General features: G+C 43.1%; 1 protein-coding gene and 2 pseudogenes across 4 annotated transcripts; 2 read left to right on the top strand and 1 right to left on the bottom strand.

The window, feature by feature from the left end:
• Positions 1-43,052: 43,052 nt before the first annotated feature.
• hbs1l (HBS1-like translational GTPase) lies at positions 43,053-212,537 on the bottom strand. Of its 4 annotated transcripts, XM_041187494.1 has the most exons (19): positions 212,370-212,537; positions 195,149-195,214; positions 192,386-192,529; positions 185,691-185,885; positions 155,119-155,442; positions 83,269-83,371; positions 80,656-80,900; positions 76,005-76,170; positions 73,937-74,054; positions 68,768-68,914; positions 68,572-68,646; positions 67,696-67,813; positions 67,492-67,560; positions 64,029-64,133; positions 58,909-58,999; positions 50,860-50,968; positions 47,516-47,616; positions 45,020-45,164; positions 43,053-43,755 (listed from the first exon to the last, which is right to left on the bottom strand). In XM_041187494.1, exons 1-19 carry the CDS (start codon positions 212,410-212,412, stop codon positions 43,744-43,746), a joined length of 2,376 nt encoding a protein of 791 aa, XP_041043428.1. In that variant the 5' UTR covers positions 212,413-212,537; the 3' UTR covers positions 43,053-43,743. The 4 variants fall into 4 exon arrangements, with proteins under 4 accessions (XP_041043428.1, XP_041043429.1, XP_041043430.1 ...); XM_041187495.1 differs by lacking the exon at positions 195,149-195,214 and having other exon boundaries at positions 212,370-212,526; XM_041187496.1 differs by lacking the exon at positions 155,119-155,442 and having other exon boundaries at positions 212,370-212,526.
• LOC121277866 lies at positions 70,108-70,675 on the top strand (annotated as a pseudogene).
• On the top strand, positions 107,449-107,567 carry LOC121278486 (annotated as a pseudogene).
• Positions 212,538-288,358: the final 75,821 nt, after the last annotated feature.

Raw genomic sequence — 288,358 nt, forward strand, 5'->3', positions numbered from 1 at the left:
AGAAAGGGTAGTGGATTGGGGTTGCAAGTAACCTACTTGAACTGCAAACATGGTTTTGAAATGAGTCTAAGCATGTCACAGCCATGGCCATTCAGGAGGGTCCACCACCTGAAACAGGATGATAGATACCTTATCCACAGCTGTACAATGTATCATTGATCTTCAGCAAGCTGCTTTGCAGCAGAGTGATAACTGTGATGTGGCACTGACCCTTGAGAGGGATGATGGTGAAAGAAGGCATGCAAGTGGCCTCCTGTTTGCTACTCTCCAAGTGTGAATTGTGCACCTCCCTGCTCTGCAGTTCTCCCTTCAGCGGTGGCCCAGTTGGTCATGGCCTCATGTCTGAGTCAGAAGGTTCTGGGTTCAAGGTTCAATCCAGAGACTTAAGCAGGGCGACTCCCTCCCTGACCCCCGCTAGGCTTATCCTGCCGGTGGGACAGGATATACCCAGGGATGGTGATGGTGGTGTCTGGGACATTATCTGTAAGGTATGATTCCATGAGGATGACTATGTCAGGATGTTGCTTGACTCATCTGTGAGACAGCTCTCCCAATTTTGGCACAGGGTCAACAGTGCTGAAATTGCCATTGTCATTGTCAGTGCCTTGGTCGATGCTGGGTGGTCCATCCAGTTTCATTCCTTTTTTGTGTGTTTGTTTGGCTTGCTAGGTCACTCAGCTGTAAAGAGTCACGTGTAGGCCAGACCAGGTAAGCACAGCAAATTTCTTTCCCTAAAGGTCATTAGTGAACCAGAGTGGTTTTTACAATGGTCTTTGATTGAATTTAAATTCCACCATCTGCCGTGGTGGGATTCAAACCTGGGTCCCCACAGCATTACCCTGGGTCTCTGGATTACTAGTCCAACGATAATAATGCTATACCAGCGACAATACCACTTCGCCATCACCTCCCCCATATTGAATAGTAGACACCTGCTCCTATTTCTTATGTTCTTCTGTGTCCCAATGCACTTCATAGTCAGTGAGCTGTTTTTAAGCATAGTCAATATTTTAGTACAGGCAAATGTGGCAGACTATTTTCATACAGCAAGGTCCACAAGCAGCGATATGGCAAATGACCAAGTAATCTCTTTTTGGTGATATTGGTTGAGGCATAAATGTTTATAAAGTACCTGGGATGAATTCCTCTGCTGTTAATTGAATCGCATCAGGGGATCTTTTATGTCCACCTTAACAGTCGGGAAGATCTCACTCCTGACATCTCATTTACTTAAGTTCAAACCTGCAACTGAGATATTGACAAATCACTCAAGACACAAGTAAAGTGGTATATTTGCTAAAGCAGATTCAAAACCACGCAGTTTACACCAATAGTTGCACAAGAGCCTCACAAAAAGTTTTACACAAAGTATTATACATACAATCTGCCGAAGTCAAAAAACTTGGTGGTTGAACTTTAAATTCTAGATGGCCTGGTGAACTCATTCTGTTCTGACTGTAGTGCCAATGTTTTACACTCATTCTCTTTTCTACAGTTAATTTTTCATCAGCTCGGTCTGCTTGGGGGCAGTTCCCTTACCCTCCTGTGTTTGGCCATGCCTGGCTGCATTGACATTCTTCCAAACGAGTTTGTGCCTTTTGCATACCGGCTATTGTTAGTTCTTAATGCCTCACCTCATTGTTTCTCGAGGTCTGTTCCCTTGGCCAAAATTTTATGTTCCCCCACCAGCAGATTTGTAGCTGGGGGCTGGCCATAAAATTCTTCGGATGGCTTTCCCACTGGGCTCTCGCCCACCCCCAACCTCTCTGCATTTTAATGGTGGGATGAATGAGATCAAGGCCAGCCCCCAACCCTCGCCTTAACTGAGGCCCTTGTGGCCAATTACTGACCACTTAAGAACCGTTTCAATTCTCAAGCTGGCAGGAGGAGTTCAGGGACAGTGGGGAAGCCCGAAGAGTGACCCTCCTCAGGCCTCTGGCGGGCAAGTGGGGAGGGCATTTCCATCAGCAGCTTCCCTTGTAGCATCAGGCACCCTCCCCAAAAGGTCTGGCCATTGCGGGTGCTTCCTCCCCCACCAGCCTCTCCACCAACACCCTTGTCCCACTCTGCCCACATCCCCAAGCCTCAACTCTCCTCCCTGCCCTGAGACCCCCAAAATCTACCTGGTTCTGGACTCTAAGAATTTGGACCCTGGGGACTGTTTGTAATCCTTCTGGCACTGCAAGGACTAGAGAGCTACCAGCCAATCAGATTGGCCAGTCACTCTCTGAGGTGTGACTTCCTCCTCGAGTGTTAAATGGCTGCGAGACAGCGAGTGTCGGTGGCAATGCGCTCACTGCCAACTCCTCAGGTGGCAGGAAGGGGGTCTCTGCCATCTGGAAAATCCTGGCTCTCATTTCGAACACAGATGTTTATTTTTTTTTGAGGATGAGAGAAAGCTAGCTTGTAATATAAAAGCAGACAGTAAGAGTTTCTACAAGTATTTAAATAGGGAAAGAGTAACTAAAGCTGTTGTTGGTCCTCTAGAGAGTGAGCCTGGGGAATTGACAATGGAAAACAATCAGTGCTGAGGCGATGAACAGATATTTTGTGTCTGTTTTCACTGTGGAAGACTTAGGACAGAATTTTCTGCCTGCCAGGCGGGCAGTGTGGGAGCGAGCGCAGGCGAGTGGGGATCCGATCACCGCCCGCGATCGGGTCCGCACCGCCATTTTACGCGGACGAGCCAATTAAGGCCCACCCAGGGTGAATCGCGGCTCCCGGGGGGGAGTGGGAGTGGGTGGGCGGTGGTGGGACTACAATGACCACCGGGTCCAATGGCAATATGGCGACCTGTTTAAAAAAGCTGCTGTAGCCTTTCCAAAGCTGTGAATCATGGCCAGTGGGAGGGCTTCCCAGAGCGCTGCTGCTGGGCAGGCCAGGCAGGAGGGTAGGGCAGGGGGGCACTGTGCCCCTCATTTTTCTGATGATTGTCTTGCTGCCCTCCTCAAGGAGGTGGCAGCAAGGCTGGAGGTGCTCGTATCCCAGGACATTAGGAGGAGGCTCCCGCCACATGACCAAACATGCCTGGGAGGAGGTGGCGGAGATCGTGAGCTCCCATGAGGTGGTGAGATGCACCTGGATTCAGAGTCGCAAGCGCTTCAACGACCTGTTGCATTCAGGAAGGATGAGTACCATGTTGGCATTGGCCACTTAACCCAACAGGTTAGCTTTCCACCCAGTGACCCCCACCCCAGCCAAGTCTGAAAGTAGTGGCTGCATTGAATCATTGAAGGTATGTGTCCTTCACTGGGTGGGCCAGCAGATATTGCCCATGCTGAGGTCACCCTGAGAGGGTGGTGAAGAGATGGATTCTGCCCCCGCAGCATGTGTTTACTGAGGCCCACAATACTGTTTTGGGGGCAACCTGGAGGAGCTGCACCTAGGCGCAGAGCTGGAACTCCAGGACATGTCAAAGTCAGGGTGATGACCTGCTGGGAGGGGAGCTTCAGGGTGGCGTTGGCACCAATCGACCTGCTGTCCTTTGCGCTCTACATGCTTGCGCCTCCTTGCTATGGAATGTTAGACCATGTGGTGCCTAATGTGATGCAGGCAGCATTTAGCCAAGGGGGTAGTGGGGAGGTGGGGAACAGGCCTAGGATCTTTGTATGAGTTTCATAGTCATAGTCATAGAGGTCTACAGCACAGAAAAAGGCCCTTCGGCTCATCGAGTCAGCGCCAGTCAAACAAGTACCTAACTATTCCAATCCTATTTTCCAGCACTAGACCCATAGCCTTGTATGCCATGATATTATAAGTGCATATCCAAATACTTCTTAAATGTTATGAGGGTTTCTGCCTCTACCACCCTTTCAGGCAGTGAGTTCCAGATTCCCACCACCCTCTAGGTAAAAAAATTCTTCCTCACATCCCCTCTAAGCCTCCTGCCCCTTACCTTAAATCTATGCCCCCTGGTTATTGATCCCTCCACCAAGGGGAAAAGTTCTTTCCCGTCTATCCTATCTATGACCCTCATAATTTCATACACCTCAATCATGTGCCTCCTCAATTTCCTCTGCTCCAGGGAAAATAACCCCAGTCTATCCAATCTCTCCTCATTACTAAAACTCTCCAACCCAGGCAACACCCTGATAAATCTCCTCTGCATTCTCTCTAGTGCAATCACATCCTTCCCTATAATGCGGATTCCAGAACTGCACGCAATACTCTAGCTGTGGTCTAAACAGCATTTTATACAGTTCCAGCATAACCTCCCTGCTCTTATATTCTATAGGGATGAACTTCCGGTCGGCGAGCGTGGGCGCGGGCCTGCTCGCCGACACGTAAAATGTTGCGGGATGATGTCGGGAGATCCACCCAACATCACCGCACGTCATTTCTATTTTCAGGTCAGCAGGAGTGCAGCGAAGTCGGCTGCGCACCCGCCGACCTGTCAATGGCCTATTGAGGCCATTTAAAAAGTAATTAACATCATTAATGGACCTGCCCGTCCAACCTTAAGGTTAGCGGGCAGGCCAGGAGCCCTGGTGGGCTTAAGAAAAAGTATGAAACCTCATCCACGGGCGGGATGAAGTTTCATGAGGGTTCTTAAATATTTAATAAAGGTTTCAGTAAAAGTTATGGACATGTCCCAACTCATGTCACATGAGGGGACAAGTCAGGGAAATTTTTATTTTCTATTTTTAAGATTTTTTTATTGTGGAGCTCATCTCCCTGAGGCAGCACTTAGCCTCAGGGAGATGAATGCGCTCTTTTGTGCGCATGCGTGAAAGAGCGCACTCTCAGCTCAGGGAATCCACCCCCCGCCCACACAGGGAGCACATAGCATTTCCTGGTGGACGTCATGCTGGGTGGCCTGCCCACATAAAATGAGGGCGCTGATCGGAGTTGCGCCTGTCTGCGCCCGCTCCTGCACTCACCCCCCCAACTCGATGGGGTAAAATTTTTCCCTATGCCTAGGCTAATAAAGGTAAGTATCCCATATGTCTTCTTAACCACCTTATCTACCTGTCCCACTACTTTAAGGGACTGGGGGACACGCACACTAAAGTCCCTCTGATCCTGGGTACTTCCCAGGGTCCTACCATTCATCGTGTATTCCCGTACCTTGTTTGTCTTACCCAAGTGCATCACCTCACACTTATCTGGATTAAATTCCATTTGCCACTGATCAGCCCATCTGACCAGTCCGTCTATATCCTCCTGCAATTTTAGGCTATCCTCCTCACTATTTACCACCTCGCAACTTTCTGTGTCATCTGCGAACTTACTGATCAACCCTCTTACATTCAAGACTAAATCATTTATATATACCACAAACAGCAAGGGACCCAACACCGATCCCTGTGGAACCCCACTGGACACAGGCATCCAGTCACAAAAACACCCCTCGACCATCACCTTCTGCTTCCTGCCACTCAGCCAATTCTGGATCCAATTTGCCAAGTTGTCTTGGATCCCTTGGGCTCTTACCTTCATTATCAGTCTCCCATGCAGGATCTTATTAAAAGCCTTGCTGAAGCCCAAGGAGACTATGTCAAATGCATTGCCCTCAAATACACACCTGGTCACCTCTTCGAAAAATTCAATCAAATTGGTCAGACATGACCTCCCCTTAACAAAACCATGCTGACTGTCCTTGATTAATTCCTGCCCCTCCAAGTGTAGATTAATTCTGTCCCTTGGAATTGCTTCCAATAGTTTCCCATCACTAAGGTCAGACTGACTGGCCTCTAGTTCCCTGGTTTATCCCTTCCTCCCTTCTTGAATAAAGTGAGTGTTTGGCAGCAGCTGGATGAGAAGACACTGGAGCCCTGCAATGTCCCACTCTGGTTGGGCCTTTCACAAAGAGGGTCCAGGAGCAAGTAGCACTAATCAATGCTCTTCTCTCCTTTTCAGGAGAAGAATGCACATAATGCAGTCAAGCGGGTGAGAACTGGCAGCAGCCCGGCACAGTTGGCAATTCTCAGCCGCTTTGAGCAGGAGGCCCTAGATTTGGAGAGGCGCCATGTGCCCAAGTCCACCGGTGTTGGTGAGACTAGGGTGCCACAGGCAGGTATGTTTGCCCAGCAGTGAGATCACCATTGTTCTCCCAACAGCCATGGCAATGCTGAATGTTCAGTGATTGAAGTTTGACCATTGCTTATGGAAGGATGAGCGCATAATGATCTGGGGGCCAAGGATGCACATTGACATTTTCTCCATGTTAACTGATCCAATGTCCTTGTTCTTCCTTTCAGCATCAACGGGGCAGGGCTGGGAGGAGGAGCAGCAGAGGTCCCCTCTCACATCTGAGCGGCTGAAGTCTCACCAACGTCACACCGTCTCTGCCAGGCAGGCACCAGCGCAGATACTAGCACCTCGGTGGGAATTAGAACATCGGCTAGTGACCCGGGGCACAGCAGTGAGGGCACTTCACAGTCGCTGGAGGAGCTGGCAGAGACAGAGAGTGCCCATGGCGCCAGCAGTCAGAGGATTGCACGGGACCAGGCACATGCTCAGTTGGTGCCTGATGATGTTCCTCTGGAGTCATCCACAACACAGCAAACGCAGGAACTGCAGCCGGGTGTGCGGGAGCAACTGGTGGAGATACATGAGGCTATGCTTGGCTTGGTGTCCGTGGTGGAGGAGTCTATGTGGCTGAAGCAATGAGCCTCATGGCCGAGTGCCACGCATCCTCCATGGAAAGAGTGGCAACTCTCGTGGAGAGGCTCCTCCAGGAGATTCATCAGGACTTCCTGAGGTTCCGCTCGGACCAGCAAACCCTCACATTAGCATTGACCTCAGCTGGTCATTGCCAATGTGGGAGATGGTCTGGGCACCAAGTTTCACAGCTTGGTGCCCATCCATCTACAGTGAGCAGGGAGGTCCGAAGTGACCTCATGTCAGCGGAGCAGCTGCCTGTCGTCTCTGAGGGCTCCTCTCAGGGCGCTCCGGATGAGGGCGGCAGCTCCTCCGCCCCCCCCTCCAGTGGCTGTTGCATCTGATGAGGCTGCGACAACTGGGGAGATGCCAGCTGTGGAACTGGCAGATCCCTCCCAGGCAGGACCAGCACAGGCTCCACAAGCCAGAGGACGACTGCCAAGGTCATCAAGGCCAACAGAACAGCAGAGCCAGCAGGCTGTCTCAGATGCCAGTCCCAGTGAGGGGTCAGCACCAAGACGTAGCACCTGAAAACGTAAACATAAGGCACCTTAGGCACACCACGGGTTTATCACTGGCCCGAGATGAGGTCTTTATGAGTTGGTGTGATTTTAACAACTTTGTCATTTTGTTTCCTTAAGTTTCTTTGGTTGTGATATTAAATTCAGAAATCTCACCATGACTGAGGGTGCATTTTTTCTTCTGCAGGTGAATGGTTTCCAAAAATGTTATGAGTGTTTTGTGGGACGCTCAGCTTTATTAACAAGGCCCTTAGTTAATGTTCCTATCCAGGCTGATTTTGCGCTTAGGTATCGAGTATGGAGCCTGCAGCCCAGGCTTGTCCTGGAGGTCCATATGTGGTGCGCTAATGGAATGTTCATTGGATTAAAGCCTCCCGGGTGTCCCTACCTCCCTGGAATTTGCTCAGGCCAGCGTCTACACCCTCTGCATTTCCCTGTGCATGCTGATCCTCGGACTCACTGCTGGACTCATCATGTGCAGCCGCAACCACTGCGTCTACATCTTCATCGTCAACTGCGTCCCCCCTTTCCAGTGCAAGATAGTGGTTGCATGCTGCGCTCTGCACAATCAGCAACACACAATCTGGGGGTACTGGAATGCACACTCTGAGCGGTCCAGGCATTGGAACCACATTTTGAGAAGACCAATGGCTCTCTCCACCACAGCCCTTGTGGTGCCATGGCTCCTATTGTACCGCTGCTCAGCTTCTGTTCTTGGATGGCAGAGAGGCGTCATGAGCCACCTTCTGAGGGGATAGCCCTTGTCACCCAGCAGCCACCCATCCAGCTGAGCTGGAGCACTGAAGAGCCCCGGCACCTGGGAGTGTCTGAGAGTGTAAGCATCATGGGTACCTTGCACAGACTTGTAGAATCAGCATCCTGTGGTCACACACTATCTGCACATTCATGGAGTGGAAGCCCTTCCTGTTGACGAAGGCACCGGGCTCACCTGCTGGTGCCTTGATGGCCACATGTGTACAATCTATTGCACCCTGGATGCTGGAGAAGCCAGCAATGGCTGCGAAGCCTCTGGCTCACTGTGTCTGGCTGGCCTGGTCCCAGCGATAGTGGATGAAGGTCAATGCACGCCTGAATAGAGCATCTGGAAACTGCTTGACACAAGTGTGGACACCTGATTGGGATACACCACAAAGATCACCCACCGAGCCCTGGAAGGAGCCAGAGGCATAGAAATTGGGGGCAGCTGTGACCTTCAGAGCCACTGGCATGGGGAGTCCACCCACACAGTTCGCAGTGATCTCAGGCCCAATCATCTGACAGATATAGTTGACTGTTTCCCTTGAGAGATGGATCCTCCTTCGGCACTGCACCTCAGACATATTGAGGTAGCTGCTTCGCCATCTGTAAACCCTGGCAGCAGGATAGTGGCACCTTTTGCGGCCCTTTCCACCTTGGACTACCTCTTGGCCCTGTCCCCCTTGTGCCTGCGTCTGTCCTCCCAGAGGTGGCTCCCCTGGAGGCTGAATGTGCACTCCTGGCCTCCTCCCCTTCTAGCGTTCCCTTCCTCCTCAGAGGAGATGCCTCCAGTGGAGAGTTCAGCTCCCATTCCCAGGCTAAGGGAAGGCTTTCTGAAACCTGCAGGCCCAAAAAAGATTCCTCACTGCAGAGTGCTGACCTGAAGGTTGTGAGTCCAGACCAAGCAGCTGCGTTTTGAAGTAGTGCAGATCACATAGGCAAGTATCAGTAACTTTGAAACATCAATATTTGACAGAGCAACTCGTGACCCCACTGAGCCCTCTTATCCTGCCCGTGGATGAGGTTTGTGTAAATGTGTCCTACCCGCCTGCCCGTTGCGCCCGTGTGACGACCTGAAGATTGCACAGGTGCCGGAAAATCACAGTGATTGGTGCTTCAAGTGGCCGGTTAATTAATGGCGGGTGCACATCAGAGATCAATGCACGCCCGCTCAACGAAATATCGTGCTGGCACGCTGTGACATCAGAACGCTCGCCCAACATCATCGCGCGTCATTTTACGTGCGGGAGTGCAGGCCCCGCCCCCACATGTCGACGGGAAAATTCTGTCCTTAGAAAACTTCCCAAAGATAATTGAAAATCAAAAGGTGAATGGGAGGGAGGAACTTAAAACCATCACCATCACCAGGGAAATTGCACTGGGAAAGCTATTAGACCTAAATGGCCTGCACCATAAGGTCTTAAAAGAAGTGGCTGCAGAGATAGTAGATGCATTGGCTATAATCTTCCAAAATTCCTTAGTATCTGGAATGGTCCCAATGGGTTAAAAATAGCTAATGTAACTCCCATATTCAAGAAAGGAGGGACATAAAGCAGGAAACTATAGGCCAGTTAGTCCTAATTTCTGTCATTGGGAAATAGCTAGAATCCATTATTAGGGAGGCTATAGCAGGATACTTAGATAATCCTAATTTGATCAGGCAGAGTCAACATGGCTTTATGAAAGGGAAATCATGTTTAATTTGTTCAAGTTTTTTGAGGAAGCAACAAGCAAGGTGGATAAAGGGGAACCTGTAGATGTAGTGTACTTGGATTTCCAGAAAGCATTTGATGAGCTGTCACATCAAAGGTTACTACAAAGATATGATCACATGATGTAAGGGTTAATATATTAACATGGATAAAGGATTGGTTAGCTAACAGGAAGCAATGACTAGGGGTAAATTGATATTTTTTGGGTGGAAACAATGTGATAAGTAGAGGGATCAGTGCTGGGGCTTCAACTATTTACAATCTAAATCAATTATTTGGATGAAGGGGTTAAATGTATGGTAGCTAAATTTGTTGATGACATCAGGATAGGTAGGAAAGTAAGTTGTCAAGAAGAGGTAGAGAGTCTGCAAAGGGGTATAGAGTAATGGGCAAAAATTTTTCAAATGGAGTATTATGTGGGGAAATGTCCACTTTGGCAGCAAGAATAGAAAAACAGTATACTATTTAAATGGGGAGAAATTGCAGAACCCAGTGGTACAGAGGGATCTGGGTGTCCTGGTACATGAATAACAAAAGTAAATATGCAGGTACAGCAAGTGATTAGGGAGGCAAATGGAATGTTGGCGATTATTTCAAGGGGAATGGAGTATAAAAGTAGGGAATTTTACTCTGGCTGTACTGGGCATTGGTGAGGTAACACCAGGAATACTGTGCACAGTTCTTGTCTCCCTATTTGAAAAAAGATAACATTGTATTAGAAGCAGTTCAGAGAAGGTTCACTAGACTCATTCCTGGGATGAGGGGCTTATTTTATGAAAAAATGTTGAACAGGTTGGGCATATACCAATTGGAGTTTAAAAGAATGAAAAGTGATCTTATTGAAATCTATAAGATCCTGAGGGGACTTGAAAGGGTAGATACCAGGGGGATGTTTCCATTTTTGGGGGAGACTAGAATTAGGGGACACTGTTTAAGAATAAGAGGCCTACCATTTAAGATGGAGAGAAGGAGAAATTCTTTCTCTCAAATGCTTGTTAATAGTTGGAATTCTCTTCCCAGAAAGCAGTGGAGGCTGGGTCATTGAATTTATTCAAGGCATAGATAATCAGATTTTTGATAGACAAGGGAGTCATGGGTAGGGGAGGGCTGGGGGGCGGGGTGGGGTGCAGACGGCAAAGTGGAGTTGGGACACAACCAGATCAGCCATGGTCTTATTGAAGGGCAGAGCAGGCTCGAAGCGCTGAATGGCCTTCTCCTGCTCTTAAGCCCTGTGTTCCTTTCTCTAAACATCATGGCTTTGTTCAATTTGATAGCACTGTCTGGGAAAACAGAACTACTACAGAATACTACTAGACACCACATTGTAACATAAGCCACTGGTTTTCTGTCCTCAGTCTCTTTAAGGCATAATGATAATTTGGTCAGGACAATTTGCGCAATAATCTGCCACAAAAAACTGCAAGGCAGATGGGGCTTTGGTTTAACAATTCATTCAAACGGTAACGTTTTTTGACAATGCAGCCCTGCCTCAATAGTGCACAGAAGCCTTAGCCTAAATCACGTGCTCAAGACCTTGAAACAAATCTTGTACTCATGAATTCTTGCCTGAGAGTGAGCTCGCTCCGACTGACACTAGTTTATTCTTGAAGAAGCCAGCAACCTTCGGCTTTACCTCACCTTAGAAATAGTCCATGGGGTCAGAATTATTTTACATAAGGGATTTCTATCATCATGTGGCCATCATTAAGAAGTCAACAGGACCAAGCAATAACAATTATATTTCTATACAAAACCATATATCATGAAGCATAAAAGTTAGAAATGAAATTTGGCTGTGGAATGATCAGAAATTAGACAGAAGTCCAGAGGTGTACGTTGTGATATCAATTATTGTCTTTCCCCCTGTCACTTGATCTCACAGCTACATTAATGTAGCGGTGGCATTTTTGTATAAAAGATAAATTCACTTCCAGCTGCACCCCTATCATCAAGGAACAGCTCACTGTCAAGTATCTTTATGACAGTCATAAAAAGCAGAGGCCTTAGGAGAGGAGCAACAATATAAGCAGATGTTCATTTTACTCACCTTACATAAACTGCACAGGACAAAGAAGGAGAAGGAAGTGTGTAAGAGCCGAGTCCATAGTAACAAATTCACAGCAGGATTTGCAAAAGAAAATACTTTTCAAGCTGGAGGGGATTGAACTACAAAGTATACAGTTTTAGTGAGGGAAGTTAACACCTCAGATAACTGGCAACTTTTGATTAATAGCTGAATTTAACAATAGGATAAGGCTCTCAAATGTCCTTATCTAGGTGGTACCATAATGTAACGTCCTGTTTAATTTACTGGTATTTTCGATTTTTCTGAGATAAAGATTTTAATATGCTTCTAACATTTTTCACAATTTCCAAACTTGAGCTCAATAAGCTTCAAAAGACAAAATCTAACATAACTCCTCAATAATGCAGAGTAGACATATTTATATTTATATTTCTACTAATGAGACACAATACACTATGTGTTAAATTTTATGTTGATTGGGCAGGCGCGTGCCCAACCTGATCGGGCGTGAAATCACGCAAGATGATGTAGGGCGAGTGTCCCAACGTCATCATGCACTCGCGCAATGTTTGGCTCAGCACAAAAGATGGAAGTGAATCCGCTGACAAATAAGAGGGTGATTAAGCCCATTAACGGCGCAATTATCTGCTAATTTCGTCGCCCGTCCAGCCTTACGGTTGGCGGACGGGCGAATCGGCCAAGGCGGCCTTTACATTTTTCGTGAAACCTCATTCAAGGGTGGGATGATGTTTCTGTAATGAAATAAAATTAAAATTAAAATCTCTGGGTAGCATTTTTATGGTCTATATTTTCAGGTGCCTGATTGTAATGCTGGGCCAATTTTTTTTCTGGTTTTTAAAACTTTATTGGAACATTTTCGGATCTGCGGCTCCCTGAGGCAGCCGTCTGCCTTCAGGGAGCATTCTCTCAGAGCTCGCCTGATGTCATCGCCCACCCTCCACCTGCCACCCCCGCCCCACACCCCAGCAGTGCTGAACTTTACAGCACATGCTTCATGTTGGCTGGCTGTTAATTGGCCAGCCAATGTGAAATCGGGGTCAGGGTCCGATTGTGGTCGGCGGTCTGTTTCCCGGCCGAACCTGGGCCTGCCAATTGCAACCGCCCACCCAAGCTAAAAATTCTGGCTTTTGCTGTTAGGGTTGCAGATGAAAAATACGGTACAACATTTTCTGATGATTTATACTTAATGGACGAGAATCAGTGCAGCTAGCCAACGCATCAGAGAGAGGCAGCATACACCGTGTTTGAGAGGTTACAACTACTACAAGGACAATGATAATGGTGGCAATACAGTAGACCACTGACATGTGGCTTGATAAAGTGGTTGGTAATCAACAAGTAATTGAGCTTTTAATCTCAGCCACATCTTTACCGAAAGCACTGAGTAAAGGCCATACTTCTTAACATGGAGAAAGTGAAATCATATGGAATTATACAACTTAGAATTTACGGCAAAGAAATGGATCATTCAACCCAATGGGGTTTCAATGAGATCACCTTCTCCCAGCATCACAGATGCCAGTCTTCTGCCAATTCGATTCACTCACATGATATCAACTAATGGCTGAAGGCACTAAACTTTACAAAGGCTATGGGCCCTAACATTATTCCAGCAATAGGGCTGAAAACTGTGCTCCAGAACATGCCACACCTCTAACCTAGCTGTTCCAGTACAGCTACAACACTGACATCTACCCAGCAATGCGGAAAATTGCCCAGGTATGTCCTGTACACTAAAAGCAGGACAAATCCAACCGAGCCAATTACCACCCCATCAATCTACTCTTGATCATCCGTAAAGTAATGGAAGGGCTCATCAACAGTGCTATCAAGCAGCATTTGTTAACCGGCTCACTGATGCCCAGTTTGGGTTCTGCCAGGGCCACTCAGCTCCTGACCTCATTACAGCCTTGGTTCAAACATGGACAAAAGAGCGGAACTCCCAAGGTGAGGTAGAGTGACTGCCCTTGACATCAAGGCAGCGTTTGGCAGAATGTGGCATCAACAAACCCTAGCAAAACTGGAGTCAATGGGAATCAGGGGGAAAACTCTGCACTGGTTGGAGTCATACCTAGCACAAAGGAAGGTGGTTGTGGTTTTGGAGGTCAGTCATCTCACCTCCAGGACATCACTGCAGGAGTTCCTTAGGGTAGTGACCTAGGCCCAACTATCTTCAGCTGCTTCATCAATGACCTTCCTTCTATCATAAGGTCCGAAGTGGGGATGTTCGCTGATGATTGCACAATGTTCAGCGCCATTCATAACTCCTCAGATACTGAAGCAGTCCATGTCCAAATGCAGCAAGACCTGGACAATATCCAGGCTTAGGCTGACAAGTCGCAAGTAACATTTGCACCAGACAAGTGCCAGGCCATGACCAACTCCAACAAGAGAGAATCTAACCATCGCTCCTTGACATTCAATGACAGTACCATTGCCGAATCTCCCACTATCAACATCCTGGGGATTACCATTGACCAGAAACTGAACTGGACTAGCCACATAAATACTGTGGCTACAAAAGCAGGTCAGAGGTTAGAAATCATGTTGTGAGTTACTCACCACCTGACTCCCCAAAGCCTGTCCACCATCTACAAGGCACAAGTCAGAAGGGTGATGGAATACTCCCCACTTGCCTAGATGAGTGCAGCTCCAACAACACTCAAGAAGCTTGACACCACCCAGGACAAAGCAGCCCTCTTGATTGGCACCCAATGCACAAACATTCACTCCCTCCATCACCGACGCACAGTGGCAGCAGTGTGTACCATCTACAAGTTGGACTGCAGGAATTCACCAAGGCTCCATAGGTAGCATCTTCCAAACCCACGGCCATTACCACCTAGAAGGACAAGGGAACACATGGGAACACCACCACCTGGAAATTCCCATCCAAGCCACTCATCATCCAGACTTAGAAATATATCGTTGTTCCTTCACTGTCACTGGACCAAAATCCTGGACCTCCCTCGTTAACAGCATTGTGGTGTACCTAGTTCACAAAGGAAGCTCACCACCACCAGAGGCTCCAGAGAGTGTATCCATTTTGTAATATGGGGATCAGACTATACAAGTACGGTCTAAATCAAGGTTCAATACAAGTTTAAGATAACTTCCTTGTTTTTCACTTTTTCCATTTCTCCAGGAATGAACCAATTTTCTCTTTGAACTCTTTATTACCTTGTTAACTTTGTCACGATGATTTGACTTGTGTATGAACGGTATTCATTTTTAATTTCGTCGGCTGATCAAACTTATATTGGACTGCTTAGAAAGGATTCCTAAAAAACCAAGCTAGAACATCAACTTAAGTTGGCTGCCACCAGTCATCTGCTGATGTCAAGAACTACTTCAAAAGGATTTACTGAAATTGTATTGGACTTCACATTTACATTTCTATAAGGCTATCTATCAAGCAGAGTCATAAAGTCTACCAAGATAAAACCTGTACTGAAAGGTTTTTTTCCTATTTCATCAAGAAGGCAGCTCACCACCACCTCCTCAAGGGCAATTAGGGATGGGCAATAAATGCTGGCCTAGCCAGCGGAGCCCATATCCTGTGACTGAATAAAGATGGATAATGAATCATTTGGAAGCTAATGGATGGGACATCCTAGGCAATGGCATAATAGACACAGTCCGTTCAGATACCAATTAAACAAATACCTTCTGAAATAATTTTGGAGAGAAAGGTCATGTGACTAGAACAAAGAGTTTTGATACAGCATGCATGCTGCTGAGTAGTAGCCTGGAAGAACCTGCCCATGAAGCAGTAATACTCTCCCTCTCCCAAGCTATCGATATTACAGTTTAAAAATCCAGCATAGAGATAGTGAATTTCTATAACACAAGGAACCTCAGGTGTAAAAAATCATTGATTTCTAGAGAGATGGATTACAGTTTTGAAAATAAATTGTCTTCAACAATTGCAGATTTATATGGGCTTGAACTCCTGGAATTTCAACAGCACCATGGAAGAAAATCTGATGCAGCCACAGATGCCAGTAAAGGACAGTGAACTCTATTTTTTTACCTTTTAATTTTAGTTTGACTTAAAAGTAACTTCCTATAGTATAGCTTGTAATTCTGCATGCTTGTATGTGTGTGTTTTGCGAAGGTAGGGTGTGAGTTTACTTTTTTGAATATTTTTATATCTTTACCTGGTTGGGTTTTTAACTCAAGTTAGCCAGAACAACCTGCATTGCTACTTTTAATGATTTATGGATGGTTACCCCTAGATCAGGAGGTCTTGTGATGGAGTGGTAGTGTCCCTACTCCTGAGCCAGGAGATCTGGGTTCAAGTCCCACTCCAGGACATAATGGCCAAGGAAGGTGCTTCATAACATGGCCAAACAGGTTGAGTATTAACTTGTAAATCCTTCCAACACACACCAACGCCAGGAGGTAAGAGCAGGAGAAATTCCTGGCCAGTCATGTGATGGAAAGAATTTGGAGCCTCTACCATCACTATCCATTGCTCCAGGCTACAACATGTATGTAAAAGTGTAAAAGCAACTTGGGCTCCATGGAGGTGCTGGTTGCCTCAGTTGGCTGAACAGCTGGTATGGATAAGATTGATGCCAACAGTATGGAGATCGATCCACATTCCGGCTGGGGTGGATTCGGGAGATGCCTCCTTGCCCTATCCATGATGGAGATCATGATGCTGTGGGGAGGATCTGCCTTTGTTCAGAGAACTGAAGAAGAAGATGACCCCCTAGATCCCTTTGCTCCTCTACTCCATTTAGACCCTTATTATCCAAACAGTAAGTGGCCTTCTTAATCTTCCTACCAAAACACAGCACTTCACAATTATCTAGATAGAAATTAATTTGCCATGTAAACAGCCATGCTGCAAGCTAATGTCTCCTTGTATTTTTTCACAATCTTTCTACTTATTAACTGTACTGCACCATTCGGTATCAATCTCAAATTTTTAAATTCTACTTCTGATTCCCAAATCCCAATCATTTATGTAAATGGTAAGCAACAGTGATCCCAAAACCTATTCCTGTGGAACACCACGTCTGACTAACTGACAACTCTTATTCCTGGTTTATATTTTCGTAGCCAGCTTCCTATCCATTCTGCAACTTGCCCCCTGACTCCACATACTCCAATTTTAGTCAAGAGTCTACTATGAGACTTTATTAAAGGCATTTTGAAAATCCAAGTTTATTACATCTATTATATTACATTGTCTTCTTTTTCTGTTACTTCATCAAATAATTCTATAAGGTTGGCAAACATGACCTGCTCCTGAAATCCCTGCTGACTACTCTTTATTATATTTTTGGTTTCTAGATATTTTTCTGCTACATTTTTGAGTACGGATTCCATTATCTTTCCTACCACCAATGCAAAACTACCTGGTCTATTGTTGCCTGGGCTTGTTCTATTTCCCTCTTTAAACATTAGAATAACACTAGCCATCCTCCATTCTCCAGTACCATACTACTTTCTAATGAATTCTTCCAAATATATAATAATGCTCCTAGTATCTCTGCTCTGGACTGTTTTAGTATGTGTTGATATAATCTAACCAGGCCAGGGTTTTTTCTGCTCTAAGTTAATTAATTTATCAAGTTTCTCCCCCTTCCTATCTTAAGACACTTTTTATCCTTTTCAATCTCTTCATTTAATATCATGTGCACTCATTTAGTCTCCCTGATAAATACCGAGGTAAAATAACTATTCAGTATTTCTGCCATTCCTTTCTCATTACCTGTGAGTTTATCTTGTGCATCCCTTAGTGGCCCCAACCCTTTCCTGATTTTCTTCTTGTTATTTATGTTCTAATTTTAACCCATTCAATACCCATTCACATACACAGAGTTAAAATCGAGCCCATGTGTCCGAAGTATACTTTAATATTTCTTTTTCTATTTCTTATGGTTGCTCTTTGTTTTCCTAATTGTTTTTATTTCTTTCCTAATCGCTTTGCATGACCTTTTCTCATCCTCTCCTTTATTGTCTCTTCACTTAGTGCATTCATTTTCTTTCATATCAATTCCTTTCCTTATCTCCTTATTCAAGCATGTTGTCTCATTCTTGGCTGGGTTGTTCTTGTTTTTTAACGGAATTTATTTCTCCTGAACTCAACTGATCACTAAATAGGGTTAGTCATTCTTGACCTGCTCTGGCTCAACTTCTGGTGGACGGTTTCCTTAAAGCAGTTTGGACATTCACTCTCTTGACTATAATTGGCCCAGGGGTAGATAAAGGGAACCCTACCTTCACATTCAAAAAAATATATCATTAAATTATTAGTTGGAAGCACAGACTGACAATATACCCATGGGCACTCATTGCAGCTAGACTTGAATTACTCTTGACACTGGTAGAGGCTTGGAGTCAGGTTGGAAGCCTACCCTTACAGTCAGGGAATGGTCCAAGGCATGGCATTTGAAATGAAAAAAATATACTCCAAACGTAGATGAATAATAAATTAAATAGACCTTAAAATCATATTTTACTTAACTGCTTCTTTGGAAATTGGACCCCCGAAAGTGTGTAGGAGGATTGTGTGCACGATTAACCTGCCCTTCAACAGCATTCCAACTTTGTGCTGTCTGCTTATTTCTGCAGCCTGTGCACTCTGTGCTGTTTTGGTTGCAAAGATCAGCAGGGGACTCAATATCTTTAGTATCTAGCACTACTTAATCCTGCAACTCTTAAAGGCTGTTCTGTTGAAGTCATTCTGAACATTATGTGGTGAAGAATCATCAATGGCCGACCATGTGAGAGAGCATGCAGCATGGTCTTTGGATGCTGCACTGGAGAAATGGTGAAAAAGATGTAAAGAAGAACATAATTCTTGTACCTCCAGGAAAGGCTAGAGGCCTTTCAGATCTAAATTTTGAAGGCAGTGATGAGAGATAGCAGAGGAGGTCAATGCCAGAGTTAAAGCCTCCAGAAACTAATGCAGTGCAGTATCTCACAGAATTGGTCAACATCAGAGCTCATTCTTCAAATGCCAGATCCTACCACTGCTCCACCAGCCTCACAAACTACTCCAATCACCACAGCCCCATTACTCACATCATCAATCTCTGATACCCAACATTCACCTGCTTCACCTCACCCTCACATGCTTAGCATTGCTGCAAGTCTCACATCCACATCTCACAGTTAGCACACCCTGGCAGCTATTCAACCATGAAAGCACATGACCTAAATATATTGCATCACATTTATTGATGCACTTTGCTCTCCTCTTTAGGAGAAGGTGATGCACAAGAGAAAGTGGGGATTAACAGGAAGAGGAAAAAACATATCTGCGCATTTTATTCCCCATAGAGGAGACACTATTGGCCACTATGGGAGCAGCCATTGTTGAGGCCAAGACTACCAGTGGGGCTGAGTCCATTGAAGATGAGGGCACCCACACACCTAATCACGCCAAAGCACACTGGAGTGCTGCTTTGGGCTGCAGTAGAGTGCTTAAGTTGGAGTTTGCTGACTGAGGAAATTTAAGGGTTAATTTCTATCTAAAGCCTAGTCGTTCTTTAATTTAGTAATTAACTAAAAGTTGCTGTTTGGGGTGGAAGAAGGTGAGTTTTAGGCCAGCTTTAAAACAGGGTTTATACAGACTCTGCTTGCAGCTACAACTAGTTAATTAGATAACTGGCTTAAACAGGTTTTCAGAGGCTAGATTCAGAGGGTATAAAAACAGGCCATCTTACAGTGCTGGCTTTATAATGGACTTTAGAATTTTCCCCACTACCGATGTCAGGCTGACTGGTCTATAATTCCCTGTCTTCACTCTGCCTCTCTTTAAATAGTGGGATTACATTGGCTACCCTCCAATCCGTAGGAACGGTTCCAGAGTCTATAGAATCTTGGAAGATGACCACCTTTATTTCTAGGGCCACTTCCTTAAGTACTCTGGTGCATTACTTAAGTACATTATCAGGCCCTGGGGATTTATTGGCCTTCAATCCCATCAATTTCTCCAATAGCATTTCCCTACTAATACTGATTACTTTCAGATCCTCCCTCTCACTAAACCCTGTGTTGCCCAATATTTCTGCTATGTTACTTGTGTCCTCCTTTGTGAAGACAGAACCAAAGTATGTATTTAGTTGGTCAGTCATTTCTTTGTTCCCCAAAGGAGGGAATGAGGTGATCCTGAGAGTACGGTCAGGTATGATAGAATTCTTCATCAAAATGGAGAGTGATGTAGTTGATTCTGAGACTAGGGTCCTGAATCTGAATAAAGGAAACTACGATGGTATGAGGCGAGAGTTGGCTATGATGGATTGGGAAACGTTACTTAAAGGGATGTCGGTGGATAGGCAACGGCAAACATTTAAAGAGCGCATGGGTGAACTGCAACAATTGTTTATTCCTGTCTGGCACAAAAGTAAAACAGGAAAGGTGGCCAAACCATGGCTTACAAGGGAAATTAGAGATAGTATTAGATTCAAGGAAGAGGCATACAAATTGGCTAAAAAAAACAACAGATCTGAGGATTGGGAGCAGTTTAGAATTCAGCAAAGGAGGAGCAAGGGATTGATTAAGAAGGGGAAAGTAGAATACAAGAGTAAGCTTGCAGGGAACATAAAAACTGACTGTAAAAGTTTCTATAGATATGTGAAGAGAAAAAGATTGGTGAAGACAGAAACAGGGGAATTTATAATGGGGAACAAAGAAATGACTGACCAACTAAATACATACTTTGGTTCTGTCTTCACAAAGGAGGACACAAGTAACATAGCAGAAATGTTGGGGAACACAGGGTTTAGTGAGAGGGAGGATCTGAAAGTAATCAATATTAGTAGGGAAATGCTGTTGGAGAAATTGATGGGATTGAAGGCCGATAAATCCCCAGGGCCTGATAATATACTTAAGTAATGTACCAGAGTACTTAAGGAAGTGGCCCTAGAAATAATGGATGTGTTGGTGGTCATCTTCCAAGATTCTATAGACTCTGGAACAGTTCCTACGGATTGGAGGGTAGCCAATGTAACCCCACTATTTAAAAAGAGAGGCAGAGTGAAGACAGAGAATTATAGACCAGTCAGCCTGACGTCAGTAGTGGGGAAATTTCTAGAGTCCATTATAAAGGATTTAATAGCTGAGCACTTGGAAAACAGTGGCAGAATCAGGCAAAGTCAGCATGGATTATGAAAGGGAAATCATGCTTGACAAATTTACTGGAATTTTTCGAGGATGTAACAAGTCGTGTTGATGAGGGGGAGCCAGTGGATGTGGTTTATTTGGACTTTCGGAAGGCTTTCGACAAAGTCCCACATAAGAGATTAGCGTGTAATATTAAAGCATACGGGATTGGGGGTAGTGTATTGAGATGGATAGAAAACTGGTTGGCAGACAGGAAATAAAGAGTAGGAATAAACGAGTCTTATTCCGAATGGCAGGCAGTGACTAGTGGGGTACCGCAGGGTTCGGTGCTGGGACCCCAGCTATTCACAATATATATTAATGATTGAGATGAGAGAACTAAATGTAATATCTCCAAATTTGCAGATGACACAAAGCTGGGTGGGAGGGTGAGCTGTGAGGAGAATGTAGAGATGCTTCAGTGTGATTTGGCCAAGCTGAGTGAGTGGGCAAATGCATGGCAGATGCAGTTAGATGTGGATAAATGTGAGGTTATCCACTTTGGTAGCAAAAACAGGAAGGCAGATTATTATCTGAATGGCTATAAATTGAGAGAAGGAAATGTGCAACGAGACCTGGGTGTCCTCTTACACCAGTTACTGAAGTTAAGCATGCAGGTGCAGTAGGCGGTAAAGAAGGTAAATGGTATGTTGGCCTTCATAGCAAGTGAAATCGTGTACAGTGACAGGAATGTCTTGCTGCAATTATACAGGGACTTGGTGAGACCACACCTGGAATATTGTGTACAGTTTTGGTTTCCTTATCTGAGGAAGGATGTACTTGCTATAGAGGGAGTGCAGCAAAGGTTTACCAGACTGATTCCTGGGTTGGCGGGACTGACAAATGAGGAGAGATTGAGTCGGTTAGGATTATATTGGCTGGAGTTCAGAAGAATGAGGGGGGATCTCATAGAAACCTATAAAGTTCTAATAAGGACTAGATAGAGTAGATACAGGAAGGATGTTCCTGATGGTGGGGGAGTCCGGAACAGGGTCACAGTCTGAGGATATGGGGTAGACCATTTAGGATTGAGATGAGGAGAAATTTCTTCATCCAGAACGTGGTGAGCCTGTAGAATTCGCTACCACAGAAAGTAGTTGAGGCCAAGACATTGTATATTTTCAAGAAAGAGTTAGGTATAGCTCTTGGGGCGAAAGAGATCAAAGGGTATGGGGAGAAAGCGGGAGCGGGCTATTGAGTTGGATGATCAGCCATGATCATAATGAATGGTGGAGCAGGCTCGAAGGGCTGAACGGCCTACTCCTGCTCCTAATTACTATGTTTCTACATTTCCTTTCCTCACCCCATGATCTCTTCTGACTAAGCAACTGCACAGAGCGTAAGCACTTGAATTTCTTATTTACTACTCTCCCCTCCCTACCACCTAACCCTTGTCCATTTTCATTTTAGATACTCAAGAATGGAAATTTCCCAGTCAGTAGAGGAGGAGCACAATGTTAGTGAAGATGAAGGGATGCTGTCATTCAATTTCACAGTTGCAGCCACCAGCTCAGCTACTGGCGCTGTGCACATTTTAGAGAACAGGATTGAGACGGATCTGCATGTGGGACATCAAGCATGTGTGTTGAAGCTAGTGCTGGGGAAGGGATGGCACAGGTGCCAACCTGCCAAGGGCAAGTTTGCAGAGACTTCTGCTGCAGAGGACTTAGATGAGGATTTAGATGAGCCAGACTACAGAAAGGGTAATTCTGTTTTTGTTTTACAGAAAGGGGCTGTTGGATATACACACCCAAAATCCTTGGAGCACTAGGCAACCTTCTGTAAAGCCTAAGTTCAACATTAAGGAATGTGGAAGAGTCCAACGCCAACTTGACACAGAGCTTTGTACAGAGCTTGGAGCACATCCTTTCCAGAACGGAATGGGTTGCCACCTCAATTAACATGCCTGCAGAACCAACCATGATGTAATGTGACGGCCAATGTCTCAGCCTCCGCTGTAGGCAGAAGCAGCATCCATCAGTCACTGGAGTGCTGCCATGGAGATGCTCAGCCTGCTGGTATGAAAGCTCAGGACTATTGGCTTCATGGCTTTGGATACTGGTAAGCAAAGTGACTCCCAGTAATCTGTTCTCCAACAGATCTACTCTCTAAAGACTCTCTGGATTTGGCCTCCTTCTGAGAGACTCTTCCCGCCTCTTCCCTCTTCTAGCAGCTTATCTTGCTCTGCTTGGCCTCTGCTCATTCTGCCAGTCATGCTCCTTTTTAAGGAGAAGGCCTACTCAGGTACCCATGTTATCAGAGCAAATGGCTTGTGCAGAATCTGTAAATCAGCAAAAATGTTTGCAGCACCAAACAGACCACTTGTTGTGGATAACTGAAACTTCAATAAGTATGGAAAGATACCCAAAATGTATAGAATTGCAATAACAACTGGAAGAAATTATCTAGCAACTAACCTGCAAATACTTTACAAAGCCCTGGTGGGGTGGGAGGTGGTGGAAGTGCACCATGGCCACCCGTGGAGAGAGGGAGGGAGGACCGATTGCACAGCAGCATGAGCAGGAGGAGGGGCGCAGGCTGCAGGAGAGAGGCCAGCGGGGAGGCCACTGAGCCCCCAATTTTCTGATGCATGCCTTGCTGTCCTCCTCCAGGCGGTGTCTATCCATCGGCACCAGCTGTATCCAGAGGATGGGAGGAGGACCCCCCAATGTCACCAGCCAGCCGTGGGAGGAGGTGGGTGACACTGTCAGTGCCCATGATGTGCGGTGCACCAGCACCCATAGCAGAAAAAGATTCAATGATTTGCTGCGCTCTGGACGGGTGAGTACCATGTCAGCCTTGGCCATTTGACCTAGAAGGCAGCCTTAGCATTTGAGCACCCCTCCTCGTCTTGCTGTCGTTGCCACACACTGGGTGGGCAAACGGGTACTGACCATGCTTACATCAGCCTTAGTGGTTGAGGAGAAGATGGGTTCTCCCCGCAGCATATGTTGGTGTTTGTGGCATTTGAGTAGTCTGGGGGCAACCTGCAGGGGAGGCCACACGACACATACTCAGAACTCCAACACATGTCTTATTGATGGTAATGAGATGTTGCAACAGGTGCCTCAAGGTGTTTTGGCCAAGTGCCATCTGCTGGCATCGACACCACACCTAGTTGCGCCTCCTTGCCATGGGCGCTAAGACCCGTGTGCTATTCAAAGTGATGGACGCTGAATGTGTCCAAGGTGGCTGTTGGGGGAGGGGTTTGGGACCAGCCGTGCTATCTTCTGGGGACTGATCACTAGTAGTGTGGACAGGAGCTGCTGGAGGCCTCAGATGGGCCACTGTGGTTGGGGTGCGGCGTGCGTGTGCAGAGTACATGAGCAATCAGCCCCAATAAATCCTCTTCTCTGTTTTGCAGGCAAAAAGTCAGCACAATGCAAGGGAGTGCCAGAGGACTGGAGGTGGGTGCACCCTCCTGTAGCGTCTCACGCCTTTTGAAGAACAGGCCATGGAGCTGGGCAGGAGGCAGGAGGCCAGGGCGGCCTGGGTCGGTGAGGCTGGGGTCCAGCGGGCAGGTATTTGAGGTCCACAGTCCCATCCACTCTGTCTGCCCACCATCCAAACCACTGATGGTTGCTACAATCGTTAATGCTGCAACACTGCTCATTCACAAACTGAGACACTCTGACATGTGGGTGATACAGAAGGGACCCTCGTCCCCTTGAGGATTCGCATCTCCACCAACTTCCAAAGTCACTTTATCCGATTTGTGACCACTATCCCCATGGTGTAACATGCCATTGGATCATTGCTGCACAGCCAAAGACTTATTGCATCTTACGGGGTTTGTACCTCCAGCACCCTCTCAGCCAGTGCGCCCCACATTACTCTGTCCAAAAGGTACTCAGCACCTCAGCTGTGAACCTCATGGCACTCAACTTAAATAAATGCCACCACGTTACTCATCCCTGCGCCAAGAGGAAATGTTGCCTTCTGCCCACCCGGTTTATGCCCCTACTTACGGACCCGGTCTATGCCCCTCCTTACGGAATGAAGGCCAATAATGTGACCTCTCAATCTCCTGTGATCAATGGCAAATGTCACTACTGTTTGTGATGTTTCCTCAGCCCCGCAACTATCCAGGTCACAATGCATCCAGGTCAGGTACCTCTGCACTCTCCCCACTCCTATGGTACATAACATGCCATGTGGCATTCCTGAGGCTATCTGACCAGCCTGTCTGCATGTGCGTTTAATGGTTGGGGCTCCTCTTGAATCTTTCCCACCCCACCAATGTTCGTCTCCTTAGGGTCTTGAAGGGTGAGCAACTTATGAGGCTGGGGAGGAAAGGGATGAAAGGTGTTACTGAATGTACACTAACTGATGCACTGTCCTTGTTGTTAATTTCAGCGTCACCACCAGAGCAACCCACACCTCGACCCCACGGCACCCCCACCCCCCTCCACACCTGAGGGCCAACATGTGCAACTTGCGGCACATCATTTCAGCCAGCCAGGCACCAGCGCAGACACATACATCTCGGTGGGGACATTACCATCGGCTAGTGTCCCGGGTCACAGTGGAGAAGGCACATCACAATCGCTGGAGGAGACGGTAGGGACAGAGAGTGCCGATGGCTCCAGCAGCCAGAGGGCTGCAGGGGATGAGGCACATGCTGAGTCCGGCACTGATGATATGCCTCTGGAGTTGTCCCCAATGCAGCAACTGCAGGACAGGCAGCAGGAAGTGCGTTTGCATCTGGCAGGGTTGCATAAGGGAATGGTTCAGTTGGTCTCTGCGACGGAGGAGTCCAGGCAGAGTGCACATGAAGGTTTGACCCTTAGGGCAGAGCTTCAGGTTTCCTCCAATGAGAGATTGGTGACTCTCATAGAGAGAGGCTTCAATTGAATGGAACATTTTATGATTGGGTTACGTTCTGACCTGCAAGCCCTCACAGCAGTTCTGGCCACAGGTGGTCATTCCCAATGTGGGAGATGTTGTGGGCACCAAGTGTCGGCGCTCAGTGCACATGCATCTCCAAGGGGCGGGGAGGTAGATTTGGACCTCATGGTGGCGCAGCAGCTGCCTGTCGTCACTGCGAGCTCCTCTCAGGGTGCTCTGGATGAGAGCAGCAGCTCCTCTGCTCCTCTGCCAGTCAACATTTCTTCTGTTGAGGCTGTGACAAGTGGGGAGGTGCCAGTTCTGGAACTGGCCACTCCTTCCCAGGCAGAGCCATCACAGGCTCCATGGGCCAGAGGATGGCCGCCAAGGTCACCGAGGCCAACAGGACAGCAGAGTCAGCAGGCTGTCTCACAAGCCACTCTGAGTGATGGGGCGGCACCTAGATGTAGCACCCGAAAACGTAAACATAAGGCACGTTAGGCACACCACGGGTTTGTCACTGGTGATTTTGTGTTGGCCTTAGAATAGGTACCCAAATTGTTCTTATTGCAATGGAGAATTGTTAGTTTTTCTTTTGGGCATAATAAAGTCCACCTTTGTTACCAAGGCTGAGGGTGTTTTGTTTGTGGTGCAGTTTTCTTTTTCACGTATTTATCATGAGTGTTTGAGTGGACATTGATGTTTCTGTACTTCAGCCCTTATTTGCAGCTGAAAGGGTGGAAGATGTAGCACCTAAAGTGCCATGTGTGCAAGCGCCAGGCAATGCTGTTCCTGCTGATCCATGTGTGTGGAGCCAGCTGAAGGTTCTTTGGATTAAATTGTCCCCAATGTCCCTGCCTCCTCGGTGTAACAGTGGGTTGGCGTGCTGCCCCTCATCATCGGCCTGTACTTCCTCATCCTCTGAGCCACTGCTGGATTCAACATGTACAGTCTCATCCACTGTGTCAAGGTCTTCATCGTCAACTGCATCCCCCCTTTCCAGCGCAAGATTGTGCAGAGTGCAGCATGCTACCACTATCAGAGAGACGAGATCTGGGGGGTACTGGAGTGCGCCCCCTGAGCGGTCCAGGCAACGGAAGCACATCTTGAGAAGACCGATGGTTCTCTCCACCACTGCCCTTGTGGTGCCGTGGCTCCTATTGTACCGCTGCTCAGCTTCTGTTCTTGGATGGCGGAGAGGCGTCATGAGCCACCTTCTGAGGGGATAGCCCTTGTCACCCAGCAGCCATCCATCCAGCCAAGCTGGAGCACTGAAGAGCCCCGGCACCTGGGAGTGTCTGAGGATGTAGACGTCATGGGAGCTGCCTGGGTACCTTGCACAGACTTGTAAAATCAGCATCCTGTGGTCACACACTATCTGCACGTTCATGGAGTGGAAGCCCTTCTTGTTGATGAAGACACCGGGCTCACCTGCTGGCGCCTTGATGGCCACATGTGTACAGTCTATTGCACCCTGGACACGGGAGAAGCCAGCAATGGCCGCAAAGCTTCTGTCTCGCTGTGTCTGACTTGCCTGTTTGCAGCGGAAGTGGATGAAGGTCAATGCCCTTCTGAACAGAGTGTCTGTAACCTGCTTGACACAAGTGTGGACAGCTGATTGGGAGACACCGCAAAGATCACCCACTGAGCCCTGGAAGGAACCAGAGGCATAGGAGTGGAAGGCAACTGTGAGCTTCAGAGCCGCTGGCATAGAGTGTCCACCCACACAGTTAGGGGAGATCTCAGACACTATCATCTGACAGATATAGTTGACTGTCTCCCTTGAGAGGCGGAGCCTCCTTCGTCACTGCACCTCAGTCATATTGAGGTAGCTGCTTCGCTGCCTGTAAACCCTGGCAGCAGGATAGTGGCGTCTTCTGCGGCTCCTTGCACCTTGGACAACCTCTTGGCCCTGCACCCTTGTGCCTGTGCCTGGCCTCCCAAAGGTGGCTCCCCTGGAGGCTGATTGTCCACTCCTGGCAAACTCCTTATTCTAGCCCTCCCTTCCTCCTCAGAAGAGCTGCCTCCAGTGGAGATGTCAGATCCCATAACCCCAGGCTAAATGGAGGCCTCCGGAAAGCTGCAGGGCCGAGAAAGATTACTGTCTGCAGACTGGTTTCAAAGTACACAAGAAGCTCTTGGAAATCAATGAGAATTACTAACAACCAAACAGGCAACTTTAAAACACTTTCAGCAATTAACACTTTGTGTAAAACATGAACCACCCCTCTGAGTCCACATATCCCGTCAGTGCATGAGTTTTATTAAATAATCTCCTACCCGCCTGCCCGTTGGGCCCGTGCGCCGACCCGAAGTTCCCACGGGCCCCTCGAAATCCTGGACAATTGGCAAGTTAAGGACCTTAACGAGTCCTTTAGTTAATGGCGGGCGAACGCCCCGCTGCTGAGTGCGCCTGCTGACTGAAATATCATGATGCCGCGCACTGATGTCAGCGGGTGACGTGCGGGCTCCGCCATTCACACAGCAGCCAGAAAATTCTGGCCACTGAAATCAAAGAGAGTCAAGCACCTCTCCTTCCAGCCACCAGGGGGTGCAAGAGGGCTGAAGAACATCACCACCTAAAAACCTTGGAACTATATTTTTTGGATGAGCTAAATACTGGTATCTATTCGGCCCTCTTAACGTCTGATCTATATTTTTTGAAAGATGCCTGTTGAAGGAGAGCAGAAGGTTAACAACAGTTACAAAACGGTACTTGCAATATTAACTAATGCATCTTCCTATCCTTGAGCTTCAGCAAGATTTTCCCTCGAAAGAAGGGAAACTGAAATTTCTGTGACAAATACTTGGTACTAAAGTCGGAGACATTTGCAGGTTCACTATATGAGGTGCCCGTATCTATGGTAAACTGCCTGACGGTTCTTGGTATCACTGGTTTTACACAGGATAGCATAGGTGGGCAATAAAGAGGAAGGTTCTGGTCAACAGGAACATATGGTGTGAGATGAAAAATAAGTTGCCAATTAGATTGATTGCATGCAATATTGGACAAAAGGCAGTGATTAATGACGGAGTGAAGGAGGGCTGTGGAAGAATCAATAGCCTGGTCCATCTCGGTAAGGAGCAGTTTGTTTCAGTTTACATTTACTTGAATCTTCAGCAAGTAGATCACAGAAATCTTTAATATTAATGACAGACTGTCACCATTCATCTTAATCCAGAAAAAGGGAAGAGATTAAAATCAAAGAAGTAAAACTTCAAAAAAAAATAAAATGACCTAAATGGCAAGACTACTTTTAGTTACTACTGCTTTCATTAAGCCCTCCCTGTGCTCCTCTAATTTTGGCCTCTTGAACATCCTCAAATTTAAATGCTCCACATTGGTGGTCGTGCTTTCAGTTCCAGAGCCCTGGAGGTCTGGATTTCACACTCTATCCCTCTCCACCACACCTTCTTCATTTAAGACACTTTTTAAAACCTACCTCTTTGATCAAACCTTTGATCATTTGGCCTAATATCCTCCTTAGGTGGCTTATATAATGCTCCTGGGAAGCGCCTTGGGATATTTCATGCTTATATAGTGCCTTTAAGATAATAATTTGTTGTTGTCAGTGGATGTTGGTGTTTATCAGGCCTCCATTAAGCTACCAGGGTCTAACTAGGCAGGTCCAGACGGCAACATTCCTGTTCTGCTTACCTGTATGAAAACAGTGCCATGAGATCGGAGTTCTGTACAGCAGATGCATCATGGAATATTTCCTGTAGGGGGCATCAGCCTAAAAATAATCATCTGACTCGTGAAAATCATACTGTTAATTTGTCACCCCACTACCAGACAAACACTTGGAGCTGCTTAAAATTTAAAGTTGTGATTTTCAGGTAACATCATCAGTACATCATGTTTATCCCTTTAGCAGATCTGTCCATATCAACTGCTATTACAACCTACAGCTATTAGCCATGAAAAGCCAACATTTTTGAGAGTATAGGCGGTGTCATTTTTAGCAGCCTGTGTTATTGAGTAAGTAAATCATTATTCTTGTCCTTGTGAACAACGTTGTGGGAGGTAGAGACTTCCAAATTAGGATAACATACCCTCTGCTTTGTGCATAAATATCAACAAACACTGATTCACCCATCCAGCTCTTAATCAGCTTTCCTTCCTCTTCAGCAATGAGCTGAATCTCCTGGTCTCTTTCAATGGATATTTCTTTACATGTTTTTATTCCAACCTTACATCATGCTACACACATCAAGAGGATTCCAGGAGACAACAGGGACGATATTGAAGTGGAGTGTACATCTGGCAGGAGGGGCGGGGGTCAGTGATCGCATCGCCCACCCGATCAATCTAGCGAGAGGCCCAAAACTTTTATAAGGTTGGACAGCATTTACATGGAAGTGGCAGACATTATCTGAGCGCTGATAAAACTGTTCAGCATTCTGGGTAGGTGTGGTGACGTTTGAGCTGATAGGGCAGGGATAGGGCATCTCAGTCCAAGCCAGCAGGAATTGATCAGAGGGAAAGACATCAAGTGTGAAGGTTAAATTTAAAAAATCTTTTTGGAAAGGTGTAGGAAGAGATGCTTAACCTGCTACCAATAAATCTTCATCAAACCTATTTTTAAAGTCACACAGTGATCCCTTTAAGGAATGCTACATATGTTTGCTGTCCACTTGGGGCAGTGGGCAGGTTCAGCTCTGCAGGGTGGTGCGCATTCTTAGACCAAAATGGAATTTGGGTTCTCTCTGCGCCATGGGTCTCCAATTTGTTTGGGATAATGAAGTTGGAATATTGGACTCCTATATTGAAGCTGCCTTGAAAACACCAGTGGGAGGGCCTCGGGTGGGAGAAAGATGAGTATTATTGTGGTCTCACTGCTTCCCCATTTTCAGTGGAAAATGGAGTGACTGGGTCACCAAAATCAGGACCAAAAGTCTCATTTTCAACTTAATTCCTTAGAAACTGTCATTTTCCCCTTCAAATCTGCCTTTAATCCCACTGACCTGACGAACTATCACCCCAGCTCCAAATTCCCTTTCTGCCCCAAAGTCCATAACATGTTGCAAGCTCCCACATTTTTGTCCATTGTTCCCACAACTCCAAGTCTGAATCCCTCCAATTAGGTTTCTGTGCCTTCAACAGCATTGAGCAGTCCTTATCAGTCATAAATGGAATCCTGTCAGTACAACCATGGTAAATGATTCATCTGATTCTTTTGACCCATCTGCAGCCTTTACCACTCTTGACCACGTCATCCTCCTCCAACATCCAGCTCTATCTTACTTCTACCTCCCTTGACCTCTCCAGTCCCTCTGATTTGTCACGCCGCTAGTTTGACATCCAGGCTGAGATTTTCCAGTCCCGCCCAGCGCAGGACCTTTGACTGGTCCGTCAAATTTTGGACCAGAAAATCTGAGCCCCAGTTTTGGAGCAGAAATTTCTTCCAATTAAATGTTGGGAAGACCAAATACAAGGGGATTAGTTCCATCACACTCTCTAGTCTCCAGCTACTGACTCCATCCTCCACCCTGGCAACTGTCATAGGCGAAGCAGGCTGCTTGAAATCTCAGCATTGCATTTCACACAGGACTGAACTTCCACTTTCATATCCTCTCCATCACCAAGACCACATACTCCAGGTCCATAATATCACCTACCTCCAGTCCTGCCTCAGCTCATCTGTTACCGAAACCTTCATCCATACCTTTGTTACCTCTAGACCTGGCTATTTCAAAGCTCTCATAGATGCGCCCCAACACACCCCACACTTTGCACCCTCCATAAACTGGAGCTCATCCAAAAATTGAGCTGCCCATATCCTAACTCACACTAAGCCCCTTTCACTCATCCCATCTGTGCTCACTGGTCAGATTGGATCCCGGTCTAGCAATGCCTCCATTTTCAAATTCTCATCCCTGTGCGCAAAACTCTCCGTAGCCTATTGCCTCTTGCACTTCTCTCAATTTGGTCTACAGCATTCGCTGCTCCCAATGCGGTCTCCTCTACATTGGAGAGACCAAACGCAGACTGGGTGACCGCTTTGCGGAACACCTTCGGTCTGTCCGCAAGCATGACCCAGACCTCCCTGTCGCTTGCCATTTCAACACTCCATCCTGCTCTCATGCCCACATGTCTGTCCTTGGCCTGCTGCAAAATTCCAGTGAAGCCCAACGCAAACTGGAGGAACAGCACCTCATCTTCCGATTAGGCATGTTACAGCCTTCCGGACTTAACATTGAGTTCAACAACTTCAGATCATGAACTCTCTCTTCCATCCTCACTCCTTTTTGATCCCTTTTTTTCAAATATTTATTTTTTAATTTTTATATATGTTTTTTTCCCAACTATTATTATTTTTCAAATTTATTTCCATTTTTATTCATTGTTGTATCCCCACCTTTTAGCCTATTTTGATCTGTTTTCCCACACCATCCCCTCCCCCACTAGGGCCAAGTGTCACTTGCTAATTCTGCTTTCTACTCCTAATGTCACCAATAGCACCTCCTTCAGCCAATATCACCACCATCAACAACCCTTCGACCTTTTGTTTATGACATCTTTTGCAATCTCTCCTTTGCCTCCACTTATCACTGGCCTTCTATCCAGCTTCACCTGTCCCATCTTAAACAGTATATATTTCACCATATTTTTACTTCTCTTTAGTTCTGAAGAAGTCATATGGACTTGAAACATTAACTCTGTCTTTCTCTCCACAGATGCTGTCAGACCTGCTGAGTTTTTCCAGTATTTTTTGTTTTTATTACCACTTGCTGCCTTGTAACCCTCCGGGATCTTTGCACATCCAATTTTGACCTCTTTTACATCCTTGGTTTCTAATGCTCCACCATTGCTGACCATACCTTCCTCTGCCTAGACCCTTAGCTATGGAATTCCCTCCATAAACCTCTCCACCTCTTTGATCACACTTTTTATGATTTAACCTAATATCTCTTCATGTGGCTCAACATCAAACTATGTCTGAGAACATAAGAAATAAGGAGGAGTAGCAGCCCATTTGGCTATTTGAGTCTGCTGTACCACCCAATAAGATCATGGCTCTTCTTCCTTAACTCCACTTTCCCAATCTATCCCAAATCCTTTCCTTCCCTCAGTATCCAAAAGTCTCTTGATCTCTGTCTCAACAATTGAGCATCCACATCCCTCAGGGATAGAGAATTCCAAAGACTCAAGACTCACAATAAAGTCTCATCTCTGTCCTAAATGGTTGGTCCCTTATTCTGAGACTGTGCCCCCTAGTTCTAGACTCTCCAGCCTGGGGAAACAACTTCTCAGCATCAATCCTGTCAAGTTCCAGCCGCATTTTATGTTTCAATGAGCGCCCCTCCCATTTCTAAACCCATGGGAACATAGGCCTGGTTGACTCAATCTCTCCATATAGGGCAAGCCCCTCATCCCAGGAATCAGTCTCACAACGTTCATTGCAATTCCTCCAACACAAGTATGTCCCTTCTTAGGTAAGGAGGCCATAACATTTCTGCAAAGCACCTTGTGAACAGTTTGCTTTTTTTTTTATTCATTCACAGGATGTGGGCATCGCTGCATTTATTGCCCATCCCTAATTGCCCTTGAGAAGGTGGTGGTGAGCTACCTTCTTGAACTGCTGCAGTCCATGTGGTGTAAGTACACCCACAGGCTGTTAGGGTGTTTCAGGATTTTGACCCAGCAACAGTGAAGGAACAGTGAGTGGCTTGGAGGGGAACTTCCAGGTGGTGGTGTTCCCATCTATCTGTCTTGTCCTTCTAGATGGTAACGGTTGTGGGTTTGGAAGTTGTTGTCTAAGGAGGCTTGGTGAGTTTCTGCTGTGAATCTTGTAGATGGTACACACTGCTGTTACTGTGCGCAAGTGATGGAGGGAGTGAATGTTTGTGGATGGGGTGCCAATCAAGCGGGCTGCTTTGTCCTGGATCTTGAGCTTCTTGCATGTTGTGGAAGCTGCACTCATTCAGGCAAGTGGGGAGTATTCCATCACATTCCTGACTTGTGCCTTGAAGATGGGGAACAGGATTTGGGGAGTGAGGAGGTGAGTTACTCACCACAGGATTCCTAGCAGGTCTTTTGACAGTGATCATTGCCTGGCACTTTTGTGGCGCAAATGTTACTTGCCACTTTTCAGCCCAAGCCTGGATATCACCTAGGTCTTGTCAAAGATAGTATATAAATACAAGACGATGTAATCTGCAATGCAAATGGATATTGCCCAAGCAAACCTCATGTATGGTTTTTAACTGGCTGCAGACATCCAGAATATCATTCTGGGCTTCAATCAGATCTATGTTGCAGAGGTATAAGGAAAATCAACTCACCCATTGTTCCATCATATTTCCCACTGTGGAGACCTCCATCATTCAGTGTGACTGCACCATGACATTCTGTGATGGGCCACATAGTAATCTATATTAAAAGCCCATTGTTCTTAACAATCTCGTTTTTTTAAAGTCATGACAACACTTCTTTGACGTTGATTTTGGCAAGTAGTCTCAAATGAGGCCAGCGCCAATTTGCATCAACATACAACTTCCATATACAGTTTGAACCCTTTCACATCAAGGCATTGTTTGCCACAACAAAATCATACTGCATCAAAAACTGGCTTCATGGAGCCCACTGACTGGTTAGCCACATGCTTTTTTCAATGAAAGCGCTTAGTAAATTTATTTCTTGTGGGGGAAGAAGAGCTCTGCATTATTTTTGCCATGATTGTGTTCAAACACTGTGATGATTTAGAGTGCAGTTTACAGCATTACACATTAATCAATAAATAACAAATAAAATTAATAAAGGTACATCAAGCAATGTCATAAATGTAAGGCCTCCTTAACTGGAGTATGCTGAAATTCAGTTATGGTGAACAGTCAGTTCAAATTTTGATTCAAGCTCTCTAATCCAAAAAAGGTGCTGAAATTTCTGCTTTATGAATTGTGGTGTTGACCTGAAACTGGCAGCATTTTTGCAAAGGACTGCCATTCTTAGGCTGTTTCCTGTGGCTGAACTGAAATATATGTTTGGTTTGAAAGTGTGCATTTAAGAGAATCTAGTCAAAACACCTAATTTGCCTGTTCTGGAACTGAATTTACTTGTCTCAGCATGTGAGCTATGTCCTGATACCAGATATATGGCACTGCTCCTTGTAGGCTAAACAATGAACAATGGTGCTCAATTTTGTTTTACCACACTGGTAGGGTTGTCGCACTAGCAGGAGCTTGGTTAGACTGATCATTAATAATTGGAATGCTGGCAATTTCATGCTTTGAATACATCTTTTGAAAAGCTCAAATGAGCATTTAACTTTTTAGTAGTGCTGCTTAGCTTCACTTGAAACTTAAATCAGAATATTGTGAAGGGCCACTTTTTTATATGCTAGGGATGTCGATACGAGAGGTTTCAAAAAGAAAAAAAACAAATTGTAATTGGTGTTAACTATCTGCTGGGATTTTCTGTGCCCCCCCTGGTGTTGGGGCATGTTCGGTGGCATGAATGGTCAACATGGCACGATCGGTTTCACAATGGCATGAAACAAGTTTGCAATCGCCTGCTCAGCCCTCCGATGGCAGGCCATGTTTCCTACCATTGGATGTGGGAACCTCATTGTAATACATCAGCATATCATTATTAGGGCAGCCCACTGGAATCGTTTCCCCACCGCAACCGCCGCCCCCACCCCCATCCCGATCGTCCGCCCATGTTGGTGGGAAGACGCACATAAGCGATGTGCACCTTGCGAGCTGCACTTCACTCGGGACTTCAAGGTTTGTTTGTCTTCCTTGCTTCGGTCAGCACTCACAGTCAACAGCACCAGGCTTCACAGAGAGCACCATATCGCTTTTAGAGGGGCTCACGGGCAGGTCTCTACCTACCAGGTCAGCCATATGTGGGTGGCTTTTCAATGGCTGCAGGGCTAGGGCTTGCTTGGGGAAGGGGGAGAAGTGGCCTCATGGAAAGGGAATAGGCTGCAGGACAAGGGCTGTACTGGGGAAGGAGGCTAACCCAGGGTGTGTGTGTGTGTTGTGGGGGGGTTGGGGGGAGTGGGTACATGTTGATCTGTGCAAGTGGTTTCAGAATGATGAGGGTTGAGGAGGCAGAGATGAGGCTGATAGACATGTGAGGGTATGTGTGTGAGAATGGGTGGTGATGTCCCTTGAGCTGGCAGTGAGTGAGATGCCAGTGAATGTGTGATGGGCTCGAGTATGTTAGTTTAGTGTGATGAGATGGTTGCCATACCCTGGCTGCACGGATGAAATCATTCATCCTTTATCTGCATTGGATGGCCAACCTCTTCTGTGCAGCAGTGGCACTGATCACCACTGCCAACACCTCCCAAGCCTGGTTAGCCACACCGCCACAGAAACAGCATGTTTCCCAGGAATGCATAAATAATGCAGCTGGATTGGGACAATACGGCATGAAAACCCGCCATTGTGGCCAGCAACTCCACTTAATGCAAATCTGGGACAATTCCACCCGTGTTTCCCACCACCAGTGGCATGATTGGAGGATTAATTCAGATGGTCTTTTATTGCTAAGTAAACTGGTAGCCTGTAATCTGTTGATGATTAGATTTAGTATTTAACAGAAACCAAATAGAGATGTGTTCAAAACAAAAACAGAATTACCTGGAAAAACTCAGCAGGTCTGGCAGCATCTCCGCCGATGCTGCCAGACCTGCTGAGTTTTTCCAGGTAATTCTGTTTTTGTTTTGGATTTCCAGCATCCACAGTTTTTTGTTTTTATATATGGAGGTGTGTTCATTCCAGGCTGAGTTTAATTGTAACTATGTAATGAAGGACCAGTTAAGTCACTTAATAATTATCAATATTAGAGCTATTCAACTAACTCATTTAAAACTTGGGAAATATTAACAGTATATTTTAAGTAGATAAGCAACAACCTTATTTATGATCACCATTTTAACATGTTAAATACAAATAAGGTCTCCTATGGTGGCCTTATATTTCCAAACAAGAAAGCCTTCTATTAATGGATGACACTCTGTTTGCACTCAATTCTAAACTATTACAGTACATAAAGGGGAAAGCTCAGTATCGAACAAGGATGAAGTGATTGATTGGACTTGAACTGTTTAGAAGAGAGGATCCTGCTTCAAAAACCCTTGACTGTTTGCAGATGTGACAACCAAACGAGAGAGTGGAAAACCATAGGACACGGTATAATTACATTCCTAAAAGCTTTGAATAATGTTTTTCAGGACAGATTTTTACTTGAATTGAAGTTTCATTCTTCAGCTCAAACATGGGCAAGGACTCCTCCTGCTGATTATTCCTACCTGCCCTCTTTGAGCTTATGAATCAGTGTTCCTCCACGTGGAACACCACTAGGAGGAAGCATAGAGATTAGCAATAGCACAGAATATACTCTGGATGAGGGACTCCAATGTCCAAGGAGCTTGGTAGTATCACTATTGATCGAACTGGCAGAGTCCCGAAGGATACCTGCCAGATTGGGCTTGAAACAGGTGGTGACAAAACCAAAACATTGGAATAACCTTTTTTTTATACATTCATGTGATATGGCCTTCAGTGGCTAGGCCAGCATTTATTGCCCATCCCTAATTGCCCTTGAGAAGGTGATAGTGAGCCGCCTTCTTGAACCGCTGCAGTCCATGCAGTATAGGTACACTCACAATGTTGTTCGAGAAGGGGTTCCAGGATTTTGACTCAGTGACGCTGAAGGAACTGTGCGATATTTCCAAGTCAGGATGGTGAGTGACTTGGAAGGGAACTGCCAGGTGGCGGTGTCCCCATCTATCTGCTGCCCTTGTCCTCTCAGATGGTAGCTGTCATGGGCTTGGAAAGTGCTGTCTAAGGAGCCTTGGTGAATCCCTGCAGTGCATCTTGTAGATGGTGCACACTGCTGCCACTGTGCATCGGTGGCGGATGGAGTGGATGTTTGTGGATGGGATGTCAATCAAGCGGGTTGCTTTGTACTGGATGGTGTCAAGCTTCTTGAATATTGTTGGAGCTGCACTCATCCAGGAAAGTGGAGATTAAGTGTTCCATCACACTCCTGACTTGTGCCTTGAAGATGGTGGCCAGGCTTTGGGAGATCAGGTGGTGAGTTACTCGCTGCATGATTCCTAGCCTCTGACTTGCTCTTGTAGCCACAGTATTTATAAATGGCTAGTCCAGTACAGTTCCTGGTCAATGGTAACCCTCAGGATGTTGATAGTGGGGGATTCAGTAATGGTAATGCCATTTTGTCAAGTGTCGATGGTTAGATTCTCGCTTGTTGGAGCTGGTCAATGCCTGACACTTGTGTGGCGCATATGTTACTTGCCACTTGTCAGCCCAAGTCTGGATATTGTCCAGGTCTTGTTGCATTTGGACATAAACTGCTTCAGTATGAGGAATGGCAAACAGTGCTAAACATTGTGCAATCATCAGCGAACATCCCCATTTCTGACATTATGATGGAAGAAAGGTCATTGATGAAGCAGCTGAAGATGTTTGGGCCGAGGACATTGCCCTGAAGAACTACTGCAGTGATGTCCTGGAACTGAAATGATTGGCCACCAACAACCACAACCATCTCCCTTTGTGCTAGGTATGAATCCAACCAGTGGAGAATTTTCCCCGATTCCCATTGACTCCAGTTTTGCTAAATATCCTTGATGCCACAGAGTCTAATGATGCCTTGATATCAAGGGCAGTCACTCTCACCTCACTTCAGGAGGTCAGCTCTTTTGTTCATTTTTGAATAAAGGCTGAAATGAAGTCAGGAGCTGACTGACCCTGGAGGAACCCAAACTGAGTGAGAGTGCACAGGCTATTGCTAAGCAAGGCTGCTTGATAGCACTGTTGATGACCCCTTCCATTTCTTTACTGATGATGGAGAGTAGACTGATGGGGCAGTAATTGGCCAAGTTGGATTTGTCCTGCTTTGTGTGTACAGGACATGCCTGGGCAATTTTCCACATAGACAGGTAGATGCCAGTGTTGTAGCTGTACTGGAACAGCTTGGCTAGGGGCGCAGCACGTTCTGGAACACAAGTATTCAGTATTATTGCCAGAATATTGTCAGGGCTCATAGCCTTTGCCGTATCCAGTGCCTTCAACCATTTCTTGATATCAAGTGGAGTGAATCGACTTGGTTGAAGGCTGCCATATGTAATGCTGGGACCTTTGCAGGAGGCAGAGATGAATCATTTACTTGGGACTTCTAATTGAAGATTGTTGCAAATGTTTCAGCCTTACCTTTTGCACTGCTGTGCTGGGCTCTACCATCATTGAGGATAGGGATATTTGTAGAGTCTCCTCCTCCCACGAGTTGTTTAATTGTCCACAGCCATTCACAACTGGATGTGGCGGGACTGCAGAGCTTAGTCTGATCCGTTGGTTGCGGAATTGCTTAGCTCTGTCTATCGCTTGCCGCTTATGCTAATTAGCACACAAGTAGTCCTGTGTTGTAGCTTCACCAGGTTAATGCCTGATTTTTAGGTATGCCTGGTGCTGCTCCTGGCATGCCCTCCTGCATTCTTCATTGAACCAGGGTTGATCCCCAAGCTTGGTGGTAATGGTAGAGTCAAGGATATGCCAGGCCATGAGGTTACAGGTTGTGGTTGAGTACAAATCTACAGCTGCTGATGGCCCACAGCGCCTCATGGATGCCCAGTTTTGAGTTGCTAGATCTGCTTGAAGTCTATCCCATTTAGCACGGTGGTAGTACCACACAACACAAAGAAGGATATCCATAATATGAAGACAGAACTTCATCTCCACAGGGACTGTGCGGTCACTGCTACCAATTCTGGACTTGACCTCATCTTCACCAATGCAACCACTATATCTTCTTTGGGACAAAATCCCCTCTTCACACTGAGGACATCCTCCATCATGTTGTGCTACACTACCACCATGCTAAATGGGAACGATTAGGAAAAAATGTAGGAGCTCAAAACTGAGCATCCATGTTGCTCTGTGGGCCATCAGCAGCAGAGTTGTGTTTTGCTACAATCTATAACCTTATGGTCCAGCATATCTCTCACTCTACCATTAAGTCAGAGAATCACCTCTGATTTAATGAAGAGTGTAGATAAACATGCTGGGAATAGTACCAAACATACCTAAAAAAAACAGCTGCATACTTGAAGCTGCAAAAGCAATGTGCTTGAACTAAATAATCCCAAAACCAACAGATCAGGTCAAAGCTCTGCAGTCCTGCACTTCCAGTCAAAAATGGTGGTGGGCAACTGAGTAACAAATGGGAAAGGGGCGGTTCCATAAGCATACCCAACGTTTATGATGGCAGAGTCACAGCTGAAACTTTTGCAACCATCTTCCGCCAGAAGTGAACAGAGGACACTTTTCGGCCTTGTTCTGAAGTCCCCAGCATAACAGCTGCCAGTCTTCAGCTATTTGATTCACTTTATGTGACATTAGGAATGGCTGAGTGCACTGTTACTAGCAACATCCCAGCTGTAGTGCTGAAAATCTGAGCTCCAGAATCTGTTCCAGTACAGCTTCAACACTGGCATCTACCCGACTATGTGAAAAATTGCCCAGTTATGTCATGTCCACAAAAAGCAGGGCTAAACCTGCCCAGCTAATTACCACCTCAAGAGTCTACTCTCAGTCATCAACAAAGTGATGGAGGAAATTATCAACAGTGCTATGAAGGGACACATACTCACAAATAACTTATTCACTGTTGTTCAGTTTGAGTTTTGCCAAGACCACTTGGCTTTAGACATCATTACAGCCTTGCTTTAATTATAGACACGAGCTGAATTACAGATGTAAGGCTTTACATAAAGACAACATTCGACTGAGCGTGACACTGAGGAGCTGTGGTAAAAGAGAAGTCAGTGGAGATCAGGGAGAAAGTGCTTGGAGTCATATGTAGCACAGATAAAGATGGTTGTGGTTATTGACGGCCTAGCATTCTCAAGCCCTGAGCACCACTGCATGAGCTCCTCATGTCAACACCTGAAGCCCAATCTCAGCAATGACCATCACTCCATTCATAAGGTCAGAAGTGGAGTTGATTGCAAATTTCAGATCCATTTGCAATTCCTCAGTCAACAAAGCAGTGCATGTTGGCAGGTAGCAAGACCTGAGCAACATGCAGGCATAGGCTGGTAAGTGGCAAACAACATTCACGCCACCTTCCCATTTCATTCAATAGCATTACCATTGACAAATCCCCCACTACCAACATTCTGGAGGCACCATTGACCAGTAGCCGAACGAGATCAGCCACATAAATTTCATGAATACTACAGCAGGTCAGTGCAGGAAGGGCATCCGGCTGTTAAAAAACGACCCACAAAATCCAAGAATCAGTGTTGATCACTGGTGATCAACCAGCATTGTGGTGACCCCATGTAACATAGAAAAAGCTGAAAGAGGAACATACTGGAGGTCAGTGGCTGGGTATTCTGTGATGACTGACTCACCTCCTAATTCCCCAAAGTCTTGCCACCATCTACAAGGCATAAGACAGAAATGTGAATACTATCCACTTGCCTGGATTGGTGCAACTGCAACACTCAAGCTCAACACAATGCAGGACAAAGTAATCCGTTTGATCAGCATCCAATCTACCAACTTAATCATTCGCTCCCTCCACCATTGACATTGGCGGCTGCAGTGTATACTATCTAGAGGTGCACTGCAGCAACGTGCCAAGATTTCTTCGCCAAACCTGCAATATCCATCAACTAGAAGCACAAGGGCAACATTTACAAGGGAACTCCACCACCGGCATCTTCCCCTCTAATTCTCACACTATCCTGCCTTGGAAACATATCACCATGTCTTCATTGTCACTGGGTCAAAATCCTGAAGCTCGATACCCAGTAGTATTGTTGGAACACTGCCACTAGACAGAATACATTACTGTTGCAAGAACAAGGCCTACCACCACCCACTCAAGGTCAGCTTGGATGGGCAATAAATGCTGGCCAAGTCAATGGCATCCACATTTCATGAGAAAAAAATCATGTGTCTATTTATTGACGAACCTTACTTCCCTTTGTCAAGACTTTTGATATGTTTTGTGTTAACATTTATCACTGCAACTTGCTATGCCAATATTCCACCATTCAATTTTGCTGTGGTAGTTGTTATGATGTAGTCGCAGTCACTGACTGGTTCTGTGGGGTGAGCTTCTGAAATCTCTCTCCCCACTTTGTACTCAACTCGCATATCGAAAAAAAATTAACTGACTATAGGCAATGGCATAGCAGAGGGTACCATCTACAAGTTGTACTGCAGCAACTCATCAAGCCTCTTTCGATAGCACCTTCCAAACCAGCAAGCTTTAATACCTAGAAAGACAAGGACAGCTGATGCATGGGGACACAACCACTTGCACATTCACATCCAAGCTATACACTATCATTAACTGGAACTATAGCACCACTGTTCCTTCGCTGTCACTGGGTCAAAATCCTGCAACTCCCTTCTTAACAGCACTGTGAATGTAAACATCACATGGGCTGATGCAGTTAAAGAAAGCTGCTCGCTCCACCTTCTCAAGGGCAAAGAGGTATGGGCAATAAATGCTGATTTTGCAGGTAGCATGTACATCCCATGAACGAATAAAAAGAAAATGAACTAATACAAGTGAAAACTCCACAAAAAGTTTTTTTTTTTGGGAGGGTATTCTTTGTTCATTCTATAAATATTTATTAATACAATAACAAGTTAAATAATTATTAAGTAAGGTACCTCTCTCAGAAAACTTTGCTCTCAAAACTGTTTTATTGTCTTTCTACATTATTTCCAAATATCAGCCATATCACTCTAGCTTTCCTCCCTCCTGAAAGTACTGACTCTTTGCTGGGGCATGCTTCTAAGTTCATAAGAGAGTTTTGGCAGTGAATGTAGAGAGGACATTACAGCCAAGCCTAGTCCTGTCTTTAATCAATATCCACATATGCTCAACTTCATGCAGTAGTTAATGGATTGCAATCAGGAGTGGAAGCTATCCAATTTTCCTCTCCCTAACCTTGGGTCCCAAGGTTAACTTGTACCTCCCCACCTATCACAACAAGAACCTAGGGATCATATCTGAGATGTTCCTGCTCTATGTGAGTCACCTATTAGATAAACTTGATGAGCCATCTGTGGGGGAAGGGAGACCCAAAATATTTTTCAAACATTTTGGTTTTGAACCTTGCATCATATAGAAAAATGAGAAGTGCCTAAATGGTATGCAAAGTGACACCTTACATGGCTACTTAAAAGTTTGAAAGCTCTTGGTTGGTCAATTCAAAAGCTATAGAAAGGTCTACAGCACCAGACTAGAACAACAAACTACAAGAATGACTATTCTGCTAGTTAGAAACAGCACTGTTATCGAAAAGGGACATATGCATCAAAATGAAACTACACTATAATGTAAAGAAATCCTAAATCTCTTGCAGCTAGAATTAATACTTTAAAAGATGAAAAATGAGACAATTGCACAATCCACTTAAAAACGTAATTGAAATAAATTACAAAAATTTGAAGCAATGGTTTACTTTAACTAGATTTTATTCAGTACCAGCTTTAGTTACTTGCATCTTGATAAATATTTTTGGAACACTTTCCACTGATATGAAAGTGGAAAGTTAGGGTATTACATCTGATCACCTGATGTACTGCAAATCATTTTCTTTGAAAGAGCATTCTAAGTACTTTTGTTACTTGTTACTGTCAATCTGTCTGTGTTAGCAGATCAACACATAAATACATTAGTAAATCATGGCACACTAATGGAAGAACAAACAGGAGGCAGACAAACCAAACAAGTATTTGTCAACTGTTGGCCACTGAATGTGCAATTCAGCTGGGTCACGCATCATGCTCTCAACATTTTCCTTTTTAATGTGTGTTATGCATCAGTCTGCAGGGTGCTGATAAAAATCACTAGAACTAATATTGTAGAGCAACTGTCCTCAGACACAGTGCAACTTTGCTTATGGAGGTATTACTGGCAGAATGACTCAATGATTTGAGAAAACCATTCTGTCAGTTGCTTTCTTGAACACAATATTGCAAAGGATAAATTCACATTCGCTGAGGTTCCATTTTGAGTTATCGTAAATTGCACTTTGTTTTGCTGACCACAGTTCCTACATCGTTCAAAGTTGTGGGATATTGTCAAGTTGGCCGGTGTTTCTTAAGATCGAAGAAAGGTCAAACATTAGGAAGCCCCTCTACACAATCATTCTTTAATCTGTAATAAAAGAAGCAATAGTACATTATTAGGTTGCTGAAGTACACAGTGAATGACAGCTTGTTATTTCATTGTATTTAACCAAGTTAAAAAATTTGTGTAATCAAAGCACTTGGCTTCAAATTTATCATATAACAGAAAGAGTGCATATTTTGGCAGAATAACTATATTTTCAGATTGGTGACCTGTTAAATTACACTAATAAGTTAATGAACGTGAGAAGACATTTTCACTTCAATTTTTAAATGCATTCATAAAGGCAAAGAACACTTACAAAACTGAATCAAATAAAAATGTCTAAAGTCATCTGAAGAAAGTTATTTATATATTATATGTGCTTTGAGTTTTAAAACAAATAACTAAATGGCTGTGCACAATGCAATTAGACATTGACTTCTGGCACGTGTTGCCTAGAGGCAAACACAAAGTACAACCACTTAGGTAAAGTGTTAAAGCCCATTGCTTTCTTCAGGGGGAGAAAACTAAATGAAAAATATTAAAAAACTTATGCTAAAACATGTTATACTGTATTTTATATTTGATAGTTATTCATTACATTTTAGAAGCAAGTTACCCTGCTGAGGCTAGCAAATCTATCTTCTCTGGTAAGACAAGATGAGTCAATCACTATAGACTTACAGCTCTCCAAAGCGAATATTTTATTTGTAAAGGATTAGAAACGGAACATCTCCTTGAAATCTGAAGCTGATATTAAGTAAACTGAGCACTAAGCACTTGTGAATGAGTAAAGAGGGAATTTCTCTGGTGGGGGAGTGCCAGGATAATAGAATGAACATCTTAAATTCTGGATGCCAGTATTACCTCTCAAGTTAAGTGCCAAATCAGGACTAAAACTCTCATCACGTTCCATGTCAAACATAGTGTTGAAGTGAGCCTGGTCGATCATGACCAGGCCAGAGGTACTTTCACTGTGTAGACTAGTACCTGTTGGGCACTGATCTGAGGCTGCTCAATCTCATACCATGTATAACTTCACAGCAAAGAGAGGCAAATTTTTCATCTATCAATTTGGGATAGATTCATGTGTAAAGATACCAAGGGAGAAAGGACAGAACGATAATTCACCTGTCAGGCATTTTTTAAATAAAGAGGGGAAGTCCCACAGCTATTAAGAACAGAATCAACTAAAGTTAAAGAATAAACTTATAACTTAAGGATGTGGTTTCTTTTGCTAAATTTTACATGCATTACAGTTTCATAGAGTGGAAAATCAAACAGATCTTAAGTTTCAAGTAATAGTAACCTCTGTGACTACTCCTGCTGCTATACTGGATCCACCGTAACGTAACATAAAACGACCCAGCTCTTTGAAGTCTTTGTAGAGTTCCAGAGAGACAGGTCTCTGGGTTTGCAGCTCTATCAGGGCATTCTGTCCTTTAGTCAAACACCTGAAGAGGATTATAATCAAAGTATGAAAACAGCAAGAAACCAGATACAAGGTCGCCTGGCTCATAAGTCAAGACATCTCAAGGGTCAATATGTTTCGCAAACATCTCCACCCTATCATTTGGAGTTTTGACTATCAATAGCTAGGTGGTATAATAACTTAAAGAGCTTTAATATCATAGAAACAATCTTATTTCAACCCCAAAGCTGCATATTGTTTCCTTTGATAATTTGCCCTGCAAATCATCATTTGTAAATTTGTCCTAACGTTAGCCTCATTTCAGCGAGGTATTCAACAGAACCATGGCATTGTGCCAGCCACAGCCATCCAACTAACTAGTAAAATAATGAAGTAGCCCCTTATTAACTAAGGCATCATTAGGCTGTATTTACACATCCAACAGCAATCTCCTTTGTGTTTATTTGCATTTTATAGGCTTATTTAGGAGAAGACTTCATTAGGCTTTAAAGCAGAAGGATATGAAAACGCTATGTGAAGGATTAGAACCGGAGCATCTCCTTGAAATCCGAAGCTGATATTAAGTAAACTGAGCACTAAGCACTTGTGAATGAGTAAAGAGGGAATTTCTCTGTTTGCTGCATAATGAAACCCCCGACAATGCATGAGTTTATTAAACACAGTATTCATTCTGCTTTTTATTTAGCCACAACTAAACTGCATATTATTGTGGTTTGATTTCTGAACCTACGACCCACCTTTGATCAAAGTCTAAATTTAGGCATTCTAAAACTGCTTGCTCATATCTTTTGTAATATTTTATAATTTTTTTTCTAAATTTTGTACAATGTGTATATCATTTACAGTACTTTTCAAGTATCTTTTAAAGGGATATTTTACTCTGGTTCTATCAACTTGCGTCCAAAATTATTTCGGTCATTAATGGATATGAATTAATTATGAAAGATGATGAGCACAGTCGACCCCTAAATAATTAGGATTCATAACTTAACTTAAATATCATTTGAGCAAAACAATCTAAGAGTAGACATGCATTGTGAACTAGATAAATTGGACAGTTTTGATAATTAAACTCTTCACAAAATTGGCAACATATCACTGCGAAAGAAAACAATTAATTTATAGACTGTCTTACAATACGTGCCAATGTGAAAATTTATTTGAGGACCACAGAATTCTTTTGGAGGCAAACTAAATTAAGTTGTCAAATCACCTTCATTGTCACTATTTTGATAAGAAATTCTCTAATTTTAAACTGAGAGATCACTTACAATTACTATTGTTTCTTGTATTAATTCAGCTAGCCCCAGGACCAGAAAATACATGGGGAAGCCAAACAAATTTAAAAAAAAAAATACAGCTTTTATTTTTGCACTTTCTTACTCAAAGGGAATGAGGCAACTGAACAAGATCCTGCCGCAACCATTTCATGTGCTAACATGGTGGTGTTACACAACTCCATCACTGTCCTATTAGTTAATTCATGCACATTCTTCACAGCTAAAAGTGGAAAACAGTTCAAAATCTTCTGCAATTTTGGATGATCATACCTAATACAGAATTGCTTTTATCAAGATATGGTGCCCTAATGGGCAAGGAATGTAAAACAGTGATGATCTAATATTCAAAAACCAAGGCAACTGTACATATCTGAGGACAGCAGGATTACTCAAGGTAGACATGATAAATGTAAACTTGATTGCAATTATTACATTTCAATTACAACCTTGGTATTTTTCTACATAAGATAGATTAATACTTTAGATAGTGCACCACAGCTGGTTTCATTTTTCCAATAGAGATGACTTCCACAATGGGATAGGCACATAGAGATGATTTAGTCTTGTAGGTGCTGGTATAGAAATTCAGAAGTTCCAAAAGAAACAGTGTGGATGAGGCCAAACATTTCAACCTGGACAGAGCTCTAGTTCTGCTGCTGCTTGGCTGAGATGGCGGCAGACTGCCTTTGCAGCTCAACAAGGCAAGATGACTGGCTCTCCCCAGTTAGGGAGGTTTATCCTAATTTCCAATTTCAATGTGAACTTGTTCCACTCTTAGTCATGCTATCAGGGAAGATGCCCAAAGAGGCTTCATTACTTTATACAAAGTGATGAAGATCTAACAGGTGACTCCCAAGCATTAATCAGTTCACAAGCGACACTGGGAGAGTATTGGGAGGAAGTTACCTTTTTGGTCTGATAAATGGTTACAGGAGTTAGCAAGAAAAATAGGAAAAGAAACTATTTTAAAATCAACATTTTAACAATTTACCTGGTTCAACCTGACCAAAATTAACTTTTCAATTCCCCATGCTAGTATAACTATGAAGGATAATAGTCAAATAAATATAGAGATGTTTTAAGTGTTGCTTACTTAGGTTTTTTCTTGAGAACCTCTCCTGTGCTCTTGTGCAGAACGCTCACTAGTCTTCGGATTGTGCATGGTTCACTTAAAGTTTGGTAGTGTAATAAAACCTGTTAAAGGTACAATCCATGTTTTAAACGCAACTGTCTACAGTGTTCAAAGCACATTAAAAAAAACAGTATATTGCATTTCCTATTCCTTCTTAGTCAATCTTATAGCTTCATAGATTGCCCAACACCTTTCCAGAGTTTGAAGAAGAATAAGAATATGCAGAGTTTCAAATTCAACCATTGCCAGATGGACAGTACAAAATACCACAACTGCTTCCATAGATAGGGTTTAAGGTAGGACCATGATTATGACAGTAAGGATTCATTTAGTGTGAAGAGGGAGAGTGAGAGAGAAAGAATAATACTGAGACAGACAAGATTTTGGTTATGGATTAGCACAACGTTCTGCAGATTACCAAAAAGTTGGCACCTCCAGTGATTTCATTTTTGCTAAGTCATGCTATTTAAAAATAACACTACTGCCTTAATTTTAGTTATAAGATACATTTCAACAATTTTAAAAATAAACTCTTCAAGGTTACTTTTCCGAGTCAAACAAATTCTTAATAAAATGCAGTCAGGACATCTCAATTTTCCTTTGTTAAAAAGTTCAAACATCTAATGACTCCAATTATTTGCACAAGTGAGTTTAGTTATGTAGCTCCAAACGGCTGAAAGGAGGCACAAAATGTCAAATGAGTGAAAAAAGGTAATTTAATGCAGGCCTTTGTCTAGTAATTTGCTTGTAATGCATATTCTGCATTTACAAAATAAGCTACAATGCTTTGGGGGACATGAGTGTTTATGCTGTTGCTTCACTGTAATATCCTGAGTGTGGAAATCTGATTTTAACTTCCACATTGCAGGGTCAGATATACAAGCATTAGAACCACAGAACCATAGAAAAGTTAAAGAGAAGGAGGCCCTTTGGCTCATCTTGTCCATGCCAGCCCGAGGACACCCAGGTGCCCTTTCTAATCCCACCTTCCTGCACCCAGCCCATAGCCCTAGCAGCTTACAGCACTTAAAGTGCAGATCCAGGTACTTTTTTTAAAAGAGTTTAGAGTTTCTGCCTCTACCACCAACTTGGACAGCGAATTCCAGATGCCCACTACCCTCTAAGTAAAAAAGTTCTTCCTCATGTCCCCCCTACACCTTCTGCTACTTATCTTGAATCTATGTCCGCTAGTTCTAGAATTCCCCACCAAGGGAAACAATTTTATCCTGTCCACTCTATCTATTCCCCTCATAACTTTGTACACCTCAATCAAGTCACCTCTCAGCCTTCTTTGTTCTAAGGAAAATAACCCCAACCTATCCTATCTCTCCTCGTAGCTATACTTTTCTAACCCTGGCAACGTTCTTGTAAACCTCCTCGGCACTCTCTCCAGAACTATTACGTCCTTTCTGTAATGTGGTGACCAGATCTGCACACAATACTCTAGTTGTGGCCTCACCAGTGTTTTATACAATTCCAACATTATATCCTTACTCTTATGTTCTATACTGCCACTGAAGGAGAGCATTCTATATGTCCTCTTTACAACCTTGTCTACTTGAACTGCTGCCTTCGAGGACCTGTGTACTTGTACTTCATCTGCCCCTCTTAGTATATTCCCATTTATTTTGTAATCCCTGTAACTGTTTGACCTCCCTAAATGTATGACCTCATACTTCTCTATGTTAAAATCCATCTGCCACTTTACCGCCCACTCCACCAACCCATCTATATCGTTTTGGAGATTATGGCTATCCTCTACACTATCCACTACTCGGCCAATCTTTGTGTCGTCTGCAAATTTCCCAATCGTGCCCCCCACGTTCACGTCCAAATAGTTAATATATAACACAAACAGCAAGGGTCCCAACACCGAGCCCTGTGGAACAGCACTTGAGACAACTTTCCATTCGCAAGGGCAGCCATCGACCATTACCCTTTGTTTCCTGTTACAAAGCCAACCTTTCATCCAGTTTGCCACATTACCCTAAATCCCATGGGCTTTTACTTTCCTGACCAATCTGCCATGTCAAATGCCTTACTAAAATCCATGTACACAACATCCACTGCACTACCTTCATCAACCCTTCTTGTCACTTCCTCAAAGAATTCAATCAAATTTGTGAGGCAAGACCTTCCTTTAACAAATCCATGCTGACCATCCCTGACTAGTCCATGCCTTTCCACATAACTGTTAATCCTATCTCTCAGAATTGATTCTACTAATTTGCTCACCTCCAATGTAAGATTAACTGGCCTATAGTTGTTTGGCATTTCCTTTGATCCCTTTTTAAACAATGGAACTACGTTTGCATTACGTTTGTATAGGTACCTCCCCTATGTCTAGTGAAGATTGGAAAATCATCCTCAGAGCATCTGCTATCTCCTCCCTGACTTCCTTCAGCAGCCTCGGAAACAATCCATCTGGCCCTGGTGACTTATCAACTTTTAAGGATTTCAACCCTTCGGGTACTTCCTCTCTCATTATGACTATCCCGTCCAATATCTCGCAGTGTTCCTCCTGGACTACTATATCTACATCCTCCCTTTCCTTTGTAAACACGGAGACAAAATATTCATTCAAAACCCTTCCCACAACCTCTGCATCTACACACAAGTTTCCATCTTCACCTCTGATAGGCCCCACTTTTTCTTTAACTAACCTTTTAGCATTAATGTATTGGTAAAACATCATTGGGTTATCTTTAACTTTACTTGCTAACCTTTTTTCATGCCCTCTCTTTGATTTCCTTTTTTACTTCATCCCTGCACTTCCTATATTCATCTAGGCTATCTGCAGTGCTTCGTTCTTTGTGCCTATCGTACACTTTCTTTTTCTGTTTGATCTTCCCCTGTATTCCTCTAGACAACCAGGGGGTACCACTCTTATTCTTGTAGGAGACATGTCTACTTTGTACAATTAGGATCTCGCTTTTTAGTGCTTCCCACTGGTTTTCCATCGTTTTATCCTCCTGCAGTGCTGTCCAGTCCACCTCAGCCATTGTATCAACTGGCATCATAGTGTTAGTTTTCAGTGAATGAGTTAATATAACAATCCAAATTTCTGCCCAGAAGAGCATAAGGTCTGGTTTACTATATTAAACTTGAAACTGCAGTAAAATATTTTTACATGCTCAGAAGTATACATATGAAACTTAGAAGGAACAGCCTAAAATTCAATTAAGGCAAGATAAAGTATGCAGGACTACTACAAAAAAGTTGTGCTTCCTAGTGCAATTTTGCTTTTAATCTCTTGTCATTTACTGAATTCTAAATAAATGCAGAAAGAAAATCATTGTACTTACTGGTAAACCTTGTGTGATTGGAGTATCAATGCTGAAAGTAAGAACTCTAGCTCTAAACCTTGTGCATGTTTTTATAGGTGCTTTCTGATCACAAAAAATACACCCCACGCTATAGAAACAGAAATTAAGAACAAAAGTCAGCATAACTTGTCAAAAACAGACTGTAATGAGATTAAACAAGTTCTGTACGTTTATGGATTTTGCTTTCAAAAATGTTTATTTTATATATTATGTTGAACTGTGACTCTATTCAGTAAGACATGAATGAACATACTAAAATTTGAATAATTATAATGTGCTCAATTGGCACAGCCTAAAAGTTACATTTGACAGTCAGAATGAATGTTCTGGTGTGTTTTAAGACAGAAGAGGTGACTTCCAAATGAATAAAGCTTTGAATCGAATCCTCCCAGTCCTGTGGTGGTGAGCTTGGAGGCTGGGAGTTCGCTGATGATTGCACAATGTTCAGCACCATTCACGGCTCCTCAGATACTGAAGTAGTTTATATCCAAATGCAGCAGGAACTGGAAAATATCCAGGCTTGGGCTGACAAGTTGCAAGTAACATTCGCGAAACAGGAGTGTCAGGCAATGACCATCTCCAACAAGAGAGAATCTAACCATCGCCCCCTGATGTTCAATGGCGTTACCATCACTGAATCCTCCACTATCAACAGCCTGGGGGTTACAACTGACCAGAAGCTGAATTGGACTAGCCATATATATATATATATATATATATATACTGTGGTATAAGAGCAGGTCAGAGGCTTAGGAATAGTGCGACGAGTAACTCACCTCCTGACTCCCCAAAGCCTGTCCACCATCTATAAGGCACAAGTCAGGAGTGTGATGGAATACTCCTCACTTGCCTGGATGAGTGCGGCTCCAATATCACTCAAGAAGCCTGATACCATCCAGGACGAAGCAGCTTACTTGATTGGCACCACATCCACAAACATTCAATCCTTCCACCACCGACGCACAGCAGCAGCAGTGTTTACCATCTACAAGATGCACTGCAGGAATTCACCAAGGCTCCTGGTACAGCACCTTCCAATCTCATGACCACTATCATCTAGAAGGACAAAGTCAGCAGATAGATGGGAAAACCACCACCTAGAAGTTCCCCTACAAGTCACTCACTATCCTGACTTGGAAATATATCGCCATTCCTTTACCGTCGTTGGGTCAAAATCCTGGGACTCCCTTCCTAACAGCACTTTTGGCACACCGTATGGACTGCAGCAATTCAAGAAGGCAGCTCACCACCACCCTTCTCAAGCGCAACTGGGGATGGGCAATAAATGTTGGCCCAGCCAGCAAAGGCCACATCCCATGAATGAATTTTAAAAAAGAGAGTCCGGAATTGGGATAGCTCCGGAGGGATTTCCCAGGGGCAGCTTGGGAAATGGATTGGTTTTCTTTAGAACTGAGGTGGGCAGCCAATTTGCATACTTAAGGCCCCAATTAGGGATGATTTTCTGGCACTGCTGGCATTTTGCCTCCAGCTCAATGGACATGGCCCTATTTTAGCAAGCTGGAGGCCATTGGTGTGGAGACTAAATATCCTAAAGAGGGGCCCGCCATGGTAAAAAGCCACACCCACAGATCAAACACTTCTAGAGGAGGTGTTTCCCCTTCTTTCCTGAAGGGCCTAATGACAAGCTTGGAACTGAATTAGGAAGATTGTTCTGCTGGTCTTGTTCCTGGCAAGTGCAAGCTTAGGACCCCCATTTGGGCCTCCAGGAAAATGCGCCCCATTGTGTTTTAAAAAGGGAAGCTACTCTTTTTGAAAGAAGTCAAAGCATGTTACAAATAAGTATTAAATCAGAGATTATTATACAAAATTACAGAATTTTACCGGACTCAAACCACCGTGCCTGTGCAATGCCATTCCACCTATCCGAAGTTTACCTTTACCTCACCGCTGTCTCTAAATTGTTAGACTTTCTCCCAGCATCCAATATGGGATAAGCAGAAATTTCCTCGAATTAAATATCGGGAAGACAAAAATCATTGTTGGGTTGAATTTAATGGCTGCGCAGTGGCCCTCATCACCAGCCAGAAAGCTGGTGGCAACCCCACCATGGCCATTTCTGGGATTACATGGTTACCAGGCGGTTACCCGCCTGCCGTTCAGGTTCTTGAGCTTTGAAGGCGAAGATTGCACCTCCAAGAGCTGCCAGCCAATCAGATGGAGAGGCCTGGACCAGCATAAGAACATAAAAGATAGAAGCAGGAGTAGGCCATTCAGCCCCTCAATCCTGCCCCACATTCAATAAGACCATGGCTGACCTGCCCCAGGAATCAACTCCTCTTTCATGCCAGCTCCTCATAACCCTCAACTCCCCGATATTTCAAAAATCTATCTACCTCTTCTTTAAATGCTTTCAGTGATCTAGCCTCCACAACTCTCTGGGGTAGAGAATTTCAGACATTCACTACCCTGTGAGAGAAGAAATTAATTCAAACCTCAGTTTTAAATGAGTGTCCCCTTATTCTGTAACCATGTCCCCTAGTTCAAGATTCCCCCACTGGTGGAAACGTCTTCTCAACATCTACCCTGTCAAGCCCCCTCAGAATCTTCTACATTTTAATAAGACCACCCTTCATTCTTCTAAACTCCAATGAATAAAGGTCTAACCTGTTTAGCTGCTCTTCATTAGTCAACCCCTTCAACCCAGGAATCAGCCTAGTGAATCGCTTTTGAACTGCCCCATTGCCAGTATATCCTTTCTTAAATACGGGAACTAAAACTGCACACAGTACTCCAGGTATGGCCTCACCAACACCCTGTACAGTTGTAACAAGACTTCCCAAGTTTTAAACTCCAACCCCCTGGTTCTACAGGCCAAAATTCCATTTGCCTTCTTAATTACTTGCTACACTTGCATGGTAACCTTTTGTGTTTCATGCACATGAACACCCAGATCCCTCTGTGCTGTACTTTTTTGGAGTATCTTTTCACTTAAGTAATAGTCTGCCTTCTGATTCTTCTTACCAAAGTGCATGACCTCACACTTTCCTACATTAAACTCCTTCTGCCAAGTTTTCACCCACTCACTCAATCTATCTATAATCCCCTTGCAGATATCCCCAGTCAGCAATGGAGACCCGAGAAGGTGGTGAGTGGGTTGAGCTCACCGGGGCCAGTCAAGCAAGCCTCAGCGAGAGGGGGTGAAGTTGTTGTTAAGGGCAGAGGGGAGAGCTTTTCCAGCAGGGGCATCCCTTGCTGGTAGGAGGGTCCTGCATGGAATACAGGGTGCCGTGTTCAGTAGGGCACCCCCACCCCACCCCCACAACTGAACTCAAGAACGTAGGAAGGCCACCAGGGTATACCTGGCAGCCGGCCAATGTGGCAACCCCCTCCACCCGAACCACTGCTGGTAGAATATAGGTTGCACTGGCATGAGGCCCTTAAGTAGCCGTTAACCAGACTGTTCGCAATTTTGGTGTCATATCTGACCTCAAAATGAACTTCCAGCCACATATCCAATCACTAAGAGTAACAATGCCCAACCCCTCTTCTGCCTCAGCACAAGTATTGTTGAAACCCACATCCATGCCGTTGTTAGCTCTAGGCTTTATTATCCCAACACACTCCAAGCAGGCGTCTCACATTCTAACCTGCATTAACGAAGTCATCCAAAACTCTGCTACCCATGTCTTACTTGCAACATGTCTTGTTCCCCCAATACCCTCACGCACACCAATGGTGGCTGTGCCTTCAGCTGCATAGAAGCTAAAAGTTCTGGATTTCCCCCCTAAACCTCTCCACCTCTCTATCTCTTTCTCCTTCTTTAATTTTTTCCTTAAAACCTAACATTGACTAAACATTTGGCCATCTGCCAGAATATTTCCTTATGTGGTTTGTCCAATTTTGTTTGATAATGCTCGTGAAGTGCATTGGGATATTTTATGTTAAAGGCGCTATACAAATACAAACTGTTGCTGTTGTCATTCCTCTGCCCTTTCTCCACAATCGCCTGATTAATTATTTTTCAATTATTTATTCACTCCCATTTTAAAAGCATTTCTAACAATAGGCTAGCAATTATGACAATGCAGCTGCATTCCAAAACCAATGCACGAGCAATGCACTGCATTTCCATGAACACAGGATTTCTTGCACCAAATTTTACAAAGCAGCCCCAAAGGCACCTGTGCAGCTATAGTATAGCAGGTCCATGTTTAAAATTCTATTACACTGGTAGCTCCATTTCTCATTTTCGCCCTAAAGGTACAAACAAGCTAGTAATCATCAACTAATGGTCGTGATGTCTAGTTGAACTGAGCCTTCATTTTATGCATCTGGAAATGTCTGTTTGTTGGACTTTACTTGTGTGACAACTTGGGGCACATCTTTATGATAAGTTTGTGTTTCTATTGATGAACTTAAATTGATAATATTGGAAAAGTTTTGCATTCTACCTTTTGAATATATCGGGCAACTTTCTACAATCGAGGGCACTGTGATCTCTCAGCAAAATGTTACATTCATAGCTTTGTAACACTAAATACACAAGAGATTTTGATTAAATTAATATCTGATTCTATAGGAACATGATATCTGATTCTATAGGAATAGTGCAATGAGTAACCCACCACCCGACTCCCCAAAGCCTGTCCACCATCTACAAGGCACAAGTCAGGAGTGTGATGGAATACTCCCCGCTTGCCTGGATGGGTACAGCTCCCACAATACTTAAGAAGCTTGGCACCATCCAGGACAAAGCAGCTTGCTTGATTGGCACCACATCCACAAACATTCGCTCCCTCCGTCACCGACACACAGTAGCAGCAATGTGCACCATCTACAAGATGCACTGCAGGAATTCACCAAGGCTCCTTCAACAGCACCTTCCAAACCCATGACCGCTACCATCTAGAAGGACAAGGGCAGCAGATAGATGAGAACACCACCACCTAGAAGTTCCCCTGCAAGTCACTCAGCATCTGACTTGGAAATATATCACCGTTCCTTCACTGTTGCTGGGTAAAATCCTGGAACTCCCTTCCTAACAGTACTGTGGGTGTACCTACACCACATGGACTTCAGCGGTTCAAGAAGGCAGCTCACCACCACACTTCTCAAGGGCAACTAGGGATGGGAAAGAAATGCTGGCTCAGCCAGCGAGGCCCACATCCCATGAATGAATTTTAAAAAATGGAAACATCTTCACGTCTGTTCTATCAAACCCCTTCATAATTTTAAAGACCTCCATAATGTCACCTCTTTCATTGATGCAAAGAACCCCAGCCGGTTCAGCCTTTCCTATTTGCATGCCAAACAGCATAAACAGCAAGTGGTAGGCAGAGCTAAGCAGTCTCGCAACCAATGGATCAGATCTAAGCTCTGCAGTCCTGCCACATCCAGTCGTGAATGGTGATGGACAGTTGAACAACCCACTGGATGAGGAGGCTCCACAAATATCCCCATCCTCAATGATTGTGGGGCTCAGCACATCAGTGCAAAAGATAAGGCTGAAGCATTGGCTACAATCTTCAGTCAGAAGTGCCGAGCGGATGATCCATCTCAGCCTCCTCCAGAGGTCCCCAGCATCACAGATGCCAGTCTTCAGCCAATTCGATTCACTCTACAGGATACCAAGAAATGACTGAAGGGACTGGATAGTGCAAAGGATATGGGGCCTGACAATATTCCAGCAATAGTACTGAAGACTTGTGCTCCAGAACTTGCCACGCCCCTAGCCAAACTATTCCAGTACAGCTACAACACTGGCATCTACCTATGTGGAAAATAGCACAGGTATGTCATGTACACAAAAAGCAGGACAAATCGAATGCAGCCAATTACTGCCCCATCAGTCTACTCTCCATCATCAGTAAAGTAATGGAAGGGGTCATCAACAGTGCTATCAAGCAGCACTTACTTAGCAATAACCTGTTCACTGATGCCCAGTTTGTGTTCAGCCAGGGCTACTCAACTCCTGACTTCATTCCAGCCTTGGTTCAAACATGGGCAAAAGAGCTGAACAACCGAGGTGAGGTAAGAGTGACAGCCATTGACATCAGGATCGCATTTGACCAAGTGTGGCATCAAGGAGCCCTGGCAAAACTGGAGTCAATGGAAATCAGAGGGAAGACTCTCCACTGGTTGGAGTCAAACCTAGCATGAAGGAAGATGGTTGCGGTTGTCGGAGGTCAGTCATCTCAGCTCCAGGACTTCACTGCAGGAATTCCTCAGGGTAGTGTTCTCAACCCAACCATCTTCAGCTGCTTCATCCTTCCTTCCTTCCATCATAAGGACAGAACTGGGGATATTCACTGACAATTGCACAATGTTCAGCACCATTCGTGACTCCTCAGATACTGAAGCAGTCCATGTCCAAATGCAGCAAGACCTGGACAATATCCAGGCATGGCTGACAAGTAACATTTGCACCACACAAGTGCCAGGCAATGACCATCTCCAACAAGAGAGAATCTAATCATCATCACTTGAAGTTCAATGTCATTACCATCATTGAATCTCCCACTATCAACATCCTGGGGATTATGACTGACCAGAAACTGAACTGGACTTGCCAAATAAATACTGTGGATACAAGAGCAAGTCAGAGGCTAAGAATCCTGTGGTGAGTAACTCACCTCCTGATTCACCAAAGCCTGTCCACCATCTACAAGGCACAAGTCAGGAATGTGATGGAATACTCCCCACTTGCCAGGATGAGTGCAGCCTACGCAAGAAGCTTGACACCATTCAGGACAAAGCCTGCTTGACTGTCACCACATCCACAATCATTCATTCCCTCCACCATCAACACACAGTAGCAGCAGTGTGTACCATCTACAAGATGTACTGCAGGAATTTACCAAGGCTCCTGAGACAGCACCTTCCAAACCCACAACAACTGCCATTTAGAAGGACAAAGGCAGCAGATAGATGGGAACACCACCACCTGGAAGTTCTCCTCCAAGTCACTCACCATCCTGACTTGGAAATATATCCCTGTTCCTTCATTGTCGCTGGGTCAAAATCCTGGAACTCCCTTCCTAATAGCGCTGTGGGTGTACCTACTCCACATGGACTGTAGCAGTTCAAGAAGGCAACTCATCACCATCTTCTCAAGGTCACCTGGAGATGGGCAATAAATGCTGGCCCAGCCAGCAAAGCCCACATCCGGCAAATGAAAAAAAAATCCCTCCTCAGTTTTAATTACACCGTCAACTTGGTGTCATCCACAAATTTTGATATTGTACTTCCATGCTGGCTATTTTTTAAAATAATATTTTCTATTATTTTTTTAAGAAAATATTCCAAACTTGTTCCTACCACTGACTTTAAGCTAACTAGTCTACAGTACCCTGGATTTGTTACATCTCCTTTTCTGAATGTAGGAACAACATTTATTGTCCGCTAGCCCTCTGCCATAATTCCATGCTCTATTATACATATATTTAATATATAATATAAATAAAATAAAAATGCATATATATATATATATATAAAAACACACACACATACATACATAAACTTGTGTCTGCTCTCTCTTACTTAGTTTCTTTAAGTAAGGTCATATCCACCATATTAGTCTCTCTGCTAAAAACGGAGGCTAGATAACTTCAATATTTTTGCCATTTCACTGTCAGTACCCGACAGTTTATCTTATGTATTTCTAGTGGCTCTATCCTTATCTTAATTTTCTTTTATGTATCTATGGAATATTTTATTATTTAATACTTTGATCATTTCATTTCATAATTCCACTTTGCCTAATTTTTTTTTTACAACTTCTTTCCTAAGTTCTTTGCATTCCCTTTTCTCATTCTCTCCATTTTTTATGTACTTAGTGTATGCCTTTTTCTTCAGATTCAATTTTATCCTTATCTCTTTATTAGCTCATGGTATCTCATTGTCAGCTGGTTTATTCTTTTGTCTTAGTGGAACATATCCTTAAGTAATTTTTTAAAATATATGTAAATGTATTTTAAGCTGGAAGGAGCTGGTATGTATGTGCTATATGAAAGGAGTTACAAAAAATGACATCCCTAAATGAGGATAACAAAAAAAACAAAAACTTACTTTACTTTTATAATATCCACACCAGTCACAGTGAGAGTGACGTGATCCCCTGCTGCTGCCCAATCGAGTGGCTCATCGTGTAAGGCAATTCCTGGAAATGAGTAAATTTGTAACCCCACAGTCAGCTTTCTTGGTTATGACACAGAATGTAATATCAGTGAAATGTGCATTTAAAATGTTTTTAACTTGGTTGACACTAATCTGAGTCATAATTTCTCAACATGAATGTGCAGTATTGTAACGACCATTACACAGCATCCTACTTATACTGATACAACGTGAGAAAAGCATATCAAATTTGCAAATGTTGCATAATGCCTCCAATTTGTATTTGAAAGTGGTCAAGTTTATTAACAAAATTTAAACTGCTCATGAAACCACTTATTGTTCGTTACTCTGTTTTTCACATTTCACTAGTTCTTACGCAGCATTTCCTGATTGATATTTAAAAAGAATTTTCTGTTATGTTTTTCATCAGGTCACACTGTTTGGCAGCAAGTAACTGCTTACCATCACGTAAAAAAATACCACTGAACGTTTTAATAGCTAATGCCCGTTTATGGAGTTATGGCATAAATGAGTAAACCAAAAGAAAGCTTACCACTTTTAACATGAAGTGAATGTGCACATTACCACACCTGATACCACAAACCTCACACCGTTTATCACTAACCATCGCTAAACCAGCATCAAACCATTTAAAATCAGCACTTCGGCAGTCCAAAACTTTAAAACCTACATAATTAAGAAACTAGCCAAATCTTGGATATAATATTTTTCTTTAGACATTTCCAAACCTTAAATTATTTTGATTTTGGACAATTATGATTTCTCTACTGATACTGGGTCATTTAATTAGAAATCAAAGTGGCCACACAACACCTTCAGTTAATAAACAGTTGAGCTTGCTGAAGAACTGTCTGATGACGACACAACGCATCAAACACAGTGGTGTATAAACAGTTCCGTATTGAATTAAAATAAAACTAACAAAATGTAACCAAAACTGACATATAAGCATCTTTCTGAATAAATCAATTGGCGGTAACTGATACAACGATCTTGCCAAAGCAATGACAGGTCAGAAGAATTTAAGTCTTCTTTCGGTTGTTCTCACCATTTATCCATCTGACGAATAGATTAGCATATTTTTGAAACGCCCAATCATGTCTACGCAGTGAGGTAAACATTTGCAATTTGTAACCATTTCAAACATATTCACCAAGTAATTTTTTTTAACATATCCTTCTTCAAAAGGGAATCAATTTTCATATTATGTAGAAATTAGTTTTCTGGCCTTTCAGCATTTTTGGGGGATATTGAGCTGCTTGCTGTGCAGCTGTATCTTATTTTCTGAAACAAAAACAAAAATTGCTGGAAAAACTCAGCATGTCTGACAGCATCTGTGGAAAGAAAGAGTTAAGGTTTCGAGTCCAGATGACTCTTCTTCAGAACGAAGAATCATCATTTGGACTTGAAACGTTAACTCTTTCTCTCCACAAATGCTGTCAGGTCTGCTGAGTTTTTCCAGCAATTTTTGTTTTTGTTTCAGATTTCCAGCATCTGCAGTATTTTGCTTTTATCTTATTATCTGAAACTTTGTTCTGAGGTAGGCCTGGATGAAAACATTCCAGCACTTTGCTACTTCCTTTGTCACTCAATTTTGTTTATTTTTCACGAAGCGCTAGCACAGATTAAGTTAATATTGACATTAACAGTGCTCAATTAATACTTGTGCAATGCTGTTGGAATACTGAGGAACTTTCAGGGAGGTTTAGTCCTGAAACAGCCAGTGAGAATCAGCTCCAAACATTCAGTTGCAATGCCACACTACTGGCTGCTGCAATAAGGCTGCGGATGAAATGTTAGCACTGCTGTTACCTTGTAACTTATATTTGTCATTATTCACGTGCTCTGCAATAGTGGTGCAAAGGAGGTACCAATAGCATGCACTACGGAACGGTAGAATGCAGCTTTGATCCTGCAAAATACCCCAAACTATTGATGTCAGCAGTGCTGCTGTCAAAGTCAAAGCAAAGGCCAGCCACTTCTGCAGGTGGAGGGAAGAACATTTTCAGACAGTCTCACGTGCTCCAAGAGACTGGCTCAAAAGCAGCACAGGTGTAAACCTAAGAACAGGTCAACTGCAAGAGGTATACAACAACAGGGTGGAGTAGGAATGGAAGAGGTGTGGAAAAAGTTGAGAGAAAATAAACTGAGGTTGGGATACCCTAAATAAAAGTGTAAACCTTGTTCACAGAGAGCAAACTGGCAGGTGACTTTTAAAAAAAAATATTCTAAGGTACAAGTCCTAAATTTGCGAGACAGCTCAGCTAATGTCTGATATCTATGACAGAATCAACAATGTGATATAACTGACATACAAGTACATCAAAATAATGTAATAATGAAAACTGATAACACAAGAGTGTGACATAACTCCAACTAGCTCAGCAGTTTCCCTGATCATCACTTCCCAGAATGGATAGAGAACTAGCAACAACTAAACCCAACTTCTCACCACAAAAGAATACACATCCCAAAACATGATTATCTGCTTCTAACAAAAGTTATTAACATAAAGGACTTGAAATAATAAACTTTCATCAATTTTAAGCTCTAAAACTGTCCATAAAACCAGAAGTTTCTAATACTTCTGACATATTTCATTACTTTGAATCAATGAGCTTTTGTGTGATAACAGTGAGAATAGAAAATGCTCTGGACCAACAGCATTGAAGAAAGCAAAACACACTTCGGTTCATCCATCTCCACAGTCCCTGGTCAAATAAAGGTCGTGTTGAAATGTCAATAAAAGGCATCAGGAATGATGATGACAGTTCTGCATACACAATGGCCAGAATTTCACACTCCCCTGTTGGTGGGTTAAACTGAACGAATGAGATTCTCTCTGGGTTCCAAGCCGCCCCGACCGTGCAATGATTTTATGCTGGGGTGGACAAGGCCACAGATGGAGAGCCCGTCCTTGCTCCAGATGAGGTCCTTAACTGACAAATTATTGGCCACTTAAGGGCCGTTTCCTGCCCAGCCTCAATTTTTAGGCTGATGAGAGGATTTATCTGGCGTGGGGGAAGTCAAAAAATGAATGGGCATAGATCTCAGGCGGAAAGGTGGGGGGGCCTTCATCATCAGAAGGCCATATGACTGTGGGCGCCACCCCTCCCCAATCCGTAAGGTCCAGTGGCCGCTGACCTCCCTCCCCCACACCCGCTCCCGCCCCACCCCCCTTTGCACCCCCTCCCAGGCTTTCCCTACCTTCCCCACCCTGCAAACCCTTAAACTTACCTTGTACCTCAGTTCACATCATAAGCTCAGGCATGTTTGTGCACATCCTCTTCAGTCCACTGCAGCTGTTGTGTCTGCAGGGACTGGAGAGCTGCCGGTTAATCTGATTCGCCGGCAGCTCTCTAAAGCAGGACTTCCTCCTAAATGAGAGGTGTAACTCCTGCCTGCAGCCACTTAAAGTTCATTTGAATGTGAAATGGCTGCGGACACTCAGTCAGCAGGAATGTGTTCCCCACTGGCTCTTCAGATGGCAGGAAAGGAGACACTACCATCTGAAAAAATCAGGTCAATGTGTATTTATTCCACATTAATAAGATAATGATGCAAAATGACAAACCCTAATTGCCTCAAACTCATTTCACCGGTGATGCTAAAAAAAATGATTCTTGGCATTCTTCTTCTATATTTTTCACTTCCAATTACAAAGTACCCTGACGTTTAGTAACTTCCTTTGTAACTGGTTGAGCCGAGATGTCCTCGTGATCTTCAGAATTCAGTGCATGCACCACCTCAGCACCAAGAAACCTAAAAGACACAAACTCCAAAGATAGGGGACCTTCAAGTTTTCAGGGGTCTGCAAATTGAGGGAAAGTGTAGTCAACCATACAGCCAGGAATGGGATGGAGGGAATCCAGCAGAATTTCTGACATATATCAGTGATCTATGCTGATAAGTTCATACGTGTGGATTTCCAATAAAGACAGGATCACAGTTTGGCCATGTGCTACCTCCCTCATGATTGTACAGACTATTGACATTGATTGTCAAGGTTCATGAACTATTGAACATGAACAAGTATTTGAATAACCAGGACTGCTGGCACAGCTACACCTATGAGATCCTGGGGATGAATTTCCATGGGGGATCTCCTGCTTGTCTGCTGTAACTTCGGTGGAAGAGTCTTGGAAACCTGTTAAACAGCATAAACAACATGCACCTCTTGCTTTTAAGGTACAGCTAACAAAAGGGAACATCCAAGCAAACGTTCATCACCTTTGTCTTTAGGGAAATAAAATAGTGAAAATAGATTTGATACAAGGACATATATACCTGCTATATTCACAAAGCTGGTACTGGACCATAGCTGGCTACCACATTTAAGTTAACTACCTATTAGACAATAATAGTGCTAAAAGTCATCAACAGACGATTTGGAGAACTGCCCCACATAATGAGTGAAACAGTGGTAGCGAAAGAAATGGGAACTTTTCTGTTTTTGTCTTAAAAATTATCGTGCATAATTACAAAACCAATAACATTCTTCAACATGATTCAAGTTCTAAATTAAATCAGTTATTACAAATTAAATACATAAATCTGTACCTCTGTGTCAATTTTAAGAATTTGCCTTTCATTTTTAATTTATTTTAAACACTTTACACCTGCCAATAAATATCTTGTTGCATGAGGAAAGCAGCTGTGCTATTATTTTTTTAATTTCGTATGTGGACATTTATTATTCTCATCAAGCCTCGAAAAATGCTAACTATAAAGCTCAGATGTACATAATTTTGGGGACTCAACCAGCTGCTGAATTTGAACAAATAAAATAGTCAGGCCACTGCCTCAGGTCACCATTAATCATTTGAGCATGGAGTTATCTTACATCTGTCAAAATATGTGTAACTATATTCTAATGCAAAATTAAGAGTTTCAATGAAATCATACATCATTTAATTCATAATTTCTTTCTCCCATTAAACTAAAAACTGTAATCTTGTTTTATCTAATTTTGATACTGACTGCACACTGTTAACCCCTATTCAAGAAAAGGGCTGTGATGCCGCCTAACAAGCATTCACAATTTCACCTACCCTTAACAGTGCAAGTTTCATTTGGAGGCATAACCAGCAGTCGATCTCCAGTTTGAACATATCCTGCTTCAATTTTACCAGTAACGCTGAATCCTGACCCTTGATCTGCAAAATGGGAATGATTCAACAAGTTACTGTTGAATAAGTAACTATAGTGACTAAGAATTTAGTCTAGATTTTTCATAGCAAAGAAAGCAGTTTTGCACCTACCATTCCAACAAAAAGCTTCTGGAGCTTTTTAATGTTGTATCATTTAACATAGTTAATCTAGATAATGTGTCCCCCATCCAAACATGGAGGTTCAATGTACCAAACTTATGGAAGCTTCCAGATTCAAGTAATAGAGGGTCACAGAACAGAACAAGGCCCCTGTATTCCTAAATGCATTAAGAGAGGTGCACCAAGACCAAGTTCAATCACTACTGGCTTAGATCTGTGGCAAGATAAAACACTGTCAAATTCAACCTTGCTGCAAAAAGAAATGAAGAACAGCACCAGGCCAGTCGATTCCTCTGCAGCAAAGAGGGAAAATCAGAAACAATGTCATTGCCAATTCTCATTTTGATTTGTGTCAGACATACAGGTTTGACATATAAAAGTCATAGAATTTGAGCAGTTACCATTGGAAAGAACTGTGCTGTGTTTTTGTGCCTGTAAATATACATTCTAATCAATATCTGTTAGACACTTGGAATCCTGCCAAGGTTTAAGGCAGCATGGGATGGAATTCTCTGTATTTATGCAGAAGTAATTGAACTTCAGGAATGTATGCGGTACACTAAAAGTTAGATATTTTGGAAGGTGTTACGGCCTGGATATAATTTTCTTACTTCCTTTTTTTTGTGGCCGTTTCTTGATAACATGACCTGAGAAGTGGACCTGTTCCCAAGCTATAGCGTCAAAAAGCAAGCTCTCTGAAGTTCTTTCCGCATAAATACAATCAGATCTATATCTTATATAAGAGATGTCAAAGTTTAACTGCCTAGAACAGGTCCATTTGCATAATGGTGTTCAGTACTTCTCCATCATTAATAAATATCATGAGGGCTGTCTTAATAACAACATCTCAAGAAATGTGCTTAGTATACTTGAGCTACCCTGTGGGTGACAGGCTGTATAATCAATTTCCCAATAAAGTGCAATTCAAGGTATTCAGTTTACTGAAGATCTACTAACACAGCCTGAAATTAATTCTTAGATGTCAATATCTGAAGTGATGTGCTTAGATTATCTTATAGATCTGGTCATTAACTAAGATCCTAAAAGGCGCATTTTGCCAAATTTGATTCACCTCTCTTCAGGTCTTCTGATTATCAAGGTCCTTAAGAAATTCTATGGCACCCTGATGCAAAAGTTTCCTATTCCACCAGCATAAAACTCTATTTCAAAACTAAAATTCTTTATTTTACTTCCCTCTGCTCAACTATTCACAATGAGTATCAATGACTTAGATGAAGAGACAGTGTGAAATATACCTGAGTTTACTGACAATACAAAGCTAGGTGAGAAAGCAAGCTGAGAGGACACAAAAAGACTGAAAAGTGAGATCAACAGTCAAGTGAGTGGGCAAGAAGGTGGCTGATAATATGTGAGGTGGAGAAATGTGAAGTTATCCACTTTGGTAGGAAGAAAATAAAGCAGACTAGTTAATATGATATGCTGAGGAATTTTTGAGACTTGTACCTGAATCATAGGAAGTTAATGTGCAGGTTCAGTGAGGAATTAATTAGGAGAACAAATGGCATGTTAGTTTTTATTTCAATGGTTTGGGGTATAATTGTAAGGAAGTCTTGTTTCTATCATATACAGCTTTTGTAAGACCACATCTGTGGTATTCTGTGCTCCTCCTTGCCTTACAATGAGTCCAACAAAGGTTCACTGGATTGATTTCTGGGATGAGAAGGCTGTCCCCTGAGGAGAGTTGGAATTGGCCCATACTCTTTGCAGTTTAGAAGAATGAGAGATGATTTCATTGAAATATATAAATTTCTTAGAGGGCTTGATGGAACAGGTGCTGAGAGGCTGTTTCGTCTAGAACTTGGAATCAAAGTAAGGGGTCAGTCATTTAGGACTGAGATAAGGAAATACTTCTTCACTCAAATGCTAATTAAATCTTTGCAATTCTTTATCCCAGAGGGCTATGGATATTCAGCCATAGAGTATATTCAAGATTGAGATCACTAGGTTTTTGTAAATTAAGGGAATCAAGTGTTATGGGAATAGGGTGGAAAAATGGAGTAGAAGTAGAAGAATGGCCTTGATCTTAATGAACATTGCAGGTTTGAGGGGCTGTATGTTCTACTCTTGCTCCTATTTCTAATGTTCCTATTTTCTCTACTGTTCTACCTCATCAACAGTTTTGTAATTACCAACAAATATGGGAAGAGGGTCACAGTTATTGAACTAAGTTTTCTTGCATTGATTGCAAGTCAATTTCACCAGCTCTTTGAGAAACAAGAACAGCTCTTACCAAAATACTAAAAAAATTCCTGCTCACATCAGTGGTGCAGATAATACCGAATGCTCTCCAAGTTACCTACTTAAGTCATGATTTCAAATTATGTGCTAATTAAGCTGAATAAACCAACATATGTTAAAAAGAACACTGATTCGTACACATTACCCACACTTGTCTTGTGTCTGCAAAATCATTAGGTACAACTTGGATTTCAAAATAACATGGTGCGTACAGATTTTTTTAAAATTCAGAAAACATTAAGCTAACAATGTTTCCATATGACAATCTGCTATAGACAACATTTTAAAAAGGTGATAATGTTAGCTGAATACTCCATAAGTGAGGTAGAGGATTCACATGTAGCATAATGAAACATTAGAAAATAATTTCAAAAGGTTAGTGCATGTCTCTGATATTCAAACTAACTTCAGCAGAACTGACCTATGGATATGCAAAAGACAAGAAAGATAAAAAGAAAAAGAAAGATACAAAATACTTGATAGAGCACCTTTCAGAACCACAGGACATTTCAAGTGCTTTACAGTCAATCAAGTGCTTTTGGAAGTGTAGTCACTGTTGCAACATTGGAAAAAACAGCAGCCAATTTGCACACAAGCTCCCACAAACAGCAATATGATACTGGTCAGATAGCTTGTTATACTGATGCTGATTGAAGGATAAATATTAGCTAGGTCAAGGGGGATAACTCCCCTGCTGTCTTCAAAACAGTGCCATGGAATCTTTTATGTCCACTTTAGAGTGTACAAGGAGGCTCAGTTTAACATCTCTTCTGAAAGGTGGCACCTCCAACAGTGCAAAATTCTCTCAGTGATGCACTGGAATTTCAGTCGAAGTCTCTGGCATGAGAGTTAAACCCACAATTTTCTTCATGGGCGTGGGTGCTACCGACTGAGTCGTGGAAGAAAGAACTTATAATGCATATGGATGGGTTCAAAAGTACAAAATCAATGGGACATGTCAATCATTAATTTTTTAAACACAAACCTTTAAAAACATCAGCCACACACAATCTAAATGGCTTTTCCACTGGTCTTTGTGGTGACTTGAAAGAATCTAAATGAAAAGGAAATATTGAAGTAAATACAGCCATCAATACCCTATTGAAATGAATGATTGTGTTAAAATTTGTTTGATAAATACAATTAAAAACAGAATGAAGGAAGAAATAAAGTATCACATAAAGCTGACCAATCTGCTCCAACAGGCAAGGTCCATTGTACCAGACTTTGAGTTCAGGTACTTGACTTCTGGTGGTTAGATTCTCGCCATTCAGTCCCGTTGTAGGGATGTAAGCAACATCAGAATCCTAAAAAAGACACAAGTCCAGAGATTATACATTTTACATTTACATTTTCGGAGCATTGGTTCTCCCTTAAACACTTAATGATGAAGGAGAGCATTTCTTGTTCAATTATTTGTTTCATCCGAATTCATAAAAGAAAACATTAAAATAAGGAAAATTGGCATACCTAAAAAGTAACAAAAATATTCCTATCATGTTAATTTTATAAAACACTAATCCTTTCGTTTCTTTGTGCAATGAAAAGAAGTTTCGACACGCTAATTGTTAAATTTTGCCCAATAGTGGAATGTAATGCCGATTTTCCTTTTCTTTGGGAAGGAAGGACAGAAAATAAACAATGCCTGAGGATTTGTAGCAAAGGTGGGTCTGATAGGTATTCAAATGATGTTATTTATCTTAAAGATAGATCAGCTGTATCAGAAGCACTTCAATAGCAGGTAAGTAATTAAAATACACTCTAAATATTTGTAATTAAGAAAAAAACCTTTGTGCTTTGTTTTTGTATTTTTTTAAAACATCATTCATATCTTGTGTTTTCACTGCTGCCACAGAAACTGAATTTTACTGTTTAGCTCTCTCATGACTCAAAGAGGAAGCATTTTATAATGTGACGTTAAATTAAGATTTATAATGAAAGCACTTGTCAGCAGTAGTGTTAAAATGCGAAGCATTTAATTTTATAGCATATAAATTATGCATCTGTTTATCCGACAAACCACTTCTGTATTACAATAGAAAAAAATGGAATATGGCAGCCTTACCTTGAAACCTGCTTGCTTCAAGAAATGCCCAAGTTTATTAGAAATCTCTTTAAATCTTTCAGGTTGCCAATTCACCTGCAATACCAACCAAAAACTGCTACCGTTAGATGAAGAAACCATTTTCTCATGAGACACAGGAAACTGTGGTATAAACTGAATTGAGGTAATGTGCTAGACTTTGACTCATTAGAGTTACCTGATCCATTTTATTAACAGCAACAGCCAACTGTGTTACGCCAAGTGAACGAACTAGCAATGCATGTTCTCTAGTCTGTCCACCAGCCTCAAACCCAGCCTCAAATTCTCCTCGGCTTGCATCTACAACTAGAATCGCTACATCAGCCTGGAGATGAGGAAGAAAATTGACAATACAACATTACTGCAAAATATACTTAATTTAATTTTCAAGCTTAGCAAATACATATACTTCTTAAACATTTTACAGAACATATAAAAGCATTTTTGAAGATTTTATTAAAATACCAACTTTATTTTTCAGTGATTTTTGTTTTTATGGTATTTTCAATTTTGTTTAATTTTGCAATGCCAACTAGATAGACTAAAAAAGGAGTAGAACAGGATGCAATAAGTGCCTTGATATTTATTCCATCAACAATATAAGGTTTAAACATTTGGTAATATTGTTCTGGCCAAGGTTAGAGATGGACGGATGGAAAAGGAATGCCAGCATGTCAGCATGATTTTGGATAACCTTACACAGAGAGTTAAGGGGCCTTAAGGAGGGCAGAGGGTTGGGAGAGGGTCTCAAATATGCTTCTTCACTGGCCAAAGTACCCTTGTGTTATGGATGCAGGAACCTCCATTAACTGCCCAACTTAGTTTGAAGTGGGAACTGACATTGACCATTTACTTATTTATATATGCAAGTAAGGATCTTCACATTGAAACAACTTTGATAAGTAGCCTAGAAAGAAGGAAGGTGGGAGGTAGCCTTATAGGCCAATTAAAAAGTGAGTGAAAAACAAATGAGATTTGAGTTCAAACTAATAAATAGCAAATTTAGAATTAATAGCAGGAAACTGTTCTTCATACAGAGTAATGGATGCCAGAAAGAGAAGCAGAAACAAAAACCTGGAATATTTTGAAAAATAATTAGCAGCTGCAAGGTGGTGACTTCAAGGTCATACTGGATGGATAAAAGAAGTTGAGTTGACTGGCCTTAGAAATAATTCTGTGTGATATAAACGGGCAAAGGACAGTGGTGGCTTTGAGCACGTTAGAAGGGTATACAAAGGTCAAAGGGTAACAAAGGCATCAAATGTCATGAGGATGCAGTTAATGTTGCTATCCGAACTCCATTGACTGGATCGTAATCCCTGAACACAAAACATTTGCATATAATATATGCAAAAAATGTATCAAAAGTAGCAATTGAAAAACCCAATGCACACTCAACTCCATAATCCCAACTGGCTGAGTAGTTGTTCAATTTTCTGCCTTTGAGAACACTGAAAGATGAATATAACACTAACAGCTAATGGACTGACTTTTTTCCACCAGGTACTTTTGCTAGCAATGATCTTACCAGGTGATTATGAGGTTGATACAATAGGAGGAACCAGGAACGAAGTGTGAAGTTACCAAATAATTGGCAGTTGTTAACTTGCTGAGTAATTCACTGCATCTGCAGTTTCAGTGAGTATAAAATTTACCCGGGTCACTGGAAGCACTATGCCAGAATCGATGAGAAAGTTTTCCAGTTTCTGAACTCAAAATGTGAGTCAGCCTTCCTCTTCAAGAAAAACTCTCGACAGATCAACTGAACTGTCTTGTAAAGGTGCAAGCACAAGAAAGGGCAATCCGAAGAGTTTCAAAAAAAGTACCTCTGTCGTGCAGTGAAGTTCCAACGGGCTATTACTGGTGCTCTCTTGCTGAGATTATGGCTAAGAGGAATCAGGAGCCTGAGGCGTGCAAGGCTTAACGTGAACAAGCAATCAGGGCTGCCAAGGAGGGTCAGGTAGCCAAAGCTGCAACAAAGAAAGTCAGCGTAGCTACAGCTAAGGCTACTCAGAAAGCAGCACCCAAACAGAAGTTTGCTAAGCCAATGAAGTCTCAGGGTCCATGTGTTGGTGGAAAACACTAAATATAGTAATCAATTGTTGATGTAAAATAAAGCCTGAGTAAAATTTTTTTTAAATGCTGTGTTTTAAAAAAATACTGCATTGTGAGAGTTACAAGAAATGTTTAACAATTAATACCTGACTTCATAGTGGGCAAAATAGTGAATAAATTATATTTTACAGTGAACACCTTGTGTGCGTTCCTAATCATTGATGTTTTTGAATGGTGAATCATTAACCAGTGATGTGAATTTGAAGAGCCATGTAACAAAACAGTTCTTGAAATTGGTGGTTTGTTTGAATAGAAGTAAGTTTTTACAGGAGGTATATATAATTGGTGTGGACTGCTGCTATGCTGATGACGAACTGTTCAATCCTATGGCATCAGCTTATATGGTTACAATCTACCCCTGTCACTTTGTTATTAATGAGCTGCAATAAATCAGGCCAAGACAAAGACTTTGTATAGAATTGAACATTTCACTTTGCTTCTTTCAGTTTTCACTTCTGTTATGCTCAGTACTCACGATTTTCAGGTTTGCTAACTGGTACTTTTAATGCTGCTCACATAGAATGGAAATATAGCAATAAAACTAAGACTGCATAGCATCAGCCAATTATATAGTGAAAATAAAGGGTGGCCTACAAATAGGACGGATGAACAATAAACATACTAATACACTTGTATTTTGGGTAATAAAATATAGTTTCTAAATACAGTACATTTTCTCCTAATATACTGAACTGTTGCCTTTTTAAAAAAAAACAGTAGTTGCTTATATCAAATCGGTATCGAACAAAAAACGCAGGTCAAAGGTTGCAAAGCTGTAGCAATGCTCAAGGTTATCCTTTCACCCATTAAGTCTGCTCCAGTATTTTCCTCCACAGAAGAGGCCTATTTTAATCCCACTCTCCCAAATATCTCCTTCAGTGTTCCTCTCTTCCAAACATCTTTCAACTTTCCTTTAAATTCATTTCTGAGGATGCATCATTGTAACCCTTCTACAAGCACTGTGCATCAAATATATAATGCCCATATAGAATATATATCTGAAAATGCTTCCTTGAGTCCATTCTAAAATGTGATTCTGTTTCAACAATGGTTTTTGGCAAAAACTTCCATGCCCTAAACACGTTGGACTGGATTTTCCCCTCCTGACGGTGAGCAAACCCGCCTTGGGAGGACCAAATGGTATGTATGATGGAACAGCAAATTTAAAATTACCAGGCTATTCCTGCTGCCTGCCATTTTCCCCAGGCCAGGAAACGTGGCGGGTTACTACTCGACATGCACTTGAGGTGAGCTTGGGTTTGTTATTTAAATACTTGCTCCAAATACACTTTACCCTTAGGTTGCCATTTTTGTCGAAGCGGGAGGGTTCCTGAAAGCTGTGGGAACCACTCCAGGTAAGTCAGGTCATGATCCTTGGGGGAAGCCTGCTGTGGTGTCATGAATCTTTTGACAGGTAAGTTCAAAAACTCTTCCCAACTTCAACTGTCATAATTAGGTGCTATCTAAAAAGTTAAATATGCATCGATTGATCATAAGGCTCTGTCCTTAAAAGGCGAGAGACCATTAAATTGACAAGTACTGTGTAAGGGTTCTGATACATCAGAGTACTTTATCCAGTGGATAAAGACCTTTACTGCATTCAACAATATGGAAAATCAGATATTAAAGTACATAGGGACCCTGTGGTTTGATTTTTACATTGATTTAATGTCCTGACATCTGCCGAGCATTTGAAGTGCTCTTCCACCATCCATTAGGTACAAAACCAATGAGATTGTACTGATTGGTTAGGTATTGGCAGGGCTTCTGTGATTTGGACTTTAAATGGTGTTGAGATTTTACTAGCATCATAAGGCATCATTTACATGTATTCAAGAGACCCACACCTACCTCTGATGCATATCATATGGCTCTGAGAACTACACAGTTAAAATGGCAAAAGATGGGAGCATAGTGGTAAGTAATCTATTGCTATTTTAGGCGCCCAACTCTCTAACTTTCATTGGATACACGGGCTTAAATTGAGCCTTTATTTCTATTGTTTATAATCTATGAAAGAGTTTGTATTTGTAATACTGTAGCAAACCCATAAAATTGTTGATTTTTGATTAGAATGGACTAGGCCCGACAAATCACCCAAATCTGCACAAAAACACACAAGCAGCCACATTGAATTTCTTATTTCAGTAAAAAAGCAAAGGCAGCATCATGCTGAAAAAAAGCAATTACAGAATCAGAGCACTACATAGCACAGAAGCAAGTCATTAATCCACTATGTTGGTTCTCTGAAAGAGCTTAGATCCATTTCCATGACCTTTACCCATGCCTTTTATTTTTTTTTTTGCAAATATTTATCCACTTTCTTGTTAAAGGCTATTATTATGGATTTGGCTTCTACCACTTTTTCATGTGTGTTCCACGTCCCAAAAATCATCTGCATAATTTTTTTTCTCCTAACCAATAGTTTGGTGCTGACCTTAAATTTATGCTTTCTAGTTACCGGCTTACTGACCTGACATGAGCAGTGTAATTTAGCCCCAGGTTAATTCTTTATTTTAGACACTGATTGAGGAAAATAAATGAAAGTAGGTAATTAAATATGCCAGAAACGTTAACGTGCACCAAATTAATTGGTAACATAACTGTGGCATATAGAGGAGAAATTCTAAATATCACAAATAGACAGGGAATGAGCTCAGGGAAGGAGGCGGCTTGGACCCAGGCTGTTTAAGCTTGGAGAGGAAAACAAGTCAATTTCTGGTCACAGGTTCAAATACTGTTCTCACCTGTAGTAGAAACAGAAAAATAATCTCCATTTAAGACAGACATCAGGAGAAATTTCTTCTCTCAGAGGGCTGTTAGTGTTTGCAATTGTCTTCCAGTGAACAATGGAGCCTGGGTCATTAGACAGATTTTTGATCACCAAGTGTTACGGGGGATAGACAGGAAAGTAGAGTTAAGGTCACAATTAGATCAGCCATGATCTTGTCAAATAGTGGAGCAGGTTCGATGGGCTGAGCAGCCTATTCCTGCTCCTATTTCTTATGATCTTATGATAACCACCCATTCTAGTTAGAGCCATGATCAAATATTTTAAAATACCTGAGGTTAATGATTTCAAATACCAGTGAAGATACATTAGTTGACACACTGGACCTGATATTTTGGAGTATTAAGTCTGATTTCAACTCTCAAAATCCTATCTAAATTTTATTATAAACTCGGTGGATGGCACTTTGTGAGAATTTCAAGCAAAGATTTTTCTCCTTACCTGTGCAGCACCTGTAATCATGTTTGGAATGAAGTCTTTGTGACCTGGTGCATCCATTAGTGTGATCACTTTGGTCTTAGTTTCAAATTTTGTCATTCCAACATCCATTGTTACGCCTCTGAAAATATCAGGATGGAAATTTTTGTCTTTTGTACAATGACTACAAATGCACCATTTAGGTACAAGTTTTATTTAGTCCTTCCATGCAAGATATACGGGTGAATGGAATTCCATTTCAGGCACCCAAGTTCATCCAGTACTTAACAGCTGCCACTTGTCTGATCTCAACCCAAACTCAGAATACAAACCATTACTGCATCAGTTTTTATTTCCCTACACTATTCACACTATAGCTTCTTGAAATGAGATTATGAATTTAGCACCAATTAGCAGCATTGTGTGTTGTGGGCTCACACCCCTGAGAACAGGACTAAGATTACTGAAACTCACTTGGCATTGGTTCTTTACATTTAGCAGAGAATTAAGTTTTTCATTTTGTCAAGTTGAACAAGATGTGACCCATGTTCCAGAGGAGAAGACTGGTATTTAACCTTCTGCTCCATTCAATCTTTTTTTTTAGTTTTTTTTACAGGAATGGTTTATGTTTCTTGTATAGTGACAATATTGAAATATTAATGAAGAGAACATATCTTATTTTTCTCCATTATTTATAAACTCCATCCCTCTGCTGTCCTAGTGTGGCTGGCTGGCTTTCTGATTTCTACCAATGCCTGTCAATCATATCTTGGCCATTTTACTTTACCTACTAGGGCAAAATGTAATGCTATCCCCAGAGGTAGGCTGATAGGTTGAGAGTTGGGGGGTGGGGGTTGTGGGGTGCAGGTATGCCTGCAGCCTGGTGAGGGGTCCCACCTGCTTGGGCAATCTGTGCCCAGTGGACAGGTCGTCTAGGACAAAGATCGCTCATGCGTGTGGACCCCACCTGCCCTTTCATTGACCCACCCTCCCGCCACCCACTGGGGTGTCCTTGACTGGCCCCAAAGAGGCCACCTCACCTACCTCCAGGCTCCAGCAATGATCCTGCAGCCTAGGCTGCATCCATACCAATAGTGGCCACTGCTCCAAGTGTCGCTGCCAGTACTGGTGGGCTGGCACCCTCCGATTGGTCAGCAGCTCTCGAGAGATGGGAAATTCCCCCTGACCATAACGAAGATCCTGTCACCAACCAGTGGGGGAAAGCCACTGATTCAATTTCCTCTATGCTGCTGACTTTCCTCTCCACCACAAAACCTCAAATATATTTAACCTCTCAAATGCTGCTAACCCAGACTTCAATTTATCCACTGAGCACTGGCCCATTTGGAATAGGAAGGGCATTTCCAGTCTGTGTTGATTGAATTGATCTTTGGTCACGAGAAAGGCCTACAATTGACCTCAGCTCCCTGGGTTAGAGATGGAAAAACTGGCCAAGGCTTTCTTTCCTGATTACAATGCTTGGAAGTGCTCCCATGGGCTCAACAGATGAGGTTCAACCTAAGCTATGATGTCCCCACTTGAATATTGGATTCTTGGAAAAGGTACCAGGAGGCAATGCTTCCTGTAAACTCTGCAGCTGCAACCCGAGAGTCTCCGCAGAGGGTGCACACAAATTGCCCCTTTGAGCTACCATACATGTGCAGTACACAAAAAAATGTAAAGGGACTCACATTTAAATAAACTACCAGCACACACAAAAAAAAAATTAGAGGGAATGATGCAAGGGGGTGACTAGTGCCTGCCATTACCCCGCAAAGACTCAAATCACCTGGAAATTTCATGGAGGTTCTCCAGATCTCAAACCATAACTTATGCAGTCAGAGTTTGCACCATTTCGCGAAGGCTTTTGCCTACATTTCTCCAAAGTTACAGTGGGAGATGAGAACACCTGGTGGGGGCATGGAGGTAGGGAGAGGAATGCTTTTGGAAATCTCCTAAATTCTTATGCTGCTTAACAATAGTATAAGGTATCAGACAGCGGTTAGAAAAAAATTACAAGCATATTTTATAACAAACATATGATGATATAATATTTTCACACACTCAAATGAAGACTTGGAAAATTATTTACCTTTCCCTTTCTTCACCTGTCTCATCCAGAACCCAGGCAAAGGCAAATGAGGCCTTTCCTGCTTTTTTTGATTCTTGTTCATATTTGTGCATAATACGTTTGTTTACCTTTCCCAGAAGATAAAGTAGATGACCCATTAAAGTACTTTTGCCAGCATCTACATGACCTAAAGTCACAAACATTAGAACAATTATGCTTAAATTAATATTTTTGCATTCTGATAATTTAATAGATTAAATATTTTGTTTTTGTGTAAGGGATCCACACTACGCACATTTTGTTAAGTAACTAAAGATGAAATAGAAAGCATTTTGTAGGTGCAAAATTTGGAAGCTGAGAATCAGCAGTTGATGGACATCCATTGCTTATTCCAAAGACATTTTTTCTTCATCTAAACTGACTCTGTTGTCATGCATTCATCATTACTTCAGCTCAGGCCAGCTAATGCATCATAAACCAAGGATTGAACCTGCATTCTTCCTTGTCTGTAAGGCTTAAACCATACCTCACGGCATATTTGCTAATATTCCTCTATATTCAGTTACTAATAGATGGCTAACTCGCAAAGCCAATTTTTGAGGGAGGCCATCTCATGTCCAATTTTCTTAGTAAGATTCAGTCACTCACAAAGAGGTAATATAGGGAATGCTACTTGCCCTATTGTAGAGTACATTAGAAAAGATTATAAATCATTTCAATATCAAATTGGACTATTTAAAAGCGAGTAATCCTTGAAATTTCCTTCAAAATTGGTAAATATAAATCTGTGTTTTAATAACAATAGATTAAACCAATGAACATCACACAATTACTAGAAATATTACTACTACAAACATTGTGATGCATTATATTCTGGGAATTTTTTGAAAATGTAAGATGTGAAAGGAAAAGGATACAGAAATAGTACCTGAAACCATAAGTTCATTTGAATCAGAGTTTCCATTACTAGCAAAAGCACACTACTATTTAAGTAATCAGCAGATGCAACTTTCTGCAGACACATATTTGCAAAATCGACTGAACAACAGAAGCATTTTCCAACACTTTGTACACACTGAGCATTTCAGCTGTGGAAAATTGATTTTAATTTTTTACTCCTTTCCTATGCCATTGCTTACTTGCAAAAATCCAACATCCTTTTTATATAAATACTTCAATTAATTTTAGGGCAGCTTTGAATAAAACTAAGAAGAAATGGTTGAGTTAGAATCCACATTCTATAGTCATGGCTAGAATCTGCAGAGTATGGTGAAAACTGGGTGCACAGGAGATGTAACAAAATATGGCTGCCGTGATCCTAGGTGGCTTTCACTTATTAATAATGTTTCATTGGCCTCAAGTTGTACTAAGCCAAAGTACTTCCTGATACCCATCTACATCGGTGTCAGTATTTTCAATCCGGCTATTTGCAATTTGATACCTTGGTTAGCTGAAGGAAGTCAGTTAGGTGTCTGATCACCTATTATGCATGACTTCCGTATTTGTTTAAATAAACACCACTTTGATTTCTATTATCTTGGGAATTGGTTAGAGATTTGAGCCTGGATTTTCACAGAGTTGTGACAACTCTGGAGCCATTTAAAATGGCGGGTGGGATCCGATTCTGGGATTCCCACCTCCATTCCCAGTACACCTACAGTTCACTGCTGCAGGATAAGGGTGCAGGTAGCAAGCCTGCACCCTGTACTCCCAGCCTGGCCTGCTCCATTGAGGGGGTAGGCAAGTCCTAGCTCCTGCAATTTTTGTAGAGTTGGGCCAGTTCCATGATTGGTGATTCAGGGCCCTAGAGGAGTTGTGAACAACAGTCTGAATGCAGAGACCTTTAAAAAGGCAGGTTCAAAAGGTCTTACCCATGCCGCCCATGTCCCTTCCATGCTCTCATTCCAACTCAATGCCAACCCACGTCCTCTAGCCACACCTCATGGCTCCTCAATCTCAAAGGCAACTCAAGACCTTCATCCCACAACCCCCATGGTGCCTCATACTGTCCATGTCAACTCATGCCCCTTCACCCAGTTTGCTTTATGTACATAACCAATGAGTCATATAATAAAACGGCAAGTATGATTCTGTGATGAAAGAAAAAAAAATCCGTTCATAAGTCATCTTTTGAAAAAAAACTTCTGTTCCTACAACCTTTAAAAGTGTCAATCAGACAGACAATTAAAGTATCAATAATAGGTTTGAAACACTTCATATTTCTTAACCTTCTCCAAATAAACATTGAAATATTGACAAAAGAGATCACAGAAAGAGCATTTTATTATAACCACTTAAAGATGTCAATGAAGCAAAGACAACAATTCACTCAGTTGTCAAAACAGAAACCCCTACTGAGCTAATGTTTTTATTGGCCAGTCAAGCCTCATTACGCATGCATGAGTTGGCATGGAAAATATAAGACGCCATTGGTGGTGGGTGGGGGGTGAGGGGCTTTGAGGGGTGAGGGCCAGAGGGCCTACCTCCCAATACAATTGGGATGAAGTCCCAAAGAACCTAGGCGGGCCTTCTAACCAGTGTCCTTGGCCACCATTCTAGGATCTGCTTCTGGGGTCGGTGGGCCCAGCTCGATTTCATCCACCCCCACCCCTCCCACCAAGCAAAAGTTGTGTATGACCGAACGCTTTAAACTAGTGCGGATCTCAAGCTACCTGTCTTGGTAGCAAAATTCTGGCCCTTGAATTCAAGCAAAGCTGTTATCCTAATGGGAAATCCCACATGTAAATGTCAGTTCCAAAGGGCAGAAGAATTAATTGGGCATCTTGCTCTCAAGAAATCTAGTTATTTTCATACCACTCTGTAATGAGAGATGTATAGCTGTCACACTCATATTCCGTGGGCTATACCAATCCCCGATTTAACAAAATAGAGGTAGCCAACTGTTGTATTTGTTTATCAGTTTGCATCTGCGAAGGACACTGTAATCTAGTGTACTGTGTTATTTCTTATCTCTTATTTTAATAAAGCTGTGCTTCGTTCATAGTCAAAGCCATGCTTGGATAGTACTGATTCTACTTTGTTTTCTGAAGCTAAGGAAAACACACAAGGGTTCTTGACATCCCCACTAAGCTAAACACAGTTTGACACATTACATTTGAAGATACACTCTTGTGGGCATTGCTGGCTAGGCCAACATTTATTGCCCATCCTGAATTGTCCTTGAGGAGGTGGTGGTGAGCTGCCTTCTTGAACCACTGCAGTCCCTATGGTGTAGGTACACCAACAGTGCTGTTAGGGAGGGAGTTCTAGGATTTTGGCCCAGCAACAGTGAAGGAATGGTGATATAGTTCCAAGTCAGGGTGGTCAGTGGCTTAGAGGGGGACTTCCAGTTGGTGGTGTTCCCGTGTATTTGCTGCCCTTGTCCTTCTAGATGGTAGTGGTCGTGGGTTTGGAAGGTGCTGCCTAAGGAGCCTCGATGAGTTTCTGTAGTGCATCTTATAAAGGGTACATACTGCTGCCACCATTCATTGGAAGTGGAAGGTACACCTGTGTCTTTAGTGCTAAGCATGAGGAAAATATTTAACTAAAAAAACCCAAGCTTTTGATACACGTCAGCAAAGGTAAAAATTATGAATAACCTTTACTGAAATATCCATATATGTGATTGTAAAAATAGCAAAAACTGTGGGTTTTTGTTACAGGAAGGACAACCTGTATGACTCCTTAGCTCTCGTATCATAGAGAAACTTTACTGGCCTACACATGAATTTTTTAAAATTCTCAACAATGGCTTCAAATCATTCCAGGGTCTTGCTCCTCCCTATCACTGCCAACTCCTCTCCAGCTCTACAACCCTAAGATCTCTCCACTCCTCAATTCTGGCCTCTTTCACATTTTCGATTTTAATCATTTCACTACTGGCAACCATAATTTAGTGCTGCCCAAGTCCTAAGTTCTGGAATTCCCTCCCTAAATCTCTCTGCCTCTCGCCCTTTATGACACTATTAAAATCTAACTATTAAACTGATCTGCCCTAAAACCTCCTGACATAGATCAGTGCCAAATATTTTTCAATAACACTCCTGGGAAGTGTCTTAGGGCATTTTACTGTGCTAAAGATGTAAATATAAGTTGTTGTTAACAATCGGTATTATTATAATGAACAATATCATGGCTCATTTTTCAAAAAAGATTTGTTAGTATTAATTAGCTTCACTATTTAGCAGCTGTCACAGGATGCGGGGTACTCTGGCCAAAAAGGATTGACTAAATACTTGACCATCTGCTGCTGTTGACCTGTAAGCAATTATTGGGATGCATACTAAATTGTACAATGGGATGCCCCTCTCCTGCCATGTCATGAAATTTTGTGCCTTCACTTGAGGCCTGCCAGAATTTTGCAGTGCCTTGTATGCTATATAGGCACAATTGCATTTATTAGCATGTGGTGCATCAGGTTGGAAAACCATTGTACTTGTCCTTTAGGACTACCTGCAATAAGGGACATGGGGAGAGAGCAGGAGTATGGTGTTGAGAGAGCGGGAGTATGGTGTTGAGATAGAGGATCAGCCATGATCATACTGACTGACAAAGCAGGCTCGAAGAGCCAAATGGCCTATTCCTGCTTCTATTTTTTTCTCTGTTTCCAACAACTCTAATAAGAAAAAGATAAGTGCATACGTTTTTAAGCTCAAGAGCAATTATCCCTTACCAATCACAACAAGATTGAGCAGTTGCTTTCCCCCTTGTCGCTTTTCAAGCTCAGCTTTCACATTAATCTGCTGTCTTGCTTTGGCAGAGCCTTTACTGAGAGTCTGAACCACTGTTGCTTCTTCAGTTAAAGGGGCAACATGAACTGTAGAATTTGGCTTGGATGAAGCCTCCAGCACCGGAGGTGGAAAAGCTTCTTCAGGGACTGTACTCTTTCGCAGGTGGTCATTCTCGTCAACATTTGCACTACAGCCAATGAAGTAAACAAAATTAGTGCAGCATGCTTCCAAACACACTCATATTTCTAATATAAGAACATATTCATGCCTATTGTATATGAAAGAAAGCACTGTCAGAACTATGCTACAGTCGTGAACGAAATTTTCATTAACTAGAGTTGGCATAAATTGAACTTGGTAAAATCTACAAGACTCTCAAGTAAACAATTGATTAGGTTTAAATAAAACCATAGGACTGATTTTATGAATGTGCACTTTGGACCTTACCCATTGGACATCCATATTTTAGATACACATAGATGTGCTGTCCACAATTTTCCATCCATTTTTAAATTAGTAGATTTCAGGTGGGCAATGCTACAGTTAAGGTGGAGATGGGGTGAAAATTGGCCTGAGCATTCTCCAGAAACCCTTAGAATAGATATGGTTGTGATTCTTCGCCAAATCCCTACAGTCATTATTTAGTCATAACTGTAAGTTTCCACTGCGTGTGAAACCATTTATCATGAGTAACCACTGTCAACAGAGGGGCACAAAGGGAGAAAATCAGAGATAAAAACACAAACATCCCATTCTTTCAGAATAAATTTAACATTTATAGTTCAAGGCTAGTTTTGGCAAAGCACAAAATATAGGAGTACAGTAACATTGGTTACGTTACTGGGTTAATAGTCCAGAGTCCTGAACTGATGATTCAGAGACATGATGGTAGCTGGGGAATTTAAATTCAGCTAATTAAATAAAATTTGGAATAAAAACATAGTATCAATAATGGTGACCATGAAACTGCTGGATTGTTGTAAAAACCCATCTGATTCGTTAATGCCCTTTAGAGAAAGCAACCTGCTGTCCATGCCTGGTCTGGAGTTTTCTCCAGTGCCCTGGCCAATATTTATCCCTCAGCCGACATCACAAAAAATAGAATGTCTGGTCATTACCATATTGCTGTTTGTGAGAGCTCGCTATATGCAAATTGGTTGCCACATTTCCTACTTTACAACAGTGAACACAATTCAAAAGTACTTAATTGGCTGTAAAGCACTTTCAGATAGCTGGTGGAAGGTGCTACATAATAGCAAATCTTTGTTTCTTTTGGGCTAACATTCCGTCGCTGTTGGAAGTGCCCTCTTTTAGTTGAGATAAGTGGACATGAAAGATCCTATTGCACTACTTTGAAGAAGAGCAGGGGACTTCTCTCCAAAGTCTTAGCCATCATTTATCTATCAACAAATACATAAAAATAGATTACCTGGTTATCATTTAAATTGTTTATGGATCCTTGCAGTGTGCAAATTGGCTATCACTTTTTCTACATTACAACAGTGATAACACTTCAAAAGTACCTAATTGGCTGTAAAGTGCTCTGGGGCATCCTAAGGTCATGAAAGGCAAAATATAATTGTAAGTGTAACTTTCTTTCTTTTTTAGATAATATAAACATACCCAAACCACTGGAGCCACTTCATGAAATAATTACTTTATTTGTTCTGAAAATATAAGCTTTCCAAATTTATTGCTATTTAAAAATTGTTAAATAAAGGCTAAATGATGGATAAATAGTTTAGGTTTTATGCTCTTCCTCTAGTTACACATCAGCTATAAAAGCAGAACAATCTATGCACCAACATGAATAACCGTGTTGTACCAAGCTGCACATTTTTAAAACAAGAATTAGGTCATTTTAGAACCAAATCCATTTCAAGTAGGAAGATAGCAATGGTAACAGTTTCTCAATATTACTCACAATTCTGAATCTTTACATTAGACTTCAATTGCATTTAACTGATTAGTAAAAATGGTACTTTTTTCGGCCAAGCAGCCAACACATATAGTATCAGTTACCATACCCAAAAAATCCCTGAAATAGGTTTTGCGGACATGAGAGAGCATTGAGAATCATATCATCTTTGAATTACAATAAACTTTATTAACAATGTAAAACTTAGCACAACTAATGAATTTAGTTTATTTCCCATTTTCCCATAGCCCTTTAAATGAGTTCCCCCCCCCTTTTATAAGTTTTTGTTGTGACATTTTAACTTCCACATAGGCTGCTTTCTCTATTTTTTAAGAGAAGGTCAGACAATACTCTGAACGTTTTCTTTTGTTCGTCCGTTTCCACACATATACCCCTTCCCACACCATTTTAGCAAAAACAAAAGTGAAATGTGAACTATTTCAGCATGACAGTTCGATTTAAAAACAGTCTCTTACTCTAATCAAGATAAGTATGCTTATCACTGAGAACTATCTACTGTGCTGTACTTACCACGACACTTTTGGCAAAAACATTTAATATTAAAAAACATTGACTATTCAGGCAAGAAGTGTAATTGAAACATTTATCCAATGTAACAGAAAGGAAAGGGAATTACCTTGGTATATTAAAGCCTGTTATTTGTTTTCCAGATACTGTCATTTTTGCTACCTTTGGCACAATGTCAGCATCAACTCTAGCAGATTGCTCCCTTGCTTTACCTAAGATACAATTGCAGTAAGATCAGAAATGTAGCATGATACACAGCAGTAAAATTTAAATACCATAGATGCAGTTATAACTACTATTTTTGTTTCAATCCATAGCAGATTAGGTGAAGTGATACAAAAGAAGGCAAAATAACTCTAGAATCAGATCAGACTCCTAAATGAACCAAAGCTAAGCAATGTAACATTCCTTTGGAAAGGCTGCCACACACCACTTGGCATTGGTATTGTGCATGATATAACCCAACTGTGGTATGAAATTGGGTTTAACAATTTTCAGGTGATCCAGTCACGGACATTTTATAATTCTACTACTGAATTATTTCAATATGTGGATGCTCCTGCCTGTACCCTCAAAGTAATATTTTACCTCACCCAAATGATCATTCTTCATCTGTGAGCGTCAATAGAGAACACCAGCGGGCATTCAGTTATAGCGACTTGGTAGTCAAGCCCAACCTTAGTCTTACTCAGTAGCCAAGCATATGTTTTTCAGTAGTAGCTGCTAGGTAGCCGTCAGGAGTAAAAACTCTCCCTAGACCTAGGGCACTGTAGTGAACTTTAATTCCTAGACTCGGCTCAGGTGACTCACCACAGACTGCCGATTAAATCGGATACCATATACACTGGTCTATTCCAATGCTCTACTGGATGGCCTCCCCACCAGCTTCACGAATTTGAGCTAATCCAAAACCTTACTTTGTGTTATAACTGAGACCAAATCTTGCTCACCTATTACCACTGTGCTCACTGACCTATGTTGACTCCTGGTCTGGCAACGCCTCAATTTTCAAAAGTCTCACCCTTGTGTTCCAATTCCTCCATGGCTTCAACTGTCCCTAACATTGTACCATCTCCATAGCCTCCTCCAGCCTTACAAAACTCTGGGATCTTGCTGATTTTGCAATTCTTGCCTCTTGTGCATCTCTGATTTTCTTCACTCTACCACTGACGACCATGCCTTCAGCTACTCAGGCCCTAGCCTTTGGAACTCCCTTCCTGCACATCTCTCTCCTTGCTGTTCCTTGAAATCTAACTTTTAACCAAGCTGTTGGCAACCCATCCCACTATCTCTCTATGAGGTTTGGTATCAAATTTTGTCTGATAATGTCCCTGTGCTTACATCAAAGGCATATTAAGTGCAAGCTGCTGTTGTCTGAATGAACATTCGGCAGTTCATTTACCCTTTCACACAAATTAAACCTTAACATAGCTTTTCTTCACCCCTCCCCTCCCCACATTTAATGTAAAAAAAATTGTTATTCTAAGCAAGGGGATTTCTAGAAAACTACTATTTTTACTTTTAAGAAGCCTGTAAAAAAAGTCATAAAAAAAGATGGTTTACCAAACATTTTAGAATAATGCTGGAACAAGATGAAGATTTAGGTCTTTCTCAAACCCTCCTTTCAAGTGTCACTTCATCATTGATGTCTATAATTTTAGTCGTATCAAGGAAATGTAATATGTGGGTAATACTTTTGATGTGGTGTATATAGCCTTCCAAATGGTGTTTGATAAAATGCCACATGACAAGTTCATCAGCAAAGTTGTAGCCCATGGAATACAAAGCAAAGAAGCAGCATGGACGTGAAGTTGGCCGAGTGACAGGAAATGGAGAATAGTGGTGAATAGTTGTTCTTCAGACTCATAGAATGGTGACAACACAGGAGGCCATTTGGCCTGTCATGTCTATGCTGGCTGTCTGAAGGAGCAATTCACCAAATGCCACTCCCCTGCCTTTTCCAGGTTCCTGTCTTTCCCCTTTTCAGATTATGATCCAAATGCCTTTGAAAGCCTCAATTATTGACTAATTGCATTCCAGATCCTAGCCACTCACTGCTTTGAAAAGTTTTTCCTCATGTCGTCATTGCTTCTTTTGCCAATTACCTTAAGTCTGAAAAAGACTCAAGGAAGGTATTTCCAAGGGATGGTTCTAGAACCACTGCTTTTCTTGACCTATATTAATGACTCAGACCTTCGTGTACAGAGTACAATTTCAAAATTTGCAGATGACACAAAACTTGGAACTACTGTGAACTGTGAGAAGGATAGTGAGAGACTTCAAGAGGACACAGGTGGGAGAGATAGATGCAGTTTAAAGCAGAGTAGTACATTGTGGTAGGAAAAACGAGAAGAGGCAATATAAAATAAAGGATACAATTCTAAGGGTACTGCATCAGAGAGATTTGGGGTATATATGCAAAAGGATTGAAAGTGGTGGGACGAGTTGAAAAAGTGATTAAAACAGCATCTGGGATTCTGGGCTTCATAAATAGATGCACAACTACAAAGGCAAGGTTATGAAGAACCTTCGTAAAATACTAGTTTGGCCTCAACTGGAGTACTGAATCCAACTCTGTGCACTTCACTTAAGAAGGGCATGAAGGCTTTAGGCAGGGTGCAGTAAATATTTAAGAAAATTGTTCCTAGGATGAGGGACAGCACTCACATGGAGAGATTGGAGAAGATGGGATTGTTGTCCTTAGCAAAAACTAAAAAAGACCTGGAAAAACTCAGCAGGTCTGGCAGCATCGGTGGAGAGCACAGTTGATGTTTCGAGTCCACATGACTCTTCAACAGAACTAATTAAAAATAGAGAAGGGGTGAAGTATAAGCTGGTTTAGAGGTGGTGGGGGGGGGGTGGTGACTGGGACAAGAGGAGCTAGGTAGAGGGCCAGTGATAGGTGGAGATAACCAAAAGATGTCACAGACAAAAGGACAAAGAGGTGTTGAAGGTGGTGATATTATCTAAAGGAATGTGCTAATTAAGGGTAGAAAGCAAGATGAGCAAGGTACAGATAGCCCTAGTGGGAGTGAGGTGGGGTGAAGGAATCGAAAAAGGCTAAAAGGTAGAGATAAAACAATGGATGGAAATGTATTTAAAATAATGGAAATAGGAGGGTAAAGAAAAATCTATATAAATTATTGGAAAAAACAAAAAGGAGGGGGAAAATCGGAAAGGGAGTGGGGTTGGAGGAGAGAGTTCATGATCTAAAGTTGTTGAACTCAATATTCAGTCCAGGAGGCTGTAAAGTGCCTAGTCGGAAGATGAGGTGCTGTTCCGATGCTGCCAGACCTGCTGAGTTTTTCCAGGTATTTTTGTTTTTGTTTTGGATTTCCAGCATCCGCAGTTCTTTGCTTTTATCTCTTGTTGTCCTTAGGTTTGATAGAGGGGTTCAAAATCATGAGGGATCTAAACAGATTAGATAGAGAGAAACTGTTCCCATTGTCAGAAGGATCTAGAACCAGAGGGCACAGATTCAAACTGATTGGCAAAAGAGTTAAAGGTGACATGAAGAAAAACTTTTTATGCAGCTAGTGGTTATGATCTGGAATGCACTGTCTGAAAAGGTAGTGGATGCATGTTCAATCACGGCTTTGAAAAGGAAATTGGATAAACACCTGAAGGGAAAAAAAAATGCTGGGCTATGGGAGAGGGCAGGGCAGTGGGACTTGCTCGTAGAGTCAGCATTGAACCAACTGGCCAAAGCCTTCTTTACTGCAATTATTCTATGTTTTATGATTCAATAAAATGCTTCTTAAAAGCTATACAGGTAATGAAGTGACTAATATAGTGTCCCTACACCTTGAACTTGTTACTAAACATATGAACAACAAAAAAAACTCCAATCTCAGATAATGCAATGCTGTCCTCCTCTGCAGATCCTTAATATACCAGTAATTTCCTTCTCCTTACAGGCCGCTACAGGCTTGGCCTAAATAGCCAAGTTGTTATGGTACTGGGCTTGTAACCCCAAGATCAAGAGTTCAAATCTCACAATGGCAAACTATGAAACAATTTAACTTCATCTGAAACAGATGGAAACGGGTTTGTACTCGAAACAGTTACAGGCCACTACCAATCATAAATCCTCTTAAATGAAAGAGAAAGACGTTTTTCCCTTAATCTAAATTATCAGATTGCTAATACAGGATGAGCAGAAATTTCCCCCAATTAAATACTGGAAGGGCTGAAGCCGTTTTTTTGGTCCCCATTCCTAACTCTGTTCCCTAGCTACTGACTCTATCCCTCTCCCTGGCAACTGTCTGAAATTAAGCCAATCTGTTCACAATCTTGGTGTCACGTCTGACCCTAAGGTGAGCTTCTCACCTCATATTGGTGCCATCACTAAAGACCACCTACTTCCACCTACATAAAATTGCCCGACTTATCCGTCCCGGGTCATCTGATGTTGAAACCTTCATTAGTGCCTTCATTACCTTTAGCCTTAACTATTCCAACGCATTCCTGGTTGATCTTGCACATTCTACCCGACATAAACTTGACATCATCCAAAACTCTGCTGTCCATGTCTTAGGTCACGCAAAGTCCCATTTCTGCTATCACCCCTGTGCTCACTGGCCTATACTGGCCCCAAGTCAAGCAATAGCTTGATTTTAAAATTCTCACTCGTTTTCAAATCATTCCATGGCCTTGCCCCTTCTCATTTTTATAACGTCTTCCAGCCCCACAATCCTTGGAGGTACCTGTGCTCCTCTATTTCTGGTCTCTTGCGCATCCTTATTTTAATTGCTCCACCACTGATGGCCGTGCCTTTAGTTGCCTCGGCCCTAAGATCTGGAATGCTCTCCTTCTACCTCTATGGCTCTCTATGTCACTTTCCTCCTCTAAAACATTCCTTAAAACCTACCTCTTTGACCGAGTTTTTGGTCAACTGTCCTGTCTCGATGTCATATTCCGTTTTATAATGCTCCTGTGAAGCTCACCGGGATGTTTTACTACATTTAAATGGCTATACAAATATGTTGTTATTGTTGTAAGTACCACCTATACTACTTTGTAAGACTTGCCAGAAGTGCAATTCAATTAAGACATGATGAATGATCGCCAATTTCTCCTCCAACAGGAAAAAAAAGAACATCTCACTTTCACATAACACTTCCCCATCTAGTGATCCAGTTGGGAGCAGAAATGCAAGTTTCTATTAGGACCCAAACCTGCAACCCTCTGGTCAGCAATTTTTTAATATTTAATTTAGGAGCAGTTGAACTACCTGAACATATATTTTTGATCCCTTTTATCTACTAATGGCCTACAAGGGTGTTGAGGGCTTCCAAGTAACCTTCACGCATTCATTTAAAATATCAGCAATTCACTCAGAGAACAACTTTTTCCAACAGGCTAAATATTTAGAATAGTAATGGTCTAAATTGCTAATTCTCAAAAAGATTTTCCTTCCTTCATGGTCCAGCTGAATTAATGTCAGTAATGTTGGAGTCATGGGACAGAATCTTCTGGCTGGTGTGCGGTTGGCGGAGCCCACACGCCAACGCTTAAAATGTCACGCGCAAATGTCCCAACGTCAGCGCGTGGCATCGCGATATTTCGGCCAGCGGGAGCACTACCCAGCGTGACGCGTGCCCGCCATTAATTAAAGGCCTCGTTAAGGCCCTTAACTTGCCAAGCATCGATGATTTTGAGGGGCCCGTGCGAACTTCGGCTCGGCGCACAGACCCAATGGGCAGGCGGGTAGGTGATATTTTTACAAACCTCATCCAGTAGCGGGATGAGGTTTGATAGCGCTTTTAAAAACATTTATTAAAGTTTTTATTTATTTCATTAACACGTCCCATCTCGTGTGACATTTTCACATGAGGGGGACATGTTAATGAATTTTTTATTGTTCTATTTTTTATATTTGCCAGCCCTTCAGCGATCTCCCTGAGGCAGCACTTTGCCTCAGGGAGATGTGTGCTCTTTCGCGAAAGAGCACACTCCTGACAGCTGGGGAATCCCGCCCCCCACCCCCGCACAGGAAGCACAAAGCGCTTCCCGTTGGGTGACCCGCTGGGTGGGCCTTAATTGGCCTGTCCACTTAAAATGATGGCAGGACCCGTTTCGGCAGCGGCGATCGACTGCCCGCCCGCCTCCGAGCCGGTGGGGCCCACCCGCCCATCAAGGACAAAATTCTGCCCATGGGGTGCTTGCACAGCTTCTTAAATCTACAATCATCTCAGCAGGCCTCGATTCTTGTGAAATGCCTAAAACCCAGAGTCAAATTATGCAACAGAAAGAGTGATGCCTGGCACATAAGTGGCATTTGCTCATTTTTACTGTATAAAGCCCAGTATTAGCACATACTACACATGGAACTGGTTGGCACAATGAATTAGTCACTTTTTAAAAAAAACGCCAAGAAGCTATATTCAGATCCAACCCCGAAAGATGAGATGCAAAGCTCCTTTGTTTGTTTGTAAGGGTCTTAAATTAAATAATTTTGGCAGTCTCAATCCAATGCTAAGTAGGAATAGGTCCACAGTACAAAAAAAACCCAATCTGGCAATCTCATTCCAGGGAGACAACAGGCTGTAACAGGTAAAATGCTATTTTTCAGTAAGCAGTACCTTACAAGGGTAGGGACTCAGGTGCATTGCAACTGTATCTGCAAGAAGCAGATATGTGTCTAGCTGACCTTGGAATGCTGAAACTGACACTGGTTGCCTAAAATTGGGAAGTGTTCCATATCCCATCAATAGTAACCCTCACGTTGGTGAGCAAAAATCAACTGATTATTCAGTAGAGTTAGGTGGAAAGGTTCTCAATTATAATAGTTGCTAAAAGTAGCTTTCATCTGAGGATAGCTATTGCTCTCCAGTGAATATATATCCATGTTTCTCTGAAATAGATGATAGGATAACAACAGACTCTAATTAGCCCATTATCTGTGCTTTTATTTATTTGTTCTTGGGAGGTGTGCAACATTGGCAAGACCTCATTTGTTGCCTGTCCCTAGTCACCTTGAGATGCTAATGGACTTGAAGTCCCAGACTTATAAGGAGACATGTAGCAATGATGAAAAGAGGGATTAAAAATTAGATAGTCACATCTTTAATTTTCGCACTATGAACAAAATCTTATAAGTAAAAGAAAAGCAAAATACTGCAGATGCTGGAAATCAAACAAAAACAAAAAATACTGGAAACCCTTAATAGGTCTGGCAGCACCTGTGGAGAGAGAAACAGAGTTAACATTTTGAGTCCGTATGACTCTTCTGAGCTAAACAGAAGTAGAAAGGTGATGGAATTTATACTGTTTAAGGGGCAGATGGAGCAAGTGAAGCAAGATAGAACAGTGTGAAAGAGAAAAAGTGCTGTGATCGAAGAAAGTTGAATTGCATTATTAACAATAGGAATTGTAGAATATTTTTTATTCATTCATGGATTGGGCATCGCTAGGCCAGCATTTATTGGTCATCCATAATTGCCCTTGAGAAGGTGGTGGTGAGCTGCCTTCTTAAACCACTGCAGTCCATGTGGTGTAGGCACACCCACAGTGCTGTTAGGGAGGGAGTTCCAAGAACTTGACCCAGCAACAAGGAAGGAATGGTGAAATAGTTCCAAATCAGGATGGTAAGTGTCTTGGAGAGGAACCTCCAGACGGTGGTGTTCCCATGTATATGCTGCCCTAGTCCTTCTAGATGGTAGCAGCCGTGGGTTTGGAAGGTGCTGTCTAAGGAGCCTTGGGTGAGTTCCTGCATTGCATCACGTAGATGGTACATATTGCTCCCACTGTGTATCAGTGGTGGACGCAGTGCATGTTTGTGGATGGGGTGCCAATCAAGCGGGCTGTTTTGTCCTGGATGGTGTCAAGCTTCTCAAGTGTTGTTGAAGCTGCAGTCATCCAGGCACATGGAGAGTATTCCATCACACTCCTGACTTGTGCCTTGTAGATGGTGGACAGGCTGTGGGGTGTCAGAAGATGAGTTACTCGCTGCAGAATTCCCAGCCTCTGACCTGTTCTTGTAGCCACAGTATTTAAATGGCTAGTCCAGTTCAGTTTCTGGTCAATATTGATAGTGGTGTGTTCAGTGATGCTGATGCCATTGAATGTCAAGGGGTGATGGTTAGATGCTCTATTGTTGGAGATGGTCATTGCCAGGCAATTGTGTGGCATGAATGTTCCTTGCCACTGGTCAGCCCAAGCATGGATATTGGCCGAGTCTTGCTGCATTTGAACATGGACTGCTTCAGTATCTGAGGGGTCGCAAATGGTGCTGAACATTGTGCAATCATCAGCGAACATCCCCACTTCTGACCTTAAGATGAATGGAAGGTCATTGATGAAGCAGCTGAAGGTAGTTGGGCCAAGGACGCTACCCTGAGGAACTCCTGCAGTGATGTCCTGGAACTGAGTTGATTTACCTCCAACAGTCACAACCATCTTCCTTTGTGCTAGGTATGACTCCAACCAGCAGAGAGTTTCTCCCCGATTCCCAAAGACTCGTTTTGCTAGGGCTCTTTGGTGCCACATTCAGTCAAATGCTGCCTTGATGTCAAGGGCAGTCACTCTCAACTCAGGAGTTCAGCTCTTTCATTCACGTTTGAACAAAGGCTGTAATGAGTTCATGACCCTGGTGTAAACCAAACTGAGCGTCAGTGAGCAGATTATTGCTAATTAAGTGCCGCTTGAGAGCACTGTTGATCACCCCTTCTATCACTTTACTGATGATCGAGAGTAGACTGATGGGGCGATAATTGAGCAGGTTGGATTTGTCCTACTTTTTGTGTACAGGACATAACTAGGCAATTTTCCACATTGCCGGATAGATGCCAGTGTTGTAGCAGTACTGGAACAGCTTAGCTAGGGGCACAGCAAGATCTGGGGCAAAAGTCTTCAGTACTAATGCCGGAATATTGTCAGGGCCCATAGCCTTTGCCATTTCCAGTGCCTTCAACCGTTTCTTGATATCATGTGGAGCGAATTGAATTGGCTGAAGACTGGCATCTGTGATGCTGGGGACCTCTGGAGGAGGCCGCAATAAATTGTCTACTCAGCACTTCTGGCTGAAGATTGTTGCAAATGTTTCAGCCTCAACTTTTGCACCAATATGCTGGGCTACCCCATCATTGAGGATGGGGGTATTTGTGAAGCCTCCTGCTCCTTCAGTGAGTTGTTTAATTGCCCATCACCATTCACGGCTGGAGATGACAGAGCTGCAGAGCTTAGATCTGATCCATTGGATGTGGGTTCGCTTAGCTCTGTCTACTGCTTGCTGCTTATGCAGTTTGGTACTTAAGCAGTCCTGTGTTGTCGCCTCACCAGGTTGACACCACATTTTTTAGGCATGCCTGGTGCTGCTGGAATTGCAATTATGGATAGCCAATATATGCCACACTTCAGCTGCAACTTTAGGACTCCAAAACCAAAAAATGCACAATGTTTATCTGAAGAAATGTCAAATAATTATCAACTTTTTCTAAGGAAACCAAAACAGACTGGTGAGGCAAATGTCAAGTCTGCCACTGGTTCTTAGTTCTTACCTAACATCCACTTTTAACACAAAGTATCATGGATTTTCATTCCCTCCAACCCTTTCGAACTCAGTGTTCACTTCAGAATATTGCCAACCTAGAATCTAAATATATTCTGACAAATAGGTGAGCTTATGTGCTTTTTATATATATTTTTAAAAGATATCACCTTTAAAAGTGAGAGATGATACACTTTGGAAGGAGTAATTTGACAAGGAAGTATTCAATGAATGGCATGACACTAGTAAGTTCTGAGGAACAAAGGGATCTTGGCGTGTGTGTCCATAGATCTCTGAAGGCGGAGGGGCATGTTAGTGGGGTGGTGAAAAAGGTATATGGGACACTTGCCTTTATCAATCAAGGCACAGATTACAAAAATAGGGAGGTCATGTTGAAGTCATATAGAACCTCGGTGAGGCCACAGCTGGAGTGTGCAGTTCTGGTCGTCACATTATAGGAAGGATGTGATTGCACTGGAGGGGGTGCAGAGGAGGTTCACCAGGATGTTGTCTGTGATGAAACATTTAAGTTATGAAGAGAGATTGGATAGACTTGGGTTGTTTTTGTTGCAGCAGAGAAGACTGAGGGGTGACCTGATCGAGGTGTACAAGATTATGAGAAGCATGGACAGGGTGGATAGAGAGCAGCTGTTCCCCTTAGTTGAAGGGTCAGTCACAAGGGGACACAAGTTCAAGGTGAGGGGCAGGAGGTTTAGGGGATGTGAGGAAAAACTTTTTTACCCAGAGGATGGTGATGGTCTGGAATGAGCTGTCTGGGAGGGTGGTGGAGGCGGGTTGCCTCACATCCTTTAAAAAGTACCTGGATGAGCACTTGGCACGTCATAACATTCAAGGCTGTGGGCTGAGTGCTAGTAAATGGGATTAGGTAGGTAGGTCAGGTGTTTCTCACGTGTCGGTGCAGACTTAATGGGCCAAAGGGCCTCTTCTGCCTACATCATTCTGTGATTCTGTGAAAATGCAGAGTTTAACGATATTTTTTATTAAAGCCAAATTATTACTCAGATCTCTTGTATGCACCTTGTCAGGAAGGATCTGCTGTCTGAACCAAACCTAAATGGTGATGAGGTTCACAAAAATCGACAATACACCTTGCAACCACAATAGCAACCACTGCACAGGTTCGGGTTGTGGTCAAAGTTGTCAAAGATATGCTTCAGGTGGGGGAAATTAAATACCACAGAGTTCCTTGCAACACTGAAAACTTACTGCCTGCAACATCCAAGACTATGTCTATATTCAGAGCAAAGGTAACAAATGTTACCGTTAGAGCCTTGAACTCAGCAGTCAGGTTTAACCAGGGCATTTATGAAGGGTGGCTGTGGAATTTTTGTTTTTGTCTGTCCATTTATCGTACTTCACACAAATGAAGCTCAGCACTGTAAACCACAAAGTGTCATGTTGAAGATGCTTTGTGCACAGTGGATATTTATGTTCATTGTGTTATCAGTCTATCATCTATTTTAAAAATACTCAATAACATTGAAGTCCTTTACTAACCTATTTAAAACAGAATGTTTACACAAAGTTCAAGTTGCCTTCAAACATTTGTAAAATATCTACTTCATTTTGGAGAAATGTTCTAAATATTGTTAAATTTAAAAGCCAATCTGAGTGCTTCAGTATACACTTCAGTGCCTAAAATCTATGTAATTCTGCTAGTGCTCACATGGAGGTGCTATTTCATTAAAACTGCACAAAGCCAAAAAACACATCAATATTACTTTCCATATTTAGAAACATGGTTATTAAAGCAAACCAAGATATATCGCAAAAATCTTTATAGATTTAAAACAATTACTTCTCAATAATATTTGGAAAACTGAAGCACCTGCTCTTAATCAAGATTATTTCTAAAATAAATCCTGTATCATTTTCCATTACCATAATCTGTGCATCCTTAAATATGTTGCTAATATGAAAGTAATGTTGGAGTAAAATTGTGAAAAATGTTCTCCTAGCTCTTTTATATTAAATGTAAATCAGACATAGTTATCATAGCCATACAACAAATCAACTTCATTGTAAGTGCCTGAGTTCAAAGTTACATTTTAGCCAGATAAGTCTCTGAAATTAAACTTAAAATAGTTGAAAATAAAAGTAGAAATGAGTTGAATTCTTTACTTTAGATCTCAACTGACAATGATTTCTAGAAAAAGTGATTCAAATCATCTTATGCTAATGTAACTGAGGCTATCTCCACAGAAGGACTGATTAAGTGCTGCTAATAGTTAATATCCAGTAAGATGCCAAGAGGCTCAATGAAAGAAAAACAGTTTGTTTGTTTTGATATATATGGTTTACAATAATTCGGTCATGAAAACACAACATTTTCCATGAAACAATACTTCACAAAACTACATTAGAAAGTGCATTGTTCCATTCTTCAGATTAGGCTTGGTACAACAGTTTAGCCTTGCCTTTAAACTAATTTCTATGCCACCACCCCGCCCCCACCCCCCCCCCCCCACCCCCCACACACAACCCCCACCCCCGCCACCCCCCCCACCCTTTTCATACCCAAAGAAAATACTGGGAATATTAGTTGCTCACAAAGAAGGTTATTCCTTGCACATAAAAATATAATCAAGGGGGTTTCCAATTAGCTGCATTTTAGCTTTACGAAGCCAGCTGAAAGTAAATAATATGGTGCTAAACTGTGAAACACACCAACATTAAATCACATTTAGTGCAAATCATAGAACTGGTTTAAGATCAGTCAACAAACTACAAATGGAAGTAGTTCTTCAAAGTTTTTTTCTTACTAACTGATGTCAGTGGGGGAAAAATGAGTTGGCCTTTGTCTATTTGCTCTCACTTTGTCACTTAATATGAGAAGATACAGCATGAATCATTATCACAGGGATTATATGGTGAAAAACTAATACAATTTGGTGGAGGCTGTTTTGGTGACAACAGGTGGCATAAAACAAAAACAAAAAAATCCAGAACATATTTTGCAAAACCAACAGAGATGAAGAGAGACTGTTTTGGTGACAACAGGTGGCATAAAACAAAACATAATACAATCATCCTCATTGTGCAAAATTCACAAATAATTTTTTAAATTTTTGTACAGTAGAAGCAATTTTCATTACCATTTTGAAATGAAATAAAATGACATCAAAATTTCATATGTGCAATTAGTAAAACAAAAGTAAAAAATCAAGAATTTAAATAGAGTCATACAAATTGTGTGTTGGGACAACGCTTTTACTCAGTAGCCTTGACAACTGCAAACATGGGAGGTACTCTTACGAGGTGATGCCACATCCGCATAAATGGGAGCAAGTCAAATTAGGATTTCCTAATGAGCTGCATGGTTGCCAGGCTCTTACTCAAACTCTGTCCCCTTTTTATACCGAAGCTGCTGGTACTTATCTGTTCCCCCACCCTCTCAGTTCTTAGGCCAGTTTTCACTCTGCTCTTGTTCCTCCTCAGTTTCATGACTGTTAAAGGCGATAGGAAGAATGCTCCTTTTGAAGAGGAATGTGATCAAATGTAGCTTTGCAAAAATATACTTTATTCATAAATCTTCAAAAACATTTCGAACCATTTCAAAATCACCATTACAAAAATACAATCAGGTTCAACTTTTACAACATGAATCAAAGGTGTATCAGTACAAACAATGAATATTACAATCATTGGCAGACATTCATTTTAAGCTGTACAGCCTGAGGGGCTCTTAACAGTTCCCAGTCCCTCAGTGCACTGTGGCAGAAAGGGCTTAGGCAGTGACCCTTCCCCACTGCGCCTTTGTGGTGGCTGCCCCAAACTTAACTGTGTCCTTCAGCACGTAGTCCTGGACCTTGGAATGTGCCAGTTTGCAACACTCGGTCAGGGACAACTCTTTGCGCTGGAAAACCAACAAGTTTCGAGCAGACCAAAGAGCGTCTTTCACCGAGTTGATGATCCTCCAGCTGCAGTTGATGTTTGTCTTGGTGTGTGTCCCTGGGAACAGCCTGTAGAGCACAGAGTCCTGTGTCACAGAACTGCTCGGGATGAACCTCAACAGAAACCACTGCAAAGACACAATCTACAAGGAGGTGAACAACGGTCTCTTCCCCACCACAGCCAACTCGAGGGCAACATGCAGAGGGGGTGAGACTCCTGGCATGTAGGAAGGATCTTACAGGGAGGGCCTTTCTCACCACCAGCCAAGCTACATCTTGGTGCTTGTTGGAAAGTTCTGGCGATGAGGCATTCTGCCAAATGACTTTGTCAGTCTGCTCAGGGAACCATCCCACAGGATCCACCCTCTCCTTTTCCCTCAGGGCCTTTAAGACGTTACATGCCGACCACTGCCTGATGGACTTGTGGTCAAAGGTGTTTGTCTGCATAAATTTTCCCACGAGGGACAGGTGGTCCAACTACTTGGAGCGTTCCGCGGCAGCGTGGCCAGACCCATCCTTCGTAACACTGGGGACAGGTAGAACCTCAGCATGTAGTGACACTTGGTGTTTGCATACTGAGGGTCTAATCACCGCTTGATGCAGCCGCACACAAAGGTGGCCATCAGTATGAGGGCGATGTTGGGCACGTTTTTTTCCCCCCTTTATCTAGAGGCTTGTACATCGAGTCCCTGCGGACACAATCCATTTTCAACCTCCAGATAAAGCGGAAGATGGCTCGGGTGATCGTCACCACACAGGAGTATGGAATGGGCCAGACCTGCGCCATGTACAGCAACAGCGAGAGTGCCTCACACCTGATGACCAGGTTCTTACCCGCAATGGAGAGGGAGCGTCGCTCCCACATGCCCAGTTTCCTTTTCACCAGACACTCGCTCCTTCCGGTTTCTAACGCATGCCCTGGTCCCTCCGAACCATATCCCCAGCACCTTCAGGCCGTCAGCCCTGACAGTGAAGGGGACAAAGGATCGGTCAGCCCAGTTCCCAAAGAACATGGCCTCACTCTTCCCACGATTTACCTTGGCTCCTGAGGCCAGTTTGAACTGGTCGCAGATGTGGATCAGTCTGCGTACCGACAGCAGATCCAAGCAGAAGACGGCGACATCGTCCATGTACAGGGAGGCTTTGATCTGTGTGCCTCCACTGCCTGGGATCGTCATTCCTCTTATGCCCGGATCCTTCCTGATGGACTCAGCAAAGGGTTCTATGCAACACACGAAAAGAAGAGGCAAGAGAGGGCAGCTTTGTAGCTTTGCAGTGCAGCAAATTGAACATCTAGGGTCAGAGCTGGTTGTTAGCACTTTAGGAAGCTGCCGCTTTAGCAGGTGAAAATTCCTTTTTAACTAAACTGCCATGACTGGGTAGGAATTTCTACGATGCAATAATACTTGGATACATCATCAACACCATTGATACGCCACATAGTACGTCATACATTATAACAATGTTTGGTCTTTTAATTAAAATTTTGACAAATATGCAAATATATCCTTCAATTTAGCATGGTCCCAAACGCACTTTGGCTGATAAGCAGCAAGTAACTCTTATAGCATTAAAACAATTAAACTAAATTAACAAAATTGGGATAAATCAGGCACAGCCCCTAATTCAGGTCAGCTGTAAAACCAAGAACAAAGTTTAAAGGAAACTTACAAACTTTAAACCAAAATGTGATAAAAGGGGTCAATAAAGCACCCCAGTCCCTGCGGTGCCCACCGGGCATGGAAGGCCGAGTGTGCCGGCAGACACCGCGTGCTCCCTCTCCAAGGACACCCGGCCACGAATGTAGCCGCGGAAGAGGGACAAACAATCGGGCGGGACTCCCCCGTCGATCGCCCGCTGCCTGGACTTGTTAATGGCCAGCTTGGCCAGGCACAGGAGCAGGTTCACGAGGAGGTCTTCCTCCTTCCTGACCCCCTTCCGCACCGGGTGTCCATAGATCAGGAGCGTGAGGCTGAAGTGCAAACAAAACATTAATAATAGGTTTTTCAAATAACTAAAAAGGGAATGCAGCCTACAACACCCTACGTATACATGGTCCACGCACTCCACAAGACCACAAAATGGGCAGGTGTCCTGGGAGGCCGTGAACCTATGCATCCTTCGATTATAAGGGACTGCTGCCTGCAACACCCTCCAACCCAGGTCCCCGATAGAAAGGGGGAGGACACCTCCGTAGAGGGCCTCCCATCGGGGGCCTCCGCCGCCGGACGGCAACAAGGCACGCCAGGGCGTGTCCGGGTGGCGGACAAGGGCAAGAAAATGGAAGGTGTGCAGCAGCAGTCCGTACAAAAAGCTCCTCCGCACCGTGCCAATTGGCACAGAGGGCATGTCCCCAAGGCGGCTCATATTGCGGGGCACCAGCACCCGAGGGAGGGCTCAGGGCTTGGGGCCCATCACATCACTCAAGTGCCAGGCAATGACCATCTCCAACAAGAGAGAATCTAAACCACCTCTCCTTGACATTAAAAGGATTTAACATTGCTGAATTTCCCACCATCAACTTTTTGGGTGTTACCATTGACCAGAGACTGGGCCAGCCATATAAATACAGTGGCTACAACAGCAGGTCAAATTTTGCCTAAAGCCTGCCCATCATCTACAAAGCACAAGTTAGGAGTATGATGGAATACTCTCCACAAACCTGCATGGAGCGCAGCTCCAACAACACAAGAAACTCAACACCATCCATGACAAAGCAGCCCACTGGATCAGCACCCCATCCACTAACTTAAACATTCACTCCTTCTGCCACCCACGGCACAATTACAGCAGTATGAACTATCTACAAGATGTACTGCAGCAACTCAGCAAGCCTACTCCAACAGCACCTTCCAAACCTGTGGCCTCTACCACCTAGAAGGACAAGAACAGCAAACGTATGGGAACACCACCATCTCCCCTTCTAGTCACACACCATCCTGACTTGGAATTATATTGCCATTCCTGCGCTGTCATGGGATTAAAACACTGGGATTCCCTTCCCAGCAGCACTGTGGATGGGCTGCAGCGGTACAAGAAGACAGATCACCACCACCTTCTCAAGGGCAACTAGGGACTAGGCAACAAATGCTAGCCTTGCCAGTGATGCCCATATCCCATGAAAGAATGTTAAAAATTAGAAAACCTTGAAAAATATACGCCTGGAATTTGTCAACATTTCTCAAGCAAAATTGATTAATTAATTACACTTCAGAAATTACCATTCTTGGCAAACTGAAGATTCATCTTCAGGTTGATGAGGGTAATGCATTTGATGTGGTCTACATGGACGTTAGTAAGCCTTTTGATAACGTCCCTCATGGCAGACTGGTCAAGAAAGTAAGAGCCCATGGAATCCAAGGCAAGGTGGCATGTTGGATCCAAAATTGGCTGGGAGGCAGGAAGCAGAGGGTGATGGTAGAGGGATGTTTCTGTGACTGGAAGTCTGTTTACAGTGGAGTTCCACAGGGCTCGGTGCTGGGGCCCTTGCTGTTTGTGGTAAACATAAATGATTTGGACTTTAACGTAGGGGGTATGATCAAGAAGTTCACGGATGACACAAAAATTGGTAGGGTAGTAAATAGTGAGGAGGATAGCCAGAAACTGCAGGAGGGTATCAATGGACTAGTTAGGTGGGCAGAGCAGTGGCAAATGGAATTCAATCCAGAAAAGCGTGAGGTAATGCATTTGGGGAGGACTAACATGGCAAGGGATTACGCTATGAATGGTAGGGTCCTGGAAAGTACTGAAGATCAGAGGAACCTTGGTGTGCATATCCATAGGTCCCTGAAGGTAGCAGAACAGGTAGATAAAGTGGTTAAGAAGGCATATGGGATACTTGCCTTTATTAGCCGAGGCAGAGAATACAAGAGCAGGAAGGTTATGCTGGAACTGTATAAAATGCTGGTTAGGCCACAACTGGAGTACTGTGTGCAGTTCTGGTCAACACATTATAGGAAGGGTGTGATTGCACTGGAGAGGGTGCAGACGAGATTTACCAGGATGTTGCCTGGGCTGGATGGTCTGAGCTATGAGGAAAGATGAGATAGGCTGGGGTTGTTTTCCTTGGAGCAACAGAAGTTGAGAGGGGATTTGATAGAGGTGTACATGATTATGAGGGGCATAGATAGGAAGGCACTTTTTCCATTGGCAGAGAGCTCAATATCCGGGGGCACGGTTTTAAGAGGGGAGTTGAGGAGAAACTTTTTCATCAAGAGGGTGGTGGGAGTCTGGAACACTCTGCCTGAAAGGGTGGCTGAGTCAGAAACTCTCATAACATTTAAGTACTTAGATATTCACTTGCATTTTCATAGCCTCCAGGGCTATGGGCCAAGCACTGGAAAATGGGATTAGTGTAGTCAGATCTTTGTTGACCAGCGTGGACATGATGGGCCGAAAAGCCTGCTTCTGTGCTGTAAACATCTATGAGTCTATCATCTATAACAGCTACACAATCCATCCAGGGAGCAGCCTTTGCTACCCTCAATGACCTTTAACAACTCATCAATCATCAATATCCCTCATTGGTTCCATAATTAGCCAATGTCCGTATATTTTCCTCATCATCAGTTGTAATTCCCAACATTGTTTCCGACTTCGCGCTGTTGACTCTCTTGACCACTGTTTCATGACCACTCCCTCCTTACAATTTTATAACCTAGTTCCACCTTTCACACTGTAGGGCTAAAATTGAGATGCTCCATGTCGGCAGCAGGGCCTTACAAAGTCTTCAAGAAGTCTTTATTGTCTTTCTCCAGTCCAAATGATACATTCACCCCTCTGACCTTTCTATCTCTGCTATTGAGTTAACCCATGTTACTCTAGTTGCATGAAAATGTTAATTCTTCATTGTTCTCTTCTGTCATCTCGGTTTAAGTGCATCTACTGTTCTGATGTTTCAAAATTTCTGTCCATCACATCTTGCAGTTTTGATCAATCAGGGAGGAACATCAACTCTGCTTGTCACATTTGTAAATCCACCATTACAGCTGCTACGTGTAACTTCATTGAATGAAGGATCAACTGCTATCTTCCTAATCCACCAGTAGGTAATCCGGTGCCAAAGTGACTCATAACCTTTTTATAACCTCTCCCCGACCTCATGTTTTAATGATTTCTAAAATGATATCTAAAATAAAAGCTGACTTTTTTTTATTCACCTTTCTCTTAAAATTCTGGTCTTAGTAAAGAACCCCCTCCCATTATGGCCAAGAATGGTGATTTCTGAAGTGTAATTAATTGAGAAATGTTGACAAATTCCAGGCACGTAATTTTCCAAGTTTTCTGCTTTTTTTTAATTCACGCTGATGTCTATTAGATCCTCCATTCCTTGAACTCCAATGAAATTTCTTGTCCTCATAGTACCTTAACAATTGTCCTCATGATGTGACCCCCTATCCTATGCCACCCCTTTAATCTCCTTTACTCCCAGTCCATCCTTGGAAGTTTGGTTACAGTTATCCCACCCTGTGAAATGTCATCCATCTTGCCATTCAAATTAATATCCTGCTGTCCTTAATGCTTTCTGAAATTATAGAAGCTGCAAACTCTCTAATTGTCCATCACCTTGAGAGCCCTGGCTTGATCCATAACTACCAACATAGTTTTGGCATGTCTATTAGTGATCTTGCTTAACTGTACAGTGATAGATTCTACAAGAGGTTCTGGAGATGTACAAGTTTATGTTCATCTTATTGTCTTCAGCCTTGAAGGGTACACACCTGAAACTTCAAAAACCTGTCTTTTCTCTACAGATGCTAACTAACCAATGGCACTTTGCTAACATTTACAGCACTTCCTCTTTTTCAGTTTTATTTCTTCTAGCGATCTTATTGATTACTTTATGCACCCCCAGAACTCTGCTTTTGAAGGCTTCTGCAAATCATGTCACTGCCCTGAATATCTCCTAAACCTTGCACTGAGTGCATCTAAGTTAATTAGCATCTTATTGCTTACTACTAAAACTATGTTCATGACTATCTAGTTTCAAGTCCCTCTGCGTTGCAGTTCACAGGTTCACATTTTTCTTCTGAAGTCAGGATTTCCTCAAGACTCTCTCCCACTTTGTTCTTCATTTCAATAACCCTCTCCACTCATCATCCAACCCACCTTGCCCGGTGATCAGGTGTTGGTTTCTCCCACCATGGGTTAAATCCCCACGGCAGTGGGAGGAGGCCCTTAAGTGGCTATTAATTGATAAGTTAAGGGCTTCAATTGACCCATGGGTGAGCAGCCTGCCTGGCACCACCTCTGTCGGGGCCAGGGGTTGTGTGGTGGTGGTGGTGGCGGTGCAGGGGTCAGATAGGCACCAGGAACAATGCTGCTAGCATGGAGCCCAGTTTTACGAACCCCCTCCCATGTTAATGATTGGCTGATCATGTTGCTGAAGATACACAGGTGATGGGCATTGTTTGATTAAAGAGAATAAGAGAATCTATGCCCCTTCAAGGGGCCGCCAATCCAATCAGCTCATTTTTGTTCCATTGGTCTACTCAAAAAAGCACAAAGAGAATCCATTGGGACACTAGCCAGTGGTTAGATGCAGAGATTTGTAATGTTGCTTCCAGTGAATAAACCGACTAACAAGGAAAAGATCTGTGTCTTGTTTTGTACTTCCCCATTTGGCTTGGATCCATTTAATACCCCACTTCCCATCTGCCAACCCACCCCCGGGTTGGGGGAGGAGTGGGGTGTAAAATTCCAGCCAAAGAAAGGGAAAATAAAATAGGGTGGGGAGAAATAAAGGACAAAGAAAAAGTGACAGTGTATATTACTTTTTAAAAATCTCTAACAATAATTAAAATCTGAAGAAACGTGACTCGCTTAGAAGTAAATTTTGTTTGACGGTAATTAAAGCTTACTACATTATTAAAAATTCACTTACACATGCATGGACAAGCCCTAACTTTGGCATGTTGAGTGGGTATCTATCACATACGCAAATTCATATCCTTCCATGAATTTGAATGCTGGAACTCTAGCAAGGTGTTAAAGGAAGATTCTGGAGCAGCAAAGCATTTTGGGCAGTAACTTCCTAATTACTGTGTTTAACTGCACACATGGAGATACCAGAAGTTGTTTTCAAATTCACTGTTTAATAACGGTAAGTGCTGGTATCATCACCATCATTCTTACTGCAAATTTTGGGCCTATATCTTCAGAATCTTCTTGCTCTTTATCAAATTTAATCAATAGCTGCCATCTAACAACCAACCCAGTGTCCCAGTAGATTCTCTCCACACTCCTCTGTGTAAACCAATGGAACATAAATAAGCCAATTAACAAATGAACTAATTAAACCTACAGCCCCCCCAAAGGGGCATAGTCTCTCTTTATATGTAATCACCATCTTTAATCTCCTGTGTATCTTTAACAACATAATCAACCAATCATTAACATGGATGTCGCTGATGCTCACATCCCAAGAATGAATAATTTTTAAAAAAATTTGGATGGTCCATTCCTAGTCCTTCATCTGTTCACCATGTCCTTTGACCACAAATGGTCAATGTTTCCACATCTGCATTGCTAATTTTGTTAAAAGCTAAAGGCATTACATAAAGGTAAGTAGCTGTTGTAAAGTTGTTTCCAATAAACTTGGTTGTTTTTTTTTCCTCAGGCTACAACACTTCATCAACAACTTAGCTCTCCAGAAAGACTGGATATAGCTGGTTCCCCTCTCAGCTCAACTCCAATATCTCCATGTGTTCTGCAATTTTTCTTGCATTTCTCTATTTTATTGGTATGGTCGTGCTTCTTTAAACTTTTCTCTCTTCGTCCTTCTGCGTACACAATTCAGCAAGTTTTTAAAAAATCTGTAAATACTCATCACAACGAAATAAATAAGCATTAGCAAATCTACCTCTCTACCTTATTCTTTCCCAGGAACTGTAGTTGTTTAACTTTCACTGTCTTATCATTCTTACAAAGTTCAGGCTTTTAAAAGCTTGACATTACTAAGCATTGCTTTCTACTTTATCTCATATTCTTTCGTTCTCAACCTGAGGCCCTTCTTGGTTTTTCGAAAAAAACCAATTCCACTGACAATACAAAACTGCTGGCCCACTCAATGAACAAAACAGGGGAACTGTTTACTGTCAACATTACAGATTGGAGCACATATCAGTCATACGTTTTGTAAATTTAAAATTAAACAAAAGCTGCCTTGAGTGAAAAAAAAATGACACAATGACCGCTAAGAAATCAATTTGCAATTTTAGCTATACTGACATTAGTAACAATGTTGCCTACTTCGACACCTTCAAGTCAAAGACAGGGTTAGCAGTAACAATCTTAAGTACAAGAATTTAGTTAAAAGCCAATTTAATTAAAATTATAAGCTCAAAGTTATATTTAACAAAGGCTTTACAATTTGGGGTTGCTAATTATGAAACAAGAGAAAAGTAGAATTAAAATATATAGTATCCACAGATACTAGGTGGCAAAAACTGGTTATGGTCTGTTTGAGTGCATAACCAATGGAACGCTCAGAATGCCACACCCAACAAGGGCCTTGTTTGCTTAATTTGGGCCATCAGCCAGCTACTGCCACACATTAACATGCAGCTCACTCAAAATGCCTGCAAAAATATTGGGCCATTTGCTTTGGCCCGAAGACAAGTCCTGGAACAGAGGCAATAGGTTGCGGCCATAGGAGCAGGGCGGCTGATTGCTAATATCACGAAATTGAGGAAGCACTTCTGCTCCTCCTGGCTACACTAACATTCTGGAAAAACTTTTGCTTTTTTAAAAGTTTAACATTTTGTTGGTGCAAGTTGCTTAGGACATAGCAGCTATTGAAGACTAACTTTTGTTACAGGGGACTAAAACAGGCATTAAATCCCTCATCTACATATGTAAGGAATCTCAACTGCTTTAGATAGTTGCCAGGGACTGTAAAAGACCCAATCCAATTTCTGGTCAGAAGTCTTTCAACTGGCCTTAGGAAGCATGATACTGAGCTTCAAAATCTGACCTAAAACTTTTTAACAAGTAGTTTTCAAGGTGAGTTTTTTTTTAAGTGTTATGGGTGCAATGAAGTCCAATTTCTACCCCTTAATTTTTATTATGGGAAAAATATTTCTAAAAATGTTCCATAAACAGTTCACCCTCTAAGTAGAACTTCGTATTTTCGTAAAAAAGGAGACAACACTTCCCTCATGACTTTTAGGATGTCTTTTTGGTGTAGTTTAGCTACAACTTTGTAGTTTGCTAGCAAATTAGTAAGAATAATGTTTAAATACAAATTTTCCAACCAGATAATTTCACTTTTGAGTCTGCTTGATGGAGGATGCAAATTTAGTCTAACGACTGATGTAACCACACTCTAATGCAAGATTAAACTGATACAGGACATGGTTGTGTGTTTCACTCCCAGGATTACTTGTTACTAAACTTGAAAGTCACCGTTGCAAATATTTAACCTGTTCTCAGACAGGTAAAGGGCAAGAAAATACAGCAAATTAAGGAGAAAATTTAACATTCACATTCTAAACCCTTCAACAGGTGCCTCTCATTCAATTATGGACAAGTGTAGCTGATATCCAAATCAGAGAAAATCCCCACTTACTTACCATTCTCACAGCAAAAGGTGCAAGAGACCTTTTTCAAAGAGGAGAAACCTACACTTATAAAATACCTTTCACATTCTTAGATAACACCAAAGTGCTCCATGGCCAATTAAATAAATTAAGTACATCCTGAAGTGTTGTTGTAATATAGGCAAATAATGCAGCCAATTTAATCACATCTCGCTGCTACAAACAGCAATATGGTAAATTACCACAGGTGTTTGAGTGATGTTTGCTGATGAATAAATATTGGTTTCTTCTACGTCCACAGGAGAAGTCAGGACAAGGTCTCAATTTAATGTCTCATTCAAAAATTGGTATCTTCAACAGTACAGTATTCCCTCTGCTCCCATTGGCGGAAGGATCAAGAACCAGAGGTCACCACTGACTTAAGGTGAATGGCGAAGGAACTAAAGGCGACATAAGGAAAATCCTTTTTACACTGAATGCTAATGATCCAGAGCTGCCTGAGAGCGTAGTGGAAGCAGACTCAATCATGGCTTTCAAAAGGGAATTGGATAATTACTTGAAGAGAAAAAAATTGCAGGGCTACGGGGAAAGGACGGAGGAGTATGATTAGCTGAGTTGCTCTTGCAGAGAGCTAGTACAAGCATGGATGGACCAAAAGGTCTCCTTCTGTGTTGTAACTATTCTATGATCATGGACCTAAGTATCTGGAATGGGCCTTGTAATCATGACTCAGAGACATGAGTTCTACCTTTGAGCCAAGGCTGGCACTCCAATAAATAGCCATTCTATACTTAAAAGTAAATTTCAAAAGCTTGGCAGAAAGTTTAGTATATATTTATGCAGAACAAAGTAACCAGTGAAGATCCTAGGGTGAAAACAGCCTTTGGAGAAATCAAGAAAACTTGCTGAAACCTTCACAAGCCACTCAACTCTCAACTATGCACATTAAACACCTGCTCTATAGGCAATACAATTACAGACCTTACGTAATGGTGGGAGCAAAGGCTGGAGTGGACAAACCACATAACACTCAGAGGGTTTCTGTTTGATCACTACACCTGCTTAATTAGTTCCTCAAAAAGAATTTCAGTTCCTAAAAAGATGCAGTCCTGCTATATACATAGAACCCACAAATTTTTCTAGACAATTTAATAGTTCTACTAAGCAAGTTTTATAATCACCAACATGTAGCAATGTATTGCAGCAGCATATTCATGTTGCAAATTACATTCTGAAACTGCAGCTTTTTTCTCATGCAGTAGTTGCTTCCCTGGTGGATATCCCCACCACTTACACGGTCCACACACAATTCTGTTTGATCTAATCTAGGACTTTGGGATGTGTTTGCCTAGGGCCATACTAGTCTGAAAATGCCTGATCTCGTCAGATCTCCGGAGCTAAGTAGATTCAGGCCTGGTTAGTACTTGGATGGGAGACCGCCTGGGAATACAAGGTGCAGTAGGCTGATTTCTGTGCTTGAAAGTGAAGATGGTTGATAAGAAGAAAGCAGCTCCTAAGAAGGGAACCAAGAAAGCCTTAAAGAAACCATCAGCAAAGGATGAGAAGAAGCGGCGAAGGTTGAGGAAGGAGAATTATTCCATCTACATCTACAAAATGATGAAGCAGGTTCACCCCGAGGCCGGCATCTCCTCCAAAGCCATGAGCATCATGAACTCGTTCGTGAATGATATTTTCAATCGCACCGCAGGTGAGGCTTCCCGCCTGGCCCATTACAATAAGCACAGCACCATCAGCTCCCACGAGATCCAGACCGCCATGTGTCTGCTGCTGCCCAGGGAACTGGCTAAGCACGCCGTGTCGGAAGGGACAAAGGCAGTGATGAAGTACACCAGCTCCAAGTAAAACTCCACAATGGAATGAAAAACATTCAAACCCAGGAAGCCATCTACATTGGACAAATGCTGCTAATCATTTCTTGTTACTGTAGGAATCAATTACAAAGCCACCATTTAAAAATGCATTAAGGCAATTTTGGACAGTTCAATAAGGGCTTACCTTCTGTCCTTATTCAAATTATAACACTGTTCTAATTTCAGCCTAAGTCAGGTCACTAAGCAGTTTCAAACAATTAAAAGAGGTAACTGACAACTTAGATTTACTGATTTTTTTAAAATGTTGGCTACGTACCTTGTTGGTTTTACCATCCACCACGTATAGTGGAAAAATCGTGTTAACACCAACAACCCTGCTACAAGTGATGGGGACTGTGTATAAAATTACATAGAAATTACAACATGAAAACAGGCCATTTAGTCCATGTTGTTTATCCTCCACAGAAGCATAACCTAATCCCATGTGTCTATTCTATTGTGATAGCCCTTTATTACTTTCTTTCACCATAGAATTAAAGTGTGCACATGCACTAGAAACTTAACTGTTTGTAATGTCACTCCCTATGCAGTTGTTATGGACCTTGTTTCTCTTTCTATCCCCAATTACTACTGGCAGAATACATTTTGATTGTTGTTGAAAACTTAATGTTGCTTATTTAAGAAGCTTTTAAATTGAATGGGTGCTCTAACTGCAACCCACAAGCACTGTAGGTTTAGGCAGTCAATCAGGAGCGATATGGAATTATTCAAATCCATCTTGTCAAGGAAAACTTGATTAATGCAAATGATTGTGCTATCACAAACAGGAGACTGAACAAAATAGAGACTAAAATTAAATTAAAAAAGAGATTATGTTTTAGAGAAACTATTCTATTTTTCCAAAATATTTCATGAAATTTAATGGCGCTTTGTTTGAAACCAAATTGACACTACCAAAGGTGAAAGTCAACCTAATACTGGAATCTAATCACCTCATAAAATCAGCAAGTATCAAGAATCACACTCATGTCAGGGGATTGCCGTTATCATTAAAAAGCTTTGGAGGCTCAAAAAGTAGCAAAGGGAAATTTTTCTTAAAAAAACACAGCAGGTATTGTTGACAAAACAACCCTGCAAAACTTACAAAAAATTGTGAACAATTCTGAAAAATTACCATTTACTACAAAGTCTGAAAGTAAATGTGAAATATTTCCAAGAATCACCATATATAACAGCATTAATAAACAAATCCAGACTCCCTAGATGATGAGAGTTGGATATTAAAACGAAGAAAAAGTGTGCACGTGACAGATGTTAGGTGGATAATATAACCAAGAACCAGACAAAATATAGAAGGTTCAGAGGGGAAGTGAAAAAGCAAATAAGAAAAGCAGAGAGTATGAAAAGGGGCTGGCAGTTAACATAAAAGGGAATCCAAAAGTATTCTATAGGCATATAAATAGTAAAAGAGTGCTAAAAGGAGTAGGGCTGATTGGGACCAAAAAGGAGATTTGCACAGAGCCAGGGGCATAGTTGAGGTATTAAATGAAGACTTTGCATCAGTCTTTACCAAGGAAGATGCTGCTAAGCAGGTCATTGTGAAAAGGGAGGTAGTTCAGGCACTTGAAGAGTTTAAAATTGATAAGGAGGTGGTATTGGATAGGCCATCGGTACTTAAAAGTTGGTAAGGCACCAGGACTGGATGAAATGAATCCAAGGATACTGTGGGAAGCAAGAGTGGAAGTTGCGGGGACAGTAACCGTAATTTTCAAGTCTTCCTTGGACTCAGGAGTGGTGCCAGAGGGCTGGATAACTGCAAATTTTACACCTTTTGTTGAACAAGGGTGTAAAGATAAGCCTAGTAATTACAGACCAGTCAGTTTAACTTCATTAGTGGGGAAGCTTCTGGAAACGATAATTTGGGACTAAAATAATAGTCACTTGGCGAACGCGGGTTAATTAACAAAAGCCAGCATGAGTTTGTTATGGGCAAACCATATTTACCAAGTTTTTTGATGAGGTAACAGAGAAGGTTGATGAGGATAATGCTGTTGATGTGTATGTCAAATTCCTTTTGAAAATCTATGAAGTGCCTCACAACGGACTTGTGAGCAAAGCTTTAACTTTTTTTTATTCGTTCATAGGATGTGGGCGTCACTGGCTAGACCAGCATTTATTGTCCATCCTATTGCCTAAATTGCCCCTTTTTCAGAGGGCATTTAAGAGTCAACCACATTGGGTCTAGAGTCACATGTAGACCAGACCAGGTAAGGACGACAGATTTCCCTCCCTAAAGGACACTCATGAATCAGATGGGTTTCTACAACAATCGGCAAATGGTTTCCTGGTCATCATGAGGCTTTTAATTCCAGATTTTTATTGAATTCAAATTTCACCATCTGCCATGTTGGGATTTGAATCCTGATCCCCAGGGTATTACCCTGGGTCTCTAGAATACCAGTTCAGTGAAAATACCACTATGCTACAGCCTCCCCAACTCATGGAATAAAAAGGGTAGTAGCGACATGGCTACAAAATTAACTGAATGATAGGAAACAGAGCAGTGGTTAATCGATGTATTTTAGACTGGAGGACGGCTTGTGGTGGAGTTCCCCAGGGGTCAGTGTTAGGGACCTTGTTCTTCCTGATATATATTAATGGGCCAGACCTGGTGTACAGGGAGCAATTTCAAAATGCATGAATGGTACAAAATTTGGAAATATTATGAATCATGAGGAGGATAGTGTAGAACTTCAAAAGAACATGGAAAGGTTGGTGGAATGTGCTGACAAGTAACAGATGAAATTTAATGCAGAGAAGTGCGAATTCATTGATTTTGGTAGGAAGAACACAGAGTGACAATATAAAATAAAGGATACAATTCTAAACTGGATACAGGAGTCACACCTAGCACAAAGATCGCTGTGGTTGTTGGAGGTCAAACATTTCGGTTCCAGGACATCACTGCAGCAGTTCCTTAAGGTAGTGTCCTCGGCCCAACCATCTTTAGCTGCTTCAACAATGACCTTCCGTCATCAGGTTAGAAGTGGGGATGTTCACTGATGATTGCATAATGTTCAGCTCCATTCGCAACTCCTCAGGTACTGAAGCAGTCCATGTCCAAAGGCAGCAAGACTTGGACAATATCCAGGCTTGGGCTGACAAGAAACATCCATGCCACACAAGTGCCAGGCAATGACCATGTCCAACTATCTCCCCATGACATTCAATGGCAATACCATCATTGAATCCCAAACTATTAACATCCTAGGGTTACCACTGACCAGAAACTGAACTGGACTAGCCATATAAATACCGTGGCTCCAAGGGAAGGTCAGAGTCTAAGAATCCTGTGGTAAGTAATCACCTCCTGACTCCCCAAAGCCTATCCACCATCTATAAGGTACAAGTCAGGAGTGTGATGGAATATTCTCCACTTGCCTGGATGAGCTTTTTTTTTATTATTTATATATGGGATGTGGGCGTCAACAGGCTAGGCCAGCTTTTATTTCCCATCCCTAATTGCCCTTGAGAAGGTGGTGGTGAGCTGCTTTCTTGACCCGCTGCAGTCCTTGTGGTGTAGGTATACCCACAGTGCTGTTAGGGGTGGAGTTCAAGAATTTTGACTCAGCAGTGAAGGAACGATGATATATTTCCAAGTCAGGATGGTGAGTGTCTTGATGGGGAACTTCCAGGTGGTGATGTTCCCATCTATCTGCTGCCCTTGTCGTTCTAGATGGTAGCGGTCGTGGGTTTGAAAGGTACTGCCTAAAGAGTCTTGGTGGTTTCTGCAGTGTATTTTGCAGGTGGTACACACTGCTGCCACTGTTCGTTGGTGGTGGAACAAGTGAATATTTGTAGGTGTGGTGCCAATCAAGTGGACTGCTTTGTCCTGGATGCTGTCAACTTCTTCAGTGTTTTTGGAGGCTGCACTCGTCCAGGCAAGTGGGAGTATTCCAAGACACTTCTGACTTGTGTCTTCTAGACAGCGGACAGGCCTTTGAGGAATCAGGTGAGTTACTTGCCGCAGGATTCCTAGCCTCTGACCTGCTCTCGTTGCCACAGGATTTATATGGCTGGTCCAGTTCAGTTTCTGTTCAATGGTAACCGCCAGGATGTTGATAGTGGGAGATTCAGTGATGTTAATGCCATTGAACCTCAAGGGGCGATGGTTAGATTCTCTCTTGTTGGAGATGGTCATAGCCTGACACTTCTGTGGTGCGAATGTTACTTACCACTTGTCAGCCCAAGCCTGGATATTGTCTAGATCTTGCTGCATTTGGACATGGAATGCTTCAGTATCTGAGTCATTGCAAGTAGTGCTGAACATTGTGCAATCATCAGCGAACATCCCCAATTCTGACCTTATGATGGAAGGAAGATCGTTGATGAAACAGCTGAAGGTGGTTGGGCCTAGGACACTACCCTGAGGAACTCCTGCAGTGATGTCCTGCAACTGAGATGACTGACCTCCAATAACCATAACAATCTTCCTTTGTGCTAGGTATGACTCCAACCAGTGGAGAGTTTTTCCCAATTCCCATTGACTCCAGTTTTGCTAGGGTTCCTTGATGCCACATTTGATCAAATGCTGCCTTGATGTCAAGGGCAGTCATTCTCACCTCACCTCTTTTGGCCATGCTTGAACCAAGGCTATAATGAGGTCAGAAGCTGAGTGATCCTGGCGGAACTCAACTGAGCGTCAGTGAGCAGGTCCTTGCTTAGCAAGTGCTGCTTGATAACACTGCTGATGACCCCTTCCATCACTTTACTGGTGATCAACAGCAGACTGATGGGGCAGTAATTATCCGAGTTGGATTTGTCCTGCTTTTGTATACTGGACATACCTGGGCAATTTTCTACATTTTTGGGTAGATGCCAGTGTTGTAGCTGTACTGGAATAGCTTGGCTAGGGGCACGGCAAGTTCTGGAGCATAAATCTTCAGTACTATTGCCAGAATATTGTCAGGGCTCAGTATCCAGTGCCTTTAGCTGTTTCTTGATATCATGGGGAGTGAAGGAAGGGACCAAATCAAGGTTTGCTACAGCTATCAGGAATTCGTTTTGATTTGCCTCAGTGTTCCTGCTATTCTCGAAAGTATGAGATGTCTTGGGTTCTGGGAGTCACTGCTTTCTTGCTTAGTGGCTCCAAATCAGAAAATACCCTTGGTTTCAGATATTCCTCTGCTACTGGTCTACAAGCTCCTGGCAGATTCTCCTTCTGCTTGTCTCAAAGCTGCTCCCAGGCTTCAACTGACTTTTTACATGAAAAATCGCAGTTAAACCAAAAAAAAAACACCTCATGGCAACATGATATACCTGAGATGTCCTAGATAGGGATTTAAACTAATTATCTCCAATTCCCAAACTTTCCCTTTGTTCTGGGAAAACATATGAATAATTCCGACCTCTTATTGAGACAGCTATAGACATCCCGTCTCAACTAAGAAATACAGAACGGGGTCACCCATTGTTTAGTGTTTTTCCACTTCTAATGCTGACCTAGTTAAACAAACATAGGCAATCCTTTAAATTTCAATTACTGTAGGTTTGTTTACCAGCTTCTCAAATTGGGAGTTTTCATTTACCATACATTTAAAAGTTTGAATCCCCAAACTAACAGTTATATTCCTGAAACATATGAATCATAAAATTAGATATTCGTAAAAAGAGTACAGCAGCAAGGAGGTTATGCCAAACTTGTATGGAGCACTGGTTCGGCCTCTACTGGAGTATTGTGCCCAGTTCTGGGTGCAACACTTTAAGAAATATGTGAAGTCATTAGAGAGAGTGCAGAGAAGGTTCATGAGAATGGTTCCGGGTATGAAGAACTTCAGTTACGTAAATAAATTGGAGAGCCTGGGACTGCTTTTCTTGGAGGAGATTTCATAGAGGTTTACAAAATTATGAGGGGTCTGGACAGAGTAAATAGGGAAAAAAGATTCCCAAAGGTATAAGGATCAAGAACAAGAGGACACAGATTTAAGGTAATTGGCAAAAGAAGCAAAGGAGACATGAGGAAAAACTTTTTCACACAGCAGGTGATTGGGCTCTTGAATCCACTGCCTGAGAATGTGATGAAGGCATCTTCAATCAAGACATTTAAGAGGGAATTAGACCATTATCTGAAAAGGAAGAATGAGTAAGGCTAAGGGAAGGCAGCCGGGAAGTGGCACAAGGTGAATTTCTCCTTTGGAGAGGCAGCGCAGACACAATGGGTCGAATGGCTTCCTTCTGTATTGTAAATATTCTGTGATTAAAATTCAAAGCCACAGAATATGGATGATTTCCACTCCATCCAATTCTTTACATTAGCTATGCTGATGGGAAAGATGCTAAGTAGACTCTGAGTCATCTTCTTCTTAACAGCAGTGCATTAAGGTCAGTACGCCAAAACTGGGAGTCACTTACCAAGGACACAAAATCATACTTAAAAAATGGTTGTAGTGTCTACGTAGTTTAAAAGGACCAGCAGATCACACCATTGATATCCTCCAGTTATCTGCAAAATTATTAATTCACATAAATAAAGACCCACACTCAAATTCCTCAGCATGAACTTTACAATGCAATGCAACTTTAAACAATCCAATTCTGGAATCTGCTGCATTTCTAATATGTATTTGAACTTGCAAACTACTGTGAATTATGTTACTGTATGAGTCATGAATGTGCTTATGTCAAATTCCTCTTTGATGCTTTATTAGAGCTATTGACCTGTTTATTTCAGAACAGTTAACTCTTCCACTAAAATAGCAGAATGAGGTCTGATACAAATATATTAAGCATTCCTAAGAGTTTTCACAGTAATTTCTAAATTTTAGTCTAAAGTTTTTAATGAAACCAAACATTATGGATCCCCAATAGGCGCCACAGAGTCAGGAAAATTCCTGACTCTGCAAACCCCACTCAGAAGAAAGCGTCCTGGATATTCAGATTTTAGTCCAGGGATGCTGGGCGCAGATTTTAACAGGAACCAGGCCTGCCACTTCCAGAAACAGCGAAGGGGCAGCCACAGCAGCAGCTATGTTAAAGGCACTCCATGGCATCCTGGGACATCCCATGTGTAAAAAGTACATTAAAATCAAAGACAGCCCTCTCTCCCTCCCTCTCACACTCCCTCACTCACCACACACCATCCATGCCAACCCATGTGACTTCATGTCCCCCCCATCCACCTCTCATGGCCCTTCATAGCCCATGCCAGCCTATGCCCCTCTACCCAGCCCTCATACCTTCTATGCCAACCATGCCCCACTACCCATCCTCAATGGTGCTCTATAGCACCTATGCCAAACAAAGTGCCAACTCATGCCACCCACTCTCCCTTTGCCCTTGCACCCTTCATACCAACTCACCAAGTATCCACCATAGGCAGACCTCAGCAGCCATTCTGAGATGAAATAAAATAAAGTTCTGTGTCCACTGATAAGTTCACTATCTAAAAATAATTTGTCTATAAAAAAAACATTTCATACATTTAAATTCCTTCAAGTACCCATGTAATTTGCTGCCCTTGTTTGTCTAGGTGGTAGAGGGCACGAATTTGGAAGGTACCATCAAAGGAGTCTTGGCGAGTTGCTGCAGTACATCTTGTAGATAGTACACACTGCTGCCACTGCGTGTTGGTGGTGGAGGGTGTGAATGTTGAAGGTGGTGGATGAGGTGCCAATCAAGCGGGCTGCTTTGTTCTGGATGGTGTCACGCTTTCTTGAGTGTTGTTGGAGCTGCAGTCATCCAGGCAAGTGGAGAGTATTCCATCACACTCCCGACTTGTGCCTTGTAGATGGGGACTCAGAAGTAGAGTTACTCACCACAGGATTCCCCAGCCTCTGAACTGCTCTTGTCGCCACAGTATTTATATAGCTGGTCCAGTTCAGTTTCTGGTCAATGCAGCATTGGTCCTGCAGAATGTTGATACCGGGGTCTCAACGATGGTCATGCCATTAAATGTCAAGGGGATAAGGTCGGATTCTCTCTTATTAAAGATGGTCATTGCCTGGCACTTACGTGGCACAAATGTAACTTGCCACTCATCAGCCCAAGCCTGAACGTTGTCCACGTCTTGCTGCATATGGTCGTGGACTGCTTCAGTTTCCGAGGAATCACAAATGGTGCTGAACATTGTGTAATCATCGACAAACATCCTCACTTCAGACCTTATGATGGAGGGAAGGTCATTGATGAAGTAGTTGTAGATGGTTGGGCCTAGGCTTTACCCTGAGCAACTCTTGCAGTGATGTCCTGGGACTGAGATGATTGATCTCCAACAACCACAACCATCTTCCTTTGGGCTAGGTATGATACCAATCAGTTTTGCCCTTGATTCACATCAACTCCAGTTTTGCTTGGACTCCATGATGCCACACTCCATCAAATGCTGCTTTGATGTCAAGGGCAGTCACTCCCAACTCAACAGTTCATCTCTTTTGATCATAATGATCATTCTCCTTGAGCTTGCTGGAGAATGCTATCATGACTCACCTTCCTCCAGCCATTAACAATGTCCATATTAATGTGCAGACTAGTAATATGCAGAGACACCGAATTATGCAACATAGACAAAACTGGTATAACAAACCAGCTCTGTTTCATCTGCTTATGTGCACGTGCAAAACTATAACATTCCTTCACTCTGCTCTGTGATGAAGTTCCCTGAAGTCCTCTGTAGCCTCTTCCAGAGGAGTTATAGAACCAATGTCCAGTTCCTTGGAAAATCATAATATGATCAAAGTCAACATGGCTTTTTGAAAGGGAAATCATGTTTAACAAATTTATTCAAAGTTTTTGAGGATGTAACTAGCAGAGCAGATAAAGGAGAACTAGTAGATGTAGATAGGTTTTTCGTTTCTTAGAGAATCAAGGGCTATGGGGAGCTGGTGGAAAAATGGAGTTGAAGCCCAAGGTCAGCTATGACCATTTTGAATGGTGCAGCAGGCTCAACAGGTTGTGGGCTACTCCACCTCCTATTTTTTATGCTCTTATGTTCCCCTGTTGGTCAGATGACCACAATTATAGGGTACCACTCCATGAAGGATTCCTCCAGTGCCAATTCCTCGTAGAACGCAGCAGCTGGGATTCTGCAAGCATATCAAAACACTGTGGCATAATTTTGGTAAAAAGGTCAAGCTAAAATATCGGTCAATGTTGGACCTATATTCTTGCTTATTTTTGAATTGATGTTTTATTGTACACAGCTTACTTTTGTGAACGATCTAGCTTTTTTGATATTAGAAAGACACAACTTCAAGTTGAGACAAACGTATGCAAGGGTACTATGCGAGTGTATATGGCAAGTTGTTTGGTAGCACAGAACTTGAGTGTTGCTGAAAAAAGACATTTTGTCAAAGCTTTTCGTCTTGCAATCATCAGGACAATTGCAAGAACACCAATGTCAGAAAAGCAACAACTTTATACTGTATGAGAAGGGAGCGTTGATTGGTTGGCAAATGGACTCTGATTGGTAGAGGCATTGCCATGGAGAATACACCAGTTAATGGCGACTGACAGTTAACTGCCAAGTATTGTTTGAAATTTAAACCAGGCAGCTTGACTCTGATTGGTCAAGGCATTGCCCTGAGGAATGAACCAGAGAAAGGCTATCACTTATTTTGTTTAGCTGAAACAGGTGCAGTGTGTGCACATGTTCTTTCTGTATGCAACAAACAGGATCCTGTGTATTAATATACGTAGTTTCTATTACACGCAAATGCGCCACACTGAGAGCCCGATTGACAATCTTAAATTGGCTATCAACGTAATTTTTAGCACATTGACGATTATTTACCAAATGTTGTCCAATCATTCCATTGCTGATACCAAATTGGGGATATAGTTAACATTGAGAAAGTCTGGAACAAAATATAAGACATTAACAAACTTGTAGATAAATGGTGCATGAAATTCGATACAGATAAGTGCATCTTTGTAGGAGGAATAAGGAGATCACCTACTCCTTTGAAAGTAAGACTAAGTGGATTAGAGGCGTAAAGGGATCTAGGGTTACAGATTCATAAATCATTAAAAGCAACAACACAGGTTAACAAAGCCTAAAAAGTGCAAAGAAAGCACTAGCAGTCATGTCTAGACAAATAGGATTCAAAAGCAGAGAACTTGTGTTAGATGTATACAGAACTTTGGTTAGACCATACATAGGAGTACTGTGCATATTTCTTCTCCCAATTAAAAAAAGGGCATAGAAGTACTGACAAAAATACAAAAAAAATTTACAAGGATGATACCAGAACTGAGAGGGTACACTATCAAAAAGTCTGAAAATCGCTGGACTAACTTCTCTAGTAAAGAGAAGGCTGAGAGGTGAACTGGTAGAGATCTCTAAAATTATGAAAAGATTTGATAGAGCAGAAGTAGAAATGTTTCGACTGTTGTGCACATTATTCCTCAAACATGGAAACAGGCAATGAATCCAATATACAGCCTCTAAAGTAATAAAATGTTCCAAGATACTTCACAATAGCTTTATGAAACAACATTTAACACCAAGCCACTTGAGCAGTTATTAAGACAGACAACCAAAAGCTTGAGCCAAGTGTTAAATTTTAATGAGCTTCTTAAAAGAGGAGAAAGAAATGGAGAAGTTTAGGGACAGAATTCCACATTCGGCACCTGAAGTCACTGCTGTCAATGGTGGAGTGATTGAAATCAGGAATGCACAAGAGACCAGAATTGGGAGCTACAGAGATCTGAGGGTTGTGGGTCTAGAAGAGGCGAGAAAAAGGGAAGCAGAGAGACCATGGAGGAATCTGAAAATAAGGATGACAGACCGAGAGCTAACGTACATCGATGAGCACAGGACAGGTGGCTAAACACGATTTAGATCCAAGTTAGACTATAGGTAGTAGAGTTTTGGATGACTTTAAATTTATAGGGAGAAGACAGGAGGCCAGCCAGGAGAACAGCAGAATAGTCAAATCTTGAGGTAACAAAGGCATGGATGAAGGTTGCAGCAGATGAGCTGAGGCAGGGTGGGGATGGACCATGTTGCCACAGGTGGAAATAGGCAGTCTTGGTGATGGAGCAAAAGTGTGTTTGGAAGCTCATCTCAGTATCCAATATAACAAAAAGCTTGAAAACAGACTGATTCAGCCGCCAATAGTCACCAGGGAGAGGGATGGAGTGAATGGAGATTATGACAGGGATCAAAATGAATGTCTTTGGTCTTCCCAATATTTAACTGGAAGAAATTTCTGCTCATCCAGGACTGGGTGTCAGACAAACAATGTGGCAAATCAGAAACCATGAGAGGTTGAGTAATCCAGGGGCCTGGATCAATACTCTAAAGAACATGTGTTTAATTCCCACCACGACAGGTTGAGAATTAGAATTCAGTTTTTTATAAAATCTGGAAAGAAGAATTGGTATCAGTAAAAAGTGACCATGAAGTTATCAGATTCTCATAAAAGCCAACTGACTCATTAGAGTATTTTACAGAAGACAAAATACGACTTCCTCTGTTGACACAAAGTGGGTTACTGTTATAAAATCAAAAATTAGTTAACGACAACAAGTTTGAAGTTATAGTGCAGTATTTGCATTCCAAAATAAAACTTCTAACTTTGATGATTAAATCAGTTTTAAAGTGACTGTTGGGGCCTCCTATTCTAATTCACTGGCTCATAGAAATACAGAATTGGATTTTCCATGACCGTCATCAAAGAGACAACTGCTAACTTATACAATTATAAGACAGTAATATGGTAAATGAATATATCATTACAACATGAAAAAGTAACACTTGCTTGAAGCTTGCAAGCAAGTTTGCAGTGATGTCAAGGTATGTTTGTCTTTCAATAAGTTGTTGTCAACCTTTGGCGGATGCAGGGAATAGGATCAGACCTAACATAAAATATTTGCCACCCAAATTTGGTGTTCTGCAGGGAAGGCAAATATTTAGAAATAAAGTACACGAGTTGCTGGATTATTATTTAAATGATCTCCTACTTGAAGTATGTATATTAAATACCAAAGATTAAAACTCAATCTCCTTGTATCAGAGTATTTTTCAGGGCATAAAATGTTTTGGATTGGGGGAGAGTGGATTTTAGTAAAATAAGGCAGGATCAGGCCAAGGTAGACTGGGAACAGTTACTTGTAGGGAAATCCACAGAGGAACAGTGGGGGGGGGGGGTGTTCAAAAATGGAATAGGGAGGGTAGAGGCTCAACATGTTCCCTCTAGGGTGATAGGAAGGAGTAACAAACCCAGAGAACCATGGATGGCCAGAGATATTCAGGTTACGATGAGAAGGAATAGAGATGCTTTTAGCAGGTACAAGGGAAGCAAATCAGCAGAGGCATTAGTGGAGTACAGACAGTGCAGGGTGGAGCTTAAGAAAGCAATTGGGAGAGTATAGAGGGGATATGAGAAAGCTCTGGCTGGTAAAAGTAGGGAAAATCCCAAAATATTCTATAAGTATATCAATGGAAAGAGGATAACCAGGGAAAGAGTAGGGCCCATAAGGGACCAAGTGGGCAATCTATGGGTGGAGCCAGAGGACATCACTAGAGTGTTGAATGAATACTTCATGTTCGTCTTCACCCAAGAGAATGAGGATGAAGGTATCGAACTCGGGGAGAGACTGCGAGGTTCTTAAGCAAATTGATATAGTGAGTGACAAGGTATTGGATGTGTTGTCAGGCTTAAAAGTGGACAAATCTCCAGGTCCGGATGATTTGTGCCCCAAACCGCTGAGGGAGGCAAGGGAGATCGCAGGGGGTCTGACCCAAATTTTTAATTCCTCTCTGGCCACAGGGGAGGTGCCAGAGGACTGGAGAACAGATAATGTGGTTCTACTATTTAAGAAGGGTTGTGGAGAGAAGCCAGGGAACTACAGTGAGTCTCACGTCAGTGATAGGGAAACTATTGGAGAAATTTCTGAAGGAGAGTATCTATCTCCTTCAGAGGCAAGGTTTGATCAGGGATAGTCAGCATGGCTTTGTCAGAGGGAGGTCATGCCTAACAAATTTGATTGAATTTTTTGAGGTGGTGACCAGGTGTGTAGATGAGGGTAGTGCAGTTGATGTAATTTATATGGGTTTCAACAAAGCCTTTGACAAGGTCCCACATGGGAGACTTATAAAGAAGGCAAAGGCACATGGGATACAGGGTAATTTGGTGGATTCAAAATTGGCTTAGTTGTAAGAGGCAGAGGGTGATGACAAAAGGGTGCTTTAGTGACTGGAAGCCAGTGTCCAGTGGCATACCATAGGGATCTGTGCTCGGTCCCCTATTATTTGTCATTTATATAAACGACATAGATGACTATGTTGGGATGACACAAAGATTGGCTGGGTGGTTAACAGTGAGGTTGAGTGTCTTGGGCTACAGGAAGATATAGACAGGATGGTCAAATGGGTAGATAAGTGGTAGATGGGATTTAACCCTGAAAAGTGTGAGGTGATACACTTTGGAAGAAGTAATTTGACAAGGAAGTATTCAATGAACGGCATGACACTAAGAAGTTCTGAGGAACAAAGGGACCTTAGGCATGTGTGTCCATAGAGCTCTGAAGGCGGTGGGGCATGTTAGTGGGGTGGTGAAAAAGGCATATGGGACAATTGCTTTTATCAATCGAGGCATAGATTACAAAAGTAGGGAGGTGATGTTGGAATTGTATAGAACCTTGGTGAGGGCACAACTAGAGTACTGTGTGTAGTTCTTGGCGCCACATTATAGGAAGGATGTGATTGCACTGGAGGGGGTGCAGAGGGGATTCACCAGGATGTTGCCTGGGATGAAACATTTAAGTTATGAAGAGAGGTTGAATAGACTTGGGTTGTTTTTGTTGGAGCAGAGAAGACTGAGGGGCGACCTGATCAAGGTGTACAAGATTATGAGGGGCATGGACAGGGTGGATAGGGAGCAGCTGTTCCCCTTAGTTGAAGGGTCAGTCACAAGAGAGCATAAATTCAAGGTGAGGGGTAGGAGGTTTAGGGGGGATGTGAGGATAAAGTTTTTTTACCCAGAGGGTGGTGACGGTCTGGATTGCACTGCCTGGGAGGGTGGTGGAGGCGGGTTACCTCACATCCTTTAAAAAGTACCTGGATGAGCACTTGGCACGTCATAACATTCAAGGCTACGGGCCAAGTGCTGGTAAATGGGATTAGGTAGGTAGGTCAGGTGTTTCTCACGTGTCAGTGCAGACTCAATGGGCCGAAGGACCTCTTCTGCACTCTGATTCCGTGATTCTCTCATCTTAGACAATAGTGCAAATATGGAAAATACACTGAATTTAAGAAAAGTATAAATGAAAATAGAGATGCTACAAAAAATTCCACAGGAAGAAGTCGTCCTGTACTGACAGCACCTAACTGGACTGGTATCCTGCATTATTTGCATCACTATCAAAGATTATGTGGAGAATAATGAGAAGAAAAAACATTGTCCATTCTTTTCTCACTTGAAAGGATTGGGATCTCAAGAATTGCAGTGCCATCACCTGGCATGATTTGCACAGGCCTTTGCTCTTAAGGTATGCTTACAAAGCATATACAGTACAAATCCATGCCAGTTTTTACGCTCCTCTCGAGCCTCCTCCCATCTTTCCTCATCTAAATCAACACCTATATACCTTTCTCCCTCAAATGTTTGTCAAACCTCCCCTTAAATGAGCCTATGCTATTCAATTCAATCACTCCCTTGTTGTAGTAAATTCTATATGCTGATGAACATTAAAATCTATGTGAAATACAAGCCACTGATTATACATAGGAACATCCTTTAATAGACAGGAATGTTCTGTCTGCACAATTTATTAGGAAGTACAGGAATAGCAGAATGTTTTTAGTACGCTCAGGTTAAGCTGAATGCATTAGAGCCCTATTCCTGACTCTCTCAGGAAACCAAGTTACGAAGTATCTACAACAAATGGAGAACCAAACACAAGAGCCAGGTTACCTATCGTGATAGAGGAAATGTGTCGAGCATCCTACTCACCCTTCTACTTTCTATTTTATCTAACACAGAACCTCAAACTACCTTAATGGGAATTTCTAATTCAACAAATAAATTCTGACGTTTCTATAAATTGAGGGAGCGTTCATTCTGTAAAATTTACATCTCCCCCCATATAAAAATGTGGTCAATAGTATATTCATAAGTCATTCGGAGTCACTTATAATACGTGACAAGATATTTAATGAATTAAAATTATGATATCCACCCCTGTAACACCCTACATGTTTTAGCTGGGGAACATGATGTGGCATTGAGTCAAACAGAACAGGCAGGCAGTTTTAAAAAAAAAGGGTCTACACCCTTTTTTTTTAATTAATTGTTTCTTACCACGGATGCTGATTGATCTGCTGAGTGTTTCCCGAATTGTCTGCTTTTGTTTTAGATCAAAAAGGCTCCAGTTTTGATTCCTAATCAATATATAGCCAGTCAATTTAGCTGAGGCAAAAATAGGGCTCAGGAAAAGATTGAAATTGGCTTCAGTACTCCTTAATTGGAGCAGTGTCATGGGATAGAGAACAATAACTGTTCTTCTTGCTTATAATTATTTTCCCTAAATGCAGTTCTCAAGACAGCTTTGCATTCAACTGCACTGGCTCAATAGTTGATGCGTCTGCTGACACTCACTGTCCAGGTTTTAATATCAAGAACATGGGTTAGGTACTGAAGGACCATCAGTGATGGCCATAAGACCGTAGCTCAACATTAAATACTACCAGGGCAGGCATGATCCCAGAAGAAAAAGCAGCTTGCTTAAATAATAAATAGAAAATAAATCTGTGGTTCAGGGCATCCCAGTGTCATAAAAATTATGCTAGCTCAAAACATGGAGTAAAATGGGTAAATTTAATGCTTAACATTAGCGCATCAATTGATAACGCAAAAAATGAATTTACAGCAAACTCAGCGCTGATCAGAAAACTAATTGAAACAAAATAGATTGCTTTGCTAATTTAACAAAGGTGCCTCTCTGCAGTCAACAATTCACAGAAGCGACTAACATTTTACTGTGCAGTAAAATTCTACATCATATAAAGGTTGGGTGTTTTTTTAAGTGAAAATACTCTTGAGGTTTTTAACAGATCCTATCTTATAGGGGAATTATTCTGTGCCCCTGACTTTAAGTGAAAACTATATTGTCTGCAACCACAGCACCAAAGTACAGATTAAGATCAATTCAGTTCTAATAAATTCAGTGGCATAGCTCCAGTGTAACAAAAAAAATAAACTGTGCACCAGGGATTCAAAACATCAAGAAACATGTCTGCGTCAGAGCTGTTTCTTTTCTTCCAAAAATAGCTAAAATTAGTGCTACATTTTTTCCTATGTAGGTGTAAAAAAAAAGTAAAGTGACAATATGTCAATGGCAAATTTTTTTCCTGTGAATCTGAAGAACCACTTCCTGAAGAAAACCCACACAATTTGAACATTTAGCATTCAATTAATTCCATTGCTTTGTACCAACCACTGAGCCAGGCTATTACCCAGGAACTCAATACAGTTAACAGCTTCAAAAATGAAGTACTCCCAACAAATTGGTGACTGAACATTCTAAGGCTGAGGTATTGGTGAAGAAAATTCAATTTAGTTCTGATCAGCTATACAAAAGAAATAGGACCAAAAGTCAACAAATCCCCTACACCTGATGGCATACATCCTAGATTTTAAAAGAGGTGGTGACAAAGCCAGTAGATGCATTATTTTTAGTAGATGCAATGTTTTTTATTTTCCAGAATTCCCTACCCCTGAATTGAAAGTAGCAAACATAACCCTGGTTAATGCACTAAATGGTCAACAATAAGGAACTGGTTAGCCTGACATTCATAGGGAAAATGCTTGAATCTATTACTAGGAAGGTCCTACCAGGATACTTAAAAAAGCCAATATGATTGGGCAGAGTCAACTGGGTTTTTAGAGCTTGTTATCAAAAGGGAAGATAAGTTCATGCAGTTTATTCGAATTTTCAAAAAGTATTTGATAAGGTGTCACACAAACAGTTACAACATCAAATTAGGGCTATGGGATTGGAGGCAATATATTGGCATGGATTGAGAATTGGTTAATCGACAGAAAAGAGAGGGTAGGAATTAATGAGTCATTTGCAGGGTCAGCAGGCTGTAACTAGTATGGTACTGCAAGGCTCAATGCATGAGCCTCAGCTATTTACAATCTACATCAATGACTTAGATGAGGGGACTGAGTGTAATGCATTCAAATTTCCTGTTATTACAAAGTTAGGTGGGAAAGTAAGCTGTGAGAAGGACACAAAGAGGCTGTAAAGGGATATAGGCAGGTAAAGTGAGTGGGCAAGATTGTGGCAGTGCATTATAATGTGGAGAAGTGTCCAGTTATCCACTTTGGTAGGCAAAATAGAAAAGCAGAATATGCCAGGGTCTGCAATCTGTTTAGAGCAACGCAAGCAAAGACCTTCCCCAGAACACTTAACAAGGAGATGCCTCAGTAATTGTTGCAGTCACTGCAATTTCCTTTGTTTTTGTAAATGGTGACTATTTTTGCATCACGCATGTCTTGAGGCACAAATCTTTCTTTCAGCAGAGACATAAAAGTGCATGGAGATGCAACAGCAGTGCTGGTTTTCCACTTCTGATGATTTCAGGTGGAATGCCATAGTTTCCTGCTGCTTTACCAATGGCAAGATGGTCAATGGCTTTGTTGAGCGTTGAGCTTTACTATGGTGGGCTTACTGTCCAGCTCCTCCATGACAGGGAAGTCTGAATGGTGCCGAGAGCTTCTTCAGTGACAACGCTCTGTTTTGCAAAGAGTTCAAGATAGTGCTCCACCCAATGAACCTGCTTCAGAGGGAGTGCAACAAAGGTCAACCAGAGGTATTCCTGGGATAAAGCGATTGTCCTATGAGGAGAGACTCTGGAGGTAGACAAGGCCCATATTCCATATAGTTTAGAAGAATTAGAGATCTCAGTGCTGTATTAGAGCTGGGTGAACAGCCATCATATTTAAGCTGAAGAACCAAGAAAAGGATTATAAACGATACTCTAAGTCTTGGCTGACCCTTCACCAAGGGATCAGGATACCCATCAGTATATACTGAAAATGGTCTAAATGTCATGCATTAGTGTTTACTTTTACAGCCTCACAGCTTTTCACCACAGATTGCAAATCCAGAAGCAACTGTTCCTTTCGAAAATCACAGCCCAACATATTCAATTACATCTAAATCCAAGAAAAAAGTTGTAGCATATAGCCATCATAGCAGTTTCTCACCCATTCCATTATATATCCCTAAAAATATTACTACATAACTGGTACATCAAATTGAATAATTCACAAAAAAAATGCCCATTAACTTCTCATTCCACCTTCCAACTGCAGCTCAGTACCTCCATTATCAACAACCTTAACCACTAATAGTTCTTTCGTGTTTGTCCTTCGAGGCGAAGGTGACCACGTTAATCACTTGGGGTTTCTGGTATGGTTTCAGTGGATAATAAGGCGAGTACTAAGGCAGATTTGCACTTGGAGGATTCTGCTGCAACAAGGACAGAATACCACAGACAATAATTCTGGATGAGTTGCTGGCTCAGGATTTCCTCTCCTTGTGCTTTCTCTCTGCCTCTGTTATGCATTGGCTTTCTAAGGAGGTTGTACTGTTTTTTATTCAGAGCTTCTCCCAGGACTTGAAGTTGATATTAAAACTCCTAAGTAAAGCTGTCGGAATATCCTTGTAGTTCCCCCTTTTGACTACCATGAAAGTGCACCCCAGAATCAAGCTCTCCATAGAAGATTCATTTTGGTAAGCAAGGGTCAGGCATTCTGACAACACGACCAGCCCAACTCAGCAATGACTGTCTCAATATGGTGTGGATGCTTAACATGCCAGCTCAAGCGGCACCTTGGTGTCTGGTATTTTGTCCTGCCACCTGATCTTCAGGAGTTTCCGAAGGAAGCTCAAGTGAAAGTGGTTCAGCCTCTTCAAATGATGCTGGTACACAGTTTAAGACTTGCATGTACGGAGCAAAGTGGGTGGAACCTATCGCTATATAGACTTTCAGTTCGGTAGGCAGACTTACTCCTCTCCTTTCCCAAAGCCACTGATGCAACTCTTCCTTGATGCATCTTGGTCCTGTAGACAGCAGAACAGACCTTACGTACCAGTGAGTAACACATGACATGAGAAAAAAGCCATATGCACTAACTTCTTTGTCTTCTGGCAACAGCACCAGATGCCCTTCAATCTCCTGCTTCTTCCCTTCACGGCTCTGCTCCCAGGCCTGAGCACATCTACAATCCACTTCCAGGTCCAGATCTAATTACCCAAGCTAATAAGTGGACCACCTGAGAGAGAGAGAGATGTCCTCTAACCTCGCAACAAAGACATGTTCAAGATGATAGTGATGGTGACACTTTTCTCTCCTGTTCCAGGAAATTAATCAAGGTGAAAAACAAAATGTAAAAACAAAATGAATCCAGATTGAAGTAGGTCAGAAACGCAGAAATAAGAACAGTATGAACTTTCACCACTGCAGTTTCAGGGGTCAGGTTATTCTGCATTTATTTGAATAAAGGATGCTAAAGCTCACCTAAAAACCCATAAGCTGACAAAAGACAGGGGGGATGTGGAAAGAGAGGGGAATTATTAGGGTTCTCAGGCCACAGCCAATGAAGGAAAGATTGCAAGAGCAGTACTGAGAGTAAAACAAGCAGAAGTTGAAAACAGAAAAAGAAAGGAGGAATTAGTGGCTGGGAGACAAACAGGCAATTTCAAAAAACTGAATTTTTAGAACTTCAGTACCTTTTTTTTTGTTCATTTATGGGATGTGGACATTGCTGACTAGGCCAGCCTTTATTGCCCATCCCTAATTGCCCTTGAGAAAATAGTGGTGAGCTGCCTTCTTGAACTGCTGCAGTCCATGATTTTGACCCAGCAACAGTGAAGGAATGGCGATATTGTTCCAAGTCAGGTAGATGAGTGGCTTGGAGGGGAACTACCAAGTTGTGGTGTTAACCTTGCTAACCTTATCCTTCTAGATGGTAGCAATTGTGGGTTCTGAAGGTGCTAAAGAGCCCTGGGAAGTTTCTGAAATGTATCTTGTAGATGATACACACTGCTGCCACTGTGCATCAGCGGTGGAGTGAATGTTTGTGGAAGAGGTGCCAGTCAAACGGGCTGATTTGTCCTGGATGGTGTCAAGTTTCTTGAGTGTTGTTGGAGCTGCATTCATCAAGGCGAGTGGGGAGTATTCCATCACACTCCTGACTTGTGCCTTGTAGATGGTGGACAGGCTTTGGGAAGTCAGGTGGTGAGTTACTCACCACAGGGTTCCTAGCCTCTGGCCTACTCTTGTAGCCACAATATTTATATGGCTAGTCCAGTTCTGTTTGTCAATGGTAGCCCCAGGATGTTGATAGTGAGGGATTCAGTGATCATAATGCCATTGAATGTCAAAAGGCGATGGTCAGATTCTCTCTTGTTGGAAATGGTCATTGCCTTGCACTTGTGTGGCACTAATGTTACTTGTCACTTGTCAGTCAGAGTCTGGATATTGTCCAGGTCTTGCTGCATTTGGACATGGACTGCTTCAGTATCTGAGTCATGGCAAATGGTGCTGAACATTGTACAATCATCAACTAACGTCACCACTTCTGACCTTATGATGGAGGGAAGATCATTGATGAAACAGCTGAAGATGGTGGGGCCGAGGACACTACCCTGAGGAACTCCTGCAATGATGTCCAGGGACTGAGATGACTGACCTCCAACAACCACAACCATCTTCCTTTGTGCTGGGTATGTCTCCAACCAGAGGAAACTTTCCCCCCAATTCCTATTAACTCCAGATATGCCAGGGCTCCTTGATGCCACTCATTAAATGCTGCCTTGATGTCAAGGGCAGTCACTCTCACCTCACCTCGGGAGTTCAGCTCTTTTGCCCATGTTTGAACCAAGGCTGTAATGAGGTCAGGAGCTGAGTTGCCCTGGCAGAACACAAACACTGGAAAACTTGGCTAGGGGTGCGCCAGGTTCTGAAGCAGAAGCTGGCATGTTGTGAGGACCCATAGCCTTTGCACTATCCAGTGCCTTCAGCCATTTCTTGATATCACGTGAAGTGAATCGAATTGGCTGAAGACTGGCATCTGTGATGCTGGGGGCCTCCGGAGGAGGCAGAGATGGATCATCCACTCAGCACTTCTGGCTGAAGATTGTCGAGAATGTTTCAGCCTTATGTTTTGCACTGAGGTACCGGACTCCCCCATCACTGAGGATGGGGATATTAGTGGAGCCTCCTCCTCCAGTGAGTTGTTTAATTGTCCACCACCATTCACGACTGGATGTGGCAGGACTGCAGAGCTTAGATCTGATCCATTGGTTGTGGAATCGCTTTGCTCTATCACTTGCTGCTTATGCTGTTTGGCATGCAAGTAGTCCTGTGTTGTAACTTCACTAGACTGACACCTCATTTTTAGGTGTGCCTGGTGCTGCTCCTGGCATGCCCGCCTGCGCTCTTCATTGAACCAGGGTTGATCCCCTGGCTTGGTGGTAATGGTAGTGGGGGTGTGCTGGCCATGAGGTTACAGGTTGTGATTGAGTACAATTCTGCTGCTGCTGATGGCCCACATCGTCTTATGGTTGCCCAGTCTTAAGTTGCTAGATCTGTTCAAAATCTATCCCATTTAGCATGGTGGTCATGCCATATACACGATGGATGGTATCCTCAATGAGGAAGATGGGACTTTGTCTCCACAAGGATTGTGCGGTGGTCACTCCTACCGATACTGTCATGGACAGATGCATCTGTGGCAGGCAGGTAGATGAGGAGGTGGTCAAGTATGTTTTTCCCACTTGCCGCAGACCCAGTCTAGCAGCTATGTCCTTCAGGATTTGGCTAGCTTGGTCTATACTGGTGCTGAGCCACTCTTGGTGATGAACATTGATGTCCCCCATCCAGAGTACATTCTGCACTATTGCCACCCTCAGTGCTTCCTCCAAGTGGTGTTCAACATGGAAGAGTACTGATTCATCAGCTGAGAGATGGGGCGGGGGGGTGGAGGCGGTTGGTACGTGTTAATCAGCAGGAGGTTTCCTTGCCCATGTTTGACCTTATGCCATGAGACTTCATGGGGTCCGGAGTCAATGTTAAGGACTCCCAGGGCAACTCCCTCCTGACTGTATACCTCTGTGCCTCCACCTCTGCTGGGTCTGACCTTCCAGTGGGACAGGACATACCTAGAGAGGGTGATGGTGGTGATTAGGCAACATCAACAATGCTATATCTAGTACACTTGAAATGTTCACAACTCTGCATATATATTTTCCACAACATTATATTTTTAAATGCTCCTCCAGTTGCTATGACTGTCGACTCATTCAGGAGGGGAGGCAATCTGTTGATATCTCATCTTTTCCGTTAGTCAATGTGTAAGCACTCCAGCAGCGTGTGACTGATCTGAGCAATATTTTAGTCCACATTATTTTTTAATTTATCATTTTGCAATTCATATTTTGCCTCCCCAATACTGTATTCAGGTTATCCTGTGACTAAGACTTAAGAGAATCGGGCAGCCCAGCCTGCAGACACCTGCACAGATACTGTTAGTTGCAGTGTTTCCTGTATAACCCATGGCACCAAAGCTGCAAGTTGGAATGTCTTGTTCGAACTTTCTTGCATGCAAACTCTCGTTGAGATTGGGATTCTAACTTTCAGTTCCTAGTTAAGAGTCCCATGCTCTCGTGTTCTATTTGCTAATTGAGTAAAATGCTACGATATGCAAAACGTTTCAGTGAGAATCTGCAGCATGCAATAAGAACTCCAACATACTAGCATGAAATGATACAGCTAAAGGTACTTAAAAATTCAGATGAAAAATATTCTTTAGTTGCACTTCATACAGAGAATTTGTGTGTCATTCAATTGCAATAGTTTTGGTTTCAATACATTAGCATAAAAATTAATTTTAAAAGATATTTTTGTACAGGCGTCAACCTGAAATAATTTAGGCCAGCATACTTGTAGGCTCACACAGTTAGATAAACTGTGTTTAGACGTCACACTGGGGTCGGAAACTGGAGTTATACTCCCAAATTCATGTAGGTGCATACTAAACACCACTTGGAGGAAGCAATGAGGGTAGCAAGGGCACAGAATTTATTCTTGGTTGAGGATTTCAATGTCCATCACCAACAGTGGCTTGGCAGCACCAGTATTAACCAAGCTGGCTAAGTCCTAAAGAACATATCTGTCAGAATGGGCCTACAGCAGGTAATGAGGAAACCAACAAGAGAGAATAGCCTAAGCAACCTACCTATCACAGATGCATCTGTCCATGATAGTTTTGGAAAAGTGACCGCTGCACAGTCTTATTGGAGATGAAGTCACGTCTTCACAGCGGATACCTCCATTGTGTTATGTGGCACTATAACAATGCTAAAAGGGATATAGTCAGAACAGATTTAGTAGCTCAAAACTGGGCAGCAGTAGCAGGATTGCATTGAACCACAATGTCTAACCTTATGGCCTGGCACACCACCATTATCATCAAGCTAGGGGCTCAACCTTGGGTTCAATGAGGAGTGCAAGAAAGCATGCCAGGAGCATAGCTGAAAATGTGGTAACAACCAGGTGAAGCTATACCACAGGACTACATCCATGTTAAGCAGTAGAAATAGCCTGTGATAGCTGGAGATAATTGAACCCACAACCAATAGATCAGATCAAAGCTTTGCAGTCCTGTTATGTCTAGTCGTGAACGATGGTGGACAATTAAAAAACTAACAGGAGGAGGTGGCTCCACAAAATCCCTACCCTCTTTGTGTAAAAGACAAGGCTGAAGATGGTTGCAAACATTTCATTGCACCTGATGGCCCACAGCGTCTCACGTTAAGCTGCTAACTCTAGTCTGAATCTATCCAATTTAGCACGATGGTAGTGGCACACAACACGATGAATGGTATCCCTCAGTATGAAGATGGGACATCGTCTCCACAAGCAGTGGTCACTCCTACCAGTCGGAGACTGATGCATCAGTGACAGATGGATTGATGAGGACGAGGTTGAAAAGGTTTTTTTCCTCTTGTTGGTTCCCTCATTTCTGCCACAGGCCTAGAGAAGGCACAAGTCAGAAGTGTGATGTAATACTCTCCATTTGTCTGAATGAGTGCAGCTCCCACAACATTCAAGAAGTTCGACACCATTCAGGACATATCGGCCCACTTGATTGGCACCCCATCCACCACCTGAAACATTCACTCCCTTCATCACCAATGCACAGGGGCAATAGTGTGTACCACCTACAAGGCGCACTGTAGACAACTCCTAACTCATGATCTCTTCCATCTAAAAGGACAATAGCAGCAGATGCATGGAAACACCACCTGCAAGTTCCCCTCCAAGCCACACGTCATCCTAACTTGGAACTATAACTGTATTGCCACTGTCACTGGGTCAAAATTTGGAACTCCCTTCCTAACAGCATTGTGGGTGTACCTACACCAGATGGATTGCAATGGTTCAAGAAAGCAGCTCATCACCACCTTCTCAAGGACAATTCGGGGTGAGCAACACATGCTGGTTTTGGCAATTACGCTCACATCCCATGATAGAATTTTTAAAATGATATCACTGAGAGGCAGAATGCAGATGAGAAACAAAATAAAAATAAAATACAATGTTATTTTAGTAATATTTTGAATTAAAAAGTCAGCAAAATTTTTTAAAAATATTTTATAGATAGATAATGAAGAAAATATGAAGCAGACAAGTCATCTTATATTGCTATAAAGAACAGTTCAAATTTAGTTCACTGCAATAGCTCAGACTATACTTGTAGGCAAATAAGTGGACATTTCAGCTGCCATATGATGTTATGCAGGTGCATGCTGTTAATGTAGACACCACAACAGAATAGACAATGCACAAAGTTATAACAACATATGCATTCAAAAATTTGCCAATACTATTTCAGGGAAACAAACACTAAGTGGAATTTAAGATATGAACCAGATGATTTTAATCCTAAAAAGGTTATATTTCATCATTGTGCAATGATAACCATAACTTACTTAAATAGCGCAGTCTAAGCACAGCAAATCGCTGCTGTGGCACCATTTATACTTCTACCTCCTCTAAAAGTCAATATTCTCATAGTTACTGCAAGATGCACATGATTCAAATACTGAAAAATGCTTAGGAAATTTGATGCTCAAAGGGTTAACGATACTGCTCAATTGTTGAAGGGGAGGAAAGTGATTTTAATACTTTGATCAAAATTCAATGCAACAATGCATAAAATTTCCAGGTGCTTTCACACCTTTTAAAGAACCCTAAATGTGGTGTTCCCAAACCGATAAACCACTCAGATATTTATCCATTGTTTAAAATGCACACCTGTAAATTACGAGACCAAACTCTCAGATAATATCTGCAATCTGTAAAAGTATTCAGATCATCTGATTACAATAATAAAGTAATAAAGAAGCTTTAAAGATAGTAAAGAAGTTTTACAACATTTAAAAATCTTGCTTTTTTAAAAATCCACAATATTGTTGTTATTTCTAGTACCAAAACTAATCCTTAAAGTTCTTACCCTTTCAATGTGGATTAGAAACATGTATTTGGATAAAATTGCAAACTTGAAAATGAACTACAACAGAAAAACTCTCAATGTCCTTCCCCTGAAGTTTGAGCTCCAGCCTTAAATATTTTGGCATTATTTCTGGGAAAAAAAACTTCAAACATTTTGTTACATATTATTCTTATTTTTTAACTTTTTATTTTTTACTATAGTTTAGTTTTTTTACACTTCAAAATTACAGATTGAAATTGTGCAGAATCCTAAGGCTTATTTTCCCAATTTGTCTGATGATCTTGTGTTATGAAAAGGAAATGGTAAAGTAGAATGGGTATTAATTATGTTCAAAGTTATTGACAAAATAAATTAAGATATCTACTTTAACACCCATAGTTCATCTTAACAAACCTAAAAAACCTTTAAAAGTGGCTTTTGACCATATTGCACTATCCTTGCTTTTAAGCTTGCACAGATTGAATTTCAAGTATCCCAAGAGTATGTCTTCAATTCCATTTTTTAAAATTTTAGATTAAATTTTAAACAATGCAGATCAAAATAATCAGTATTTTCATTCTCTTGACCAAATACTTTTATAGTGCTTCTTGGGAGCTTTGTATGATTTCTGGCTACAGTAGAATAGTGGTTATGGATCATTAATGCAAAGGCCAGGACCAATGATCTGGAGATGTGAGTTCAAATCCCACCATTGCAGCTGGAAAATTTAAATTTACTAAATTAAATAAATCTGGAATATAAAACAGTAACGGTGACCATGTAACTACTGAATTGTCATAAAAACCCATCTAGTTCAATAATGTCATTTAGTAAAGGAAATCTGCCATCCTTACCTGGTTTGGTCTACATGTGACTTCAGACTCACAGCAACATGTTAGGCTATAAATTGCTCTCTGAAATGACTTATCAAGTCACTCAGCTGTATCACGCGAGTATGAACAACATTAAACATAAAGTTAAATGGACCACCCTCCAGCAAGTTCTTAGGCACCAAACACAACAAAGGCCCAGTCAAGCCTGAGGAGTCCTCCTCACCAACACTTAGGGATTTGTTCCAAGATTGGGAGGGCTGTCCCACAGACGAGTAAAACAACAGCCTGACGTTAGTCACTCTCAGAATCATACCTTACAGACAATGCCCCAGACTCCTCCTTCATCATTTCTTATGTTCTGTCCTACTGACCTGGCGGAACCACCAGAAATGATAGCACAGTGTATATGTTTGGGAAGAAGCGGCCTGGGTGTCCTCACCATCAACTTCAGTCTCCATGAAGTCTCATGACACACAGAGGCAAGAAAGCCTCCTGCTGATGATCACTTAGCATCCACCTGAAGTACATAACTGCCTGTTTAAGCTTGCAGTAGTTGGTGAGAAAAGCAACTCAAGAAAAAAAAATCTTCATCTCGTCTTCACTGATCCACCTGTCACATGTGCATCTTCCATTATAGTATTGTTAGGAGTGACCACCGCACAATCTTTGTGGAAACTTGGTCCCATCTTTACACTGAGGACATGCAGCATGGCACTACCACCATGCTAAATAAAACAGATTCAGAACAAATCTAGCAGCGCCAAAGTGGACATCCATGAGGCACTACAGAGCAGCAACAGCAGTAAATTGTATTCCACCACAGTCTATAAACTCATGGCCTGATTTATTCCTCATTCTACCATTACCATCAAGCCGGGGGGATTGATGCTAGTTCAATGGAAAGTATAGAAGAGCATGTCAGCAGCAGCACCAGGCACAACTAAAAGCGAAATGCTAACCTGGTGAAGCTACAACACAGGACTACATCAATGTTAAACAGTGGAAGCAGCACAAAGCAACCAGAGCTAAGCAATGCCACACCAATGGATCAGATCAAAGCTCTGCATTCATGTCACATTCAGTCATGAATGGCAATGGACAATTAAACAGCCAACTGGAAGAGGAGGCTCCATGAATATCCCCATCGTCAATGATGGCAGAACCCAACATATCAGTGCAAAAGACAAGGCTTAAAAAGCATTTTCATCCAACTATCTTCAGCCAGAAGTCGAGTGAAATAGTCACCTCTGCCCCTTAGGTGAGATTTCCACCATAACAAAAGCCAGTCTGCAGTCAAATCAATTTCACTCCAAGTGATATCAAGAAATGGCTGAACACACTGCTTATGGGCCCCAACAACATCCCAGATATTGTGCTGAAGACTTGTGCTCCAAAACTAGCTGCACCTGTGGCGAAGCTGTTTCAATAAAGCTATAACACTTGCATATACCCAACAAAATGCAAAAGTGCCCACGTATGTCCTGTCCACAAAAAACAGGACAAATCCAATTCAACAATCGCCATCCCATCAGTCTGCCTCAATCATCAGCAAAACCCTTCGGAAAGTGCTGCCAACAGTGCTATCAAGTAGCAATTACTCACCAATAACCTATTCATCAATGTCCGATTTGAGTTACACCAGGACCACTCAACTCCAGACCTCAAAACCTCATTGCAGCCTTGGTTTGAACATAGGCAAAAGAGTTCAACCCAGAGGTGAGGTGAGAGTGACTAGCCTTGACATCAAGGCAGCATTTGACAAAAAAATGGCATCAAGAAACCTTAACAAGAATGAAATCAATAGGAATCGAGGGGGGGGCAACTCTCCAATGGTGGAATCATACTGAGCACAAACAAAGATGGTTACATTTGCTGGAGGCCAATTATCTCAGCCCCTGGACATCGCTGGGGTTCCACTGTGTAAGTCTCCTAGGCCCAAACATCTTCAGCTATTTCATTAATAACCTTCTCTCCTAAGCAGATATTCACTGATGATTGCACAATGTTCAGTTCCATGCACAACACCTCTGATAATGAAGCAGTCCATGCTCACATGCAGAAAGACCTGGGCAACATTCAGATGGAGCTGCTAAGTGACAAGTAACATTCGTGCCACACAACTTCTAGGTAATGACTACCTCCAGCAAGAGAGTGTCTAACCACCTCCCCATGATATTCAATGGCATTACCATCAACAAATTTCTTACCATCAACTATCATGGTATCATTGACCAGAAACTTAATTAGACCAGCCACAAAAATACTTTGGCTACAAGAGCTGGTCAGCAGCTGGGTATTCTCCAGTGAGTGACTCATCTGACTCCCCAATGCCTTTTCACCATCTAAAAGGCACAAATCAAGATTATGATGGGATAGTCTCCACTTGCCTGCTAGTGCAGATCCAACAATAAGTCAAGAAGCTCAACACTATCCAGGACAAAGCATCTCACTGTGTGGACCTTAAACAATCACTTCTTCCATCACTGGTGCACTATGGCTGGAGTGTGTATCTACAAAATACAATACAGCAACTTGCAAAGGATGTTAGCGCCTCCCAAACCTGCAAACTTTACCACTCAGAAATATGGGCAACAGGGAACACCACCACAAGATCCTCTCCAAGACATGCATTATCCAGACTTAGAACAATGTCACTTACTATTCCTTTGTTCTCATTGGGTCAAAATTCTGGAACTCCCTACCAAACAGCAATGTGGAATTAAATTTACCATATGGAATGCAGTGCTTCAAGAAGGAAGCTTGCCATCATCTATTCAAGAGCAATTAATGATGGACGATAAATTAAAGTCTTGTTGGCCAGAAACCCTTCCCATGAAAGAATAATAAAAACAATTGATTTATTTCAGAAATAAAACTTTTTTTGTATTCATTCATAGGATGTGACCGTCACTGGCTAGGCCAGTATTTATTGCCCATCCATAATTGCCCTTGAGAAGGTGGTGGTGAGCCACCTTCTTGAACTGCTGTAGTCATGTGGTATAGGTGTGGAACTTCCAGGATATTGATCCAGCAGCAATGAAGGAATGGTGATATAATTCCAAGTCAGGATGGTGTGTGGCTTTGAGGGAAACTTGCAGGTGGTGGTGTTCCTATGCATCTGCTGCCTTTGTCCTTCTCAGTGGTAGAGATTGCGGGTTTGAATGGTGCTATCGAATGAGCCTTTGCGAGTTGCTCATTCTCCTATTTTCCAAAAAGGACAATAGAGTATAATACATGTTGGAGCCATCCAAGTCATTCAGGCTGAAAGGTAGGAGCCGGGTTAAAGGAATTCCACTGGACTTCCTGCTTGGGGGGTTGAGAGTCTGCTGACAACCTGCCTACCAAAAAATGCCTTTCTTTACAGAATCAAGTCAAGACAAGAGACAAGTACATTGCAAACTTGCAAATATAAATATCAACAATGGGTAACCATGATCAACATGATGCAGACCAAAATTAAACTCCAATGGAGTGAAATATCTTGCTTTCGACAGGCATAATTCCCTTTTCACCAAATAAAATCTGTGACTCCACTTACTTGCCAATTGCTCGCATTTCATGTGAGGTATTAGCATTTTTGTTTTCTGTTTTTTGAACAGGAACTCAAATGCCCACTAACTCTGGAAGTTTGCACCTATTCACAATTTATCTGCATTTCAAATCTGCCTGCATTGTGAGTGATGTCTTTTGCACATCTGCGACATTTCAGCACACGTCTGAAAACACAAGCCATGGTCAATTCTATTTCAATGTCAAGGAGTCCACAAACAGTGAAAGAAGCACATGCAGGTTTGGAAAGCCTGTAATTAATGTGCTTCAGGACTAATTTAAATGTTTTGTCAACGTAAGTCTGATATGCAATCAGTTTCACGGAAAAATTAGAAACTCAAAAAGAACGGATCATTTTACAAAAGCATCCCAAAAACATTGAACCTCGACTTATTGAATCATGTTTTGAGCTTAGTTTCTAAACTAAGATTAGGAAGTGACCAAAGCTGCAGCTGTGCAACAGTATCACAGTTCAAAACAACTTCCATCATAAAATGGTTGGATCTGTGTGTTCACTGATCTAATTTATCATACTGAAATAAAAAATGCAAATTTCTAATGCAATTCCAATTAGCACTAGAGCACTTGTCACTCATTTAGTAAGAGGCGCATGGTCAATGAGGACAGGCTTCGGCCTGAATGAGACAGAGACTGAGTATATTTGGGAATTTGGTTCAAAGTGGGATTTCAGTGCACAGGGGGAAAGAGGTGCTTTAGGGAAGGTTTACTGCAGGAAGCGAAGTTTGCTGAGTGGGGAGTTGGGTAAAGGACGGGGAAGAGGTGCTTTTTACTTCTACTCATTTTCAGCCTCCAGTATTTGTTTTCCACTTTAGTGCAGCAGAAAGAGCAGATAAACCAGTAACTGGTATTATTAGTTTTATAAATTATATTATAAATACTGTATTGTTTTATCAGTATTGCAAAGTTTACTCACAGTGCCGAAACCTAATGCGAGGTGTAGCTTTATTGATCATAATTAACTAATTATCAATCATTAATTATCATATCATTAGATGGCAGGGCAGGTAATGTGCTGCCACTGCAAGATGCAGGAGCTTCTGGATACTAGTGTAATCCAGGAAAACACATCTGCAGCAAGTGTTCGTGGCTGAAGGAACTTTGGCTTCTTTTTATTGAGCTGGAGGCTGAGCTGCAGACAATGCGCCACATCAAGGAGGGGGAAAGTTACCTGGACACTTTATTCCAGGAGGTGGTCACACCCCTTTTGATAGGGACTTAGGGTCTTCTGATTTGGTTAGTGGTCAGGGAAGGAGGGTACGACTGCAAGTGATGTAGGTAAGGGGACCCAGAGGGCAGGAGTGTAAGAACCTGCACTCTTACAATTGTCTAATAGGTCTGAGGTTCTTTCAGCTTGTTTGTGCAGGGTAGATGAGCTGATTGCCCATAGCACCATGGTACAGGAAGTCAATTCAAGTGGAGGAGGCGGGGAGGTTTACAATGAATGTAGCAAGAGGAGTGGACAGAATAGTCAGGATTGATACAGTTCTCTGCAGCAAAAAGTGAGAGTCCAGGCAGCTGTGTTGCCTGAGAAGCTTGGCACCAAATTAAGATGAAGAACCTCAAAGATCATAATCTCTGGATTATTACCTGAGCCATGTGCAAATTGGAATAGAGCGAAAAAGAGAGAGATGAATGTGTGGCTCAAAGACTGCTGTGGGAGAAGTGGGCTCCAGTTTGTGGGGCAGTACTGGAGAAAGCAGGATCTGTACCGTTGGGGCAGTCTACACTTGAACCATGCTGGGACCAGTGTTCTTGCAAGCCATATAACTAGGGAAGTAGAGAGGGTTTTAAACTAAATAGTGGGGGTAAGGGATCAAATTTGAGAAGCTTGGTAAATCAAAGAGTAGAAGCAAGCAAAAGAGAAAGGTATTACAGGAAATGAAAAACATACTGTGGCAGGGACACAGTACAAATCTAACAGTAAATCAACAGATGAGACTAGAAGTATGATTTGATAGCCATTACAGAGACATGGCTGCAGGAAGACATGGATTAGGGCCTGAATATTAAAGGGTATAGGACATTTAGAAAGGACAGGAAACGAGGAAAAGGTGGAAGGGTGGTTCTGTTAGTTAGTGATGGTATTAGCACAATAAAGGAGGATGAACCAAGTTCAGGAAACCAGGATGTGGAAATGGTTTAGGTAGAGATGAGAAATGGTAAATGCAAGAAGTCATTTCACAGAATCACAGTGCAGAAGGGGTCCTTCGGCCTACTGAGTCTGCACCGACATTTGAGAAACACCTGACCTACCTACCTAATCCCATTTACCAACACTTGGCCCATAGCCTTGAGCCAAGTGCTCATCCAGGTACTTTTTAAAGGATGTGAGGCAACCCGCCTCCACCACCCTCCCAGGCAGTGCAATCCAGACCATCAACACCCTCTGGGTAAAAAACTTTTTCCTCACATCCCCCCTAAACCTCCTACCCCTCACCTTGAATTTATGCTCCCTTGTGACTGACCCTTCAACTAAGGGGAACAGCTGCTCCCTATCCACCCTGTCCATGCCACTCATAATCTTGTACACCTTGATCAGGTCGCCCCTCAGTCTTCTCTGCTCCAACAAAAACAACCCAAGTCTATTCAACCTCTCTTCATAACTTAAATGTTTCATCCCAGGTAACACCCTGCACCCCTCCAGTGCAATCACATCCTTCCTATAATGTGGCGCCAAGAACTACACACAGAACGCCAGCTGTGGCCTCACCAAGGTTCTATACAACTCCAACATCACCTCCCTACTTTTGTAATCTATGCCTTGAATGATAAAAGCAATTGTCCCATTTTCCTTTTTCACTACCCCACTAACATGCCCCACCGCCTTCAGAGATCTATGGACACACATGCCAAGGTCCCTTTGTTCCTCAGAACTTCCTAGTGTCATGATGTTCATTGAACACTTCCTTGTCAAATTACTTCTTCCAAAGTGTATCACCTCACACTTTTCAGGGTTAAATTCCATCTGCCATTTATCTGCCCATTTGACCATCCCGTCTATATCTTCCTGTAGCCCAAGACACTCAACCTCATGTTTAACTAATTTATTGGAGTTCTTTGAGGAAGTAATGTGCTGTGGATAAAGGGCTGGTTGTACTGTACTTAGATTTCAAGAAGGCATTTTATAAAGTGCCACATCAAAGGTATTGGCATGGAGAGAAGATTGGCTGACTAACAGGAAGCAGAGTGTAGGCATAAATGGTTCTTTTTCAGGTTGGCAAGATGTAATGAGTGGTGTGCCACAGGGATCAGTGCTGGGACCTTAACAGTTTACAATTTATATAAATTACTTGGATGAAGGGATGGAAGGGATGGTTGCTAAATTTGCTGATGACGCAAAGATGTAAATTGTGAAGAGGGCAAAAGGAGGCTACAAAAAGATATAGGTAAGTTAAGTGAGGGGGCAAAGATCTGGCAAATTGAATGTATGGGAAAATGTGAAATTGTCTATTTTGGCAGGAAGAACAAAAGAGAAGCATATTTTCTAAATGGAGAGAGATTGCAGAGCTCTAAAATGCAGAGGGATCTAGACGTCTTGGTGCATGAATCGCAAAAGGCTAATAGGCAGGTACAAGAAGTAATTAGGAAAGCTAATAGAATGTTATCATTTATTGCGAGGGGAACTGAATACAAAAGTAGGGGAGTTATGCTTCAGTTATACAGAGCACTAGTGAGACTAGATCTGGAGTACTGTATACAGTATTGGTCACCTTTTTTAAGGAAGGATATAAAAGCGTTAGCAGTTCAGAGAAGGTTTACAAGACTAATACCTGGAATGGGCGGGTTGTCTTATGAGAAAAGATTGGACAGGTTAGGCTTGTTTCCACTGGAATTTAGCAGAGCAAGAGGCAACTTGATTGGTTCTAGACTGGTAAGGGGATCAAAGGTTATGGGGAGAAGGCGGGAGAATGGGGTTGAGAAACGTATCAGCCATTATTGAATGGCGGAACAAAGTCGATGGGCCAAATGGCCTAATTTCTGCTCCTAGGTCTTATGGAAACATATAAGATCCTGAGAGGTCTTGACAGGGTGGATATAGAGAGGATGTCTCCTCTTGTGGGAGAATCTAGAGCTAGGAGTCAGAGATTAAGCAGAATTTCTTCTCGGGGGTCATGCGTCGTTGGAACTCTTCCTGAAAAGGCAGTGGAAGCAGAGTCTTTGAATATTTTTAAGGCAGAGGTGGATAGATTCTTAGTAAGCAAGGGGGTGATAGGTTATTCGGGGTAGGCGGGATGCAGACTTCAGGTTACTATCAGATCAGCCACGGTCTTATTAAATGGCGGAGCATACTCGAAGGGCCGAATGGCCTACTCCGGCAACTTGTTCATATGTATCATGTGTATAAAACAATTATTCTTATCCACCTAAACAGTGTGTGAGGAAAAGTTTTTTTGTGACTTCCCAAGATACAAACTGAGCATCAGCTGGATATATCTTTATTCTTGTCAGGCAGGCCAGATCAAATAATAATGGTGTAATGAGGTGGGTCATGTTTCAAAAGAACTGTTCCATTGCTTAAGCTGTAAATATATCCACAGGTGCCGAAAACACCTTTTCTACACAATAAAGCTAAAATTTTGATCCTGCCATCGTCTGGTTTAGACTAGGCTTTAGTCCCTTTGCTGTTCATGTCAGAGTGCTCCAAGAAACATGCATATGCTGAGATCACATTTTCAGGATGAGGTCCGTAAAATATCTTAAGAATTTAGGGTACACTGTAGAAACCTTAGAAAGTAAAAGTTCTTTGGATTTTTCAGCCCTTCAGTCCCTAGTTTGCCCTACTTTAGGAGAGAAATTGCTCCAGAAAATGACTTCTGGTTATTCTCCAGTGAATACAATATATCCTTGAGGCTTTTGTTTAATTACATAATCAAATAATGCAATTAACTTTTTTAAAAGGATCTTTCAATGCTTCAGTAAAAATCATGTAATTATTGTGTAAGTAAAGATGCAAACACAAATATTTTATTAGAACTTAACACCAAACAGCTATTGCCCTCCATTCCAAAAATACAATGAACAAAAGATTAGGGATGAGCACAATGAAGATCTAAAACAGAAACCTATGACAATTAGAATTAAGCCAGCTTAATTAATTGTGATTTAGAAATCATGTAAAATGTTGGAATCCTCCATCATATATGGTATGACCAGGAAACCAACTTAAGGTGAATCAAGTTTTCACTTGTACCATTGGTTTGATAGATCTAATTGCTGAAATTCTCCTATTACCCCAAAGGTTATGTTGATGAGAATATAATTCCTGTTGGAGTCATCCAGGTTGAAAGGCAGAAGCCGTACTAAAGGCAGATTCCTGATCCTCCTGGTAGGTGGTTGCAAGTCTCATTAATAAATTATCACTGGCCTAGACAAAAAGTCAAAGTCACAGATTGTAGTAGCAAAAATTTAGAGGCTGAAATCTACCATTAAGGGTCAAAACGACTGCATTTCCAAGAGCCACATGATCTCTGGGTAGAAAATTTCAAGTTCCAGAATGTAAGCAAGTTAATGATTAGGGATAATTGCCCTGCACATCATGAAATTTCTGGCCTAACAAGTGTGGAACTTGTCATTCTTCCAGAAGTGTCAATTCCAAGCATCACCCAATAGGCAGTTGAGTTAACAAGCTTCTGAAGGGTCACTATCAGAAGTTTCTGGCTAGAAAAAGACTATCAAAAATCAAGACTGAATTCTCAATTAATTTGCTGGTTTCAGTGAATTTCATTGCTAGTTGAGATCTTGTAACTCAAAGGTACATTGAGACCACATGGAGAGGCAGAGAGACAGGATGCCTTTTTTGTTTTAATTAGATTTCTTTAAAACATTACAAGTAGAATTTCAAAAAAAGACAAAACCTATGAGGGAAAGAGATGGGAAGGGATGGGGAGGAGGGTTACAGGTTTTAAGGTCAAATGTTCTCAAGGGTCACTATTTCCATCAGGGTGATTTGCACAGCGTATGATTGAACCCCATCTAGTGTACTACACAGCACTTTAGCACTAGACCTCAGGAAAGCCACATTATTTTGTTGGTTGAAGTATAAAGGTAACTCAAGTTGAGATACAAATCAGATCTAACTGAACGGTGACCTGGTTTAATGGCCTAATCATGTTCCAACATAGATTACAGGCTGTTGTGTAATGCCAAACACAGCATGCCCAGTCCTCACAAGTTAGACATAGAACTTGTGTATAAATGTATAACTTCTTTCCCCAAAGGGCACAGATGAGTGAGTTGTTAAAATTAAGCATTTTTATCTATCATAGGTTATTTGGTGGATTTTGTTCTCACTGGTTACAGCATACAAAAGGGTTAAAATTAAGGAGTACTAGCCGATTCATCAAGCTCCATAGAATATACTTTACATTGTGGTATTCCAAAGGCACAGATTTGTGAATGTTTACTTGCTTGTTATTGACCAATGAGCATCAACTGGATTGCTCAAGTAACTACAGAATGAAATTTGTCCTCAGATGGGGATATATTTAACAGTTAATTCAAATTATTTGTAGCAGTTCAATGGATGAAGTCAATCAATTCATAATCAAAGGAGCTGCATACACTATGTTTGGCCACTGTGGGTAGATGTCATTTTAAATCCCGAATATGGTTAACTATATAAATGTAACTATGAGAAATATGGTTTTAACGTCCTTTTTCTGGGATATCTTGGAAACAATTTGGAGTTCCATCTTGGATGACATTGCAGGAAGATAGCAGTTAATCTGAGCAGATCCAGGTCTCCTTGCAACTGCATAACTATACAAGACACAATGGCCACATTTCATAAGTTTTATATAGAGAATTAGACCAGAAGTAACTTGGCTGTTTTGATTGCAAGGAAATAAGTGAAATCTGCATTTAGTGTAAATCTACAATATCCCGTGTTGCTGCATGTGGGAAGACCACATGCGGTGTTCAGGTCAAGAGAGTTTAGAGGGAAGGCTGGATAATTGAGCCATGGTGGCTGAAATGACATGGTGAGAGGGAAAAAGAGGGGGGCACATGGAGAGGAAGAGAAGGGAGAGGAAAGGATGAAGAAAAGGGAGAATGGGCATGGACAGTGGAGATGAAGGGGGAGGGTACAAATGGGAAGGACTGGGGAAAGAAACAAGAATAAGAAAGTGACAGACATCAGAAATTACAGCAGGAATGTCAAACTGAATAAGAGTCTAGTAAATTATCTAAAGGTGTGGACTGGGGGCTGCATGGAACAGGTAAAGCCAAGCTGAGGCGTACTGACTGCTTTACTCAAGAACATTTCAGATCTACATGTAGGCAAGTGATTGCTGTGTCAGATAACAGCCAGTGAGTACAATTGTGTTAGGTTCCATTCTTGCCACCTCAACCTAAGTCGACATAATAGAAGCATGTACAGGGACCTGAAATTTTCAGGGTGGTTGTGGGCGAAGCAGGAAGGTTTAGGCTGAAAGGAGGGAACCATTTAAGGCCTTCCAGAGGGGAGTCAAGTCAGAAAGAGCTGACGGGAGTTTTCAATGCATGCTGACATTAAGTATTGCAACATACTCAAATTTAATATATCAGGTGCTGAACAAATTTGTCTGATGATTTAAAGCTCCTCTGAGTATATTCTTCTACCTATTGAAGACTTGATACATTGCAGTTAGTGGAATTAGTGATATTCTGTTCAACCAGTGAGTCTCGATACATATACCCAGAAAAGGGCACAGACTCTGGTTTCCTCACAAAAGGTTCATTGCTGAAAGTAGCCAGTGACAGTGAAGCCAAAGAATTATCAAGCAGTAAGAATCTAAAACTGGAACAAAAAAAATCTGAAACCCACATAAATGCCATTAGATTACTGTAATATTTCTACACAAGGCATTATGCAATTATGGGATTGTGTGTTAGCTTTCCCTTTGTCACTTAGCCACAATTGAAGAACTGTTCCACTCTCTCGAGGCATCAATGAAATACTCATTCTGATCACAAACCAAACTGCTTGTGCAGTAAATCAGTAGGTTGTATTCTTTAATTTATAGCTTAAAACCATACATAGATTAATAAGTCAATTAAGCACTGGCCACTGTACAGTAGCAAAAACCTAGTGTTATTACTTAAATTTCATATATCAGGGGATAAATTCTCTTAATTTTAATACTCTAGATGGTGGACAGTCCCATTTGAAACCCGCATTAGAGAACGTTAAAGTGCTCTATGCCTCCAATAAAGTTAAAACTAAAAACCTGGCTACATTTCAAAAAATCCCCAAGAAAAAAGTGACAATGGAAGATTATGTAAATCATTCAAAAAGCAATGCAAATACTGTTAAAAGCACACATAGGCATGTCATGAAACTAGCAAATGGCCTAATTTTAACACAATGTAACACATTTTAAAAATACATAGAAAGAAAGAATGTAAAAGCATGCTGCATCTCAAGTGGATTAGCCACAGATTTGTCCCCATGTTTCCAACACACCGAGTTAGTAATCTCAGCTGGATTACTAGGGAAAAGAGCAAAGGGAATGTGAGAACAATCATAATCTCTGCATTCTCAATCAGCTTCCAATAGCAGTGAACTTGAATGGCAGTGACTGAAGCTTGCGAACAGATAACCTAGCAAACATCTTGTCTGATGAATACACATTAGGGTTGCATTGAGTACTTTCTGTATGTGCTTGTAACTCTAACACTATAAGTACAGAACAAAAACAGAATTATCTGGAAAAACTCAGCAGGTCTGGCAGCATCGGCGGAGAAGAAAAGAGTTGACGTTTCGAGTCCTCATGACCCTTCAACAGAACAGAGAGAAATGGAAAGCAATGAAGGTGAGCAAGGCAAAAGAGAGATATGGAAATCTTGTGGCAGAGACGAACAGAACTTCTTCAAGGTAGGCATTTCTTGAAGAGCAGTGGCAGTCAATTAAACACAGATAAAAACAAAAAACTGCGGAAGCTGGAAATCCAAAACAAAAACAGAATTACCTCGAAAAACTGTTCTGTTCTGTTGAAGGGTCATGAGGACTCGAAACGTCAACTCTTTTCTTCTCCGCCAATGCTGCCAGACCTGCTGAGTTTTTCGTATCTCTCTTTTGCCTTGCTCACCTTCATTGCTTTCCATTTCTCTCCTCACTATAAGTAAAGGGACTATTTCACAATGGCAGGTTCATTTCCCAAGATGACAATAGTGAACCAAATGGATTTTTACAACAATAGCAGCTTTTAAAGTCATGTCTTTTTCTCACATCATCCTATAGTGGAATTTGAACTCCCAATCTCTTGGTTACTAGTCCTGTATCATATCCACACTACCAGACATTTTCTCTTCATTGACATCGGTTTGGTACAGTTGAGTCAGGAATTGGGGGGTTCAAGCTTCAGCATGTCAGCACACAATCTAGGCAGACAGATAGAGAGGATCTGTTTCCATTGAGGGAACAGTCAAGAGCCAGACCACACCATTTTAAGGTGAATGACAAATGAATCTGAATATTGTTGATAATTACCTAAGGAGAAAAAAAAATTGCAGGGTTACAGGGAAAGAGTAGGGGATTGGACTAGCTGAATTGCTCTTGCAGAACACAAAGGACCAAACGGCCTCCTTCTGTGCTGTAACCTATTCCATAATTCTACAGCTTCAGTGCATAATTGAAGGGTTATTACATTTCCAAAACTGCCATTTTTAATCTGAGGCAATAAACCAAAGTCCCATCTACCTGCTTGAGTGGACTTTTTTTTAAAATCATTCAGGGGATGTGGGCTTCAAAGGCTGGGCCAGCATTTATTGCCCATCCCTAGTTGCCCTTGAAAAGGTGGTGATGAGCTGCATTCTTGAACTGCTGCAGTCCATGTGGTGTAGGTATACCACAATGCTGTTAGGAAGGGAGTTCCAGGATTTTGACCCAGTGATAGTGAAGGAACGGCAATATATTTCCAAGTCGGGATGGTGAGTGACTTGGAGGGGAACTTCTAGGTGGTGGTGTTCCCATCTATCTTCTGCCCTTGTCCTAGATGGTAATGAAAGATCATGAAAGATCCCCTAATATTATCTAAAGAACAGCAGGAGATTTTCTGACATCCTGGTAATAATCCACCCTCAATAAACACTAAGTCATTGGTCATTCATCTGCCATTGACAGGAGTTTGTTGCGCACAAAATGGCAGCCATTTTTGCTTACATGACAGTGGTTGAAATGCAAAAACATTGTTTTGGTTGTAAAGCACTTCAGGGTGTCCTGAATACGTGATAAGATACTATGTAACTGCAATGCAATGAATTGCAGCCTTAGCTCAGTTGATAACACTCTCACCTCTGAATCACAAGGTTCCAGGTTTAAGTCCTACTCCAAGATTTGGGCACAAAAATCAAAGCTAACATTCAATATTGAGATAGTGCTACAATGTCAGAGGTTACATCTTTCAGATGAGAAACCCCTCCCCCAACCATCCGCCTGCTCAGGTGGATGTACAAACCTTGAAACACTTCTACCAAGTCAGCAACAGCCAGCAGAAATCCATCATAACTAACCTTACAGTGGTTGATGATCCCTTTAAATAGAACAACTGAGGAGATCCTTTCTGCTGTTCAACACATTCAGCTGTGCAAGATTAGCAGAGGTCATTAGCTGGACTGAGGTCACAAACGGCACTGCTAGAGTCAAATCAGCAACTGGCTCCGTCTATTCTGCGTTTTCCACTGCACCCTCCCTGCACCTGTGCGAACAACCTACCTAAAATGGCATCCATCATGACCTGTACCAAAAATGAGCACACCCAGTAAGGGTGCAGTTTTGGCCAGAACCAACACCAGCAATGCTGAAAATACGAACACTACGCAAATAAATTTTACAGACATTTAGGTGTAGAGCGAGTTTTATGTTGATTCGGTCAACGCCACACTGAACTTAATAGCATCTGAAACTGTCAGTGGATTTTAGGGGAGTTCTCAGTGGATTCTCAAATTTTAAACATATTACATATTAAAGGGATCCCTCAAGAATTCACAAAAATGTAACAAGAAACATACTTGGTAAAAATTATTTTAATATTGCTTCCCCATCGCCAAACACACAAACTTCGCTCGGTCTCACTCACCAATAACCTAAAAAAAAACTGTCTCTGTTAAATATTTAAGTTTGACAGCTGCTTTAGTTTTCCAGTTTGTGTAAGAATTCAGCAGAGTTTGGTCGGGAATACCACCATTATTGTTACATTTGAGGCTACATTTAAACTTGAAAGTAGCGGTTTTTTTAAACCAATGATTTGCACATAAACAGACTATTATCCTGTGATCACATATGATTGTTTGTCACTTTTCCTCCGTTCCAAAGGTGATCATAAGCTTTTGTTTAAATGCTAAATGAAATAAAATGATAATAATGAAATAAAAACCAAAATCCATTACAGTTCTGTCCTGGTAGACCAATCATTCCAGTCTGTTCCAATGAGCCTACTTCTTCCTATCTTGACTCTTTTATTTCTCCCCTTGTCCTGTCCCTTCCCACCTACATCCTGACTCTTCTGACACTCTACATCGTCTCCTAGCTACAGTTTCCTAGCCCTAATCTTTACTACACCTCCATTCCCCATCAGGACAGTTTAAGGGCTCTCCATTTCTTCCTTGAACAGAGTTTAACCCACCACCCTTCTCTACCTGACTGAACTTGTTCCCACACTGAACAATTTCTCCTTTAACTTGTCTCACCTTCTCCAAATAAAAAGTGCTGCTATGCGTCCCTACATGGGTCCTAGTTGTTATGCCTGCCTTTTTGTGAGGTATGTCCAGCCCTACTCAGGTCTCCTCTCCCAACTCCTTTTCCGGTTAATTGATGACTGTATCGGGGCTATTTCCTGGTTTCACCCGGAGGTGGTAAACATCATCAAATTTGCTTCCAATTCTATACTTCTCATCCCCCCCACATGGTCCACTTCTGACACTTCCCTTCCCTTTGACTTCTGTGCCTCCATTTCTGAGGATAGGCTGCCAACTAACAGTCATTATAAGCCCACCAGCTCCCACAGTTACCTCGACTCTGCTTTCTCACACTCTGCCTCCTGCAAGCACTCCATTCCATTCTCCTAGTTTCTCCATCTCTGTTGCACCTGCTCTGATGATGCAACATTCCATACCAGCACTTCTGTTATGTCTTCCTTTTTCCTCAACCAAGGATTCCCACCACCAACCCCACTCAACCATGGCCCTCAACATGTCCATCTCATTTCTCACACTTCTCACTTCTTCCCCTCCCTCCCAGAACTATGATTGGGTTCCCCTTGTCCTCACTTTCCACCCCATCAGCCTGTACATTCAAAGGATCATCCACCATCATTTCTGCCACCTCCAGCATGATGCCATCACCAAACAAACATTTCCATCCCCTCCCCTGTCACCATTCTGAAGGGATCGCTTCCTCCATGACACCCTGGTCCAGTCCACAAACACCCTCAACACCTCATCCCCTTCCCATAGACACCTTCCTACGCAATCACAGGTGGTGCAACATCTGCCATTTTACCTCCTCTCTCCTCATCATTTAAAGCACAAACACTCCTTCCAGGTGAAGGAGCAATTTACTCATACCTCTTTCAATTTAGTATACTGTACTCACTGCTCACAATACAGTCTCCTCTACACTAGGGAGACCAAACGTAGATTGGGTGTTGATGATGGTGATACTGGCTAAAGGAGATCCATGATATCTTTGTCATTTTATCCTCCCCCATCCACTATCCTATCCTAGACCTTCCCTTTTGTTCTTCTTCCCCTCCCTTGTTCAACATAATAAAACTCATCACATTTCTACCTTCCTTCAGTTCTGAAGGGTCATTTTTGACTCAAAACATTAACTCTGTTTCTTTCTCTACAGATGCTGCCTGGCCTGAGTATTTCTAGCACTTTGTTTTTATTTCCGATTTCCAGCATCTGCACTATTTTGTTTTTATTGAAATAAAAAGCACCCGTTTTCAGAAATATCAGAAATTTAAAAAACATGGAAATCCATCAGTATCTTAAAACTTGGGATAGGCTAGTATTTTGATAAAGGATCTACAATTGAAAGATTAAGCTTTCTTTTTACAGATGATGTGTTTCCATGATCGCTAATTATTTTAAAATTTATTGGAACGTGGTAAGATCTGCATTTATTGCTCATCCTTCGTTGCCCTCAAGAAACTGGTAATGGGCCTTCCACTTGAACTGCTGATTCTGTGTGCATAGGCTGTAAAGCACTATCGGATATCTTGAGGATGCCAGAGTGCTATAAAACATAAATTCTTCCTTTCTTTTGTCTTCAGCTTAGCATGAAGTCATCCAACATGTCTAGTTTCAAGGGTGAGTTACAGATGTTTCTTAATTAGGAAAGTAAGTTCTCATCGTTGGAAAGTAAAGGCCGGATTTTGCGGACAGTGGAAAAGGAGTGGTGCTTGCTATTCACCACACTGACAGCTGCCAGAGCTCGAGTGCTTTTGAGTATAAACTTACTGTCATCTAACATCAGATCCAACACAACACCCTCCTTGGTGGATCTGTGACATTTGTGAGCAGGGCAAGAAACATTTAAAGCTCTTCAAACTCATAGGGGATTGAAGGGACCTCAAAGGTACACTGAGTCTAAACCAGGAATTATATTTAAACCATGTACAGAAAGCAAAATAAAAATTAGGAAAGAAAGATAGGATGAGAGAGAGAGAGAGAGGAGGAGATAAAAGACACAGGAAAAGTAAAACAAAGTACATATTTTTAAAATAATCTCCAATACTATATCAATTTCTGCAGGAATGAGATTCTGCACTTGTAAAATTAAATTTTCAGGGCCAGGGAAATTGTTATGGCAGTGTAAATGCTAAACATTCACTTACACCTGAATGCACCAGCCCCAATTTCTTCTGCTTCAGTGTGTAAAGAGTGAATAAGTACAGCAACTTCCCTTGCATTGATTTCAGTGCAAGCCTGTCAGCAAGGTACTGTTATAGTGCAGCCTGTGGAGTAGCAGGGTAACTCAGACTACATCTTCTGCATTTCCATATTTAACTGTGCAACACACGTACTCTGGAAGCTGCCCATCCAATTTACCTATTACAACTGATCCACTGTAAGATGTTAGCCTCACCAATATTCTCAGTGCAAAATCTGGGCCATAACTTTTTTTTAAACTGAATTTATTCATGCAATCCAGAATCCATAAGACTGATTGGCAATTGCATTACAACTTCAAAATGTCAATATGTAAATAAAATTGTAAAATCTAAATTCACTGATTTAACTTATATAAAAATATATACTTGCAAGTAAATTAACTCATTTCAAATGTATACAAGTTTTAAAATATTGTTTTATGAATACTTGGATCAAATCATTTTAATTTTTCAATTTTTGTCAAAATCTTTTACTTTTTTAAATATGTAACATTAAGTTTCAACTGTAAAACATGCTAGGGTCAATATCAGTAACAAATACAGTAAGTTGAAGCCTTGCAACTGATTTTGTATTTCAAGGCTGAGTTTACTCTAACTTTCAGGTCATCAAATTGCAATAGTATTGGGCATGTCATGTCATTTTCAACAGCAAATATGAATATACAGACATCCAATCTTAATTTATTACAACTGGACTTTTTTAAAAACCATTTTAAATTGTCAGTTTGTAAGTTGCTGAATGAGATGGTGCAAAAAGTATAGGCAGTAAGTGCAGCATCAGCAGAAGGAGCTCCAGCAACTTAACAGCCCAACCTCCTTCATCTGTAATTTCAGCATTTCTGACAATTTACCAGAGAAGAGAAATAAAGCTTGACTACAATAGATAACAAGATGATCAGTCACACAGAGGTTGAAACTAGCCTACTCCAGTAGCATGAAATAGGCACAACGTGAATCAGCTGCTGATTTTTCACCAATCTTCCTTCCACTGAAGCTCACAGAACAGTCTCCCTGTTGCTTTTACTTGGTTTGAAATTAAAAACTTTGACAATATTTTCTAAGTCAACTGAAAATAAAAGCAGGCACAGTGAAAAAGCGGCAACCAATTCGCCATGAGACCATTTTGTACTGCTGGCATAGAGAAATTTTACCCCCATTATATTATATTGATTTAATAATTTACCATTATATTTTATTGATTTAATAGCACCAGCTATGACAAAATAAAATGGAAACATCTGCTAATATCTTAAGTCCATATGGCACAAAAATTGAAAAATATTAATTTGTAGCTCAACCTGTATTGCTTTTCTTGCTGATGAATTGCTCAGCACAAGATCCATGACATCATTATTTTAGAATTGAGATTTTGTACAGTAATTGTTATAAATTTAAGTGATGATCTTAAAAATAATTATTCCAGACTCTCATACATTTTCCCAGTGAAATTACTGTTCTGCTTGGTCATCAACTGTGATACAAAGAATGAACTTGGATATGAAGCAATTTGAAAAATTGTGACAAATACCAAACCAGTTTTTACCCCATCACTAACACCACCAAAAAACACCATAACTTGCACCCTTCTAGCATTTTTTAAAGGTTATTAATTGTTGCATTATAATCTTCTGTAGAATGTTCTTAGTTGACACTAGGAGCAACTGCAAAGAACATTTTTTTTTAAAAAGTCCACCTTCAGTTCTGGCGATAACAAGAAATTCTTGCAAGTTGGAAAGCCGCTTTTCACTATTAGAATTGTAGAAAGATTACAAATACATGAAGCCGTACTTCTGTAAAACCCATTTTGAAAAATTAGAAAAATTAAAAGTAAAAATCTACAAGTTTCATAAAGATTGGTCCGGAGAAATGTATTCTTATCACAGCATCTGAAGAATGAAGATCTACATTTCAATCAACTTTGCTTAGGGTAAAGTTCAGTATTATGTCACAATAGATAGTGACCAGTGACTGAATTAACTAATTTGTATGTGGAAGATTTACCAATAACCACCTTTTTAACATGGATTAACAGCCCAAAATAATGCCAGAGCTTATGAATTTACTGAACAATTTCCCTAAAAACTCAGATAATGATCCAATCCAAAGCTTTTTAACCACACAAAAAAAATCCCCCAGTGTAAATACAAAGTGAGGCAGTATTATATTAGTCTTAGTCTCTAATAAAAGCTTTCTTCTGGCTGGCCTTTATAATATCATCTGGAGAAGGTGTACTGAAGTCAAAAGGTTTTATTTCATACAAAGGGCCCTGATCTTCTCCCTTTGTTTCTGCAACTTGTCTGCTGTATAAAAATGTTGTGTGAATATTAAGTAAAGTTTCTTTCTTTTTCCTTATAGGGTTCTGAAAACACATGGCTAGAGCAAACCAAGATGGTTCAGCACAACAGTGTTTCATCCAGGATGTGGTTCTTGTTCGCTTTGAAAGCTTGTGATTGCGAATACTTGTATTCCCATTAAATGCTTTGTAATTCACGGGTTTTTTATTTTGGCGAATAGATGTTTTAACAAACGTACTTAGAAGATCAAGCTCTGGTTCCGAGATCTTTTTTTTTGTGAGCACATTTGAATCAGTAGACTGCTGCCCTACTGTTTTTCCTGAATGCTGAATTTCACATGTGACAAAATGAACATCCTTTGCCTTTGAATTTTCAGGCACCTGTTGAGTATTTTCTGTGATCAAATCAAACAGTGACATATTTCCCTGTTCAGAAGTGTTCATTGTTACCAAAGATGGCAAGGACCCTGTAAACGTATCTGATGTTGTTTTAGCCTGACATTCACTGGCTAACTGTGCCAAAGATAAAGACCCTAACGGCAATATTACACTGTGCACTGAATTTACTGACTGGCCCCTGAGGGGAACTGAGAGAGAATCAGAGCTGCATGGACTATTTTTTTTATGCTCCTCAATAAGATCAGCTAGAGACGGACTTCCAAATTGATGAAAGGACAACCTATTATCTCCCACTATGTCCACTGGACTGCTTTGGGCAACTGTAGCTAGGGTATCATTGAGTCCATTGCTTTTCTGCTGGTGTTGGTTCAATTGATCAACTAGATTCAAAGCTCCAAGTGACGATGCTAAGTTCTCAGTGCTAAGTGATGACGCAGTTAAAGAGCTAGATTGACTGTGATCGGTGTTTAATGTTGCAAAAGGCAGTTTTGAGAGGGTTGTAGGGGAGGGTAGCGAGATTACTTCAGTCTTATTTTGTGTCAAGGAAGGCAACTTTGATATGTCTGTTGTAGGCCCAATAGGCTGTTTAAAATCCATCACTGGAGGCAATTCTGATAAATCGCAAAGAGCCAGTAAAGGTGGATTCAAATCTTGGTGGTCACTGTCTTCATTGGCTTTAACCAAATCTGCAAGATTTATACCTGTGTGTGAACATACTGCAGCCTGGTCAACCAACAGGCCATTTAACATCTTCATATTTGTCTGCAACACATTTGGGGTTGCTTTGATCATTTCCAACAACGAAATGCACTGTGCTGAGGTTTCCTCGCCCTCATTTGCACTTTCACTATTAGTAGATTCACAGGCTTCCATGGGAGCAGACACACAACTTAATTCAGACTTGGTCGATAACAGAATACTCAAATCAAAAGTTGAAGAATTATCAGTGTCATCTAATAAAGTTACTGGTAAACATGAATCTGTGCGTTTAGAAGCAACCAATTTTGATGAATAAAATATGTCTCCTTACCTTACGATAGCCAGAAATGGTCAGAAGATGAACAAGAAACCAAATAGGAATTCAGAAACCCAATGGCAATCCCCAATTTTGTCAGATTGGAAGAAGACAAGGCCACAAAAGAAGTGAAAGAGAAAAAGGCATTTGTTATTAAAAAAATATTTTCAAAAATAACAAATTCTCAAAACTAACTAAATTTAATATATAGAAGCAAACTCCTGTGGATGCTGGAAATCTGAAATAAAAACAAAATATGCCTCAAATACCTAGGTGAGGCAGCAGCCGTGGAGAGAAAAACAGAGGTACGGTTTCAGGTCAAGGGCCTGAAGAACGATCGTCGACCAAAAACATTGGCCGGAATTTTCTGGCTCCGTTGCAGGCGGGACCCTCCACGGGCAAGGAAGCGCCCCAGCCATAAGTCTATTGACTTGAGCAGGACCGGAAGATCCTGGCAGCGGGCTGCAGAAAATCCTGCCCATCATCTATTTCTCTCTCTGCAGATGCTGCTTGACCTACCTAGTAACTCCTTTAAATTCAGAATATTCTAGTTTTTACATGAAACAATAGTGTTGAAGAACTTGGAACCACTTTACAGGACTGAAAATGCCAGTACTGACTTCATCCCAATTAGAAACCTCTAACTAGTGGAGTGCCACAGGGATCAGTGCTGGGGCCTCAATTATTTACAATATATATTAATGCCTTAGATAAGGGAAGTGAATGTATAATTGCCAAATTTGAAGATGATATAAAAATAGGAATAACAGAGCATTTAATCTAATTAAGCACAGTCAGCATGGCTTCAAGGAAGGGGAGCTCATGCCTAACAAATTTATTAGAATTCTTTGAGGAGATAACAAGCATGATAGATAAAGGGGAACCAGCAGACATAATATATTTGGATTTCCAAAAGGCATTCGATAAACTACCGCACGTAAGGCTATTTAATAAGATAAGAGCCTATGATGTTGGGGGTAGTATATTAGCATGCTTAGAGGATTGGCTAACTAACAGAAGGCAGAGAGTTGGGATTCAGGGGGGCATTTTTAGGATGGCAACTTGTAACTTGTGGAGTGCACAGGGATCAGAGCTGGGGCCTCAATTATTTACAACATATCTATTAATGACTGAAATGAGGGAAGTGAATGTACCATCGCCAAGTTTGCAGATGACACAAAAGTAGGTAGAAAGGTGAGGATGACACAAGGAATCTACAAAGGGGAAATAGACAGGCTAAGTGAGTGGGCAAAAACTTGGCAGATGGAATATAATGTGGGAAAATGTGAGGTATGCACTTTGGCAGGCAGAATAGAGGAGCTGGATATTATTCAAATGGAGAAAGACTGCAGGAGACTGCGGCACAGAGGGATTTGGGAGTCCTTGCATGAATCCCAAAAAGTTATCATACAAATTCAACAAGTAATAGGTAAGACAAATGGAATGTTGGTCTTTATTTCAAGGGAATGGAGCAGAAAAATAAGGAATTCTTCCTAAAACTATACAAGGCACTAGTTAGACCATACCTAGAATACCGTGAACAATTTTGGTCCCCTTATCTAAGGAAAGATATACTGGCATTGCAGGCAGTCCAGAGAAGTTTTACTAGGTTGATCCCGGGGATGGAGGACTTTTCTTATGAGGAAGTTGAGCCTGTATTCATTGGAGTTTAGAAGAATGAGAGGCGACCTTATTGAAAATATAAGCTTCTTCGGGGGCTCAATAGGGTAGATGCTGAGAGATTGTTTCCCCTTGTAGGAGACTCTAGGACAAGAGCACATAATCTCAGAGTAAGGGGGTGCCCATTTAAAACAGAGATGAGAAGGAATTTCTTCTCTCAGGGGGCTGTGGAGGGTGGGTCATTAAGTATATTCAAGGCTAAGATAGACAGATTTTTAATCAGTAAGGGAATCAAGGATTATGGGGAAAAGGCAGGAAAGTGGAGTTGAGGATTATCAGATCAGCCATGATCTCACTCAATGGCAGAGCAGATTCGATGGACTGAATGGCCTACTTCCACACCTCCATCTTATTAAATCATCTAATCACATTTAGATATGTGGTCAGCAGGATGTCTGACACTCAGAAGCCTAAAGCCATCATTAAGCCTCAAACCAAAATATTAAGAAATCCACAAAAATAGAATTACTGTTGTTTATTATTTTGCAAATACTTTGACAATCACAACACACCCAAATGAGCCAGAGAGAACCTGGACATACTGATGGGAGGCTACCTTAAATGCCTCCAAGTGGTCACAAGAGGACAACTGGAACTCAGTCAACTAAAAGCACAAAGCTCATCGTCATAGAAGACTAGTAAACTTCCTTCTGCTTGCCCACTAGGGGCGACTGTAGAAGTTGGCTTGCAAGGACCAAGATTGTAAGAATTCTAGACCATGTGACAGCATTTCAGGTTGTGTTATTAAACACATGAACAGCAGACTATTCAGCTCCTCGAGCCTGTTCCACATACTGATTTGTGTCCTAACTTCCCACCTTGGCTCCATATCTGCTAACACCATTTGCTAGCAAATATTTATCGATGTCAGATTTAAAATTATTAATCAAGCTAGCATCTACTGCTTCTTGTGGGAGAGAGTTCTGCACTTCTAATATCCTTTACATGAAATGTTTCCCGATTTCTCTCCTGAATGGCCTGACTCTGATTTTAAGGTTATTTCCCTTTGTTCTAGACTGTTCCACTAGTGGAAAAAATTCTTCTCAACCAATCTATCACTTTCTTTAAAAATTCTAAATTCCTCAATAAAATCACCTCTTAAACCTTCTGCATTCCAGGAAATAGAGGTCTAATTTATGTAATCTCTCTTCATAGCTTAACCCTTGCAGCCCCTAATAACATTCTGGCTCTATCTCACCACCAACTTTTTCAACTCCACTTTTGCTATATTATCAGACTGCTTACCTGACATCCAGTAGTAGATCAGCAGAAATTTGATCCAATTAAATATTGGGGAGACCGAAGCCATTGTTTTCAGTCCCCGCGCCAAACTCCATTCTCTAGCTACCTGGAAACAGTCTGAGATCAAGCCAAACTGTTCACATTTGGTGTCACATTTGATCCCAAGATAAGCTTCATCTCATTCATGCCACTACTAAGACCCCCGTCTAGTTCTACCTCTAACATCACCCAACATCGCCCTGCCTCACTCACCTGCTGCTGAAACCCCCTTTCTTGCCTTCATTGCTTCTAGACTTGACTATTCCAATGCACTCCTAGCTGATCTCCCATATTCTAAATTCTGAAAACTTGAGGTAACCCAAAATTTTGCTGTCGTGTCTCAACTCACAGCATGGTCCATTCCCATCATCCCTGTGCTCACTGACCTACACTGGCTCCCGATCAAGCAACGTCCTGATTTTAAACTTCTCATTCATGTTTTCAAATCTCTCCATGCCTTGCCCCTATCATTGTAATCTCCTCCAATCCCACAGCCCTCCAAGACATCTTGCATTCCTCTAATTCTGGCTTTATTGCATCCCCAATTTTAATTGTTCTACTACTTTTGGCTGTCCCTTCAGTTGCCGAGGCTCTAAGCTCTGGCACACCATACTACATCTTTCTGTCACTCTACCTGGCTTTTCTCCCTTAAGACACTCCCTAAATGCTACCTCTTTTTCCAGGTTTTTGGTCATCTGACCAATTCTCCTTATGGGACATTGTGATATACTTTGTATTATAATGCTCCTAAAAAGTGCATTGAGGCATTTCATTATGTTCAAGGTGTATACAAATACTTGTTGTTGTTAACCTACCCTGCACTCCTGCCCAGGTCAATATTATCCTTTCTGAGGTGCGATGCCTAAAACTGTGCACAGTTCTTTAAATGTGGTCTAACAGCTATAAAACATCCTCCCTTTTATATTCTAGCCCTTTGAATATTAGCCTTATATCTAAACAGTCTTTTTGATTACATTTTTTAAGCCTGACCACTGTATCTTAGTGATTTGTGTAATGGATCCCTAAATCTCTTTGGGACTCCACTGCTTCCAGCTTTCCAATTTTAAAAAATACTTGAATTCATTCTTTTTCTGGTCCAAAATGGATTACCTTAGACTTACCTGCATCAAAATCCATCTGCCAATTTTGCCCACTCGCTTAATCTATCACTATCACCGTAATTTTATGCTCCTGTCTCTATTACTTACTATATCACCAAGGTTAGCACCATCAAAAAACATCGAAAAGGGGAGGCAATGGCGCAGTGGTATTGTCGCTGGACTAGTCATACCGAGACCCAGGGTAATGCTCGGGGGTTATGGGTTCGAATCCCACCATGGCAGATGGTGGAATTTGAATTCAATAAAAATCTGGAATTAAAAGGCTAATGATGACCATGAAACCATTGTCGATTGTTGTAAAAAGCCATCTGGTTCACTAATGCCCTTTAGGAATGGAAATCTGTCGTCCTTACCTGGTCCAGTCTACATGTGACTCCAGGCCCTTTGAAATGGCCCAGCAAGCCACTCAGTTGTAACAAAACTGCTACAAAGTCACAAAAATGGAATGAAACCAGACGGACCACCAGACATCGACCGAGTCGCTGGAAACGACAACGGCAATCGCAGTCCTGTCAGCCCTGCAAAGTCCACCTTACTAAAATCTGGGAGCTGGTGCCAAAATTGGGAGAGCTGTCTCACAGAAGCAACAGCCTGACAGTTATCCTCACGGAATCCTACCTGACAGATAAAGTCCCAGACTCCACCATCACCTTCCCTAGGTATGCCCTGTACCACTGGCAGGACAGACACAGCAGAGGTGCAGGCACAGTGGTATACAGTCGGGAGGGAGTTGCCCTGGTAGTCCTCAACATTGACTCCAGACTCCATGAAGTCTCATGGCATCAGGTCAACCATGGGCAAGGAAACCTCCTGCTGATTACCACATACCACCCACCCTCAGCTGATGAATCAGTACTCCTCCAAGTTGAACATCATTTGGATGAAGGACTGTGTGTGACAAGGACGCAGATGGACTCTGGGTGGGGGACTTCAATGTCCATCACCAAGAGTGGCTCGGTAGCACAACTACTAACTGAGCTAGCCGGGTCCTAAAGGGCATTACTGCTAGACTGGGTCTGCGCCTGATGGTGAGGAAACCAACTAGGGGGAAAAACATACTTGACCTCATCCTCAACAACCTGCCTGCCGCAGATACATCTGTCCACAACAGGAGCGACCACCACACAGTCACTGAGGAGACAAAGTCCCACTTTCACAATGAGGGTACCGCTCCATCGTGTTGTGTGGCAATGCCACTGTGCTAAATGGGATAGATTTTGAACAGATCTACTAGCTCAAGACTGGGCATCCATGAGGCACTGTGGGCCATCAGTAGCAGCAGAATTGTGGTCGACCACAATCTGTGGTCTCATGGCCTGGCATATCTCCTGCTCTACCATTACAATCAAGTCAGGGGATCAACCCTGGTTCAAGAACAGTGCAGGAGGGCATGCCAGGAACAGCACCAGGCATACCTAAAAATGAGGTGCCAAACAGCATAAGCAACAAGTGATAGAGTTAAATGAACCCATAACCAGCAGATCAGATCTAAGCTCGGCAGTTCTGCCACATCCAGTCATAACGGTGGTGGGCAATTAAACCAACTCACTGGAGGAGCAGGCTCCACAAATATCCCCATCCTCAATGATGGAGGAGCCCAGCACAGCAGTGCAAACAATAAAGCTGAAGCATTCGCAACAATCTTCAACCAAAAGTGCCAAGTGGATGATCCATCTTGGCCTCCTCCAGAGGTCCCCAGCATCACAGATGCCAGCCTTCAGCCAGTGAGATTCACTCCACATACCCAGAAATAGCTGAATGCACTGGATGCTGCAAAGACAATGAGCCCTGACAATATTCCAGCAATAGTACTGAAGACTTGTGCTCCAGACTTGCCGCGCCCCTAGCCAAGCTGCTCCAGTACAGCTACAGCACTGGCATCTACCCGGCTATGTGGAAAATTGCCCAGATATGTCCTATACACAAAAAGCAGGACAAAACCAACCTAGCCAATTACCACATCAGACTACTCTTGATCATCAGTAAAGTAATGGAAGGGGGCATCAACAGTGCTATCAAGCAGCACTTGCTTAGCAATAACCTGCTCATTGATAGTTTGGGTTCCGCCAGGGCCACTCAGCTCCTGACCTCATTACAGCCTTGGTGCAAATATGGACAAAAGAGCTGAACTCCTGAGGTGAGGTGAGAATGACTGCCCTTGACATCACAGCAGCATCTGACTGAGTGTGGCATCAAGGAGCCCTAGCAAAACTGGAGTCAATGGGAATCATTGTTTTCAATGATTTTCTCAGTTTTCACGGTGGAGGACACTAGTACCACCCCAGCAGTAACAGGCAGTGCAGAGGATATAGAGAAGAAGGAACTTAGAACAATCGCCATCACTAGAGAAAAAGTACTGAGCAAACTATTGGGATTAAAGGGTGACAAGTCCCCAGAATCTGATGGCCTACATCCCAGCGTCCTAAAGGAAGTGGCAGAGGAGATAGTGGATGCATTGGCTATAATATTCCAAAATTCCCTGGATTCTGGAAAGGTTCCAGTGGATTGGAAAAATGCTAATATAATGTCCTTATTCAAAAAGGCCGGGGTGGGGGGAGGCAGAAAGTAGGAAACTAAAGGCCAGTTAATTTAACGTCTGTCATTGGGAAATTGTTGGAATCCATTATTAGGGAAGTTATAATGGGGCATTTGGAAAGTCAAAATGCAATCCATCAGAGTCAGCATGGTTTTATGAAGAGTAAATTGTGTTTGACTAATTTGCTAGAGTTCTTTGAAGATGTGACAAGCAAAGTAGATAAAGGGAATCCTGTAGATGTAGTGTATCTGGACTTCCAGAAGGCCTTTGATAAGGTGCCGCACAAAAGATTAATACACAAGATAAGATCACATAGAGTTAGGGGTAATATATTAGCTTGGATAGGGGATTGGCTAACCAACACAGAGCAGAGAGTCGAGGTAAATGGATCTTCTTCTGGATGGCAAGCTGTAACTAGTGGGATGCCACAGGGTTCGGTCCTTGGGCCCCAACTATTTACAACCTGTATTAATGACTTGGATTCAGGGATAGAAGGTACTATAGCTAAATTTGCAGATGACACTAAAATAGGTGGGAAAGTAAGTTGCAATGAAGAAATAAGAAATTTACAAATGGATGTGGACAGGTTAGGTGAATTGGCCAAAATTTGGCAGATGGAGTTTAACGTGGATAAGTGTGAGGTTATCCATTTTGGTCAGAAGAATAAAAAAGCAACTTATTATTTAAATGGAAAGAAACTTCAGAATGCTTCAGTGCAGAGGGATCTGGGTGCCCTCGTGCATGAATCGCTGAAAGCTAATATACAGGTACAGTAGGTAATAAGGGAGGCAAATGGAATTTTGCCATTTATTGCTAAAGGAATACAGTACTAAAATAGGTAAGTATTGTTGCAACTGTACAAGGCATTGGTGAGACCGCATCTGGAGTACTGTGCACAGTTTTGGTCTCCTTACTTGAGGAAAGATGTAGTTGCATTGGAGGCGGTTCAGAGGAGGTTCACGAGATTGATTCCAGAGATGCAGGGCTTGTTTTTTGAGGAGAGATTGAGCAGTTTAGGCCTATACTCGCTGGAGTTTAGAAGGATGTGAGGGGATCTAATTGAGGTATATAAGATGCTAAAGGAGATAGACAAAGTGGACATGGAGCAGATGTTTCCCTTTGGGGGGAATTTTAGAACAAGAGGCCATAGTTTTAGGCTAAGGGGTGGTAGATTTAAATCAGAGATGAGCAGGAATTACTTTTCTCAAAGGGTCGTGAATCTGTGGAATTCACTACCTCAGAGTGCAGTGGATGCCGGGATGAAGAAGATAAGGAGGAGATAGACAGATTTTTAATTAGTAATGGGTTGAAAGATTACGGGGAGAGAGCGGGAAATTTAAGTTGAGGCCAAAATGAGATGTGCCATGATCGCATTGAATGGCAGGGCAGGCTCGAGGGAATTGTCTACTCCTGCTCCTAGTTCTTATGTTCTTATGAATCGGGGAGAAACTCTTTGCTGGTTACAGTCATGCCTAGCACAAAGAAAGATGGTTGTGGTTGTCGGTGGTCAGTCATCTCAACTCCAGGACATCACTGCAGGAGTTCCTCAGGGCAGTGTCCTCAGCCCAACCATCTTTAGCTACTTCATTAATGACCCTCCTTCCATCATAAGGTCAGAAATGGGGATGTTCACTGATGATTGCACAATGTTCAGCACCATTCACAACTCCTCAGATGCTGAAGCAGTCCATGTCCAAATGCAGCAAGACCTGGGCAATATCCAGGCTTGGGCTGACAAGTGGCAAGTAACATTAATGCCACACAAATGTCAGGCAGTGACCATCTCCAACAAGAGAGAATCCAAATATCGTCCCTTGATGTTCAATGGCATTACCGTTACTGAATCTCCCACTTTCAACATCCTGGGGCTTTCCATTGACCAGAAACTGAACAGGACTAGACATATAAATACTGTGGCTACAAGACCAGGTCAGAGGCTAGGAATCGTGTGACAAGTAACTCACCTCCTGACTCCCCAAAGCCTGCCCACCATCTATAAGACACAAGTCAGGAGTGTGATGGAATACACCCCACTTGCCTAGATGAGTGCAGCTCTCATAACACTCACAAAGCTTGACACCATCCAGGACAAAGCAGCCTGCTTGATTGGCACCACATCCACAAACATTCACTCCCTCCACCACCAACTCACAGTAACAGCTGTATGCACCATCTACAAAATGCACTACAGGACTTCACCAAGGTTCCTTAGACAGCACCTTCCAAACCCACAACTACCACCTAGAAGGACAAAGGTAACAGATAGATGGGAACATCACCACCTGGAGATTCCTCTCCAAGTAACTCACCATCCTGACTTGAAAGTATATCACCGTTCTTACACTGTCGCTGGGTCAAAATCCTGGAACTCCCTTCCTAACAGCACTGTGGGTGTACCCACTCCACATGGGCTGAGTGGTTCAACAAGGCAGCTCACCACCACCTTCTCAAGGGCAACTAGGGATGGGCAATAAATGCTGGCCCAGCCAGCGAAACCTACATCCCGTGAATGAATAAAACAAAAACTGCCTTTTATTGTGTTATCCAAATCATTAATATAGTAAATAGTTGAAACTCAAGCATGGATCTTTATGGGATACAATGGATCGTCAAATTACTAAGTTTGACTCAGGAGGTTCCAATCTCCCAATTTGGAGCTAACGCAATGCAAAAGACTCCCTGCTTACCATCTCCACTCCCCCCACCCCCCCCGACACTACTATTTGGTCATTTTAGTTAACTGACAAGCAGTTAATAATGAGCCCTTAATAATGTACAGCAAAAATCAGAAACAATTCCTGAGCAGCATGGCGTGCAAAATAACATTCAGGCTTGGGCTGATAATTGGTAGGCAACATTCCTGCTACTCAAGTGCCAGGCAATTGCCATTCACAACAAGAGAGAATCTAACCATCTCCACTTGACATTGAATCCCCTACCATCAACATCTTGTGGGTGAATATTGACCAGAAATTGAACTGGTCCAGCCATATAAATACTGTGGTATAAGAATAGGTCAGAGGCTGGAAATTCTGCAGTGAGTAATTAACCACTTGACTCCCAAAGCCTGTCCACCATCTGCAAGGCGCAAGTTAGGAATGTGATGGAATACTCCACTTGCCTGGCATAACAGGCCGAGATAGGAGGAGTGGGCAGTTAATTCTAGCCCACTTCTCCACAGGTCATAACAATAGTTTAAATGTTTAATTCACCTACAAAACTGTTACTCTTTGATACTGTTAGTCCCAGCCATATAAAGACTCTAACCAGGCTTCTTTCAGTAAACAAAGAAATAATTGACTTATCATAAAACAAACTTTCCTTTAAAAGCAAGTTAATAAACTGGTTAATATACATAGTTTAGAAATGTGACAATTTTCCCTTTTTTAAAAAAGGATATTCGAACCTCCATACACCCACACACAAACAAAAAACAGGAAAAAAAACAGTCCCCTGCAGAGGCTGGAGATAATGGAAAGTTTCTTTTAAAAGGATAACATTTTAAGAGATCTTGACACTGCTGATCTAACAGAATTCTGCTCACAATAGATCTGGAAGCTCTATCAGACAGATTTTTTTGGTGAAGCTGTCCTTGATGACTCTTACTTATCACAACTTTGTGAACTCTCAAAAAAACAGATGAGTTATCCTGATGAGACGTTTCTGAGGAAGTTTAATACAAAGGTGGGGCAGAGAGAAGGAAAGAGAAAGTCTTTTCTTTGCCGCTTGCTTCAAGAAAGTGTGTCTTGTAGAAAAACTGACAATACAAAGAAATTTTGTTTTATTCCCAAATGCCCTTAATCAAAATGACAGAATTGTAGAGGCCTATTCACTTGCTGTGAGGTAATTGTTAAAATGGAAAAATTCTGTCTCTCTGCCTGAAAGTTTTAAAGACTAAGATGTTCAAAGGATACTTCTCTTAGGCCAGGTGTTTTTAAACAATTAGCAAGTGTCTTCAGCCTTGCAACAGCAGTTCTGTTATCTTAAATATACAAAGTATCTCTTTCCTCTCCAGTGTTTCCTCACAGGACATTTATCTTGACCCATGGTTTCTTGAAAAACGGCATAGTCATAGCCCCGAATTAATATTGCAAACTTTTAAAAATAACTTAGGAGGAAGAATGTCCAAAACTCAAAGTCCTTCAAACTTTCTAAAACTGGGTTCCTCACACTGGTGAGTGCGGTTCCAACAACACTCAAGAAGCTCTACACCAACCAGGACAAAGCAGCCCACTTGATCAGTAGCCCATCCACCACCGACGCACACTAGCAGCATCGTGTACAATATGCAGTAAAATCCCGATGAGTCAAATCCCAGAGGACCACCTACAAATTAACATACATACAATCATACAAATTAGGAGCAGTAGGTCATTCAGCCCTCAAGCCTGCTCCGCTATTCGATAAGATCGTGGCTGATCTGATTTGTAACCTCAACTCCACATTCCCACCAAATCCTGATAACCTTTCACCCTCTTGCTTATCAAGAATCTATTTAGTTATGCCTTTAAAATGTTCAAAGACTCTGCTTCCACTGTCTTTTGAGGAAGAATGTTCAAAAGACTCACCACCCTTAAGCGGAGCTTTGTGATAGCCGAGGAGGTCCCATTCCCACATGAAAGCATCTCTATGTAACCCAATATGGCAACAAGTGCAATCTACGTCAAAAACAACATTCAAATGCCAAATGAAAACACGGAAAAGCAGTAAGTGTGTGGGAAGTCTTTATTCCAATTGTTCACACCTTACAATAACCTGACCTTGTAAAAGGCCAGAGCTTTGCATTGAAAAATATCGGGGATTAGTTCCTGAAAAGCTTCATAATCTTTTTCTGCCTAGTGCGCCGTCTTTGACCATGCGCGATACAGTCCACCATGTCCTCCCAGCGACATCCAGTGCAATGAAAGAATTTTATAAACTTTCCATAAGATGTGGGTGTGCACTTCCATCATCTTCCTGACCATGTCCCAAACAGCAGAGTCACCAATTGGAGGTGCAAAGCTTCAGCAAGAACTTTCTGCAACCCAATCAAGATAGGCATCTAACAGTGGATATCTGACCATTTTCTTTAAATTTACCCAGTCCCCAGTTAATGGCTTCTAACTGTTGAATAAACATCAATGCTCCTCAGCAGACATCTTCCTTTAGCAAGGTGAAAGGTTCAATACACATCCCAACACTATGATGCTCCGGATGATTAAGTCAAATACTGCATACAGGCTTACTCATCACCAACTGCTTAATCATGGGTCCACTCAGTAGTGAGATTCAAAAGAGATGTCTGCCACGAGCAAAATTTCTTCCGCCCTTAAGCACCAGATTGCTTTCTCCCTACAACGGTTTTCACTAACAGCCATCCAGTATGCTATATATAAACAAGGACATTAGATGGTTGCTGATGACATGCAAGGCAGCACTAGCTGCTGCAATGAAGAGTTTAAGAAAACTCGATTGCTTCAGCTTTAGACATAAATTGAAAAATACACGGTCAGGTTCAATCTTAACCTAAAAGCTCAATGTAAGTTGCTGGCCTCCCAACTGTAGTCAACACCTGAAATGTTGTTGAGAAACTTGTTGATTCAACAGGTCTACTGCTCACTAAAAACACTGCATGGTGGGCTTAAGAATGGGCATGTGGGGATGAACCAAAACTTAATGCCCGGTATTGAGTGGAAATAAAAAGGAATAGGTTTCGGAAACTAGAAAACATCGCAGGAAATTTATTTTTGTAAAATAAAACTATTTCAAACTAGGGTTGTCATTCAGAATCTTAAATTGATTTCTTAAAAAGAATTACAAATAAAATATCAGTAGGACCTCAAATACTGATTAACACATAACTAAGTGCCTAACCTTACACAATCTCACTTGCATAAAGCAGCGCAACAATAAGTGACAACAAAAGCTGAAAGTACATGGTGTCATGTGTATGATTTCATCCTAAAAGAGGGAACATGGCAAGCCCAAGATTTGAGGGGCCAGGGGGACCCTGTATAAAGGAAGTAGATGGAAGCATTGGAAAATGCATGAGGTTTGTAAATTCTTTTCACGGCTAATGATTTCTTGCATGTTTAATCAAATGTTATTTTTAGAGTGTTCAGTGGATATGGCAGGGAAATTCAAGTACCTCGAGGAAAGTTTTGAGAAATAATAAACAATTTTTTAATTGCTTTTTAGCAAATGTTAAATTTAAGCCAATTAATCAGCATACTTCACATTCAAAGGACAGAAATCACTATCAAAATGTTTAAAATAGGTAGAAGAGAGATTAGTAGACAGAATGGGTGTAAAGGAGGCGTAGGGGAAGAAAATAAATGGGAATAAAATAAAACAAGATTCCATTAAATTTCATAAGATTAAAAACAAGAGCAAGTTTCATGCAGTTTCCCTTTCACCACCCTAGTACAGGCAGTTAACTGACACAAATATTGGTCACTAATCATAATCTATCAATTAGTCTACAACATACTCCAAATGACATGAGAAAGCCCTGCCAAAGAGAGCTTGGGAACCAAAGGTCCAAAAGTTCCCTTATTCCATGTACAGTAATTTGTATCTGAGTTAAAAAATACTGTTTCCACCATCTCCTTCGTGAACCTGTTCAATAGATTGACCCACCTGCTCACTGAAATATTGTTATCTGCAGCTAAGTTTTGAATTTACCTCTTTCAAGCATAGGCCATGTCCTCTGCTTCTATTGCTCTGCACAACATGGAACAGCTTGTCATGTCATAACATTACCCATTCCCTTCTAAAAACAGCAAACATATCACCTCTCAACTTGCTATTTTCCAGTGAGAACATGCCCAATTTTATATATTTCTTGTTCCTTTTATTCTAGAATCTCTAACCTCTCAAGCATTCTGGTTGCTCTTTTCTGTCTACTCCTCAGGGTAGTAGCTCTATCTTTATTGAATATTTTATGGCTAATTTTAAGGCTTTAAGTAGTCAGTTTTTAATAACGTTAAGAAAAGAAATCGCTCTTTTGCACAGATTTCCACACAATGTTTTGATGCTCCCATTATCTTCCGATATAGCCAAAACAAAATGTCAGTTAGATGTGATTCCGCTACTAGGCAGCACTTGAACAATCCTGTGTGTGCCTGCTGTAAGTGATACATGCAGGGGCCCGTTCTCTGCAAACAAAATAATTATGTTCAAGCCTTGCACTTTTTTTGAATTACCCATGAGCTCTGATCTCCCTTTCTTTCTCCACGGCACAGCCTCAGCCAGAGCTGACATGCCAACTAATCAGCACGAATCCTGTAGTATAAATTGCTGTGATCATTTGAAATTTGTCCCGAAAAATGCAAGAAGAAAAGCTTCAGCAACATGTGTCTCTTTTCAATCATAAATTTCTTTGCAACATTAAAAAACTGAGATGTGAGCATTTCGCTTTTACTTTTAAGGTGATGCGCTGCATTCACCTTTTAACATGGGGCAAGATGTTGTAATAATTGCTTGCTATATAAAAACTGACAAGGGCTTGCTGTAACACAACAATATGTAAATTAGTGGAGCTATGGCACAAAACATTAACCTTTCTTTGAATCACAATGAAATACACCTCTTAACTGAGGATTAGACATTCACGCGATTCAGGTGAGGCACAGTTAATTGATTTTGAATTTCCACTGAACCCCGGAGACCAGCTGACTATTCACAAAAGAGGCAAAGAGTTGCTCAACTATGTACTTGCATTTGAAACTAAATTTGAGCTCATGGCATGAAATCACTTTCTCTCTTGAACTTCAATTCAAAATGAGCAGCCAAGTTCTGTATGACTATTGTCATCATAGTTCAAGAATAATGAATGCAACTTGTGAGTTTCTCAAAACTTCTGTAACAAATTTTTATAACTGGAAGTGTTCAGAAATGAATTACTGTCAATGTTGTATATACCACCAGAAATTCAAATAGAACTGAAAGAGCTCCAAAGAGCATGGTTTGACAGCATAGGTGTGGTGGCATTCTTTACAGTTTCCAGAGGGGTTTGGAGTTCTACAGTGTCACAGCTGTCATTGTTTGGCAGTACACTTGCGTGTGGTAAAGTATTTTCATATGTTAGCCTTCAGAAGTCCTAATTTTAAGACTATTGATGTCCTGTGGCAAAACTGACACAACTAATGAAAAATTCAGCAAAACGTACAGAAACCAGATCACCCATTGAAAAATTGATGCATAATGCTAGGCAACAAATAACTGGGCAATTTATTGTACACATTATTAAGTTACAGTGGCCATGAAACGACAGACTGTCGCAAAAATTTATCTGCTTCGTTAATGTCCTATAGGAAAGGAAACCTTGCTTACCTGGCTTGGCTTGTATATGACTCCAGATCCACAGCAAAGTGGTTGACTTTTTAAACTGTCCTCTGAAATGGCCTAGCAAGTCACTTAATTATTCAGGATGGGCCAGCAACATCCACATCCCAAGAACAAATAAAAAATTGTGCAATAATCTGTTTCATTGCAAATATAGAACCAAGGTCTTACAAGTTGTGAAAATGTAAGCAGATATTTGTTCAATTCATGGGCATATTCTTGGAAACCAAGTAATTGTGGAATAAATTACTTTTAAATAATGATTCTGCGTGAATAAAAATCATATGCAGTTGTACCGTGTTCTGGCCCCCAGCTGCAAAAGCTTTCATTGGGAAAATGCTGGAATCCATTATTAAGGAAGTTGTAGCAGGACATCTAGAAAATCACATCACAATCAAGCAGAGTCAACATAGTTTTATGAAAGTGAAATAGACAAATTTATTAGAGTTCTTTGAGGATGTTAGAAGCAAAGTAGATAAAGGAAAACCAATAGGCACTGTGTATTTGGAATTGCAGAAGATATTCATTGGGGTGCGACATAAAAGGTTGCTACACAAGGTTGCTCATGGTGTTGGGGCAATATATTAGCATGGATAGAAGATTGGCTAACTAACAGTCAGTGTCAGCGAATTGTAACTCGTGGGTGCCAAAGGGAACAATGCTGGGGCCTCAGTTACATACAATCTATACTGATGACTTGGATGAAGGGGCCAAGTGTATTGTAGACAAATTTACTGATGTTACAAAGAGAAGTAGGAAAGCCAGTTTTGAGCTGGACACAAAAGTCTGCAAAGGGATATAGGCAGCCAACTGAGTGAGCAAAAAATTTGGCAGGTGGGTTATAATGTAGGTTGTCCACTTTAGGAGGAGGAAAATAAGAACAGAAGATTACTTAAATGGTGAAACAATATAGAACGCTGTGGTACAGAAGGATCTGAATGCCCTCATACATGATTCACAAAAAGTAAGCATGCAAGTTCCACTATTTAAGAAGGGTTGTAGAGATAAGACAGGGAACTACAAGCCAGTGAGTCTCACGTCAGTGCTAGGGAATCTATTGGAGAAATTTATGAAGGAGAGTATCCATCTCCACTTGGAGAGGCAAGGTTTGATCAGGGATAGTCAGCATGGCTTTGTCAGAGGGAGGTCATGCCTAACAAATTTGATTGAATTTTTTGAGGAGGTCACCAGGTGTGTAGAGGACGGTAGCGCAGTTGACGTAATTTATATGGATTTCAGCAAAGCCTTTGACAAGGTCCCACATGAGAGACTGATAAAGAAGGCAAAGGCACATGGGATACAGGGTAATTTGATAAGGTGGATTCAAAATTGGCTTAATTGTAGGAGGCAGAGAGTGATGACAGAAGGATGCTTTAGTGACTGGAAGCCAGTGGCATACCACAGGGATCTGTGCTCGGTCCCCTATTATTTGTAATTTATATAAACAACATAGATTACTATGTGGGGGGTAGGATTAGTAAGTTTGCGGATGACACAAAGATTTGCCGATTGGTTAACAGTGAGGTTGAGTGTCTTGGGTTACAGGAAGATATAGACGGGATGGTCAAGGGATGGTCAAATGGGCAGATAAGTGGCAGATGGAATTTAACCCTGAAAAGTGTGAGGTGATACACTTTGGAAGGAGCAATTTGACAAGGAAGTATTCAATGAACGGCATGACACTAGGAAGTTCTGAGGAACAAAGGGACCTTGGCGTGTGTGTCCATAGATCTCTGAGGGCAGAGGGGCATGTTAGTGGGGTGGTGAAAAAGGCATATCAGTCGAGGCAGAGATTACAAAAGTAGGGAGGTCATGTTGGAGTTGTATAGAACCTTGGTGAGGCCACAGCTGGAGTACTGTGTGCAGTTCTGGTCGCCACATTATAGGAAGGATGTGATTGCACTGGAGGGGGTGCAGAGGGGATTCACCAGGATGTTGCCTGGGATGAAACATTTAAGTTATGAAGAGAGGTTGAATAGACTAGAATAGAGGTGAAATATAAGCTGGTTGAGGGTTGGAGCAGAGAAGGCTGAGGGGCGACCTGATTTGAGGTGTACAAGATTATGAGGGGCATGGACAGGGTGGATAGGGTTATTGGATCTATGCATATTGGAGTTTAGAAGATTGAGAAGTGCTTTTATTGAAACATAGAAGATTCTAAGGGGTCCTGACAGTGTAGATGCTGAGAGGATGTTTCCCCTTGTGGGGGAATCTAGAACTAGGGGTCACAGTTTCAGAATAAGATGGAGATGAGGAGGAATTTCTTATTATTACTGTTGGAATTCTCTGCCCAAGACAGCAGGTGAGGTTGGGTCACCCAAGGCTGAGTTGGACAGATTTTTGATCTACAAGTGAGTCAAGGGTTATGGGATCAGACAGGTAAGTGGAGTTGAGGCCATGTTCAGGTCAGCCATGATCTTGCTGAATGGCAGAGCACACTCGAAGGGCTAAATAGCCTAATCCTGCTCCTACTTTTTATGTTCTTATGTTATCCCTACACAAAATAATAATTTAAAAATATGGCATAAACTAATATAAAAATAGCTGTAAAACTCAGCAGGTCTGACAGCATCTGACAGGAATAGAATTAACGTTTCAAGTCCGTATGACTCTTCATCAGAACTGAGGTGAAATATAAGCTGATTGAGGGGGACAAGTAGAGCTGGATAGAGGGCCTGTGATAGTTGGAAGCAAAGAAGAGATTGCCAAAGATGTCATAGACAAAAGGACAAAAGGGTGTTGACGAAGGTGATATTATCTTAGAATGTGCTAATGGTGACATTAAGGGTAGAATGCAGGACGAACAAGTAACAGATAGCCCTAGTGGGGGTGGGGTGGGGGAGAGGGATCGAAATAGATTAAAAGGTGGAGATGAAACAATGGATGGAAATACATTTAAAAATAATGGAAATAGGTGGGAAAAGAAAATTGTATTTAAAAATATAAATTATTGGAAAAAGGGGAATTGGAATGGGAGTGGGGATAGAGGAGAGAGTTCATGGCATAAACTAATGGTCATTGAAGGAATTAGTGTAAGTTGGTTGAAATGTCCAAATCAATGTGCTATTCAGACAAGAGGCGAAGGAAGAGTATGTATGATGAGATGGTAGGGAGACAAGATTGACATCAGCCAAAATGTAGCAAACTGGTTGGGCTAAAAGGGCTTTTCTTCTTTCTGATTTTTTTTTTACATATCCTATATTGCTAATATAGAAGTTACATTGTTTACTTCCTTTTTTTTCACTCCTAAGATTTCTGGCAATTAAGATTCATTTCTTATCTCAAAAACCAAGGCACAAAAATATATTACTGTTCAAATCCTGAGACTTTTATTTGTCTATTACCTAAATGAATTTACTACACTCATTTCATAATGAAAGAAACCCTTATCATGCTGGTTTTCTCACATCAAAATTGAAAAACACACATATCCAATGGGCAGCTTAAATGGGCTTTTTCAATTAAACAGATAGGTCATCCATCATGTGCTAAGTATTAAACATAGTACAATACAAAACTAATAAAGTTAAATGGTAGAAAGGCAAGGAAGTTAAAATACTGAAAATGTTATCACACAAGTACAATTGGCTCAACAATACCATCTCTTCTCACAAGCTAACCCCAACACATTCCAGCCTTACAATATTGCAAACCACCCTCATTTCCCTTGATAAAAGCCTTTGTGACTACAGCTATGAACTCAGGTAGCAAAGCTGCACCTGGGTGAGTGCTCGTTACAAGAATGTTCTGACTAAGATACCATAAAAACCATGCTACAAAACACTGCTAAGACTTGGGACTGAATTTAAATGGTAGGACCTGCACGCAGTGTGGGTAGGGGAGGTGGAGTCTGGAACCTTCAAGTTCATAGAGCAGGGTTTTCAGTGGCTTCTTAACTGAGCCACTGCTGACCTTCAACTTCATATTTCTCTGGCCACTTGGAGCAGGTGGGTATGATCACAAGCCACACCTGACTTGAAGTTTCAGTATCTGGCCCTGCAAAACACAGAATGGAACTATTCTACACCTGGCAAGTGAGAGACTACCAACAGGTGAAAGCTGACCTGGACATCATGCTGCAGGCTATGAAGGGTTCACAGAGACATTTTATTCCCAGCAGCCAGAGGAAGAAGCCCACCTCAGAAACCAAGCAGGCGTGGCTGGAATGTGGTCTCTCACATCCAGCAAGAGTTTCAATGACCTCATCAGGACAGGAAACGAGTGACATCCCACTTTCAAGTGTCAACCACACACTGGTTTCCCCAGCCTTCTCTCACATAGCACTTGAAAGACTGACAATGCAGCTCCACCCATTCATTTTTGCTGAGGGATCTCTTCACATCCCCATCTAACCGGCCATCACTCACTCTCATCTTATCGCCACCATCACCCTCCACAAATATTGTCATTTCATCCTCACAACATATTCCACTTCTCACATTCATAAAACGACCTTCTTTCTCTCCTTGCAGCAGGCAGGCAGTGAAGCAGGGGCGGCCTCCTAGTCATGAGGGTGGCAAATGCACTGGTGACAAGCCTAGCCACGACATGCATGGCCAATGGTGATGGACAGATGAGGGTTTCACACCTTACTGCTGACAGAATTAGACCATCACAGCCACCAACACACAATGCTCATTCAAGTGACCTTATGTCAGCAGTCACCGAAATACGTTGATCTGCATACTGTCGACTTTCAACCCTTTCAACGTTTATCAGTTTTAATTCATATGTTTCATCACCCACAGGTCCTACAGGTGTCATTCAGGAGCTGGTGGCAGATGACAAAAGACTTCTCAGAGGAGTAAGACACACTGAGGGAGCATGTCACATTACTCTCATGCATTCCACCAGCTCAGATACACACATTTCAGCAGGACCCACACAGGTCGTTGAATTGTCATGTGGTGAGCCACACATCACAAGTAAGCAAAAACAGATACTGGAGACAGAGAAAGTAGTATAGAGTCCTGTTGGAGAGTGCAGGGCCCTCCAAGCTCTGCTCAGCTGAACGGAGGTGGCAAGCCTCAGGAATCAAAGAGGGCTATTCTGGAGTATCAACACAAACGTCTGAGATCTTTCAACACTTCTAGAGAAACCGTGCAATATTATAGAATGGTAGCCCAGAAAGAACTCCCTCGCCACCATGAATTCAATGATATCTTAGGCCTTTGCGTAGATGCCCACCTATGCAGCAAGAGTATACCACCACATGGAACATCAGACACAGCAGTCAAGGAAGTGCATACTGGCCCTGATCAACTCAGTCCATCAGCTTAAACAGGTTGGAAGAAAGTCTTATCTTGGCCAGTGAAGTGTAGCATAGTAGGCTCCAGATCTTGGCTAACAGTGAAGTGCAGGTAGGCCATGAAGGGGAAGATGGTGAAGGGGTACATGGAATTGCAGACTGTGGTCAAAGCAGTTCCCCACCTACCCTCCATCTCGAGTCTGAGCCCCATATTTTGCCTTCTGTCCCAATGGCTGAAACTGCCCCAGAACATGCAGGTCGAGTAGTCTTCAGTGGAACCCATCACTGGCTTCAAATTCCACAGGATGCTGGCCCTCAGCATCTCAGCAATCAGTGCAGAAACTGAACTGGACTAGCCATATAAATACTGTGCAGGTCAGAGTCTAGGAATCCTGTAACAAGTAACTCACCTCCTGACTTCCAAAGGCTGTCCACCATCTACAAGGCACAAGTCAGGAGTGTGATGGAATACTCCCCACTTGCCTGGATGAGCACAGCTCCAACAACACTCAAGAAGCTTGGCACCATCCAGGGCAAAGCAGGCCACTTGACTGGCACCACATACACAAACATTTACTACCTCCAACACCAACGCACAGTAGCAGCAGTGTGTACCACCTACAAGATGCACTGCAGAAATTCACCAAGGCTCCTTAGGCAGCACTTTCCAAACCCATGACCACCACCACCTAGAAGATAGATGGGAACACCACCACCTGTAAGTTCCCCTCCAAGTCACTACATGACATGGACTGCAGAGGTTCAAGAGGGCAGCTCACCACCACCTTCTCAAGGGCAACTAGAGATGGGCAAGCCCACATCCTGTGAATCAATAAAAGAAAAGAGCAGGGGAACAAGCAGCTTGCCTCTAGCTCAGCTGAAGCCATAAGGGTGACACCACATCAGTGTAAATGGAAAAGGAAGGAAGACTTTGTGGTTTCACAATGGAAATCATCTTTTTTTTTTAATTCATTCACGCAATGTGGACTTTGTTGACTAGGCCAGCACTTATTGTCCATCCCTAGTGGCTGTGAATAGGTGGTGGTGAGCTGCCTTTTTGAAGCGCTGCAGTCCGTGGTGTAGGTACACCCACAGTGCTGTTAGGAAAGGAGTTCCAGGATTTTGACCCAGCGACAGTGACGGAATAGCGATATATTCCCAAGTCAGGATGGTGAGTGACTTGGAGGTGAACTCCAAGGTGGTACTGTTCCCATCTGTCTGCTGTATTTGTCATTCCAGATGGTAGTGATCGTGGGTTTGGGAGGTGCTATCTAAGGACTCATAGACATCTACAGCACAGGAGGCCATTCGGCCCATCCTGTCCACGCCGGTCAACAAAGATCTGACAACACTTATCCCATTTTCCAGCACTTGGCCCATAGCCCTGGAGGGCTGAATATCTAGAATATCTGAAAGTGAATATCTAAATACTTCCTAAATGTTCCGAAGTTTCTGATTCAACCACCCTTTCAGGCAGTGAGTTCCAGACTCCCACCACCCTCTGGGTGAAAATATTTCTCCTCAACTCCCCCTTACCCTTCTACCTCTTACCTTAAATCTATGCCCCCTGGTTATTGATCCCTCTACTAAAGGAAAAAGTGCCTTCCTATCCCTATCTATGCCCTGCATAATATTATACACCTCCATCAAGTTCCCTCTCAACCTCCATTGTTCCAAGGAAAACAATCCCAGCCAACCCAATCTTTCCTCATAGCTCATACCCTATACCCTCCAGCCCAGGCAGCATCATGGTAAATCTCCTCTGTACCCTCTCCAATGTATTCACATCCTTCCTATAATGTGGTGGCCAGAACTGCACGCCATACTCCAGTTGTGGCCTAACCAGCATTTTATAGAGTTCCAGCATAACCTCCCTGCTCTTGTATTCTATGACCCGGCTAATAAAGGAAAGTATCCTCTTTGCCTTCTTAACCAACTTATCTACCTACCCTACCTTCAGGGATCTATGGATAGGCACACCAAAGTCCATTCCATCTTCAGTACCTTCCAGGGTCCTACCATTCACAGTGTAATCCCTTGCCTTGTTATCCCTCTCCAAGTGCATTACCTCACACTTTTCCAGGTTGAATTCCATTTGCCACTGCTCTGCCCATTGGACCAGTCCATTGGTATCCTCCGGCAATTTACGGTATCCTCCTCACTATTTACTACTCTACCAATTCTCGTGTTATCAGCAAACTTCTTGATCATGCCCCTCACATTTAAGTCCAAATCATTTATGTACACCACAAACAGCAAGGGCCCCAGCAACGAGCCCTGCGAAACCGCACTGGAAACAGGCTTCCAGTCACAGAAACATCCCTCTATCATCACCCTCTGCTTCCTGCCTCTCAGCCAATTTTTGATCCAACATGCCACTTGGATCCCATGGGCTCTTACTTTCTTGACCAGTCTGCCATGAGGGACCTTATCAAAAGCATTGCTAAAGACCATGTAGATCACAAGAAATGCATTACCCTCATCAACACTCCTGGTTACCTCCTTAAAAAATTTGATCAAATTTATCAAACTTGGGCTTCCCTTAACAAATCCATGCTGACTATCCCTGATTAATCCATGTCTCTCCATGTGCAGATATATTCTGTCCCTCAGAATGCTTTCTAGTAACTTCCCCATCACCGAGGTTGGACTGACAAGCCTATAATTTCCTGGTCTATCCCTTCCTCCCTTTTTTAATAATGGGACAATGTCAGCAGTCCTCCAGTCCTCTGTGGCCAGAGAGAATTTGAAAATTACTGCCAGGGCCTCTGATATCTCTTCCCTTCCCTCCCTCAAAAGCCTGGGATACATTTCATCCAGGCCTGCAGATTTATCACTTTTAAGACCGCTAAACCCGCTAGTACCGCTTCCCTCTCTCTGTTCATTTCCTCTAATATTTCACAGTCGTCCACCCTGATGTCTATATCTGCATCATCCTTTTCCATTGTGAAGACCGACGCAAAGCATTAATTGAGGACTGCACCCACATCTTCTGGGGTTATCTCTATGGTCCCTAATTGGCCCTACTCTTCCCCAAGCCATTCTCTTGCTCTTTATATATTTTAAAAATCCCTTTGGGTTTTCCTTTATTCTACCCAACAATGCTTTCTCATGCACTCTCTTAGCTTTCCTAATTTCCTTTTTAAGTTCCCCTCTGCACTTTTTATATTTCTCTAAGGACTCTGCTGTACTGAGCCCTCAGGATCTGCCATAACCTTCTCTTTTTTTCTTAATCCTAACCTTTATGTCCCTTGACATCCAGGGTTCTCCGTGCTTGGTCCCCCTTCTTTGTCTTTACGGGAACATATTTGCCCTGTACTCTCGCTATTTCCTCCTTGAATGCCTCCCACTGCTCTGATAGTTTTATCTACAAGTAGCTGCCCCTAGTCCACTTGAGCCAAATCGCATCTCGTCTTGGTCTCAAATTAGCCTTGCCCAAGTTTAGAACTTTTATTCCCAGCCCAACCTTATCCTTTTCGATAACTATCCTAAATCTAACTGAGTTAAGGTCACTATCTCCAAAATGCTCCCCTACTGATACACCTTCCACCTGTCCAGGCTCATTTCCGAATATTAGGTCCAGAACTGCCCCCTCCCTTGTTGGGCTTTCTACGTACTTGCTAAAAAAAGTTCTCCTGGGTGCAACTTAAGAATTTTGTTCCCTCCCTACCTTGCACACTAAATCTATCCCAGTTAATATTTGGGTTCTTAAAATCCCCTATTACTAAACTATTATTCTTACAATTGTCTGAAATTTGATTACATATTTGATCCTCTATCTCTCCCTGACTGTTTGGGGGCCTATAGTACACACCCAACAGTGTGTTTGCCCCTTTTGTGCTTTTTACTTCTGCCCTCCTCATATCTCCCCTGAATACCCTATAACCAGCAATGTTGAGCTGCCAATCCTGCCCTTCTTTTAGCCAAGTCTCGGTCATAGCTATGATGTCATATTCCCACGTACCCTCAGCTTATCTGTCTTATTCCTCAGGTTCCTTGTATTAAAATATATTCCATTTAGTCTTGCTAAACTCACTTCTTTCTGATCTAGTCTATGTTTCCTCTGCTCTCTGGACTCACTAGCATTTTAACTTCTAATTCTACCTCAGTTTCTCTCCCCTCAGCTACTTTTCAGGATCCCATCCCCCCTGCCAATTTAGTTTAAATCCACCCAAACAGCATTGGCAAATCTCCCTGCGAGGATGTTGGTCCTGTTCCTGTTCAGATGTAACCCCGTCCAACTTGTACAGATCCCACCTCCCCCTGAAGCGGTCCCAGGAATCTAAAGCCCTCCCTCCTAAACCATCTCTCCAGTCATGCATTCATCTGCTCTATTCTTCTGCTCTTATACTCACTACTGCCTGGCACCAGGAGTAATCCGGAGATTACTACCCTTGAAGTCCTGCTTTTCAATTTCCTACCTAACTCCCTACAGTCTGCTTGCAGGGCCTCATTTCTCTTTCTTCCATTGTCAAAGATCCCAACATGGACCACGACCTCTAGCTATTCACCCTCCACCGTCAGAATGTCCTGCAGCGTTCCATTAACATCCTTGACCCTGCACCCGGGAGGCAACATACCATCCTGGAGTCACGTCTACAGCCGCAGAAGCGCCTGTCTACTCCCCTCAATAACAAATCCCCTACCAAACTACTTCCTCCTACACTGAGCAGCTGGACCACCCACAGTGCCTTGCCTTCACTCTGGTTGGCCTCCACAGGGGAATTGTCACTCTCACCATTTTCCAAGGCTGAAAAATGGTTTGCGAGCGAAATGCACTTGAGGGATCCTCTCACTACTTGCCTGGTCCCCTTTGGGACACTCTGTCTGGTGGTCACCCATTCCCTCTCCGCTTGCACTTCCTTAAGCTGCGGGCGACCACATCCTGACACGTGCTAGCCACGAACCTTGTGAATGCACCAAAACCCGGAGCTTGAGTTGCTCCAGTCAGAGGCACCTCCTGCACACATGGTCATCCAGACCACCAGGGGCGTCGAGGATTTCCCATCCAGCGCAGGATGTGAGCTCCACAGACATATCTTAACTAAATAGAATATGGATCCTTGCTTTTATTTTACCCTTACTTCTACTTGAGTATAGACTAGATCCTCCTCTCGCACTCTCCTCTAGGTGCTGCTAACTGCCTGGCCCAAGGTCCTCCTCTCATACTCTCTTCTAGGTGCTGCTGACTGCCTGTCCCAGGGTCCTCCTCTACCAAGGAGTCTTGGTGAATTCCTGCAGCGCATCTTGTAGAAGTACACACTGCTGCTACTGCACATTGATGGTGTAGGGAGTGAATGTTTGTGGATGTGGTGCCAATCAAGCTGGCTGCTTTGTTCTGGAAGCTGTCAAGCTTCTTGAGTGTTGTGGGAGTTGCACTTATCCAGGCAAGTGGGGGGTATTCCATCACACTCCTGACTTGTTTTTTGTAGATGGTGGACAGGTTTTGGGGAAAAGGTGAGTTATTCGTCGCAAGATTCCTAGCCTCTGACTTGCTCTTGTAGCCATGGTATTTATATGGTGAGTCCTGTTCAGTTTCTGATCAATGGTAACCCCTGGGATGTTGATAGTGGGAGATTTAGTGATGATAATGGCATTGAACATCAAGGGGTGTGATGGCTAGATTCTCTCTTGTTGGAGATGATCATTGTCTGGCACTTGCGTGCCACGAACGTTACTTGCCACCTGTCAGCCCAAGCCTGAATATTGTCCGGGTCTTGCTGCATTTGGATTTGGGCTGCTTCAGCATCTGAGGAGTCACGAATGATGAACATTGTGCAATCATCAGCGAACATCCCCACTTCTGACCTTATGATGGAAGGAAGGTAATTGATGAAGCAGCTGAAGATGGCTGAGCTGAGGACACTGCCTGAGGAACTCCTGCAGTGATGTCCTGGAGCTGAGATGACTGGCCTCCAACAACCACAACCAACTTCCTAAGTGCTAGGTATGACTCCAACCAGTGGAGAGTTTTCTCCCATTCCTATTGACTCCAGTTTTGCTAGGGCTCATTGATGCCACACTCTGTCAAATGCTGCCTTGATGTCGAGGGTACTCTCACCTCACCTCGGGAGTTCAGCTCTTTTGTCCATGTTTGAGCCAAGGTTGTAATGAGGTCAGAAGCTGAGTGGCCCTGGCGTCAGTGAGCAGGTGCTTGATAGCACTGCTGATGCCCCCTTCCATTACTTTACTGATGATGGAGAGCAGGCTGATGGGGCGGTAAATGGCCAGGTTGGAATGTGTTGCTTTTTGTGTACAGGACATACCTGGGCAATTTTCCACATAGCTGAGTAGATACCAGTGTCGTAGCTGCACTGGAACAGCTTGGCTAGGGAGGACTCGGCAAGTTCTGGAGCACAAGTCTTCAGTACTATTGGTGTTTAAAAACTTACTAAATTGTCAGTACTACTGTCGACATTTATGCACCATAAATTTTATTTCGAAACTCCATCCTCCAGTCATTCCCCCCTGTTACCAGTTACCTGTCAAGTGGACTTCAGGAAAATGGTATGAGAAGAGTAGAAAACAAGCAATGGGGTGTCAGTGAGAGGTTTGGATTTTTGACTGTGGCACTACTATGCTGGTAGTGCACACAGTGAGCTCAGCATTGGTGTGCCAGATAGCTGCACCATCTTATCAGTTGAAGCTCAAGTAAGTCCATTCCTTGCATCTCCGACAGCTAAGTGAGAGGCTCCTGGTACCTTGGCCACTTCAGGCTCCACTTCTGAAGATGCAGTGTTATCACCTTTCTCCTCCTACAGCTCTAGCCCTCTGTGTGCTGCATAGTGATCCCAATAACCTGCTCAATGATGATCTGGGTTCATGTTGTGTGTATTGTAGCTTTCCTGTGCACCATGGTAGGGCTCCTCATGGGTGCCCTTGACTCCAGAGCGCCAACCACTGATTCTGATTCAAAGTACAAATATTAATAGGAGACTTGACCGACACCAAGACGACATCATGGCAATTTCCTGAGTATATTGCACAGACTTGTACAATAATCTTTCAATGGTTAGAGGGTAAACTAGCAAGTAATATAAAAATGTACAGTAAGAGCTTCTTTAAATATATAAAAAGGAAAAGAGGCCAAAGTCAATATTGGCCCCTTTGAGAATGAGGCTGGGGAAATAATAATAATGAGGAACCAGGAAATGGCAGAGGACTTGAATAAATACTTTGCATTAGTCTTCATGGTAGAAGACACTAATAGCATTCCAAAAATACTAAATAATCAAAGAGCAAAAGGGAGGGGAGGAAATAAATATGAGAGCTACCACTAGAGAAAAAGGGGGTTAAAGGCCGAAAAGTCATCTGGACCTGATGGGCTGAATCCTAGGATATTTAAGGAGGTAGCTGCAGAGATAGTGGATGCACTGGTTGTAATTTTCCAAGAATCCTTAAATTCTGGAAAAGTCCCAGAGGATTGGAAAACTGCCAATGTAACACCCTTATTCAAAAAGGGAGGGAAACAAAAAACAGTTAACTATAGGCCAGTTAGCCTAACATCTGTCATTGGGAAAATGTTAGAGCCTACTATAAAGGATGTAATAGCAGAGCATTTAGAAATGCATAATACAATCAAGCAGAGTCAGCATGGCTGCATGAAGGGGAAATCATGCCTGACAAATTTATTATAATTCTTTGAGGAGGTAACAAGCAAGATAGATAAAGGGGAACCAGTAGATGTAATATATTTGGATTTCCAAAAGGCGTTCGATAAGGCACCATACGTGAGGCTACTTAATAAGATAAGAACATATGTTGTTGGGGATAGTATATTAGCATGGATAGAGGGCTGGCTAACTACTACAAGACAGGGGGTTGGGATATGGGGATGGGGGGGCATTTTGAGGACAGCAACCTCTAACTAGTGAAGTGCCACAAGGATCAGTGCTGGGACCACATTTATTTACAATATATATTAATGACATGGGTAAAGAAACAATGTACTTTCGCCAAGATTGCGGATGACCCAAAAATAGGTGGGAAGGCAAGTGGTATGGATGACACAAACCGTCTACAAAGGGATACGGACAGATTAAGTGATGGACAAAAACGTGGCAGATGGAATATGTGGGAAAATGGGAGGTTATGCACCTTGGCAGGAAGAATAGAGGAGCTGAATATTACTTAAATGGAGAAAGGTTGAAGCTGCAGCACAGAGAGATGTGGGGGTCCTCATGCATGAATCACAAAAAGCTACCATGCAAGTTCAGCAGATAACAGGTATGGCAAATGGTATGTTGACCTTTATTTCAAAGGGAATGGAGTATAACAATAGGGAAGTCTTGCTAAAACTATACAAGGCACTAGTTAGGCCACACCTTCAATACTGTAAACAGTTTTGGTCCCTTATCTAAGGAAAGGTAACCTGGCATTGCAGGCAGTCCAGAGAAGGCTCACTAGGTTGATCACGGGGATGAAGGGATTTTCTTATGAGGAGAGGTTGAGTAGCTTGGGCCTGTACTCATTGTAGTTTAGAAGAATGAGAGGTGACCTTATTGAAACACAAGATTTTTAGGGGGCTTGACAGGGTAGATGCTAAGAGATTGTTTCCCCTTGTGGAGAGTCTAGGACCAAAGGGCATAACCTCAGAGTAATGGCCAATTAAACAGAGATGAGAAGGAATTTCTTCTCGCAGAGGGTAGCCAATCTGTGGAATTCTTTACCGGAGATGGTTGTAGTGGCTAGGTCTTTAAGTATATTCAAGGCTGAGATCGACAGATTTTTAAACAGTAAGGGAATCAAGGGGTATGGGGAAAAGGCAGCTAAGTGGAGTTAAGGATTATCAAGTCAGCCACGATCTCACTGAATGGCGGAACAGACTCAATGGGCCAAATGGCCTACTTCTGCTCCTACATATTTCGGTTACATAAAAACTGAGCATTAATGGAGTTGAATCCCTTCCGATTGAAGACAACTGCTGGCTGATCCGAGAATGCCTTGATTGCCACATTTGTACAAATCTATGACTCTCTATAATTTTGGGAATCCAGTTAGATCAGCAAATCTGGGGTCTCTCTCATTCTGACTGGACTCATCAGCAGCAAAGTGGACATAAGTAGCAGTCCGTCACCTGGGAGATGTATTCCTCATAAGCAGGTTATGAGATTCTAAAGATCTCACCAACAGATTCCGTGGAAGGAGCTGGAGATGACATAATTCAGGACTGTGATGATTTTGTCCATCACTGGTAACCTGGTCCACTTGGCAGCAAATGTCAGCAATGACCCAACAAGAGATTATAAGCTTCCTGAGGCATTAATGCTCAGTCATGTCCGAAAAGTTCTTCTTCTACCCATATACCATGTATCGGGGTATCATCTCTTGCGAGCTGCAGCTCTGTGTCCATCCCCTCTGTCCTGTGGAGCTGAGGGAAAATCTACTGCTGCTCAGAGCTGCAGAAGTGGCTCCCATGCTGCTGAGAAGATTGACAGCTGGAAACTACAGATCAAAGTCAAAAAGCTCCCGACTAGCAGAAACGATCACTTGGAAATCACTCACAAAGCAGTAAATCAAGTCCTCCGAGCAAAAGCTTTTCACCTAGGTCAAGAAGCAGCTGTCATATCTGTGCATTTAAAAGCTTGCCAACCTGTCAACTGCTCAGTCCCATTAATCCCTGCTGTACTCTCACCTTGCCCGATCTGGCGAGCTCCAGGAAATCTGTGCACTGGTCATTAAACCATGCTTAAACATGCAGTCAATTGACTTTTAGCATATGTTAGCAGCAGACCCGACTATCCCAAAAAAGTGTCCCACATTCTCACAAACATGCTCTAGTTAAGTGCAGAAGTCAGTAAGACACACCCACCCATCCACCTGGCAGGTTAAAACACCCACGTTGGTTTTCAAATTCTGCATTAAAATGCTAAGCTACAACTTTATTTGCATGGTGAAATCCAACAAAGAATATCAACTATGATTACCTATCAAATTAGCCAAGCTTAATTTTTGACCACAGAATATTAACATACAATTTTATCAAACAATATATTGCTGATTTTAAGACACTGAGGCACTTAAAGAAAAACACATAGAACATAAAGTAACATAGAAAATTCATATACCTATTGTGGGTTTCCGTGCAGGGGCTATAGTCTGGGTCTTTATTTTTGAGGTTTGCTGGCAGTCCTCGGAAAGCACAAGATCCAGGGCTTTACGTGCATCGTACTGACTATTCAGCACAGCATCCACCATCACTTTTTCTGATACAGACTCCCCCAAGACTTCTCTCATTTTGTCAAGGCAGGAACACAGACGAGCTGTAACGGAAAAGAATGTTCAGATAGGTTTCTCATAATCATATAGCAACAAAATCTCTGTATTAATGTGGGGATAACTATTTGAATAAAGCAACACTAATTCAAAACTTTTCTCTAAATATATATTCTCAAATAAATGTTTAAAAACAAATTCTTCAAATGGCTTAAATTGTGCACTGGTACTTATAGCTCGTAAAAAGCTTGAAAATAACTCTTCCCACTTGTCAAGTTAAAATCCTAACAAAGCCATTAGGGAAAAATTCCATCATTGAAGAACTCCCTGTGTACACTGGGCACTTCATGCAGTGAGGAAGATTAATCATCTAAATTAACTTTGACTTATCTCCATTAGATCAATGCCATTGCTGCAACATTTTTAGCTTTCCTTAACTAGAGAAATAATTCTAGCTCGTGCAGCTAGGAGAATCATGTCGGGGAAATCACCTCAACCTAATTCCATGATGTTGTGATTTTAGGAGTCTTTTTATCTAATTCATTTGATTTGTTCCCTTGTTTCTGGCAAGGAGTTTTCCCATACAAGTCAATAAGTTGAAAATTTGTTCACGAGTCTCAGCCAGTACCATTCTGAACCCAAGCGTAAGAACATGCAGAATAGGTGAACAACAAAAAAAAACCTTATATTTATAGTGCATCCTTAACATAATAAAACGTGCCAAGGTGCATCAAAGGGATATTCTAAAACAAAATATAACACCAAGCCACAAAGGGATATATTAGGGTAGATGATCAAAGGTTTGGTTAAAAAGGCAGTGTTTAAGGGGCGCCTTAAACGTAGAGGGGTTTATGGAAAGAATTACAGACCTTAGGACCCAGGCAGCTGAATGCACACCAACAATGGTGGAGCAAGTAAAATCAGGAACGCTCAAGATGCTAGAATTAGAGGAAGGCAGATATTTAAGAAGATTGGACGAGATTACAGAAATTGGGAAGGCCATGAAGGGATCTGAAAACAAGGACGAGAATTTTCAAATCGAGGCGCTGCTTAACTGGTAGGCAAAGTAGGTCAGCTTGTACAGGGGTGGTGGGTAAATGGGGTTTAGTCCAAAACGGGACACGGGCAGCAGAGTTTTGGATGTCCTCAAGTTTATGGAAGATGGAACATAGAGATCAACCAGGAGTTCATTAGAATAACCAAGTCCCCAGAGACAGCAAAGGCATGGAAAACAGTTTCAGCAGCATGAACTGAGGCAGTGGCAGACTGCGTAAGTATTATGGAGGTGGAAATAGGCAGTCTTAGTTATGACACAGGTGTATGGTTAAAAGCTCATCTCAGGGTCAAGTATGACACCAAGGTTGCAAACAGTCTGGTTCAGCTTCAGCAATTGACAGGGAGAGGGAGGAGTCAATGGCTAGGAAGCAGAGTTTGTGACTGGGGTTGAAAACAATGCTTTCAGTCTTCTCAATATTTAATTGCAGGAAATTTCTGCTCATCCAGTACTGGATGTTGGACAAGTAGTCTGAATAATCTAGAGACAGTGGAGGGAAAGAAAAAGGTGGTGTGAGATAGAACTGGGTATCGTCAACGCACAAGTGGAAACTGGAGTTTTCTCAGATGATGGCACTGAGGGCAGCATACAGATGAGAAAAAGGATGGGGCCAAGCATTGGTTCCTGGGGACAACAGGGATAATTGTGCGGGAACAGGAAAAGAGACTTTTGAAAGGGATTCATCACTGCCCTTTCGGGAAGGAAATCCTTACTTGGTCTGGCCTACAAATGACTCCAGACCCACAGCAACGTCACTGACTCTTAACTGCCCTCTGAAATGGCCTAGCCAGTCACTCAGTTGTATTAAACTGTTACAAAGTCTCAAAAACGGAATGAAACTAGGCACACCACCCAGCAATGACCTAGGCACCGGAAACGACAAAAGCAAACTCTGCCCTGTCGACCCGACAAAGTCTTCCTTACTAATATCGGGGGGGGGGGGGGGCTAGTGCCAAAATTGGGAGAGCTGTCTCACAGACTAGTCAAGCAACAGCCTGACATAGTCATCCTCACAGAATCATATCTGCCTGCTGCAGATGCATTCTATCCATGATAGTATTGGTAGGAGTGACCACCGCACAAGTCCTTGTAGAGACGAAGTCAGGTCTTCACATTGAGGATACTTTCCATCATGTTATGTGGCACGACCACCGTGCTAAATGGGATAGATTTCGAATAGATCCAGCAACTCAAGGCTGGGCTTCCATGAAGCATTGTGGGCCATCAGCAACAGCAGAATTGTACTCAAACACAATCTGCAACCTCATGGTCTGGCACATCTCCCACTCTACCCTTACCATTAAGTCAGGGGATCAACCCTGGTTCAATGAAGAGTGCAGGAGGGAATGCCAGGAGCAGCACCAGACATAACTAAAAATGAGGTGTCAACCTGGTGAAGCTATAACACAGGACTACTTGCATGCCAAACAGCATAAGCAGCAAGTGGTAGACAGAGCTAAATGATCACACAACCAATGGATTAGGTTGTCTCTGCAGTCCTGCCACATCCAGTCATGTTTAGTGGTGGACAATTCAACAACTCACCGGAGGAGAAGGCTCCACAAATATCCCCATCCTCAACGATGGAGGAGACCAGCACATTAGTGCAAACAATAAGGCTGAAGCATTTGCTACAATCTTCAACCAGAAGTGCCAAGTGGATGATCCATCTCGGCCTCTTCCAGAGGCCCCCAGCATGACAGATGATAGTCTTCAACCAATTCGATTCACTCCACATGATATCAAGAAGTGGCTGAAAGCACTGGATATAGCAAAGGCTATGGACCCTGACAATATTGCGGCAACACTACTGAAGACTTGCGCTCCAGAATTGCCATATCTCTAGCCAAGCTGTTCCAATACAACTACTGGCATCTACCGGGCAACGTGGAAAATTGCACAGGTATGTCCAGTACACAAAAAACAGGGCAAATCCAACCTAGCCAATTACTGCCCAATCAATCAGTCTACTCTCCATCATCAGTAAAGTAATGGAAGGGCGCATCAACAGTGCTATCAAGTGGCACTTGCTTAGCGATAACCTGTTCACTGACGCCCAGTTTGGGTTTTGCCGGGGCCACTCAGCTCCTGACCCCAGTACGGCCTTGGTTCAAACATGGACAAAAAAGCTGAACTCTTGAGGTGAGACAAGAGTGACTGCCCTTGACATCAAGGCAGCAATTGACCAAGTGTGGCATCAAGGAGCCCTAGCAAAATTGGAGTCATTGGGAATCATGGGGAAAGCTCTCCAATGGTTGGGGTCATACCTAGCACATAGGAACATGGTTGTGGTTGTTGAAGGTCAGTCATCTCAGCTCCAGGGGATCACTGCAGGGTAGTGTGCTCAGCCCTAGCATCTTTAGCTGTTTCATGAATTACCCCTTCCTTCCATCATAAGGTCAGAAGTGAGGGTGTTCGCTGATGATTGCACAATGTTCAGCACCAGTCGCAAATCCTCAGATGCTGAAGCAGCCCAAGTCCAAATGCAACAAGACCTAGACAATATCGAGGCTTGGGCTAATAAGTGGCAAGTAACATTCATGCCACACAAGTGCCAGGCAATGGCCATCTCCAACAAGAGAGAATCTAACCATCACTTCTTGATGTTCAATGGCATTACCATCAATAAATTCCCAACTATGGACATCCTGGGGGTTACCAATGATCAGAAACTGAACTGGAATAGCCATATAAATACTGCGGCTACAAGACCAGGTCAGGGGCCAGGAATCTTGTAACGAGTAACTCACATCCTGACTCCCCAAAGCCTGCCCACCATCAACAAGGCACAAGTCAGAAGTGAGATGGAATGCTCCCCACCTGCCTGGATGAATGCAGCTCCAACAACACACAAGCTTGACGCTGTCCAGAACAAAGCAGCCCACTTGATTGGCACCACATCCACAAACATTCACTCCCTTCACCATCGACGCACAGTAGTAGCAACGTGCACCAACTACAAGATGCACTGCAGGAATTCACCAAGGCTCATTCCAAACCCATGACCATTACCTTCTAGAAGGGCAAGGGCAGCAGATAGATGGGAACACCACCACCTGGAAGTTCCCTCCAAGACACACATCATCCTGACTTGGAAATGTATCGCTGTTCCTTTGCTGTCGCTGGGTCAAATCCTGCAACTCCCTTCCTAACAGCACTGTGGGTGTACCTACACCTGATGGGCTGCAGCGGTTTAAGAAGGCAGCTCACACCACCTTCTCAGAGGCAACTAGGGATGGGAAATAAATGCTGGCCCAGCCAGCGAAGCCCACATCCCATGAATGAATAAAAAAAATTCCCTGGCTACAATTAGGTGAGAACAGAGCCATGCCAGTGCAATCACACCCAAGTGGATTATTATAGGGAGGCATTAGAGGAGAATGGTGTGGCCAACCATGTCAAAGGTTAAAGAAAAGTCAAGACGGCTGACAATGGATATTTTACTTTCATCACAGTCACAAAGGGTGTCAATTTTGTCTTTAAGAGCTGTTTTGGTACTGTGGCGGAATGGAGACTGGATTGGAGAAATTCAAACATAAGGGTCCTGATAAAGACAGGTATGGATACAGAAAACGACAACACATTCAGGGACTTTGGAGAGGAAAGGGAGATGGAAAACGTGACAGCAATTTGCAAGGACAGACGGACGGATCAAGGGTTGGTTTTGTTTTTGAGGAGGATGATGACAGCAGATTTGAAGGAGGCACACGAAGAGAGAGAGCTATTCACAATATCGGTTAAGATAGGAGCCACAAAAGGAAGGTGAGTGGTCAGTAGCTTAGTGACAGTAGGGTGAAGAGAACTTGAAGTGGGTCTCATGCACAAGATAAGCTTGGAGAGGGGAGAGAAGAAAGCAACAAGGCAAAGATACAACATAAGAAGAATGTTCAGGAAGTTTGGCCCGATAAGGAAAGGGAGAGAAGTGACAGAGGCAGTTGATATTGGGTTCAGTGATGGTAATGCCGCTGGATGTCAGGGAGATGGTTAGATGGTTAGATTCTCTCTTGTTGGAGATGGTCGTTGCCTGGCACTTGTGTGGCATGAATGTAACTTGTCATACATCAGCCCAAGCCTGAATGCTGCCCAAGTCTTGCAGCATGTGGGCACAGACTGCTTCAGTATGAGTCATGAATGACACTGAACACTGCAACCATCAGCAAACACCCCCACTTCTGACCTTACTATGGAGGGAAGGTCATTGATGAAGCAGCTGAAGATGGTTGGACCTCAAGACACTACTCTGAGGAACTCCTGCAGTGATGTACTGTGGCTGAGCTGATTGGCCAAAAACAAATACAACCTTTACGTTAGGTATGACTACAGCCAATGGCGAGTTTTCCACCAATCCACTTTGACTTCAATTTTACTAGGACATCTCGATGCCACATTCAATTAAATGCTGCCTTGATGTAAAGGGTAATAAATTTGACCTCACCTAACCTCTGGAATTCAGCTTCTTTGACCATGTTTGGATCAAGGCTGTAAAATAAGGAGCCAGGTGACTCTGGTGGCTCAAAATGAGCATCAGTTGTTGAGTAAGAATCACTTGATAGCACTGTCGATGACAACTTCCATCATTTTGCTGGATGATTGCAAATAGATTGATAGGGTGGTTATTGGTTGGGTTGGATTTGTCCTGCTTTTTGTGGACAGGACATATCTGGACAATTTTCCACATTGTCAGGTAGATGCCTGTGTAGTAGCTGTACTAGAACAGCTTGGCTAAGGGTGTGGCTAGTTCTGGAGCACAACTTTTCAGTCCTACAGTGGAATGTTGTCAGGACTCATAGCCTTTGTGCTATCCAATGCCTTCAGCAGGTGTTTGATACTCATGGAGCGAATAGAGTTGGCATCTACAACTGAAGATAGCTACAAATGTTTCATGCTTTAGGGTAAATGGAGTTGAAGCACAATTCAGCCAGAATCTAACAGAATGGCTAAAACTTGCCGCAAGGCTAGACAGCCTAATCGTTTCTAAATAACTTGTATCACCTGACTGTACAAATGTTCTAAGTTTTCCTTACAATGTTTCACTAAATGAAGTATTCCAATTTCTTTTGAACAGTTTAAGGAAAACTTATCTCACGACTGCTAATCTCACCTTGACCAGTCAAGACCACTAAAATACACAGAGTGTAATGAAGTTCAAATAAGATTCAAAGCTGCAATGAGAATCTGGACCCTCTACTGAGCATTATCAGCACACCTAGCACACAGTAACTGTGCCAACTAGAAGTCAGTCACAAAATAGCTATTACTGCTCTGATTTAGTATCTTACAATACATTCTCGTTCATTCACTTGGCAAAACACATGTAAGACAATTCTATGATTCTGTCCTGCAAAAGGATCGAGAACGAAAGAGCACAGATACGAAGCGATAAAGTGATTTGCAAAATAAAATTGCAATATGCATCTGGTAATTGAAACGAGAGAGTCATATTTTAATTATATAAATTGTGCTTGCACTTGATGGTGTAACAATTTAGTGTACCTTGGTCAACTCCACTAAGTATTGGCTGATTATTGTGGGAAGGCTCCTCAACTTTATCTTCCGCATATTCATCGCCTTCTTCCAGAGGTTCCTCTGCAAAGGCCCTTCTGTTGTAATCATCTCTTTTGTAAATGAACTGAGCAGCTGCAGCATTAAAATAAATGCAGATAATTATATAGTTATCAAATAGTTGTTTGGTAGTATAGAACTTGAGTATTGCTGAAAAAAAAGACATGCTATCAAAGCTTTTGTCTTGCACTCATAAGGACAGCTCAAGAATTTTCCAACCATAATGGGGTACAATAATTTACAGTACATGAGAAGAGAGTGCAATGCCTTGACTAGAGTCGACCTGCCTGGTCTGAATTTGTTAAAGCAGGGAGTTAACTGCCCATACTCCCTTGCAATGCATCCACCAGAGTCCGCTTGCTAACCAATCAGCACACTCTTCTCATGCAGTATAAACTATTGTTCCCCCATTACAGTTGGAAAATTCTTGAGAGCTATCCTGATGAGTGCAAGGCAAAAGCTTTGATAGCATGTCTCTTTTTTTCAGCAATATATAGCTTTCACTGACATATAGCAAGCATGTTAATAGATGGCTTCATTTTTATAATTATAAATGAGTTATCTCTTGCCCATACAGATTATAGTCAAAACTACGAACAATAACAGGAAAAACGTATCTGCTGACTTATCAGTAACTCCCTCATCACATCTCCGGTGGTCAAATATTGAGTTGCACTATTAGAAGTTGCAGAAGGATCTACAGATCTACATTAAGTAACTCTCTGTAGGAGTTGGTAGCAAACGGCAGAGGTCCTCGAAGAAAGAAAACTAGAATAAAAATATTTATCTATTTAATAGCTCACAAAATAGGGATTGGAGGGAAGCTAATGCAACATTAATATTTAAACAGGACAAATCAGAATCAGGAAATTATAGGCTCATTAGCTTAACTTCAGTTATTAGAAAGTTGCTAGAAGAAATCATTAGAGGTAACCTGTATAAGTAGCTCAACAGGGCAGGAATTATTAACAGCTCATAAGATGGCTTCTGGAAAAGAAAGTCATGCCTCACCCATTTAGTTTAAATGTTTCAGCTAATTAGGTTGGCAATTGTATATTTGAATTTTAAGAAACTTTTTGGCTAATTGCTGCACAATGGGTTATTTGGGATTATGATAGAACGCTGCTCTTCATGATCTATATTAATGTTCTAGATGAACCCTCTCCATGTTCACAAATAGCAAAAAATTCTGCTCGTGTTCAGACAATCAACACGAAAAATAGACTACAATCCAATCGAGGTACAATGGGGGAACGTTACCAAATAGGTGTAATTTCACGTAGACAAATGTAGTGTCATTCACAAAGATAGATCGAATGCCAAGCATGCCACTCCTGATACAGAATTGAAGTCTATTGAGTGGGAAAGGAACCTAGGAATATGAGGTTCTGAAGGTGAAGTTAATGAGAAGGAAAGTATAATGAAAAAGAAAATAGAGTACTATGATACATAGTGAGAATAGTACAGCATAAAACAGAAAGAACAAGAGCCTGGTTACCCCTCAACTAGAACATTCTGTCCAGTTTAGGTTCCTTCAGAAGGTGGGTGATATGGAGGATAAAGGTACAAGGAAGGGTCACCAGAAAGATACAGTTTAAAACACCTTAGTTATCACAATAAGCTGGGAGAATGATGAAGGCATTGAACTGGACTGTGACTGCTTGGAATGACTAGTTGAACATGATAGTTTAGGGAATACAACGGACCGTGTATACAAGCAACTTGCACATAAAGCTTGGTTAAATACTAGGAAGTATCTCTTTGCGTAGAGAGTTATCACCACTTAGATTAAGTTACCAGCTTGTGTAGTGAATGTGGATCCATTGTAATAATTCAATAAGCTGGACACGTTCTATGTTGTGGCCGAGATCACTGCGCAAACGTGGGTGGGATGTTGAGTATATGGTCATGATCTCTTCACAACATTATGATTGTTTTAGAGGCTCCCCAATTTAAAATTTTCCCCTGAATTGGCCTAGCAGTTTTTAAATTTGTTTTCCCCTTCCAGAAGTTTACATGACTGCCGGTGAAAGGGAACACTGCATAATAAATGTTTGGAACAGGCTGTATGGAACAACCTGTCCATCTTTTCATATCCTCAAATGATTAGGGTTGCTAAAACTTGGAACAAAGAACATTAGATGGCTACCACACTAAATGTTTAAATTGAAGGAAATAAGAGCAATAGGATAGACAGCATACTGAACCTCCAAATGACTGGATCAACAATAGTTCAATACAGCTAGCCACCAATTTCATACATACATCGTGACTTTTTCAGGAGGTGTTGAACAGGGGTACATAGAGGAAGTAAAGGAACACTTCACACAAACACTGGTCGACAACTGGGAACAAAATTCCTATCCCACTTCTTTGATTTTTCTCCCTGCAGTTCATTTATTTTACAAGCTCATAGCTACTATTATGATGTTGTTGGAGGCAATGGGGCTGCAGAAATGTGTTAAATTTTCCAAAAATGTTAAAAATGCTCCTGAAAAATCTATTCATAGTGATTATTTATGAGGATACATCTGTGCATCAGAACCACTCTGATTGTAAAAGTAAGAATGTACGTACAAGAAAAAAAAGTGCTGGTGACATGTAAAGTCTCCTTTTGTGACCTTTAATGGAAAACTATGCATCAGATTTAGCTTGTACTAGTATTGCAAAGAAATGTTAGAACATTAACAAAACCTGTTGCTGGAGAAATGCAGTAATCATCCTCTACTGACTGGCCATAGACGTCATCATCTTCAAAGTCTAAAAATAAAGAGCATTGACTGATTTTTAGAAACTGTGGTAAAATGATCAGCATCAAAAATATAAATAAAATTGAGATCACTAGGAAAAGTTAAAACAGCTATTGATTTCCTGAATTCTGACATAGAACAATCTACTTCTCATCTCATGAGATTTCCATTTGCAGATTTTTAATATAAAAAACTAAATGCGAAATAAATAACAGAAAAGTCATAGCTTCAAGGCAGTGGCCCATCAGCACCTTCTGAGGACAGTTAGCAATGGACAATAAATGTGGCCTTGCCATCATCAACCACATCCCATGGAATGGCCAGGTTGTGGGGGAGATCCAGTTAGTGACCAATAATGTTTAGTTTAAAGTAGCCAAAGTTTGATAGTCAAGGCGCTTACTAAGTGAATAAAGCCACAACATTCTACAGGTTTTGAACAAACAAAAATAAACTTTAATATATAAGTTGAGAAAGATAGGAATATCTATCTTCGACTCTAACATTTAGGGTAAGTATGAGGTACATGTGAATTAACAGGCAAATTGTGGTCAAACATGCCACATTACAGAATAATAGCCAAATGCACCCAAACCCAATTGAATGGATTTCTCAGAACCCACCCAAACATTTGTCACATTGTGAGCCAACCAATCTCACTGAAACTTCATTTTTCTCGCAAGGGTTTCCAATCTTCACCTTCGAAGATCTTGCCTTGGAATTTTCTCCAAAAGTTGCTCCAACTCAGGACAGCTTCAGCAACAGCCCACCTCGCAGGGTTTCAATCTCGCCTTCTGAGATTCCATTTTCCTGGAGTCTCCAAGCACACTCAGGCATCAACTTACAAGCACAATTTCAGATCTTCGGCTGTGCCGAGCAGAACACCACTGCTCCAAATGGGTCCTTCTGCCCAAACAGCACATAATCAGAAACCTTCAGCTGCCTTTGTGGATCTTCTGAGCTTCTCGGAGAGCCTGCTTCACTTAAAGTCTACTAACTGCAGTCCTTTTCATGCTTGTTAACTGGGACCTCTTCCTGTCCCTGTCTTTGTCCCTTGCCTCTGGGACATTTCATGGCTGACAGACTGACTAAAACTGGCTCCTCAGTTGTTGTTCACTGAACCTTGAATTGATCCAGTGATCTATCACAACACACGAAAAAGGTTCCACCCTTGTTACATTTGTTCCTGGCTAGTAACAAGTGGTGGAACACCCTGTACTTTACACATTACAATTTCCACAGTCTGCTAACTTAACACAGAGACACAGAATGAATAGATTTCATAACAAAAAGACTACTTAACTAGAAAACGTTCAAAGAAGGTACTGCTGTTGGGAGAAGCAACATTAAAACATGTCTGCAAATCTATTTAGTAAACTTGGCTTTTTGGCATATACACTCTACAAATTGGCTGGGTTGAAACAACCAACATAATTATTTTGTATAAGATAAATAACTCAACAACCTTAGCAAAATTCTTCCTCAATTTAATTACCAAAATAAAGTGAAATCATTCAAGCTGGTTTAATTCAGAAAATAAAGCAGCACAGGTTGAACTGACAGTGCAACCTGTATTAACAATGTCATTGGAGAATTCTTTTTGCCAAATGTTCTCTCCTTCCTTCTGAACTTTTATTTCTCTACACTTTAAATAGATAGTCCTAAGCAATCGTTTTATAGAAATTCATTCAAGTTAAGAGGTCAAGGTTCAGATGGAAATTCTGAACAGCACTTTTACAACTGACAAGAAGTCAGTAAGCTTTTCAACCACTAATGGAAAGTGCACAGAGGAGTTCTTCCCAGTGGCCTGGCCAACATTTACTCCTCACCCAACACCTAAAACAGATGATGGTTGTTTATGTCTTGGTTCTTTCTGGGATCTTGCCGCATTTCGTAAATCATAAGTGACTACACTTCATTCATTGTTATAAAATGACAATCTTTCTTAATGAACTGCATTCAAAAACAACCTGAGCGTTAAGGTATAGTAAATTAAATAGTAAATTAAACATGTTGAAAAGAGTTCTTTCCAGAAGCGAAGAGTATTATCTGGGTGAGGTCTAGTAATCAAAAAAATTGGGGCTCATACCTTTAAAAGGTAACATTCACACCACACAAATACCAGTCAATGTCCATCTCAACAAGACAGATTCTAACCATCTCCCCTTGACATTCAGCTGCTGTACCATCGCTGAATCCCCACTACCAACATCCTGCAGAGGTTACCATTCACTAAAAATTGAAGTGGACCAAACCATATAAATACTGTAGCTACAAGAGCAGGTCACAGGCTAGATATTCTGCAGTGAATAACTCACCTCCTGACTCACCAAAGCCTCTCCACCATCTACCTTCTCAACGGCAATTAGACAAGGGCAAAAGCTATTGAGCTAGCCAGTGATACCCACAATCCATGAATGAATGAATAGATTTTTAAAAAGGCAGAAGTCATGGGTGTGAGGGAATATTCCCCAAATGAGAGTGCAGCTCCAATACTACTACAAGCTAAACGTCATCGAGGTCAAAGTAGCCCACTTGATTGTTTCTGGAGGCTGATGAGAAGTTACTCCTTCCACATGTGGCACGTGGTGCATTCCACTATCTATAAAATGCACTGCAGTAACTCACCAAGCTCCTTCGACAGCACCTGCCAAACCTGTGACCTCTGCCACCTAGAAAAACAAGGGCAGCTGAGGCATGGGAACACCATCACCTGTAAGTTTCCCTCCAAGTTTCTCAACTTCCTGAATGGGAAAAATATCCCCTTTCCTTCACTATCAATTGGTCAAAATCCTGGAACTCCTTCTCTAACAGCACTGTGGGTCTACCTACACCTGCAGCTGGGCTGCAACTGCCCAAGAAGCCAGCTCACCGCCACCTCATCAAGGGCAATTAGGGGCAGGCAATAATTGCTAACCTTGCCAGTGGTATTCACATCTCATGAATAAATTTATAAAGCCCAAATCTTTAAGATATATCAGTAATAGTATTGGTCCATGTAGTGAATCCTGGGGACAACACCGAATACCTCCTTCAGTGTAAAAAACAGCCATTCACCACAACTGTCTTTTTTATCCCTTAGCCAATTCTGAATATGTTGCTTTGCCCCTTTTAGGCCATGGGTTTTGGTCTTGCAAACAATCCTGTTACGTAGAACTGTAACAAATGCCTTTTGAAAGTCCAATTGCACATTAACTGCATTGCATTCATTCACCCTCTGTTGCCGCATCAAAAAAATCAAATCAGTTTAACATTATTTACCCTTAACCAAATCTATGCTGGGTCTCCTTTATTGGTCTATGTTTGCCTAAGTAGCTATTACTTTTCTTCCAGATTATTGGTCAGAATTTTACATTCGACACGTGTCTCAATATCATCGCGAAATTACGCAATATTTCATTTGGCAGGCGCACGCCAGGATCAGTGACGCACCCGCTGATAATTGAAAGGCCTACTAAGGCCATTAACAAGGTAATTAAATTGAATTTTATGCTGTCCATTCAACCTTATGGTTGGCAATCAGGTGAAATGGCCAAGTGGCCTTTAGGTTTTTTAGGAAACTTCGTCCATGAGCAGGATGAGGTTTCCTAAAGCTAATACTAATTAAATAAAACCTTTATTTTGAAAATAAAAACATGTCCCAAATCATGTGACACAGTCACAAAGGAACATGTTCCATTAAATTTTTAATGTCTTTATTTTTTTTTAACAAGCGCTTCAAGCTCCCTGAGGCACTCTTTTGCACGCTAGACCCAACTCTCCCTTCTTCCCCCACCTGCACAGATAGTGCTCAGTGCTACTGCTCGCGATCCACGCAGGGAGGGCCTTAATTGGCCCGCCCGTGTGAAATCGCGGTGCGGAGCCGATCGCTGGCGGTTCCCCAACCGCCCCCGCCCACTCCCACCAAGCCCGCCCAACAAATATAAAATTCTGGCCATTGTTTCTACATGTTGATGTTAAATCAATTGGCCTGTAATTGCTAGGCTTATCCCTCTCCAATTTTGAACAAGGGTATAACGTTTGCAATCCTTCAGGACTCTGGCACCACCCCTATATCTACAGATGATTGGAAGATTCTACATAGTTCCTCTGCAACTTCTAGCCTCGCTTCCCTCATCAACCCATGATACATCCCATCTGGACCAGGTGACTAATTCAGTTTAAGTACTCAGACTTTCTAGTACCACTTCTTCATCTATTTTTATCTCAAGAATTATCCCAACAATCTCCTCCTTTACTAGAGCTTTGCCAAAGTCCTCTTCCTTGGTAAACATTAATGCAATGTACTCATTAGGTACCTCAGCCATGCCTTCTACCTCCACTAGTAAATCTCCATTTTAGCTCCTAATCAGCTGCAGTGCCTCTCTGACAGCCTTTTTATTAACGTTTCCAAAGACGACCTTTGGATTTCCTTTCATGTAAGCTGTCAATCTATTCTTGCACTGTCTATTTGCCTCTCAATTCCTTTCTCACTTCTCCTCTGTACTTTTTATATTCTGCCTGCTTCTCCCGCATATTACCAAGCTGACATCTGTCATACACCACTTTTTCCGCTTTACCTTACTCTTCAAATCCATCAACCAGAGCGCTCTGACTTTTGAGTTTAACCCCCTTTCCCCTTGTCAACGTTTACAGTAGAGGAAGAGGTCAGCATGCCAGACATCCCATGGCATCTACCGTAGATCGTGGTGTATAACACATTTTTTGAAGCCTCCAAACATTCTTTCAAAAAGGGGGTCAACTTACTCGGAGTATAAAACATGAACCACCATTTTGAAATATGAAAGAGCATAACACTGGTAATTCATATTAAATTAATGTGCTATGGTTTAGTCAATGAATAAATTGCACAAAGAAAACTTTAACCACAATCAAAACATTTTAAAGCCATTAAGAGCATCGTCTTCGGCATCCGACATAAAGAGTTCATCAAATTCATTCTGAGTCACTTTGACCGTGGCATCATCATAAGGATCCCACTCTGAATCAGATGTGGTGTTTTTGCTTTCATAATCATCCCTCCACAACAAATCATCTTCCCCTCCATCCACTGAATTGGGTATTCTGCATATTTTGAATCTGATGACAGCTTGTGGACAAACAGCATCCCACGATTTGATAAGGAAACCACACAAAACATCGAGCGGGGCTGCACACATAGTTCCACTCTTTGTGAAGGGTTTTTTCCTCCATCAATCATCCTTCTACACGAATCTGATCCTCGAACAGCTTGTTGTGGCGCACATCCAAAGGCTGAACTATTGACACTTTTTTTTAAATATATTCTTTCAGAGGATGTGGGCATCACTGGCAAAGCCAGCATTTGTTGCATATCCCTAATTGCCCCTGAACTCAGAGGCTTGCTAGGCCATTTCAGAGGGCGATTAAGAGTTAACCACATTGTTGTGAATCTGGAGTCACATGTAGGCCAGACCAGGCAAGGATGGCAGATTTCCTTCCCTAAAGAACATTAGTAAACCAGATAGGTTTTTACAACAATCGATGATAGATTCATGGAAGATTTTTTATCATTAACTGAATTTAAATTCCATCAGCTGACCTTGTACGGTTTGAACCCATGTCCCCAGAGTATTAGCCTGGGCCTCTGGATTAAAAGTCCTGTGACATTACCACTATGCCACTGTCTCTCCAAAGAATGACTGTAATGTGGGTGTTATTTCTTCACTGGCACCTATAATCTGATCAGGTATATGGGATCTGAACATGTTCCACATTAATAAGCTGCATTCTTTATGTAGATCAGCAGGATGGCTATTCCACACATCACTGATCCAGAACTTCACTCCATCTTCACCCATCCAGCCATCATCATGGACATGCATGAAAATTCCTAAAGGGAACTTGACGTCCAGTATGATTTTACGTCTGAAAATGATCATAGACTTTAATTTCATTCCGTCACCCATGCAGGCTAGTACCACTATGCATCTTGTCTTCTCATGTCCTGTGGCTTTCACTAGAACAGTTTTCAAACCTTTCCACCCCACAGTCCAGCTGCTGGGCATACTGAAATTCATGTGCGTTTCATTCATGTTGTCGATATGGCTTAATGGATACTCGTGTTTTTGCCACTGTCTGAGATAAATCACTGGAAACCAGTAATTTTGGCATTGAGATCTTTTGGTAGTCTGAGTGATCTTGGTGTTCTGCCGTAAGACTAAATTGTTTCATTAAAAAAAGCAGCCACAACATTGCTGTTGGTCTGAAATCTTTGCTGGACTCGGGGTTTGAGTTGACACACTTAAGTGTGTATACTAAATGTGTATACATTGTATTTCTGGTGACAATGTAACTATTCCAACAATTTTTGAGGGCCCACTCTGATACATGCTTCTCAAGATCAGGCCAGGTCCTTGTTCTGATGGTGCATTTTGTGTTGAGGTTCTTCAAGACGATTCCTTCTTTCTCCATTTGCACACCAGTTTTTCACTTAAACCGAATTCCCTCGCTGCAGTATAGTTATTTGACAACTTAGCAAATGTTATGACTTTTAGCATGACAGTAGCTTCATGCTTCACTCATTTCGTTAGAGGACCCATTTCTGTTCGTCACTTGCCATGCCATGCACAGTCTGCTATCTGTGGGCATGACATAAACTCCTGCACATCAACTTCGCAACACTGCCCATATCACATGCTTGATTCCATGTGCCAACTTAGGTATGTAAAATTTGCATTTCTGGGGTGAAAGCTTGAGGCCAACTACTACTGAGTATAGCATTGCGTAGCTGTAAAGGGGAGAATTGGTCTATACAATTTTGCATCTATTCTGTATGAAAAAAATACGGTCATCTATACAAAAACAAAAATACCTGGAAAAATTCAGATCTGGCAGCATCTGCGGAGAAGAGCACAGTTAACGTTTCGAGTCCGAATGACCCTTCAACAGAACTAAGTACAAATAGAAGAAAGGTAAAATATAAGCTGGTTTAGGGGGGCGAACGGACAAGTAGAGCTGGATAGAGGGCCAGTGATAGGTGGAGATAACCAAAAGATGTCACAGACAAAAGGACAAAGAGGTGTTGAAGGTGGTGAAATTATCTATGGAATGTGCTAATTAAGCGTAGAAAGCAGGACAAGCAAGGCCCACGTCCCGCGCATCCGCCCTTCTTCTCCCTCCCAGAAAAATGATAGGGTCCTCCTTGCCCTCATTTATCACCCCACCAGCCTCTGCATTCAAAGGATCATCCTCCGCCATTTCCGCCAACTCCAGCATGATGCCACCACCAAACACATCTTCCTTTCACCACCCCCCCCACCCCACCCCCACCATCCCCCCACTTCTCGGCGGCATTCTGCAGAGATCATTCCCTGCAGGACACCCTGGTCCACTCCTCCATTACCCCCTACACCTCAACCCCCTCCCACAGCACCTTCCAATGCAATCGCAGAAGGTGCAACACCTGCCCCTTCACTCCCCCTCTCCTCACCGTCCAAGGGCCCAAACACTCATTTCAAGTGAAGCAGCATTTCACTTGCACTTCCCTCAATTTAGACTACTGCATTCGTTGCTCCCAATGCGGTTTCCTCTACATTGGAAAGACCAAATGCACTGGACAGACCAATCCGCAAGCATGACCCAGACCTCTCTGTCGCTTGCCATTTCAATACTCCACCCTGGTCTTATGCCCACATATCCATCCTTGACCAGCTGCAATGTTCCAGTGAAGCTCAATGCAAACTGGAGGAACAGCACCTCATCTTCCACCCAGGCACTTTACAGCCTTCTGGGCTGAATATTGAGTTCAACAATTTTAGATCATGAACTCTCTCCTCCATTCCCACCCCCTTTCCGATTCCCCCCCCCCCTTTTTTTTCCAATAATTTATGTAGATTTTTCTTTTCCCACCTACATCCATTGTTTTATCTCTACCTTTTAGCCTTTTTTGATTCCTTCACCCCACCCCACCCCCACTAGGGCTATCTGTACCTTGCTTGTCCTTTCTACCCTTAATTAGCACATTCCATAGATAATATCACCACCTTCAACACCTCTTTGTCCTTCTGTCTGTGACATCTTTTGGTTATCTCCACCTATCACTGGCCCACTATCCAGCTCTACTTGTCCCACCCCCCCCCCCCCCCCCCCCCCCCCCCACTCCTTAAACCAGCTTATATTTCACCTCCCTTCTATTTTTACTTAGTTCTTTTGAAGGGTCATTCAGACTCGAAACGTTAACTGTGCTCCTCTCTGCAGATGTTGCCAGAGCTGCTGAGTTTTTCCAGGTGTTTTTGTTTTGGATTTCCAGCATCCACAGTTTTTTGCTTTTATCTTTCGGTCAGCTTATACGTCGTAATGTATGGTACTATTGAAACAGGGACCGGAAGTGAACAAAATTAACATTAATAGTAATGGAGAAATTAATGGTAAAGAGCGTCAAATCGACAAGATCAGACAGTTCCCATCCCAGAGTTTTAAAAGATGTAGGTGGGAACATTGCAGAGGCCCTAACTATAACCTTCCAAAATTCTCTCAATTTGGAAACCATACTTTTAAAGTGAAAAATTGTGCTTCTATCACTCCTACTAAAATAACTGAGGGAAACCAGGGAAAATATAGACCAGATAGCTTAACATCTACTGTTGGAAAATTCTGATAGTCTATAATTAGGAATCAGGTGACTGAATAGTTTGAAAGTTTTTAGCCGCTCAGAAAGAGCCAGCATGGATCCGTAAAGGGAAGCTCATTCCTGGTTAATAAGATTGAATTTTGGATGGAAGAATATCTATGAATATTATTTATATGGGCTTCCTGAAGGCATTTTATTAAAGTCCTTCATAAGAGATTGTTAGAGATATAGAAACAAAGAAAATAGCAGTAGGTCATTCAGCCCTTCGAGCCTGCTCTACCTTCAATATCATGGCTGATCCTCTATTAACACCATACTCCTGCTCTCTCCCCAACCTCCTTGACGCCTTTAGAGTCTAGAAATCTATCTATTTCCATCTTAAATATATTCAGTGGCTTGGCCTCCACAGCCTTCTCTGGTAGAGAATTTCACAGGTTCATCACCCTCTGAGCAAAGAAGTTTCTCATCTCAGTCCTAAATGGTCTACCCCATATCCTGAGATTGTGATGCCTTGTTCTAGACCACCCCAGCCAAAGGAATCATCATCCCTGTATCCAGTCTGTCCAGCCCTATCAGAATTCTATACGTTTCAATGAGATCCCCCCTCATTCTTCTAAACTCCAGTGAATACAGGCCTCGGCTGCCCAATCACTCCTCATACGACAATCCTGCCATCCCAGGAATCAGTCTGATAAACATTCGCTGCACTCCCTGTCTGGCAAGTATATCCTTTCTTAGGTAAGGAGACCAAAACTGCACACAATACTCCAGATGTGGTCTCACCAAGGCCCTGCACAGCTGCAGTAAGACATTCCTTGCTCCTGTACTCAAGTTTTCTCGCAATGAAGGCCAGCATACTATTTAAAAACAAAAACAAAAATACCTGGAAAAACTCAGCAGATCTGGCAGCATCTGTGGAGAGGAGCACAGTTAATGTTTCGAGAAATTTATTTTGCTTCCAATTTCCACCCCTCCATCATTTTCACATGGTCCATCTTTGACACTTCCCTTCCTTGACCTCTCTGTCTCAATTTCTGGTGATAAGACTGTCCACCAATATCCATTACAAGCCTACCAACTCCCAAACCTACCTCGACTACAGCTCCTCACACCCGCTTCCTGTTAAGGACTCCATCCCATTCTCTCAGTTCCTTCGCCTCCGTCGCATCTATTCTGATGATGCCACTTCAAAAACAGTTCCTCTGACATGTCCTCCTTCTTCCTTAACAGAGGTTTTCCACCCACAGTGGTTGACAGGGCCCTCAACCGTGTCCGGCCCATCTCCCGCGCATCCGCCCTCACACCTTCTTCTCCCTCCCAGAAACATGATAGGGTCCCCCTTGTCCTCACTTATCACCCCACCAGCCTCCGCATTCAAAGGATCATCCTCCGCCATTTCCGCCAACTCCAGCATGATGCCACCACCAAACACATCTTCCCTTCACCCCCCCAGCTGCATTCCGTAGGGATTGTTCCCTCCGTGACACCCTGGTCCACTCCTCCAACACCCCCTACATCTCAACCCCCTCCTCCCACTGCACCTTCCCATGCAACCGCAGAAGATGCAACACCTGACCCTTTACTTCCCCTCTCCTCACCGTCCAAGGGCCCAAACACTCATTTCAAGTGAAGCAGCATTTCACTTGCACTTCCCTCAACTTAGTCTACTGCATTCGTTGCTTCCAATGTGGTTTCCTCTACATTGGAGAAACCAAACGCAGACTGGGTGACCGCTGCAGAACACCTTCGGTCTGTCTGCAAGCATTACCCAGACCTCCCTGTCGCTTGCAATTTCAACACTCCACGATGCTCTCATGCCCACATGTCCATCCTTGGCTTGCTGTATTGTTCCAGTGAAGCTCAACGCAAACTGGAGGAACAGCACCTCATCTTCCGACTAGGCACTTTACAGCCTTCTGGACTGAATATTGAGTTCAACAATTTTAGATCATGAACTCTCTCCTCCATCCCCATCCCCTTCCGATTTTCCCCCTCCTTTTTGTTTTTTCCAATAATTTATATAGATTTTTCTTTTCCCACCTATTTCCATTATTTTTAAATGTATTCCCATCTATTGTTTTATCTCTACCTTTTAGCCTTTTTTGATTCCTTCACCCCACCCCACCCCCACTAGGGCTATCTGTAACTTGCTCATCCTGCTTCGTACCCTTAATTAGCACATTCCTTTAGATAAGATCACCTTCAACACCACTTTGTCCTTTTGTCTGTGATATCTTTTAGTTACCTCCACCTATCACTGGCCCTCTATCCAGCTCTTCTTGTCCCCCCCCACCACCAAACCAGCTTACATAACACCGCTTTTCTATTTTTCCTTAGTTCTGTTGAAGGTCATGCAGACTTGAAACGTTAACTGTGCTTCTCTCCACAGATGCTGTCAAACCTGCTGAGTTTTTCCAGGTATTTTTTGTTTTTGCCAGCATACTATTTGCCTTCTTAACTGCTTGCTGTATCTGAATGCTTGCTTTCAGTGATTGGTGTACAAGGACACCAAGATCCCTTTGTACATCAACATTTCCCAATCTATCATCATTTAAATAATATTCTGCCATGCTGTTTTTCCTATGGATAACTTCATACTTATTCACATTATACTGCATCTGCCATATATTTGCCTGTTCACTTAACTTGTCTAAATTGCCTTGAAGCCTCTTAACATCTTCCTTGCCACTCACTCACATTCCCACCAAGTTCTGTGTCATCAGCAAACTTGGAAATATTATATTTGGTTCCCTCATCCAAATCATTGATATATATTGTGAATAGCTGGGGCCCAAGCACTGATTCCTGCGGTACCCCACTGGTCACCGCCTGCCATTCAGAAAAAAATTCATTTATTCCTACTCTCTGTTTCCCATCTGCTAATCAATTCTCAATATACGCCAACATGTTACCCTCAATCCCACGTGCGTTAATTTTGCCCACTAACCTATTATTTGGGACTTTATCAAATGCTTTCTGAAAATCCAAATACACCACATCCACTGGTTCTCCCTTATCTTTTCTGCCAGTTACGTCCTCAAAATATTTCAGGTTTGTCAAATGTGATTTCCCTTTCATAAATCCATGCTGACTTTGTCTAATCCCATTGATATTTTCTAAATGTCCTGTTATCACATCCGTTATGATATAGACTCCAACATTTTCCCTTCCACTGATATTATGCTAACTGGTCTGTAATTCCCCATTTTTTTTCCCCTCCCTCCTTTTTTAAATAGTGGAGTTACATTTGCTACCCTCCAATCTGCCAGGGCTGTTCCACAAATTACAGAATTTTGGAAGATGACAACCAACTATTTCAATGGCCACCTCCTTTAGTATCCTGCAATGTAGATTATCAGGTCCTGAGGGTTCATCAGCTTTCAGTCCCATTAATTTCTCCAGCACTGCTCTTTTTAGTAATATTAATTTCCTTCAATTCCTCCTTCCCACTAAATTCTCAATTCCCTAGTATTTCTGGGAAGTTGTTTGTGTCTTCCTCCATGAAGACAGAACTAAAATAGTCATTTAATTGCTCAACCATTTCCTTGTTCTCTATTATAAATTCTCCTGTCCTGGATTGTAAAGGACATACATTTGTCTTGACCAATCTTTTTCTTTTCCATACTTATAGAAGCTTTTACAGTCCTCTTTCATTTTCCTGGCAAGTTTACTCGCAGACTCTATTTTTCCCCTCTTAATCAATTTCTTGGTCCTCCTTTGCTGAACTCTAAACTGCTCCCAATCCTCAGGCTTGCTACTTTTTCTAGCAACTTCATATGAATTCTCTTTGGATCTAATATTATCCTTAATTTATTTTGTTAGCCATGGTTGGGCCACTTTTCCTGTTGTGTTTTTGCACCAGAAAGGAATATACAGCTGCTGCAATACAGACATTCATTCCTTAAATATTAGCCACGGCCTATCGACCATCATGCCTTTTAATGAAGTTCCCCAATCTATCTTAGCCAACTCACACTTCATACCTTTGTAGTTTCCTTTGTTCAGATTTAGGATCCCAGTTTTGGATTGGACTACTTACCAACCTAAGGAAGAATTCTATCATGTTATGGCCACTGTGCCCTAAAGGACCCCGCACAACAAGATTATTAATTAACCCCATCTCATAGCACAAAATGACGTTAGCCTGTTCCTTAGTTGGTTCTTCAATGCACTGGTCTAAAAAAAACCATCTTGTACACACTCTCCAGGAATTCAAACGCCACAATATTATTGCTAATTTGGTTTGCCCAGTCTATATGTAGATTAAAGTCACCTGTGATTACTGTAGCACCCTTGTTACATGCATCTCTAGTTTCCAATTTAATACAATCCCCTACCTTATTGCTACTATTTGGAGGCTTATAGACAACGCCCACTAATATTTTCGCCCCTTATTGCTTCTTAACTCCACCTGGACTGATTGTACATCTAAATTTTCTGAGCCAATATCTTCTTTCACTATTATACTGATGGCAACCTTAACTAATAACGCCACTCCGCCTCCTTTTTGACTGTCCTTCCAAAATATCGAATACACTTGAGTACTCAGCCTTGGTCACTCTGCAGCCATGTCTCCGTAATCGCAGTATCATACCCGTTTACATCTCTTTGCACTGTTAATTTGTCTGCCTTATCGCAAATGCTTCTTGTATTCAGATACAGTGCCTTTAGGCTTGTCCTTTTACACATCTGCTGAAGTTGAAACTCATGTGATTTGAAGGCAAAATTATTGACTTGGTTAGTAAACTGGCTGAACTGCAGGAAACACAGCAGGAATCATGAGCAGGTACTCTAATTGACAGCGTGTGACTAGTGGTGTCCTGCAACAACCATACTTTCACTTCAACTTTAAAGGATCACCTGCATCTAAGAAACTACAGGCCTGCCACAAAAGAAATGGGGATAATTATAAGTTGCAACCATATTGTTTTACCTTCAACTGTATCTAATGTTTGTGCGCATGAGAGATTGTGTGTGATGTCACGTTTTAATTTCCAGGACAACTGTGTGATAATAAATAATTCACCATTATTTTTAAACTCACAAAACGCTTGCTGCTGGAAATTGTTTAATTGGGATTCTTACTCTGAGGATAAGAAAACACACCCTTCTTACACAAACATACTGATCATGGGCAGTGAAATGAAACACAAATTCCGTCCATGACATCAAAGGAATACTGCATGGCTTTGCAAGGCCAAAGAGAGAGGATATATCCACTTAAGCAACTTGTCACAGTTTTAAAAGTAAAATGAAGAACCAGCTGACAACTTGTTTCAAGACCTCTTTCAATGCAATGGTACAACTATTCAATAACAGTCCAAGCCTGCCAATTTCTTTCCCTCCACAAGGGATAGTACTTAACTCCACTCAGCAACTTCTTGATAAAGTTTTGGTCCAGATCAAAAACCTTTTGTGTGTGAAATCAGATATGAGCCCATTTCCTACCACACCAACGGTACTAAGCATAGATTTCAGAAAAACATATACACATAGCGGTGATCTGCAGGCCCTCTACTAATTTCATCACACCACTTTCCCCTTTAGTTGTTCATAAGAGCTACCCATTTTCAACTCCAATTACCCCTGGTTTGGGGTAACTGGAGTTGCCATCCTCATATGTGCTTAAAGGAAACACAAGCCCTCATCCTGAGGTATTTTCCACCTGTAAGCAGTTGTTGTCCCTCAAGGTACTAGCTCTTCCACCATTACCAATGAAAATTTGCTGGTTCCACCGTTGGCCATGGTGTTTAACCCTGAGCATGGGACCCTTACCCGGGCTTGGGGAGACTCACAAAAGGGCATAATAGTTAATGTGTATAATTTTCACACATCTAATTCACCTATGAAAATGGCCCAGCAGTACAATTATAGATTTTGCCCTTCCAATTTTGTATCTGAAGAGATCATTCTACACAGTGTAATAGCAATGGAAGGAACACTTTTGATCATTTAGCCATCAAGTGGTTATCAGGGGTAAGCAGGAATGTGGGGTTGGTCACATTCAGATCAGCATGATCTTATGGAATGGCGGAGCAGGCTCAAAGGACTGAGTGGCCTACTCCTGATCCTAATTTGTATGTTCATATGGCTGCGGTGCTAATAGCACTAATGCTAACAATCATGATGATCTAAGAGATCTAACACAACATAAATCTTATTAGCTCAACTAAGTTATTTCCTATAACACTAATACATGAAATAAGCCTGGTGATAAGATCAGGAATCTTATTAGCTCAAGTAAATTATTTCCAATAACACTAATACATGAAAAAAGCCTGGTGATAAGATCAAGCTTTTCTGGCCACAAAGATTGCTGAATCAAAAAATATAACATGGCTTGTTATCGCTATAACAGCCACAACTAAATTAAGCTTCATTTAAAAAAAAGGCACATATATAAAAGTAGTCTACCTAGATTATTGCATACAGTAAATTGTACCGCAAATGGGAGGAAGGTTGTAAAATTTCTAGATATGTGTCAGGCTTGTAGGATTGTTGAAAAACTTCACTGCACATTTGTACAATAAAAATATTTCTGTAAGACCCAAAAGAAAAATATGAAAAATTGAAAAGTGCTACCCACTCTGTTATACTGTTCTTGACACCACCTTGTTGAATCTAAATGTGCAACGGTATATGTTACTTCCAATATAGCTGAAATAAGCATCATAAGTAATGAAGTAAAGCTGTATTGTGATGACCTGTAAAATAATTTACCCTAGCTTCTTCATGTTTAATCAGTTATTATTGTAACTAGTAATTCAATGTCCTGCCACCTTCTCGTAAAAAAAAACTTTAGTTAGCACCATAATATGTCAGCTTTTTTTTTAAGTGTACCCCTAGCATCATCTGGGAAATGTTCAATCTTCCCTGGATTTGGGAAAGGTGCCAGAGGACTTGTTCAAAGAAGGTTGTAAAGATCTGCCCTGTAATTACAGACCAGTCAGTTTAACTTCAGTGGTGGGGAAACTTCTAGAAATAATTATTCAGGATAGAATTAATAGTCACATGGAAAAATGTGGATTGATTTAGAAGAGTCAGTATGGATTTGTTGAAGGAAATTTGTATCTAAATACCTTGCTGGAGTTTTTTGAAGAGGTAACAGAGATGTTGATGAGGCAAGGCCATTGATGTGGTGTATATGGACTTCCAAAAGGCGTTCGATACAATGCCACACAACAGGCTTGTGTAGAAAGTTATAGGTCATGGAATAAAAGGGACAGTAGCAACATGGATACAAAATTGGCTGAGGAATAAGAAGAGAGTAATGGGTATTTTTCAGGCTGGAAGAAGTAATGGAGTTCCCCAGGGGTCAGTATTGGGATCCTTGCTGCTCCTGATATATATATATATATATATATATAAAAAAAATTATCTAGAACTTGGTGTTTGGGGGACAATTTCAATGTTTGCAGACAACACAAAACTTGGCAGAATTGTAAACTGTGAGGACAGTGTAGAACTTCAAAAGGACATTGACACACTGGAGGAGTGGACAGATAGGTGGCAGATGGTGTTCAATGCAGAGAAGTGTGAGGTGATACACTTTGATACAAAGAGCATGGAGAGATAGTATAAAATAAAGGATACTTTTCTAAATAGTGTGCAGGAGCAGAGAGAAACCTGGGTGTATATGTACATAAGCCATTAAAGGTGGTAGGACAATTAGAGAGAGCTGTTTATAAAGCATACAGTATTCTAGGCTTCATTAATAAGGGCATAGAGTACAAGAGTAGGGAGGTTTTGATGAACTTAGATAAGATACTGGTTAGACCTCAGCTGGAGTTTTATGTACAGTTCTGGGCACCACACTATAGGAAGAATGTGAACACATTGGAGAGTGCAGAAAAGGTTTATGAGAATGGTTCTAGTGACGAGACAATACAGTTATGAGGAAAGAATGGAGAAGTTGGGACTGTTCCCCTTTGGAGAGGAAAACATTAAGAGGAGACTTGATAGAAGTTTTCAAAATCATGAGGTGTCTGGACAGGGAGAAACTGTTCCCGCTCGTGAACAGATCAAGAACCAGAGGGCACAATTATCAAGTATTGCGCAAAAGTAGTAAATGCAAGGTGAGAAAAAACTTTTTCACAGAGCTAGTAGTTAGGGTTTGGAATTCACTACCTGGAAGTGTGGTGGAGGCAGTTCAATTGAAGCTTTCAAGAGAGTATTGGATGAGTATTTAAACAAAAACAATGTGCAGGGTTACGGGCAGGAGATTGGCACTTAAGTTAAAATGCTCAGAAAGCCGGTGCAGACACGATGGGCCGAATGGTCTCCTTCTACGCCGTAACAATTCTGTGATGCTGTGTGCAGCAACTGTTTCACTGGGTTAACACAAAATCAACGTCGGGTCGGATGATCATTTAACAAACACTAATAATGATTATTGTTCCACCCATCTGCACCATGGCCACTTTAAATTCTCCGGTTAAATCAGAGGTGGAAAAAGGCCCAGAACTGAGCTGGGCTGCCCTCCTGCTCCGAGAGTAAAGCGGGATTTAAGGCCCGAGCGGACAACCACACACTGGAATCTGATAGTAAAGCTACCAACGATACTGCTGGTGCTCAGTACCTTCGTCATACTTCAGTCCGCGGACATTTCTGTGCCTGGCCATGCTGCTCACGGCTCACCCGCGCTGTGTCTGCAGTTTACTCGAGGTAACGGGGATTTTAGGCCGCCACCGCCGCCATGTCACCGGACAACGCAACACGCACACGCACAGCCCCCTCCCCCGCCAAAATGCGCTACCTTTCCCCGCGCACGCGCAGACTCCTTCTCGTCCAATGCACGCGCGCTGACAGCCGCCTTCCAACCCATGATCACGCGCACTGAGCCCCCCCCGCCCCCCCCAATCCTCCCGCCCAATCCTCGCGCACACGCACTGCCACCCTCGCGTTCAACCCTGCACACGCATTGGCACCCTCTCTACCCCCACGCGCTGTCTCCCGTCGCGCACGTGCATCGATGATCTCCCTGCCTCCCTTCGCGCGCGCGCACATCTACCCCGCCCCCTCTCCCCTGCCTCCACGCCTCAGCCCCACCTCCGCGGTCCCGCCTCCACTCGCTACTGCACCCCGTCTTGCACTCGAGTTGTGGAATGTTCCGGACCACGGGGGGCAGACGTTTGCAGACGCGTACTCTCCACGCCCGCCCCGCCCCTGGGCTGTGAGTGACAGCTGCCAGGAGGCGCGTGATGTTGCTGAATAAGTTACAATTCAGACGTGGCATTCACGATAAATGGGACGTGCTGGTCAATATGAGGCTTAGGGAGATGTGCAGCGTACCATAAAATTGAAATTGTTAATGACTAAGTTGTTTCATTCCAGAGTTTGCAATGGCGTTTTAAATAATAATTACAATGAATTCTTGATTTTATTTTTCGATCATAAGATGAGGATTCGAAACTGGTTCCCCCTCCCCCCGCAGATTAGTTCTGTGCACTAAATTTGAGTGTCCCTGATTTGCCTCTTACAGTTATCCAGTCATCCGTGATTAGAATCACAACAGTAAAAGAGGCCACTCAGCCCATCATGATTGTGCTGGATAAAAACAAATCTTTGTTTGGAACTTTGTTCAATTAGTCCCACTCCCTTGTTCTTTCCCCATAGCCTGCAGTTTTTTTCCTTTCAAGTATTGATCCAATTAATTCCCTTTTGAAAGTTACTGTTGAATCTGCTTCCACCATCCAGCTCTTCAATAGCCTATTCCAGTTCACAACTCATACTTATTTATGGTTCTGTACCCTACTGCTCTACTGTATACTCCAAGGTCTCTCTGTTCCTGCATCTCATTTAATATTGTAGCAGTTATTTTGTAATGTTTCTCCTAATTCACCCTACCAAAATGCTTCACTTCATATTTCTCTACATTAAATTTATTTGCCATGTACCTGTTCATTTCACTAGTCTATGTCCTCCTAAAGTTGACTACAATCATCATTGTTTTTTACATTTCCAAGTTTCATATCACCTGAAAAGTTTGAAGTTATGCTATGTATACCCAAGTCTAGATCATTAATATACTTAAAATAGAGCAATGGTCTTAATATCGACCTTTAAAGAACACCACTGTATGCTTCCCTTTTTAAAACAACTGTTCATCATAACTCTCTGCTTTCTATCCCTGAGCCAATGCTGTGTATTTGCTGCCACTATACCATTAATCTCATGGCCTTTAATTTTACTAACAAATGTATTATGTGGTACTTTGTTACATGCCTGCTGAACAACATCAACTGCACTACCCTAATCAACCCTCGAGGTTTGTGTGGTTGAACATGAAAAGCGCATTGTTAACACACAACTATATACATATCTCCAAGGTATAGCCCTATCGAGGTGCTATCTTCATGCCAACCTCTCTACAGATAATCTACTATCATGTGACTCTACATCACAATGTGGTGGTACTGTTCGGCAGTCCCATATTAACTCTTGATATGCTGAACACCTTTATATCACATCTCCCCCCAAGTCTCTACCCAACATATTTGCAATACACTGTTTCTTTGCTACCCCATCTCCCACTCCCCATAGCGGTCACCCCCCCACCCCCCCCCCCCCAACCCTGAAAGCTCCAATTCTCTGACTTAATAAATTCGGGCAGTCTAGAGGCTTGACTATTCTTCCAGATCTCATTTTCGTCACATTTGGAGGAATGTTAGGTTCAGTTGCTTTGGGCAGACCTTGTTGGTTTGGAGCTAAATCGTAGTATTCTGTGTTTCTGGCACTTGGTTGTCTCCATCTGATTCATTTTTTGCGCTCCTTCGAGTTGAATTTCTCTTTATCACCAAATTGTTTCCTTTACTCGAGCAACCTGGGTTGGTCCTGTTCCTTCTGAAGGCAATGTTCACTCCGTTCATTCGTGGAGTGGATTTAGGCTTTGCTTTTCCAATATGTCCACCAGGATCTTCCTGGGAGTTGAAGGAATAACTATCTCCCTCATGTTTGAACTTCCCTCATACGTGAACTTAAATTGATCTGTAGTGTGGCTTCCAATGCCACACCATGTTCATTTCTTTTTTTAATTTTTTTTATTCATTCATGGGATGTGGGTGTCACTGGCTAGGCCAGCATTTATTGCCCATTCCTAGTTGCCCTTGAGAAGGTAGCAGTGAGCTGCCTCCTTGAACCGCTGCAGTGCATGTGGTGTAGGTACACCCCCAGTGCTGTTAGGGAAGGAGTTCCAAGATTTTCACCCAGCAACAGTGAAGGAAGGACGATATATTTCCAAGTCAGGATGGTGAGTGATTTGGAGGGGAACTTCCAAGTGACGGTGTTCCCATCTATCTGCTGCCCTTGTGCTTCTAGATGTTGGTGGTCGTAGGTTTGGAAGGTGCTGTCTAAGGAGCCTTGGTGAATTTCTACAGTGCATCTTGTAGATGGTGCACACTGCTGCTACTGTGTGTCAGTGGTAGAGACAGTGAATGTTTGTTTGTTTGTGGATGGGGTCAAATCAAGTGGGCTGCTTTGTCCTGGATAGTTCAAGCTTTTGACTGTGGTTGGAGCTGCACTCATCCAGGCAACTGGAGACTATTCCATCACTCTCCTGACTTGTGCCTTGTAGATGGTGGACAGGCTTTTGGGGAGTCAGGAGGTGAGATACTCACTGCAAGATTCCTAACCTTTGACCAACTCTTGTAACCACAGTATTTATATGGCTAGTCCGGTTCAGTTTCTGGTCAATGGTAACCCCAGGATGTTGATAGTCAGAGATTCAGCGATAGTAATGCCATTGCATGTCAAAGGGTGATGGTTAAATTCTCTCTTGTTGGAGATATTCATTGCCTAGCACTTGTGTGGCACAAATGTTACTTGCCACTTGGCAGCTCAAGTCTGGATATTGTCCAGGTCTTGCTGCATTTGGACATGGATAGTTTCAGTATATGAGGAGTCACAACTGGTGCTGAACATTTGTGCAATCATCAGCAAACATCCCCACTTCTAATTTTATGATGGAAGGAAGATCATTGATGATGCAGCTGAAGATAGTTGGGCCTAGGACACTCCCCTGAGGAACTCCTGCAGTGTTGTCCTGGAACTGAAATGATTGAGCTCCAACAATCACAACCATCTTCCTTTGTACTAGGTTTGACTCCAACCAGCAGAGAGTTTTTCCCCTAATTCCCATTGATTCCAGTTTCGGCAGGGGTCCTTAATGCCACACTTGGTCATATGCTGCCTTGAGGGCGGTCACTCTCACCTCGCCTCAGGAGTTCAGTTCTTATGTCCATGTTTGAACCAAGAGTGTAATGAAGTCAGGAGCTGAGTGGCCCCGGCAAAACCCACACTGAGCATCAGTGAGCAGGTTATTGCTAAGCAAGTGCCACTTGATAGCACTGTTGGTGACCCCTTCCGTTACTTTACTGATGACGGAGAGTAGACTGATGGGCGGTAATTGGTCGGGTTGGATTTGCCCTGCTTTTTGTGTACAGGACATACTTGAGCAACTTTCCACATTGCCAATAGATGCCAGTGTTGTAGTTGTACTGGAACAGTTTGCTAGTGGTGCGGCAAGTTCTGGAGCACAAGTCTTCAATAATATTGTCAGGGCCCATAGCATTTGCTGTGTCCAGTGCCTTCACGTAGAGTGAATCGAATTGGCTGAAGACTGGCATCTGTGATGCTGAGGACATCCAGAGGAAGCCGAGATGGATCTTCATGCCGACTTCTCTCAAACTCTTTCCACCAGTCTACTATCATGTGACCCTCTACATCACAATGTGGGCGGTACTGTTCATCAGTCGCACATTAATCCTTGCTCTTGCAAACTCCCGTATACTACAGTTTATCCATTTTCTAAATCCAGTTAGAACGCTTTTTTTGCTTAACAATTTTGCGTGATGAACATTGCCTTAATTGACCAGTTACATAATATTCAATAGTCAGAAACTCAAGGAGCCAAAGTTGGATAGGATCGTTCTTCCCAGTGGAGTGGATAACTGGTGAACTGGCTAGGAGCCCATTAAGTAATTGGGAAAGGGTTGTCTAAGCCATCATTGAGAAGGATTTAAAGAAAAGAAAGAATGTGAACTTATATAGCACCTTTCACAACCTCAGGGCATCATAAAGCACTTTACAGCCAATGCAGCATTTCTGAAGTGTAGCCACTATCTTAGTATGTAGACAGACATGCAAGTAGGATGCCGTCAGCAGTTTGATTCCCTTCCTTTCTAATAGACCCAGTAAACAGGCAGTGGATTTCATGTGACCTCCATCTCAGTATCTAGTGAATTGCACGCAGAACGTCATTTCAAAGTTTGGCAAACTTGAAGCAGGACTAACATAGATATAACTTTGTATCATTGCTTGCAGTGATTGATCAAAGAAATGACAGATGACATCTGTGGAAAGTAACCAGGCAAATTTGAGTATTGTGATTACAGATAAATATTATAGGACTTTACTCAACTGCCTTTGGAAGCCAGCAAGATATTTAGACGAGCCTTCCCCTGCACCCTGCCCTTTTTAGGTTACTGGAAAGGACACCTTAATAATCGAGTTTTAGAGAAAGTGCTTGATAACAAAATTACTCTTTCTTGTTCATTCCTTCTTATGATAGACGTTTTTGTGATTTCCCAAAATTGTTCCATAGCACCTCCTATGGTCAGCTGAAGAGAAGCACCGACAAAAACCCAGGCGCAGAATGCTTCAGCACTCATTCAACATTAATTTGGGAAGAAAGTAATTACATTTAGTGCCAAAGTTAAAATAAACTAATTTACAAACAAGAAATTCTCTATGGCAGTTCACCAGTTACTAAAAAAAAATCCCTCCCCTTCCTCACCTGCAACCAAATCTTGCAAAATTGTTTAAGAAAATTGTAGGTTTCAATATTACACAATAAATGCATGTGGATTTAAAACTCCAAATGTAACAAGTTTTACAGCTATAGTAAACTGTAAAAAATAAATTTGCATGAATTAAATTCCCCCTTGGTGTGACTTGTTCAGTCAGGTCTATCCTCATTATAGAAATTCTTGATCCTCTGGCAAATACATTTCCAAGTTGGCACAGATCCAGTTAAATTATTTTTAAGTCCAACATTAATTTGCTGGTATGAATGTGTGAGGAAGTGAAAGCGAATGAAAAAATATAGCATGTGAGAAATAAGGTGCATGACATGAGAGAAGCACCAAAAAAGCTTTAGGGATGATTTTAACCCCGTGGAAACAGATTGGACATTTGAAATTATTTTAAAGGACAATTCACTCCATTTCTACTTGATCAGGTGATAGCCAGCACACAGGGCGTAAAGGCCAGTTTCCTAGATCTATCTCAAAAGCAGTTCATTGGGCTGCCCTTCTCCAGAAAGGCTGTTGCAGGCATCCTGTAACAAGAACTGATGCCTGTTAGACCAAGGGCCACACTTTGCCAGTGGCTGTTAAAGTCACAGCAGCTCTTAACTTCTTTGTCACCAGCTCCTTTCAGATTTGCTGCAGGGGACAACTCCCACATCTACATAACCTAGATTACCACATGAGAGAAAGGAATATAGGATATGCTGATGGGGTTGGATGAAGTAAGATAGAAGGAGGCTCATGAAGAGCATAAATATTGGGATAGACCAGTTGTGCTGAATGGCCTGTTTCTATGTAGTGAAGAACCACAATGTTTGGCAGTGTGGGTTCACAGTTCTGCCAACATTTATCTGCCATGATTGAGTAGAATGTTTTTAGTTTATGTGGCCAAGGATTCTAAATTTATCCTTTCTTATCAACTGCAAGTAGGGATCATGGTTTCCAGTTTTAATGCCTCCTTTCAGTTTTTGTCGAAGGTTTGATAAATGTGATAATCTGAGGTGTAATACAGCTTTAAGAGAATGTGAGTAGATTGACCATGTGACTGTAAGACCCAATAGCTGTGTTGTGCGGGCTACCATGTTAATGTTAGTCCAGAGTAGGGTCTGGTTGGAAAAGCACACATCATGTTAGTGCTCTGTTGCTTGTGTAAATAAATATTATATGCTTCATTTCATATCGGTCTCTGCGGCTGCAGTATAATGTAATTGACTCACCTGCTTACAGATAAGCATGCAACTGATTCACGATCAAAGCGACCCTACTGTAAAACCTAACAGTTGGCGACACTAAGGAAACCTGCGAAAACTCAATTGTAGTGAATTAGCCGTGCCCTGCAGGCCAATTGTAAGTAGATTACAATTGTACACCCTCAGCATAATCATCGAAGTTATCTCCCTCCAGTATGCCACAATATGGCCGCATCAAGCTGATTGGTCAGACCACCACTGGTCACATTATATTGAAAGCCTTGTGTTTTTCTTTTTGGCCAATGACATATTGGGGGAGGAGAAGAGGCGGGCTATCCTCTTATCAACATGTGGCAGGAAAACATACAGCCTAATTCGTAGTCTAACGGCACTCAACACCCCAGATTCCAAGAGCTTTGATGAATTGATGAATCTTGTGAAAGGCTGAAAGGGTTTCAGCTGAAACCCTCGGTAACAACGCAGCATTTTAAATTCAATTCAAGGTGTTGCACCCCTGGAGAGACAGTCGCTTGCTATGTGGCAGCCTTGAAACAACTGACAGAGCACTGTGAGTTTGGGACGCCAATTAATGACATGTTAAAAGACCGATTAGTGTGTGGGATTAACAGAGATGCCATTCAAATAAGGTTGTTGTCCAAAACAAATTTAGACTTCAGCAAGGCGCTGGAGTTGACACTTGCAATGGAGAGCGCGGTCAGGGACTCAGAAGAAATCAAGGGAACACAGCGCAGCATAGATATACCTGGTCGGGGCCAGATGGGTCCATTCGTTCCAGGATAGACTTCCTGTTTGTGTCCCATGTGTTTGCAGTCAGATCGATGTTAAGCTGGTGTTCGTCTCTGACCACTGCCCGCTTCTGGCTGACTGTCACCTGCAGGAAGACCAGAGGGTTGGCAAGGGGGCATGGAAGTTGAACGTGCAACTGCTGACCCAGAGAACATTGAGGAGCTCAAGAGGGATTTCAAAAGTTGGAGAACCGTGAAACCCCTCTTTGAGTCCCTGACACACTGGTGGGAAGAAATCAAGGAAAACATCAAGAGGTTTTTCATCCTCCAAAGGCATACAGAAAGCTAGAAAGGAACAGAGGGAAATGTCCTGACTCCAGAAAAACATGCAGAACCTGCTCCAGCTGCAGTCAATGGGGGTTGATGTCAAGGAGGAACTCCAAGAGTTGAAGAGCCAGCAAGCCTCGTTCTTTGCCTTGGAGTTTTCCAAGATCATCTTCCATTCCAGAGTCCGCTCTGTGGAGCAGGATGAGATGTGCTCAAGTTTCTTCTTCTAAAAGGTACACAGAGAGAGCTCTGTGATCAGCAGCCTGAAGGAAGAAGACGGCTCAGTAAAGTCATCGCAGTCTGACATTTTGAGGATCAGCAAATCCTTTTATGACGGATTGTATGACATGAAGCCCACAGACAGCACCACCTCCCAGTCCTTCCTGTCCTCTATCATGGAGGTCTTAGAGCCTGGACAAACCACTAGCTCCTGACGAACTGACTAAGGCCTTTGAGTCCTTCGAGAAGAATAAAACTCCCGGAAGCAACGGCTTACCGGCTGAGTTGTATTCGGCTCTGTGGGACTGGATCAGCCCAGACCTGCTGGACGTGTACGAGACTATATGCTTCTGGCCGGCAGCATGTCAGAATTCATGAGGAAAGGCATCATCACCCTCATCTACAAGCAGAAAAAGGAAAGGGAGGAAATTAGAAATTGGCGACCCATTTCACTGTTGAATGTGGACTATAAGATTCTGTCCAAGGTCATAGCCAATCGGGTCAAGTCCGCTCTGGAATTGGTGATCCACCCTGACCAGACCTGCGCTGTGCCCGGCAGGAAGATCTCTGACAGCCTCGCGCTGCTCAGGGATATGATTGCCTATGTGCAGGACAGGGGTGTGGACACCTGCCTCATCAGCCTGGATCAGGAGAAGGCCTTTGACAGAATATCGCACATCTACATGTGGATATGCTCTCCAAAAAGGGGTTTGGGGAGGGAATTCCCAACTGGATCCAACTGCTCTACACTAACATCAGTAGCGCAGTCTCAATCAATGGATTGGAATCAGAAAGCTTTCCTATTAAATCTGGAGTCAGGCAGGGCTGCCCTCTCTCCCCTGTCCTGTTTGTGTATTGCATAGACCCTTTGCTGAGTCCATCAGGAAGGATCTGGGCATAGGAGGAGTGACGATCCCAGGCAGTAGAGGCACTCAGGTCAAAGCCTCCCTGTACATGGATGATGTCACTGTCTTCTGCTTGGATCCGCTGTTGGTGCGCAGACTGATCCACATCTGCGACCAGTTCGAACTGGCCTCGGGAGCCAAGGTAAAGCGCAGGAAGGGCGAGGCCATGTTCTTTGGGTACTGGGCTGACCGATCCTTTGTCCCCTTCACCGTCAGAGCTAACGGCCTGAAGGTCTGGGGATATGGTACGGAGGGACTGGGGCATGCGTTAGAAACTGGAAGGAGCAAGTGTCTATGGTGCAAAGAAAACTGGGCAAGTGGGACCGACGCTCCCCCTCCATTGCGAGTAAGAACCTGGTCATCAGGTGTGAGGCACTCTTGCAGTTGCTGTACGTGGTGCAGGTCTTGCCCATTCCAGACTCCTGCGCGATGGCGATCACCCGAGCCCATCTTTCCCTTTATCTGGAGGTCGAAAATGGATCGTGTCCGCAGGGACGCGATGTACAAGCCTCTAGATAAAGGGGGGTAAAAACGTGCCCAACATTGCCCTCATCCTGATGACCACCTTTGTGTGCGGCTGCATCAAGCTGTGCATAGACCTTCAGTACGCAAACACCAAGTGTCACTACGTGCTGAGGTTCTACCTGTCCCCTGTGTTGCAAAGGATGGGTCTGGCCACGCTGCCATGGAACGCTCCAAGTAGTTGGACCGTGCCGTAACACCTGACCCTCGTGGAAAAATTTATGCAGAGAAATACCTTTGACCACAAGTCCATCAGGCAGTGGTTGACATGTAAGGTCAGATCCTTCCAACACGCCAGGAGTCTCGCCCCCTCTGCACATTACCTTTGAGGTGGCTGTGGTGGGGACGAGACCGTTGTTCACCTCCTTGTGGATTGTGCCTTTGCAAAGAAGGTCTGGAGAGAGATGCAGTGGTTTCTGACGAGGTTCAGCCCGAGCAGTTCTGTGACACAGGACTCTGTGCTCTACGGGCTGTTCCCAGGGACACACACCAAGACAAACATCAACTGCAGCTGGAGGATCATCAACTCGCTGAAAGACGCTCTTTGGTCTGCTCGAAACTTGTTTGTCTTCCTGCGCAAAGCGTTGTCCCCGACCGAATGTTGAAGACTGGCACGTTCCAAGGTCCAGGACTATGTGCTGAGGGACACACTAAAGCTTGCGGCAGCCGCTGCAAAGGCGCAATAGGGAAAGGTCACTGACTAAGGCCTTTCTGCCACAGTGCACCGAGGGGCTGGGAACTGTTTCGAGCCCCTCGGGCTGTACAGCTCACAATGAATGTATGCATTGAATACTAGTTGTATTATAATTGTTTTGAAGCACCTCAGAGTGCAACATGATGTATGTTGATAATTCCAATACCATTGCCTGTAATGACCATATTGAAATGATTGTAATATTCATTGATTGTATTGATGCACCTCGTGATCCATGTGTAAAAGTTTAATCTGATTGTACTTTTTGTGATGGCGATTTTGAAATGTTTTGTAATGTTCTTCCAGATGTTTTATGAATAAAGTATATTTTTCAAAAAAAAATCAAGGGAGCAAAAATGGAGCCGTTCTTCACGTCGGGAGGGAGCCACCGGCTAGAAATGGCGCAGAAGCGCAGGGCTATGTGTAAAGGCGGGAAACAGCCACCATTAACAGACCAGCAAAAAAAATGGCTTAATAAATAAAAACCACATTCATAATAGCAGAATTGGAAACAGACAGCCTACTAACGAATGACAATTTAAAAGAACTGAGTGTTTCTACTGCCATCGCAATAGGCACATTATGTGATATTGTAAAGAAAAATTGAGGCCAAATTTCAAACAAAAAGGCAGAAGTTGTGAAATTTACATAATGGAGGAGTCAGAAGAAATAGTCAAATATTTATTCACTACACAACTTAAAATGGGTAAATCAGAGCTCATCTACATGACAACAGAAATCGACAGAAAACCCCGTCGAATGGAGATAGATACAGGCGTGTCCACAACAGTCATAAGGGAACACATGCTTAAGTACTGAATGGAGGTGGCCACTCACTGAAGCTAGAAAACTCAGATGCCAGACTAAAGACATATACTAGCAAAAACATACAAGTAAAGGGTATATTCAAGGTTAAAGTACAATATGGAAGCCTATCTGCTAACCTACCCCTGATCGTGGTAGCAGGGGAGGATCCAACTCTACTTAGTCGGAACTAGCTTAAGGAAATAAAGTTGGAGTGGACTGAGATTTTTCAACTCAGAATGAAAGATCTGCAAGAATTATTACAGAAATATGCCTCCGTGTTCAGGGAAGAGCTTGGGAAAATTTAGGGCTTGCAAGCCAAAATCCATATGGATCCTGGAGCAACCCCCAGATACTTGAAGGTGAGGTCAGTCCCCTATGCATTACAAGAAAAAGTGGATATTGAATTAGACAGACTGGAAAGGTTGGGATTCTTACAACCTATACGATTTTCCGAATGGGTGGCGCCCATAGTTCCAGTACTCAAGCCTGACCAGAGTGTGGGAATATGCAGGGACTACGGGTTGACCGTTAACAAGGTAGCCATTTGACTGGCACTCTATACTAAAAATTGTTGAATTGTACTCCAAGCTGGCAGGGGGAACTGCACATGAGCCATGCTTACTGGCAAGTCAAGCTAGAAAAGGCCTCAGAATTTTGTGACTATCAACACTCATAGGGGGTGATACCAGTACACCAGGTTACCCTTTGGAGAATCATCGGCTTGTGCCATTTTCCAACAAACTGTGGAAAATTTGCTCCAAGGTCTACCCAATGTGGTGGTTTATCGCGATAAAAGGACTAACTGATGAAGAACACTTGCCTAACTTGGAAGAGGTATTGAAGCATTTCTCACAAGCTGGAGTACACTTGAAAAGGGAAAAATGTATCTTCCAAGCAAAAGAAGTGATTTACCTGGGTCACAGGGTCGACTCGCAGGGCCTTCACCCAGTAGAAGACAAGGTGAGAGGTATTCGTGAGGCACCAGCCCCAAAAAATGCCACAGAACTCAAGTCCTTCTTGGGAATGGTTAACTACTATGGTCGTTTTCTCCCAAATTTGTCGAAATGCTGGTTCCATTATACGGGTTACTCAAGAAAAACCACAGCTGGTCTTGGCAAGCCCCACAACAACAGGCTTTTACGGCGGTAAAGCAGTTATTACATTCATCGGCTCTGTTGGTACATTTCGACCCAAAGAAAGAATTGATTTTAACCCACAATGCATCCCCTTACAAAGTGGGGGTAGTACTCTCCCACTGGATGGCAGGTGGCTCCGAATGGCCCATTGACTACATTTCAAGAACACTCCAGTGTGGTAGAACATAGATACTCACAAATAGAGAAAGAGGGCTTATCCATTATATTTGGCGTTAAGAAATTCCACCAATACATCTATGGACGCCACTTCACCATCATGTCTGATCACAAGCCATTACTAGGCTTGTTTGGGGAAGATAAGGCAATACCCCCAATCGCCTTGGCACACGTCCAAAGGTGGGCACTGATTCTAGCTGCTTATGAATATATTTTTATCCACCGGTGAGGAAGCCAGATTGCCAATGCCAGCGCACCAGGCCGTTTATCTCTAAAGGGCAACAATGTGAATGTCCCCATCCCTCAAGAACTTGATTTGTTATTAAATTTTCTGGATTCATCACCAGTGAATGCCAAACAGACCAGAGAATGGACAGACCGCAATCCAGTTTTGTTTCATTTCAGGGAACAAGTCTTGCAGAGATGGTCTAATGTGCCAAAGTCGATTGAAATGAAGCCCTATTTTAACAGGAGATACAAGCTCACCTGCCAGGATGGCATCTTACTGTGGGGAGTGAGAGTCATTGTGCCTCCTGGAGGAAGAGAACCATTATTGATAGAATTGCTTAACTCTCACCCCGGCATTTACAGAATGAAAATTTTGGTGCGCAGCTACTTATAGTGGCCAGGGATTTGCACTGAAATCGAAAACATGGTCAAGAGTTGCATGCAGTGTCAACAGGTGCAGAAATTGCCTCCTTCTGCTCCACTGCAACCATGGGAATGGCTAGGAAGGCCATGGGTCCGCCTCTATGTTGACTACGTGGGGCCTTTTTTGGGCACAATGTTCCTCTTACTTATCAACACTCACTCCAAATGGATGGATGTATACGAGGTGCGATCACCTACATCTGCTGCCACTATAGACAGACTGCGTGAGAATTTTGCGATACATGGCTTACCAAAGATAATAATGTCTGATAATGGAATGGCATTCACTAACTGAGAATTCCAAAGATTTACAAGTCTCAATAGCATAACACATGTCAAGAACTCGCCATACCACCCTGCGTCTAATGAGTTGGCTGAGAGGGCAATGCAGACCTTCAAGACCGGAATGAAAAAGCTAGAGGGGGACTCCATAGCAACAAAGTTATCAGGCTTCCTGCTCAGCTATAGGACTATGCCATTTATGACCACCGGTGTTGCACCCCCATGGAAAAGCCAAATTTCGTGGGGAGGGTAGGGAGAAGTCGGGAGGCCCAGAAAAACAAGCACAATTACCACAGTCATGAAAGAAACTTCACTGTAGGAGAAGCAGTTTTTGCATAGAACTTTGGAGGTGGACCCAAATGGCTATCAGGTGAAATCAGTGCAGTGACATGAACCCTGTCCTACCATATATCAGTTGAAGGTCAGATAATCAGGAGACATGTAGATCACCTTAGGAAAAAGGAAACAGATTCTACGAGAAAAGGTGCACCAAACATTCCCGTTGGAATCTATACCACAGGTAGAAAGAACTTCCCTTGTTTTGGAAGTACCTGGAGGACCCGTTGAGCCTGAGAGAGTCGAAGAGGCAAATTTACAGGTTCCTACTGCGGAGCCAAGTGGGCAGATAACTCCTGAGAAGGAGGCCTCAGATAAACCATCCGAAGTGGTAGAACTACGATGGTCGACACGATTGATAAAGGCTCCTGAGAGACTGAATTTGTAAATAGTCCATTTATGTAAATAGTTAATATATTGTAAAATATACTTTTAAGTAAAGGGGGAGGGATGTGGTAATCTGAGGTGTAATACGCCTTTAAGAGAATGTGAGCAGATTGACCACATGACCATACGACCCAATAGCTCTGTAGCATGGGCTACCATGTTAATCTTAGTCTAGAATAGGGTCTGGTTGGAGAAGCATACATCATGTTAGTGCTCTGTTGTCTATGTAAATAAATAGTATGTGCTTCATTTCATATTGGTCTCTGAGTCTGCAGTATATTGTAATCAATTCACCTGCCGACAATAAGCATGCAACCAGTTAACAAGCAAAGCGACCCCATAGTAAAACCTAACAATAGCCTGGATAGAGCTAACAAGAGCTACCTAAAATTTCTGTATAATCTGATGCAGAGGTGGACAGTATTGAATGGTGAGTGGAAGTGCACTTATGAAAAGCTCTGTATTGTAGAAGTGAGCTCTACTTGAGGTGTTTTACACTAGACTTTGCAAGCAATAGTTGGGTCCTGGATGAAGTGGCAGTGGTAATCATATTGGGTGACACAGAAATTTTCAGCTGGCTGATGAAAGGACATGACCTGAACATTGGCGGAGCAGCTTCTCCTATTCAACATTACCTTCTTATGTCACACCTTGAAAGCACTGGCACAGAGATCATCAGACAAGTCACTGTTTTTACCAGTGGAGAAATTAAATTAGTAATTAATATTTGTAAAGAAAAGACTAGAGAAATTAATGAGATTGAAAGCCAACAAATCCCTTGGACCTGACAGTCTACATCCTAGGGGTGGAATTGTCCCGGATTTGCACTAAGTGCGGTAGCAGGCAGGAAAAAGGACATTTTACCCACTGGCTGCAATGACGACTTTTCATGCCATATCGTTCCATTCCCGCCTTCTCACTAGCGGGCAGCCTTCGATTTACCCGCTATGCCATTACTTCCTCACGCGGGGCGTCATTTAAACTGCAGCTGCGGGCACACTTCTCAATATTTGCAGCCCAGGAGGGCACTGGTGAAGACATGGCCCCAAAAGCTATTAAGAGTGCAGCCCCCCCGATTCAGTGACACATCCCTGGGATGCCTTCTGGATACCGTGGAGACCTGTCGCGATGTCCTCTACCCCAACTCTGGCCACAGGAGGCCCATCAGTCTCACCACGCTGGCTTGGGAGGCGGTGGCAGAGGTGGTCAGTGCCAATGCTGCACACAAGAGGTTGGCCATCCAGTACAGAAAACAGATGAATCTTCCCATTTGTGCCGCCAGAGCAAGGCAACCTCTCATCGCTCTAAACTCACACTCACACACTCACTGCCATCTCACTGCCAGCTCAAGGGACATCACCACTCACACTCTCTCACACACACCCTTACATCTTCATCTGGCCTCATTGCCTCTGGAGACTGCCTCCTCAGCCCTCACCATCTTGAGGTCACTTGCACAGATCAACATGTGCCCCCACACACCCTGGGATACCCTCCTTCCCCAGTACAGCCCTCATCCTGCAGCCTCTTCCTTAGCCTGAGGACACTTCTCCCCCTTCCTCAAACAAGCTCTAGCTCTGCAGCTGTTGAAAAGCCACCCCCAACCTTACAATTGGTCTGGTAGGTACAAACCTGCCCATGAGCCCCCTAAAAGTCATTACTTTTGGTGCTGTCTGCAAAAGCTGGCGCTGATGGCCGTGAGTGCTGCCCAAAACAAGGTAGGCAAACAAACCTCGAAGTCCCAAATGAAGTGCAGCTCACCAGGTGCCCGTTGCTTTTGTACAGTTGTGAAAAATATCAGCATACAATCACACTAATGTGCCCAGAAGATCCAGTGTCTGGGGATGATGCTGGAGAGCAGGGCTTATAATGAGATGCAGATGTATTATAATAATGTTCCTGATATGTGGTAGCAGGAAATGTGGCCTGCCATTAACAGCCGGAGAAGATGATCGCAAACTGGTTTCATGATGGTGTGAAACCAATTTTTGGTCTTCCCACCATATTGTTAGCTCACACTTGCCATGACAGCCAACTTCAACAGGGCGGAAAGTTCCGCCCTAGGGTTCTAAAAGAGGTGACTGCAGAGACAGATAATGCTCTCGCTTGTTGTGTTCTTCCAAAATTGCCACAATCTGGAAAAGTCTCAGTAGAGTGGAAAATACCAAATTAGCTATTTAAGAAAGGAGGGATAGACAAATCAGAACATTACAAGCCAGTTAGCCAGACATCAATTATCATGAAAATGCTGGAATTCATTCTTAAAGTAGTGGTAACGGGGATTTAGAAAATCATAATATGATTAGTCAAATTCAACATGGCTTTATGAAAGGGAAACCATGTTTGGTAGATCTGTTTCAGTTTTGTGAGGATGTAGGGTAGATAAAGGGTACCAACGTAGTAAATTTGGATTTTCAAAAGGCATTCAATAAGGGTGCCACATGAAAGGTCATTGCACAAGAAAAAAGCTCATGGAATTGGGGGTGAAATATTAGCATGGGTATAGAATTGGATAAAGGTTAGAAAGCACAGAGTGGGAATAAGTGCAATTTTCAAATTGGCAGGCTGGTATTAGTACCATATTACAAGGATCATTACTTGAGCCTCTAGTCAAAGGTATTTTTTAACCCACTGTAACTAGGTCACCTGTCATTCAATCCTTCATCAGAATAGCTTGGGCTAATGTGATGGGCAGTGCTTGATGAGTAGGATGCCAACCCTTCTGCTTTTAGAAGTGGACAATGCCACACAGCTTTGCCCCACCCAATCTTAGTGAGCTTGACATGTTTTCTGGGAGTCAGCAAAGCCTTCTGCAGAAAGGCAAGTTCTTTCTTCATTCATGAGGAACAAGATGAATTTCTGTAACACTTCACCAGCTCTGTCACCATAGCACACATAAATAGGATGTCCAGGGAAGTTACGTTCGGAAGAGTGGGAGAAGCTCTAAGGAAATTCAACCCTCCATATTTTTTCTTAGCTTTGCTTTGGTAATTGAGGCCTCTGCTATTTAATATGGTTTTGACATCAACCATTTTGGATCTATAGAGAAAAGTGCAGAGCAGAGAGGAGCATGTTTTGAGATGGGGGGGAGGGGTGGCAGCTGGTGAATAAACTAATTCCCATGATCAATAGGTCTTTTCATGTAATATAGCTCTGATTCCCTGGTGTTGTACTCAACTGCATTGTTTCTAATGAGGGATCAGGTAATGCATTGTGTCCAGAATTTGCTGACAAGTTAGTTTTCGTGTTTCATGTTTTTCCACTCATGAATACTGAGAAACAGTTTTTTCACAGGAGATGGAGTCTGATCTTGAATGCAAAGTAAGGTTTCCTTCCTAAGTCTCTCAGCTGGGGAGGGGATCGCCAACTTACAGGTCCTAACCTCCTTGTTGGCCCTTTTTTGGTGGTGGACATTTTGTTGTATTTTTCTCCTCTGCTGCTGGTACAGATTTGAGCAAAGGCCCAGCAGCTGGAAGGACGTCTCTCCTCAAAAGTCCAGCATGCTCCATGGTGCCACTGGAATTCCATGTTTAAATGTGAGATCATAAGATCACTAAGAAGTAGGAACAGGAGTTCCGCCCCTCAAACCTGCTCTGCCATTTATTAAGATCATGCCTGATCTGATTTTGACCTTAACTCTACTTTTCTGCTGCCCCACAATCCTCGATACCATTATAGATCAAAAGTCTGTCTAACTCAGCCTTAAACATACTCAATTACTCAATAGCCCAGCCTCCACTGCTCTAAGTGGTAGAGAATTCCAAAGGTTAACTTCCCTCTGAGAGAAGAAATTCCTCTTCATCTCCATTTTAAATGGAAGTAAGTGCACAATTGTTTTTTGAACATCAGCTAAGTCATGGTGCCTGTATACATGCTCTTTTTTTATCAAGTGGAATTTATAGGCCATCACTAGTTGCTTGAGAATGTGATGGGGAGCTTTCTTCCTGAACCAGTGCAGTTAGTCTACATGGTGAAAATTACTCCCACCATACTGTTAGGTAGGGAAATGTCAGTTTTATCTGAAGAATGCTAGGCTTGAATATCTTTCTTGGTTTTATGGTACTAAATGAACTCAAAAACTTTTGTGGGTTATTTTAAGTTGACTTTGCATTACTTTTAATTTACATTTTAACCACAGATTCTTAAGCAATGCAAAATGACACTACTTTCTGACCTTTGTGACATATTTTAACAATGTTTCCAAACTCATTTATCTCAAATAGATAGCACATTGTTAGCTCTTAAATGTATTTAGGTTTCAATAATACAGTGGAAAATGTATTTATGGCAGTCTGATTTATGAACTATTTAACAGCAGTAGCATAAAGAAACCACCTGTGCAATACTGTTGTGTTAGCTTCCAGTATAGATGAAGATCTCTTGTTTTACATTAATTTAATCTACTTTTTAAATATCTCTTGAAAAGAATATCAGCTACATTACATGGGTCACATATCATCATGCCTTTCTACAGGATGTGACAAAACCAAACAGTGAACTTTAGCGACAACAAATCCTCCCACATAGGAAAAAGTTATGTGTACATAGCATTTCAGTAAAGTACTGCAATGTTTACATCAAAGTGAGGACAAAATGTTTTATTACTTTTTTTTATTATTACAGCATACCCCTACACAAAGCTGCAAGACACTTGAACTCACTTAGGGTGAGGTCTTTTGTCTATTTTCATTTGGCTTTGCAAAATGGAACATGGAATAGATGTGAGGTGATTCATATTAGTTGAGGAAGAAGTGGCAGTGATGATCATTCCTCTTTTCTCTGAATCCTATGTTCATTTGGTTGATCACAGGGCAGCAATGACAACTATAAGAACTGCATGGCCCAAGTTGACCTGATTGATGGAGGAACTGTAACTAGGCCGAATCCACATTTTCAGCATGGAAATGATGAACACATTTTAGATACAAGGATCGCTGCTTTTACTGGACTAATTAGAACTGATTGGCTTGAGTATCCTTTAAGTTAATAGCTATTTGCAGGCAGTTTTGGGATACTAAACTCAATAAAATGGGCTCGCCATTTAACCTTGTTAGTAAGAATATTGAACTGGAATAGTCCTTAAAAAAAATGTGCTATTGCCCTTTAAGAGCCACAGAGCATCTGCCCTGCTGCATTTATATGTGGAATGGAGGAGAGCAGATATACCTAAAGGCATTTCTTATGTGTCATTGATTTTATCTTAGTCTCCATGTGGTTCTGGATAGTGTGGAGGTGAGGTTTATTTCCAGCAGTATTTCAGCTTCTGCATAGGTATTCATGCCTTTAATTATCTTAGCCAGTCTGGTGAAGTCACTAAATCATTTTCAGCATAGCTTTTCATGGGGTGCTGGTGTTGGCACTGACCACCCGTGCCATCTCCGTGCAGACTTCTGTATATCTTTTACTGGGTCAGAATGCCTTGGGTGCTGAGAAGCCTTTGTTTTCTAGTTCTTATCTCTGCCAGTATTATCCCCATTGCAGCTACTAAGAATCTTGGGGCCTTGGTCATTGTCAACTATGTGTTCCTTAAATCCTCAGGAGCCGCATCTGTTCCATTTCCTTTCTTTTGATCAGAAACTGAAATCTTACAAGCATCCTGCATGTTTTTTAACACAAAACAGTTTCCCTCTGCTTCTCCACAGCAGTAGCTTCTTTGTCTCTGCATTTCAAAAAGCAGCTGTCTTTTTTTGCCGTGAGTTACTATGAAAAGGTGTTAAAACTGCCATCCGCATCTCAATCAGTTTCTGTTTTGAGTGTCTTTCCCTATGGCAACGAGATCACATGGGCACATGTCCAAGCAGAGGTGTTTATCTGGAATTTCTGCTGTACTTTGAATTAAAGGTACATTTTAAAACATAGCTGTCTTGTAAAGTTCAGCGTTTATGACGTTATTGAATGAGGCCATCTTAGGAGAATGCAAATAGGTGCTGATGAAGTCACTTGGGTGGATGCAACCCCATCCAGATACAAGTCTCAGCTCAAGAGAGAAATTTCCTAACACGAACTTCAAATCACTAAAACAAAAGCACTGCTACAGATTATAATAAATTATATTTATGCTGGTGCTTTCTGCAAATGAATCACAGCCAACCCATTTCATACTGCATAGAAATTAAGTCCACTTCAACTAATTTCCTCAAATAAGTATATGATTTCCTCAAATATTCATACAGAATTACATCTCTAGAAATTCATTCAAATGAACTATTTAAAAAGAAACTGCTATTATTAATAATACATGCACAAACTGAGTTGAACTGATCTCATTTAGCACAATAGTTTCAACCCCAGTAAGAGCTAAGCTCAATATATAAATGGATCAGTTCATTCATCAAGGCTTCATAGTCCTGCTTCTCATAAGAGTTTATGCTACTGTCATGGAGAGCTGACTTTGACAGATTCAGTACAATCTGCTCATCAATATAATTTGAATATGCACTCTCCACATTTTTTACAAACATGGAAATTGTGGTCAATTAGCAGGGTCGGATTTATCAGAGAACAGCAACCTCTCGAAAGTCTACTGCTCACTGCTCTACCGCTATCAAGTGACACTTGCTTAGCAATAACCTGCTCACTGATGCCCAGTTTGGGTTCCGCCAGGGCCACTCAGCTCCTGACCTCATTACAGCCTTGGTTCAAACATGGACAAAAGAGCTGAACTCCCGAGGTGAGGTGAGAGTGACTGCCCTTGACATCAAGTCAGCATTTGGCAGTTTGTGGCATCAAGGAGCCCTAGCAAAACTGGAGTCAATGGGAATCAGGGGGAAAACTCTCCACTGGCTGGAGTCATACTTAGCACAAAGGAAGATAGTTGTGGTTATTGTAGGGCAATCATCTCAGCTCCAGGACATCACTGCAGGAGTTCTTCAGGGTAGTGTCCTCGGCCCAATCATTTTCAGCTGCTTCATCAATGACCTTCCTTCCATCATGAGGTCAGAAGTGGCGATGCTTGCTGATTGCACAATGTTCAGCACCATTCATGACTCCTCAGATACCGAAGCAGTCTATATCCAAGTGCAGACAATATCCAGGCTTGGGCTGACAAGTGGCAAGTAACATTTATTACCCATCCCTCGATGCCCTAGTTCAGGGGTCATTTCAGAGTCAATCATGCGCAGTGTGGGAGCACCTAGATTAGTACCTGTAAACATAAATCACCTTAGGCACAACACAGGCTTCTCACTGGTGGTTTTCTTTTGCCCCCCCGCCCCCCCCATCCCCGTTTCAGTTGTTTTTCAGTAGGTGTGCTGTTCAACACCTTTTGATGAACTTTCATTTCTGTGTGCAAGTATGCAATCATTAAATGTTTTGGTTCTCAACAAGCCTCTGGGTGCTTGATTAGTTGTGCAGGTGAAGGGGAACCCATGATGTTATGAGTGACTTGTTTGTCATTGAGCTTTATTGACAAGGCACAAAGTTAATGTTCCTAACCAGGCAAATGTTGCTCTCAGATATTGAGTATGGAGTCTGCAGCCCTGGCATGTGTTGGAGGTTCATCTTTGGTAGGCTAGACAAAGGAGCATTGGATCAAAAGCTCCTGGGTGTCCCTGCCTCCCTGGAGGTTGCCCAGGTCAGCATTTATCCCCTTAGCGTTCTCCTGAGCGTGCTCAACCTCGGACTCACTACTGGACTCATCGTCTGCTGCCAGGTCACCTGCATCCACATCTTCGAACTCCACTGTGTCCCCCCTTTCCATTGCCAAATTGCGAAGAGTGCAGTATGCAACCACTATCAGTAACACACGATCTGGGGGGTATTGCAGTGCACCCCCTGAATGGTCCAGGCATCGGAAGCGCATCTTGAGAAGACCAATGGTTCTCTCTACCACAACACTTGTGAAGGCGTGGCTCCTGCTGTACCACTGCTCAGCCTCTGTTCTTGGATGGCGGAGAGGCGTCATGAGCCACCTTTTGAGGGGATAGCCCTTGTCACCCACCAGCCATCCATCCAGCCGGGCTGGAGCACTGAAGAACCCCAGCACCTGGGAGTGTCTCAGAATGTAGGCGTTGTGGGAACTGTCAGGGTACCTTGCACAGACTTGTAGAATCAGCATCCTGTGATCACACACTATCTGCACATTGATAGAACGGAATCCCTTCCTATTGACGAAGGCTCCCAGCTGACCCGCTGGCGCCTTGATAGCTACATTATGTAATCAATTGCACCCTGGACGCGGGGGAACCCAGCAATCGCTGCAAAGCCTCTGGCTCACTCTGCCGGGCTGGTCTCGTCCGAGCAGTAGTGAATGAAAGTCAGGCATGAGGTGTCCACCCACACAGTTGGGAGTGATCTCAGGCCTAATGATGTGACAGATGGAGGTCACTGTCTCCCTGGAGAGGCAGAGCCTCGTTCAGCACTGCACCTCAGACATATTGAGATAGCTACATTACTGCCTGTAAACCCTGGCAGCAGGATAGCGGCATCTTCTGCGGCCTCTTCCGCCTTGCACTTCCTGTTGGCCCTGTGCCCCTTGTGCCTGCGCCTGTCCTCCCAAAGGTGGCTCCCCTGGAGGCTGAATATGGACTCCTGGCCTCCTCCCCCTTCTGGTCCTCTCTTCCTCTTCAGCACAATCACCATTCCCAGGGTAAGGGAAGGCTGAGTGAAAACTGCAAGGCCCCAAGTGTAATAATTCCTCCAGAGTCTTAACTGAAGCCTGTTCTTTCTGTCAATGCAGCTCTGAAGAGAAATGAAGTTGTCCTGTTCACACAAGAAAGTTGCAGTAAGTTTATAAATTAAAGTACTAATAACTCGCATCTGCGAGCCCACTCACCCCTCTTATCCAGCCTGAGGGTGAGGTTTTAAAAAATGTGGCCTACCTGCCTGCCTGTTGCGCCCATGCGGCGCACTGAAAATTGCACGGGCTGCGAAGAATCACTGTCAATTACTGTCTCAAGGGCCTTAACTGGCCCGTTAGTTAATGGCGGGCGCGCCTCGGAACTCATAGCTTCCTCTGAAATATCGCAATGGCATGTGGTGATGTCGGGATGGACACCCGACGTCATCACACGTCATTTTATGCGTTGGCGTTTCGGGCCCGCCCCCAAACACCGATGGCAAAATTTTGTCCTTGACCTTGCCAGGAAATCTACAGGATTGGAAGGAGGACAAAGCAATGTGAAATGAACTGAACTGTCCCCGTTGATGAAGAAACCTTGGATGCTCTTTTGGAAGAGATGCAGCAGAGGAGGGTTTACAATCTAGGATAGAGATGTCCCACAAGGTTCCTCCTTTGCTCCACAATGTACAGCAACACAGCTGGAAAGGGCTCCTTGGAATTTTTTTTGACTTTCTAATTCAGCATGTTACCCTTCTCGCCAAGAACTTGTGGTGGAAATTTACATACGTGGGCTGAGTTTTCAGAGAATGTCAGGGTCAAGACTGGAGGCAGGCTCGCAATTTGATGCCATTGGTCACCTTTCGGTGTGACACCATCATGCCGACCCCGAGCCATTTCCAGTGAGCCCGGGTCAGGTCACAACCTGCTACCTGCCTGCAAGTAGCAGGTATCCTGCTTAGATCAAATTGATGTATTGTAGGGGCCTATTAAGGCCCCATTCCCATGCTACTTTGAGTTTCCAGTTGACATGGGGGCAGTCCACATTGGCCTAGAACATGTCCAGGCCAAATTCCTCGTCTCAGGTCAGGAGCTGGGGGAGGGCCGCACTTGAACTTGCTAGGGGCCCCCTCACCCATAATGGCCACCTGGCCACAGCTGCAGCCACTGGCCATCCTGAGGAGGGGCTACGTCTCCATGATCATGGCCGGGCAGCTGTGACCTTTTTTAAAATGAAAAAGACTTACCTGCCCTTCTCCCTCTCTCTCTCTCTCCACCTTCAAATCAGAAAATACCCCTCCTGTGGGTGTTGGCCCTCCAGGTTTGGGAGCCCACCCACCATCCCTAATTGGATGGCAAGCCTGCCCCCTGGTCTTTAACTGGCCATTCCTTTAAAAATAACATTGGGCACATCCAGAACTTGCCAGGTGAGATCGGGGTCAGGTTACCTCCTGCAGCATGAAAATACAGCCCACTACATCTCATAACCCAGCACAAAGTACGTGGTCACAGGAATTTCTTGATCCCTGAACTGATTAGTGGCCACCAGCACACTTACTACTTCCATTGGCATGACATTTGACAGATGCACCAGATCAAATAATAGAGGACAAACATCATATTGTCACTAAAGGGAAGTACCAGGAAAGCAAACATTAATAGTACAGACACAAAACACTATTAAGGAAATTAGTTGGTTTCACTTTACTTTTACTTTGGTTCTGGATGCTCTCCAGAGAAGGATAAAATTATGGTAGCACGCAATGGTGCATTTGTGGTAGTTGAGGCACAGCTGTTTAGAGGGGAAGATGTTCATGGGGGCCACTGCATCTTGCAGAACAGGACAGGACTTTGTGTATAATAAAAACAGAAAATGTTGGAAAATGAGTTCTGACCTGCTGAGTTTTTCCAACATTTTCTGTTCTTATTTCAGATTTCCAGCATCCGCAGTATTTTGCTTTTATTTCAGGACTGCTTGTGTTCAACTGAGTTTGTTTTTTATCCATTTACAGGATGTGTGCTTGGCTGGCTGGGCCAGCATTTATTACCCATCCCTAGTTGCCCTTGAAAAGATGGCGGTGAGCTGCCTTCTTGAACCGCTGTAGTCCATGTGGTGTAGGTACACCCACAGTGCTGTTGGTTCCAGATGGAGATGGAAGTTGTGTTAACCAGTGATTGATATAGGAGATATTCTGGCTCCTATCACCTTCAAAATTTTATTCTTGCTCCTTCCCTATGCTAAAGTCTCAGGGTGTTCAGCTTGGCCCTCTTGCTCCAGGGATACTCCACTCCCAATGAAAAAGTTGTGGAAGACAAGGGGCATCTAAATGGAGTGAAAGACTTTCTATTTATATAATCCAGATGGACACAGATTTGCCATCTTCAAGGCTTTGCCTTTTGGGAGGATTGCCACTTGTTAAAATGCTGTGCTTCTGTCTCCTTAACATGAGTAAAAAGGAAGCAACGAGGGGAACTTTAACCTGGAGGAATTTGTGGCTTTGGGTGTGGGTGGGAGAGTTAAATCCAGCAAAAATATAAGTACGTCAGGATGCAGCTGCCAACTTCCATGTTTAACTCAAACATATTTGGTTGATTGTATGCAACCCCCTCAGGAGAGGTCGGTTGCCTATTAACCTATGGTAATTGCTCAAATAGAGTGAACACGTTTTAAGTTTAATATCATATCCGTGCATTTCCCTAGCTTCCTGAAATTCGCCAGTGAATGCAAGGCAACAACACAGTAACGTTTGAGGAAACATAGAAACATAGAAAATAGGAGCAAGGGTAGGTCATTCTGCCCTTTGAGCCTGCTCCGCCATTCAACATGATCATGGCTGATCCTCTATCTCGACACCATACTCCCACTCTCTCCATACCCCTTGACGCCTTTAGAGTCTAGAAATCTATTTCCTCCTTAAATATATTCAATGACTTGGCCTCTACAGCCTTCTGTGGTAGAAAATTTCATAGGTTCACCACCCTCTGAGTGAAGAAGTTTTGCCTCATCTCAGTCCTAAATGGCCTATCCTGTATCCTGAGATTGTGAGCCCTCGTTCTAGAACCCCCCTCCCCCAGCCAGAGGAAACATCATCCCTGCATCCAGTCTGTCCATCCCTCTCAGAATTCTAAACGTTTCAATGAGATCCCCTCTCATTCTTCTAAACTCCAGTGAATACAGGCCTAGTCGGCCCAATCTCTCCTCATACAACAATCCTGTCATCCCAAGAATCAGCCTGGTGAACCTTCGCTGCACTCTCTCTCTGGCAAGTATATCGTTTCTTGGGTAAGGAGAGCAAAACTGATCACAATACTCCAGAGGCAGAATTTTATGCCTCCTGGGTGGGCACATGCCCAGCCCGATAGGGCGTAAAATCGCGTGAGATGATGTCAGCCGAGTGTTCCAACATCATTCTGCACACGTGCAATCTTCAGGATGGCGGGCGCATGCGGGTGTTGGAGCCGCGCCCACCATCAATTAAAAGGTGACTTAAGGCCAATAAAAAGCCAGTTGATCCTGACCTTACATTGCCCGTTCCATTTTGTGCTCATCACATGGGCATAACGGGCAGGCGGGCAGCCATCCAAGGGCAGGATAAAAAGGGTCAGCAGCATTGCCAGTGTGAGAAGCGTGGAGTTTAGGAGATAGTTTGCTGCTGGTTACTAATTTGAACTTGACAGCTTCATCTCTGAGCTTCATTCTTAGCATTTCCAGACTTCATTTCAGGACTCATTGGTGTCTCCAAGGCACCTGGAGAATTTTGACCATGTGGACCCTTCTGTAACTCTGGTAATACGGATTGTGGTCTCTGCTGGAGGCACCTCCTCTGAGGAGGAAGAGAGGAACAGAAGGGAGAGGAGGCCAGGTATCCCAATGCAGCTTCCAGGGGAGTGACCTATAGGAGGAGAGGCGCAGACACAAGGGGTGCAGGGCCAGCAGATAGTCCAAGGTGTAAGGGGGCCGCAGAAGATGACACTATCCTGCTGCCAGGGTTTACAAGCAGTAATGCAGCTACCTCAATATGTCTGAGGTGCAATGCCGAACGAGGCTCCGGCTTTCCAGGGAGACAGTGACCTCCATCTGTCACGTCATCGGGCCTGAGATCACCTCCAACTGTGTGAATGGACACATGCCAGTGGCTCTGAAGGTCACAGTGGCCCTCAATTTCTATGCCCCCAGCTCTTTCCATGGATCAGTGGGGGATCTTTGTGGAGTGTTCCAATCAGCTGTCCATAGTTGCATCAAGCTGGTGACAGAAGCTCTGTTCAGGTGGGTGCTTTCTGTTGAAGATTTGGGCATCATATCAAATTATTTCATTCTATCATGGTATGTGAAGGATTAAAAATCAGATTCACTCACAGAAATCAGGTCCTAGCTTACTGTAATATGCCGAGCAGTATTAAATGAAGGCAATGGGGGTCTCAACTGAAGACTGGGGAGACCCCTGCAATGCCGCTTATAGGGAAAGCCCGTCATATTAAGTGCCAGTCAGACATTAAACTGGGAAGCGGTGGGCCTTCCACAGGATCCAGGACCTTGGTGCGGAGGTCCCAACTGCCAGGATCTCCCAGCCTGTCAGAGGCCAGCAGCTCTATTGGATGGCAGTGCCACTGGGGAGGCAATGTCTACTGCCGGTACGACACCAACTCAAGGACTAGTTTCACCACTGGATCCCAGACCATAGGTGACTGATGGCGGGAGTGGGGTCGTGGGGTAGGGAGGATCATAGGGGAGGAAGGGAAAGGGGGTTGGCAGCAAGGGCAGGGGCATGGCTCTCAGCAGGCCCTTCCCTCCCCAATGCTGGGTACCTCGATGAGGCACTGAGTGCTTTTGAACAAGGGAGCCCTTGTGAGAGCCCACAAGCAACCTCACACGCGTTTACTTGTCGTGCTTTCCACACAGTGAGCCCACTCACCCACCGCTGGGTTAATACCAGTGACAGAAGGATGAGGCCCTTAAGTGGACATTACTTGCCCACTTAAGAGCTTCAGTTGGTGGTAGAGAAGGAAGGCTGTCTACGGGCCTTCATTCCATGGACTTAGTTGTGGTGGAAGCAGGAAGATGGCAGAGTCCCCATCCCCCACCCTCCTGCATGATTAAATGCCTCCAACACCAAACTCGTCAAGGGGAAGGGCATTAAATCCTGTCCATGGTTGCAATAATTGGTCAGGAATATATAATGCTAACATATTGTTTGTTTCAGCCCTTTCTCAGTGCTTTTTCAGGAGCTGAACTGCCCCTGAATTGTAATGTACAACTGATTAAGGAGAATGGTGCACTATGTGGGAGACACAGCTCACAAGGGCAAACTCATGAGTAAATCACTCAGGAATAAATCCTCCCAAAACGTCAGCAATGCTGGTGCCATTGAAGTTTGGGGGAGGATCTTCAAATTTCTTTCATTGAGATTGTTCTTATCTATTACTTTTATGGCATGAATTTAACTGGCTATCTGTCAGGCCATACTTGAATGTTGTCCAGGTCTAGGTAGTGGGCTGTTTAATTACTCTCAGAGGATCATGAACCTTTGGAACTCTCTTCCCTCGTAAGTGGTGGAGGCAGGGTCATTGAATATTTTTAAGGCAGAGGTAGATAGATTCTTGACCAACAACAGAGTCAATAGTTATTGAGGGTGGGCGGGAGTGTGGAGTTTAGGCCACAATCAGATCAGTCATGAATGGCTTGCAGGCTTGGTGGAGCTGGCCACCATATGGCCTACTCCTGCTCCTAATTCGAATGTTCATATGTATGTTCGTATGTACTGCAGGAGCTATGAATGAAGCTGAACACTGGAATTGGCTGCCACTAGCCTCACTCCTGACCTCATAATGTCATTGATGCAATGGTTGAACTGAAGATATTTGCTTGAGGAAATTCTCGAACGATGTTCTGGGGTGCGCTGATTGACTTCTGACACCATGACTATGGGGAGCATGAATTCGCAAGGTAAAAAAGTTGCAGAATTTTCAAAGCCTACCCCTCCCCACTCAGTTTTAAAGGAGGCCAGTCAGAGGGCAGGTGACCAATCCTGCTCTCAAGAGGCAAGTTGGTCACCAAAATCTTTTAAGGAGGCTGTTTGCCTCCATTTTAACTAGATTTTTACTTTTAACTTCTTGATTGAAGGAAGGAGAGATGACCGTCATTACCCTCGATATCAATACAGCATTCAGTTGAGTATGGCACTCAGGGCCCAGCAGAACAGAGGTCAAAGGAAAAACCCTTCCGTGCATGGACTCATAACTGACAGAAAGGCCTTGACATTAACTCACAAGAGATTGTGGATGGGTAAGATTTTCAGATGGGAAACCTGTAAGTATAGGTTTGAGAATCTTAGCAGGTGTAAGGAGGTGGGGAGAGCTAGATCCATGAATGAGTACCTTTGTTACACTGATGTTGGCCTAGACAAGCTGGAATGTCTCACCTCCAACAAGCAACAAGCTTACCACTGCGTGATTTAACCCCCGTGATCAGCTGACTCCCACCTTCCCTGCAAGATTCAACTCCCGCGCCCCCCACCCCGCCAGCAATGCCCAAACCCCACGATGTCTGACAACTTACCCTACCATCCTCCCACCCACCCCTGGTCCCCTATGACAGACTGAACTATGAATCTGGCAAGCTGGCAGGCAAGTTTGTTGAAAATTATTTAAAGGCATCCTGCGGTTAACTTCTGCAGGGCATGCAGGAAACCCATACTTCCGGGTTTTCCATTTGAAAATCCTTCCCATCACCAGTTTCTTCTCAGCACTGAGTTAAGCTTAAGGCCTATGACTGAAAGGCTTTCCCTTAGACTCTATTGCAATCTGTTCTGCTAGGGGCCCTGAGTGCCATACTCAGTTAAGTACTGCATTGATGTGGAGGACAGTGAGTTTCACCTCTCCTTTCTGCAGTTAAGAAGTTTCAAAATAATGACAGATGGAATATATGGAGGGAAAATATGGAGATATCCACTTTGGTAGGAAAACAGAACAGAATGGTACTTCTTAAATGATGAGAGATTGGGAAGTGTTGATGTCCAAAGGGACCTGGGTGTCCTTGTTCATGAGTCACTAAAAGTTAACATGCCGCAAGCAATTAGGATGGCAAATGGCATGTTGGCCTTTAATGCAAGTAGATGTGAGTGCAGGAGTAAAGAAGTCTTGCTGCAATTGTATAGATCCTTGATGAGACCACACCTGGAGTATTGTGTACAGTTTTGGTCTCCTTACCTAAAGAAGGATAGACTTGCCATAAAGGGAGTACAACAAAGGTTCACCTGACTGATCCTTGAGATGGCAGAATTGTCCTTTGAGGAGAGATTGAGGAAACTGGGTCTATATTCTCTCGAGTTTTAAATAACGAGAGGTGATTTAATTGAAGCGTACAAAATTCTTACAGGTTCGACAGGATAAATGCAGGAAAGATGTTTCCCCTGGCTGGGGGTATCTAGAACCAGAGGACAGTCTCAGAATAAGAAGCAGACCATTTAGGACTGAGATGAGGAGGAATTTCTTCTGTCAGAGGGTGGCGAATCATCGAAATTCTCTACCCCAGAGGGCTGTGGAGGCTCAGTCATTGAGTATGTTCAAACCAGAGATTGGTAGATTTCTAGATATTAAAGATTTTGGGGGTTGGTTAGCTCAGTTGGCTGGACAGCTGGTTTGTGATGCAGACAACAGTGACACCAACAATGCGGTTTCAATTCATCCATGAATTCTCAACCTCATCCCTCACCTGAGGTGTGGTGACCCTCAGGTTAAACGTACCACCAGTTGCCTCTCTCAAATGAGAGACCAGCCTATGGGTCCTCTGGGACTATGGCGACTTTCATTTAAGGATATGGGGATAGTGTAGGAAAATGACTTTGAGCTAGAAGATCAGATAGAGCGGGTGGATGAATGGCCCACTCCTGCTCTTATTTCCTGTTCCTATATTCATGGGTGCAATGGAAACCTATTGCAAAGTAGTTATGGGGTTGCCACCCCCACATGACACACACTGACAACTCCCAAACCAATTAGGGGGAGGTAGTGGTGTAGTGTTATTGTCACTGGACTGGTAATCCAGGGGCCCAGATTATTGCTCTGGAGACCTGGGTTCAAATCCCACCATGCCAGGTAGTGGAATTTGAATTCAATAAAAATCTAGAATTAAAAGTCTAATGATGACCATGAGATCATTGTCGATCGTTGTAAAAACTCATCTGGTTCACGAATATCCTTTAAAGAAGGAAATCTGCCGTCCTCACCTGTGACTCCAGATCTGCAGCAATGTGGCTGACTCTTAAATGCCCTCTGAATTGGCCTAGCAAGCCACTCAGTTGTATGAAACCAGACAGACCACCCGGCATTGATCTAGGCACTGGAAACGACAATGGCAAATCCAGCCATATCAACACTGCAAAGTCCCCTTTATTAATATCGAGAGGCTTGTGCCAAAATTGGGATAGCTGTCTCACAGACTAGTGAAGCAACAGCCTGGCATAGTCTAACTCATGGAATCATACCTTATAGATCATATCCTAGACATCACTATCACTATCCCTGGGTGTGTCTTGTCCCACCAGCAGGACAGACCCAGTAAAGGTGGCAGCAAGAGGGAGTTGCTCTGGGAGTCCTCAACATCGACTCTGGCCCCCATGAAGTGTCATGGCATCAGGTCAAACATGGGCAAGGAAATCTCCTGCCGATTACCTCATACTGCCCACTCGCCCCCCTCAGCTGATGAATCCATGTTGAACACCACTTGAAGGAAGCACTGAGGATGGCAAGGGCGCAGAATGTACTCTGGGGGACCAAGAGTGGCTCAGTAGCACCACCACAGACTGAACTGGCAGAGTCCAAAGTACATAGCTGCTACACTGTGTCTGTGGCAGGTGGTGAGGGAACCAACAAGAGGGAAAAACATATCCTCACCCATCTGCCTGCCGCAGATGCACCTGTGCATGATAGTATCAGTAGGAGTGACCAGCGCACAGTCCTTATGGAGAATAAGTCCTGTCTTCACATTGAGGATACCTACCATCATACTGGGTGGCATTACTGTCGTGCTACATGATAGATTTCGAACAGATCTAGCGACTCAAGACTGGGCATCCATGAGGCATTATGGGCCATCAGCAGCAGAAGAATTGTACTCAACCACAATCATGGCCCAGCATATCCCCCACTCTACCATTATCACCAAGCCTGGTTCAATGAAGAGTGCAGGAGGGCATGCCAGGAGCAGCACCAGGCATACCTAAAAATGAGGTATCAATCTGGTGAAGCTATAACACAATAATACAGGACTACTTGTGTGTCAAACAGCATAAACAGTAAGTGATAGACAGAGCTAAGCGACTCTACAACCAACGGATCAGATCTAAGCTCTGCAGTCGTGCCATATCCAGTCATGAATGGTTGTGAACAATTAAACAAATCACTGGAGGAGAAGGCTGCACAAATATCCCCATCCTCAATGATGAAGGACCCAGCACATCAGTGAAAAAGATAAGGCTAAAGCATTTGCAAGAATCTTTAGCCAGAAGTGCTGAGTTGGTGATCCATCTCGGCCTCTTCCAGAGGTCACCTGCATCACAGATACCAGTCTTCAGCCAACTCAATTCACTTCACCTGATAGCAAGAAATGGCTGAAGGCACTGGACACTGCAAAGGCTAGGGGCTCTGACAATATTCCGGCCATAGCACTGAAGACTTATGCACCCCTAGCTGAGCTATTCCAGTACAGCTACAACACTGACACCTACCTGACAATGTGGAAAGTTGCCCAGGTATGTCCTGTACACAAAAAGCAGGATAAATCCAACACAGGCCAATTACTGCCCCATCAGCCTACTGCATCAACAAAGTGATGGAAGGGGTAATCAACAAAGTTATCAAGCAGCACTTTCTTAGCAATAGCCTGCTCACTGACGCTCATTTTGGGTACTGCAAGGATCACTCAGCTCCTGACCTCATTGCAGCCTTGGTTCAAACATGGACAAAAGAGCTAAACTCCTGAGGTGAGAGTGACTGCCCTTGACATCAAGGCGAGTGAGGCACCAAGGAGCCTGAGCAAAACTGGAGTCAATGGGAATCAGGGGGAAAACTCTCCACTTGTTGGAGTCATGCCTTGCACTAAGGAAGATGGTTGTGGTTGTTTGAGGTCAATCACCTCAGTTCCAGGACATCACAGCTGGAATTCCTCAGGGTAGTGTCCTAGGCCCAACCACCTTCAGCTGCTTCATCAATGACCTTCCTTCCACGGTTAGGTCAGAAGTGGGGATGTTCACTGATGATTACACAATGTTCAGCACCATTGGTCACTCCTCAGATACTGAAGCAGTCCATGTCCAAATGCAGCAAGACTTGGACAATATCCAGGCTTGGACGGATAAGTGGCAAGTAACATTCACACCACACAAGTACCAGGCAATGAGCATCTCCAACAAGAGAGAATCTAACCATTGCCCCTTGGCATTCAATGGCATTACCTTCATAAATCCCCCACTATTAACATCCTGGGGGTTACCTTGACCAGAAACTGAACTGGGCTAGTCACATAAATACTGTAGCTCCAAGAGCAAGTCAGAGGCTAGTAATCCTACGAGTAACTCACCTCCTGACTCCCCAAAGCCTGTCTGCCATCTAGAAAGCACAACTCAGGAGTGTGATAAAATACTCTCCACTTGCCTGGATAAGCGCAGCTCCAACAACACTCAAGAAGCTCAACACCATCCAGGACAAAGCATCCCTTCCACAGACATTCACTCCCTCCACCACCGACAAACAGTGTCAGCAGTGTGAACCATCTACAAGATGCACTGCAGAAACTCACTAAGGCTCCTTAGGCAGCACCTTCCAAACCCAAGATCGCTACCATCTAGAAGGACAAGGGCAGCAAATGCATGGGAACACCACCACCTGCAAGTTCCCCTCCAAGCCACTCACCATCCTGACTTGGAAATATATTGCCGTTCCTTCACTGTCACTGAATCAAAACCTTGGAACTCCCTTCCTAATATCACTGTGGGTGTACCTACACCACACGGACTGCAGCAGTTCAAGAAGGCAGTTTATCACCACCTTCTCAAGGGCCATTAGGGATGGGCAATAAATGCTGGCCCAACCAGCAAGCCCAAAACCCGTAAATGAATTTAAAAAAAGATAAGAAACCATTCTACATTAACAGTGAAATTAAAGCTGTTGACAACAACGTCTTACCAATATTATGAAAAGATTTAAGTGTTTTAATTTCTTTCATTTAAACTTAACAAGCCCAACTATTATCTTTGGGCCAATTCAACAATGGTGTGCAGCCACACATTCAAGGAGAGCATCTTGCTGAGTCTAGTCAGTGGCTGCAAGTACTGGATTTATAAGAAACTGTATTTAGCACTGTAAAGTTTGTGTTAATTTTTTGGAGGCCTAGAGAAAAATGAAAGAGCCTCATTAAGACTCTTCCTTCAGTCTTATGTAAATTGATCCCATGTCAAAGTCACCAATTTTTCTTTTAATCTACTCATTCCATTAAAACTGCTTAACCATGTAAAATAGAAACAGTTGGGAATTGTTTCTCTAGCCTTTGGGAATTTATCTCCTAATGGTGTATTTGGCTACTTTTTATTACATTTGTGTTTCCTTTCACTTTTTAGACAGGATTTTCCCTGTGGGCTTCAGAACCCAGCTGCCATGGTCGAATGTGGGTCACTTGGAATAGTGACCGGCAGTGATTTTCCCCAAATTGGCCAATTAGTGGCCAGAGGTCATGCTCCCTATCCAGATAAGTATAGTGGGAAGGTTCACAAAGCTGGAGAACCTCTACGAGGTCCCCTAGCGCTGAAGAAGCAGCAAGCTACCTTTTTCGATGAGAGGGAGACAGGGCACACCAAGATGGATGTCCTCTTCCTCCTACTTCTTAAAATTTAAATTGAAAAATGACTTCAGCTGCCAGGCCACCATTCCCCTCCACAAGGCAGCCTGCAGCTAAAGCCAGGCAGGCAGGGAAGGACGCTAAGCCTGCCTGACCCGGTCTGCTGCTGGGAGGTCACCTCCAGGTGGCCACACTTTTACCTGAGGTCATTAGAGTTTTTTAACTCTATGTTTTTGCATTCTTCACAGCCTATTGCAATTTAACCTGTGCCATGCAACCTTTAGTTTGCAATATTAACTTTGTATACCTATTATTTGTATACACATTCTCTATTTTAAATGCAGTTTTCTCCTCTTCTTTTACATTGCCTACCATTCTTCAGAAAAAGAACGTAGAGGTTGGGGGGTGTGGGTGGGGATTATCTGCTCAAATAAACTGCACACAAAAGGCAGCAAATTCACAAAGAGCATGGAAATATCTGCAATAGACCAGGAGCATTCAGAGACCACAGACAAGAGATTTCATTGGAAAAAGACTTAAAGAGCAAAGGACTTGATACTGTTCAGAATTACCAGAGGGATACATATAACAACACGCAGCAAAGTCCAGAGTGAAGTCTGAGTGATGGCACTGAGTCAAAGCTAAAAATGGAAGCTTGAAGGGTATTTCCCATCAATAGTCATAAAAGGATCCAGCATGATTCTAAATATCCTATCCTCCACAGCATTTATTCCAGGCAGTAGGGACTGAAGCTCCATCTGCTGCCACAACACAGGAATGCACTTAATTTATTAATTAGCATATGGACAGTGCTGACAAGGAAACCCAATGGCAGTCTGGCCAGAAACGAAATGTGCACGTTCCCTTCTCACTTCCTTCTCTTCCTCCTTCCCTTCCTGTAACAGAAGCAACGGGCAGGGGGTAATCCCACATTGCAATCCCCATGTGCTGCCAATTTTGAATTAATTTCCTATGGTGGTTTCGGATCTCACAACCCCTGGTTCATTGGTCCCATGCCATAACCCTTGACTGTTCCAGATGAAGTATACAGGATTATTCATAAAGGAAGCAGAATAAATCAGCAGCTTCAAGGGGTGGAATCTCCCGTTCTGAAGTATAAGTTTGTTGGCAGGGGTAGAAGTCAGACTGTTTTCCGCTGGAGGTGGGGGGGTGGGGGGGAACACGACAGGACAGCTGACCACCTGTGATCTTGCACTGGTCAGCTCGTTATTTATACATCGTACGGAGCATGGCAAATCTCATGGTGGGGGCGTGCAGGAAGTTGCCCTTCCTGCCATTACCTCATGAGGTCAATGGTCCAGGCGCCATATTTAAAGGGCACTTGGACAGCCTCCCTCTCTTCCCCACTTCACCTGCCTCCCTGTGTCCAACCTCAGCTTGTGGTATCGGCACCCAATATGAGTCAAGTTGCAAGCAGTCCCCAAGAAGGCAAAAGCGGCATCTACTCACCTCAAAGTCATGGAAGAAGTCAAGTTTGCCAGGTGAACACCACTTATGTGCAGCCATAAGAGTGAAGGTTCTAATTTCTTGGTGGTGGGGTACTTAATTTGGAAGGGTAACTTCATTCCAACGAGATGGCCTTTTAATGAGCATACATGATGTGTTAATGCACGCAAAAGGACTTTGCAATCTTGTTCATCAGGAAGCTCAATATGCCTTTAATTCATCTTTAAAGTCCAAAGAACAAAATTCCTTTGGTTCATCCTGATGTCAGGAAACAGATTTTTGGCCTCATGCCAAATTAAATATCCCCCCTGCCATGTTTCCTGCTACTGGTAGGACTGGAAGATACTCCCCAAGGTGACTGGAGAAATTCAAATGTTAGAGGGTGTCCCTTCTTTCTAGATATAGAATATGTATTCAAGATCTTTAGTTGGTCACTCTTAGTAATGGCTAATATAAGCAATAATTGAAAGCTGTATGGATGACTCACCTAATTTATCCTTTTTAGTGTGATCTGTGCAAAATAGGTAATTTGTCATGTGGGGAATTCCAGTCTGTGACAATATGAGCTTTATAAGATTGTTATGTTTTGGGGACTGCATTTTTAAATTTAAGGTAAAATTAAGGGGGTCATGTTCTGAAGTCTGCCTGACAGTAAGTCTGGATGATTTGATTATTGGAGATCAAAGGAAGGCTTAAATTGTTTTACTGGAAGAATATGTAAGGCCTTCATGTTTGGAGACAATGGCAGCAGCCTCTGAGTTCCTAAGGGGTAAACTCTAAGTCTCCCAAAGTCCCAGAAATGTGTTGAAAGTATTGGGTTGTAAACAGTTGTGCTGTGAACTGTCCATTTACTTATAAGGTGAAAGAGAGTTGCAGTCTAGGGTAGCTAATCAGCATTTCTACTTGGATGCAAGGCTAATGTGTTTCACATTGACATGAGGAAGAGAGCAGGGGTCAGGTTACAGGCTCCCCTACAAATTAATGATAGCGCAGAAAGACAACAGTTTTGTGTGATCAACAGAAAGAAAAGTCTTCTTGGCTTTGTGAACTACCACAGCTAGATGTGAACAGGCGATGGTCACCAGTCAAAGATATGCATTCCACAGCCATATAAAGATTCCAGAAAATTTGGCTTGGCTTGGCATGGCCAGAGGAGAAGGATCATTGCAACAGGCTTTACAGCTGGTAGTGGATTTAGGAAATTCTCTGAAAACTAAGGGAAGCACCTGGAGGTGGTCACTCAAAGTTACTACTCAGTGAAATTGGGAAGTGCAAACCCATTGGAAGCTAGAAGCAACTGTGGACTATTTGCTATAAAGACTTCAATTCTGTGGAGATTGCAAAGTATGGTAAGTGTAAAAAGGGAACATTCTTTTATGTAGTTTAAAGTGTATGTTGTTCACAAAAAGAAAATAGTGTTTAGTCAATAGGGAATTTAGTAATTTGTTACAGTAAAAATCTTAAAACTTGTATTCTTGGGCTGTGTCAGCCTTTTCAGTTATTCACTGGAAGTTTGAATTTCTTTTGAAACATTATCCGTCTCTATGGGGATCAAAATAAGTCAATTACTCCCTTGCACATGACCAAATAATCTTTTTGAAATTTTCTGGGGTAAAAATTAATGATGCCTTTTTTTCCTCAACTTATTTTCTTTCCCTCCATTTTTACCTTTTATGTCCTTGTCTGCTGCTTACATCTGTCTCATTTAACTAGGCTTTGGCTGCAGGTTTCTTTACTGCCAACTGTACTATTTGTGTCAGTTTTTCCTTATGCCCCCTGCCCCTTTTCTCCTCCATGAGAACCTGTCTCCATGCCAATTAAGGGAGCAGCCTCAAGAAAATCCCAGGGTCGGTGTCTGTTTCTCCCGGGATGGGTTTGGGACCCAGAAACATCCCGACTTTTGTTTTCCACCCCCAGAGGAAAAATCTAGCATATATATGTAGGAAGACATCAAGCACAGTCTGGGTACTTCTGAGTGTGGAGGGTATATTGGATGGTGCATTTCCACCAGGAACTGGTGTATATCTACTGGAAGCAACAGCACCTGCAGAAGCCTGGCAATAGACTATCTGTCCAACAGTCTCAGGAGGTGGAAGGCCCAATTTACTCAAAGAAAAATGGCGATTAAAAAGGATGGCGTTCAGTTATATTTCCCTGTCACAAACATCCAGCCATTGTTTTATTACTCCGCATCTATAAACACATTTGTGCTCTATTTAGTATCTACAAATATCATGATGGAAATGTTTCAGTTAGCAGTATATACTGACAAATATTACATGGTACAATGGGAACAAAGTACACAACACAAAGTGCACGTCTCTATTCATAATACCATGTAGAAAATGGAACATTTTAAGCTTCTATTATTTTTGATGTGGTGCAGCACTCAAACAGCATCTGGATGTCTACTTTGACCTTTTGAATGTGTTGTTTTATTGGACGTGGGATTCAAGATTAAGATATGGAAAAGTACAAGCTAACTACAGTTGAAGATGCCATTGAAGATGCTACAAGAGCAGCTTGTTATTACAGAGGATGCAAACAAAAAGCTTACATGAAATATGTAAGTTACAAGTTACATAGAGGTGGTTGTATGCAATAAACTTATCTTTGAAACATATTCAAAGTTGTTTTGTTCTTTGAGATATATCATAGAACAAGACATATAAGTCCACCTTTGAAGACTCGAAAAATCCTTCCAAAAACGGATCAGGGAGGTGATTTATATACGAGGATTAAATGCGAACTACCGGTGTCGGTGTAGGTGGACGTCATTTTGAGATGTGAAAATAAAATATAACTCCAGTAAGTCATATTAAATCAATGCAACACGTTTTATTGAATGAATTAATTCCACAAGCATGCCTCAAACCACAATGTGGGGGAGATGGTGGCACAGTGGTAATGGCATTGGACTAGTGATCCAGAGGCCCAGGCTAATGTGCTGGGGACATGGGTTCAAATCCTACCTTGGTAGTTGGTGGAGTTTAAATTCAATAAATAAATCTGGAATTTAAAGCTAGTCTCAGTAATGGTGAACATTACACCTTTCATCAATTGTCATAAAAATCTCTCTGGTTCAAAATGTACTTTAGGGAAGGAAATCTGCCATCCTTATCTGGCCAACATCTCACTCCAGACCTAGGGCAATGTGGCTGACTCTTAACTGCTGTGTGAAATGGTCTAGCAAGCTACTTAATTAAAGGGCAATAAATGCTGGCCTTGCCAGTGATGCCTACATCCAATGAAAGAATAAAATAAACAATATGTTTTAAAAATCGTCAAACTCATTACCTTCGACACCTGATGCAAAGAGTTCATCAAATTCATTCTGAGTCACTTTAGCTATGGTATCATTGTAACGATCCCACTCTGGGTCAGATTTGGCGCTTTCAGATTCACTATCTCCACAACAAAGCAGCTTCCTCTCCGTCCACTGATTTGGATATTTCACATTTTTTAAACATTGAATCTGATGACAGTTTATGCATTAATAGCATCCCACAATTTGATGACAAAACCCCACAAAACATCAAGCGGGATAGCGTATACATTTCCAATCTTTGTGAAAGCTTTTTCTCCATCAACCATCATTCAGCACAAACATGAATGTTGAAAGGCTTCTTGAGGCACACATCCAAAGATGGAACAATGGACCCCGGGTATAACTGCAATTTGGGTTTTATTTCTTCACAGGCGCCTCTTGATTTTATCACTTATGTGCAATCTGAACATGTGCAATACTAATAAGCTGCAATCTTTGCGTAGATCATCAGGATGGCTATTCTACACATTATTGATTCCAACTTCACTCCATTGTCATCCATCCAACCATTGTCATGACATGCACAAAAACTCCTGCAGGGAGCTTGATTTTTGAAATGGTTTTACGGTTGAAAATTACCACAGGCTTTAATTTCATTCTGTCAGCCATACAGGCTAGTACCACTGTGAATCTTGTTTTCTGATGTCCTGTCGTTTTCACAAGAATTACTTTCAAACCTTTCCATGCTGGTTGCTGGGCACATTGAAATTCACGGGCAGGATTTTTGGGTTGTCGGGCAGACGCGGTGGGTGGGCCCAGGAGTGGCCGGGAAACGGGCCGCCACCCGTGATTGGCCCCCGCCCGCGATTTCACGCTGGCTGGCCAATTAACGGCTGAAAGGCCCAGTGCTGCCGGAGTGGGGGTGGGAGGAGGGTGGCCGCTGACATCAGTGCGGGCATGGGGTAGTGCGCACTGAAAGCTCCCTGAAGGCAGAGAGCTTTCTCAGCGAGCTGAAGATTTTAAAGCCAAAAATAAACATTATGAAATTCCGAAAAAAATTTCCACCCATAAGAATCAGTCACTAAAAATGTTGTTGATAAAAATTCTGCCCAAACATTTTTTTTTAAAAATGAATATTGGAAACCTCATCCTGCTCTTGCAACCTCAAAAATCCAAAGACTGCCTGGCCGATTTGCCTGCCTGCCAACCATAAGGTTGGACGGGCAACGAAAAATCCAGGTCAGCTACTACATTAATGGCCTTAATAGCCTCTTAATTGTTGGCTGGCACGCTGCCGACTCTCGCACGTGCCCACCGAACGAAATATCACTCAAGTACGTGATGATGTCGGGACACTCGCCCAACGTCATCACGCACAATTTTATGCCTGATCAGGTTGGGCGCACGTCTGCCCGTGGGATGTACAATCCTACCCATATTTTTGTCGGTGTCTGATGATGAACTGCTGGAAACTGGTAATTTAACATGGAGATCTTTTGGTCATCTCTGAGTGATCTTGGTCTTCTGCTGAAAGATTAGAGTGTTTTGTTCATAAAGCAGCTACACCAAATAGCTGTTGGCCTGAAATCTTTGCTGGACCCAGGGTTCAATTTGACCCACTTAAGTGTGCATATACGCATTGTATTTCTGCTGACGATGTAACCATTCTGACGATATTTGAAAACACTTTCAGATACATGCTTCTCAAGGTCAGGCCAGTGGCTGATCCCTGTTCTCAAGGCGTATTAGATCATGGGCATCTTCTTCAGTTCGAATTCCTTCTTCTTCTATTCTCATACCAGATTTTCACTAACACTGACTTCCCTCACTGCAGCACAGACAATTGATGAGTTAGCAAATGCAATGACTTATAGTTTGAAACCAGTTTTGTACTTCATTCTTTTTGCCAGAGGACCCATTTCTGTTCATTGTTCGCCATGCATGATGTACTCAGTGTGGTTTTAAGCTCGTGCGCATCTTCTTGACTACACAGCCCATATTGCCTGCTTGATCACATGCACCAACTCATAAAGTGAGTAAAACATGCGTTTCTGAGGTGGAAAATTGAGCCCAACTCCTATTGCAAGTACAGCATGCCTTCACAAAAAAGTGAGGGTGTCATCTTGTGCAGCGAGTATAGGCCTAAACATGATTATTAGCACCAAAAAAATGGGTTCTCTTGTATGCCAAGTCAATATAAATGCCACAATCTGTGGTGTACTAGAGTAGTTTAGAAGTGTGAATTAACTGTATTGCTGTAAGAACAGTTTTCTTAGTGGAGAGCATAGTGTGAGCAGTGTTAAATTATATGATTCAACTAATGTACTGTTGCACCATGAAATCTGAACTGAAGTGATAGCAGCTTTTGTTTCATTGAAAGCTACAGAAATAGTCCCATTTGTTATACAAACCTGTAGACCACACACAAAATGGAATCCCTAATAAACTATAATTTGTCCCCTACTTTTTTTAGCTTAAAGGCCATCTGCAGATAATTGCTTTGCCACACCTGCAGTCATTGATATTTCATGGATTACTACATCCCTTTGGAAACATCATTTAGCAATGCCCAGTTTGACCTCCTACTATCTGCTTAGCATAGGGAAAGGCTACTCTATAGCAAGGGTAACCTCTGTTAAAGAATTTCAGTAAGTGAAAATGATAATACTTATGCTCCTTAGGGTTAGAGATAATAGCTATTTTGTCCTGTGTTGGAGGCTTAAACTTCAGACTTTTGCTTTGGACTTGATGGCATCTCTCAGCTTTAGCCGTGTTAGGGAGGTAGTTCTGTTTTACTGCGCATATCTACACGTGTTTTACCAATACATTAATGCTAAAAGATTAGTTAAGGAAAAAGTGGGACCTATCAGAGATGAATATGGAAACTTGTGTGTAGATGCAGAGGCTGTGGGAAGGGTTTTGAATGAATATTTTGTCTCCGTGTTTACAAAGGAAAGGAAGAATGTAGATATAGTAGTCCAGGAGGAACACTGCGAGATATTGGACGGGATAATCATAAAGAGAGAGGAAGTACTCGAAGGGTTGAAATCCTTGAAAGTTGATAAGTCACCAGGGCCAGATGGATTGTTTCCGAGGCTGCTGAAGGAAGTCAGGGAGGAGATAGCAGATGCTCTGAGGATGATTTTCCAATCTTCACTAGATACAGGGGAGGTACCAGAGGACTGGAGAAATGCAAATGTAGTTCCATTGTTCAATAAGGGATCAAAGGAAATAGCAAACAATTATAGGCCAGTTAATCTTACATTGGTGGTGAGCAAATTAGTAGAATCAATCCTGAGAGATAGGAATAACTGTCATGTGGGAAGGCATGGGCTAGTCAGGGATGGTCAGCATGGATTTGTTAAAGAAGGTCTTGCCTCACAAATTTGATTGAATTCTTTGAGGAAGTGACAAGAAGGGTTGATGAAGGTAGTGCAGTGAATGTTGTGTACATGGATTTTAGCAAGGCATTTGACATGGCAGATTGGTCAGGAAAGTAAAAGCCCATGGGATTCAGGGTAATGTGGCAAACTGGATAAAAGATTGGCTTTGTAACAGGAAACAAAGGGTAATGGTCGATGGATGCCCTTGTGAATGGAAAGTTGTCCCAAATGGTGTTCCACAGGGCTCAGTGTTGGGACCCTTGCTGTTAGTGTTATTTTTTAAAGATTTGGATGTGAACAGGGAGGGCACGATTGGGAAATTTGCAGACGACACAAAGATTGGCTGAGTAGTGGATAGTGTAGAGGATAGCCATAATCTCCAAAACAATATAGATGGGTTGGTGGAGTGGGCGGTAAAGTGGCAGATGGATTTTAACATAGAGAAGTGTGAAGTCATACATTTAGGGAGGTCAAACAGTTACAGGGATTACAAAATAAATGGGAATATACGAAGAGGGGTAGGTGAAGTGAGAGATCTTGGTGTACAAGTGCACAGATCCCTGAAGGCAGCAGTTCAAGTACACAATGTTGTAAAGAAAGCATATGGAATGCTTCCCTTCACTGGCAAAGATATAGAATAAAAAAGTAAGGATATAGTGTTGGAATTGTATAAAACATTGGTGAGGTAACAACTGGAGTATTGTGTGCAGTTCTGGTCACCACATTACAGTATGGACGTAATAGTTCTACAGAGAGTGCAGAGAAGGTTTGCAAGAATGTTGCCAGGGTTAGAAAAGTGTAGCTACGAGGCCAGATTGGATAGGTTGGGGTTATTTTCCTTAGAACAAAGAAGGCTGAGAGGTGACTTGATTGAGGTGTACAAAATTATGAGGGGAATAGATAGAGTGGACAGGATAAAATTGTTTCCCTTGGGCAAGAATTCTAGAACCAGGGGACATAGATTCAAGATAAGTGGCAGAAGGTGTAAGGGGGACATGAGGAAGAACTTTTTATGCAGAGGGTAGTGGGTGTCTGGAATTTGCAGCCCAAGTCAGTGATAGAGGCAGAAACTCTGAACTCTTTTAAAAAGTACCTGGATCTACACCTTAAGTGCTGTAAGCTGCAGGGCTATGGGCCGGGTGCAGGAAGGTGGGATTAGAAAGGGCACCTGGGTGTCCTCGGGCTGGCATGGACAAGATGGGCTGAATGGCCTCCTTCTGTGCTGTAACTTTTCTATGGTTCTATATATTTAATGTCTACTCCCAATACTATCAGGCATTAGGGCCATGGGAAGTGAGTGGCGGAAGCCACCTAATGGCCATGAGTGTCCCTGAATAAGCAAGCAGAGTTAGATAAACTGAATATTTCAATGAAGGGAACTGTTAACCTATGCAGGGGCATAGACCAGTGAAAAGTTTTGAGTAAGCTTATTTTGTTGATGAATCTAATAATAAAAATGTGCAAGAGAGCTGATGCATACAAATGCATATAAACAAACTGAATAATTTGCAGAAAAATAGCTATAACTTAACCACAGGTGCGAGCTGAAATTCGCAAAATATTCAATTATTGATTTACAGTTTTCGATACCATTTTAAATCCATGGGCTGGATTTTACAACCGCAAATCGGGTGGGCTGCCCCACCCCAACAACCCCCACCCCCCACCCCCCACCTCCTCATACTTATGCAAAATATAGTGTGATGACGTTGGGTCAGCATCTTCCTGCCAGTTTCTGATAATACAGATAATACAGCAAACGGGTGCTGAAATCGGAAGCCTGCCCCGCCATCTTGAAAAAAATTTTGCAGACCATTGAGCTTGTTAAAGAGGCAATTGATTGCGATTTTACATTGCCCACTCCATTTTCGGTAGTGGCATGACAAAAACTCTGGGAGTGATTTACGCCAGGTATGAGGAGGCGGCACAAGGGTGGATGAAAAGGCTTGCAAACAGGACCATGGCTGCATGTGGCAGCAGAGGCTGCTGCTAAAAGTGGCAGCATTTGGCTGTTAGTAGATTTTATTCCTTCAGCTCTTATAGACTGACATTACAAATAGAGAGAGAGAGAGAGGGAAGGGGGCCTGGAGCCAAGGCTATTGTGGTAAAATGGAGTACCATGTACCTTTAAGAGAATGCAAGTGGACTAACCATGTGACAGTACTGACCAATCACTGTACAGTACAGGCTCCTGGTTAACAGTAAATTTAGAGCTGGAGGTGGTTGTGGGAGCATGCAAGGATTTAGTGCTCTGCCTTCCATTGCAATAAACAATCACAGTTTGTTCTTAAGTCAGCCTCTCTCCATTATTGATAGCGAGTATCAAGTAACAAGTGTACATGAAGGTGTGCAATTTGAGTTTACTTGACTAGTGAACTCACAGACTCAAGAGGGTGATGATTCCAGCAGGGGAGCCAGATATCACTGCCCCGATGAGGATTGTGCACTCTGGAGGAGGCTCCCAAATGAGAAGGAGATGAGGAGAACAAGATAGAAGAGGCCAGATGTCCTGGGACAGGTGTGTCCTGCAGTCCAGATGGGTTAGAGACCTGCTGTTGCACAAGGTCCAGAACAAGACAGACATTAACAACAGCTAGTCTGTGGTAGGAGAAAACATTATCCTGTGCAGAGCTTACAGGCAAAGGATGAATTACCTTCAGCTTGCAGCATGCCAGTGTCTTTGCAGACTGTGTCTTTCCAGGGTGTGGTCTCCCTTTGTGAACTGCTGGCTGGGGAGGTCACTTCAAATTATGCTGGTGGCCACCCTATGCCTGCCACTCTCAAGATGACTGCAGCCTTGAACTTTTATGCATTGAGGTCATTCCAGGAACCAGCAAGAGACTTTTGTAGCATATCTCAAACTTCAGCTCACCATTGCAAAGGTAGTCAAAGGATGCAATATTGCTGGATTCTCCGAAGTTCAAAGTGTGATCGATTGCACATATGTAACCATCAAAGCTCCATCAGGCCAACCAGGACATTTGTCAATCATAAATATTCATCCCATCAATGTCCAACTTGTGTGACCATTGTCAAAGGATCATGCAGGTGTGTGCCCACTATCCTGGGCAGTCATGACTCTTACATCCTTAGGCACTCCCAAGTGACACAGATGTTCTGTCTACCAGAGCTATTGGAGGAACGGCTGCTTGGAGACAAGGGATAACTACTAATATGGGTCATGGCCCCGTTGAGAAATCTGCAAACAGAGGCTGAGATGCATTACAATGAGAGCCGTACATCAATCTGGGTCATCGTTGAGCAGACCACAAATTGTTGTGATCTGTTGCTCCATACACAACCTGGCTGGAGTGGGGGAGCCCTGGAACAGATGATTTAATTGAATGAGCCGCATCTTATGGTAAGTCTCAGGACAAGTCTAAGGATGAGCAGGAAGTCATGATCGAACTGTGAGGCTGTCTGTGGTCTGAGCCCCACCATTTGGCCTGGCTGCTGCAAGAGATGATGAGGATTCAAAACAAAAAGTGCTGGAAATAGGTCTTTCAGCCTCTGTAGAGAGACAAATGGTAGAATATAACTCTTTTTCTGAATATTTATTATTCAGAGGGGTATGGGTCTGATGACTGCCTTGCTGCACTCATTGAGGAGGTGCTCAAATATTATTTCCTACCGGGCAAGGGCCCTGAATGACACATTGCTGGCACAATAATCCACAGAATTGAAAAACATGCTCTCCTCCGCTGACGTTCCACTGCTTCACTGTCCACTATAGGTGCTGCCTTCTTCAAAAAGTGGTGTCACCAAATGTGGATTTCTCGTGAAGCTGCCACCAAGCCAATGCCAGCATGTTTTAAATGGGTGGCCATGACAGACTTCCGGTCCACATTCTAACCCTTCTCCCACTGAATTTCCCACCCTACACGTCCGATTAGGCACACAGTCCCCCTTCCCAGTGCTAAATGGCTGGCATTCCTGCCAGGTGACTGCTATTTGGCCATCCAATGCTTGATTCACCGTGCTGAAATGGTGTGGACGGGAGGGAGTTGAGCACACGCTTCCTGTCCTACCTCCCTTACCCCACCAGAAACCATAAAATCCAGTTCCATGTGTTACTTGTAGTAGTGTAATGACTTCTAGAGATCCCATATTTTATTACTTATCCTAAGAGTTTTATTACTAATTGGAGTTGATTAATCAGCAACTACCTTCTAAAATCAAAAGATTGAATTGATAATTAGGCAGGAAGGCCAAAAATTAGTTTCACGACATCGTAAAACCAGTAAGCAATCTCCGCTCCGCCCATCAATGGTGGGCCACATTTCCTGCCACCGCAGGTTGGGAACTTCATTGTACTACATCTGCATCCATTGTAAGCCCAACTTGCTGGACTCATCCCCTCATGCTGGACCATCTAAGCGCCTGGCGAGCTGCACTTTGCTCAGGACTTTCAGGCTTGTTTGACTACATTGCTTTGGGCAGCACTCACAGTCATCAGCGCCAGGCTTCGCTGGCAGCACCACATCACTTTTAGGGGGACTCATATGGCTTACAAGACCAGCCATAAGGCAGTGGTGGCTGCAGGGCTAGGGCTTGCTTGGGGAAGGGGGAAGAAGTGGCCTCAGGCAAGGAAGAGGCTGCAGGGCTAGGGCATTACTGGAAAAGGGGGAATATCCCAGGGGGTTTGCGGGGGCACATGTTGATCTGTGCAAGTGACCTCAAGAGGGTGAGGGCTGAGATGGCAGTCTCCAGAAGAGATGAGGCCAGATGGAGATGTGAGGGTGTGTGTGAGAGACAGGGAGTGGTGATATCCCTTGAGCTGACACTGAGTGAGATGCCAGTGAATGTGTGAAGGGCTTGTGAGTGAGTATGTTTAGAGTGATGAGATGGCTACCTTACCCTGGCAGCATGGATGAGATCATTTGTCCTCTTTCTGCACTGGATGGCGAGCCTCTTCTGAACACTTTGGCATTGACCACCACTGCCACCGCCTCCCAATTTGGAGTGGTGACACTAATGGCCTCCTGTGGCCAGAGTGGGGGTTGAGGACATCACGGCGGGCTCCAATGGTGTCCAGGAGGCGTCCAAGGGATGCATCACTGAATCAGGCTTCTGGAGTCTTCTTGCCTTTCAGGGCCATGTCTTCTGTGCAGCAGTCCTGGTCTGGAAGCACTGAGAGGTGTGTGCATGGCTGCACTTTAAATATGGTGCCTGACATGAGGAAGCAGCGAGGTAACAACGTGGCGGGTGAATCAGAGGCTGCCCACCAGCGAAATGGCATGTCTCCCGGGAATGCATGATTAATGGGGTGGGATTGGGACGATACAGTGCGAAAGTTGCCATTGCGGCCAGCAGATAAAACGTTCTTTCTCCCGCTCGCTACCGCACTTAGTACAAATCTGGGACAATTCTGCCCCTTACCTAATTTTCTTTCTATCGTGACTTCTCAGATGAGATTCTTTAAATATTCATGTTCACAGCTATAGCCCAAATGGGGAAGAGGAAATTGGAGCAGCGTCAGGTCACTCCAAAAGAGTATATACAAGGTCTGACTTGGGCAGCAGATAAGCCGAGAAAGAACATTAACCATTTCCCTTACGGATTATTTTAAAATTCTTGGGTCTGAATTTTCCGTTTGGCGGGTGGGTGAAGCAGGAGCAGCCGTGGGTGGGCATGGACCTGATCAGCACCCTCAATCAGGGCTGCGCCGCCATTTTGGGTCGGGTGGGCTAATTAAAGCCTGCCCAGAACATTTCCGAGTCCCGTGAATAGCGGGAGTGTGCGGGCTGCGACGAGCATGTACAGGCCGCCGGGTCCAATGGCAACCCGGCACTCTGTTTAAAGGAAGGCCTGGCAGCCTCCTGTGGGCTGCTCGCAATGGCCACGTCGAGATCACACCGCAGGGAGTCGGCTGAGCAGGCCTGGCTGGAGGGAAGGGCAGAGGAACAGGCCAGGTTGCAGGATAGGCCAGCAGGGGGCCGATGTGCCCCTCGCTTTTCTGATGACTGCCTTGCTGCACTCCTTGAGGAGGTGGCAGCAGGGTGGGAGGTGTTGGTCCCCCAGGATGGGAGGAGAAGGCCCCTCCACATGACCAACCGTACCTGGGAGGAGGTGGCGGAGGTAGTGAGCTCCTGTGACGTGGTGCGGTGCACCTGGATCCAGGTTGCAAGCACTTCAATGTTTTGTTGCGGTTTGGAAGGATGAGTACCATGTTAGCATTGGGCATTTAACCCAGCAGGTAGCCTTAGCCTTTGAGGGCCCTCCCTCCCCAAGTCTTACTGTTGTGACTGTATTGAATCATTTTGGCCATTTCTTGTGGGTGGGCATGCAGATAGTGCCCATGGTTACATCAGCCTGTGTGGTTCATGAGGAGATAAGTTCTCCCCCGCACCATGTGTTTCTCTTAGTCACACATGACTAATCTGGGGGCAACTTGCAGGAGATGCAGCTAGGCACATACTCAGAACTCCAACACATGTCCTATTCACGGTGATGAGATTGTGGAAGGGGAGCCTCAAGGTCTCGTGGCCAACAGCCATCTGCTGCCCTTGACGCAGCATGTAGTTGTGCCTCCTTGTTATGGTGCTAAGACCATGGGTTTCCTAAAGGGATAGACACAGAATGTGTCCAAGGTGGCCGTTGAGGGGGGTGTTGAGAGCAGGCATACTATCTTTGTGTGACTGATCAGCAGTAGCGGGGAGAGGAGGCACTGGAGGCCTGAGATGGGCCACTGTGGTTGGGGTGCGGCATGCCCGCGCAGAGTACATGTGCGATTAGCCACAATGAATGCTCTTCTCTGTTTTTCAGGAGAAGAATGCTCACAATGCGTGTGAGCGTTCACAAACTGGAGGCAGCCAGGTCCAGCTCATGATTTTAAGCTACTTCGAGCAGGAGGCCCTGGAGCTTGAGAGGCTCCATGCGCCCAGATCCACTGATGTCGGTGAGGCTGGGGTGGAACGGCCAGGTATTTGAGGTCAACAGTGACATCCGCGCTGTCTTCCCACCATCCATAGCACTGATGGTTGTTTGATTCGTTATTGTTGCAACATTGCTCATTCACAGACTGTTAGAGTCAGAGGTGTGGGTCATAGACAAAGGTCCCTCGGCCCTTTGAAGATGCACGTGTCAAGCACCTTCCAAAGTAGCCCTATCCCATTTCCAACCATTATCCCCATGGCCTTGTATGTCATGGCATCGCAACTGCACATCCAAATACCTATTACATGTTAGGAGGGTTTCTGCGAATGAGAAATGTGGTGAAATATAAGCTGTTTAAGGGGGTTGGGACAGGTGGATCTGGTCAGAGGGCCAGTGATAGGTGGAGACAAAGGAGAGATTGCCAAAGATGTCATAAACAAAAGGACAAAGGGGTGTTGACAGTGGTGATATTAGCTAAAGGATGTGCCAATGGTGACATTAAGGGTAGAAAGCAGGATGAACAAGTGACAACTGGCCCTAGTGAGGGTGGGGTAGGGGAAGGGATCGAAATAGGCTAAAAGGTGGAGAGAATGGGATGGAGTCCTTACAGGGAGTGGGGTGTGAGGAGCTGTAGTCGAGGTAGCTGTTGGAGTCGGTAGGCTTGTAATGAATATTGGTGGATAGTCTATCACCAGAAATTGAGACAGAGAGGTCAAGGAAGGGAAGGGAAATGTCAGTGATGGACCATGTAAAAATAATGGAGGGGTGGAAATTAGAAGCAAAGTTAATGAACTTTTCCAGGTCCAGACAAGAGTATGAAGCGGCACCGAAGCAGTCATCAATATACCGGAGAAAGAGTTGTGGGAGGGGGCCTGATTTGGACTGGAACAAGGAATGTTCCACATACCCCATAAAGAGACAGGCATAACTGGGGCCCCTGTGGGTACCCATGGCCACACCTTTTATTTGGAGGAATCCTCCTTACTTTCCATGGTCCTACCATTCCTCGTATGTTCTTGTATCTTGTTTCTCCTGCCCAAGTGCATCACCTCACACTTAGCCACATAACATTCCATTTGGCATTCCTTAAGCCATTTGATCAGCCCATCTGTATCCACCTGTAATGTTAAGGTCTCCTCCTGACTATTTGCCACCCCACCAATATTCATCTCCATAGGTTCTGGAAGGTTGAGCGCATAATGAACCGGAGGAAAGGGATGAAGTATGTCACTGTGTGGATGCTAACTGATCCACTGTCCTTATTGTTAATTTCAGCATCATCAGAGCCTGTCCACCAGGAGCAATTCCAGATGCCCCTCTCACACCTGAGGGCTCTCAACTGTCACCTGCATCACACCATTTCTGCGAGGCAGGTACCAGTACAGATACTAGCACCTCAGTGGGCATTGCAACATCGGCTAGTGTCCTGGGGCACAATGGAGAGGGCACTTCACAATCGCTGGAGGAGCTGGCAGAGACAGAGAGTGCCGATGGTGCCAGCAGTCAGAGGACTGCAGAGGACCAGGCACATGCTCAGTCGGTGCATGATGATGTGCCTCTGGAGTCGTCCACGATGCAGCAGCTGCAGGAAATGCGGCCAGATGTGCGGGAGCACCTGGGAGTGTTGCAAGAGACTATGCTTCGCTTGGTGTCCGTAGTGGAGGAGTCCATGCGGAGCATCAGTGATGCAATGAGCCTCATGTCAGAGCACATGCTTCCTCCATGGAGAGAGTGACGATTTTCGTGGAGAGAGCTTTCCAGGAGAACAAGCAGCTTCTCCTGGGGATAAGCTTGGACCTGCAAGCCCTCACAGCGCCAGTGGCCACAGCTGGTCATTACCAATGTGGGAGATGGTGTGGGCTTCAAGCTTCCCAGCTCGTTGCCCATCCATCGACGGTGAGCAGGGAGGTCTGGGGCAACCTTATGTTGACGGAGCAGCTGCCTGTCATATCGGCGGGTTCCTCTCACGGCACTCCAGATGAGGGCAACAGCTGCTCCGCCCCTCTCCCAGTGACCGCTTCTTCGGGTGAGGCTGCGACGACTGGGGAGATGCCAGCTGTGGACCTGGCAGATCCCTCCCAAGTGGGGCCAGCACAGGCTCCATGGGCCAGAGGACGGCCACCTTGGTCATTGAGGCCAACAGGACAGCAGAGTCAGCAGGCTGTCCCAGATGCCACTCCGAGCGATGGGGCAGCACCAAGACGTAGCATCCATAAATGAAAGCATAAGACACCTGAGACACACCACGGGTTTCTCACTGGTGCTTTTGTGTTGGCCCGAGATTAGGGAATTATTATTTGTTTATGCTTGAAAAACATTTTGGTTTGACTTTGTTTGACCTTTTATGATGGTGAAAATTAAAACCAGATGTGTTACCATGGCTGAGAGTGGGTCCTTCGTTCTGCACTTGTATGTTTTACATATACGTCATGAGTGTTTGAGTGGACGTTGAATTTTGTGCCCATAGTTGCAGCTGATGAAGTGGCAGATGTAGCACTTAAATGCCAAGTATGGAAGCGCCAGGCAAGGCTGGTCCCCCGATCCATTTGTGTGCAGCTAGCTGAAGGTTCGTTGGATTAAAGTCTCCTGGTTGTCCCTGCCTCCTTGGTGTAGTCCTGGGTCAGTGTTTAGCCCCTAATCATTTCCCTGTGCTTCCTCATCCTCAGAATCAGTGCTGGACTCATCGTGTGCAGCCGCATCCACTGCGTCAATGTCTTCATCGTCCACTGTGTCCCCCCTTTCCAGTGTAAAATTGTGGAGAGCGCAGCATGCAACCACTATCACCGAGACACAATCTGGGGGTTACTGGAGTGCGCCCCCTGAGTAGTCCAGGCATCGGAAGCACAACTTGACAAGACCGATGGTTCTCTCCACCACAGCCCTTGTGGTGCTGTGGCTCCTATTGTACCGCTGCTCAGCTTCTGTTCTTGGATGGCGGAGAGGCGTCATGAGCCACCTTCTGAGGGGATAGCCCTTGTCACCCAGCAGCCATCCATCCAGCCAAGCTGGAGCACTGAAGAGCCCCGGCACCTGGGAGCGTCTGAGGTTGTAGGCGCAGTGGGAGCTGCCTGGGTGCCTTGCACAGACTTGTAAAATCTGCATCCTGTGATCACTCACTATCTGCACGTTCATGGAGTGGAAGCCCTTCTTGTTGACGAAGTGACGAAGGCACTGGGCTCACCTGCTGGCGCCTTGAAGGCCACATGTGTGCAGTCTATTGCACCCTGGATGCAGGGGAAGCCAGCAATGGCTGCGAAGCCTCTGGCTCACTGTGCCTGACTTGCCTGGTCCCAGTGGAAGTGGATGAAGGTCAATGCATGCCTGAACAGAGCATCTGTAACCTGCTTGACACAAGTGTGCGCAGCTGATTGGGAGACACCGCAAAGATCACCCACTGAGCCCTGGAAGAAGCCAGAGGCAAAGAAGTTGAGGGCAGCTGTGACCTTCAGAGCTGCTGGCATGGGGTATCCACACACTTAGGAGAGATCTCAGGGCCAATCATCTGACAGATGTAGTTGACTGTCTCCCTTGACAGTTGGAGCCTCCTTCGACACTGCACCTCAGTCATATTGAGGTAGCTGCTTCTCCGCCTGTATACCCTGGCAGCAGGATAATGACATCTTCTGCGGCCCCTTCCACCTTGGACTACCTGTTGGCCCTGCGCCCCTTGTGCCTGCCCCTGTACTCCCAAAGGTAGCTCCCCTGGAGGCTGACTGTGCACTCCTGGCCTCCACCTTATTTTCACCCTCACTTGCTCCTCAGAGGAGCTACCTCCAGTTAACACGTCAGAACCCATACCCAGGCTAAAGGGAGGTCTCCAGAAAACTGCAGGCCCGATAAAGATTCCGGACTGCAGAGTGCTGACCTGCAGGTTCAAAGTACACAGAAAGCTGCTGGAATTTGTTCTGAACTGCTACAGATCACACGGGCAAATTTTAAAAACTTTCTGCAATAAATACTCACAGAGCAGATTGATAAACCCTCTGAGCCCTCTTATCCAGCTCGTGGATGAGTTTTATTAAAAAGTCTCTTACCCGCCTGCCTGTTGCGCCCTTGCGCCAAGCCAAAGATCGCACCTGAAAATCGGCGTCGATTGCCAATTTAAGGGCCTTAACTAGCCCGTTAATTAATGGCAGGCGCGCGTCAAACTTCATCGCGCGCCTGCCCAATGAAATATCGCAATGGCGTGCAGTGGCGTCAGGGTGCTTGCCTGACATTATCGCGCATCATTTTACGCGCTGAAGTGCAGGCCCCCCCCCCCCCCCACCCCCTCCCTCCCCCCAACGCCCCCGCCTCACGTTAAGCAGAATATTCTGCCCTTGGAATCTTCTTAAGGTGCATAAAGGAATCTTTTTCTGTGCATGACTGGTCTCCTGCCAGAGCTACAGTGAGAGGTCATTGGAACCACTATGGAATTTCAAGGCTTATTTATTTATTTTCTAAGAACCTATCAAAAAAATCCTACTACACTAGCTGCAAAGATTTCTTTCAGAAACTTCATTCAAAGCTCTTTCATTGGAAATGGACACCCATCCCTCACTTCCATAGCTCTCTCCTTGCAACTTACCAGGAGTAACAGTATGGGGGGATCTGTTAATATTATAATAAATATATATTGTACATTCCACATCTGTTAGTGCAATTAAAAATATTTGCGTTTTTCACTCACAGGGGCTGCTACAATGGAAACAAAAAGCCGGCTTCCATGGCTTCTCCCATTTTCCCTCCCCCACAACCCCACCGGAACTTGTCCAATCTATATCCGTGCCATCCTGGCATCCACAATGTCTGCTTCCTTCCCTTCCTCCCTCTTCTCTGGCTGGTACTTCTCACAGGGCAGAAAACCAGCCTCTCAATCTTGCCTGCTGTGAAACCTCCTTCCACCCACCCTACTCTCCCCATGCAACCCTGTAAATGTTGTGGCTATAATATCTAAAATAATGCTTCTTGCTAGTGGCAATGAGCAATGATAACCAGCTCAGGTTTTTAAGTTTGTAATCAGATATTTTTCTTCCAAAAAGAGCAATATCCCTGGTTTTGACTGAACCATACATTTTGCGCTACTGGTGGTGATGTTTATGGACACTAAAGGCAGGATTTTCGGGTTGTCTGGCGGGCAGGACGGGCGGGCCCAGGAGCGGCTGGGAAATGGTCTGCCGCCCGCGATCGGTCCCCGACAGTGACTTCATGCTGGATGGCCAATTAAGGCCAGCCAGCGTGAAATGCACACTGAAAGGCTTAGCGCTGCTGGGGTGGGGGCGGGGAGGAGGGCGAGTGCTGAAGTCGGCGCATGCATGGTGGGGGGGGGAGCGCGCACTGAAAGCTCCCTGAAGGCAGAGAGCTGCCTCAGGGAGCTGAAGACTTTTAAAATCAAAAATAAAGATTTTGAAAATCTGAAAAAAATGACCCCACATAGGACTCGCTCACATGTACATAAACATTACAAAAACTATATCAAAATGTTTTTATTTTTTTTAAATTAATGTCGGAAACCTCGTCCTGCCCTTGGATGGGGTTTCCTCAAAAATGCAAAGACTACCCGGCAACGAACACCGCTGTTAATTAATACATTAATGGCCTTAATAGGCCTCTTAGTCGTCGTCTGGGGCGTTGCCAACTCTTGTACTCACCTGCTGACTGAAATATCACGCTCGCCTGACGTCATTGCGCACCATTTTACGCCCGATCAGGTTAGGCCCGCGCCAGCCTGTGGGACATAAAATGCTGCCTGAAGAAGATATGTAAGTGCTCTTCTAAGTAATGTTTCAAAATTTGCTTCGAGTTTACTTTAATATTGCTCAGCTTTATCATGTGAAATTGGAAGCAGGTAGTTATAAATGTTGGCCTAACGCCTAATTAAAAATGTGTTCACAGAATCACACATCAGTCCTATGATCACATGCAACCAGCCACTTAATGTTTTACACTGCCGGGCCAGTGAGGTCAGCGCCAGCACTAATCTTCCAGGAAACCCTTATCTCTCAAACTCTTTTGGCATATTTCATACAAAATGCAAGTCATGATCTCAAAAATATATGTTCAGTGATCCAATTAGTGCAGGAGTTCCTAGGTAATGCTAGTGTAGGCCATGATATTAATCTCAGTGGAAAAGGCATTTTAAAATATGTTCTGTAGTAGCTGCTGGGTTAGTGCGTAAGGAGTTCAAAATAGCCAGTGACTAAGATTAGAGTAGGTGGGGAAATACCCCAGCTCCTGACTTTGAATTACATCCTTACAAAGATATACTCAGCCAAAGTGTTGTGTTAGCCTATCACATACTAATTACACAGTGATGGTTAAAGGTCATGGATTTATGACAAAGTTGTGTATTTATTTTAGCTTTGTATCTTGGGGCTTTATTTTTTCCAAACTGTGTACCGGTTCAAATTTGGATACAAAACAAGCAAAGAATGTCCATAGTCTTTAAAGAGAATATTGTGGTGAAGATGAGCTGGACAGTGGGGAGCTGATAAGTTCAATTATTATAGACAAAGAAATGTCATCTGATCCAGTGTTAAGCAGCCTCAATACATCTGGAAAGCCCCAGAGAAGGACAATAATCTCCAAGTTTCTGATACTGTGCAAGGACCAATCTGTTGGTATCCATAATGAATTGTAAAATGTGATTGCATATGTAAATTTCACAATTATAACTTGGTGAGAAATTAACACACTGTCAAGAATCAATCAACTGATAGAATGGGCCAGTTCTCATTTTGTTTATGAGTTTGGTTCTGCTTCATTGATTCAAGCTCCAGAGTAAATCATTGAATTCTGACACCATCTTCAAACATTGGTTGTCAAAGTGCCAGAAACCTTGTTTTATCCACTACAAAAACAGAATTACCTGGAAAAACTCAGCAGGTCTGGCATCATCGACGGAGAAGAAAAGAGTTGACGTTTTGAGTCCTCATGACCCTTCGACAGAAATTGAGTGAGTCCAAGAAAGGGGTGAAATATAAGCTGGTTTAAGGTGTGTGTGTGTGTGGGGGGTTTGGGTTGGGGGAGAGAGAGAAGTGGAGGGGGTTGGTGTGGTTGTAGGGACAAACAAGCAGTAATAGAAGCAGATTATCAAAAGATGTCACAAACAACAGAACAAAAGAACACATAGGTGTTAAAGTTGGTGATATTATCTAAGCGAATGTGCTAATTAAGAATGGATGGTAGGGCACTCAAGGTATAGCTCTAGTGGGGGTGGGGGAGCATAAAAGATTTAAAAATATTTTAAAATAATGGAAATAGGTGGGAAAAGAAAAATCTATATAATTTATTGGAAAAAACAAAAGGAAGGGGGAAACAGAAAGGGGGTGGGGTTGGAGGAGGGAGCTCAAGACCTAAAGTTGTTGAATTCAATATTCAGTCTGGAAGGCTGTAAAGTGCTTAGTCGGAAGATGAGGTGTTGTTCCTCCAGTTTGTGTTGGGCTTCACTGGAACAATGCAGCAAGCCAAGGACAGACATGTGGGCAAGAGAGCAGGGTGGAGTGTTAAAATGGCAAGCGACAGGGAGGTTTGGGTCATTCTTGCGGACAGACCGCAGATGTTCTGCAAAGCGGTCGCCCAGTTTACGTTTGGTCTCTCCAATGTAGAGGAGACCACATTGGGAGCAACGAATGCAGTAGACTAAGTTGGGGGAAATGCAAGTGAAATGCTGCTTCACTTGAAAGGAGTGTTTGGGCCCTTGGACGGTGAGGAGAGAGGAAGTGAAGGGGCAGGTGTTGCATCTTTTGCGTGGGCATGGGGTGGTGCCATAGGAGGGGGTTGAGGAGTAGGGGGTGATGGAGGAGTGGACCAGGGTGTTTTATCCACTCCCTACCTGTGTAAATATTATGAGATAAATTAAATGCTTTGCCAAGTTGGTTTCCACAAAATAAGAAAAGTATCTCAATATAGTAATGCCATTTATCAAAATTGTATTATCTGTGTTATATCTATATTTCATCAAATAAAGCTGTGGTGTTTCCTTTGTATCTCAATGCTGCACCATGTTGTGAATACACTTAAAAGCTCGTTCAAAACATGCTCATTGATATCCAGACTTTGGCTATGAAATTGAAGGGGAAAACTGCAAAGTGACTGCTTGGTAATGCATTCATGAAGTTCAAAAATGTGAATGGGTAATACATTTCATGTCTACATGGATAGAAACAGCTAAATGGAGTGACACAGAAAACATTTTATCATTTGTACCTGGAACAAAGCTCATTTGTGCAAACCTGTGTGCTGTTCAACAAATAAAATGAGGCTTTCAGGCCTAAATAGTTCTACTGCCATAAACATCCTTCCCGATTTAATGGCAGTGGTAATTATTATGGAGTTGGGGTAAATACACCATGATGTAATTGTTATTTTGTGTATGCTATTCACTGTTAATGGCCCGTGGTAATGCTTAACAACAGAGTCAACAAAGATCAATTAATCTCATAATGAAAGGGTGGAAGAGCAGCAACACTACATGGTTACAATTTTCAAACAAAATTCCACTATTAACCACTGGCAGCATTCAAAACTGCCTGTAAAAGTGCTCACAGAATCTAACGCAGCAGGAGCTGTGAGACTGAAAAGAAATTGTTCATGTTCATAGCCCCAGGAATTGCATTTGCTTAAACTGGCAGTTAACGCTCTAAGGCTTTTTGATTTTGTAGGCAGAGCCTGAATGGAATACATACACAAGTTAAAAAATGTAAGAACTATCATAGTGCCTTTCAAAAGGCAGCAACCTACAACTGTTACACGACTGGGTCTGTTTAAACACATTTTGCAAATTAGACCTAAACAGTCCACTGTTTTATGTACAGTAAACTATGTGACAAAAAGGTGTGCCAGCCATTCTTGACCTCGAATACAAATAGAAACATACAGCACAGCTATCCAGAAGAAGATTTCCAAACAAGAAAAATGCAAATTAATGTTTATGTATTATGAACAAAATAAAACTGAGTAGAATTGACTGTACTATTTATTTAGGAACATAAGAACAGCAGTAGGTCATTCAGCCCCTCAGGCCAAATAGATTATGGTGGTTCTGCACTTCGACAGTATTTACTCACCTTTGGTCCATTTTCCTCAATAAAATTACCCAACAAAAATCCATCAATCTCAGCCTTGGGAATTTTAAATGACTCATAGCCATTTTGGGGAGAGAATTCCAGATTTCTGCTACATCTTGAGCAAAAAAAGTGATTCCCAATTTCACTCTAAATAGCCTAGCTCTCATTTAAGCACTTCAGTTAAGTCACCTCTCAACCTTCTAAGTTCAAGGGAATGCAATTAACATGCCTTCATAATTTACCCATCTTAGTCCTAGAATAATTCTGGTGAATCTGGTCTTTAACCCCTCCAAGATCAATATACTTTCCTGAGGATCAGTGCCAAAACTGGAGGCAGTCTTCTGAACGAAATCTGACCAAGGCTCCCACAATTTTGAATGCAAAACCCCTTGACGTTCCATTAGTCTCTGATTATTTTTTGTATCTGTCCACTAGCTTTTAGTGATTTGCGTATCTGGATGCCAATATCACTTTTCTCCTCCACATCTTCTCACCTCTCATCATTAAAAAAAGTTACAATATGTCTTTCTTAGATTCAAAATGGATGACCTCACACTTTTCCACATTGAACTTCATCTGCCCATTCATTTATCCATGCCCCTTCATAGACTTCTACTCCCATTTACATATCTTACTGTTTTCTCCTAGCCTAGTGATATCCAGAAACTTAGATACATAACTGCTTATTCCTTAATTCAAGTCATTAATATATATCTTCCAGTCAACAGCTCTTGGCTATTGTAGTGGGAGAACCAGCCTAAGGTCAGCCTGAAAATTAAGTTGCATTTCTACAACAGTAGCATTTCAGACAATTATACATTCATGCCAGCAGCACTGTTTGATGACACCAGGTTGGACTGGCCACATTCCTGTGCTACGTGGAATAGAGTAATAGAAGAGTGCTGCGCTTTGCTGATATGTGAAGTAGCTGCTTCCTGACGGATTAAATATTCTCCATTCCATTTCTGTTTTTCTGGATCTTATCCAGCTGGGTCAAGGCACCCTACATGGGATTGTTTATCACTCCAGTGCTTAAAACTAGTTGGACATCTTCATGTTTCTTGATGGTAACAATATGATAGATGGTGATCCTAGAGTTTGATAAGTCCTTCTTTCTTATTGACATCCATCTATCTCTGCTCAATAAATCCAAATAATATGGGACTATATGCAAGACTGGAGGAAATTACAGAGATAAAATAAGCCAAAGTCCTGGTGAGATTTATAGATAAGAATGAGGAATTTAAAATTTAGTGTTTTGGGGGATAGGGAGATAATGTAGAATAGTTTGACAGGGGTGATGGGTAAGTGGGACAGTGTATGCGTGGCTTTAGTTTTGAACCAAATTAAAGTTTATGGAGCAAGAAAAATGAGAGCTGGCAAGGAGTACAATGGAAAAGAGTCTAGAGGTAAAAACATGTTGATCAGAGTAATGGTGACAATGGGGCTGAGTAGGGGCAGAAGCAAATCAATGATGCAAAGGTGTATGTGAACAGTTTTAGCAATTGTAGGATATGGGCTTTGAAACTGGGCTCTCCCACCAAGCGGAATACAAAAACTTTTCAGCCTGAGCGAGTGACCAGGAAAAAGGAAGAAGTCAATGACAAGATTACAGAAGTGGCCGCTTGGCAGTACAGAACTTGCGTATTACTGAAAAAAGAGACAAAGGACAGGATTTTCTGTGCCTGCTGGAGTTGGGTTTGCTCAGTGGCGTGAGCAGACAATATGGCGAGAAGACCAAAAATCGGATTCACAAGGCCGTGAGACCAGTTTGCGATCATCCGCACAGCCCATTGATTGTGGGCCACGTTTCCCACCGTCGGACGTCAGGAACCTCATTGTAATACGTCAGCATATCATTATAATGCCAGCCTACCAGACTCATCCCCCACCGCTGGATCGTCTGCCCACGTCTGCGGGAAAACAAGCCAGTGTAGAATATATCATGGCAACTGCGACATACAGAAGTCGGGATTTACCACCAGGGCTTTGCTCATCCAAAGAGCAGAAGATGCTGCAGCCTGACAGTAACGGGATCCTGAAGGAATGTCCATGGCATGCTGGTGGATTCTCATGGACGTGGCTCTGCGGTGAAGTAGCTCACAGAAGTTGGAAAGTCACCATTGATGCTTACAAAGGATGATGGTCAAAGGGGTGGGAGAGCAAGGTCTAGGATCATCTGGGAGAGGAAGACATATCGGTGGGTGAGGTTAGGAAGGGGAATGAAGGTCTCGGGGGCATGAGATTGGGAGGGAGGCTGGGAGTATGGGGGAAGAGGGGCTAACGGGGGAGAAGATGGCAACTGGGAAGGTATATGTAAGGGAAGGTGTAAGAGAGGGAGTTTGGAGTGGGGATGGACTGCAGAGAGGGGAAGGAGTCCAGGTGGGGGAAGGAATGTGGAGAGGGGAGGGAGTCCGGGGGAAGAAGGAGTGCAGAGAGGGGTGGGCGTAAGGATAGAGGAAGAAGGGTGAATGAAGGAGTTGGAAATGGGGAAGGAGTAAAGCTGGAGGAAGAAGTGAGGGTATCTGAGGGAGTCAGGAAGGGGGAAGGAGTAAGGCTGGAAGAAGAAGTGAGTCTGGAGGAAGAGGTAAGACTGGAGGCTGGAGGAAGGAGTCGGGAGGTGGGAAGGACTAAGGGTGTCGGAAGGAGCAAGGGCATTTGAAGGAGTCAGGAAGTGGGAGGGACTTAGCAGGGAGTGGGGAGTCCAGGGGGAATGAGAGGAATAAGAGGGGGAAGTTATTCAACGGGAAAGGGGTTCCGTGGGGGTGAAGGGATATGGAGGGGGGAAGGGGTTCTGGGGGGGAAGGCGTCTGGAGAGGGGAAGGAGTTCCAGGGAGGGAGGGGATCTGGAGAGGGGAAGGGAGTCCAGAGGGGGGCAGGGGTTCTGTGGGGGAAGTGGTCAGAGGGGGGAAGGGGTCCGGAGGGGGGAATGTCCAGATGAACGTGCAAGGGAGGGGGCTGATGGGTCCATGACTGCCTCCTGGGGATCGAACTGAGGATGGGTGTGGAATGAGGGAATAGTGAGAATGACTGAGAGCAGAGTCAGGAGGTAGGGTGGGAGGGTGAGGGTCCGGTGGTAGAAGAGACGGCGAGGGTAGTTGGTGGGGACTCAGAAGCAAACACGGACCCTGGGGGTGAAAAGGAGGAGGTCGAGGAGGTTAATGTGGATGGGGGTGGGATTTTCGGGAAGGAAGGGAACGTGCACATTCACCTGGACATCCCCGAGGGAAAAGGGTTGTGGTTGGTGGGTCATGGTGGGGAAGTGGAAGGTAATGCCCAGGGATGGGGGAGGGGGGGTGGCGTCAACTGTGATGGGGGAAGGGAAATGGGTGACTGGGGGAGGGGAAAAGATGGAGGAGCTGGCAAAAAAGCGAATCCAGACTATGCTATCCAAATCGAAAGTGAAACAACAGTCGTGGTGAGCAAGATGAGGTCAGTGTGATCATGGGAGTGCGATCATTGGGCAGAGATGCAGGTCAGCTCAGATGGATAACTGAAAGTGAACCCCAGCAGGCAGCATTCAAAATGCTCAAGACATTGAGGTGATTATGAATAGTGAAGGATCCGTGTGTGTGGGAGAGTACTTGCACAAGGCTCCGAAAGGCCCAGCCACATACACACTTCACCCTCCAGAAACACTCGTTGGCCATCTGCTCCCTCTGTGGTGACAGAAGACGAAGCTGAGAGGCCCCTAGTGAAAAGGGACTCGGAGGGAGGGGACAGCCTCTGAGATTCCCGAGTGGATGACCCAGGGGTGGCCAGCTGCCGCTCCTCCTCCCTTTGGGTGCCCGGGTACCCCGGCATGACTCATTGAGGGGAAGGAGCATCTGGAGGGACGTCGAGGTGCCCCATTTCCCTCTTGTGTTGCCACTGCAGCAACTCACTCATGGCTCCCGTGATGGAGTGCAGTCTGCACACATCTCCGTGTTCTGCTGGACGAGGGTCTCCATGGTGTCTGCCATCCTCCCCATGGAGACCTCCATACATGCACATGTGGGCACCACTTCATCAGAGAGCAGGCAGATGCACTCCTCCACTCTGTTGAGGGCTTCCAACAGCTCTGCGTGATGTTCCCCCGCCTTCTGCTGACTCTTCAGGATGAGTTGGGAGTCCAAATGTAGAGGCTCGTCATCTGACTCGGACCTCATACATGCCTCTTCATCAGCAGTCTCTGAGTGGCATGGAGCTTGCACGAACCTGCATCCCACTGCTGCGAATAAGTGTTCATGCAGTGACCACCAGATTGTGAACCCGAGCCTGCTCTAGATCTAGGTTCCACCGAGGTATGTGTCTCTGCGCTGGTGGAGGGTATGAGGAAGCGCTGTGGCGGGTCTTCCAGGCTGCTTATTTCCAGCTCTTCAAAGGAGGAGGTGTCCTCTTTGCTGGAGGTGAGGACGTGGAGCTGAGGGAATGTCTGGCTGAGTACGTCGGTCGCTTGGCAGAGCTCCCAGTGAACCAAAGTTCACTGTGCATGGCAGCAGAGTCAAAAGGAGGATAGAGAGCACTCACATTTGCGTTGAGAGAGGGATGATGTGGTGCAGGATCCTTACGAGAGTGTTCACCATCAACCTCATTGTCACTGCAGGCACAGTCCATGTCCTCAACAGTCAGCATGATGGCACGCTCCTCAAAGTGAGTGAGGGGCTTAATGTGGGCCACTCCACCCCTAGTCTTGGACCTCTCCCTGCTGATGTGAGCAGGCTTCTCCTGCATGAAAACAGATGGAGAAAGTGTGAGCCAGACACATGGCACTTCATGGAATGTTTGTGTGGTGAGCGGAGCCATGGACAGGATGAGGATGCGAGCTCGAGAGGATATGAGCCTGATGGAGATGTGAGGGTATGTGTGAGAGTTAGTGGTGTTGTCCCTTTAGGTGTGAGATCCCTGTGGACGAGTGATGAGTTTGTGAGTGTGTGAGTTGAGAGTGAAGAGAGGAGTGACTTACCTTGGTGGAACGGGTAAGACCATTCATCTTGTAGCGACACTGGGTGGCAGGGCATGGCGCTGACCACTGCTGCCATTGCCTCCCAAGCCCAGTTGGTCATGCTGATGCCCATCCTGCAGCCAGAGCAGGGGTAGTGGACATTGCAGCAGGCCTCTAAGTCATCCAAAATGCATTCCAGTGATGCGTCATTAAGCCTGGGGGTCTTTTTGCCTTTTATGGACATCTTCCCTGCAGTAGTCCTGGCTGGAGGCACTGAGATGTGTGTGTGCGGTTGGACTTTAAATATGGCACGCGGCATGATGAAGCAGTGAAGTGATGGCAGGACAAATGAGAGTCCACATGCCATGGAAATGGCGTGCTTCCCAGGGATGCATAATTAATGTGGCGGGTTTGGGATGATACAGCATGAGAAGCAGCCTTTGCGGCCGACGGGTACAATGTCATTTTACCCACCCACAAATCTAGGATAATTCCACCCTTAATATGGAAACCTTTTGTCTTGCACTCATCAGGACAGAAGCAAGAATGCCAGATTTCAAAGAGAGCAATAACTTATATTGCATGAGAAATGGTGCTGATTGATTGGCAAGCTGACTCTGACTTGAGGTGTTGCCATGGAGAATGCACCAGGGAACTATTGTCCCCCACACTTATGTTTAATTCAAAAAAGGTGCAATGCCTGGACATGTTCCTTTTGCCTACAAACGTCAGCCCCTGCATATGAACATATGTAGCTTCTAGGAAGTGTAAGTGAATCACATTGTGAGCCTGACTGATAATCTTTCATTGGTGTTAGTATAATTCTTAGCACACTCAGGATTGTTCAGCAAATGCTGTCCAATTGCTGAATCATATCTAACGTTTGACAATATATTCTGAATTTTGCAAGCATGGGCATATGGAAATGATGGCTTTGGTTTCCCATGGCAAACAGTGACAGTCATAATGGAGCAATGGCAGGCAAGGAACCCACACTTCACTGTTTCTAATGTAAAGCTGGTGCTTCACAAAGTGGGTTTCCCTGTTCATTATTACAGGGTACCAACACCCTGGTAGAGTCCTTAGAAGGCGTTGGCATATGGCGCAGTCTCTGTCCAAATGAGAAAAAAACTGCAGAGTGACAAAATATGTTAAAAGCAAAATTAGCCAGTATTTTCTTATTCAGGTTAAAAAGACAAAGTACGTATAAGAGAAAGTGTTTCCTCTTGACCTCTTACACCTTGACTGTGGGTGCAACCAAAGCATGCAGACTGATTGCCATAAATTTACATATATGCCCATATTGTAGAAGGGGTGAATTCTAACTGAAACTTAAAAGTGGAATCATTGTCACATTAACACCTGGAAAGGTGAGCACACAACCCACGCTTACCACAACACCCACCTAAATGGTATAGGTTCAGTTACTAACACATGCTGGGAGGCAGGGTAGGCATTTGATTGTCACTGTTTATACCCTTCAAGCTTCCAGTATAAGTTCATTGCTTGCAGGACAGAATGGAGCAAATGTTAATAAGAGAACAGCCCACCAGTTTCATGTCCTCTTAGAAGACATCACTTTCAAAATCATAAAAATGGAGAGTTAGGAGAAATGAGAGTAGAGGGAACAAACTGGATCTCCTCTTCCCAGCTCAGGGCTAATACCTGCTAGTCCTTCGTTTGCTACTCACTCACCCTCAAACAGACATGCACTCCATTACAGCAATCTTTGAAAGTGTGTCTTGCATTCAGCATTCTGTCCATTCAGAAAATTCCTTTTTTTCTGTGTGTAATCCCGAAGAACCAGACCTAACTCCCACTAAAATGGAATAAGGGAGCAGCTGCCTTCACAGTCCTCCGTTGTAAACATCAGCAAAGTTACAACCACTGAGGAGAATATAAATAATAGGATTGAGAAAGGAACACTGGATGAATAACATAGCATGAGTTCAAAGGAGCACATGGTGGTGGCAGGGAGGATCAGCAATCTATTGGCTGCAGGTCTGGTTCATTTCATTCATCAGTCACACATGATCCTCCCTGGGGGAAACATAGTTCCATTTCTTCATTGTCACTGGGCCAGTATCCTGGAAATCCCTACATTATCATCATTCTGGAAGCACCATCACAAGGACTGCAGGAGTCCATGAAAACCCACTGCCACTTTCAACAGCACAATAACAAAACTTGATTATTGCTGTAAAAAGAGACATGTTGCCAAAGCTTTTCAGCTTGCACTCAACAGGACAAAGTAAGCTGCTGGGTAATTCAAAAAATGCGCAAAAAGACTCTCCCATGGGAATTCGGGGAGCCTATAGTTCCCTGTTGCTTTCTCCATGGTAATGCCTTGGCCAAGCAGAGTTGTCTTCCAACCAATCAGCACCCTTTTTCACCTATAATATAAATTGTTGTGATCATTTGAAACTTGGCATCCTTGTGTTTGTCTTGATGAGTTCTGTACTACAAAACTAAACTTGGATTTATACAGCACCTTTAATATGATAAAATATGCCAAGATGCTTCACAGGAGTATTATAAAACTAAATTTGGCACCAAGCCACATAAAAAACTGGAACTCCCTTCCTAACCTGCATATATGGACTGTAGTTGTTCAAAAAGATGGCTCACCGCCATCTCCTCAAAGGCAACAATGGATGGGCAACAAATGCTGGCTGCATTAGCAATGCTCACAATCCATGAAAGAATAAAGAAAAAATAAATATTAAGGCTGGTGTCCAAAAGCTTGGTCAAAGAGGTAGGTTTAAGGAACACCTTAAAGGATGAAAGGGAGGTGGAGAGACAGAAAGGTTTAGGGAGTGATTTCTAAAACTTACAGTCTTGGCAGATGAAGGCACAGCCACCAATGGTGGAGTGATCAAAATCACGGATGTCCAGACATTCAGTATTAGAGGACTGGAGATTATTCTGGTTGCCGGAGGCGGGGGGGCAAGGTAGTGAGGGGAAGTCCAAAGATGGATTTGAAAACAAGAATGAGAATCTTAATATTGAACTATTGCTTATCTGGAAGCCAATGTAGATCAGCGAGCACAGGAATGATGGTTGAATAGGATTCAGTGTGAGCTAGGTCACAGGCAACAGAGTTTTGGATGACTTCAAGTTTACAGAAAGTAGAGCATGAGAGACCAGTCAGGATTGTTTTGGAATAGTCAAATCTAGAAGTAACAAATGCACAAATGAAGGTTTCAGAAGCAGATGAGCTGAGTAGGTGATGATTCAGAGATGGATTAATACGATTAAGGCAACAAATGTTAGTCAATAAATCAGCCTTGCCAGCGTCACCCAGACATTTTATTCATCCACGGGATGTGTATGTTGCTAACAAGACCAGCATTTATTGCCCATCCCAAATTGTTCTTGAAGAAGTGGTGAGCCACCTTTTTGAACCACTGCAGTTCTTGTGTTTAGTACTGTTAAGGGAGGGAGTTCCAGGATTTTGAATTAGCAAAAGTGAAGGAATAGTAATATATTTCCAAGTCAGTATGGTGTTTTACTTGGGGAGAAACTTGCAGGCGGTGGTTTCCCAGGCATCTGCTGCCCTTGTTCTTCTAGGTGGCAGAGGTTGCAGTTTGGAAGGTGCTGTTGAACGAACATTGGCGAGATGTTGTAGTGCACCTCGCAGATGGAATACATTGCAAATTGCACCTATGAAGGAGGGAGTGAATATTTTAGATGATGGGTGGGGTGCTGCTTTGTTGTGGATGATATAAAACTTCTTAAGTGTCATTGGAGCTGTACTCATGGAAGCAAGTGGGGAGCATTGCGTCACACTCCTGACTTGTACTTTGTAGATGGTGGACAGGTCTTGGGGAGTCAGGAGGTGAGTTACTCACCACAGGGTTCCTGGTCTCTGACCTGTTCATAGCCAGAGTATATATGTGGCTGGTCCAGTTAAGTTTCTGGTCAATGGTAACCCCCTGGATGTTGATGTTGGGGCATTCAGCAATGGTAATGTCATTGATTGTCAAGCGGAGGTTGTTAGATTCCCTCTTGTTGGACAAGGTCATTGTGTGATAGTTGTGCAGCCTGAATGTTACTTACCACTTTTTAGGCCAAACCTGAATGTTGTCCAGGTCTTGCTGCCTGCAGGCATGACTGCTTCATTATCTGAGGAGTTGCACGTGGAACTGAACACTGTGCAATCATCTACGAACATTCCCATTTCTGACCTTATGGAGGGAAGCTCTTTAGCAGCTGAAGATAGTTGTGCCTACGACACTAGCCTGAGGACTCCAGCAGCAATGTCCTGGAGCTCAGGTGATTGACTTCCAACAACCAAAATCACCTTCCTTCTGCTGGCAATGGCTCCAGCCAGTGGAGAGTTTAACCCTGATTCCCACTGACTTCAGATTTATTCGGGTTCCTTGATTGATCTTCACTTCAGTTGCCTAGAACTCAAGCTCTGGAAATCCCTCCCTACAGTTCTCCATCTCCTGATCTCATTTGCCTCCTTTAAGACACTTCTGAAAGCTTACTTTATTGAACAAGATTTTGGTCATCTGACCTAATATCTTCCTTGTGGCTCAGTGTCATGCTTTGTTTTATAATGCTCCTGTGAAGCTCATTGGCACGTTTCATTACATTAAAGATGCGATATAAATATAAACTGTTGTTCCTGTTGTGGCCAAATTCTGCCTTGATGTTGAGCGCAGTCACTCTCACCTCACCTCTGGATTTCAGATCTTTTGTCCATGTTTGGATCAAGGCTGTAATGAGGCTGTAGCCAAGTGGTCCAAGCAGGACCAAACTGATCTTCTGTGAGCAGGTTGTTGGTGAGTAAATGCCATTTGATAGTACTGTCTATGACACTTTCTGTCACTTCGCTGACAATTATGAGTAGACCGAGGGGGTGAAAATTGGCTGGATTGGATTTGTCCTGCTTTTTGTAGAGAGGATATACTTAGGCTAATTTTCCACTTTGTTTTATGGTAACTGTATTGGGACAACTTGGCTAGGGACATGGCTAGCTCCTGAGCACAAATCTTCCACAATACAGCCAGGGCCCATAGACTTTGCTGTATCCAGTGCACTCAACCATTTCTTGAAATCATGAGAAGTGAATTGAATTGGTGGAAGACTGGGATTTGTGATGCTGGGGATCTCAGAAGGAGGCTAAGATAAATTATCCACTTGGCACTTCTTGAGGATGGTCGCAAATGCTCACATGTTGGGCTCCGCCTTCAATGAGGATAGAGATTACATAAGATTGCATAGAATATATGGCACAGAAACAGACCTTTCAGACCAACCAATCCATGCTGGATCCTCCTCCCATCTTTCTCAAATAAATCAGCCATCGTAAGCATCTATTCCCTTATGCCTCATATGCTTGTCTAGTTTCCCCTTAAATGTATCTACATTATTCGGTTCAACCACTCTCTGTGGTAGAGAGTTCCACATTCTTACCCTGAGCTGTATGGGTGAAGAAGTTCCTTCTGAATTCCCTATTAGGTTATCTATCACTCAGCCTTCTTTTCTCAAGAGAAAAGCGACCCAGTCTGTCAATCCTTTCCTGATATGTATATCCATGCATTTCTGGTACCATCCTTGTAAATCTTCTCTGCATCCTTTCCAGTGTCCTCGATACCCTTTTTATAATATGGCGACCAGAATCACATGCAGTGGTCTAACCAAGGTTCAATACAGATTTAGCATAACTTTGCTGATTTTCAATTATATCCCTCTAGAAATAAAACTGACATCCCTTTGTTCCTCTACTGCACCTAGATTTGTACCTCACAAGTAATAAGTGATCTCCCTATTCTTCCTACTAAAATGAACTACCTCACATTTATCTCTTTAGTTCTGAAGAAGAGTCATCTGGACCTGAAACGTTAACTCTGACTTTCTCTCCACAGATGCTGTCAGATCTGCTGAGTTTTTCCAGCAATTTTTGTTTTTGTTTCACATTTATCTGTGTTGAACTTCATTTGGCAATTATTTTCCCATTCTGCAAGTTTATTAATGTCCTCCTGTAATTTGTTGCAGTCCTCCCCAGTGTTGACTATCCCACCCAATTTGGTGTCATCCATGAATTTAGAAATTGTGGGCGGGATTTTCCAGCCCTGACACTGGCAGGCATCATCGCAGGTGGGATGGGAAAATTTGGAGCGCAGTTGACTTTTAATGACTCTCCAAATTTTGCCTTCCCGCCCTCGACAATGTGTGCCTGTGCCAGGGCTGGAAAATCCCAACCTGGGTCAGAATTTTCAGGTCGGCGGGCAGGCACAGGGCCAGCCGGGAAAACGGGCCGCTGCACGCAATCAGATCCTGACTGCAATTTCACGCTGACAGGCCAATTAAGGCCCACCCAGCATGAAATGCGGCTCCCCGCTGGTCGGGAAGGGGGCAGGAGCCTGTCGGCCGCTGGGTGTGATGGTGAGCGGGCGGCCGCTTTAGGAATGGCACAGGCTGCCCCTTGAAGGCTGCCATGGAAGAATGTCTCCTCTGTCTCTCGTTACCTAACATGATGGAGTCGAATGCGGCTGGAAACGGCAGGGGGGAGGGCTGGTTGGGTGGGCACTCAGCCCCCTGCTTTTCGGGCGAGTGCCACGCGGTCCTCCTGGAGGAGGCAGCTGCCAGGATGGCCACCCTTGTCCCCAGAGATGGGAGGTGAGGCCACTGCACCTCACAAAGAGGGCAAGGGAAGAGGTTGCAGCACAGGTTAGCAGCCATAACGCGGAGCAGCGCACATGAGTGTAGTGCCGGTAGGGGTTCAATGACCTGCTGCACTCTGGAAGGGTGAGTACTGTGTTGGCATGGGTCAGTGTGCAGAAGTGTTAAGGTCTGGCCATCACCCTGTGGACCTCAAGGGTGTTAGAGTCTGAGTGCCAACTGTCAATGATGATGGAGATGTCCAAGGGGGTGAGCCCTGGCTGCTTGGACTGAGTGCCTTACGGCTCGAGGGTCATGACTCGGATGTGCCTCCAAGGTTTTCCTCAGCTGGGGTTGGCCAGGCTGCAATGACACTGCAGATAGAGAGTGGATAATCAAAGCTCCTCTGTTCTTTCAGGAGAAGAAGAGCCTTAACCAAACAGAGAGGTCATGTATAGACGGAGGTCCACCCGACCTATTGCTGCTCACAAGATTCAAGTGGGACGCCCTGGAGCTAGAGAGCTGGCATGCTCCACATGGAGAGGAGGGGGTGCCAGATGAAGGTAAGAGTGCAGTGCACAGAGATGACAGTTTCAGGTTGTGCAATCATTCAAGTGTAGTCTCTTCACTGATGGGAGCCTCAAACCTGGAGACCCCATTGATCATTGAAAGATGATGGCATCATGATGCAAATCTCCATTGTCTCACCAGGGTGCCTGGCATGCACAGTGACGGTGTGATGACTTAAACTAATGGCATTTCCTTGTTCCCCCTTAGATTTGCCAGCACAAACTCGCTCTCTGGACCCTGAAGGGCCACCCCTGATGCCAGAGGGCCATCGGGCTTCATTTGCCATTCCGCTGTCCAAACCAGGCACCAGTGCAGATACCAACATCTCGTGGGCATTAGATCAGCAGCTAGAATGTCGGTACACTTTGGTGAGGGCACTTCACACTCGCTTGAGGTGCAGGCCGAAGCAGAGAGTGCCCAGGGCGCTGGCAGTGGGAGGACTGTTGGGGACCAGGAAGATGCTGAGTCAAAGGCAGATGATGAGCCTCTGGAGTCGTCCATTAGGCGGCAGATACTGGATGTCCAGTGGGATGTGCAGGAGGATCTGGTGGAGATCCATGAGGGTCTGCGTGTTATGGTCTCTGTTGTGGAGGAGTCCATGCAGAGCATGAGCAATGCGTTGACCCTCATGGCTGAGTGCACTGCCTCCTCCATTGAGGGAATGATGACTCTCATGGAGAGGCAGCTCCAAGGACAGAATGAGGGGACCTGCAAGCCCTCACACAGGCAATGACCTCAGGTGGTCAGTGGGAGTGTGGGAGATAGATGATGCACCCCATATCCCAGCTAAGTGTCTGTCCATCAATGATAAGCAGGGAGGTCCAAAGTGACCTCATGTTGGTGCACAAGCTGCTTGTCCTCTCTGCGGGCTCCTCTCAGGCTGATCTGGATAACGGCAGTAGCTCCTCTGCCCCTACACCAGTGACCGTGGCATCTGATGAGACTGCGACGAATGGCATTGGCCTCTCCCTCCCAGGCGGAGCCAGCACAGGCTCCAATGAGCAGAGGACAACCACCAAGGTCATCAAGGCTAACAAGTCAGCAGAGTCAGCAGGCTGTCTCCAATGCTGGTGCCATTGAGTGGGGCGGTACCAAGACATAGCACTTGGAAATGTAAATTAAAGGCGCCATGAGCACAAGAAGGACAGTTCACGGGTGATTTTCTGTTCATTTATGTTTGGTTGATATGTCTGCTAGTGTGGACATCAACGTCAGTAATGGTAATGTCATTATGCTTTCAATGTGACAATAACATTAAATTTGCTTTTGTTCTGATGGCCTGAATATGTTTCACCTTTTTCTTTCTGGTGCAGGGTACGCCAGTATGTAATGCTCGATGTGAGTGGCTCTAAACTTTATTGCACAGGCACTGAGTGGCCTTTGAGTTCAAATGAAAGGGTCATTTCAGACATCTGGGATGGAGGCGGCAGCCCTGGCATGAGGTAGAAGCAGATCTTTGGCAGTCTAGCCAAAGGAGAGTTGGATCAAGGCAACCCTGTGTCCCTGCCTTCCTGGTGGTTACCGAGGTCTGCCTCCACACCCTCAGCATTCTCCTCACCGTGCTCCTCTTCTGACTCACTACTGGATTTATCATCTGTGGCCCGTGCAGCTGCATCAAGATCCTCTTCCTTCAATGGGTCCCCCCTTGCCAGTGCCAGATTGTGTAGAGCGCAGCATGCAACCACTATCAGTGATATCAACCCTGGGGGGTATTGTAGTTCACTCCCTGAACGGTCCAGGCAGCAGAAGGGCATCTTCAGAAGACCTATCACCACCATTGTGGAGGCATGGCTCCTGTTGCAATGCTGTTCTGCGTCTGTTCTTGGGTGGCAAAGAGGCGTCATAAGCCACCTTTTCAACAGATAGCCCTTGTCACCCAGCAGCCATCCATCCAGTCGGGCTGGAGCACTGAAGAGCTTTGGCACCTGGGAGTGTCTCAGGATGTAAGCGTCATGGGAGCTGCCAGGGTACCTTGCACAGACTTGCAGAATCTGCATCCTGCGGTCACACACTATCTGCACGTTCATGGAGTGGAATCCCTTCCTGTTGACAAAGATACCCAGCTCACCTGTTTGCGCCTTAATAGCCACAGGTGTGCAGTCGATGGCATCCTGGATGCGGGGGAAGCCAGCAATTGCTGCAAAGCCTCTGGCTCGCTCAGCCTGGCTGGCCTCATTTGTACAGTAAAGAATAAATGTCAGTGTCTGCCTAAACAGAGCTTCTGTCACCAGCTTGATGCAACTGTGGACAGCTGATTGGGAGACTCCACAAAGATCCCCCATTGAGCCCTGGGAAGAGCTGGACGCATAGAATTTGAGGGCCACAGTGACCTTCAGAGCCACAGGCATGGGCTGTTCACCCTCACAGTCGGAGCTGACCCAATCATCTGATAAATGGAGGTCACTGTCGCCCTTGTGGAAGGAGGCGGAGTCTCCTTCAGCATTGCACCTCAGGCATATTGAGGTAGCTGCATTGCCGCCTGTAAACCCTGGCAGCAGGTTAGTGGCATCTTCTGCGGCTCCTTCTGCCTTGGACTGTCAGTTGGCCCTGCTTCCCTTGTGTCTGTGCCTCTTCTCCTACAGGTTCCTCCCCTGGAGGCTGCAGTGGGACACCTGACCTCCTCTCCCTTCTGCCCCTTTCTTTCTCCTCAGGGGAAGTGCCACCATCGGAGACCATAATCCCCATTACCATGGTAACAGAAGACTGTCTGATACCTGGAAGGTCCTTGGAGACACCAATAAGTCCTGAAATGAAGCCTGAAATGCTAACAATGAAGTCCCGAACAGAGATGAAGCTGCCAACTACCAATAAGCAACCAGCAGCAACCTATCTCCAAAACTCCTCACTACTCACACTGGCAATGCTGTGGACCTATTTTATCCCGCCCTTGGATGAGGTTTGGCGAATTGTCGGCTGCCCACCTGCCTGTCTTGTCCGTACGACTAGTGCGAAATCGCACGGGCAACGTAAAATCTATCTTAATTGCCTTTTTAATGGCCTTAACTGGCCTCGTAACTGATGGTGGGCATGGCCCTGACTCCTGCATGTGCCTGCTGACCGAAATATTGCACGAGTGCATGATGATGTCGGGCCGCTCGTCCATCATCATCACGTGCTATTTTACGCTCGAGTAGGTCGGGCGCCCGCCCACTCACTCAGCGAAAAATTCTGCTCGTGACTCCACCTTCTCTGACCTTATTCTTCATCTAATATGGGGCACCTTAGTGAAAGCCAGGTAAATTGCAGCTACTGCATTACCATTGTGTAATCTCTCTGTTACCTTGTCAAAAAATTCAATAAGATCGATCAAGCAAGATTTCCCCTTTTGAAATCCATGCTATTCATTATTACATTTTTCATTTCCACTCTCTCCTTTAGTAAGGATTTCATTATTTTTCCTACCTTTGAAGTTAAGCTGACAGGTCTATAATTCCCTGGACATATCCTGTCTCCCTTCTTGAATGTAGGAATTGCATTGGCCATCTGCCATTCCTTGGGCACAACGCTTTTTAAAACAAATTATTAAAGGTGAGTCATAATGGCTCTGCTATCTCTGACCTAGATTCTTTTAAATTACATGGATACAATCCATCCCAACCAAGGGCTTTATCCTCTATGAATTTGTTTAGTTTATTCAATATATCCCCTTTTTTATTTTAAATTCAATTATTTCATTGCTCATCTCATCACTCAATGTCTTGTCTACCTGTTCTAACTCTCTGGTAAATATCGAAACAAAATAATTATCTAATATTTCTGCCAGCTCCACAATCATTACCTGTAGTATTATCCTTAGTATTCCTTAATAGTCCTATTCCTATCACAGCCTTCCTTTGTTATTGATGACCCTGTATAACACTTTTCTTTATGTTCCTTGGTAGCTTAATTTCACCTCTTTGCCTTCCTAATTGTTTTGTTTTACTCCTCTCCTAATCTCTTTGTATTCTCTCTTATCCTACGCTTATCGGCAGTTCCTGTATTTAACATGTCTCTTTCCTAATGCTCAGTTTTTCACTTACTTTATTATTCATCTATGGAGTCCCACTAATGTTTAGTTTGTGCCATTGAAGTATAGTCACTGTTATAATGTAGGAAATACAGCAACCTATTTGTGCACAGAAAATTCCCAAAATAGCAATATGATATTGACAAGATTATCTGATTTTGTGATGTTAATTGAGGGATAAATATTGGCCAGGACATTGGAGATAACTCTCCTGTTCTTCTTCGAAATAGTGCCATGGGATGTTTTCATCTACTTGAGAGGGTAGACAGGGTATTGGCTTAATAGCTCATCCAAAGATGGCACTCCAAAGGTGCAGCACTCCCTCAGTATTGTACAGAAGCACTGAAATGCCAGACTAGTTTTTGGGCTCAAGTCCTGGAATGGGTATTGAACCCATAATCTTCTGACTGAGAGGCAAGAGTACTACTAACTGGGACACAGCTGACACATCAAAAAAGCTGCTTCTCTGCAGGGTTTGTACTTCAGTGTACAGTAGGCTTTCCTGTGCCACTGCAGCACCTGGGGAATGGATTGCAAGTGCAATGTTGGGCTTTATAAATCTCATTGCTGCCCAGAGATCTGTTCGCACACAATTGCTGGATATAATGAGGAGATACCCAGTTGCAGGGTACAGCTGGAGAAGGATACATTTTTTTATATTTGTTCATGGGATGTGAGCGTCACTGGCTGGGCCAGCATTTATTGCCCATCCCTAATTTCCCTTGAAGTAGTGATGCACTGCCTTCTTGAACCGCTGCAGTCCATGTGGTAAAGGTACACCCACAGTGCTGTTAGGAAGGAGTTCCAGGATTTTGACCCAGCGACAATGAAGGCCTAGGTTGATTTCAGGTGGTCCATCCGGATTCATTCCTTTTAGGCTTTGTAGCAGTTTGAAACAACTGAGTGGCTTGCTAGGCCATTTCAGAGGCAACAACATTGTGTGGATCTGGAGTCACATGTAGGCCAAACCAGGTAAGGACAGCAAATTTCCTTCCCCAAAGGACATTAGTGAAATGGATGGGTTTTTATGATAATAGTTTGATGGTCACCATCAGGCCTTTAATTCCAGATTCTCATTGAATTTCACCATTTGCCTTGGTGGGATTTGAACCAGGTCCCAGAGCATTACCCCAGGTCTCTAGATTATTAGTCCAGTGGCAACACCACTATGCATTTGCCTCCCAGAGTGATGCCATGCTCCATTTATCCAACCCCACTCCGATGACAAGATGTACTAGACAGCATTCAGGACCAATCAGCCACCAGGTGAAATGGAAACACTTGCATTTCATGTTAAACACAGGAGGCACTGGGTTACCTCAATCTCAAGAAGCTCCCAAACAATGCACAGCTATTCAACTCCCTCTTCCTACTGGTAAAGCACATGGAAAAAATCCAGAACTAAAGTTTAGAAAAAGAACACCACACTGACTGTCAAGGGGCATGGTAGCATATTAGTCATGTTACTGGACTAATAATCCAGAGGCCTATACTAATTCTCTGGAACCATGAATTCAAATCTCAACATGGTTGTTGGTGAATTTAATTGCTAGTCTTATTAATAATGATTATGAAATTACAGGGTTATCATGAAAACCTATCTGGTTCACTAATGTTCTTCAGCAGAGGAAATCTACCATCCTTACTTGGTTTGGCCTGCATGTGACCCCAGACCCACAGCAATGTGGTTGACTAGCAAGCCACTCAGCTATATCAAATTGCCAAATAAAAAAAGCACTGTAGCTGTACAACATGGACTGTAGTGGCTCAAAGAAGAGGCTCACACCAACTTGTCAAGGGCAATAAGGGAAGGGCATTAAATGCTGGTCTTGCTTCTGAACAT

Source organism: Carcharodon carcharias, chromosome 5 (genome assembly GCF_017639515.1).
Source record: "Carcharodon carcharias isolate sCarCar2 chromosome 5, sCarCar2.pri, whole genome shotgun sequence".
Lineage (NCBI taxonomy): Eukaryota > Metazoa > Chordata > Chondrichthyes > Lamniformes > Lamnidae > Carcharodon > Carcharodon carcharias.

Bases quoted from the DNA above. Each gene is read 5' to 3' on its own strand.
- hbs1l (XM_041187494.1), bottom strand. From the start codon at position 212,412: ATGGCCAGGCACAGAAATGTCCGCGGACTGAAGTATGACGAAG. The intron at 80,901-83,268 runs GTAATTCCCTTT...CATTGGCTGTAG, and splicing joins ACAGGCTTTAATATACCAAG to TGCAAATGTTGACGAGAATG. The intron at 68,915-73,936 runs GTAAGGAGAAAA...CCTCATCTCCAG, and splicing joins TGATTACAGGTGCTGCACAG to GCTGATGTAGCGATTCTAGT.